The 288,358-nt window shown below is 42.2% G+C and overlaps 7 protein-coding genes and 2 pseudogenes across 20 annotated transcripts; 5 read left to right on the top strand and 4 right to left on the bottom strand.

Moving 5' to 3' along the window:
• Window positions 1-38,935: 38,935 nt before the first annotated feature.
• Window positions 38,936-42,368, bottom strand: FOS (Fos proto-oncogene, AP-1 transcription factor subunit). Its single transcript, XM_036244948.1, has 4 exons — window positions 42,072-42,368; window positions 41,068-41,319; window positions 40,504-40,611; window positions 38,936-40,379 (listed from the first exon to the last, which is right to left on the bottom strand). Exons 1-4 carry the CDS (start codon window positions 42,210-42,212, stop codon window positions 39,738-39,740), a joined length of 1,143 nt encoding a protein of 380 aa, XP_036100841.1. The 5' UTR covers window positions 42,213-42,368; the 3' UTR covers window positions 38,936-39,737.
• Window positions 42,369-115,500: 73,132 nt separating this feature from the next.
• Window positions 115,501-115,963, bottom strand: LOC118619909 (annotated as a pseudogene).
• An 8,771-nt stretch (window positions 115,964-124,734) lies between these two features.
• TMED10 (transmembrane p24 trafficking protein 10) lies at window positions 124,735-161,681 on the top strand. Its single transcript, XM_036276039.1, has 5 exons — window positions 124,735-125,024; window positions 144,328-144,439; window positions 149,081-149,154; window positions 160,337-160,463; window positions 160,921-161,681. The coding sequence occupies exons 1-5, from the start codon at window positions 124,800-124,802 to the stop codon at window positions 161,040-161,042; spliced, it is 660 nt and encodes a 219-aa protein (XP_036131932.1). The 5' UTR covers window positions 124,735-124,799; the 3' UTR covers window positions 161,043-161,681.
• On the top strand, window positions 151,102-151,544 carry LOC118639554 (annotated as a pseudogene).
• An 8,327-nt stretch (window positions 161,682-170,008) lies between the features above and the next one.
• Window positions 170,009-206,160, top strand: NEK9 (NIMA related kinase 9). 4 transcript variants are annotated; one of them, XM_036257151.1, is made up of 22 exons: window positions 170,009-170,295; window positions 172,720-172,897; window positions 174,991-175,046; window positions 175,594-175,664; window positions 177,643-177,748; window positions 179,544-179,675; window positions 182,155-182,265; window positions 184,570-184,634; window positions 186,996-187,046; window positions 187,504-187,696; window positions 189,570-189,714; window positions 190,304-190,504; window positions 190,691-190,737; window positions 192,186-192,341; window positions 193,499-193,607; window positions 194,118-194,279; window positions 196,933-197,103; window positions 197,875-197,934; window positions 198,693-198,901; window positions 200,018-200,179; window positions 201,810-202,022; window positions 203,678-206,155. In XM_036257151.1, the coding sequence occupies exons 1-22, from the start codon at window positions 170,077-170,079 to the stop codon at window positions 203,798-203,800; spliced, it is 2,940 nt and encodes a 979-aa protein (XP_036113044.1). In that variant the 5' UTR covers window positions 170,009-170,076; the 3' UTR covers window positions 203,801-206,155. The 4 variants fall into 4 exon arrangements, with proteins under 4 accessions (XP_036113044.1, XP_036113055.1, XP_036113064.1 ...); XM_036257162.1 differs by lacking the exon at window positions 194,118-194,279 and having other exon boundaries at window positions 170,062-170,295; window positions 203,678-206,160; XM_036257171.1 differs by lacking the exon at window positions 196,933-197,103 and having other exon boundaries at window positions 170,062-170,295; window positions 203,678-206,156.
• A 3,523-nt stretch (window positions 206,161-209,683) lies between these two features.
• ZC2HC1C (zinc finger C2HC-type containing 1C) lies at window positions 209,684-214,849 on the bottom strand. Its single transcript, XM_036270093.1, has 3 exons — window positions 213,270-214,849; window positions 210,715-210,798; window positions 209,684-210,609 (listed from the first exon to the last, which is right to left on the bottom strand). Exons 1-3 carry the CDS (start codon window positions 214,548-214,550, stop codon window positions 210,535-210,537), a joined length of 1,440 nt encoding a protein of 479 aa, XP_036125986.1. The 5' UTR covers window positions 214,551-214,849; the 3' UTR covers window positions 209,684-210,534.
• An 869-nt stretch (window positions 214,850-215,718) lies between these two features.
• Window positions 215,719-232,055, top strand: ACYP1 (acylphosphatase 1). Of its 7 annotated transcripts, none has more exons than XM_036263209.1 (3): window positions 215,719-215,991; window positions 223,008-223,105; window positions 231,639-232,055. In XM_036263209.1, exons 1-3 carry the CDS (start codon window positions 215,835-215,837, stop codon window positions 231,852-231,854), a joined length of 471 nt encoding a protein of 156 aa, XP_036119102.1. In that variant the 5' UTR covers window positions 215,719-215,834; the 3' UTR covers window positions 231,855-232,055. The 7 variants fall into 7 exon arrangements, with proteins under 7 accessions (XP_036119102.1, XP_036119138.1, XP_036119145.1 ...); XM_036263245.1 differs by lacking the exon at window positions 215,719-215,991 and adding an exon at window positions 218,326-218,344; XM_036263252.1 differs by lacking the exon at window positions 215,719-215,991 and adding an exon at window positions 218,484-218,503.
• Window positions 232,056-234,600: 2,545 nt separating this feature from the next.
• MLH3 (mutL homolog 3) lies at window positions 234,601-272,962 on the top strand. 5 transcript variants are annotated; one of them, XR_004959708.1, is made up of 15 exons: window positions 234,601-234,657; window positions 236,154-239,475; window positions 242,590-242,688; window positions 243,631-243,716; window positions 244,411-244,515; window positions 245,640-245,712; window positions 251,072-251,143; window positions 252,388-252,499; window positions 253,529-253,688; window positions 259,818-259,841; window positions 259,945-260,023; window positions 264,981-265,132; window positions 266,691-266,754; window positions 270,651-270,747; window positions 272,875-272,943. XR_004959708.1 is itself a non-coding variant. In XM_036263197.1 (14 exons), exons 2-14 carry the CDS (start codon window positions 236,217-236,219, stop codon window positions 270,653-270,655), a joined length of 4,290 nt encoding a protein of 1,429 aa, XP_036119090.1. In that variant the 5' UTR covers window positions 234,601-234,657; window positions 236,154-236,216; the 3' UTR covers window positions 270,656-270,855. The 5 variants fall into 5 exon arrangements, 2 of the variants coding, with proteins under 2 accessions (XP_036119090.1, XP_036119070.1); XM_036263197.1 differs by lacking the exon at window positions 272,875-272,943 and having other exon boundaries at window positions 270,651-270,855; XR_004959707.1 differs by lacking the exons at window positions 234,601-234,657; window positions 270,651-270,747 and having other exon boundaries at window positions 236,137-239,475; window positions 266,691-266,885; window positions 272,875-272,962.
• A 1,353-nt stretch (window positions 272,963-274,315) lies between these two features.
• On the bottom strand, window positions 274,316-281,134 carry EIF2B2 (eukaryotic translation initiation factor 2B subunit beta). The gene is made up of 8 exons (XM_036243009.1): window positions 280,919-281,134; window positions 280,678-280,798; window positions 280,378-280,526; window positions 279,296-279,459; window positions 278,554-278,649; window positions 277,375-277,512; window positions 276,313-276,379; window positions 274,316-274,895 (listed from the first exon to the last, which is right to left on the bottom strand). Exons 1-8 carry the CDS (start codon window positions 281,079-281,081, stop codon window positions 274,738-274,740), a joined length of 1,056 nt encoding a protein of 351 aa, XP_036098902.1. The 5' UTR covers window positions 281,082-281,134; the 3' UTR covers window positions 274,316-274,737.
• Window positions 281,135-288,358: the final 7,224 nt, after the last annotated feature.

Here is a 288,358-nt window from a genome sequence, read left to right as displayed (position 1 = left end):
AGAAGGGAAAAGGCCTTATTCCCGCAGAGATCATCTGTGTTTTCAGCATCACGCATTTACCTGGGCCTGCCTAGGACACTGGAGGTGTTTCACACGTACTTATAGGGTGAAAGGGTTCGTGTTTATGTGTAGAATTTTTATATCATTCTACCTTCTCCTGTACTTGTTTGAGTCTCGGAGTGGTAGGAAGATCCTGAGTCCGGATTTCACTTCTCAACAATCAATTAGTCAATCATGTTAATTTTTTTTTTTTTACTTGCCTGATAAATTTAACAGAGGCAATAAAAGGCAGAAGGGTGATTAACTACAAGTCACCCAGACGTTCTCTCCATCCTTGTGCAAAATCAGAGCAGCTGCTGTTTTGAGCACCTAGGTTGGAGATGGTAGGTATTTGTTTGGCATGCTTACTACTGCCTGGCGTTCTGTGTCCACAACACACATCACTAATCAATCATTATAACTGTACCACGGACCCTCAGAGTCCATCTCAACACTGCATTCCAGGTAGCCGCTACCAATCAACTGGATTTCACTCAGAAAAAGAAATCAACTTGTTATCCTTACCCTAGCCCAGGATGATTTGTGATGCTTTCGTATCCTAAATCAGTCTGGAAATTCTCGCAATATTAAATAATAACAGTGCACACTAAAATTATAGAATTACAGATCTGAAAGGGACCATAGACATCATCTAGTTTAACTCAAAATGTAAGGTAAGCCTGGAGCATTTTGTGTTACAAATGAAGACACTAAAGTCCAGAGAGGTTAAGCAACTCACCCACGGTCAGAGTATTAGTGAAACCATCACTGATCCCTTGTGTCGGCATAGTCTATACCAAAGTGCTTTTACCTGAAGCATCTCATATGATCCTTAATCCATTCATTCAATAAATATCTACTGAGCCCGGACAGTGTAGCTCAGTGAATTGAGTGTCATCCCATGGACTGAGAGGTCCCAGTTCGACTCCTGGTTGGGGCACATGCCCGAGTTGCAGGCTCGATCCCCAGTGGGGAACGTGCAGGAAGCAGCCCATTGAGGTTTCTCTCTCACATCGATGTTTCTATCTCTATCTCTTAAAAAATCAATAAAAACATATTTTTAAAAATAATAATAATAATAAAATAAATATTTATTGAATTCCTACTGTGTTCCATGTACTATGCTAGAGATGAGAAAATCAGCACTTAGTAAAGAAAAAGACAAAAATTCCTTCCTTACAATTAGGTAGGGAGCCTTAATAACCCCATGGTCTGGGCAGGATAGATACTACTCTCTTCAGTTTTTTAGGTAATAGGGGGATGATAATTAAGAGAGGATATGACATTGATTTTTTAAAAAAAGGTAGCTCTGGAATTCACAAGATCCCTCAAGTCACCACTTTTGAATGAGGTCACTACTGTGTGACATGTAAGGACCAATTTCCAGGCCCCTCAGTCATTTCTTCTTTTTTTAATTCTCACCTGAGGATATGTTTTCCGTTTATCTTTAGATAGAGTGGAAGGGAGGGGGGTGAGGGAGAGAGAGTTAGAAACATCAACGTAAGAGAGACACATCGACTGATTGCCTCCTGCACGACCCCAACCAGAGCCCGGGACAAACCACACCGAGGTACATGCCCTTGGCCGGAATTGAACCTGCAACTCTTTGGTCCACGGGCCAACGCTCTAACCACTTAGCAAACCGGCCAGGGCCCCTCAGTCATTTCTTAATCAGCTCTCCCCTTATTTCAGGATGCACAAGGTGTGAAGGAACCTGGATCTACCTTTCGGTTCAGGAAATGGTGATGAATTCTCCCAACCCTGTTCAAATCATTTCAAAGGGCTTTTTTTTTTTCTGCAGACCTGTGACCTCTGACCCTGTAGCCCACACAGAGAGGTGAGAAGAACACAGAGATGGGGGTGCGAAGTCCTGGCTCCTATCCCCACTAGCTCTACCCAGCTAGCTCATCTTGGACAAGTCACACCACCTCTGAGCCTCAGTTTCCTCATCAATAAGGGAAGTAGGTTGAGTCATGTGATCTCTAAGCTTCCTTCCTTCCCCCTGACGTCTGACGGTTCTGCCTGACCAGGGAAGACACAAGCTGCTCAGCTATATTCCACCTTCTGCTTTGGCCAGACGATCTGTATAACAGCTCTCTCTGCAGCCCAGACCCACCAAGCAAGCAGCGGCTCCGGGAAAGGCACCGTGGTCCAGCAAAGTCCAAAGCCCCAAGTTCTAATCATGGATCCAACCGATCACGTGACCAGAGGCAACCAATCCACCTCCGTGTGTCAAGACTTCTTCTCACACACAACAATAATGATACAGTGAAAGGTGAAGCCGGATGCGGAAATGCTTTGAAAATGTTAAGATGCACCCATCAAGAATAGAATAAAAAGAGCTGGCCCAAGTAACTTTGAAAACTGTTTCAACTGGAATCATAAGACTAAAGACAAAAAGAACTATACAAAAAAGCTGTATTCTAGTTAAAAATGTTTTTCCTAAGGATTAGCAATTCTGAAATTACATGCATACCAGGGTTGAACAAATAAGTATATATCTTGCCCGGCAGATATGGCTCAGTGGTTGAGGGTCAATCCATGCACCAAGAGGTCGCCAGTTCGATTCCCGGTCAGGGCACATGCCCAGGTTGTGGGCCTGATCCCCAGTGAGGGGCGTGCAAGAGGCAGCCAATCAATGTTCTCTCTCATCAATGTTTCTGTCTCTCTCTCCCTACCCCTTCCTCTATTTCTCTAACATCAATAAAGAAAAAAACTTTTTTAATAAGTAAGTACACATCTAAGTTGTAAGTGACAGGAGCTAGGATTCTTCTTGTCAGAGAAAGAAGTGACGATGGAAAGGGAGGAAGACCAGATGAATCCTGTGGTGCTGAGTTAGAGTCGGAGGCAATAGTATGGACCCGTTTTTATTTAAGTAGGTAGACACGCAGAGAAATACATGTAGATACACGCATACACCTGGGTGAGTACACATACATGTACTTCCTAACTCTGTCCACGGAGAGAGCGTCGGGCAGCGACACCCAGGAGCAAAGAGCGCGCCCGGGCTCAGAACCTGGTTTCCAAGCATCGTTCTCCAGGCAAAGCGCCGGGGCTCCCTGGAGAACACTGCTTCTGCGGCTGAAGCAGGGCAAACCCAAGGGGAGCCTAGAGCACCTTCTAGTGCCAGAAGATAAGGAAATGAAAACAAACGGGGGCTTGTGAGAGGGACCCAGGAGCCAACCTGGAGGAGTGTCCAACGACCAAAGCCAGAACAATTCGAGCCGCAATTTAAGAAAGTATCGGGTTATAACTCAAATAATAAAATAAAAATTCATGAGTACATACTGATACAGATAAGTAATTAAGTAAATAAACTATAGAAAAGAGACAGGTCTTTATAGAAGAATTCCACATAATAGATGGAGGTTCTCCCTCCTCCCGGGGGTGGAGCTCCATCTCTCTCCCTCTGAGTGAGGCTGGATTTAGTGACTCACTTTCAATGAGTAGTCTAGAAAGGGGAAAACAGCAAGAGTACGGTGGAGAAGCCTGGCAGAGCCATTTACTCACGTGACCAAGGTTAACCTCACCACTAGTCACGTCGATAGCATGTACCTCCCCATAGGGCGCAAACAGCAAGGGCACTTCGCCTCTGTGGTAGTCTTCCAGAAAATTCATGACCCTGGGCTAATCACGAGAAAACCGCAGGCAAACCCAAACTGAATAAAATACCTGGAAGTGTCAAGGTCATGAAAAATAAGGAACAACAGAGAAACTTTCACAGGTCACGAGAGACATGACGTGGAACAGGAAAAGGACATTAGTAGGAAAAGTGGGGAAATCCAAATCAAGTCCGTGGTTTAGTTAATGGTATTATACCAATGATAATTTCTTAGCAAAGTGACCCAGAGAAGAAATGCTATATATAAGAAAGGGTTATTAGTCCGGCAGGTGTGGCTCGGTGGTTGAGCATCGACTCACGCACCAAGAGGTCACCAGTTCGATTCCCAGTCAGGACATATGCCCAGGTTGTAGGCCCAGTCCCCAGTGAGGGGCATGAAGGAGGTAGCCAATCGATGATCTCTCTCATCGACGTTTCTATCTCTCTCTCCCTCTCCCTTCCTCTCTCTCTAAAATCAATAAAAGGAAAAAAAATTTTTTTTAAAAAAAGAAAAGGTTATCATACCTGTCTTCAGGAGTGAGGCTGGCTTCTAGACCGTTAACTACAGGGTGCTCATCACAATGGCCAGGGGTGGGATATGCCACCATGTGAAAGAAATTCAAGGAGAGGAACAGGGGAAAGGGAGAGAGGCCTGGGTGAGAGTTGACGGCAATGAGGGCAGGGCGTGGGGGGCTGCACGGGGCCTTCACAGGCTCTGGCCGATTCCTCAGGGACATTAACAGGCTTCCGGCAGGAGCTCACTGCTGCCACACCACTCGGCTCTTACCTGTAGCCAGTCCTTCCACGGGAAGCTGTTTCTCTGAAAGGCCTGGTTTGTGATCGGAACCTATTGTCAGAGAGAAAGAAAGTTCCTTCTCCCACACAAATGCCATGCAGGGGATGGTGCCAAATGGTCACAGGACCCTCATTTTCCGCAACAGTAACCGCTTTGTTTAAAGGGGGCAAGATGCCAGGGCAACTGCTGCCCCGCACTGCGGAGCCCCAAGCATGTGGGGAATTTCAGATGGAGACCAGTGGAAGAAGGAGAACTTCCCCCACATGGTCCCCTGCCATCTTCGGGGAGAACTTGTGGGGAGATGATGGAGAGATCCGGCTCGGCTCGTTCCTGTTTCGCAGATGCAACAGCAACAGTGGTGACATGAGAGCACAGACCCCCCAGAGGGGACGATGTTTAGAGCTGAGCGTCCTCTAGAATGAGTTAGCAGAGGAGCCAAGCTTCTCAGAGAGAGGGGTGAATTCCTCGAACTGTTTAACTTTGGTGATTCGGTTTTGATGGAGATCTTTTTAAAGCTTGTTACTCCCCCGCCTTATTTGACAGAGCCTGCAAAATAAATATAAGCGAGGCTTTCCTTGGTGGTTGCAGGTCATTACGGTGACCGTCAGCCATGCCCTGTGCTGAGACGCAGAAGTGCATTCAGCGTCTGGGACATTTGCTGAATGGGTGGTGATCTCAGTGATGGCCCTGAAATTTGACTTCTTGAGAGAATCCCTGACATCAGCGTGTTTTTCCTTCCGAAAAGTGCAAAGACAAAACAGAACGCTGGCCCCAGAAGTTGTGTGACCTTGGCCAAGTGATGTCATCTCTTAGTGGCTCCGATTCTTCATCTGTAAAATCAGAAATAATGTTACGAAGTTAGATGATGCGTGTGTAGGACATGCACGGGATGCATTAGAACAACCTGAGCAGAACAGTGTGGGCCACATAGGAAGATCTCCGCGTGTTCATTATTCCTATTCGCAGGTCAAGACAAGTCCTCAGATCTGGTCCATTTGGTCCGCTTCCTTTTGCTATGTGCTCACCAACATCAGCTAGCTGTCTGGGAAGCCACAAGGGATGCTGACTTAATCCCCAGGGCCTCATGTGGCCACCAGCCATCGTGCCAATTTTAATCCACATGTCGTAGCGCACCTCCAGCCTGTGCCTGGTTTCATAAGAAAGGGAAGACAAATGTCCCTGGGTTAGGGTCCTCACTGAACCACCGGCGCTTGCCATCCATCCTACAAGGTCCCAGAGGGAAGCACACAGCAAATGTGCACGCAGGGCAGTGTCAAAGGACAAACCGGCCATTAAGTAACTGCGGAGTCTCTGTTCTCCTGAGCACATTCACCCTGGTTTGGAGGATGAGCCAGCCCTTGTATAAGTTGGAACTAGAAAGCTCCGGGAGGTCACAGGCCTAGGACTTCATCTGGAAGGGGGTTGGGGTGCAGTGAGGGGCTTGGAGCCCTGCCAGGCAGCCTGTGTACAGGCTGGCACAGCCCCCATCGCCCTTTGCCCCAAAGCCCTCGAGGAAGGCACTCTCTGGCCTGGAAATTGGCTTTCCCACTGGTGATATCACCTGCAGCATTTCCAGCTGGAAGGAAGTCAGATGTGACCACATGCACCAGCTGCCCTGCGCCCTGGGCCACACCCTCCCCGCCAGCCCCAGGGGGCTCTGGAAACTCGCACTGCCTACATACAGAGACCCCCCTCCGTCCTCAGCTTATCCCCAAACACACCCCTGTGCTGCTCTCGCCCCCCTGGTAGGGGCAGCACAGCAAAAACCAGGGAGGCAGTTCTCAACCGGCTGGAGGGCAGTGGGTGCGCCTTTTCCCCACCCCTTTGGCATGGACTCCAGAGCCTGCAGACCCAAGGCTAGGAAGACTGTTGCCTCGCCGCGCCCCTCTGACAAGAGGCGACCCTTGGTTTCTGCAGCTTCCTTCTCCCTTGCTTTGCTGGATGCCATCCTGTGGACACCATCTCCACAGGTGCCGCCTGTACCCGCACTGCCACGTGGAGTCTTTCCCTGCGCGCCAAACACACACAGCTCTCCCTCCTTAGAAACACATGCTCGCCCCAACCTCGCCCCACCGACAGAGAAACTCACTGAGGGGCTGAGTGACAGACCGGCAGGTTTGGGCAGAGTAGGGTGGAGGGTGGGAGAGGGGCTCTTCTGGAAACCTGGAGGGGCGGAGGCAGCGCCCCTGGCACCTGGCCTCCCCAGGGTGTTGCTACATTTGCTCTCCCTTCTGCTTTTTCTTTCTGAGTATCAGGCCCTCTCTCTCCTCCACCTCCTCTTTCTGTGTCTTGCTCCATCTCTTCTCCCACCTTCTCTCTTTTGGATGGATGCCTCCTGCCTGCCTGGGACACCCAGAAGCTCTGGGGGTACTCTTGGCTCCCTCGGGACCTGCCCTGGCCCACGGCCTGCTGGCCTCTGAATGAGCCTCCTTCAGCACCGTCCCGGGCCTTCCTCAGTCCACTCGGGCTCCTTCTCCCCTCGGGCCACTCTGGCTGGCCCAGCGTGCCAGGCTGAAGGAATGCAACCAGAAACACGGTCATAGGGCAGCCTGGCTTTACAAAACACCTCCCCAGTTTTTAAAATGCCACCTTCTGAATTAGCGTTCACGGTGTTGGGTGTTATTGAGGTTCCATCTTTCAAGTCCTTATCAATTTGAGATCTATAGTCTTTGAAATATTATAGGTGAAATGATGGGATGGGAGGGGCAACTTTAGATAGACAAATTAGCATATCCAGCCCTCAACTCTGCCCTACAATTATTTTAATTTGTCTTTAGTCCCACTTTTAGTGGTAAATTATGAGAAACAATTGAGGAATTGGAAGGGTGAAAAGTTCCCCTTTTTAATGACTTACACTCAGCTGGGAAACTAAATACAAATGTTGAAAATCTACAGCCAGGTCCCTACTCTACGCCTCCCTCACTTTTTTCATGTTTGTTTAACTTCTCCGCCCCATTACCTAGTGGGACGACGGGAGGGCCTGCACTCGGCATTAAAACAGCAGCTATGGCCCTGGCCGGTTTGCTCAGCGGTTAGAGCGTCAGCCTGCGGTCTGGAGAGACCCGGGTTCGGTTCCCGCTAAGGGCACGTACCTCGGTTGCAGTTTGTCCCCGGCCCTGGTTGGGTCGTGCGGGTGGCAGCCACCCGATGTGTCCCTTTCACATCAATGTTTCTCTCTCTCTCTCTCTCTCTCTCTCCCCCTCCTACTCTATCTGAACAAAAAATGTCCTCGGGTGAGGATAAAAAACAAACAAACAGCAGCTATGTCAATAGGGAAAGCATCTTAAGCTTGGTGCCATTCAAGGCCACAGCTGTCCTCCAAAGGCACCGCTGTCAAATCAGGTGGCTGGGAGGACCAAGGCGGGGAGCTGAGAGGCCTCTCTCCTTAGCGGCAGAGGCCGGTGGAGGTACTCAGGCCCTTCAGCTTCCCCATTTGTCATTTTGAGCAGCGCCGAGAGCTCAGGTCTCTCAGGACTCGGGTGGGCTGCAGCAATTTTCCCAAGGTTGCAGCTCAGTCTGGGTGAAACCTGGAGAAATCAGCAGGGAGAGAGCCATCAATCAGATGCAATTCAAAGCAGCATGACTTACTGAGCTGCACGTACGTGAGTCCCTGGAAGGAATACTAAACAAGCCTATGTCCAAGATGGTGCTTTCGAGGGTCTGAGCCGTGAGAAAAAAAGCCAGAATGAAGCATGTGAGCAAAACAACCAGAAGACAGTACAAGGCAGTGTATAATCAGTGCTACATTGTGCAGTTCGGGCTTTGCAGGGATCAAAAAGGCAAAGAGTGATGTGACCAGGAGAAGGCAAGGAGGGCCTTATTATAGTTTTTGATGTTGGACGTCTGTTCTGGGCCAGGTATCACATACATTAGTGCTTACTCTTTGCAAACACCATAGGTAAACTCACAGAGGCTAAATAACTCCCCCAAGGTGACAGAGCTGGTGGATGGCAGAACCAGGATTTTAATGCAGATCTAACTGTGTTTTAGACCATCACATATAGGCAGCTTATAAAGAGTATTATTTATTAGACTGAGTCCCTGCACTAAAACCTTCACAGAAAATGTTTTTTGTTTGTTTGTTTGTTTTTGCCTCCACACTATCCTGAAAAGAGAGGTATTACTACTCCTAATTGACACTTAGAAAAACTGAGGCTCAGAGAAGTTATCGTGCCATAAGGAAGGAGGGAAATTGAGAGGCCCCTACTTGCAACACAACCGAGTTAATTCAAATTCAGGTATCTCGTGTGTTTTAATTTTTCCCTGCCCCTGATTTTTACTTGAACACAGAGATTTTAGGAGTTGAGTGCAGTTGGATATTACCTGTTTCTCAGAGGCAAATTGATCAGCTGTATTACTACAGCTCAGCCTTCCAAGTCTTTCCTAGGCGGTAAGCATGGTCTCGTGGGAACTCACTACCGACCAAGATTTATGCATAACCCCACCAGCCCCACGTTGGCTGAAACTGCCACGAGATGTCATGGTGAGACTTTTAACGCAAGCTTCATGTTATGTGCTTTTGTAGTTTCTTGATCTTTTCCAATTGTCATCAACATTTGTCACTCATGTCAAATACTCCCCCGTGCCCTGGCCAGTTTTGCTCAGTGGTTAGAGAGTTGGCCTGAGGTCCACAGAGACCCGGGTTTGGTTCCCGCTAAGGACTCGTCCTTGGCTGCAGTTTGTCTCCGGCCCTCGTTGGGTCATGCGAGTGGCGGCCACTCGATGTGTCCCTTTCACATTAATGTTTCTCTCTCTCTCTCCCTCCTGCTCTATCTGAATAAAAAATGGAAAAATGTCCTCGGGTGAGGATTAAAAAAAAAATTTTTTTTTTTAAATACTCGCCCGTGCCAGGCACAGTGAGCCCATCTCTGCACACAAATCCCATTCTGTAGACGAGGAAACAGAGGGTCAGGGAGGTGAAGTTACTTGTTCCAGACCATACAAACTGTGAGTTGCAGAGCCAGAATTCCTGCCTCCAAAATGTGTTTTTACATCATTCTCACCTGAATAGGCAGTAGGGAATTCCTTAAATTTTTGAAAGACTTTTAAACCAGTAAATGTTTATACAAAAATACAAGGTTTTGTCCATCTCACTCACTACCTTTGTAACTTTTGACACGTAACATAACTTCTCTGAGTCTCAAGTTTCTTGTGTGTAAACATGAACACGACAGCTCCGTCATAGGGTTGTTAATGGCACTAAATGAGACAGTGTGTACAAGACACCTAACATCATGCCTGGCATACTGTACGCAAATCAGTAAGTGATATTTATCAGCAGTGGCCGTATTTATGCTTGCCTACTATTTGCCAGGCCTTATGCTGTGTATTATAAAATAGTATATATAATAAGACTGGCATGATATGTGGAAAATACACACATGGAGAATGCATACCGGGGTGGGCAAAAGTAGGTTAATAATAATAATTAATAATAAAAAATAAATAAATAATACAAAAATAAACTGTGTTTGGCATACTCACAACTGTAAACCTACTTTTTTCCACCCCTGTATATGAATGATTGGAGTATACAAAAAAAAGTCTAGAATGACATAAATCAAAATATTAACAGTGATTATGAAGTTTTCATTTCCTTCTGTGTCTTTATATATTACCCAAATCTTTGCATAAAAAACATGGACAGATTACTTTTGGGTTCTTTTTTTTTTTGCTTGTTGCTATTAATCCTTATCCGAGGATATTTTTCCTTTGGTTTTTTGGTGTTGTTTTTTTTTCAGATAGAGTGAAAGAGAGGCGGGTGTGAGGGAGAGAGAGAGAGAGAGAAACATTGATGTGTCCGCATCAATTGCATAGCCCTGGGGCTGGGAATCGAATCCGTAACCCAGGTATGTGCACTTAACCAGGAATCGAACCCGAGACCCTTGGGTCTGCAAGCTGATACTCTAACCACTGAGCAAAACAGGTCAGGGCAAAAAATTACTTTTGTAATCAAGACAAGAAAGTCTTAGGGAGTCCATTTGAGGTGCAATTCATTTTGAAATGGGAAGAACACTGCTCTTTAAAGAAGCAATAAAAGTTTAAAACCTTTTTTAAAGGTACAGGAGCTTAATAGCCCCCACGGGGAGAAGAAAGAGGCACTTCCTAGAAAGTGGAGCAAACCCAGGCGACCTTGCAAGCAGTTGCTGTGCCACCCGGTTCTAGAACAGGGACCTTAGACCTGGAAAGGGAAGGCTTTTCAGTGGCAGTCATCTGGTGGTCACCTGAGGGAAACGGTTGGCCACTGGTCAAACCTTCTTTGGTTGTTTTGAGGCCAAGCCCAGCTAGGATTCAGAGCCCTCCTGAATCCCAGTCATCCCTTCACTGTGACATGTGCGTCCTTCCTGGGTGGACACCTCACACTGACTCAGCTGCAGCAGCAGCAAGTGGCTGCCCATAGTTCTCCCCACCTGGAAGGCAGATCCAGCTTCTGAGCAGGGACCCACCTGGACCCGCTAGAGAGCAACTCCCTAGACAGAAGCAGTGGGGTCTGGGTAGGGAGCCCAGGGAAGAGGAAGTGGGGAGCAGCACATGGTTAGGGCACAGCACCTTCTGCTTCCCAAGGAGTTTCTCATCCAATCCTCACCACAGACTCTGGGGCCCATCAAAAGCTCTATCTTACAGATGAAGGGGTTTCAGGGAAGTTTAGAGTCTTGCTCAAGTCCCACAGCTAGTTAGTGGAGAAATACTACTAAATGTTGCCAGAGTGGTGAAGACCGTGGCAAATGGGGAGCCGAGCTAAAACGGGGCCAGCTTTTCAGCTCCGGGGATGGGCCATGCTGGAAGGCAGGCCCTCTGTGGCTGGATCTTCTGAACTATTTTGTGAAATGTCTCCGTTTCTGCCTGTTGGATTCATTTTAAATATAAAATAAAAGCATTTGCTGGTCAGTCGGAACACCCCTTCAGGCTGAGTGTGGCCAAATGACCTGCACCTTCGGCCTCAGGAGCTGCCTCAATCAGGCTGCTTGGCTTGTCTAGTGGTGCCACTTGTGTGTGCTGCTTGCAAGGGTTCTGGAGTTTCAGGTCGTCTGGGGAAGAGGCGTCCCATTGGGCTGGGGAGCTAACCCCAGGAAAATAAGAAAAGATATGTAGGTTACCATAAATAACAACAAAATATACAATACTCCTTTATAAATTCCATAGAACCAATGGATTTTCACAGAATGGTTTCATTGATTTTTGCTGACACTTGGGTCTGGAGCCAACCTATTGTTAGAATTGATGAACAGGTGTAGTTCCAACAGAATACTGGCTAGTATTGTTGTTTATGTTAATAAGTGAGATAATAAAAATGTATGTTGGAACTTCACTAATTTGTCAGTAATGTGAGCAATTTCTTTGCTGAGTTGTATAATCGTTTTTAAATACTGAATGACTATTTCCTCAATTTTTCATACTATTCCCAATGTAACTGCTACAAGCACACTTTTAAATTTAATCTGCACTTTCTTAACTGTAGATAATCAACACAATAATAAATCAATTTCTAATCTATAGTGTTTGCCAGTTTCTTTGTTTGTTCATTTTTTTAAATCCTCACCTGACAATATTTTTCCATTTCTCTTCAGATAGAGTGGGAGAGGGAGAGAGAAACATCGACGTGAGAGAGACACATCAACTGCTTGCCTCCCACACAACCCCAACCAGGGCCAGGGACTGAGCCACAACTGAGGTGCCCTTGACCAGAATCGAACCCATGACTCTCTGGTCTGTAGGCTGACACTCTAACCGCTGAGCCAAATGGGCCAGGGCGTGTTTGCCAGTTTTTATGGTGTAAATATACCCACAAAGGCTAATTTCAAGCTACCAATGTGCTCTAGTCTGAATGTTTTTGTGTCCCTCCAAAATTCATATGTTGCAATCCTAACCCCCAAAGATAATGGTTCTAGGGGTGATTAGGTCATGGGGGTGGAGCCTTCATGAATGGGATTAGTGCCCCTATAAAAGATTCCAGAGGAGTCCCTTGCCCTTTCCACCACGTGAGGACACAGAAAAGAGAGAAGTCACCAGCTATGAATCAGAAAGAGGGCCTTACCAGAAGGTGACCACACTGGAGACTTAATCTTGGACTTCCCATCCTCCAGTCTGGGAGAAAGAAACTTCTGTTGTTGACAAGCTACCCAGTCTGTGGTATTTTGTTACAGCAGCCCAAATGGACTAAGATATAATGTAATATCTACCACTGAATGAAGATTTGGGAGGAGATGCATAGTAACCTACCAAATATATAGTATTTCCACCATATAGATACAAGAGAGATAAATAACTTTAACCGCTGAGCCAAACCGGCCAGGGCGAGATAAATAACTTTAAGAGCATAGATAATAGGAATCTATAATACAATAGTCAGGAAGGGATAAGCTTTGAGTATTTATCACCAAGGTTGAATTTTTAACAATGGCTGAGTTTAACAACCAGCTCGCAAAATTCCGGAAAATGTAACAGTCAGTTTTTGCAAGGCACCTTGGTGAGGCACCAACCTAAATTATTTAGGGGGTGAGGCCAGCTGAGACTAAAGGCGTGAGACTTAGCGAGGCCAGATGGGACCAAGCATCCAGGCAAGGAAACAGCATGGAATAAGGTGGAAAATACATTATCCCAGCAGCTGAGCAGGGAACGTTATTCAAAGAGAGCCCTTCCCTTTTCAAGAGAAGAAAACTTGGGCAAAAGCTGAACCTCTAAGTCCAGTGCATCTGATGGCCTGAGGCTTCAAAGGAAGGGGGGCAGTTACTGTGCATGGTGGAGGGAGGGGGACTGGGAGCTCCCAGGGAATGCTAGTGGGGAGGGGGGGGAGGGCAGGGGCGAGCTGAGTACTGCACAAGATACCCACTCTAGAACAGTCTTCTCCCTCAAACTTGAAAAGCCACACCACAAAGAGGCAAAACCCTTGAAGAGCTTAATTTCTTGTGAAAAATGCAGTATAGAGACCGAGATTTGCCTGGGTCAGGGCACACATCAGCCCAGAAGCGAGAGGGCATGGAATATCCTGAGAACTGAAAATGTCTCAACCCCCAGAGCCCAAGGTGTGAGCTGGGGAGTGGGAGAGAAAAGGAGGCCCGGAAGTCTGGTTGACAGTGACAGATGCTGCCTCGTGCAGCTCAAGGCACCTTGTACTTCACTCCCATGCACCGTTCGGGGCCTCTTCGCCTTTCCTCTGTGGTTACCCCAGGTGTGGGCACAACCGGTGACCCAGGCCATGCAGTGCCCCACATCACAGCCATGCCTCTCCTGCTGGACATTGTTCTTGATCCCAAATACCCTTCCCTAGGACCCAGAGCTGGTGGCGTGACAGGACTCTGGCAAAGCTCCCTCTGAGGAGGCCACTAACACCTGCCCCTTTGCTAGCAATGACCTTTAACAGGCATCAGTGGCCCAGAGTGAGAACAGCAAGAATCCCCTCCCCAGCTGCAGAAATTCACCCTGTGGTGACACAGCCAGCGCCAGGCAGTGACTAACTGGGGTTTGAGGTGTCTTTCCGTGACGGGGCAATGAAACTTTGGAAAAAGCTCACTGCCTCTGCAGGGGGGTTTTCCTCCCCCATCAGCAGCTGGCAGGCGCATCCTGAAGTCACAGAATTCTTGCCTTCCTCTTCCCCATTTGCCACAGCCCCCAGCTGTGCTGTTCCTGTGGGAAAAGGAGGCCAGCTCCCTCAGGGCCCAGAATCCTGGTTTTAAGCACTCTGATCTTCTGCCCTGAGCTCCTGCACACCTGCCTTCCAGGAGCTAAAGCTGCAAGGCCTCCCGGGACAGTCCCGGGGCTGGGAGACAGACAAGTCAACCACAGTTGCAATGCAGTATGACATGTGCCCTAATAGGGATAAGCCCAGGGCCCTCTGGAGACTGGAGAACCTAACCCAGCCTGGGTGGGTTGAGAAAGGCTGCCCAGAGCTGGTGGCAGGTGATTCTAGAATTAGACACTGAGTTAAGTTGGCCTGGCTGAGAAGCAGGGACAGGACATTTCAGACAAATTCAGTAGCATGTGCAAAGACATGAGAAGGTCTTAGGAGTGGGTTGCTGTGGTCAACTACATTCTTGTTTACATTTCTACACCCTGATGAACTCAGGCATGGCCATGGGACTTATTGGCCATGTCATTTCCAGACAGAAATGTACAGTTCAAGGACAACTCCTTCCCTACCTCTCCAATAGTGGAAACAGGTCAAGATAGAGCTTCTGTCAGCCTGGATTCCAGACTGACCATAATGAACAGAGCCCCCTGCTGGTTGAAATGGTCATTTGTTACTACAGCGGAACCTCGCCTGTTCCTAATATCACTGGCTGAGTACAGCAGAGACTTATACTGGGACATGCCAGGAGACAAGCGGAATGTGTATGCAGTCAGCTAGATCCCTGATTATTCTTCCTCCAGAACTCCGATAGCAGCACAGTGTGTAGTGAAGTGGGTTGGAATCCCAGCTCTGCCATTTACTATTTCTGAGACGTTGGGCAGTTTAGTTCAACCCTTTGAGCTTAAGTTTATCCATCTATAAATTGAGACTAATGAAAATAATATTACCTTTCTCACAGGGCTGTTGTGTTCCCTAAATCAGTAAATGCTGTATGTTCACTATTCTCAGTTATGATCCTACCCCATCACCAGGGTACTTATTTAAAATGCAAATTCCTCTCATTTGCAACAGCATGGATGGATCTTGAGGACATTATGCTAAGCAAGAGTCAGATGGAAGAACTCAGGAACCACATGAATTCACTCATATGTGGGATATAAAACTGAAAGCAACAATGAACAAACAAGACAAACAAAAACTCATGGACACAGACAACAGTAAGGGACAGGGGGTAGGAGAGAGGTAGAAAAGGGTAAAGGGGGTCAAATACATGGTGACAGGACAGTGGCCTCTGGGTGGTGCACACACAGTGCAGCGTACAGATGATGTGCTATAGAATTGTACACTTGACACCTGTGTAATTTTATTAACCAATGTCACCCCAATACATTTCATTTAAAAAATAAAAATAAAATGCAAATTTCTCACCCAACTCCAGACCTACCGAGTCCAAATCTCTGCAGGTGGGGCCCAGATTACTGCACTTTTAGAAAGCACTCGGGTGGTGTTTCAGCATGCCGAAGCTTAAGAACCACTGCCCTTCAGGTTTTGATGTATGGTCAGAACTGCTGCACAGGGGAAGAATCATCGCATGGAGGCTGGCTTGTTCTGAGGCCAAGAATCGTCAGGCTGCCGTTGACCAGGTGGCCACAGGGCCTTGGATGCAGGCCAGAGGCTTAAAAGCTCTGTATTACTTAGAGATCAGGTAACCTCACTTGGAGCCAGCTCGGTTGTACAACTCCAGCATTAATCAGCTCTCTGCAGCCAGCCTAGATCTGCTGCTGAGCTTTTTTTAAATCCTCACCTGCAGATATTCTTCCATTTATTTTCAGATAGAGGGAGGGGGAAGGGGAGAGAGAGAGACATCTATTGGCTGCCTCCAGCACGACCCTGACCAGAGCCAGGGACCTAACCACAACCAAGGTACATGCCTTTGATTGGAAATGAACCCGTGACTGTTTGGTCTGTGGGCCTATGCTCTAACCGTTGAGCAAAACTGACCAGGGTGTGCTGCTGAGCTTTTTAGGAGGTGTTCTTCACTGAGGACGAGCCTTCAGCAATGCACTGCTGTCCACCCTGGCCCATCCCCAGCCTGGCTTAGTGAGCTTTCCCTCTTGGAGATGCGATATCAATCCCTTTTCTTTCAGGACAAGACTGATTCTTAAGACAACATAGATGCTATAAGACAGAGGTCAGGGAGATGGCTGCAAACTAATCCTGGGAAGTAGCCTTCTGAGTGTGTAGAGCTGCCCAAAGGCCATGGAGGAGAAGGATGCGTTAGCTACCTGTCTTACTGCCCCAACCAGGCCCAGTGCCCTCCCGACCAGCAACTTCCTCCCAACACACACCACAGCCGTGTGACTCTTCCTAAGTACAGAAACCCTTTTCCATTCTCACTGCTCGGTAAGTCGATAGAAATTGCACCTGCACCACAAGACCGATGATGGCCAGCTCACCTTGGCTCATGCTTAATTAAAAGGTGCTGATTGTCTTAACCAACATATGTTTATTTGTCCACAGGCTCTCCATCCACAGAATGAAGAGAATAACTCGATCGCTTCTCACATGGGCACCAATTCAGAAAAAGATAAAAGACCAAAGGAGTTGAAGTCAATCTGCCGGAGGTTTTAACCTTTCACCCTTCCCTGTCTGGGGGTCTGGGACAAGTTGATTGATCTTGTGGGCCTCCACTTGCTCCTGCCCGGAATGAGGATACGGTCACTAACCACGGCACAGTTGTGAAGATGAAGAGTTGTCATGTGTAAAGTGCTGAGCGGAGCGCCTGGCTCATGGTCAGCACCAAGCACTGGCTGTTGGCATGTCTGGTCTTCAGTGTCGGAGAAAGTAGTCACCATGCAAGTTTTCCTCACTTCCACAACCCCCTCACATACACACAAGCATACAATGTACCCAACATCCACAATATATGCAACATACAGCACACACACACATACATAACACAGCCGAGCACTGTTTCACACTCTGTACTTGGTAGTTCCAACCAACTTTAAAACCACATCCCTGCTAACACACACTCGTGATGCTCATCACCCTTCCCCACTGTATGTCATTGTGACATCATGCAATGACATAATAAAGCAATTTACCAGCCGCTCATTCTAATTGCTCTCAGAGCAGAATATTCATGACCAATTTTGTTCCATAAGCTTCTCAGCAATAGGGTCTCCACCACAGGACATAGGTTTCAATCCTGACATTACTACTTACCAGCTGTGTGACTTGGGGCCGGCTACTAAACTTCTCTAGCTGTAACATCATTCTCATTTTATGAATGAGGAAACAAAGACCCAGAAAGAACAGGCTGGTGAACATGAGCCTCATGTTGTTGTCTATGAAAAGATTCACCTGGCATGTTCTTATAAGGAATGAAAAGGTAAGGTATAGACCACATTTAGATCAGTGCTTGGCACCTGTTGATAATATATGCCGACATAACATACGTTGGGTAAGTGGTGGCGGCAATGATGGAATATTTCTTTAAATGGAAAAAAAAAAAGAGTTGCTTTGAATAAATTGTTGACAGTTAATGGGACTCTCTGATGGTGACTTGCGTTCCACTCACACATTTGGGCTCCAGATCCCATAAACTTCGACCCAAACTGTGTTGTAACTGCACCATTTCCCTTCATGAAATTTGAGAGGTGATATTTTGACATTGTTTCATTTCATGTCATTTCCTCCTAATGGGTGGGCTTAGCTTGTTTCTCAATTTAGGCAGAGCAAAAGGGAGAAGTATTGTAAGTCATTGTGATAGGCCAAGTTGGACTTACCTTCCGGCCTCAGAGTGAGCCCAGAATTCCCTTACATTCTCCTGCGGTATTGGGGCCCTTTCCAAGTCCTCTAATTGCCAAATATGATCCTTTCCTTAGTTTCCTCCGAAGCTCTCCCTTTCTCCTTCCAACTTGCCCCGTGGTATCTTGGTACCTTACGATGAGTTTTGGAGAAACATCGTGATCACATTGCGCTTTCTGCTGGAGCATTGTGTTTGCTGGTCTTTTACTCCTGCTCCCCACTGGCTGAAGGAAGACGCACGTCCACCTGCGGGATGGCACAGCTGAGGTGAGCGGTGACCCGAAGCCCGGGATGTCAGCCTTCTAGCTCACGCCACTGTCTCCCGGTACAAGAAGACAGTCTTGAACAGACAGACACGTTTATAAAGAACTGTGGTAAAATATGTATAACAGAATTTATCATTTCAATCATTTTTAGGTGTACAGTTCAGAGGCATTTAGTACATTCCCGATGTTGTGCGACCATCACCACCATCCATCTCCAGAACTGTGTGCGTCATCCCAGATGAAACTCTGTACCCACTCAGCACTAACTCTCCTCCCCCTCCCAGCCCCTGGCAACCACCAGTCTACTTTGTCTGTGTGATTGTGACTATTCCAGGAACCCCATGTAAGAGGAATCATGCAGTATTTGTCCTTGTGGGTGACAGACACTTTTACAGCAGGATTTCTGGAGGATGGACCCACTGCGCTTGTTTGGGATTGTCGCACGTTAGCCAGAAAGGGTGTCTATTCCCACCCCGCAGTAACCCACCCCGTGGACATGAACAGCTTACGGGCACACCCTGCAAAGTAGATATTTTCTAATGTTTTGTTTTACAATGAACACTGTTCATCCCTCTTCTCCTCCAGGTAATCACTTGAATTGCAGTCATCAGCAAAAAATAAATAAATCAAAGCTCCTGGGGAAGGACATAAGATATTCCACCGCTGAGGTCCCCAAAGGTCCCTCTTACAGGTCTCTGTGATCCACTTCAATTCATGTTTTGCCCAGAAAGCGAACACAGTTGCAAATCCTTTCTGCCCGGAAAGCCTTCCAGCCTTTCCAGAGTCCTCTGTGCTGGTCCTCGGAGCCACTGCCCCCCGCCCCTGGCCAGCTCTGGGAGAAGGCACTGCTGTGTGTGGAGGTGGCAGTGCCCCCACTGTGGCTTTCTATTACTTGGAGAAGCTCAGGCCCCGGGGCACCCCAGCACCCCCTCTGGGCTGCCCCCTCAGAGAACTGGCTCTGCTGCCTGCTGGTAAACTGGACTGGTTGTCACGGTGACAACGGCCTGGCCCAGAGCCTGGATGACGCCAGGCCTGACTCCCTCCCTGCCTCACCCAAGTCTGTTTGTTTGGGTTCCAGCTGCCTTTGTTGGGCTTCGAATTGCTTGTCATTTGAGGCAGTTTTGTTGCGGATGGCCTGCAGCGGGCTGGGCTTGGAGTCCCCGGGATACCAGGAAGTGAGCTCCCTTCCCGAGCAGGAATTTCCTGGCACTCTTGGGTATTTCCCCATCACAGTAACAAGAGCTGAAAGAGCTCTTTGGGCAAGGCAGAGCCCATGGGAAGCTGGGGCATCAGATAACCAGCGAATGCTCTGACCCCACAGCCAATTTCAATCAAGGGCACCATTACTAACCCGGGTGGGATTCGTGATGCCACCCCCGTGGTGAGAGGCCAGCCTGTGTTTGACAAAACAAAAGAAACAATACATGTTGACAGAACAGTCCAGCTGTACAGAAATATCAAAAATAAATAAACCCAAGAAGAAGAAGACAATTATGTGGGTTTTGAGGAAGTTTAAGTGAATGTGGCAACAGACATCCAAATGAATTTTCTCCTCAGCATTTGGGAAGGTTTCACTTCTATTATTTGGATAACTGTCAAAGCAGGAATCTGGAACATTGTGACTAATTGGAAAACACGCCTTCTAGCGTCTTGTCTTTTCATCAGGTTTTTATCTCCCAAATAATTCATTAAATAACTTGCTCGGCCACCAGGGCTCCTGCATTCACCCCAGATCCTCTGATTTGTGATGTAAATGCTGCTTCTCTTCATTGTCCTGGGAAGCAGTGTCAGGACATCCTCAGCTCCTCATCTGTAAAAGAGGGGTCAAGAAAGCCAACCAGCCAGCTCGGCTCAGGCCTGGCGCTTACTACGCAGCTGTCGTCATTGTTGACTCCCACCTGTGCCTTTTCTCTGAGGATCCTGACACTCTTTATGAGAATTACATCACTGATTCATTTAACAAATACTTACAAAGTCTCAGTGGGCCAGGTAGTGTGCTGGCCACTAAGGATAAAATGATAGACAAAACAGACACCCTTCTGGCCCTTTGGTAGCTTCTGGAATAGTGACGGAGGCAGAGTGAGTCAAATAACCACCCAAAATGTAAACTTATGTCTGTGTCATGTGAGTGAAGCCATCTCAGGTCGTCCAGACCAGCCCACCCCCAGCTGAACACCAAGCAGGACACCCGTCTTGGCCACACTGAGCAGTTTCCCAGCCAATTCTAGAGGAAATAAACTATATTCCTGGTTAGGAAACAAGAGTTAAGGTCGGTTTAGATATAAGAATTTAGAATAAAATGTTTTGGCCTCCTAAATCCTCAAGTTTAAAGTAGAGCTCAGGGATGCGAATTCCCAATCCACAGTCCTGTAGAAAGACCCCATGGTTCCTTCAACAAAACCTTGTTCCGCTGAAGAGCGCCCTCTTTTGGCTTGGTGTGCTTTGTGCAGCCGTGCTGCAGCTTTTAAAGGGATTTGTAGTAGATGATGTCCAGTCCTTCATCAAATGTGTGCTGAGCACCCAGGCCCTGGGGCACAGTGGCCTGCCCTCAGACACAGGCTCCCTAGCCGTATGGGGCTGACTGACAGTCATTTGAACTTCCTGACACCTCTGCTGAGTCAGGGCCAGCTTTATAACTCCCATTGGACAGATAAGGAACTGAGACAGGGATAAACCTTTGCTATGTTATGGATAGTTCAGGACTGGATTTTAGGACTCAAGGAAACAAAGAACCTCTCACTACACCTTAGATTGGGCCCAAATTTCTCACCTTCCATAGCCACATCCTGCCCCGTCGCCCTCTTTCCTAACCTGAGTTCCCACCAGCTTGGGCAGTCTCTTCATGATCCCCTAAACCACAGAACCCTACCTCCACATCTTCGTGGCCCCAGAAGCCTTTCCTGCCACTTCATCTCTGCAGTCACTGTTCTTTCAAAGCTGCCTCTAGGCGGCCTCTTCCCTGAGGCCCCAGCCTCCTGACATCTTGCCCCCTGGTAGCCCTGATGCTCTCACAGACATTCGGGGATGTGTATCCAGGCAGGCACCTCATTGCATATCCTGTCACATCAGGGGCATGGCCTTTGGAGAAGATCAGACAGAACCCTTTGGGTTCTAATCTCGACTCTGCCACCCACTAGTCCTGTGATGTGAGAGAAGTGATGTCACCTCAACTCTGATTTTCTCACGGGTACAACATGGTAGTAATTCCTACCTAACAAGGCTGTTCCAAAACTCAAAAGATGTTTAAAGCACTTGGCACAGAGTAAATTATACATCTAAGTTGTTTAACATGTTCAATTTGGTCACCTGCTTAAAAAGCAATGTGGCCCTCGGGGCATCTAGTCTGGCTTTGGCCGTGTGGAGGGCGATATAACCAGGTGGGAAACAGGGCTGATATAAGAGGCATGGGCCTAGAGCCCACAATATTTTCAGGAACCCATGGAAATGTTCTCATTTCTTTTAAAAATCACAAGAAAAAATTATCTTTTATGTCAAAAATGACTTTATAGAGATTTTAATATACTTACCTCTATACCAATGCAGTAATAGAATTTTTATAGGGGAAGGGGCCCACAAAGGCCAAAGTGCCTACAGCCCATGAAAGTTAAAATAACAAAGAAAGTCCTAGTCCTGGCTGGTTTAGCTCAGCAGTTAGAGCATCGGCCCAGGACCAAAGAGTAGCTGATTCAAATCCGGTCAAGGGCACGTGCCTCAGTTGCAGTTTGGTCCCGACCCTAGTTAGGGTCGTGCAGGAGGCAACCAGTCGATGTGTCTCTCTCACATTGATGTTCCTCACGCTCTCTCTCTCTCTCTCTCTCTCTCTCTCTCTCTCCCGTCCCTCCCTCCTACTCTATCTGAAAATCAATGGAAAAATATCCTCGGGTGAGGATTTTAAAAAAAGTCCTCTGCTATTTAAAAAATAAAAAGAGGGAGGGAGGGCAAACAGTGGCAAAAAAACAGGAAAATTTCTGACTAGGTAAGTGTAACATTTCCTCCCAACTCTAACGTCCTTCAGTTCCAGGAGTTCCTCTTGCCTCAGCATGGCAGGGATCCATTATCCATTACGGAGTTAAGAGTACATTTTCTAACATTATCATATTCTGTGTGCCCATCTGCTTTTAGCAGATCTTGTTCCCCAAGAATTGTGTTTTAATTTAAAAGTCATGCATGCTGTCTTTATGTAGTCAAGGTTGGTCATACCCTTCAGTGGCCGACAGAGGGCAGAGCGACTCAACCTTAGGCGTGGGAATCACAGAGGCTGTAGTTTGATAATCGTGCTGCTGGAGACTGGTCCTGGGACCAACAACATGGGAATCACCAGGTGTTTGTTAGAAATGTAGAATCTTGGCCCCTACTTTAGACCTCCAGAATCAGAATTTTCTTTTCTTTTTTTTTTTTTTTTATCCTCACCTGAGGACATTTTTCCATTTTTTGTACAGATAGAGTGGGAGGGAGAGAGAGGAAGAGAGAGAGAGAGAGAAACATCGACGTGAAGGGACACATCGAGTGGCTGCCACCCGCACGACCAACCAGGGCCGGGGACAAACTGCAACCGAGGTACGCGCCCTTAGCGGGAACCGAACCCGGGTCTCTCCGGACCGCAGGCCGACGCTCTAACCGCTGAGCCAAACCGGCCAGGGCCAGAATCAGAATTTTCATATTAAGAATATCCCCAAGTAATTTATATACTTATTAAGTTTGAGAAGCACTGATTTAAAGTTTCTAGTCTTAGAAAGGGAAGCCTGCTTCCTCAAGAGGAAGGGGGTTGGAAGAGGAGCTGGCTAAGGCATCCCGCACAGTCCCCAAATCTCCTGCTCCTTCAACCAATCAGCCAGCATCAATCAGGATGGAATTAAGCCATAGGAGAGGTGTAATCATATTTTACACGTCACAGTGTTTGAGTGTCTATCTGCTGGCCATCAGGGATGTGACAGTAAGCCAAAAAGTGTGTTGGTCCTGCTGTCATGGAGCTTTCAGCCTAGGAGCGACACCAAGGGTGCACAATCTCAAACACACGGAACTACAACCCCTGGCATTGCTGTGCGGGTACAGAGGGCCATGAGAGAGGAACCGGAGGAAGGGGAGCTGGTTCAGACCAATGGTCAGGGTCAAGGCCTTTCTAAGCTTGAGGTCGGAAGGATGATAAGGAGTTAGGCAAAAAGAGTAGGGAGTTCCTGGCAGGAAACAGAATGTACAAAGTTCACGAAACAGGGAGCAACATGGCACACTCAAGGAACTGAAAGAACACCGGCCTGGAGTGATGCAACAAGAGGCTGAGAGGAGGGCAGGAAGCAGCCTGGAGTGGGCCAGGGACCAGAGGACACAGGCTCCACCTCAGATCTTACAGAGGTAGCCTCCCAGCCCAGAGTGTCTGGCACATGGCTCTGTTTCCAAGGGTCCCTGCTGCAAATGGCCCTGTGAACATCTCACCCCTGTCCCTTGAGTTCCTGTCATCCCCCACAGCCCACACTCTCCTCTGCCAACCTTTCATCACCCTACGCACCCTAAACCCCTTCTTTATTACTTGTCCACTTCTACCTGCCACTCTCCAGGTAGAGTTTCCCCATTCACCATTTAATCCTGCTCGAGTTATCCTCCCAACTTTCCCAGGCAACCAGACCTCAATTTCAAGACATTTTCCCTGAAGAAAAGGCAATCCATAAATCAGAAACAAGCACTATTTATTGAGGACTTATCATGTGCTTTGTTAGACACCACTTAACACATTTTTTCATCCAATCCTCACGACAATCTTACTGAATCGCTGCTATCATTCCAGTCGTACAGTCGAGGAAACTGTAGTGTAGAGAGGGTAGTTTTTGCAAGACACAGCTAGAAGCTGGGTGAGCCAATACCACCTTCCCATTTGTACCAGGGACTAGACACTACTATGCGACACCATGCTGACTCCATGCTACACTTCAAAAGCCTTAACAAGGAGCACACCCCTGGCCCACCTTGAAAGAAATAATCTCGACGTGCACAAAAATTTAGCTGTGAAGATATTTGCAGCCTTGTCTATAATAGCAAAAAATTTAGAAACCCAAAAATCCAATGATAGAGTTGGCTGAATTGTTGAATATTGATAACTAGAATCATCCTACATGATTAGCTATTAATGTGATCACATAGGAAAATATTTTATGTATGATTTACTACTTAAAAAAAGCAGAAAACAAAGCAGTATTACAGCATGGTCCTATTTTCATAAAAATTACAGTGTATAAACTAAAGAGTATGAAACTGAAGGGTACATTGGAAAGGGAGAATCAAGGATGTTGACTGTGGTTATCTCTGTGATGAAATTACAGGTGATTTTTATTTTCCTTGTTTTGATTATCTGAAATTTTTTTTAAAGTTTTCACCACGAGCATCTATTTCTTTTGGAAATGGGGAAAGCAAATAATAATAATAATCAGGAGGTGTTTGAGCCTTCCCATTTATAATTCCTGTTATGTATTTTAAAAAATAAATATACTACTCTGTTGGGAACATTTTAAAAATATTTTTTCTTATTACAAAAGCAATATGCATTTGCCAAAAAACAAAAAAAATCACAAAGTTCACCAAGGAAAAAGAAGAAAATAAAAACACATTCCCTCTGTCGCAAACAACCAATATTAACACCTGCATGACTTTTTGTTGTTGTTGTTAATCCCCATCCGAGGATATTTTTCCACTAATTTTTAGAGAGAGTGGAAGGGAAGGTGGGAGAGAGCCACATCGATTGGTTGCCTCCCACAAGACCCCCAGTGAGGCCGGGATCAAACTTGCAACCCAGTTACATGCCCCTCACAGAAATCGAACCTGCGACCCTTCCGTCCACAGGCCAACACTCTAACCACTGAGCCAAAGGGCCAGGGCGTGCATGACTCTTCTTAAGCCATGGTTCTACCCTTGAGTTCTGCTCTAGGTGCTTGCTACTCATGGGGACCCGCCCCGTTGACATTGCTGAAACCGTGTTTGGGATGAGGCTTCCAGATTCCTCTGTGACTCCCAAACAGCTTGCTCCTCAGGTGGATTTGTCCAGGTTTTAGAATCCCCGACCAACGAATTAGTGCGATCCTGACCTGCTGGGAGCACACAACTCCTCAAGGGTCATAGCGGACAACAGCTATCAACTGAAGGAACATAAGAGTGATTCCCACCCTGGCTGGTTTGGCTCAATGGTTAGAGCATTGGCCCACGAACCAATGAGTCGCGGGTTTGATTCTGGCCAAGGGCACGTACCTCGGTTGTGATTCATCCCTGGTCCTGGTTGGGGTCGTGTGGGAGGCAACCAGTTGATGTGTCCCGTTCACGTCATGTTCCTCTCTCTCTCTCTCTCTTCCTCTCTCTCTCTCTTCCATGCTCTCTGAACAAAAATGGAAAAATGTCCTCGGGTGAGGATAAAAAAAAATTTTTTTTAATGAATAAATAAAAGAGTGATTCCCAACATGCTTGCAATTGCAACACTGTCATTGTTGGATTTTGCAACCCTCCTTCCCCTTTAAAAAGAACTCTGACATAGAAGCAGGATACAGACTGACAAACCTCAGAAGAGGCGGGAGGAGGGGAGGGAAGAGATAAACCAAAGAACTTATATGCATGTATGCATAACCAATTTACACAGACAACAATGCTGGGGCGAGGGGGATCCGGAGGAGGGTGTCAATAAGGGGGAAAGGAAAACATAGCAAAAATTATTTTTTAAGAAAGAAATATACGTATAAACAAACAAAAAAGAAGCACTCAAAAGGACTCTGTTGAGTATTTGCATATTTCATTCAGTACTTTTCCACACAAGCCGCTAAAGGGAATTAATTTGGCTTTAAGACTGTCATAACTCTCCTTCCCGCGCCTCCCCTTGGATTTGCTGGCAATCAAGCTGGGGTTGGGAATGACAGCTCTGAGGAACTGTGGGGGCCACACCAGGTCTGGGAGTCCAACTCCCAGGGCAGGATGGCTCTGGGCCATTTACACATACACACATTCAACAACAGGTTTCCAAGGCCCACCCTGCCCACACCCTCTTCTACAAAAGTCCCCCCTCCTGGGAAGGAAACCAGAAAGGGCCCATAGCTGCTGGCATCTGACCCCACTGGGTCCACACCCTCAGCACAGCCCTCGGGCAAAAAATGTTCCTAGAGCTAATGTGCAAGTCAAACCATTCTCGGTTTCTTCAGATGTGTTATCTCATCAAAGCCCAGATCCAGGGCCTACCCTTCCACTGCTAAACTCTGTGACTAGAGCTAGTCTCATTACTATTCAATATATTCAATCTTTCTTGAAAAGTGAAAAATTTTGAAGATCCTATTCTCCTTTATAGTATGGTTCTTCTCATTGATAATAACTATAGCTTCTGTTTTGTTCTGTTTGTTTTTTTTTTTTTTTAATCCTCACCCAAGGACATTTTTCCATTTTTTTGTACAGATAGAGTGGGAGGGAGAGAGAGGAAGGGAGAGAGAGAGAGAAACATCGACGTGAAGGGACACATCGAGTGGCTGCCACCCGCACGACCAACCAGGGCCGGGGACAAACTGCAACCGAAGTACGTGCCCTTAGCGGGAACCGAACCCGGGTCTCTCCGGACCGCAGGCCGACGCTCTAACCGCTGAGCCAAACCGGCCAGGGCTGTTTTGTTCTGTTTTTTAATATTTTTTCTTTATTGACTTTAGATAGAGAGGGAGAGAGATAAAAACATCAATGAGAGAGAATATCGATTGGCGGCCTCCTGCATGCCCCTCACTGGGGATCGGGCTCACAACCTGGGCATGTGCCCTGATGAGGAATAGAACTGGCAACTTCTTGGTGCATGGGTTGATGCTCAACCATTGAGCCACACCGGCCGCGCTACAGCTTCTGTTTATTAAGCTCCTTCTATGCCAGGCATTTTACAAGCAATGTAGTGCACACAACAGTCTTTTGAGGTAGACACAATTATCCCCATTTCACAGATAAGAAAATTGAAGCTCCAAGAAGCAGAGCGATCAGCCCAAGGTCACATAACTGCTAACAGAGAGGAGTCAACCCAGACCTGAATGAGCCCAAAGCTTAGGCACTGCCCTGGAAAGTTGGTGCAGAAGGGAACTAAGAGATCATATAATGTTCCCCTATTCCATTTACATAGCAGCTAAACTGCAAATTTCATTTACAAACTGTTATATAGCACTTACTATGTGCCAGGCATTATTCTAGCATTTTGCAAATATTAACTCAATTTATCCTCATCATATCACTATGAGATCAGTACTTGTTTTACAGATGAGAAAACCGAGGCACAGAAAGGAGAGTAAACTTGCCCGAGGTCACACAGCAAGTGGTGGAGTCTGGATATAAACCTGGTTCTAGAGCCTATACTGCCTCTCTGATCCCAAGAGCCAGAGGCCCCCTTTCCTAATTTTTCATTTTTGACGCCACCCTCCTCCTCATTTCTCTGAGTCCACTTCAAACTTCCTCATCCCTCTCTGGGAAGTGTGGTATATTCTCTTGTGAAACTACTGATTGTGCAAGGCTCTATTTGATTAGATCACTATCTAAATTCCCCCAAAGATCTTAGTATTTTAGAAGGTTGATTGAAGCCAGCGCCTAGAGTTCCTTTTGTAGAAATTAATCAATTAATTAAGCAATTAACCAGCTTATTGAGGGCAGTTTTTGTCCCCAGCCCTGTGCTGGGCATTATAAACATAAAAGTTACACAAGACATGGCCCTTGACCTCAAAGAAACAGTAAAAACGGCATATGAGTGTTCACTATGTACTTGGTCTGTGCACAGCTGTATTTCAAAAGATACATAGGAGAGGAGAGTCAGAAAAGTTGTTATGAAGCAGGTGGAATTTGAAATAGAATTTGAAAGTGGGGCAGGGTTTGGCCAGCAGGTAGGAAAAAAGCAGTCCAGACAAGGGGAAAAAAAAACACAGAAATGTTTCCTGCGTCCAAATTGCCCAGATCATCAGAAATAAACTAGAGAGAGAGAAAAAAAGAAAGAAAAATTTTTTTCTGCCAAGTTTTGCCATTTCCATCAGAGTGAACAAAGAAAATTTCTTCTCCCAATCTGAACCACCAAGAGGCTGCTTCTGGAATTAGGGGGAGGAGACCACTCTGCCTCACATGTCCACCAGGAGGCAGAGCTACTGCTGCTGCTGCTTAAGCTCGCTGGAGTGGCCGGAGGCAGTGGCAGGTACCAGTCTTCTAGGTCTGACCCTGGGCCAGGGTCGTGCAGGAGGCAACCAATCGATAGACACATCAGTGTTTCTTTGTTTCTCTCTCTATCTCTCTCCCTCTCTCTCACTCTCTCTAAAAATCAATGGGTGAGAATTAACAACAGCAACAAAAAAGTTAGGGAAGAAGTAGAACATAGATTGCAAAAGGAAGTTGAGCAGTACCCAAAAGGAAGAGAGAGACAATAGAGGCATTCCCCCAAGGATCTAACCTGTATGTACCATGGAAAAAACCTTCCAAAGTGCAGAAAAGGCATATCCATGGATTTGGACTACCCATGCTTTGGGCAGCTATGAAAAATGACCAGCTGCTGTCTAAGACTGGTTTCAGGACAGCCGATTGAGGATCTCTGGATAAAGGTGGCCATTCCAGCCACCTTAAGGAGGAATGTGGCTTTGGGAATATACACACCCTCTAGCCATCACCCCAAGCCCTGGTGTTATGCTGTGGGCTGTGTAGGGCAACAAGAGTGCCTAAAGCAGTCCTGAAGTCAGTACTTATTTTTACTATACAGGACGGGATCAGCTGATCCAGGCAATAGGGTCCTGAAGCCACAGAAACACATGAGGTTACAAGCACTTAGGTGGGGTGGTAGGGACTCTAGTTTGAAGTCAGAAATCCTGGCTTTTCCACACTCTCCCTCCTGGCAGCACAGCGACGTTTCCCTTCACCCTCTTCCCCCACAGGCACGCATCTCCTAAACTCGAAGGGACCTCAGGAGACTTGCAACCAGGCGAGCAATGGACAGTGGGAGCTGTCCTGGGCTAACCCCCTGAAGCTGTCTCCAAGGCCTCCTTTTCTTTGACTCTCCAGTGAGCCAAAACAGCCCCACCTTGGCTCATTTCTTTGCTATAACATTTCTAGAGAGCCAAAGCAGCCCTGCCTAGGCTCTCTCCGGTTGCTTCTCCTATCCTAAGCCCTTCCTCATTTCACAGTCCCAGCTTTAATAAATGTACTCTAAAAATAAATAAATAAATAAATAAATAAATAAATAAATAAATAAATAAATAAATCAAATCCTGGCTTTTATCTGTACTTTCAGCTGTGCTTGTTTGGATAGGTGAATCAATTTCTCTGATCCTTAGTTTCCCTATTTGTGAAACAGAAAGACTGAATTTAGAGAACAGTCTCTGATCTGCGAATCAGCTCCCAAATTCTGAAAAACACATTCCTTTGGCCAGAAGAACGGGGGAGGGGGGGGGGGGGTCGGGCGCACGACCGAGCAGCTTGAAGAGCTAACGCCAAGCCCTCAGCGGGCTCCGCAGCGGGCTCCCAGCAGTGGCCACTGCGACACTTCCCGCCCTACCCCGCCCTCTCAGGCCGAGGCACACACCCACGCTCCCTCAGACACTTCTGGAATCTCGCTGGATTCCTCCCAGGAATGCTTATTGCCCTTTACACCTGCAAATCGCTTTATATCAGCAACCTTGCTGCGCGATTATTAATCATCGCAATATTCTCCTTTCGCCTGTAAAAGGAAGTGCGGGGGTCCAGATTTATGAAAGTGAAATCCGAAGGTAATTTGCCTGTGATTAATTCAATAATCAGTTAGCTAAAGTTGATTAAGCGTCTAATGTGGGCAACGGGCAATAAGACACACAAATCTAGTTACTATGGGGTCAAAATTGTAGGAGGTCCTCAAAGAACTTCATTGACATTGCAATTAAGTCCGGGGGGTGTAGTTAAATAGTGACAGATGATTTCCCCTCACAAGGCTGACGACACTGCTGCCAACATTAAGGTCCCACCCCCACCCTCAAGTCCATTTTACCAGGTCCGGTAAAAGGAAGTGACCTTTCCAAGGTCACTTGTTCCTCAAGGGGCAATAGTGATCCCCAAACCAGGACTTCAAAACTTTCCACTGCGCCATGGGCGAGAATCTTAAGTTCAAGCCTATAAAATAAAATATTGTTAGGGATGGCTGTTTCCATGATTTCTGGGCGGAGTGAGAAAATCGTGATCCCAGCTCACCCACCCGGAACATCCGAGATAGCCCCAAATCTTGACTGCGGCCTCAAAGATCAAGGAATGTGAGAGACCTCAGAGCTCATCCACCAATCACCCACGTCCTCTCTCAGGGTCCCTTAATGACCCCGCCCTCACCCGCGCTGGGGTCTCGGGGTGGGGGAGGTGGCACGTGGAACAGAGCCACCGTCAGCACTCCGCGGGGGCGTGGCCGGGACGGGGGCGGGGCGAGGCGCGAGTTGGATTCTCAGCCTCCGCCCGTCTGGCGGCGGGGTGACAGCGCCAAATATGGGCAGGGCGGAAGCGGCGGGCAGACGTCACGGCGCCGGGTGGGGGCCGCGGGGCGGGGTCAGTGACGGCGCCTACGTGTCACCATGGAAACCAAACAGTAAATAGAGGATTCGGGAGCTCCTGACGCGACCTGACCCGGAGACCTGGCCTGGAGCAAAGGGCCAGAAGCTGGGGAAGGGCTGGGAGAAACCTAGGCCTGGCAGAAGAGGGTGCAGAGAGAGCGGGGTAGGGGACGCTGGGGAAGCACTCCTTCTGAGAGGTCCTTGGGAAGTCAGCTCTTCCTTAACCCAGGACCCAGCAGGGACAGGTGAGGAATAGAAAGGCGCGCTCTTGAATGGAAAGCCTGCCTGGTTTTTTGAAGGGCTTCCATCGGCCTCCAAAGTTGTTGGAGATACTGGTTTTACTTTGTTTTTTCTTACTAGTGGCTAAGAATTCAGGCATTGGAGCTACAGTACCCGGACTTAAACTCTAGCCATTCTAGTTGGATGATAGGGAGCAGATCACAATCCTTCTGTGGCCCCAGACTATTTTATCTATAAATTAAGGAAACTAGCAGGCCTTAACTGCTAGAATTATTTTTAAAGAATTAATATAGATGTGTGTGTGTGTGTGTGTAACAATGTCTAGCACATTTTTATTTTAAAATGAACAATTTTAAAAGAATTTTCCATTGTAAAGTTGATGTTAAAATTTTGTAAACTATTTCATGTGTTAAGTGAAATGAGCTCTTATCAAATGAAAACATTGCTTGTCTCAGTTTGCACTGCCTTAGAGTTTTAAATTTGAAACACAAAAACTCTAAATGGCATATAGACTAACAGAACTCAAGTACCTCAACTTCTGTTGCTTTGTCTTTACAGTCACTGTGCTGTCTTCACTTCAGATCTGCTGTTTAAACACAGTGTTATATACCACCCGAGTCAGACACAGCACTCAAAAGGATCACAGCAATTCTGAACCATTACAAACTTTAAAGAGAAGGCATACAGGGAAGGGCATGTGTTGGGTACCAACTGTTCATGTAACTGAGAGTTTATTTCCATGTAGAATACAATGCTTTAAATGATAAATACCTTTTTAAATGAAACTTACATATACATTATAACAATTCAGCAGTAATCCCAGCAACTGTTTAGAATGTAAAACATGATTTTTTTTTTAGAAATAAGTATTTTATGCCTGGCCAGTGTGGCTCAGTGGATTGAGTGTTGTCCCATGTTCTGAGAGGTCCCAGTTCGATTTGAGGTCAGGGCACATGCCCAGGTTTGGGGCTCGATCCCCAGTAAGGGGCATGCAGGAGGCAGCCAATTGATCTTTCTCTCTTACATCGATATTTCTAGCTCTCTCCCTTCCTCTCTCTCTAAAAAATAATCAATAAAAACATTTTTTAAAAGAAGTATTTTGTCACTGACTAATTGTAGAATGGCTAGTTTATGGTGTTTTACTACTACTTTTAAGTTCTCAGCAGGTGTTGTGACCCCTTGTGGATGACAGATCCTAGGGTGACCCCAATAATTCCTGCCTCCTGGTGTCCATGCCTTTGTATAGTTCCCTCCCCTTGAGTTCAGGTCAAACCCACAAAACTTACTTCTAAGCAATAGGATATGGCAAAGGTGATGGGATGTCACTCCTGTGATTATGTTGTTGTGTGTGGGTGTGGGTGTATGTGTATGCTTGTATCCCCCCATCCTGCTAGCACACAGTAGTGGATTCTCCTGGTGGGCTTGACGAAGTGAGCAGCCATGTTGAGGAAGCAGCCTATAGGACCTAAGGGTGGCCTCCAGCCAACAGCAAAAAGGCGGGCCCTTAGTTATACAATCTTAAGGAAATAAAGTCTGCCAAGAACCAGAATGAGCTCAGAAGCAGACTCTTCCCCATTCAAGCATCTAGTTGAGAACGCAGCTTGGCTGGCACCTTGATTGCAGCCTTGTGAGTCCTTGGACAGAGAACAGAGCTAAGCTGTTCACGGACTCCTGACCCACAGACTATAAGACAATAAAGGTGTGTTGTTTGAATCAGCTAAGTGTGTAGTAATCTATTATACAGAAATACAACACTAATCCATCCTTTTTGTTTGCGCCTGGGACAGACTGCTCCCACCTCATGGCTCTCGGTGTACCACTGCAGCACAGCATACACTGCTCAGACCTTCCACCTCAAGTGATGTGCTTGTGCACCCCTTCAGTGTCTTTTCCACAGAAGTCATCAGATGTCAGGGTTTCAAAGCTGGAAAGGGAGTTTTGAGATTTTTGAAACCCACTCCTGATTTGGTGGAGGAAACCATCTCAGAGAGATTAGAGTTTACCTTAGGTCACATAAGTATATATTTAGGGGTAGATTTTAACATTCTAGCAGAGTAGTTAAGCATTTTTGGCCTTTAGAGTTGCAAAGAGCTGATTTTAAATCTCAGACCTGCTACTTATCAATTGTGTGACATTGGTTAACTTACTTAACCTTTCCTAGATTATTTTCCTATTTGTAAAATGAGGATTCTAAAAATATCTTGTGAAGACTAAGTGAGAGCATCCATTCAACAAAAATTATTGTACACCCATTATGTGCCAGTTGCCAGAGGTGAAATGGTTAGCAAAGACACTATGGTCCCTGATTTGGTATTGCCTGTGAAGTGCACAGCACAATCTGGCACAGAGCAAGCACATGTAAAATGTTAGCCATCATCAATATTATATCCTAGGGCTCCAGGTTTCATCCCAACCACATGCCTCCAGACAAGCTCTATAAATTCATATCATAGAACCTCTATCATGTAATTCCAACTGCCTACACCACTACCCTGCCCTGGAAATTCCACAGACATTGAAAACTCGACATGTCCAACCCAGAACTTAACCATCTTATCCCCCAATCCTGCTCTTCTTCCTAAAGTCACAAAGTTATTGGTGAAACCACAAGCCTCCTTGTGTGTCAACTCTGGTAAACTTGGGAGTAAGCTCGAATTTCTCCCTCTCCCTTACCTCCCACATTTACTCAATCACCAAGTCCAGACAGTCCTACCCCCTAATTACCTCTTGTTCCCTCTACATTCCCACCACCATTGCCTTGGTTCAGCCTACACACAACTGAACTAAGTAAATACCAGGCTTTTCATGATCTGGCCACAGTTACCTCTTCTTGACCTATCTCCAGTCCCCTCCACTTTGATGCTGCAATATTGATGCAAATGAAATCAAATGTACTTATGGAGTGCTCTTTAATTTACATCTCCCACCTTCTCCTCCCCCATCCCCACATTTTATAGTCCAGCAAAACCAAGTGCATTGTTTTATGAGCCTGTGTCTTTATAGTGCTATCCCTCTGCCTCCTGGAATCCCTTCACCTCTCACTTGCTCATCTAGCAATCTCCATTCACCTTTGAAGCCCAACTCAGAGGTCCCTTCTCAGAGACTCCCTCAGGTAGAGTTCATCTCTCCCTCATTCCACTCTCTCCTTCATGCAAAACCTGCACCTTGTGTTAATTTTCACTATTACAGTGTATTATAATAGATATGTTTATGCGACTTCCTCCCTCATTAGACCATGAACTCTTTGAGGACAGGGCTGTGTCTTCCTCAAACACCTGGATCCAGCACCTGATATATAGTAGACACCCAGAAACTTTTTATTGAATGAAATAAAGCCCATGCTTGCTCAAGATGGTATATATTTTCTCCCCTGAAACTCCCACCTCCCTAAATTATAAAGGTAATACATAATAGCTAACACTTTTATACTACTTCTATGTGCCCAGGCACTCTATACATACTAACTTATTTAATGCTCACAACCACTCCAAAAGATAGGTACAATTATTTTCCCTTTACAGACGAAGAAACTAAGGTTGATCAAGGAACCAAGATCCCAAACTGAGTTTATGCTCTAAATCAGTCTGTTATATTGGATCCAATTCCTCAAATCCCGATTAATTAATCATATTGTTTTGATAAGTTTAGCTGTGATGACAGTTTCATGATTGACTAAAAAGACTGAAGATGAATCATTGTTTCTGTAGAACTGACCACAAATTGCTCCCCAATGTAAACATGGCAGCAACTGAGGTCTGTGCCATCAGCCCTTATGATGAAAGTGGTGCCTTTTGCTCCATACTTTTAACAGACTCCCTTTCTATGGGCCTGCTTCTAATGTAACCAATGATAAAGCCCTTCTGAGTGAGTTCTTATCCTAATCAACTGATTGAATCACACCAAACACAATGTTGGTGTGAGCTGAAAGTAAAAAAAAAAAAAAAAAAAAAACCTTATTAAGAAGAGCTGGTGGCTATTGGGCCAACCAGCTTCCTTGGAACAATGGCCAGAGCCCCTTCTGCTCTTTGTCCTCTTGGGCAGTTGAACAATGATTCTTGGGTGAAAAAAAAAGGCTGCTTAGTTTAGTCTATGAGTGGGTGTGTGGAACCACTGAAATGAATTGCATTGCCACTAAGCTTCTGTGACTTTCTCCTTTGTGCAAAGGAAGTGGAAATCTATCCAACCAACACCCTTCAGGGACTTTGAACTCACTCATCAAGAGTCAATACACCTTATTCCCATCTGCTTTTCTTCAGGTCCGGGCATATTCTTGGTAAATGATGACTGTGACAGTAATGACATTGATATTGATAATGATAGTGAAAGCAGCTAACCCTTATCATTCAATTCCAATGCGTACTAAGTTGTAAGTGTTATAATTTTGCACAGTTGTAAGTTTTATAATTGCTAAGAATCAATGAACTCAAAAGAATTAGTGTAATAGTCTAAAATTTTTATATCAATAAGAGTGAAAAATCTAGTTTCATTTGTTTCTTTGAAGATGAATATACCTATATTTACATACACATCCATTCTTCCTTTGAAATTTGTTTAAATAAAATTTGTTTTAAAAGAAAAAGAAAACATAAATTGAGTTGCAGACGTGATATGGGCTGCGAAAAAACAAAGCCAGATAATGGGATAGAGAGTCGTGGAGACTATGTGTATAGAAGTTACTCTGGATACAATGACCTGGGAAGCCCTCCTGGGAGACATGTCCTTTGAGGTGAGTCCTGGATGCAGGAAGAAGCTAACCCCAGGAAAAGAGGCCCAGGCAGAGGAACAGCAAGTGAAAAGGCCCTGCAATAAAAACAAGCGTGCTATGTGCCAGGAATGGAAGGGTACCTGTGGGGCAGAAGGACAAGAGATGGCATTGGAGAGGAGTCAAGAATGGGCTCCTTGCCCTGGCCGGTTTGGCTCAGCGGTTAGAGCGTCGGCCTGCGGTCCCCAGAGACCCTGGTTCGGTTCCCGCTAAGGGCACATACCTCAGTTGCAGTTTGTCCCCGACCCTGGTTGGGTTGTGCGGGTGGCAACTACTTGATGTGTCCCTTTCACGTCGATGTTTCTCTCTCTCTCTTCCTCTCCTTCCCTCCCACTCTATCTGAACAAAAAATGGAAAAATGTCCTCGGGTGAGGATAAAAAAAAAATAAATTTAAAAGAATGGGCTCCTTAGTATTCATGGCAAAATGGCACAGCTTAAGAATGATATTTAGCATTTAAGTGATGCTTATATCTCCTTTGTTTTTTGAGGAATTTGATTATTTTGTGTTTGGAGGAAGTCTCACATACAGTTAAGGATTGATTTTTGTTGTTGTAGATTTATTTTTATTTTTAAAACATTGTAACTTCAGATGGCTTCCTTAGAGTAATCATCTGGAAACTTTTCCTTTGCTTCAGTCTCTTCTTTGTCCACTAATTAAAGATAGCCTAGTTGATTTACTTTCATTCACACATGGAAAGTTGCTGTTGATACAAAATTATCGTTATTAAAACAAATTGTTAAATGCTACCCTTTAATTTTGATAATTACACAAGATGCAGAGATATGCAAAGACGATGTAAACTCTACAATCCACTATTCTATAGAGATAAATACTTTTTTTCTTCTACCCTTTTTCCATCTAAAATTGATTTGGAGCCGGGAGCACAATAGCCGTGCATTTCCTTTGAAGATGAATTGGCAAAGGTAACATGGGGGAGGCAGTTAAGGAATTCCAGGAGCCAAGATGGAAGTGGCGTATGTGTTTGAAGCCAGACGTGAAAGATGTGAAATCCCCATTGCTTAATATCATAGCAGAGCCTGGAACAGGAGAAGTTAGAGACTATGTGAGAAATATATTTTTGTTTGTGGAAATGGTGCAGAATTTATTCATTCATCCCCCGGCAAATATTTTTTAACCCTGTTCCAGGCACCAAGCCAAGCCTGGAGATCCATCAGTAAGTTAAACTAGACATTCTCCCCATAAGGAAATGATCCCTTCTGATCCTTATTCCTTTCCCCTGCTAATATATTTATATCTTTTGTATCATCGTTGAACAATGGTGCCCTGAGATAGTTGTTTTGTTGAGACCAAGGTAAGGCCATATCTCGTGGGTAGGAAGCAGAGGCTTTCCCAAAAGGAAGTTGACATTCCCAGTGTCCATCACCCAAGGAAATTGTTGAACTGTGAGTCAGGAAAGGAGGATTTGAAAGGAGCCCATTGGCTGGAAAGAGAGGGAATTTCTGTCTTTTCTTGACCTCATGAGGATGAGGATGGTTGGCAGGGAATGTGGTGGAATGTCAGCCCCAGGGGGGACCCTATTACAGGCCTCTGAGAAGCCTGTTACAGAAATTTCCTGTGTGCAGGTCCTCTCCCTGGACCTTCAATGCAGTCTTGTTGATGGAGCAACCTGGTCTCAGCTGGGCTGTGGTAACTGGGGAAAGGGTCTGTGTCCAGGTGTAGGCCAGGGCTGTCAAATGTAAAGCAATGGTCTCTCTTTATAGTCAGCATGGGACTTACAGAGGCCATTAGTCAGGTCCCCAGGAGCAGTTCAGTGTCCAGCACTAGAGGTCCAGCCTCCCTTATCCATCTGGGAAATCTTCCATGGGTTGCTATTATTGTACATGTAGGGGGGCCAGCTGGTTTCCTTACAGGGTGTATCACCTTGTTATTTCAAATCTGGGTGTTAGTTATAATATACAATTCTGTATTTAGTTTAGGTCATATTTAAAGGCCACAGAAAATTTACCCTCTGAACAGCAAACAGGGAGTCTAAAGCCTCTTTCACTATTGCCAGACAATAAAAATATCACGCAAGCGGTGTGTGATATATCAATGCTCTTATGAGCCCGAAGCAAGTTGCTTTTAAATGCCAATTAATATGCAAAAAGCAGGGAGATGGTAGGTAAGAACATCAACCTCAATGGACTTGTCATTTTAAATTAAAACTTTCAATTTGACTGAGTATGATGCCCCATAACCACCCAGTGATTTTCATTATCACCAGAGCATTAGAAGGCTGGCACTGCAGCTGCTTTTCATCTAGCATGTGTGTAAACACGGTCTCTGGCTTCCAAGCTGGTGCCTGCATGACACCTGAGCACAGGGGAGGAAGGGCACCACCTGCTTTCTTTGTGGTTTATACCTGTGCGTGTAAGTGCCCCATTACCAGCGCTGTCCCAGACAAAGGTCATGTTCTTCTTTAAGATGATAAAGTTTCTACATTAAATCTTATTCAGAGTCATGTCGACTTCTTATTGAGCTATTATGTAACTTTTTATTTACCAAATGATCAATCATTATTTGTACAGTTTGAGATTGCTTTCAAATTCTCAGAGCCAAGTTTTCTTCCCCCGGTGTAAACTAAAGGTCAAGTATATGATGTTAAATAATTTTTTTAAAGTGCAGTGTATTTATTACTAAGGGGTAGGACAATAATCTTCCTTTCTTTCTGAGAATAAAAGTAGTTCAACAAAATGTATGCATGTTAAAGTTAAGGACTACAATGGTTGAGTTTTTTCTAACCAAGTGAAAGCGTTTTTTAACCAAGTACGGTATTAAGAGGCAGTTCAGCATGGTGGATAGGGTAATGAATGAGAAAGATTCCAATCCCAATAGTGAGACTTTGCGAAAGTCATTCATTCTAATCATTCTTCAGTTTGCTCACTTTAAAGGGGGAGGTAACCCTTCACATGATTTTGTAGGATTAAAAAGTTAAAGTAGTTTGTGTAAAGCTTAATTCTATTTGCTAAAAGGATTTTTTAAAGATCAAGACATTTAAATTTAATATTAGCCCAACTAGATTTAAATATTCATCCCTTTGACTTTCAAAACAGAAAAAGAAGCAGGAAGACTCGTTTCCACAAAAGCTGTCTGAAGAGTAGGTTCCCACCCTCAGAAACTGTAAGTAGAGAATCTTCATAATGCACTGTGAAGACTCGTAATATTTATAAAATATTCCAACATCAGCTCTAGAGTTTCCTTCTCCTCTTTGATAAGGGATCAAACAAAGGGGTGTGTCCCCCTCCAGGAGCTACCTTTCTTGACAAACTGGTCTCCAATACCTTTCAGAATCTTAACCAAACTTCCAGAATGAAAAGAGCACAACGTTGGTCGCATTCAACTTAAATGCTTTTATTGACAATGTCTTTGAACGATAAGCAAACAATGCTTAAATTTTTCATTCAAATTCACTTTCCACATGTCTGAAGACCTCAAGGTAGAAAAAAATAAAATAAAAATATAAATATCTGAGAATCCATCTTAATAAATAAATTAAAAACACAATAAAACGTTTTCATGGAAAACTGTTAATGTCAGAACAATCATTCCACCTCAACAATGCATGATCAGTAACATTACAATGAACATTGATGTTGAAGAAAAACTACAGTACATGGATATAGCTATTTATTTCTATCTACTAGAAAATAAAGTCATATCTTTTCTTAGTTTAATATTGGTCATTGCTAATCAGAACACACTATTGCCAAGAACACAGTAGTTATTGTTAAAATCAGCTGCACTAGATACAATTTGAAAATATCCAGCACCAGGTTAATTCCAATAATGAACCCAATAGATTAGTTAATGCTATGAGAAGACTAAAGAGAAAAAGAGACACAGACCCAGGCCTGGCTCAACATGCTACTAACTACCAGCTCTCAGATGTGTCACTGGGAACAATACACACTCCATGCGTTTTGCTACATCTCCAAAAGAGGTAAAGACTTGAGTCCACACGTGGATGCTTTCAAGTCCTTTGAGGCCCACAGCCTGTTGTGTTTCACGCACAGATAAGGTCCTCCCTAGGTCTACAGGAACCTTCAAGGGAAGATGTGTTTCTCCTCTCTGTAATGCACCAACTCAGGACAGTGGCACTGGTGTGTGCCTGCTGCCTCCCCTCCCTGCCTGCTCACAGGGCCAGTAGCGTGGGTGAACTGAGCGAGTCAGAGGAGGGCTCGTTGCTGCTGCTGCCCTTACGGTGGGCAGCTGCACAGCTGGGGAAGGAGTCAGCCTCTGGGTAGGTGAAGACAAAGGAAGACGTATAAGTAGTGCAGCTGGGAGTACAGGTGACCACCGGGGTGCACAGGGGCTCCAGCTCTGTGGCCATGGGCCCCATCCCCAGGGAGCCACCGTGCAGGGGCTCCCAGTCTGCTGCATAGAAAGAACCAGACAGGTCCATGTCTGGCACAGAGCGGGAGGTCTCAGAGCCACTGGGTCTGGACGATGCTGGGAACAGGAAGTCATCAAAGGGTTCAGCCTTCAGTTCCATGCTGCTCACGTTTTTGATAGGCTCCACTGAGGGCTTGGGCTCAGGGTCATTGAGGAGGGGCAGGGTGAAGGCCTCCTCAGACTCAGGGGTGGCAGCCTCAGGCAGGCCTCCACTCAGATCAAGAGAAGCCACAGACATCTCTTCTGGGAAGCCCAGGTCATCAGGGATTTTGCAGGCAGGTCGGTGAGCTGCCAGAATGAACTCTAGTTTTTCCTTCTCCTTCAGCAGGTTGGCAATCTCAGTCTGCAAAGCAGATTTTTCGTCTTCTAGTTGGTCTGTCTCCTGTATACAGAGGGATAAAGAAAAGATTAAGACAAAGTCTTGCTCAAGGACACTGCTCCCTTATGCCAAATGTCCAACTTTCCCCTTAAGTTTTAAAAAAGAGTGACCCATGAAATCTACCTACCGCTTGGAGTGTGTCAGTCAGCTCCCTCCTCCGGTTCCGGCATTTGGCTGCAGCCATCTTATTCCTTTCCCTTCGGATTCTCCTCTTCTCTTCTTCTTCTGGGGACAACTGGAAGGAAAAATGACCAACAGTCAGTAACAGTGTCTGCCATCAGCTCCATTCACCCACCCCAGCGAAACTGGCTCCTGTAGCTTCCCAGCTTCCTGGCACCTTGTCTGTGAAGCCATTTCTATCTAACCTGCAGTTTCAGGCTGGGTGTGACTTGAATTTCAAATAAGATGCTCAGCAAGAGAATGAAGAAGAGCCCGGTGTAAAAGCGTGAGATAGGAACCTCTTAGGGAGGAAACTATTAGGGTATTCCTTGGGGTGGGACAATCAGAGTCTGACTCCAGATAGAAAAGGGCTTGGAGCCAGAGTTCCCCATTCAGCATGTGTAGTCAATTTCTTTGCTGACTTCACCCTATTCACTGTGCTCTCCATCTACACCAGTGATGATTCCCCATCTCCCCATTAACCATCTCCCCACCTCCACACACACACAGAGAGATGGTGCCAAGAACTCACCTGTTCCACCTTGCCCCTCCTGCCAATGCTCTGAGCTCTGCCTCCTGTCATGGTCTTCATGATTCCAGTCCTGGAGTAAGCCCCTGCTGAGGGGGTGGGGACTCCATAGGGGTGAGGAGCTCTGGACTGGGATGGGGCCACGGAGGAGACCAGAGTGGGCTGCACCAGCCACTGCAGGTCCGGGCTAGTCGAGATGGCAGTCACAGTTGGGATGAAGTTGGCACTGGAGGCTGCCAGATCCGTGCAAAAGTCCTAGAACAAAACAGAAGGGGTAAGCTGACGTGAGCGAGCAGGTTTGGGACACAGGTGAGGGGAGCTTCCCAGTGCCGCATGCAGCAGGCAGAGAGAGGGAAAAGAAACCGTGCTGCCAGGGGCTGCTTCTGTCTTTTTATATTCCCTTCATCCTAGATGAAAGGTTTCCCCCTTTCCTCCAGGAATTCTGCAGCGCGGTGCCCTTCTCTTCCATCCCGCTGCTGCGTTCCCGTTATCCCTTCAGCATCACTTTCTTGAAAGGGGGTTTGTTATAAATATCCCTGACGTCTGAGCTGACGCAGGCGCCGCTCCGGAGTCTCCTGAATGAACTCGCTTTTTTATCAATGAAACTGCCTTACACACCCGCCTGCTTCGCCCTCCTCCCCCGGCCTCCTCTAGGCTTCGGGGGGGGGGGGTGTCTCTTTTTGCCGCCTCCCTGGAGGAGTCAGGCTCAAGTTAGCGAGTCTTTGCTTGGGACATGTTTTCCCCAGCGTGTCAGAGACCAGAGAGCGCGGGCCGGGGGTAGATCAGAATGAGCCTGCCGCGGGAAAGGAGAACAAATTTCTACTCTGACAAGCGTCGGTGCGCTCCCAACAACTCTGGGACTCCCGAAATAGGGCTTCTCTGCCCGAGGCAGCCTCCCTCCCCACCGAAAAGGGGCACCCGACTCGTCTTCCTGAGCGGCCCGCCCGGTGCCTCCTCCCCGGTGACCCTGAATCCCGGTCCCCGCGGCAGCGCGAAGCCAGTTTTACCTGCGCATTGACAGGAGAGCCCATACTGGAGAAGGAGTCCGCCGGTGAGTGGTAGTAAGAGAGACTGTCCCCGGCTGGGGAGGCGCTGCTACAGCGGGAGGAGGACGCCTCGTAGTCGGCGTTGAAGCCTGAGAACATCATGGTCGCGATTAGTCAAAGCCGGGGCGAAGGGCTAAGGGGCGGAGGCAGGTAGGAGTTTGGGGGCAGAGCTGGGTAGGAGCGTGGTCACTGCTCTCTCGCTGCGCCACCACCGCTGGCTCTGTCTTCACTCTTCTGCTGCTCGCTGCAGATGCGGTTGGAGTACGAGGAGCCGCAGCCACAGCTTTTATAACAGCATTTTATGAATGAGTCCAATGACGTCACAGCGCAACCATTGCGGCCTTGGAGGGGTGGCGCGCGAGCCTAAACATCTCTGCGTCCTCCTTGCCGCCCCCACCGCCCTCGCAGTTTCCTATCTGATCCCCTGTCTTGTTGCGTTTTTTAAAATTTTGTTAGCGTTGAGCATTCTGGGTCTTAGGGGTCCCCTAAACCCCCTAGGATGAGGGACTGCGGGGATGACTCCCCCCACTACCGCAGGGACCGGCCGTGGAAACCTGCTGACGCAGATGTCCTAATATGGACATCCTGTGAAAAGGGAGGGGGGGATTGACGGGAACTGCTCGCCGGCTGCAGCCAACAACTAGGGTGCAGCGCGGGGGGGAGGCGGGGGCTGCGGCCGGGGGAGGGGAGGCGGGAAAGGCACAATGCGAGCGAACATTCACACCTGATTCAATGCGGACCCTTGTTCCCGCGGTGGGGGGCGGGGTTGGGGTGGGGACGCCTTTTTACGTGTACACAGTAACCAAAGAACAGTTCTGAGTATAGGAAAAAGATATGAGAGAAACAGGTATACAGCCCCAAGGGCTTACGCCTTGGCCCGCGAAGGAATGCGCCTCTACTCCCATTCCAAATTCTAGCAAATTCTGTCCAAGCAGACCCTCACGCCCTCACCTCAAGCTCCCAGCTCGAGCAATACTAGGACTGTTAACTGCGTTTGGAAGCTAAAGGTCGGGGGATCCGAAATAAGAGAATAACCGACTTCGTCTACGAAGCTAGATGTTTTATTTATTTTATTTTTAAGGAAAAAGGCGTATTTTTTCTCAGTCATATATGGGTATATTAGTGTTACTGTCAAATCCCTGAGACACCAGCCATTAAACATTGTGCAGAACCTCCATGCATGGATGTCTGAAGGGGTCAATTGCCTGGTTCTGAGTCGGGGCCCCGGGCATGGGGTGGGGATGGGGTTGTTATGTAGACAAGGTCGTCAGTTTGGGGTACCGAATGGAGTGAGCACTTGGAGGAGCGAAATTATGGGCGGGGGAAGTGGGGCGATTCGGTTCCCCAGGAAGTTGGGCTTACTGGGAGCCCGCAGCGGGTGATTTTCCAGCGGGGACTTGGAGAGGGGAGGACTGGGGTCGCTGAAATTCATGCCCAGCAGTGCCCAGGCAGGAGTCCTCTGCCGCTAGGACCTCAGGCGCGGCTCCGTGGCCAAGAAAACGGGGCTATGGAGAGACAAGGTGCTCTGGAGTGCGCTGCGCCCCCAGGAGCCCCCAGCCTCCTGCTCCACTGCAAAGGGCAGCCGGGGTCACATAGCCGGCCACCTCTGGGGCAATAAACTGCAGGTCCTCGCAGAGCCCCTTTGTCCTTCCCCCAGCCATCTTTGGGCCCGGGGGTCACGGTGGATACCTGGAGAGGGGCGAGTCGGGATTAGGCCAGCGGGCCGATCCTTCGGGACGCAAAGGGAGTGGGACCGCCGACCTGCCTCCTGCGGCGGCACCCGGGAGCCAGGCGATCCTGCTATAGATAGTAACAGGGAAGCTGCTGTTTACAGCAACACTGCGCCGCCAGGGCCGTCTCCAGGCGACGTCGCTCGGCCGGGAGAGCCGTCGTCCTGGAGAGGCCGCCCTCCCTTCTGGCTCCCTGGGGCCTCGGCCTCCCTGGCGGGGCTGCGGCCGCTCCCTCTGCCTGACATCATCTGCCAGGTCCGTGGGCTGAGTGCGGCTCGCGCGCGGCTGTGCGCTAACCTCCATTCTTAGAGATGCGAACCCGGCGGGAGCAGGGAGGGCAGGGAGGCGGGGATTCGTGGAACTGGGCCACTTGCTATTTTTGCATTCCCTGTCACAGGCAGAGATGAAAACAGAATTTCATCATTGTATGTCACTGGTTTGTGTTGGTGGGAATTTACCCGCTTTCCCCCCTCATTTAAAATATGGGAGAGTAAAGGAAAAATACATAATACATAAACACAGACTTCTGGGAGCTACTCTGAATCCTAAGGCAATTTTGAGGCCTTCGGTTCTCCCAATTCTACCATCTGTCAGGCTACTTCACTATCTTTAATTATTTAATTTTCAAAAAAGTTTAGGAAGGCCAATCCATCTCTCCTTATTAGCTTTGGACAAAGTAGGTCAAGCTTTGAATTCCTGGGTCTGGCCTTGCATTCCATTCATAACTGGATCTCAGGCCTCTTAAGAGAAAACCTAGAATGATTTCATTTAGTTTCCCTCCAGAGTCTTGACTCAGCTCAGGCCAACACCTAAAGGATGCGTTAAAATTTTATATCCAGAATTTATCTCATGTGTGACTTATCTTGCATATGCCAATAAAAAAGGAAAAGGGTCTCTGGATAAACATGTCTCCTCTAGATAGCTTAACTCTTTTCTTCCTGGCACTGTTATGACCAGAGAGTTGGAGACAATAAATCCATCTTCTGAAAAGGACCATGAATTCATCCATGAATTTATTCATTCATTTATTTGTTGAACAAAAAACTATTGAGAGCCTTCTGTGGTGGATCACTGTGCTGGAGGAGGCTGGCACTTACCGAAATGAATAAGGTGGACCTGCTCTTACCCTCAGAGAGATTCCAGCCTCCTAGAGAAGACCAACAAATCAATAGAGAATTCCAAGGCAGCAGTACGTGGTTTGACAGAACTAATCAATAACAGGGTGCTATGGAACACAGCAGAGAGTGCGAAGACAGGTATCAGAGGAAGTGACTGCAATACAGAGATGGGAGCTGGATCCACTGTCATCTGGGAAACAACATGATAGATTGAAACGCCAGAGCAGCCCTGGCCGGTTTGGCTCAGCGGTTAGAGCGTCAGCCTGCGGTCCAGAGAGACCCAGGTTCGGTTCCCACTAAGGGCATGTACCTCGGTTGCAATTTGTCCCCGGCCCTGGTTGGGTCATGCGGGTGGCAGCCACTCGATGTGTCCCTTTCACATCGATGTTTCTCTCTCTCTTCCTCTCTCTCCCTCCCACTCTATCTGAACAAAAAATGAAAAAATGTTCCTCGGGTGAGGATAAAAAATTAAAAAAAAGAAAGAAATGCCAGAGCATCCAGGGAAGCAAGTGCTCAATACCCCGCAGACGAATCAGATGATACCATCTCAAGCTTCCTCTCCTGCCCCACTAACATCTGAACCTGTGATCATTCTAACATACTCCCACGTCTCAATCTACTCATGGTATCTATTTCAGGACTGCAAAATCACATTTTTAATATGGAGCTCACATGATGCAGCCCTAAAATAAAATAAATCAGAACCAACATGTGAAATTATCTTTGCCATTTGCAAAGGTCAGGGTGACTTTGAGCCAGGTGTGTGTGCCTCTGAGCACCATGCTACCTTCCAGCAGGGCAGGGGCTCCATGTTCTGGATAAGCCTCAGCATATAAAACTCAAACTTACATAGTTTGTGACTATCTGTGTGCTGAGTTCTTCCTATTTGGAGACCCAAACATGAAAAGGAGGGTAGAAGCCTACATCTGATGTTAACCCAAACTGAAAACAAATTCATTTATCCTCACCAGTTGTTTCTTATCAGATAGAAATATTTCCAACTTTGCACTTCTCTGGCATCTGCATTTAGAGACCTGGCCCACATTGAACATTTGTTCAATAAATCTGAAAGTCAGTGCACATTGTTTCGCGTGGTGTTATTGCAAAATTAAGTGAAAGGTTGCTGTCTGTGCTGCCTACGTAAATGCTGCCACACACAACCCATGCATGCAGAAGTAGTTATTTATTTGGGGAAGTGTGGTCTAGTGGTGAAGGGTTGTGGTCAGAGCATGGGACCAGAAGTCAGGAAGACGCATGTAGCAAAATCAACTCCTTCAAGGACTTAGGGGAGCCGCTTCTTAGATTTATTTAGCATCTACATACTTTCTTCCTTGTCTTTTTCATGTACTGTATTCACTTGGCACCTAGCACAGTGCCTGGCCCAAAGTAGTAGGTGTTCAATAAATATCTATTGAACGGATGAATGCCCTCACCCAAGCAAGGCAAATGTATATCATTGTCCTTTATGCGTACTTAAAAATCAAATAGATAATGTTCTTTAAATCTTTGGTAAGGCTGAACAAGCTGAGTCTGTCATTCTTGAGTATGAATAGGCAAAAATTGGAAAAAAGAGAAATTAACAAGATGTTCGGGCTATTTTCAGCTGGTGTATAAAGAACAACCCAGTGGTTGGCGATAGAACATCAAACTTGCCTTTGTTAGTTAGCCCCATACATAAATGCCACATTGTTTATAGTGACAATGACCTTGTTACCACCACCCTCTAATTTATTCATTCTAAATGTCTAGACCCAAGGGGAAGAAGCATTCCACAATTCCTGTGAGACTCACATGCATGTGAGCCCAACTAAGGGTCCTGGGGGTCAAGGTTACTCACCCTGTGGCTCAGACAGCAAGCAAAAAGACTGCCCTTAGTTTAGAAGAGTGGAGACAAAGGAGTAGCAGCACCATCACCACACATACAACCCCCACCACCACCACCACCACTAATTAGTACTAGGGATTTAGCCTCTCTGAGAAAAACTGTTTGCATTCTGAACAACTCTTGGCTTTTTGACAGGACATGATGATTCAATGGGATCCCCATCCTGCTGCTAATGCCAACATTTAAACAAAGCTCTATGTAGTCCCTGGGACACACTCCATCTGGAGCTGATGACACTGGGGAACAGCTATGGTGTCTAAGAAGGACACATTTCAACCCAAACTGTGGCATCTTTCACCACAACTGGCAGCATGGGACCCTCTTTCTGTCAGTCACGCTGAATTTTGCTGCAGAAACAAGAGCTCCCCATGGGCAGACAAAGTCTTCTCCAGGCCGTCAGCAACTCAGATGTCCTGAGCTGAACTTCTGCAACTCTGGTGGACTTAAGCTGCTGTAATTCCCAAGGAACCCAATCTATGTCATTAAACCTATAGGACAACACACCCTGACTAGAAACCTCAACTGTAGGGCTCCCATCCAATGAGAAAATCTCACCATCAGCATGGGTGGGGCGGGGGTGTGGGAGGTGATGGCTAAAATGGGCTGGCTCATGACGTGCTCCAGGTTGTTAAGACATCTCAAGCATAGTTTACACCCGTTTATCCACCACCTTACTCAATAAGAAAGATCTATAAAACAGACATTAATAATTGTAATACCAAAAAAATCTCCTTTCCTAAACAGGGAAAATCCTGACCAGAGTTAGGCTACCTTCTGATCTCTAGATCACAGTTTCATCCTGAGATCTGAACACTTTTTGTCTTAGTTTACTACTTAATTGTAAATTTTCAGTTGCAACTCCCAGCTGAGGTCTGATTTCCTCCACTGATGTTTTTACCTGGAGTGTCAATGAGTTACAGATCACTTGTGAAAATCCCCAAAATGATTCTACTGAAGAATTCCGCCTTCAGACTTGGACCCACCCGAGATTGTGAGCTAATCAATTAATATAGGGATAGATCATACATTGAAAGTCTACTCTTCCACTTAGTGGGGCTCTGAATTAAATTATAACAGTAAATCCTAAATTCCTGCAAAGTTGTTTAGTGGCCAAGTCACAAAATTACTTAGAAAAAAATCTACATTTCTTATGAGGTCTACCAAGTCTGGGTGACCCAGGCCCTGCCCAGCTCCTCAATCTCACCCTGAACCGCTTTCCCTCATTCACTCCACTTCAGCCACACTGGCCTTCTGCCTGTTCCTCAAATGTGCCAAGTTGGCTCCACAGCTGGGCCCTTGTACTCACTGTTTCCGCCTCTCCCAGATCTTGACATGTTGACTCTTCCTCATGATCAGTATCTGCTCAAATATCACCTTCTTCTGGAAACCTGTGCTGCCCCCTGTCCCATGTTGCCCCTCAGTCACTTTCTGTCACACTACCTGGTCTCATTTTTTATCTAGTACTGATCACTATGTTACTGTTTGTTTATTTGGGTACTTTTTATTGTCCATCTTCCTGTGGAGCCATAAGGTCCACAAAAGCAGGAAACTTACCTGTCATATTGAGTAGGCATCTATCCTCAGTGCCTAGCTTCTGGACACTTGTAGGCACTCCACAGATATTTGTGGAGTGAATAGATGTTAAACAGGAAGCTCATCAGCTCTTGTCCATGTGGCTGAGAAAGCAGCATAGATTCCCTTTTTGGATAAAGGGGCTTGATGGGTCACTTCTTACCTGTACCCTCCTTAGGTGAGGGGAGCCAAAATCCTGATCAGAACCCTTTTCTTTTTATCAGATATAATCATTTAGATGCTTATAAATCCACAGGTGTACCCATCCTTAGAACTGCCTAGATCCATCATATCTGCTGTCTAAATGCTTCTACTACCACACTAGAGGATATGGGTGCTATACTTTAAATAATAAGTTTTCTAAAATTGATTTGAGAGAGAAAGGAAGGGAGAGAGAGAGGGAGAGAGAAAGAGAGAGAGAGAAACAAACATTGATTTGTTGTTCCACTTATTTATGCATTCATTGATTGATTCTTATATGTGCTCTGACTGGGAATGGAACCCACAACCTTGGCATATCAGGACAACACTCTAACCAACTGAGCTACCCGGCCAGGGCTGAGTGCTGTAGCTTTAAATCCATAATCACTCTGACCAGAAGGTGTGATTTGCACAATAAGAAATTTCATCTGGAGCAGTTATCTCTCAGATCCTGTCTTTTCCACAAATTCAGCCTGATCCCACAAGAACTTTTTAGAAAATATTTGGACATACAAGAAAAAGAAAAACCTAACCAACTTTTTAGTTTAAAGGTGTTGAGAATATGGCCATAATAAAAATTTCACCGCCCCATTCCTAAAATGATTGTGGTACCCTTCCAAGCAACTCACAGTATTAAATTGGTAAAATAAATATTTATTTTAAAAAATCTAAAACTTGCAAGTATGATGAAATAATGCCAGGATGTAAGTTCCACAAAGGAGAGGAAAATTGCTGTTTCCCCAGTGCCAAAAACAGTGCCTGGCACAATAGCAAGCACTCCATAAAGAGAATAATGAATACAGCTTTTCTAATTCTTCCCTGAATGCTTCTTTGAATATCCCACTCCCTCCCCAACATGTGTTTACTTGGCTTCTTGGGCAAACGGGCCATAACGGTCATATGGCTGGGGCTAGTTTGGCATTTGTTGACTGACTGACACAGGACAGAAGGACCCGGCTATCACAGGATCACCTGAGACCTGGAGGCAGCACCTACATCAGCCCCATGTGGGCTAAGCTGATCTCTGAAGTAACAAACAGAGCACCACATGTGTGGCTGCCTGGGTCAGATTGCTTAGCACGGAGGGAAAGGATCAGTCGACAGGATCCTCCATTTGAATCATTTGGCAGAACCATTCTATTCCTTTCTCCAGATTAATCAGGTGGCTTGGAATATTTAAGTGATGGGTTAGCTGTGGGTGAAGAATCTGCTTTCCCCTAGTCTCTGTTGGCTATGAATAGGAAACTTCACAGTAGGTGGGGATTTGAGAGTTCATTTGCTGCTGGTACTTTGCCATCCCAGTCAGGTTTATTTGAACCTGGGGCTTCATCCAGCTGGTGTCTGTCTGAGCTTGGAACTTGAAAAAGAGAGAAACAAGGGGTTGTGAAATAGGCTGGGAAATGGAGAAAATCTGATATCTTCAAATAGCACTTCACTCATTGACCTGCCAAAACAGCAGGCTCACTAAACAACAACTCCAAGCCACCGTGACCAGATAAGTGCATAAAGAATAATAATGAAGAAAACCAAAGAGTTTCAAATTAAGTGATTGTATGTTTGGATAAGAGCAGCCCTTGAGGTGTTTAAATCACACATCTGGTGTGAGCTTAATTTTGTTGCGTTTTTATCAGATATCTCTATCCTGCTTTCATTTTTCCACTGGTTTCAAAACTCCCTCCAGGAAAGAAAGAGGTGTCACATACTTCAAATTATTATTACCTTGCATAAGAGCCAGAAAGAACAGTTACCTACATGTACTAGGGTATGGCCTCTACAAAATTACTTCTTCCATAACTCAAATTATACAGTCAATTACTTTATTCTCTTTTCTGCATTCAGTGCCTTTATTGAGCACCTACTATCTGCCAGTCACTGCAATCAGTAGTAGACAGGCAAGCTTCCTACTAACATGAAGCTTATAAGCTAATAATTAAAATGGACAGATATGTTGTGAGTGTCTGTATTGCTACTTTGGATTGAGGGGAGGGAGGTGACATTTGTCAACCCACCGTGGAAGGACAGGGAGCAAAGCATTCTGAGGAGAGGAAATGTTTCCCAGTGTGAAGTTAAGTACTAAGAAATATAACTCTATTTCCCCTACCTCTGAACCCAGCAACCCATCTGTATTTGCAAGGTGCACCTCAAGCCCTAGTGTCTAAGTTACCAACAAACCATCTCTCCCTGCTCCAGACCATAAACACCAACTTTGTGATCATTGCAACCAAATTTGGAAATGTTCCAGCTCTTCCCAGTTTAGTTTCTTTCTTAGCTGTCACTATACTTCAAATAGGATATGGATGGTATCTATTTCATTCTCATGAAAAAAACACCCATATGGACCTTATAGACGGCTCCACACTAAAGTCAATGGTTAATAAGATCTCTCTCAATAGCTTAAGAGTCTGAAATGAAAGCATGGACAAATAGATGTAAATTGCCCTAAACCAGGCTTTGAGATCTTCCAGGGCCCTTTTCAAAGGAATCTGAAAACAGGTGCATTCCATTTTGCTTTTTGTTAGAGATCTATTAACAATCAACAGAGTTCAGCTTAGACTGTGCTATAAAACAACAGAACGTGGGACAAACAAAGCTTTCTCCCCCAGGGCAACACTCCCCTGGGTTCTGCTGATATTTGCACGGGGTTCAAGCAAGTGTACTTGGGAAGTTTATGGGGGACTAAACTCTCAAAGTATTTGTTTCTTGAATTCTTTGTTATTTTGACTGTACTGGAGACTACTCCACAAGCCATTATTAGAATACGCCCATCTTCAGTTCCCGTAAATATTATGTCTACATAGAACTATGTGAATTATTTCATAGCTGGAATATGAACCAGGCTGTAAAAACTTGCTAATAGGAATTACATAAGAACATTAAAACTTAAATGAGAAAAGCAGCAGCAAAGGGAAGAGTGGCCAAAGGATTATGTGTGTGAGTGCCGGGGAAGAGGGTAGCTCAACCCTCCGAAACCAATTATTCAGCTCATGCTTGCTTGTTTAAATCCAACAGCAAATGTAGCTGACACATTCCTGAGGGCACAAGGGTGACTTTCGTTACAGCAAGTGAAAGACGCTGAGGTCAGTTCTCAGAGGTCATTCTTATCATCTTTGGTACTAATTGTTCCAAGCGGTGAGGACCAAGGGAAGCTGAGGCGGTGACTGGGAAGGAACAAACTACAGGCAGCTGCTGTCGTGCGTTCTGGAGCTGAGGGCTAAATTCAGTCTGTTTGCAAACTTCTGATGCAGGAACTGTCTCCCATCGTTGGCAGTTCCAGCCTCTACAACATTTGTGAAAAGGCATTGTAGCACAGAAAGCATGAATTAAATATAAGCTACTGGTATTGTACATATGTTTTCTACTTCCACCTCCCATTCTTCTCCTCGATGAAGCCTACTCTTATCCAGTTCTCAAACTTAGAATGTCATATTCTCATAGAGGACTTCCCTAAGCACCCAAGCTGAATTAGGAACCCTGTAGAAGCCCTCCTTCCACCCTAGCTTTGCATTTATAGCACACAACACCCACTGTCTGTAATAATATATATTTATTTAGAAAATAATTAGGCTAGTATTCAAAAGATAAGTTCCACAAAAGATAAGTTCTTTGGCAGAATCCCCTGGCCCCTAGGGAAGGCCTGGTATTAGTAGCTGTTAATTGTTGATCGAATTTGTTGGGTGTCTCTCTCCATTCCAGGAAGGCAGAAACCTTGCCTATTTCGCTCATCGTTGATTTCCTAGCCCCTAATATAGTATCTGGTCACATACTATGTGCTCAAAAATATTTCTTAAATGAATGAAAATACAGTAGTTAATATTTATTGAGTATTGGCTCAAGGATTATGCTGAGTGCTTTATAGATATTATGTTTTTTTTTTGTTTTGTTTTGTTTTTTATCCTCACCCGAGGATATTTTTCCATTTTTTTTGTACAGATAGAGTGGGAGGGAGAGAGAGGAAGGGAGAGAGAGTGAGAAACATCGATGTGAAGGGACACATCGAGTGGCTGCCACCCGCACGACCAACCAGGGCCGGGGACAAACTGCAACCGAAGTACGTGCCCTTAGCGGGAACCGAACCCGGGTCTCTCCGGACCGCAGGCCGACGCTCTAACCGCTGAGCCAAACTGGCCAGGGCGATATTATGTTATTTAATATTCAGCAAAATTCAATGACATAGGTATAGTACTATGCTATTGTGGTTGAATAGGTTCAATACAGTTTTTTTTGTTTTTTTTTTATCCTCACCCGAGGACACCTTTCCATTTTTTGCTCAGGTAGAGTGGGAGGGTGAGAGAGGAACAGAGAGAGAGAGAGAAACATTGATGTGAAAGGGACACATCGAGTGGCTGCCACCCGCACGACCGACCAGGGCCGGGGACAAACTGCAACCGAGGTACGCGCCCTTAGCGGGATCCGAACCCGGGTCTCTCTGGACCGCAGGCCAACGCTCTAACCGCTGAGCCAAACCGGTCAGGGCATCAATACATTTTTAAAAATAATATCCTATAATTCTCTAATCTACAGTGGATAATTGGGCCAAGTTTTCTTTTCAATGTATTAGGTAGAACTCTGGTGGCCTGCCCCAAATAAATAAGTGAATTTATTTCCCTAGGTTTCCGGAGTGACTGATAAGAGAGAAACTCAGTCTCATGGGTCTTAATTATGCTTAAATTGCTTAGAATTAAATTATAGCCTTAGCTTCTATTTACATTAGGCTCTGGAGGGCAAAAATATAAATGTGATGATACATAGATAGATGATAGATAGATAGATAGATAGATAGATAGATAGATAGATAGATAGATAGATAATGAATGTCATGCTGTTTGCATTGGGTTCATATGCAAACACCATACATGTTGAACATTTCTACTTCTATCAGAGGTAACAGGAAGCAGGGGGAAAAACATGGGCCAGCCCTGGCCAGTTTTGCTCAGTGGTTAGCCTACAGACCAGAGTCTCGGGTTTGATTCCAGTCAAGGACATGTACCTTGGTTGCAGTTCAGTCCCTGGCTCTAGTCAGGGTCACGCGGGAGGCAACCAGTCGATGTGTCCCTCTCACATCGATGTTTTTTTCTCTCTCCCTTTCTCTCCCTCTCTCTCCATCTGAAGATACATAAAAAAGTATCCTTAGGTGAGGATTAAAAAAACAGAAAATCAAAATACTGACTTTAAAAGATATATGTACCCCTATATTCACGGCAGCATTATTTATGATAGCCAAGATATAGATGCAACCTAGTCCATTAATAAATGAATAAATGGATGGATAAATAAGATGTGGTATATAGATAAAATGGGATATTACTCATTAATAAAAAGAATGAAATCTTGCCATTTGCAACAACATGGATGAACCTAGAGGGTATTATGTGCATTGAAATTAAGTGAGACACACAAAGACAAATAATACCATATGATTTCACTTACATGTGGAATCTTAAAAAAAAAAAAACACAAAAAACCAAATGAACAGGCGAAACAGAAACAGACTTAAAAATACACACAGAAACAGACTCATAGATACACAGCACAGAATGATGGTTGCCACAGGGAATGGGGGTGGAAGGATAGGTAAAAAAGGTGAAAGGAAATAGAGAGACAAACTTCCAGTTATAAAATAGGTAAGTCATGGCGATGTAATGTACAGCACAGGGAATATAGTTAATAATATTGTAATAACTTTGTACAGTGACAGATGGTTACTAGACATATGGTGATCACATTGTAAAGTATATAAAAGTCGAATCACTCTGCTATACACCTGAAACAAATATAATATTGTATGCCAACTATACTCTATTTTTTTTTTAAGGGCTGAATTCAGTTATGGCTGGGATGTGGAAAATGTATGATGTGCACCTGCCCCTTGGAAGGCCAGGTAGGTCACGGCTTCTCTACTTCCTGGCCTTGGCCTCTTTGCTGTGGAAACCTGGTGGGAGCAGGCTCCATGCAGCACTAAGACAAGGAGGGGTTGGGGGAAGGTGTACCCATTGATAATAACCAAGCATTTATATACCAGTTGGTATTTCCACAGTATCAACTAATAATCACTGTATCATTACAATCCTGTTAGCAAACATGTGGGGTCACTGAATTCTCCAGACACCATTTATAGATGGGGAAATAGACTAGGTAGATTAATCGCCTTGTGGTTTGAGGAAATCAGCAGCATAGCAGGATATTAAGGTCCTTAGGTTGACCATGGTCAGCTAAATGGAGCGGCTCAGCCAAACGACAGGACAGAAAGGGTCTGTGTATGTTTGTGTGTGCGTGCAAGCACAAATGAAGCAAATTGTTACTTTTAGTACCTTCAGAACTATAATCTATTTGGTATTTTCTGGATTAAAAACTCCCTGGGCCACACACATGGCCCAAGACCACCATTTGGGTCAATGGTCAAAAGAACAACAACAACAAAAAGAAACTAAGAAAGAACTATGTCTAGGAGGAGAAAAACAGGGAAACTTTGAGGTTTTAATGATGCCCTTGGACAGAATCATAAAATCTAGTTCATGTGCTGGAGTCAAATCTAGGCACTTAGAGATGCTGTCATCTTCCTTCTTCCTCCCCTCTTCCTCATCCACACTGAGGAAATTCCCTCGGTCCCCTCTTCTAGCTTTTCACGTCATCTTCAATGTACAATGTCGATATTGCCTCATTATTTCTCTTTCTATGTAACCCAGATATATTGGCTCTCAGAGATCAAGACACTCTGTATTCCTGGAAATGTAGAGATCATAGAATTAGAAAGGGATGTTTGATGGTCTAAAAGTGATTGTATATCAGACTTTTAAATGTTCCCTGGTAGTGTAAAGACAGGAGGGAGACTAGCCTAGCAATTTAATATATTTACTGGGTAAATAGTAAGCACTTGCAGTCTCTGCGACTTAATCAGAATGAAGTTCATTTCGATAAAGAGCTGTGCCCTTTGGTCCTATTTGTATTAAGCAGGCTCCCAATTTAATTTATTATCACTCACTTCTAAGCAAACTGTAAACTATGAGGCTGGCCAAGGGGTGTGGGGAGGATACTTAGTAAGAATATTCACCGGCGCAGATGAAGGGGAAAGAAGGTAGTGGGCTAAGTTTAGAGCAGAGAGAACAGGTACCCTCCTTATCAACCCCAATCTATGAAAGTAAGCTTACTTTCTTGTTTCCAACTTGAGGTTTGCATCATTGTCTATCTCTGTCTCTGGGTTTTGAAGACATATTATCAGGTCATCTAAACCTTTTATGAAACATTTCAGACTTGTATGTGCATGAGCTAGTGGAGATTTATTATATTTGACACCATAACTAAAGAGTTTAAGGCATTCTTTTAAGCACAGCTTGTCTGAATCCCCTGAAGCTGCTAGATCACTATCTCTTGCCAGATGTTAACTTGGTTTCACTGATGGGAGCCCAGGGCAAGGTTAAAACTATCTCTGTAAACATTATTTGTGCCTCAGAATGTTTAACTCCATCAGTATTATATAAGAAGAAATCTGGAATTTTTATTTTATTTTTTAACTTATCTTTATTGTCGAATGTATTACAGATGTTCCTCACTTTTCCCCTATTGACCCCCTCCTCCCCACTCTTGCCCCTTATCACCCTAGCTGGGCCTTGGAGGTGCACCCCTAGTGTGTAATTGACTCTTGATTGCTGTTGGCTTGTCGATGGGAGGGATTTACTCAGGCTGATCAGCTGCAAGGACTGGTTGTGCCCATTGACCACTGGCCTCTGACTACCTTGGAGGATCAGCGGTGTAGGGGTCTAACACTCAGAGCAAGACTTACTTCAGCAGGGCTCTGATATACCCACTGAGTCCACTCATTGAGTGTGTCACTTGTGGAGGTTGTTGGGTGGTGGTGCTTCGATGTGGTCTGAAGCTGTCCACTGGGTGTGCTGGCTCTGGGGCAAGGTCAGCCTCTGCTTGTGTTCTACCTGGGGCCACCCGGCATAAGTTACAAAGTGATCAGCAGATGGTTGCTTCTGGTGCTGGGCTTGGAGGTACCCAGGAGAAGCCAAGTTGTGAAACCAAGGCTGGCTGCTTCTACTGCCAGGCCCAGGGCCACTTAACAAGGGAGATGGAGCTTGCTGAGACCAGATGCTGCTTGTTTGAGAGATTTTAGGAAAATCTGAAGCAGGATCCAAGACAGGCCAATCCTATGGTAAAGCCACTGGAGATAGCTTAGGTGGGCCTAAAGGTTGGGTGGAGCAGGGCCTCAGGGAATCACCAAGGCAGGGCAAACAGTGTGAGCCAGGTTGCTGGAGTCCCAGATCTGGCATCTGTCTGCTGCCCCAGGGAAGGGCTCACCAAAGGAACAAAGGCCTCCCACAGCAAGTCTGTCCAGGAGTTCCCCTCCAGCTCTCACCTCAATGCCAAACAATTTCGTTCTTCCCCGTATGTCTCTGGTGCCTTTCAAGCTGCCTCCCCAGTGCTGGAGCCCAGAAGGAGCAAGTCCATGTAAATCCGTGTGCGGGCCCTTTAAGAGGAGCTGCCTGGGACTGCAGCCACCTCAGCCTCCCTCAGCCTCAGTTCCCACTGTTTTTTCCAGCCAGAAGTGATGGGGATTTCTCTTCCTGGCACTGGAACCCTGAGCTAGGCACCTGGTGTGGGATAGGGACCCCTCACTCCTCAGAGAGGACCTTCCCAGCTGAGGTGTCCTCCTGATTTTTATCCGCCACAAGTGGGTGTGGGACCAGCCCGTCCACCTCGCCCCCCCTACCAGTCTGGATGTGGCTGCTTCTTTAATTTCATAGTTGTAGGACTTCCATTCAGCTTGATTTTTAGGCGGTTTTGAATAATGGTTGTTCTGTAGTTTAGTTGTAACTTTGATGTGATTGTGGGTGGTGAGACTGCATTTACCTACGCTGCCATCTTGACCAGAAGTCGAAATCTGGGATTTTTTTTTTTTTAATGTTTTTTCTTTATTGATTTTAGATAGAGAGGAAGGGAGAGGGAGAGAGAGAGAGATACAAACATTGATGAGAGAGCTCGAGCTCCATTGGCCGCCTCCTGAATGCCCCCCACTTGGAGTTGGTTCCACAACCCGGGCATGTGTCCTGACCGGGAATGGAACTGGCCGTCTCTTGGTGCACAGGTAGATGCTCAACCACTGAGCCACACCAGCAGGGCAGAAATCTGGGATTTTAAGACCATAATTCTCCCCCACACCACCCACATCTCTGTCCTCAATTGATTTCTTTTTCTTTTGGAAAAGGCAAATGGGCCCTAGTTTTGAATTAGGATAGAAAGAGAGAAAAGCGAGGACTCGAATAAAAGTACCAACCCATGTCCATTGGGATTCTTTGGTATCCACTCAAACCACAAGAAATCTGGGTATCTCTGGGTGGGAATACGATAATTGGTAACATTCAACAGAATTAGGACCAGACAGGAAGATGGAGCCAAATCCTATAAGGAATAGCACTGAAACCTGGCAGTGCTAGGTACCAAAGGACTCCGACTGCGCTTGAGAGTGTAAACAGCTGTAACTGTGAAGGCAATACCGTCTCTGGGATGAAGCTGAAAGGGTACTAGCATTTCTGAAGGGGGGGGGCGAGGGTGTAACACCACATACTGGGCTGTGACAGTCTCTGGGCCTGGAGGCCCTTTCTCCCACAATGAACTTAGCCACAGTGGAACTATGTCATCTGTTGGACTGTGATCGGTAGGCGCAAGATACACACTGAACACGTTTTCTCCTGGATTTCATCCTTGGCGACAGAACCAGACCTCAGGCTCCAAGATCTGTTTGAGAAATAAACAAGTGGGAGACAAACAACCAAAACAGCAACACAGTGGAGCAAGCTCTGGAGACGAAGCACCGCCTTTGCAAACCTTGGACCAATCAGAAGCCTGTTGCTGGGGCCCGGTGTTTGGCCGCCTGACGTTGCCATGGAGACAGAGGAATGTTACACACTAAACATGGGCGAACGTTGAGGTCTATGCATTATATCCATGGAGACGACAGAGTAAACGTCATCCTCTGCCTCCCCGCCCTCCCGCAGCACGCCAGGGGCGGAGGGAGCAAGTCAGACATTGTTGTCACGTGCCGCCTGTCCCTAGCGAGGCCTGGTGGGCGGGGCCTGTTGCTATGGCTGCAGCTGTGGCTGTTATTGTTTGGAGATGGAATTAGAAAGTGCTGAGGCGGCAGTGGAGCCAAAACCGATTTTGGAACAGCGTCTCCCGCCCCCGGGCCAGAGAGGGTTCCCCAGCCCCTGGAAAGCCAGGACACCCCTTAGGCTGTCTCAGCACGCCTCAGCCCCAGGTCCTGAGCCAAGATCGCCGTGCTGCCTGTGACTCCAGACTGAGGGCCAAACCCAGACCACTCCCTCCACCCTTAGTTGGCCATAATGGTCAGGGTGACCTCCCCAAACCGCCTTGTCCTCCAGACAAGCCCACAGAACAGTCTCTGTCTAAACTGCCTTGCCCAGGAGACAGGAGCAAAACTCAGTGCTGAAAACTCCCCCATTCTAGGAGTGAATTCCAGAAGCAAGAGGAATTGGAAAGAAGTTTATATTTGTCTTTTATACTTTAAAAGTAGCAGGACGTTAGACCTTCATTCCTTACACTTTTGTTGAAGACTTGAGGGAGGGTTGCCTAATAACCCCATTCAAGAGCAGTTCCTCTCAAAAGGAGAGAAAATTTACAAATCCCTGAGCACTGGAATACTGAAAAATGAGAAGACCTGGAAACCCTAGGCCAATAGGAAGTGAAGCTTCAGTTTGGACACAGCTTTATTTCACGGTAAGGGAGTGTGAGAAATCTGAGTGTGCCAGCCTCCTTTTTCACACAACTCTGGAAACAGTTATAGGAAAGTTGCTGCAACAGATTGTAAACAAAACCAGATCAGATAACAGGAGTGAAGGAAGACTTGAGAAGACTATATGAAAGCAACCACCCATGAACAAAATGTAACATTTGAATGATAAGGCTAAGGGGCCCAGGACTTAGAATTTTCTCCAAATATAATCTTCCAGGCTCGCTAAATTGAAACTGAATTTAAAAATTATTTTTGAAGGAAAGCAGAGGGGTATTATTTGCTGGAATTAAAAATAAGCTGTTGAGGTGAGTATGTAGCATGTTTTTGATGGCAGAAGCATAAAGAAGAATTTCGTTAAAATTAATGGCGTCTGGGGTTGGTTGGGAGTCCTCCATTCCTCCACCAACACATATCCAATCCCATTTAACATCTCTGACAAATCAGCACCTGAGGGTTCCCTTCCTGTTACTCCATGCTACCCCTGCCTGGGCTCCCATTGAGGTCTTTTATCCCCTGCCCCCAGAGCATATCCGTTCCCTGTCAACATTCTCTGGCTCCATCCTCTGACCTACCTATTACTCACTTCCCTGACACCCTTCTCTAAACAGTTCTCCCTTCACTCCCTTCCCACTCTCTTGCCACTCCTCAGGTTTCTACCCACTAGACCAGCTCTCCCCCAAACCCTTGCCCCATCCACCCATCTCCACCATAATGTTTTCCGTCTGGCTCTTACTTAATAGAAGCCAAAGCCTTTCGTAAATGTTGACCAAACACAGGAAGAAGGGCATAATGAGCTGAACAAAGTCATCTGAATTAAAAAATATATATATAATAGTTGAGATCCATGCTACATATCCAAGCGTTATACAGATTCTGCTTATTACAGGACCATGGGCAAGGCAGCAGTTTACTAATTCTGGCATTTTCAGGGAAGTCATGATAATTTCTACTTTTTCTGTCAATTGATGATCAAGTTAGACCCCTACAGGAGGGTCAGTTTCCTTTTCCCTCTACCCTCAAGACTTTATCTAGAGCATAAAGCAGATGGAAAAGAGAGAAACCTCAAGTTCAGATTAATAGGAAGGCCAGGCTTGAGGGTAGATTAGATTGAGTCAGTTTGGGCATAGGAATGAAGTGGTTTGAGTTTTGTTTCAGATGGGAAAGTAAGGCATTAATTTTACCATCTAGAAAAAAGTAGAGCAGCGGTCCTTCTTATCTTAACCTATGTTAAACTCAGACATAAATTAGAATAAGACAGTTTTGTTTACTGTAAGATTCTATCTCTCTCTAGGTCTCTCTTGTAAGTAATTCTTCAGGCCAATCAAGGACCCAGCAGATCACTGACAGAAAGTATGAAGGAAGGAAAAACTGAAGACAAGATTTGTCTGGTCCTTGATGTGCCAGGACTGTATAGAGTGCTCTCATATATGCTCCCGTATCCTCCCAATACTCCTATGAGCTAGGTCTTATGCCCGTTGTGACAATCGAAGGAACTGAGGAATTAAGTAACTTGCCCGATGATGTAGTACAGAGCCAGGCTTCTAACCCAGGTGTACATTGTCAGGGCTTTTGCTCTTCCTGAGTCCCCTCGATGAGGTAGAATACACAAAAAATCTCCCCTTGGATCACTTCAGAAGTTTACCTTTCTTTTTTCTTCTCTCTCTCTTTTTTTTTTATTGTTGACAGTATTACAGATGTCCCTCATTCCCCACCCTTTTGCCCTCTCACCCTGTCGCTGCCCCGCCTGAGGCCTTCACCATATTGTTGTCTATGCCCATGGGCTATGCATATATGCATGTATGTTCTCTGGTTAATCTTTTCCCTTCCCCTGAGACTCTAGCCCCTTTTCCCAAATTCATTAAAAAGAAAAGGCAGAGGGGAGAGATTGAAGATCTTTTGTGAAATCTGCTAGATTGTAGTCAAAAGGTGCTGACATGACAAAGTAAAAACATGGATCCATCCCTGCCTTCTGGGACTAACCTATATTTACTTATTGGCCCAAGATCCAAGAGGCAAAGAGAGACATGCCCCAGAGCACATGAAGCAGAAAGGTTTGGGCGAGTTCTGGGAGACTCTGACCTGCCCCAGGCTAGGGAGGCACTACCTGAGTTCCAGACTACCTGGAGTATTCTGCCCAGATTTATCTGAAGCTGTCACTTAGGACTGGCCCCTCCTTCCCTCTCTCTCTCCTCCCCCATGCTTGACCTTGCAGAGAAGCATGTCCAGCACGAATTCCTCCAAACCTCAGATGCCTTTAGAATTTTAATGTGTCTAAAGAGGGCCCTCCTTTCCCTGGCCGGTTTGGCTCAGCAGTTAGACCATTGGCCAGCAGACTAATGAGTGAGTGAGTCGTGGGTTCAATTCCAGTCAAGGGCACGTACCTCCATTGCGGTTGATCCCAGACCCTGATGGGAGTCTTGCGGGAGGCAACCAATCGATATGTGTCTCTCTCACATCATGTTTCCCTCTCTAGAAGATAAATGGAAAAATATCCTCAGGTGAGGATAAAAAAAAAAGAAAAGAAAGAGTTCCCTCCTTGACAAGCAGCATTAGTAAAGTAGAACGGGTGGGAAGGGCATTTCCCAGTGATTCAGGGCGTGGGGGAAGGGGAGACCCTCCTCCACTGTAGTCTTGGCAAGCAGCTTCTGGAGAGATCCGCGTGGGTGGCAGTGAGTACAGTCAGGAGGGTTTCTTGCTGGGCAGGAATGCCCATGGGCCACACCTTCTTCAGCCCTCCAAGCACCCCATCGTGTCTGGACCCGTGAAGGGGTTGGCAGTGCCAGGGAGTGAGTTCTCCTGTGTCTGGCTCCAACAACCAGTTTATTGTGATGATTCTATTTGTGTTCCCTGTGTTCTGTTTGACTTGGCAGCGAGGAAGGGAAAGGGCAGCAGGTTCACTCCAGTTTGTACTGGGTGGTTCCTGCAGCCACACCTAGGCATTAAAGCCAGCGGCTTGCACCGGGATGCCTTTACCTGGGGGCCCTCTGAGTGCAAAAGCAAGGTGTGGGAGGTATTTCCTTTTTGTGGGCCAGCCAGGTGTGGCTGGCATTTCACCTATTCTTGTATTACTAACATCATCCAGATTCAGGTCAAAGGGCAGGCTAGGAGACGCCCATCACCCTGGGATCTCTGACCAGAGGGTGGTTGATAGTGTCCATTGGAGTTGGATTACCTTGAGTCCCTACTACCATGGGCACCTTAACTCCTGGATCCAAAACAAAAATCTGAGATGAGGATTGTATTTTACTTTGGGGGACTCATGTTCCCAAAGTTGTAATCGACACTTTCGTAAAGCATCCAAAGTAGGGATTTTTTTTTTCATACAAGGTGGTAGCATTCAAAGAGAACAGACTTCAGAGTCAAATAGGCTTAGTCTAGAACTCTGGATTCGCCCCCTTATTTATCTGACCTTCTATCTAGAACTAAATTCTCTGGCATGTGGGAAATAAGAGCTAACACTTACTCTACTGCATTCCTGGCATTGTTCTAAGCATTTTTATAAAAACTCATTTAAGCTTCAAAACCACCTTAAGAGGTGAGTAGGTGAGTACTATTATTTCCCCCTTTTACAGATGAGAAACAGAGGCACAGAGATGTTAGGGAAATTACCAAAGGCCAGCCAGCTAATAGGTGACAGTGCCAGGATCCCACTGCAGGTGATCTGGCTCTGGAACCCATGTGCTTAACCACTATGTGGAAGTGCCATTCCTAGAAAGCTGACACTGTACCAGGGGCTAGAGATGCCATGGAGAGCAAACATAGATATAGCCCCCAGCCCCCACCGTGTCGTCCCTACGCTTTACTTCTGAGGCCCCAAAGTCAACTTGAAAGGAGCCTTACTACCAAGCCTGGAAACTTGCCCCTGCTCTGGACCCTGGGATGATAGCCTTTCGTGAATGCAGGCACTTCCTAGGTGAAGGTGACATCATGGTCACCCAGCCAGGTCCTACAAAAATGACCTCCAGAAGAACATTAGCTTTCATGGGATCCTCACTGCCCCAGGGGCAGGAACAAGGCCTGGCCCAGACACACTCGGGGCCTGCCATGGAAGAGCATCGCACGGGGGAGAGCAGCGCGTGCCTCTGTGTTCCTTTGTGTGCTGGGGGGTGCAGACCCAGGCTAGGGTGCAGGGAGTAACCAAGCACGTCCAGTAGTTAAGGCCACAGAGCCCTTCCCTGAAGAAAGTGGGCCTGACCTAGACAGCCAGGTAATGAAACCATTTCCTCTTCCAAAGAAGCCTGTGGACCTGGCAGGGCCACGAGCTTTGTTCACCAGCTGCTCCCTACCGGATGTGCTAATGTACACTGTGGGCTTGAGACAGTTAGAATTACTTCTTAAGTAGAGGCAAGGTGTAGATAATTACCATCGCCCACATTTATTGAGTGCCTGGCATGCTTTATGTGGCTGATATGGATTCATGTATTTAATCCTTAAAACAACACAATGAAATAGATTCTATGATTATCCTCATTTGACAGATTTAAGAAAAATGGAGGCATAGAGAAGTTAACCTCCCCAAGTCTGCATGGGCAATAAGTGAAATTCAAACCCAGGACTGGCTGACTTCCGAGACTATGTTCTTAACTAACTAAAGCAAAGCAGGGACCCTTCCCTCCGGGTCGGTGGAGACATGGGACCAGGAAGAAGTCTTGAGACATTGCCATATTGGACTGGGTGGGGGGCAGGGGTTCGAGGTCTCAAAGTCCAGTTTTCTGGGGATTCTTAGGACCACTAGGTCCATGTCTCCAGAGTGTCATCTGATTCTCAGGCTCTCACTGGCCACTTTGTTTTGTTTATTTATTTATTTATTTATTTATTTTTTTATCCTCACCAGAGGAAACTTTTCCATTTTTTGTTCAGGTAGAGTGGGAGGGAGAGAGAGGAACAGAGAGAGAGAGAGAAACATCGATGTGAAAGGGACACATCGAGTGGCTGCCACCCGCACAACCGACCAGGGCCGGGGACAAACTGCAACCGAGGTACGTGCCCTTAGCGGGAACCGAACCCGGGTCTCTCTGGACCGCAGGCCGATGCTCTAACCGCTGAGCCAAACCGGCCAGGGCTCTCACTGGCCACTTTGGAGATCCATGTGCCAGAGGTGGCTTCAGTAATTCCCATAGGTTAACTAGATCCCATACTAAAGACTAAAACTGGGCTATTTGTCTGGATGTGCCCTGTCCTTCTGTGCTTGGATTCTGCTCTGTGACTGGGATGGCATCATGTAAGGCCAAAGTCAAAACTCCCAAGGCACCCTTCTATTCCTGGCCTTTTTATAACACTTCCTCTTCTCCACCTCTTCTCAATAAAACATACACAGCTTAGTAGTAGTTAACACCACCAGCCCTGGAGCCAGACTCCCTGGTTTTTAATCCTAGGTCTGGCCCTGGCCGGTTTGGCTCAGCGGTTAGAGTGTCGGCCTGGGGTCCAGAGACCCGGGTTGGGTTCCCGCTAAGGGCACGTACCTCGGTTGCAGTTTGTCCCCGGCCCTGGTTGGTCGTGCGGGTGGCAGCCACTCGATGTGTCCCTTTCACATAGATGTTTCTCTCTCTCTCTCTCTCTCTCTCTCTCTCTCCCCCCCCCCTCCCACTCTATCTGAGCAAAAAATGGAAAAATGTCCTCAGGTGAGGATTAAAAAAAAAATCCTAGGTCTGCCACTCATTTGCAAAGTATTTATTTCCCAAATTATTTCCCCCTTCTGTGCCTCAGTTTCCTTATCTGTAAAATGGGAGTAACAGTAGGATCTTCCTTATAGTATTGCTGGGAGGACAATGAGATAATGTATGTGTACGGTAAATGCTCAATCAACTTAGGCATTATTATTGTGGTGGTAGTTTATTATTTCTTTGCATCCTTCTTTCTCTGCATATGAGATCAGTTTGTTGAAATCTGGCTCTAAGCTATTGTTTTCTGGGCTATTGTTCATGCTCCTCCTCCCATGTTTTCCTGCTGTCAATCCTCACGTAGTCCTTTCTGAGGAGAACCAGGAATGGGTACTCTTGGAATGGGAATGAAGTCCCTTTAGATTAGGTCAGGGGTCTTTGTGAAATTCCTTAAAGCTAATTTTCCTGAAAATTTTAATAGGTCAACTTGGGAAGGCAGCCAAAGCTATTAATTCATAACAGCTGCTGAGAAATTGTCAACGCCTCGGCATAGATGCTCTCTAGAGGTTAGGTCGAAAGTCATGAAACCTGAAAGAAGCATTGAGCAACAGCAGTGCAGGGGATTACTGATGGCAAAATAAACAGCCTGTCCAAAAATCCACCCCCACCCCACCCTCGGTGTGTTCCCCTGGAGACTCTCACCTCCTTTTCTTAGATTATCAACTCAGTCTGACTATAAACCACGTCTTAACAGATTTAGCTTCTATTTGACTTCTAACATAAGGGCCATTCAAACCCACGTGCCTACTAAATATAAGCTGATGATGAGATGGGCCTAGGATAGAAAATGAGCAATTAAATGGGCGAGTTAGTGCTGCAAAGGAGAGTCAAGGTGAAGAGGTACCTTATCTCAAATCTGAACAAAGGAGTGTATTTCCTGTGAAGTCTGATGAGGAAAAAAAAAAAATGTGGTTTGACTCCATCACACAAAGTAAGTTACAGTGGGTCTTGCCCTGCCGTAGAACTTTAAAGACCTGAGTAGCACATTTGTGGTTTGGTTGTGCTATCCGATTCTGGGGCTGAAGCATGCTGCTTTTAGTTCATGGCTATAGAGTTTCCAGTCCTCCCTTAAGCTATTACGTTATGGTTTCGGGTTGGCCACACATCTCTCTCCACTATTCAGATGGAACAGCTGCCAGGTACCCCCTACAAAGAGACCACATAAATAATAATAGTCGCTACCACTGGGGGGTTGCCAAATGCTAGGTACTGCTGTGCCTGCCTCATTTCTTTTTCTTTTCTTTTCTTTTTTAAATTGATTTTAGAGAGAGAGGGAGAGAAGGAGAGAGAAACATTGATTTGTTGTTCCACTTATTCATGCATTCCATGGTTGATTCTTGTATGTGCCCTGACTCGGGATCAAACCTGCATCCTTGACGTATGGGGTCAATGCTCTAACCAACTGAGTTACTCTGCCCGGGCCTATCTGCCTCATTTCATTCATGATACCCACTTCATGGGTTAGGAAACTGAGGCTTAATGCAAGTAAAATAATTGACCCAGGATCACACAAGTAGAAAAGGTTGAGTCTGAATTCACATCCAGGACCATGCCATGTGACTGCCAAAACTGAGCACGTACACTCCAAATTATACACCGTTACTACATTCTTTCCTCCTTCCACGCCTTTGCCTACGCTGTGCTTTCCCCTTTTCTCCTGCACACCTACTGAGAATGTCATCTCCACTCTATCTGCCCCTCAAAGACCTTCTCCTCTGTTCTGCTGTCCCAACCATTTTATTTTTTTAATCCTCATCCAAGAATATTTTTCCATTTATCTTCAAATAGAGTAGGAGGGAGGAAGAGGGAGAGAGAAACATCGATGTGAGACACATCGATTGGGGCCAGAATGGAACCCGGGACTCTTTGATCCATGGGCTGATGCTCTAACCACTGAGCAAAACCAGCCAGGGCTGTCCCAACCATTTTAGTGCAAAGTAATTTCTCACACCTCTGAATTTTTTCATCCGGATCATTTAATTTTGGCACTTAATTACACATTATCTTTTATTTTTATTAAAATGTTTTATTGCATTAACTACAAGCTGCCAAAAGTCAGGATCAGTGTATTCCCCCAGCACTCAGTCTAGAACTGGGGACACAGTGGATGTTCACTAAGTGTCCAAACAAACAAAAGAAACCTCAAGATAAATGTTTCAAATGTGGCCTGCACACAGAGATCATTTTTAACAAGTGAGAATCATTTTGAGCTCAGCTCAAACTGTAAATCTTTTTGTAGAGCCTGGTCTGATACATAGGTGACCGATAAATATTTACGGAATGAAAGAAAGAACAAGATTCCCTCTCCATCACTTATAAGTGATGTGGGAAATTATCTAGACTCCTCCAAGATTCAGTTTTCTTCTCTGTAAAGTGGGGGATAATTCTTGGAGAGTTTATGAGCTTAGAGACACGTGAGGGCATGTTCTCTCACAGTCCTTGATACATGATAGCTACCAGAATTATCATGATCACCATCATTATTTTCTAAATCTTTTGTGGGAAATAGTTTCAGCAACTCAAAAACAGAGGACTTGGCTTACTAGTATAATGAGTGAGAGGTGGAAAATTGCTACATGAAGTGATCAAAACAATCCTAAGCAACCACATGGCCCACAGTCTTCTACATGCTGCTATTTACCAGGTTTCGGGGTTACGTTTTGTTTTTGCTTGTGGCCAAGTCTGTGGTCAAGTCGGAACCCCCGTGGTGTCTTCCTATGGAACTCAGTATACCGTTGCTGCGGGGGCCTGCTTTTCCTTTCTTTATTAAGAAAAGGAAACAGGAAATCAAATGTAAAACCCTCCAACGGTTAGTGTCACACCAAAGTTGTGAAGTTAACCACACCCCCGCCAGGAAACGAAAGTATAGCTCTCATAGTGATGTTCCCCCTCCTTTTGTGACCCACACAGTGTTTTTCAGATTTTAGTTAGATAGTGTAGATGAAAGGGCTGAACTTTGGGCAGTGGGCTGTCACTGGTATTTGTTGATTTGGCCCTAGATGAACACAGATTTGATATTGCCACACATGAAGGAGGGGCTTTCATTTGCTGGATGACAATATGGCTCTATCAGATGTCACAAACCGTGAGGTCCATGGGCAGATTCTGACCCACTGACAGCTTACATAAGGTACTTTAAAACCTACTTCATTGCCAATGTTCCAAAACAAAGATTTCACACATTTGCGCACGCACATCCAATATGGAGTATGGTCTGGGGGCGTGACAGTAGGTGACAGCTGCCCCCTTTAAGTGGACATGTGTCTTTGGTTTGGCGCAGTTGCAAAGCTGTGACTACCTTTCAGATAAACAGAACATAAGCCTGGTATCTCAAATGCCCGGGGGGCAGGCAGGTAAAACAAAGTATAGTTGGTGGGCTACTGCTGCTGCGCTTTTAACCTGTTGGCTGTGACCGGTCCGTGTATTACAAGCTCTTCGAGGGCAAGGACTGCGCCCCAGTTTGATTTCCAGAGCCTAGTACAGTGTGCCAGGCATGCTGGTGCAGAGTAAGTGTTCAATGAACATTGAGTGAATAGATGAAGGGATCACTTGTTGAATCCTTTGGGGCAGGGCATCCAGGAAAGAGATTCACTCGGAGTCCTCGGTGGAGTTGCTGCTAAGTCCTTAAGGTGACAGGACTGACCTGGAGCCGTAAGAATGTTTAAATAATGACGTCATACTGACATTCCTACAGGATTCCCACGGTGTTTCTCTAATTCTTATGCACTGAGGTAAAGCACACACCTTGCATACCATCCACGGACAGTTTTGAAAGGGCGCATGGGCTCCTACAAAGTGGTATAGAATAGTGGCTGCAAGTTTGGGTTCTGGAGCCAAACGGCCTAGGTTCCAATCCTAGCTCTTCCATTCACCACCAGTGTGTGGTCTTGGGCATATTACTTAATCTCCCTGAGGCTTCATTTCCTCATCTGTAAAGTGCAGATATTAAGAGTTGTGAGGATTACCTGAGTTGATGGATGTAGAATGTTTAGAAGAGAAACAAGCATGCGGTTAGCAGTCAACAAATATTAGCTAGTGTCCTCACTATTAAGATCCTGCTATGTGACTTTTAGAAAGAAACTAAAATAGATGACAAATAGGAGAACCTCTGCAATTTCTCCATCATCATGCCCCATAAGCCAAATATGCTACTGACTTTGAAATATCTTACATACTGAGCACAGGGCATACTGTTTCAACTTGTTCTCATCCCTGGAAGGTGTTCAAATGCATTAGTAGCTTCTCGTCAGTTAAAGCACATGTTTTTCTAGGTGATGGCAGTAGTGTCTAATACACACTATTCCTGTAACACCCACCCCCTGTGTAAGCCGAGTATCCTTTCCTCCTGGTCACCGTCATCGGCTGCAGGATCATCTCGTCCTTTCCCCTAAGTGGCCCGGCGTCATCTCGTGCAGGGGGAGCTGCTCTAAGCACTGCAGCTGTTCTCAAATTGTGAGCTTGCCGACAGCCGGCCTCCTTTCCTCCCTGCGCCCCTGCAGCTCCCTGCACACAGGCTCCCCACTTCCCTCCCTTCACAGCAGGTGAATGGCTGTCAGGACTTAGAAGCCTAAAAAAGGCACTCTTTAAAATTCTGAACATTTCCCAGAAAATGACAGTTAGGTTCCCACCTCCCCCACAGCCAGTTTATTCCTGGGTTAATATCACTATTATATTATCATGGGGCAACTCTGAGGATAGGGGCAAAGCACTTAAGACAACACATGTGTGTATGCATGTGCACACACTCACACACACACACACATATACAGATTTGCCTTTGGAAGACCAGTAGGCAGCTTCCAACACGATATTAAGTGAAAATGTTTGAGGCAGTGATGTCTTGAGTAGACCCTACTTTAATAAAGCCCAGTAAATGAAAATGTGAATATTAAAACATATTAAGTGGTGATTAACCATCTTTTGTTTATTTTTGTTAATCATCACCTGAGGATATTTTTCCATTGATTTTTAGATAGAAGGAAAGGAAGGAGAGAGAGAAAGAAACATCAATGTGAGAGAGACACATCGATTGGATACCTCCTACACAATCCCAACCAGGGCCAGGGATCGAACCTGCAACCCAGGTACGTGCCCTTGACCAGAAATCAAACCCACAACCCTTTGGTCTATGGGCCGACGTTCTAACTGCTGAGCCAAACTGGCCAGGGCAATTAACCATTTAAAAAAAAATCATTTCCTAGCTCTGGCCGGTTTGGCTCAACGGTTAGAGTGTTGGCACACGGACCAGAGAGACCTGGGTTCCTTTCTCACTGAGGTCATGTACCTCGGATGCAGTTTGTCCCTGGCCCTGGTCGGGGTTGTGTGGGTGGTGTGTCTCTCTCACATCAATGTTTCTCTCTCTCTCTTCCTCCCTCTCTCCCTCCTGCTCTATCTGTAAATGCAAAAAAAAATCTCTTCAGGTGAGGATAAAAAAAAATCATTTCCTATATGAAGGCTGTATCAGGGATTTAATTAAAGAGTCTGTCTCAGTACCTTTGAAATCCGATTTATAGTATAGGGCCAGTGTCAGCTAACACTGGGACCCAAAGTGGCCTAATCTAAATCGGTCTAGTATGAGATGCTCAGCACACTGGCTTCCCTCCTGTGCCTGAGGCCAGCACAGCAGAGGGAGCAGCCAGCCCAGTGGGATGGATCTGTCAGGTTCCAGTGGTGGCGACAGAATCACAGCTGCCTTGGCACTTCCTTGACGGTACCATGGGGACGACATGGATGAAGGTCTGCGGTCCTCTGTGCAGGACACTGAGGTCCACATGCAAGTCTCTCCCTCACTCCACAGATGCATGGTGGAGTGGAGTGCAGAAAAGGCAGACCCTGTGTAGACTATGGGAAAGATGCTAATCGGTGATGGCTGAGCACTGTGGTGGCATGGGCGTCACACTAACTATACTACCCCAAGCAACAGCCCTGCCTGCAGTGACACAGCAGTGGGGCAGGACAGGTCGCGCCACCTTAGGCTTTGGAGACAGATTATGGCGACACTGGTCTTGTTCATGGTCAGATTTCCCAGGGCCTGGGAAATTTCAATTTCATCTACACCTGATCCAGGCCCGGAGGGGTTAACACAGCCTCATAGAGAAGGTGATGTTGGAGTTGAGGCTTAAAGGAAACTCAGGGGGAAAAAATGGAAGGGCATTCTGGACAGATGGAAGGATCTATGCTAACATACAGAGGACAAGAGAATTTAGCACCTCCAGGCAATTGCAAGTGGTTCAGCAAGCTTTAAGGTGTCAGGGAGTGGAATGAGGGGGGTGGCCAGCTTTGGGGAGGGCTGAGCGGGTAGCTCTGTAAGCTATGCCAGAGAGAAGCAGGCCCCAGATCTCAAGAGAGCCTTGTGTGCCTGCTAAAGCATTTGGGTTTTCCCTGGAGAGAGAAATGAAGAGACTTTGAAGAAGTTTACACAGTGGGGTGACCAGATTTGTGTTTTAGAGAGGTCACTCTGATGGGGAAGGGGGAAGGACTGGGGGGCAAGGGGGAGACCACGGAGGAGCCAGAGTGGTGAGTGCGTGCTGCCAGCCAGGTGCAGAGGTAGGAGCATGAGTGGCAAGATTCTGTTTAAGTCAATTATTAATAAACTCGACACAGTGATTCATTTATACCTTCCCCATTGCTAGCTTCATTTCCCCATCCGGCCCCTACAACCTCTGACTTCGAATCTGATCCGTTTCCCTTCAGCCCTACGTAGCCAGCTGCCAGATCCCTTGGTTTTCTTCATGGAAAGCTCCCAATGTTTTCTCTCTAAAATCCCATAGAAGCGCTTTGGCCATTAGGAAAGACGGGTCTTCCGTGACTTTCAAAGAGCAGCTAAGAAACAGTGCCTTAGTCAAGTTACCAGTGACGGGAGCCCCGCTGCTGTGGTGGCTGCCCGTGACGGAAAAGCCGAATCAGAGGCAGTGCCAGCCTCAGGCCTCGCATTCTGTCAGGATCCCAGAGCCAAGCTGTGTGCGTGCCAAGTCTTCACTCCCCTGGGTGATGCCTTCTGGGCTCCATCATGGCAGCCAGAATATACTCTGGGCGATTGTGTGTGGGAGACACGTGTCTCACTGAGTACAGAACGTCTCTCTCCCCTGCTCGAGTTGGGCATCAGGCAAATGCCTCTGTGGTCAGCTCATCAAGCTCCTTTAGGCTTGTTCTGTGTGAACAAGGTATATTTTGGGAAACTGGGTTCTTTCAAATTCATAAACTAATGAGCTGTATTATATTAGGATTCTGCTGTATGTTCCTCCATCAGAATTTACGTATCTAAAAATATTTATTAAGATTTAATACTGGGAGATATAAAGATAAATTAGATATCAGACATGACTAACTCTAGCCAGCCCCTATCTTTACACAATAGTCACAATACCAGCACCACAGTGTTTTTGTTTTGTTTTTTTATCTGGAAGGAGACGTTTCCAAGTAAGATTTGTCCCCAGTGATATAGGAAATGCCATCTTCTGGCATCTACCCAGCCCTAAATTCAGGCTTTCGTGTTTGTCTAACTGCTGCTCCTAGTTCTAGATGAAAAATTCCTGCTATTCAGAGGCAGAGCTGTTTGTCTATAATTTATGAAACTCTTGGGGTCCTTCAAAATGAAAAGAGTTACTGAAATAGAAGTTATTCTCATCGCCATGCCAACAGCAGATCCACAACACCATCTCACAAGCACGCTCTGTCCTACAGCCCAAAGCACACACACTCACGTTCCTCTATCAGAAAGATCTTTCCATTTCCTTCACAAACAAACCTGCGCACACAATTCCCTACCCGGGTAGTACGTGCAGGCCTCCTCCCCCAGCAAGCCGGTAGAAGGGCACACGCGCGCACACACACACAGTCCTCCAGTGCACACCTCCCTTCTCATTCCCCAAGAGCCCGGGATGTGTGTGTGAATGTCTGAACTGATGACATATTGTGACAACGCACAAGAGTGAGGCACAGCCACAAAGCAATGCAGGTCACGGCGATAGGCTTTATATAACCCAGAGCCACGGAGAGACCCAAAATAGCAGCCTCCCTGCTGCTCAGTTAGTCTCCTCCATCAAGCAGGGATAAAATTAGAGCAGGCACTGACGCGCACCTGCGTCTGCAGTGGGACTCCAGGGAGACAGTGAGAACAGGCTCGACTCTGCCATCGGCGGTGCAGACTGCCAGACTCTTCAGGCCCAATCTGTCACCAGACAGAGATGTGTGTGTATGTGTGTCTGTGTCGGTGTGTGTGTGCACATGGGCTGTATGTGTGCATCACGTGGAGAACATTTCAAAGGAATAGCCTGGAGCTGGTGTAAGGAGCTTGGCTGTTTGGGGCTTTGAGAAGGATGTTCCAGGCTTTTGGGGAGGAAGTCAATTTCCACACTAGCCCCCATTTTACCTCCCAGTTCTTCTTCACTGCCCTCCACATCACTTCTCTCTGGCCTTATGGGATCCAGTTTGGCTGGGATGTCCCCCTTCAGAATCCCATTCTGCAAAACAAACAACAAAAACAAAATCCAACTGTGTTCATTTTAATCTGACCAAACACCACAATCTTGAGATTAAAAGGCTGTAACAAGACAGCAAGAAGAAGAGCAAGGCTGAGTGAAGTTGTTTGTTCTGTAGGCCTCGGGACCTTGACCTTCTCCAAGCCCAGATCACTGCTCACAGGTGTCATGGGCAGAAATGCTGTCCAGCCGAGGCAGCAGGGTGATCTGTTCTTTCTCTGCTGAAGGTGGGCAGGGCAAAATGCTTTTCCCCCAAAATATGTAGTTAAGTGTTTGTTATCTTGATCACTGGGTACCAGATATAAATTCCATGGGAGGAAGTGTAGCTGACCCCAGGAAACAGAGACCAGAGAAATTACATGAATAGCACAGACAAGATCGAATAAAACTGGGCTGTGTGGTTTTTGTTTTTGTTTTAAGAAAGAGTCATCAGCCCTGGCTGGTTTGGCTCAGCGGTTAGAGCATCGGCCTGTGGTCCAGAGAGACCCGGGTTCGGTTCCCGCTAAGGGCATGTACCTCGGTTGCAGTTTGTCCCCGGCCCTGGTTGGGTCGTGAAGGTGGCAATCACTCGATGTGTCCCTTTCACGTCGATGTTTCTCTCTCTCTCTCCCCCTCCTACTCTATCTGAACAAAAAATGGAAAAATGTCCTCGGGTGAGGATAAAAAAAAGAGTCATCATCCTATACTATTACTACTAGTATATGTTCATTTCAGAAACTGGAGGGTGTTTCTGTCCTTGGAGTTCTCTTTTAAGAAAATACTTCAGAGAGGGTAGGTAACATACTAAATTCTTTCAAATAAAGGTATCAGTGATTTATCAAATCCTTTTTCTTTTAAGATAATCAGAATAAATCCTGGAGCTCCCACGTGACCCAGGATCTGCACAGTAGCACAGTATCGTCTTCCAGAAAGCAAAACCATACATACATAGGTGAAATAATCTAAACTAATTACAAACTCATTTACATTTTTATTCCCATTTTTATTTAAATATTGAGAAGAGTAAAAAGTAAAATTAAAAAGAAGGATCTAATCAGTAAACAGAGCTGCACTTCTGAACCCGTCCTTTCCCTTCTTCTCTAAACCTGATCGTCTCTCTGAGCCCCTCAAATGTCCAGACATCCAGCCCTTGTGAATATTTCTCTCTCTCTCCCCACTTCATCTCTCTTAGCTTCTTATTTTTCTGTAGGTTGACTATCTCTCTGGCTTCTTCTAGTCCTCTCCAGTCTCCCACTGTTTGGCTTACACACACACACACACACACACACACACACACACACAAACACACCCCATCCAGAAGATGACCCAGTAAGCAAGAATCTGTTCCCACCGGCCGGTGTGGCTCAGTGGTTGATCATCAACCCATGCACCAAGGGGTTGCCAGTTCGATCCCCAGTCAGGGCACCTGTAGGGTTGTGGGCCCGATCCCTAGTGGGGGTCATGCAGGAGGCAGCCAATTGATGTTCTCTCTCATTGATGTTTCTATCTCTCTCTCTAAAAATCAATAAAGGAAGAATTTTTTTTTTTTAAAAAGAAAAGTCTGTTTTCTCTTAGAAGCGTGGGCTTAAGGGTTCAGGAAGAATGTGGATATTCATCTTGTTAGACCAGCAGAGTTGTGACACACCGATGGGTGAGGTCAGGGATCCCTGGAGAGAAACTTCCTAGGAAAAGACCTTTCTAAAGAAGATGGGATGAAGGAATGGAGGAGTACAAGTAGAGGGTGCTTCAAAGTGAAATGATTATTGTTTGACAGTTTTTGTCTCTAGCCTCCCCTGTACCATCACCAAGCTAAGAACTCACTGAAAGAACATGGTGTTCATGACTTAACATGTCTCTCTTTTCTCAATCCCACCCCAACCTATGGCCCCACTGGACTATTCCGTTGCCACTGAACAGGCTTTTTTATGTTCTTATACCTTTGTTTATGGTTTGTCTTTCCAGAATGTCCTTTCCATACTTCCCTCTTCCCTTCCCAACACCTCCCTTCCTTGGCAGCCTAGAGCACTTAAATTCATTCTTCAAGACTCAGCTCAAGGTTACCTAGCCTGGCACACTCGTCTTTCTTCTCCCTAACCTACCCCACCCCACCTTTCGTAGGCTGAATTCTAAAGTGGGCCCCAAGATTCCTACTGTTTGGTGTACCTGTCTCATATACCCTTTTTTTCTTCCAATTTTTATTAATTTATTTTTGTTACAGATGTTTCTTCCCCTCCCCCAATACCCTCCCCCCACTCCTACCCCCCCAGCATTGTTGTCTATGTCCATTGGTTATGCATACATGCATATATGTTCTATAGTTCATCTCATTCATCCCCCCGCCCCCCTTACTCTGAGGTTTGTAAGTCTAAACCATACTTCTTTCTATGTCTCTGGGTCTATTTCATTCATCATCCCACCTTCTTCATTATATTCTACAAATAAGTGAGATCATGTGGTATTTGTCTTTCTCTGATTGGCTTATTTCACTTAACATAATACTCTGGAGGTCCCTCCATGTTGTCTAAAAGGATAAAAGATCTTTCTTTCTTACAGCTGCATAGTATTTCATTGTATATATGTACCATAGCTTTTTTATCCACTCATCTATTTTTTTTTTTTTTTAATCCTCACCTGAGGACATTTTTTCCATTTTTTGTTCAGATAGAGTGGGAGGGAGAGAGAAAGAGAGAGAGACAGAGAGAAATATCAACGTAAAAGGTACACATCAAACGGCTGCCACCCACACGACCCAACCAGGACTGGGGACAAACCGCAACCGAAGTACATGCCCTTAGCAGAAACCGAACCCGGGTCTCTCCGGGCCACAAGCCGATGCTCTAACCACTGAGCCAAACAGGCCAGGGCTATCTACTCATCTATTGATGGATACTTGGGCTGTTTCCAGATCTTAGCAATTGTAAATAGTGCTGCTATGAGCATAGGGGTACATATATTCTTTCTGATGGGTGTTTCAGGCTTCTTAGAATATATTCCTAGAAGTGGGATCACTGGGTCAAAAGGCAATTCAATTTTTAATTTTCTGAGGAAACACCGTACTTTTTTCCATAGTGGCTACACCAGTCTGCATTCCCACCAGCAGTGTACTAGAGTCCCCTTTTCTCCACACCCCAGCCAGCACTTGTTGTTTGATTATTTGTTGATGGCAGCCATTCTGGCAGATGTGAGGTGATACCTCATAGTTGTTTTAATTTGCATCTCTCTGATGATTAGTGACGTTGAGCATTTCTACATATGTCTCTTGGCCATTTGTATGTCTTTTTTGGAGAGGTGTCTATTTAGTTCCTCTGCCCATTTTTTATTTTTATTTTTTTCAAATCTTTATTTTTGGATGTAAAATGTATTACAGATGTTCCACATTTTTCCCCCATTGACCCCCTCCTCCCCACTCCCGCCGCCCTCCCACCTTTTCCCACACTATTGTCTGTGTCCATTGGTTATGCATATAAGTTCTTTGGTTTATTTCTTCCCACCCCCCCAACCCCTTTCCCTTTGAGGTTTGTCAGTCTAGCAATGAATTGCTTATTAATCCCTTCACCTTTTTCACTCATTCCCCCAACCCCCTTCCCAACTGGCAACCAACAAAATGTTCTCTGTATCTATGAGAATGTTTCTGTTCTTCCTGTTCATTTTGTTTGTAGATTTCATTGTTGATAGATATGTATTCATTGCCATTTTGTTTGTTCATACATTTTATCTTTTTCTTCAAAAAGACCCTTCATCATTTCATATAACGGTTTGGTAGTGATGAACTCCTTTAACTTTTTCTTGTCTGGGAAAGTTTTTATATGTCCATCAATTCTAAATGACAGCTTTGCAGGATAGAGTAATCTTGGTTGTAGGTTCTTGCTTTTCATCACTCTGAATATTTCTTGCCACTCCCTTCTGGCCTGCAAAGTTTCTTTTGAGAAATCAGCTGACAGCCTAATGGGTACTCCCTTGTAGGTAACTAGCTGCCTTTCTCTTGCTGCTTTTAAGATTCTCTCTTTGTCTTGAACCTTTTGCATTTTGATGATGATGTGTCTTGGTGTGGGCCTCTTGGGGTTCATCTTGTTTGGGACTCTCTGTGCTTCCTGGACTTGTATGTCTGTTTCCTTCACCAAGGTAGGAAAGTTTTCTGCCATTATTGTTTCAAACAGGTTTTCGATTTCTTGTTCTCTCTCTTCTCCTTCGGGCACCCCCAAGATGCGAATGTTGGCACGCTTGAAGTTGTCCCAGAGGCTCCTTACACTATCCTCATTTTTTTGGATTCTTTTTTCTTTTTGCTGTTCTGATTGGGGATTTTTTGCTTCCTTATATTCCAAATCGATGGTTTGCTCCTTGGATTTACGTACTCTATTATTGAAGCTGTGTAAATTATTCTTTATTTCAGTTAATGCCTCCTTTAATTCTAACTGTGTATCCATGATTTCTAACTGGTCCTTTTTTATGCTCTTGAGGCCCTCACTAAGTTCACTGAGGTTCTCACTAAGTTCATTGAGCATCCTTATAAGCAGTATTTTGAACTCAGTATCTGTTAGGTTGCTTATCTCCCTTTCGCTTAGTTCTTTTATTGGGGTTTTGTTCTGTTGTTTCATTTGGGACCTGTTTCTTTGTATCCTCATTTTGGCTGCCTCCCTGTGTTTGTTTCTGTGTATTACTTAATGAGAGGTAGTATGGGGCTCGCTGAGACCCGATGCTGCTCGTTTGAAATAATTTAGGAAAAACCTGAAGCAGGATCCAAGACCGGCCAATCCTATGGTTAAGCAAGTGGCAACAGCTTGGGTGGGCTTGAAAGTCGTGTGGGGCGAGGCGGGGCCTCAGGGAGTCAGCAGGGCGGGGCTATCAGTGTGAGCCAGGTTGCTGGAGTCCCAGATATGGCTTCTGTCTGCCACCCCAGGGAAGGGCTCACCAAAGGAACAAAGGCCTCTTACAGCATGTTTGTCCCCGAGGAAGCCCCCTCTCCAGCCCTCGCTCCAGTGCCAAACAGCTCAGTTCTTCCCTGTATGTCTCTGGCGTCCCTCGAGCTGCCTCCCCTCCGAGCTTAGAGGGAGAGAGTCCGATAAGTCTGTGCGCGGGCCCTTTAAGGAGCTGCCTGGGGCTCCAGCCAGGTCAGCTTCCCTGAGCCTCAGTTTCCGCTGGTTTTTCCAGCCAGAAGTGATGGGGACTTCTCTTCCTGGCACTGGAACCCTGAACGGGGCACCTGGTGTGGGACGGGGACCCCTAAGTCCTCAGGAAGGACCTTCCCAGCCGCGGGAGCCTCCTGATTTTTATCCACCATGCTTGGGTGTGGGACCAGCCCATCTTGCCGCGGCGCAGCTGCTGTGCCGCCACCCGTCCTACCAGTCTGGATGTAGCTGCTTTTTTTTTTTTTTAATTCCGTAGTTGTACAACTTCCATTCAGCTTGATTTCAGGTGGTTTTGAATGATGGTTGTTCTGTAGTTTAGTTGTAACTTTGATGTGGTTGTGGGAGGACACGATACCGCGTTTACCTACGCCGCCATCTTGACCGGAAGTCTCCCTCTGCCCATTTTTTAATTGGGTTCTTTGTTTTCCTTTTGTTGAGTTGTGTGAGTACTCTATATATTTTGGAAATTAACCCCTATCTGATGTATCATTGGCAATTATGCTCTCCCATACAGTGGGTTCCCTTTCCATTTTGATGGTTGTTTCTTTTGCTGTGCAGAAGCTTTTTAGTTTAATATAGTTCCATGTGTTCATTTTTTCCTTTGTTTCTGTTGCCTTAGGTGATGTATCAGTGAAAATCCTGCTGTGTATGATGTCTGAAATTTTGTTGCCTACATTTTCTTTTAGGATTTTTATGGATTCACGAGTCACATTTACATCTTTTATTCATTTTGAGTTGATTCTTGTGTATAGTGTAAGTTGATGGTCTAGTTTCATTTTTTTGCATGTAGCTGTCCAATTTTACCACCACCATTTATTAAAGGGGCTGTCTTTACTCTATTGTATGCTTTTGCCACCTTGGTCAAATATTAATTGAGCATAATGTCTTTGGTCCATTTCCGGGTTCTCTGTTCTGTTCCATTGATCTATATGCCTGTTCTTGTGCCAGTACCAGGCTGTTTTGATTACAGTGGCTTTGTAGTAAAACCTGATATCTGGTATTGTGATCCCACCTACTTTGTCCTTCTTTTTCAAGATTGCTGTGGCTATTCAGAGTCTTTTTTGGTTCCATATGAACTTTTGAAGTATTTGTTCTAGTTCTGTGAAATATGTCATTGATATTTTGATGGGGATTGCATTGAATCTATAGATTGCTTTGGGTAATATGGACATTTTAATGATGTTAATTCTTCCAATACACGAACAAGGTATGTGCTTCTACTTTTTTATATCTTCCTCTATTTCTTTTTTCAATGTCTTGTAGTTTTCTGCAAATAGGTCCTTTACTTCTTTGGTTAAGTTTATTGCTAGGTATCTTAATTTTTTTGCCGCAATGGTAAATGGGATTGTTTTTTTACTTTCTCTTTCTATGAATTCATTATTGGTGTATAAGAATGCCATCAATTTCTTGATGTTAATTTTGTATCCTACTACTTTGCCAATTTTTTTATTAAATCTAGCAGATTTTTTTATGGATTCTTTAGGGTTTTCTATGTATAATATCATGTCATCTGTGAATAATGACAGTTTCACTTCCTCCTTTCCGATTTGGATCCCTTTTATTTTTTTCTTCACATCTGATTGCTGTGACTAAGACTTCCAGTACTGTGTTAAATAAGAGTGGCGAAAGTGGGCATCCCTGTCTTGTTCCTGTTCTTAAGAGAAATGCTTTTAGTTTTTGCCCACTGAATATGATGTTGGCGCTAGGTTTTTCATATATGGCCTTCATTATGTTGAGATATGATCCCTCTATTATCACATTGCTGAGGGTTTTTTTTAATCAAAATGGGTGCTGGATTTTGTCAGATGCTTTTTCAGCATCTATTGATATGATCATATGGTTTTTATCTTTCATTTTGTTTATGTGGTGTATCACATTTATTGATTTGCAAATATTGTACCAGCCTTGCATTCCTGGGATGAATACCACTTGGTCATGGTGAATAATTTTTATGATGTATTGCTGGATCCTTTTTGTTAGTATTTTGTTCAGGATTTTGGCATCTATGTTCATCAGGGATATTGGCCTGTAGTTTTCTTTCTTTGTAGTGTCTTTATCTGGTTTTGAAATTAGAATTATGCTGACCTCATAAAACGAGTTTGGAAGTCTTCCTTCTTAAATTTTTTTGAGTAGTTTGAGGACAATGGGTATTAGTTCTTCTTTGAATGTTAGGCAAAACTCCCCCATGAGGCCATCCAGGCCTGGGCTTTTGTTTGCTGGGAGAATCTTGATTACATCTTCAATTTTCTTAGTTGTTATTGGTCTGTTCAAGTTTTCTATCTCTTCTCCATTCAGTTTTGGGAGACTATATGCTTCTAGAAATTTGTCCATTTCACTTAGATTGTCCAGTTTGTTGCCATATAATTGTTCATAGTATTTATTAACAATCCTTTGTATTTCTGTGGTGTCAGTTGTTACTTCTCTTTCATTTCTGATTTTGTGTATTTGGTTCTCTCTCTTTGTTTCTTGGTAAGTCTAGCTAAGGGTCCATCAATCTTGTTTATCTTTTCAAAAAACCAGCTCTTTGTTTCATTGATCTTTTGAATTATTTTTTTGGTCTCTTATGTCGCTTATTTCTGCTCTGATCTTTACTATTTCTTTCCTTCTACTTGCTCTGGGGTTTTCTTTTTGTTTGCTTTCTAGTTTAAGTTGTGAGGTTAGATAGTCAATTAGAAATGTTTCTTGAGGTAGTAGGCCTGTAGTGCTATGAACTTCCCTCTCAGAACTGCTTTCATGGCATCTCATAGATTTTGTGTTGTTTTGTGTTAATTTTCATTGGTTTCTAGGAAGTTTTTAATTTCTTCCTTGATCTCCTTGGTAACCCATTCATTGTTTAATAACATGCTATTTAGCCTCCATGTGTTCAAATGTCTTTGCATGTTCTTGTTGCAGTTGATTTCTAGTTTCATGCCATTGTGATCTGAGATGCTTGATATGATTTCAATCTTCTTGAACTTGTAGAGACTTAGTTTGTGTCTTAACATGTGGTCTGTCTTTGAGAATGTCCCATGTGCACTTGAGAAGAATATGAATTCTGCAGTTTTGGGGTGTAATTCTTTGTAGATATCTATTAAATCCATTTGATCTAGTGCATCATTTAGAGTCTCTGTTTCCTTGTTAATTTTTTGTCTAGAGGATCTATCCAGTGATGTCAACAGGGTGTTGAAGTCCTCTGCTGTGATTGTATTGCTGTCGATTTCTCCTTTGAAGTCCTTCAGAAGATTTTAAATATATTTTGGTGCTCCTATATTGGGTGCATATATGTTTACCAAGGTTATATCTTCCTGTTGGATAGATCCTTTCAATATTATGTAATAGCCTTCTTTGTCTCTAGTTATGGCCTTCATTTTGGAATCTATTTTATCAGATACGAGTATTGCTACCCCAGCTTTTTTTCCTTTCCATTTGCTTGGAAGATTTTTTTCCATCCCTTCACTTTCAACCTATGTGAGTCTTTTGTTGTGAGGTGGGTCTCTTGTAAACAACATATAGATGAGTCATGCTTTCTTATCCAATCAGCTACTTCATGTCTTTTTATCGGAGCATTCAATCCATTTGCATTTAAGGTGATTATTGATAGGTACTTGTTTATTGCCATTTGTGTTTATTGTGGTTATATTTTTCTTCCTATTTCTTGTACTAATTACAGCAGTCCTTTTAATATTTCTTGAAGTGCTGGTTTGCTAATATATTCTCTTAGCCTTTTTTTTTTTTTTTGTCTGGGAAGCTCTTTATTTCACCTTCTATTTTGAATGATAGCCTTGCTGGATAGAGCAGTCTTGGATTCAGATCCTTGTTTTTCATGACCTTGATTACTTCGTGCCATTCCCTTCTGGGCTGTAGTGTTTCTGTTGAGAAGTCAGCTGATAGCCTTATGGGAGTTCCTTTGTAGGTAACCTGTTGCTTATCTCTTGCTGCCTTTAGGATTCTCTTTGTCTTTAATGTTTGGTATTTTAATTATTATGTGTCTTGGTGTGGGCCTATTTGGGTTCTTCTTACTTGGGGCTTTCTATGCTTTTTTTTTTTTTCCCCTCACCCGAGGACTTTTTCCACTTTTTGTTCAGATAGAGTGGAAGAGAGAGAGAGAGAGAGAGAGAGAGAAACATCGATGTGAAAGGGACACATCGAGTGGCTGCCACCCGCACGACCAACCAGGGCCGGGGACAAACCGCAACCGAGGTACATGCCCTTAGCAGGAACCGAACCCAGGTCTCTCTGCACCGCAGGCCGACGCTCCAACCGCTGAGCCTAACCAGCCAGGGCCTTTCTGTGCTTCTTGAATTTGAATGCCTTCTTCCTTCACCAAATTAGGGAAGTTTTCTGTCACTATTTCTTCAAATATATTCTCTAACCCTTGCTCATTTTCTTCTTCTTCTGGAACTCCAGGCTTAATTCAGTGTCCCTTTTTCCTGTCCCTGGTTATATAGGTTCTCTCCAGCTGCTTTTCCTGATTTGTATTTATTTTAGTTGTAATTCCAGTTTGGTCCTGGAAGATGGCCTGTGTAGCTTCTATTCACTCTGCTGCCATTTTGGAATCCTCTCTCATATACCCTTGTATGCCCTTGAGTGAGGAAAGGATCAGTGAATATGATGTCATATCACTCTCTTGATATGGCAAAAGGGATTTTACAAATTTAATTAAAGCCCCTAATCTGTTGGTTGAGTTAATTAAAGGAAATATTATCCTGGGTAGGTCTGAGCTAATCAAGTGAGCCCTTTGAAAGAGAAATTGGGACCCCATCCCCTGCTGGCTTGAAGAAGTAAGGTGCTGTTTTGTGAGAGGGCCCATGGAAAGGGCCATGTGACAAGGACTTGAGAGCAGCAGACATTTTGGAGAATGGCCCCCGCTGGATGCTAGAAGAAAAATAGGGACATCAGTCATACAGGCTGAAGGAACTAACCATCTGAGCTTAGAAGAGGACCTGAACTTTAGAAGGGAATGCAGCCAAACAAGCACCTAGATTGTAGCCTGGTGAGACCCCGAGCAGAGGACCCAATAAGCCATGCCCACACACAAAGCTCTGAGAAAAGAAATGTTGTTTCAAGCCACTAAGTTTGTAGTAATTTGTTATGCAGCAATAGAAAACTCATACCACCCCTTTCCCAAGAATGAATTTATCATCCTCTGGACTCCATATCATAATGTACTTGCTAATATCATACCATATGATAATTGTCCTCCACACATTTGTCATCCCCATTATTACTGCAGTCTTGGTCTCAGTCTTCTTTGGGGTTGGCCCCCAGTATCTGGAACTTAGTAGGTAGTAATAGTAGAAAGTAACACATATTTGTTGAATTCATGTCACACATAAACAAAAATCAGTTTTATCTTCAATTGCTGGGAATTTTAAGCAGAGGTCATCTTTTCGATCTCCTATGTGGATAGGGCCGGCTCACTTCTCCATGACGATAGATAGATAGATAGATAGATAGATAGATAGATAGATAGATTCAATTATTAACATAATGTATACCATAATAGTCCCTAAAACAAGATATTGTTCCATTTATTTTTATTTTTACTTTTTGTTAATCCTTACCCGAGGATATTTTTCCATTGAATTTTAGAGGGAAAAAGGGAGGGAAAAACATCAATATGAGAGAGACACATTGGTTGGTTGCCTCTTGCACAACCCCAGCTGGGGCTGGGGATCAAACCTGCTACCCAGGTATGTGCCCTTGACCAGGAATCAAACCCATGACCCTTAGGTCAGTGGGCCAACGCTCTAACTGCTGAGCAAAACCAGCCAGGGTACAAGCTATTGTTTCAGATCTTTCCTCTAGCTTTAGGCTATAACATATCTCTTGAGTGTTCCAGGAATATTAGATTCTCTATAACAATATCTTTAAAATCACATATAATAATGCTGATCCTTAGTGGACTGTGAGCAGCTGGCAAATCTATGCTTATATATCCAGGCCTCCACTCTTAGCCAAATATTGTCTATCCCAGAGGCCTCTGGGACATCCCCCAAAGCACACCAGAGCATCTCTGCTGACTGTTGCCAATAGCCTCTGTATCTCGTGTGAATGGTATCAGTTTCATTGTTGCTATATTGTCCCCTCGAAGACGATTGTAATGGCCAGTCCATGAAGCCTGACTTTTGATTAAGAAAATGCAGTCACTAAACCTACATATGACCCTAAAAATATAAGGTTAGTTTCCCTAATTTCTACCCTACCTTCATGTGTGTGCACATACACAGGCACAGGCATGTGCACACACGTATATACATCCTTCCTTTTATTGGCTCCACTGATAATATGATTACCTATAGCAGGAGACAGAGCTTTTCTCCCTCTCTGTGTAAAAAATAACTATGGAATAAAAGCCCCTGAATGGGACTCTGGATATACCCAAGGCATGCATTTGCTTTGCCACTATTTGGCAACCATGGTCAAAATTTCTTTTGGCCTTAGAAAAAAGGAGTAAGGACTCCTTGTGGATCGGGACATCTAAGCCAAGGGACTTGGGGGTAGGGACAGCAGAGGAAGTGAGGGTGGCATGACAGGCACCTCGCTGTGCCTTTGATTCAGACATTCCTGGTGCTTACTTGGTGCAGACACCTTTCTCTGAGCCTATTGCCTTGCGTGCAACACGGGTGTGATAATCACACTGACATCATGCGGTTGTTTTAAGGATTATATGAAACAATGCATCAGACAGCTCAAAGCCACTCATGCAAAAAGCCACTCAGCACCCTTTAGTTACTACCATTTGATCTGTAATCAGGCTCAAATGGGGTCTTTTATGGTCTCAGAAATTGGGTGGAAATTGGCCTGCCCCCAGAGTTGCTGGTTGCTCATCCAGTCTTAGGGTCTCTGAAAGGTAAGTAGGTCTGACAGACTCCTCATTACAGCCTGTTCCCCAGTCACCACACCCCCATCCTGGGAGTGGCAAGGAAGGCATTTGGCAAGAAACCCAGAAGTGAGACAATAGGTGTGAATGATGAAACAGGAAGTTTGGTTTGGAAGCAAGCACCAGCCATAAACCACTCATATAGAATACCTGAGTCAAGCTGCTGATTGGGTGCTGAGCCATCATTCAGCTCCAGCTTCAATGGGAAGGTTTGTATCAGTGCCCAAAAACTAAAGAACATAGCCCTTCACATCGCCAGGGAGATAGACTGAGTTAGAGACCAAAGGTTCATTTGAGACAGCATAGGCTTTGGCCTTCTGGGTTCAAATCTTCAGTCACCCAGTTATTATGTGACCTTAGATACATTATTCAACCTTTCTGAGCCTCAGCTTTCTTGTCTTTGAAACCGGCAGGGCTGTGGGGAGGATTAATTGGAATAACATGCAAAGGACCTAGCACAGCACCTGGCCTACTCCATAAATGTGCGCCCTTCCCACTTCCCCTCCCAGGTGTCTGGGACACCCCTCCACCCTTCCTTGTCTCCCAGGAAAGACAGTCGACTATGATGCCTGAGATGACGCTGGTTCTTGATTATTTGATATTGCCACATATCTGGCCTTATCACCAGTTATTGACTGTAAGACTAGCTACTCTCTTCTCTACCTGGCTCCTTCCTGCCAGGTGGTTTCTCCTGACGCACTTGGACAATGATGAGGGGTTGGGCCAGGTTGCCTGGTGGCACTACAATTGATTGGAAAGAGCTTCTGCTTAACTTTCCAAATTTATGGGAAGGGATTACTTTAAAAATTCATATGTGCCCAGCCAGTGTGGCTCAGTGGTTGAGTGTCGTCCCATGCACCAAGAGGTCACTGGTTCGATTCCCAGTCAGGGCACATGGCCAGGTTGTGGGCCCAATCCCCAGTGGGGGCATGCAGGAGGTGGCCAGTCAACGTTCTCTCTCATCAATGTTTCTATTTCCCTCTCCTTTCCTCTCTCTAAAAAAAAAAATAAAGAAAGAAAAAAAAATTATTAATGCATATGTGTCTCTGAGCCCATCACACACACCCTTTGACAAGTCTACCTCCTTGGGGTGCCCGGCTCCATCCGTCCTACCAACGTCCTGCCTGGTCTTTCCTCCGTCATTCTGTGGTTCCCAGGCTTCTCTTCAGGATTCTCTATGGGTTCTTCTTCCTCAACCCTTCTCCTAAGTGTTAGGATTCCAGGGTTTCACCCTGAGTCCTCTTCTCTCATCCTCCCCCACATACTGTCCTGGTGATCTCTCATCCAGAACCTCAACCACAACCATTTTCTGTTGATTTGTTACTCCATCTGTCCAATTCACCCTCCTGAGCACAGGTTTGTTTATACAGCTGCCTCTGGAACGTCTCTACCCAGGGGTTCCACAGCCGCTCAGACTCAATCTCCTCAACAACACCACCATGCAAACCCGGAATCCTGAGCAAACCTCCTAATTGAGCTCTATCGTCCGTGAATTCTGTTTCCTCGGTCTCTCTTGACTGTACCCCTCCTTTCCGTCTCTATTCCCCAGTCTACATTCAGGCCATCGTCTTATCTCCTCTGGATACTGCGACGCCTGCCCAGATGGACTCCCTGACTCCCGCTTCCTTCTCCACAACTGCCCCCAAGGAGAACTTTCTTTCTTCTTCTTTTTTCTTTTTATTTGAGAGAGAGAGGAAGGAGAGGAAGAGAGAAAGATAGAAACATCGACGAGAGAGAACATCGATTGGCCATCTCCTGCACACCCCTCACCCGGAATTTGGCCCACAACCCGGGCATGTGCCCTGATGAAGAATAGAACTGGCAACCCCTTGGTGTATGGGTTGACACTCAACCACGGAGCCATGCTGGCTGAGCCCAAGGAGAGCTTTCTAAAATGTAAGTCTCCTCTTAAAATCCCTCAAGGCCTTTCTTCCAGTCAGGGTCCAGCCAGAGAGCTAAAATCATACCAGCTAGTCTAACAGAGCTCACTTAAGAATTAAGATTAACTTCAGGTCAATTGTTCACTAAGTCTAACGTTGTCAACTGGGAAAGTGAAAAGGCCAAGAGAATGCCACAGTATCACTGAGAGAGCAAGTATAGAAAGGATCTATCACATACCCCCCAGGGCACAGAGGGAAGAACTTTGGCAATTAATTCCCATTACCTTAATGAAAAGGAAACAAGCCAGTTTGATATGCAGAGCCCTCAACAGTCTCCTGTTTATTTCCCTGGCCTTCTCTGCAGACACAGCTCCAGCTCCACCACCCTCAGCCTGTCTGCAGGCATTCTGCTTTCAATCCTCCAAGCTTCTCTCCTTGTGCCGCCACCATCCGAAATGCTGTTCTCCACCCTTATCTGGTAACTTCTCCCTCAGGCAAGGCTGAGAGAGGCTTCCTACCATTCGGAAAGGCTTTCCTGACCACTGCCCCACTTCAGGCAGAGTTCACTTGGCCCTTTTCTTAAGGGTTCCCATATCATCCTGGTTGTGTCATCACACTGTATTGTTTCTGTCCTTTTAACCATCTGTGAGTTCCATGGGGCCGGACAGAGAGTCCCCTTGTCCTCTTTGCATCTCCAGCTTTCAGCGCAACGCCTGGCACATAGAATGTGCTCAATAAATTGTTTGTGCCAAAGTTAGATCCGCTTTGCCTCTCATGTAAATAATGTCCCCCAGCCCTGGCCGGTTTGGCTCAGCGGTTGAAGCGTCGGCCTGCAGACCAGAGAATTCGGGGTTCGGTTCCCGCTAAGGGCATGTACCAAAATAAATAAATAAATGATGTCCTCCACCTACTTTCCCCATCGAATCCATCTTTCCTAAGGGCAGCTCTAATTGAATCTGTCCAATGATCAAAGAAATCTTCAGTGGCTCCCCACTGTCTGAGGAATAAAGTCCAAACTCCTCAGCATACCATGTCTGGCGCTTGTCTCTGACCTTCCTATCTTGGCTTATTGGCCTCTACACCCCAGCACGTACCATGAGCCCCTCCCATGCTGAGCCACCCACTATTTCCTCAGTACCTTGGACTCTTTCCCTCCAGATCAGAGTTCACTCTGTTACCTTTACCAGGAATGCCTTTAGGGGCTTCTTTTGCCTGCTGCCCTTCTCCCCAGCCTTCAAAGCCTAGTTCATAGGTCACCGACTTCAAGAAACTTTCCTGCATCCTCCCTTTGTGGTGGGAGATAAAGTCCAAATGCCCAACAGGACTTTCACAGCCGGTGGGGTCTAACCCCTGCTCACTGGTCCAGCCTTCTCTCTTTCCACTTTCCTCCTTGCTCTGTGTGCCCTCTGATGCTGGCCTGCTCCGGTTCCTGGGATGTGCCATGCTTTTCCACACCACTGAGCCATTGTACAAGCTGTTCCCTCTGCCAGGGAGGCTGTTCCTGCCGTCCCTTTATCCCCCTCACTTTCCTGAACCCCAGACTAAGGGAGTGCTCCCTGTTACACTCTCCTGGCACCCTGTGTTTGTCCTTTTATTCAGAGACTCTCCCTGTATCTATAGTCAAGACTGTACGCTGCGTGAAAGCAGGCCCTGTGTGTGTCCCATTCGTCACTGTATCCCTGGCAGTTAGCCAGTTACACTAGATGCTCAATCAATGTACTAAAGGTTTATTCGCTAGCAAGCGCCCTCGTTTATAGCATTCTCAGCAGTCTGCAGCAGAGTTGTTATTTTTGTACATTTCTCCCCATCTTGATCTTATAAGCTTTAAACAAACAAACAAACAAAAAAACCCACCTTTTTATTTTGGTCATTTTCAAAGATACACAAGAGAATAACATAATAAACTCCCTTTTCTCATCCTGCTGCCTCGACAGTCAACAGTCAGCCAGCCTTCTTTCATCTGTTCTCCCGTTTTATTCTAGCTTATGTCGAAGGACATCTCAGACATTATAAATTAAACACTTTTTGAAGGTTGATGTGTCTTGCTCATCTTTACTTTTTACATAACCCTTGGCTTAGCATATGGCCCCTAGTAGATGATTAACATTTATGAATTAATTAGACAAAATATCATTCGTTCAGAAATTCATTTGACAAAGACTTATTGAGCAGCCAATATATGCCAGACACTGTTGGCACTGGGGATGGATTCTAGTGGGAGGACACAGGGAATAAATGTGAGTGAGTGAATGAATGATGACATTTTAAAAGTACCCCATAGAAAAATCAATACAGGAAAAAATAATTTTAAAAAATAAAATAAATAAATAAATAAAGTACCCCATAGAGCCCTGACCGGTTTGGCTTAGCATGGACCCACGGACAAAAGAGTTGCAGGTCAAAGGCACATACTTCGGTTGCAGTTCCAATTGATGTGTCTCTCTCACATTAATGTTTCTCTCTCTCTCTCTCTCTCTGTGTCTCTCTCTCTCTCCCATTCCATCTGAAGATAAATGGAACAATATCCTCTAGTGAGGATTTAAAATAAAATAAAATAAAAGTACCCACAGTGGTAAGTTCTATGCAGATCATTAAACTGGACGATGTGATAGTAAGTGATTAAGTGGCTACTTAGAACAGGTGGTCAGGGAGAATCTCTCTGAGGAGGTGACCGGCAAACTGAGCCCTGAATGGCAAGAAGGAACCAGAATGGGCAGCTGATAGGAGCAAGTGGTCCAGACATAGAGAACAGCAACGGCGGTGTCCTGAGGAGGCCCAGCTGGACTGTTGGAGGAACAGAGCGGAGCAGCGTGGAGGACTGAGGAGGCTGCGGGAAGCGCCAGGAGCTGGGGTCTGAGCACTAGGCAGGCCGCATCTTGTACAGCTTTCCCAGCCAAGGCCGGGAGCTTGGGTTTTGTCAAAGGTTTGTTGGACAAACCTATGATCTGTTTAAAAGATCATTTTGGCTGTGGTGTGGATAATAAACCACAATTGCAACAGCTTAGGAGAGAAGGATGGTGCTTTAGACAATTTGGAAGCAGTGATGATGGACAGATGTGGAAGACTCAGGAGGTGTTTTGGAGACAGGTCTTGCTGAGGGACTGGCTCTGTGGAGGTGAGGGAAGGATTCCCGGGAGATAAAAGGTCACTAAGCATCAGTGGCCGGAGAGGAAGTGATCAGAGAGTTCCAGTAAGTGAACAGCAGTGTGGCCATACATGTCACAAGGTGGAGTCAACTACGTCCACATAGCTTTATTTTAGAGGCTTCCACACCAGCCTCAGTTTCCTCTTCCGTCCAATGGGCATGGTAACACTATCTTGAGGGTTTCTTTCAAAGTTCAATGAGAATGTGTATAAAGGGCCAGCAGTGTCTGGCACAGAGTCAACATGCAATGAATATGAGTTCTTATTTACTCTCCTACGCCAAACACACCCCTCCACCTGTCAGCATGGTCTGGCAGAGGAGTCATCCTGGGGAGTGGGTGTACTATCGTCCCTCCTCTGGGAGTGCTACAGTTCCCACGGAGAACCGAATCACCCACTCACTTGTTGGGTAATTCTTGTATTTTTGGTGCTTCCGATAAGAAGGGCTGGGATAACAAGGAAAATCATTGCCCCAGGGCTAAAATTTTCTTGGATGAGTGAGACCCAGAACTCCTGAGGGACCTGGACTTCCCTATAGAGAAGTAAGAATGAGAGAAGGCAGGAAGAGAGAGAGATTAGGCTTGGCCCCTCTGTCCCCTGTGGGGCCCAGGGACATAGGACCCCCTAGGGACCCGCTGCTCTCTGCTCAGAGTTGATCCTCACCCCTCAATGACTCAGTGAGCACAAAGAGCCCTAGGAACTTTCCTTGACCAACCCTTAAGGGAAATGGCAACTGAACTTTCTAGAACCAGAACCCATGAGCAGGGACTAGGGCATCCAAGAGTTGCTCCTCCTATCTTTCCTTCCCCCCAACAGAGCACATGTGCTAATCTATTTTCTTTTTAGGTTACATATGCATGTGTCTACACACATGCATGTATATGCACACACATATGTCATATTTTAGAAGTATGTATATGCATAGAAAGACAAAAGAGACATACACAAAAATGTCAAAGGTGAATTTTCTCTGGGTGGCTAACTATGAGTGATTTTCATTTATCTTTGTGACTTTCTGTATTTTCCACAAGGCGGCATTTTCTAAGTGCGCACAATCTTCCATGATTCTAATCTGTTCCTAAACGGTCTCCATGGGGAATGTTTGTGAGAAAGTGATAGCAGAGAGCCTTCATTCACTCATTATTTTATTCATTCCTTTGTTTGACAAATATTTGAGTGCCTAATGGGTATTACTGCTGGACCCTATAGTAATACAAGACATGCGAGATACAGTACCTGTCCTCAGGAGCTTTTGAATTCTGATTTTATAAAATTAAAGCATAATACTGCAAGGAAATGAATGAGTAATGCAAAAACTAGTGGGTCCTGAGGAGGATGGGATGGCTTCCAGCCGGAGGCATCATGGATAATTACATGCAGGAAACGGGGTTTGAACTGGGCCTTGAGAGGCGGGTTGGACTCAGGTACATGGAGCAGGTGGAAGGGTATTCCAGACAAGGTGCATGGCATAAGAAAAGGCACAGAGGCAGGGAAATACCAGGGGTGTATGGAAACAAGCAAATGAAAGACACTGTCTCTTGGCTGCCATGGCCAACAAGGTTTATTATGTATAAACATAAATATACATATACACTCATTCAAGAATTTGTTCTGAGTAATCTGGTAATGGGGCAGTAGCATGCTTCTATGTCACAGGTGAGGAAAGTCAAAGTCTGAGGGTTTATGGCTCTATCCAAGGCCTCCACGTAGCAATGGGAACATGGAAAGAGAAAGTTCTCAGATCTCCTGACCCCATGGCTGCTCACCCCTGGGAAAGAACCTGTGGATAGCAAGAGAGGGTTTCTCATTAATGGAGAAAACCAAGTCACTAGAAATATGAAGCAGCTTTCGATTACTTATAAACAGATGATCAAACAAATAAATCAGCCTTGTGTATGTGTGTATAGATAGGCTGTGCATCATTGCTTGGGCATAGAGAAAGATGTAGAAAATATATACTGTGATGTCAACATTCATTTGGATGGAGAAGGGTGCAAAAAATAAAGAAGGAAGATGTCAAAAGAAGAAAGAAAATGAATAAAAGTTTTAGCGAACACAGCTGGGAAAAGTATAGGTATGTACAAATATGTTTGTTTGCAGGCACAGTTTATAATGGCAAAAATGGGAACATCTAAAATGTTTAGGTATAGATTTTAGTTAAAATAATTATGACATGCCCTGGCCGGTTTGGCTCAGCGGTTAGAGCGTCGGCCTGCAGTCCAGAGAGACCCAGGTTCAGTTCCCACTAAGGGCATGTACCTCGGTTATAGTTTGTCCCCGGCCCTGGTTGGGTGGTGCAGGTGGCAACCACTCGATGTGTCCCTTTCACTGATATGTTTCTCTCTCTCTCTCTCTCCCCCCCTCCCACTCTATCTGAACAAAAAACAAAAAAATGTCCTCGGGTGAGAATAAAAAAATAATAATAAAATAAAATAATTATGACATAGTCTGACCATAGAAAAACTTTTTAGCCTTAGAAATGAGAAAGAGATGGCCTGGACGGTTTGGCAACCAATCAATGTGTCTCTCACATTGATGTTTCTTTCTCTCCCCCTCCCTCCTTCCCTTCCACTTTATCTAAAAATCAATGGAAAAATATCATTGGGTAAGGATTACCAAGACAAAAAAAAAAGAGAAAGAGCATATGGAATTAGTAACATGAAATAGTGTTTAGAAGACATATTTTTAAGTGGAAAAAATTATGTAATAATATGTATAATATGAGCCCAACTCTGTTAATTTTCACATGAAAAGCACTTCAATGATGGCTGTCAATGGCTACAAGATTATATATTTTTAACAACAGATATTTTTTAAGATTGGTAAAATTTGCAAGAATTCTAATCATGCTTTTAAATTACATTTGTTCACTTACTGGAGTTAATCTCTGATATTGACCTTTATTTTCCTAATTGATCTCATGGCCCCTTAGAGCTCTGGGAGGAAGGACCACTGCTGGTGCTGCCTGTTTCCTGAAATGTCCCTCATGTGGGAAGACTTGTCCTGCTGCCCATCCTGGGGCTTATTCAACAGCAGATCCTCAGCCCCAAAATAAACACCCGGGGTGTTTCCTCTTCCTAAAGGGGAAGCAGAAGCCCCTGGTGAGCAGAGGGAAGGGTGAGCCTGTCTAGACTATCATCCAGGGGGAATTCTGTCCACACAGTTCCCCCTGGAAATCCCCAAGCTCTGCTGACTCAGGCCACCATTCTGATGGTGCCTTAGATGCCAGCCGTCCTTCCCTAAGGAAAGGTAAATTATTCCCAAGCCAATTGGTGCAGGGTGATCTTTCAAAGGAGAATTTGCTCAGATACGGTAATAAGTCCAGTTACAGCCTCCTTGATGGATGGTCTGTCAAGTCCAGCCTTGGGTCCTGCCTGGAGATAGTCCTTTCCTGCCGGACTCAGAGAGAGAGAGAGAGAGAGAGAGAGAGAGAGAGAGAGAGAGAGAGAGAGAGAGAGAGAGGCTGGAATGGCCCGAAGGGACTCAAACAACAAAGAGACATTTCAAGAATGCAGGTAAACAGGTCCCATTTTTGTTTCTGAGTAAAAGAATCATGTGCAGTGGTTCTGTAGGCAATGTGCCCTCCAGGAAACATTTGGCTATGTGTGGTGATATTTTTGGTTGTCACAATTGGAGGGGGTTTTATGTGCTACTGGCATTCAGGGAATAGAGGCCTAAGGTGATGTTAAACATTCCACAATATACGGGATAGCACCCTCCCTTATCAAAGAATTATCCAGCCCCAAATGTCAATAGTGCTGAAGTTGTGAAACTGGGCTGTATGCTTTGCAGATGCAAAGAAAGGGGATCTGGGGAAATCCCGAGACATGGGAAGTATCTGCAAAGGAAGATCTACTGGGAGCAGGATCTTCCTAAAGGTAAGAGCAATGTTTGGAAGCTGCTGGCCCTACCAAAATATGGTACAACTCTATTTCAAAAGTATTTTTTAAGTAATTGTCCTTTTTACAAGAAAAAAAGAAGAAGAATATGGGGAAAAGTAGAAGACAGAAAGGAGAAAAGCTTGGATTCTGGCCACTAGCTTTGCTTTTTTTTTCCTTTTTCTTTTTTTAATCCTCACCCGAGGACATTTTTCCATACTATGTTCAGACAGAGTGGGAGGGAGAGAGAGAGAGAGAAACATCGACCTGAAAGGGACACATCGAGTGGCTGCCACCCGTATGACCTAACCAGGGCCGGCGACAAACTGCAACCGAGGTACGTGCCCTCAGTGGGAACTGGACCCGGGTCTCTCTGAACTGCAGACTGAAGCTCTAAGTGCTGAGCCAAACCGGCCAGGGCCACTAGCTTTGCTTTGATTCTGAGTATTTCGTGATTAAAGACAGACTCTTTGGTCAAGAACCCAGCAAATAAAGCAAAAGAGTGAAATCCTTACTTGTCTTGTTAACTTTTATAATTGTCTGGAACCTTGGAAATATCTTTGACCATGCCTGAAAGTATAACAACACAATATAAACTTAACTACGAATGTAATAACACTTGAGTTAATTTAACTAATAGGTGGTCAAATGTCTGTAGTTGAAGTTGCATCAATGAAGATTTGAATTAACTATGTCGGCAATCATCACATCTGCCAGATCTTTGCTTTGCTTCTCCCTACTAATTCTTGGTACTTACATAGACATCTTTTGCCTCTGGTAGGATGCTGTTATGTGTCCTCCTCCTTGAACACCTTTCCCAAGATATAATTTGATTCAACAGCATTAACTGTGCCCTTCCAATGGACCCAACAGTATGATAGCTACTGTGGATACATACATAGTGCATGGATGCTAATTTGGGATTAGTCTAGGATTTTAAAACTTAAAGCTTAAAAAGAATCTCTTGGGTCTAGCTGGAGTAACTCAGGGATGAGCATCAACCTATGTACCAAGAGGTTGCTGGTTTGACTCCTGGTCAGGGCACATGCCCAGGTTGCAGGCTCCATCCCCAGTAGGGGGTATACAGGAGGCAGCCGATTGATGTTGATGCTCCTCTCTCTCATGCATGTTTCTATTTCTCTCTCCCTCTCCCTTTCCCTCTAAAAAATCAATAAAAATGTAATTAAGAAAAAAGAATGTCTTGCTTCTGATGGAAGGAGATACTAGGTGAGTGAGTGGGGGCTGGATTGGGCTGGAAGGTAATGACTCGGGACATGAGATGATCAAGGACATCCCAGTAGAAAATTTTCATGAAGTAGTTGGACCTGGAAGGTTGGGTCTCAGGTAAGAACATGAGCTCAAGATCTAAATGTGGAAATCTTCCACGTAATAATGAGTCCATTGAGATGGGCAGAAAATAGAACAGAAGCCCAAGGGCTGGACCTTGAGGTGCAATTCATACTTGAGGGGTAGGAGGAGGAAGAGAATGCAGCAAAGAAGATGACTAAGAACAATTAGAGAAACAGGAAGAAAACCAAGAAAGCGCAGCACTGTTGCAGTTGAGGAGGGAGAGATTTTTTTGTTTTGTTTTGTCAAAAATGTCAAAGCTTCAGAGCATGTACCTTAAGAAAAGGACCCTGGAATGTAGGGTGACTAACTGTTCTAGTTTGCCCGAGACTGTCCCAGTTTTAATATCGAAAGTCCCACATCCCATAAACATTTCAGTGCTGAGCAAACAGCACAGTTGGGATGTGCAAAGCCTTGAGCTAGCCACTAAGTTGGGGCACCAAAAACGAATAGTTCAGCAGACAGTCATGTCAATGCATACCCTCTAAGAGACCACATTTTTAAAAATTCGATTCTGCGCTTGCCACATCCTCTGAGCATGGCCCTGGCTCAGACACAGGCCAAGGTTAATAAAATGAACTCCTTGGAACCAGTTTTTTGAAAACCTTTGATCACTTTTTGAGGTTTTTGGCCTGGAAGCATTTCCTATCATAAAATTTAGTTAGCCAAACTCTTATTTGGCTCAAGTACTGTTTCTCTGAATTGCCTCCACTCAAGTGATTGATTTTACTGGAAACTCAACTGTCAAGATAGAGTTGATGGCCTTCCAAAAAAGAAAGTAAGCCTAAAAACTGATGCAGCTGATGGAAGGATTAAAGAAAATTAGCTCACTCTATCAAAGCTGCAGATTCAATTTTGAGGAAACAAATGGATTTGGAGAACTACAAGGTTGTACATCTCTGGCAACTTCCAGAAGCCCATAGCTTTTCGGAAAACCAAATGTATTGTGTTTTTGTGAGTGGTGTTACAAAGCTCCTTTTCCAGGCGTATCTTGTGATGCTTGGAAATCAGAGGAAACTGTGAATGATTTTAATGCTTTTTGTTTTTGTTTTTTACAAGCTTCTGGTTCTGCCCATTTCCTTTAAGCTGGAGGCCAGAAGCTGGCAGTCAGTGGGCCAACTCAGCCTGTGGAAGTGTTTTGTTTGGCATACAGGGTGTTTTTTAAAAAATTGAATTAGTTGCCAGCATTTAAAAACCAGGAGATTTACAAAAAAAAAAAAAAAAAAAAAAAGGCAGATTTCCTGCTTTTCTTGAAAAATTGGAAGATCTGAGGATATTGGAGCTGTGTCTACACAGGCAATAATGCACAGGATCTGAGCAGCAGCTGCCTTCTTTGGACGAGACATGTGCCCTTCCCTTGGCCCCATCCCCAACTGACCTGCTACCTTCTTTTACCTGCTAGGCCCATCCCAAGACTCCACAGAGAATGAGGCTCCCAAAATACCTCAGTCATTAGTCCTAAACCACTTGCCTTGACCTGTTTCCTGTTCTACATCCCAACATGTTCCCAAGCCTTGGAGGTTCTGAAGTCATAATTGATTTCCTGTTTGTGGATTCGACTCATCCCCTTGGCCGAACACCTGGCACCATTACCCCAGGTTACCGGTGCTTCCTGCCTCTGCCCCTCTAAACCAGGTAGACCCACTCCATGTTCCACGCTGCTGGGAGCCACAAAACCAAGCCACAGGTACCCCACTTGGTTTGCTCTCACTTTGTATCTGTCTGTGCTCTTATTCCCCACTTGTCACTTCCTCCAGGGCCCCCTTTGGTTGCTGATAACTTCAACTTGGTCTTCTGTTTCCATCCTTTAAATCATCCCTTGGGTTTAATCATAGAGTTCAGATCTTGTTTGAACTCTGGGCTTCTCTCTCTTAAGCTTTGCTTGTGACTCTTCCCACTCACGAAATCTTCAACTCGATCCAGCTCCAGTACTTGGAAATGTATAAGTCAGAGTAATGCTAGCTGCTGCAACCAAAAAAAATCTCCAACATTTCAGTGGCTTAACATAATAAAAGTTTATTTCTCATTCACATAAAAGTCAAATGGGAGTTTTCCTGGCCTGAAGGCAGGACCCAGGTTCCTTCTAGCTGTGGCTCTGTGATCCTTGAGAGTCTCAAAATCCTCTTGGTCCAATTACTGGGTAGCAAAAAGGAGAGAGAATCCCTGCTCCCTAACTGCCTTCCAGCCTGGAAATGACACGTCACTTCCACTCACATTCCATTGGTGAGAACTAACCATGTGTTCCCACCTCAGCGTAAGAGGAGATGGGAAACGCAGTCTGTGGGTGAGGTGCCATTCCCCAGTGACAGTGTCATGCAATGGAAGAGAGCCTGAGTTTGGGAAGGACTGCTGGCATTCTCTGCCACAGCACCCATCCAAGCGGAGGCCCTCATAGCTGGTTCCCCACTGAGCCGACTAGTCCCCATTAGGTGTGGATAGGAAATTGCACATTTCTCCCCAGGATTATAGAATTGCCCATGGCAGAACTCTCTGTGGCAACTGACAGAAACCCAAATCAGCCTAAAGGAAAAAAGGCATTTGTTGGCTATCATAACTGAGAAGTTTAGGGGATGAGGTGGCCTAAAGTGTAGTTGGGTCCAGACACTTAAACATGGATGCTAGGTCTCTCTTTCTCTCTCCATTTCCATCTTTTGACTCAGGCCCTCTCTCCTCCTGCAGATTTTCTCCATAGGGCAGGGAAAGCGGCAGACAGCTGCCCTGGCAGCCCATCCTCCCAAAGCCATGCTCTAAAAAGGAAAAGCCCCTTCTCCTCCAGCTCCAAGCTTGAAAAACTACAGAAAAGGCTCTTGGCCTGGCAGGGGCCCACAATTCTACCAGGGAGGCGGACAAAGCAAAACATACATAAATCACTCACCAGAAACCTCTGACCATACCTCTGCGGCCAGCCCAGACCCCGAGCCTTAGTGCAGATCCCAGGCAGCAGCCTCCTGAGACCCCAGAGCATGCTCACTATGCACTGAAGCCATGGTTTCCATGAGGGTGACTAGGATCTTCATGACGTTCCATGAATTGCAAAAGGTCTGTTGGTAAGTTTTTTATAAGTCTTGAAGGTCTTGTAAATTGCCTCAAAGTGATATATTTACATAATAAAATGTTAGGCAAATTCATATTTTTCAGTCAGGAATTCACTTCGGATGCTGAAGCACCTCTCTTATTCATCTATCATCTAACAAATAATTATTTAAATTTTTTTAAATTGATTTTCAGAGAAAAAGGAAGGGAGAGGGAGAGACAGATAGAAACATCAATGAGAGAGAACATTGGCCACTTCCTGCATGCCCCCGACTAGGGATCGGGCCCAGAGCCTGGGCATGTGCACTGACCAGGAATTGAACCAGTGACCTCTTGGTGCATGGGTCGATGCTCAACCAGTGAGCCACACCAGCAAGGCTCATCAAAGATTTTATTATTATGCCCTGGCCGGTTTGGCTCAGCGGTTGGAGCGTCGGCCTGCGGTACAGAGAGACCCGGGTTATGTTCCCGCTAAGGGCACGTACCTCGGTTGCAGTTTGTCCCCGGCCCTGGTTGGTCGTGCGGGTGTCGGCCACTCGATGTGTCCCTTCACATCGATGTTTCTCTCTCTCTCTCTCTTCCTCCCTCTCCCTCCTGCTCTAGCTGAACAAAAAATGTCCTCGGGTGAGGATTAAAAAAAAAAAAAAAAAAAGATTTTTTTATTATTATTATTATTTTGCCCAGGCCAATTTGGCTCAGCGGTTACAGTGTCAGCCCGCCGACCAGAGAGTCCCGGGTTCAATTCCTGCTAAGGGAACGTACCTCAGTTTCAGTTTGTCCCTGGCCCCGGTTGGGGTCAAGTGGGTGGCAGCCACTCCACGTGTCTCTCTCACATCGATGTTTCTCTCTCTGTCTTCCTCCTTCTCTCCCTCCTGCTCTATCTGAAGATAAACGCAAAACTGTCCTTGGGTGAGAATTAAAATAAAAATTCTTAAAAAAAAAATTATTTGGCCCAGCCAGAGTGGCTTAGTGGTTTTAGCGTCGACCCATACACCAAGAGATTGCTGGTTCAATTCCCAGTCAGTGCACATGCCCAGGTTGTGGGCCCAATCCCCAATAGGGGGCATGCAGGAGGCAGCTGATAGATGTTTCACTCTCACATGGGTATTTCTATCCCTCCCTCTCCACTCCTCTCTTTCTTAAAAAAAATCAATAAAAATGAAAACACATACACACAGTTGAGCCTTGACCAGTTTGCTCAGTGGTTAGAGCATCACCCATGGACCAAAGGATCTCGGGTTCGATTCCCAGTCAAGGGCACATATCTGGGTTGCAGGTTCAATCCCCAGCTCTTTTTGGGACCATGCAGGAGGCAACCAATCAATGTGCCTCTCTCATATCGATGTTTCTTTCTCTTTCTCCCTCCCTTCCTTCCACTCTATCTGAAAACCAATGGAAAATATCCTTGGGTGAGGAGTCAACAAAAAAAACAAACAAACAAACAAACAAACAAAATAAAACACAGTTAAGACAAAATGTGATACCAGGATGAAGTGTTCGAGATAATATTGTTACACAAACAAACATAAGACACGCTGAATCTTGAGTATAGAATCAAAAGAGTTTCAAGAATGGAAGAAATTACTGATAGGCTGAAAAAAATAAAGATAGGGATCAGAAACAAATTCATGATGTATGACAAAGCACTTCAGAGTAGGCTACCTTGCCAATATGCCATCAGCCCAGCCACCCTCTAATGCTTCCTTGATTGCCACTGAGTTATTTGAAGATTTTTTTTTCCCCATGAAAACACATTACCAATTTTTTATTAGGTCAATAACAATTGTTTTACATTTTCAACAACTTGTAATACTATTACACAAAGTAAAGAAAAGCTATACAGTCTAGCTCTGGATTCTATTAATAATCTTTTTACTTGGGGAAAATTTTAGACTTACAGAAAAGTTGCAAGGAATAATCCAGAGAGTTCCCACATTCTCCTCATTCGGTTTCTCCTAATAGTACATTTGTCAAAACGAAGAAAGCAACAATGGCACATTACTATTAACTAAACTCCCTACTGTATTCTGATTTCACCACTTGTTCTACTAATGTCCTTTTTCTGTTCTAGGACCCAACCCGGGAAACCACATTGCATTTTGTAGCTCTTGATTTTTAAGGATGCTTTTCTTCAGGCGTGGATCAACTCTGCCTCTTTTCCTCCTTCCTTCCAAGGCTTTAGACATTTCATGGTTCATTCGCACCTGCTCTAGCGTGTAAGCAAAGGAAGAAAACAATTTTGAAATGCAAATTAGCCAAATGTTGTTATTTATTGGTTTGTGGCAGTTAGCTCAGTTGCTAATAAGGCCAAGGTTATTGGCTTCATCTCTATAAATGAGTCAGCTAGTTTAGCAATGACAGGGAAAATTTTGTCCTGTGGTCATTATTTGCAGCATAAACCCTGTCCAGCTTTTCTTAAATGCAAACTTTTTGCCACAATAGGGTAATGGTGGGAGTGCCTATCCTATTACCTGGCTACTCAGAGTGTGGTTCATGGACCAGCAGCATCAGCAGCATCTGGATCCTGATAGAAATGCAGAATCACAGTCCCACCCAAATCTAACAATCAGAACTTGCTAGGTAATTAAAAAGCATGGTCATTCATCATAGGTTTATTGAGAACCTATCCTGTGTGAGGTGCTGGAGTTTCAAATGAAAGAAAATCAAATCAAATCTTGCCATCATAGAACACACCATCTGTCTAGTAGGGATTCCAGACAAGCAAAATGACAATGACGATTACAAAGGCATTTGTGAAGATGTGGTACATATACACAACAGAATACTACTCAGCCATAAGAAGAGATGAAATACTGCCTTTTGTGACAACATGGATGGATTTTGAGAATATCATACTAAGCAAAATAAGTCAAAAGGAAAAGGACAAGAACCATATGATTTTACTTCTTATGGAATATAAAACAGAACGCAACAAATAAACAAAAAAGAACTCATAGTATGGTGGTTACCAGAGGGGGAAAAGGGTGGCGAGAGATTAAAGAGGGTAAAAGGGGTCAAATATATGGTGATAGAAGAAGACTAAACTTGGGTAGTGAGCACACAATACAATTTACAGATGATGTATTATTGAATTGTATACTTGAAAATTATGTAACTTATTGACCAATGTCACCCCAATAAACTTAATTTTTTACAAAAGGCAATTGTGATAATGGAGTCCTACCAGGGAATAAAAGAATCTAAAACTTCTAAAAGGCATAGAACACAAGGCTATTACTGGACTTGCCTTCTATAGGCAGAGGTTTGGGCATGGCATGTCAATTTGTGCTACGAAGGTCACATTTATTGACTTAGCTGGTATGTTTGCAAATGTATACCTTCATGTTATACAAAACCCACCTTTAGACATACACACACACCTCCAATGCACAAAAGCAGGCAATGCGTTGAATATGATTAATTGCCTCTCAGCATCCAGTCCCACTTTTACTGGGCTTTCTTAAAAGTTCGAGAGCTATATCCCTTGCCACTAGGGTTCTGATGGTGTGAAGTAGGATCCATCAGTTAGATGCAGTTATGAGAGATAAAAGGCAGGAGAGAGTCAGGGGTCACCTTCCTGATGCTTTGGCAATGTTCTGCTAATAAGCAGTGTCCTCCAGCCTTCCTGATAAAATCATTAATTTTCTTCTTGATTAAAAGATCTTGGGTGGCTTTTGTTTCTGGCATTGAACCTTAACTTCTGCAGCAAAAGGTTACAAAAATACAGTTTTTCACTAAATATCTCAAAAGATATTCTTATGGTTGACATCCAAACTGTGATGAATTATGAGGGGTCTGGAACCACATGCCTTTTAGCATGTGGGCTTTTCTAAGATAGTGTTCCCAAACTGTGATACAAATATTCTAATGATACATATCCCTCCTTCTGTGGGAGAATTTTAGATAGTACACAGGTGAGCATTTACACAGTTTTAATAGGTGGATATTTATTTTAGTGTGTACTAGAAGAAAATTTACAGGCAGCATATCTGACCTGATTTCATGAATTAGTGACTTCATAAACGTTATTGTTTATGGCAAGGCTAGAGTGGGTAGTGAGTACTCCAGCAAAACATGTTAATTACTCTAGTGAAAAATGTTAGATAAATAACAGATAGATGGCACACAGAACTGGCAATTAAAAAACCATGAGGATGGTATTTAAATGACTGAAGTTAGGAAAACCCTTTTCTAGTTACTCAGGCTTAGGAGTCCCCTCCCTATACAAATGGAGGGGAGAAATTTGAGACTATAAATTCTGTCCCCCAACCTGTACCAGGCCTCACTCCCAAAGACCATCATTCTTTTTAATTCCAGGTAGTACTGAAAGTTTACACTGCTCTGCAATATTGTGAAGAGAACACCTAGAACCTGTGGGTTATCACATGCCAAGGCTGGATCAGCTCATCAGCAGGACCAAAGGGTGGGGTAGGGAGGAGAAACTGCAAAATGAGTCTGTCTCCAGGAATGGCATGTATTCAACACAGAGCCATAAGTTCAGAAATAGCAGACTTGGGTGTGTTTGTTATGGAGAGTTGGTATAGTGAAAGGGAGGGTAAGAATCCAGGATTATTTTCCCCAGAGGGAAAGCTGGCTAAGTCATCTCCCAAGAGTCCCTGTCAAAAGCCACAAGCCCTAGACACACTAACAAAATCAGGGGGCAGCTAGGAGCCACCCTACCTCTCTGTCCTTGCTTTCATCCCTCAGACCTCAGAAGAGATACTGCAGATATATGACTCCAAATGTAATGAGTACAAATTGCAACTACTCAAAATCTAGACCTTGATAATGCTTAACTGCAACAGCAGAGAGATAAGACAAGAAACTGAACTAGAGGACATTTAGAAAAAAAAAAGGTCTAATAGGTCAGTGGTTCCTAATGCCCATCTAGAGATCAGTGTCCATCTGGCTACAGAGTAATCACCTATCTGGGAGTTGGGTGTGTGTTTTTAAAAGTTTTTTTCCAACTTTATTGAGAGATAATTGACATGTAACATTGTGTAAGTTTAAGGTATACAACATGATGATTTGATGTGCTTATATATTGTAAAACGATTACCACCATAGAATGGGTGTGTGTTTTTATTTTTTTTATTTTTTTTATCCTCACCGGAGGACATTTTTCCATTTTTTGTTCAGGTAGAGTGGGGGGAAGAGAGAGGAACAGAGAGAGAGAGAGAGAAACATCAACGTGAAAGGGACACATCAAGTGGCTGCCACCCGCACAACCGACCAGGGCCGGGGACAAACTGCAACCAAGGCACATGCCCTTAGCGGGAACCGAACCCAGGTCTCTCAGGACCGCAGGCCGACGCTCTAACCGCTGAGCCAAACCGGCCAGGGCAATGGGTGTGTGTTTTTAAATTATAGATTCCCAGTCACCCAGAGAGAATTCCAGTTTGGGTCAGAGATAGACTCTCAGGGTTGGTGTTTTTAACAGGCTGCCCTAATAGTTGTAATAGTCTAGCTTGCAAACTACTTTTTGAGCCCTTGTGCCTCATGTCTAGTTGCTTCCTTCCATTCCCCACTGGCCCAACCTAGTTCATTTCTTCCATGTTGACTCTTAACAGCTTGCTCACTCATCTCCCGCCTCTTTCTTTCTATTTTTTTATACTTATCTTTATTGTTGAATGTATTATAGATGTCCCCCCATTTTTCTCCCATTGACCCCTTTCTCCATAATGCTGTCCCGTCCTGCCTTCCCTACCCTATTGTGTCCACTGGTTATGCATATATGCATAGAAGTTCTTTAGTTTATCTCTTCCTGCCCGCCCTCCCCCCTTCCCTCTGAGGTTCATCAATCTAACAACCAATTTGTACTTCTTTTTTTTTTTTTATCCTCACCCGAGGACATTTTTCCATTTTTTGTTCAGGTAGAGTGGGAGGGAGAGAGAGGAACAGAGAGCGAGAGAAACATTGATGTGAAAGGGACACATCGAGTGGCTGCCACCCACACAACCGACCAGGGCCGGGGACAAACTGCAACTGAGGTACGTGCCCTTAGCGGGAACCAAACCCGGGTCTCTCAGGACTGCAGGCCGACGCTCTAACCGCTGAACCAAACCGGCCAGGGCCCAATTTGTACTTCTTAATTCCTTCATCTTTTTCACCCAGCCTCCCAACCCCCACCCATCTGGCAAGAAACAAAAAGTTTTCTATATCTTTGAGTCTGTTTCTGTTCTGCTTGCTCATTTTGTTTGTAGATTCAATTGTTGATGGATACGCATTTATTGCCATTTTATTGTTCATATTTTTGTTCTTCTTCAAGAAGACCCTTCAACATTTCATATAATACTGGTTTGGTGGTGATGAATTCCTTTAGCTTTTTCTTGTCTGGGAAACTCTTTTTTTTTTTTTTTTTTTTTTTTTTTATCCTCACCCGAGGACATTTTTCGATATTTTGTTCAGATAGAGTGAGAGGGAGAGAGAGAGAGAGAGAGAAACATCGACATGAAAGCGACACATCGAGTGGTTGCCACCCACACAACCCAACCAGGGCCGGGGACAAACTGCAACCAAGGTACGTGCCCTTAGCGGGAACCGAACCCGGGTCTCTCCGGACCGCAGGCCAACGCTCTAACCGCTGAGCCAAACCGGCCAGGGCTTGTCTGGGAAACTCTTTATATGGCCATCGATTCTAAATGACAGCTTTGCAGGACAGAGTAATCTTTTTTTTTTTTTTATCCTCACTCGAGGGCATTTTTCCATTTTTTGTTCAGGTAGAGTGGGAGGGAGAGAGAGGAACAGAGAGAGAGAGAGAAACATCGATGTGAAAGGAACACATCGAGTGGCTGCCACCCGCACAACCGACCAGGGCCGGGGACAAACTGCAACCGAGGTACGCGCCCTTAGCGGGAACCGAACCCGGGTCTCTCAGGACTGCAGGCCGACGCTCTAACCGCTGAGCCAAACCGGCCAGGGCAGGACAGAGTAATCTTGATTGTAGGTTGTTGCTTTTCATCACTATGAATATCTCTTGCTATTCCTTTCTGGTCTGCAAAGTTTCTTTTGAGAAATTGACTGACAGTCTTATGGGAGGTCCTTTGTAGGTAACAAATTTCTTTTCTCTTGCTGCCTTTTTTTTGTTGTTGTTGTTCAGGTAGAGTGGGAGGGAGAGAGAGGAACAGAGAGAGAGAGAGAAACATCGATGTGAAAGGAACACATCGAGTGGCTGCCACCCACACAACCGACCAGGGCCGGGGACAAACTGCAACCGAGGTACGTGCCCTTAGCGGGAACCGAACCCGGGTCTCTCAGGACCGCAGGCCCGACGCTCTAACCGCTGAGCCAAACCGGCCAGGGCTCTCTTGCTGCTTTTAAGATTCTTTCTTTGTCTTTAACCTTTGGCATTTTGATGATGATGTGTCTTGGTGTGGACTTCTTTGGGTTCATCTTGTTTGGAACTCTCTGTCCTTCTGGACTTGTATGTTTGTTTCCTTCACCAAGTTAGGGAAGTTTTCTGCCATTATTGTTTCAAATAGGTTTTAAATTTCTTGCTCTCTCTCTTCTCCTTCTGGCACCCACATGATGTGAATGTTGGTATGTTTGAAGTTGTCCCAGAGGCTCCTTACACTCTCCTCATTTTTTTTGGATTCTTTTTTCTTTTTGCTGTTCTAATTGGGTGTTTTGCTTCTTTATATTCCAATTCAATGGTTTGCTTCTTGGCTTCACTTACTCTACTATTGATCCCCTGTAAATTATTCTTATTTTATTTTTTATTTTTTTATCCTCACCCGAGGACATTTTTCCATTTTTTACTCAGATAGAGCGGGAAGGAGAGAGAGGAAGAGAGAGAAACATCGATGTGAAAGGGACACATCGAGTGGCCGCCACCCACACGACCCAACCAGGGCCAGGGACAAACTGCAGCCAAGGTACATGCCCTTAGCGGGAACCGAACCCGGGTCTCTGTGGACCGCAGGCTGACGCTCTAACCGCTGGGCCAAACCAGCCAGGGCTGTAAATTATTCTTTATTTCAGTTAGTGCATCCTTCATTTCTGACTAGTCTTTTTCTTTTTTAATCATCACCCGAGGACATTTTTCTATTTTTTGTTCAGATAGAGTGGGAGGGAGAGAGAGAGAGAAACATTGATGTGAAAGAGACACATCAAGTGGCTGCCACCTGCACGACCAACCAGGGCCGGGGACAAACTGCAACCGAGGTACATGTCCTTAGTGGGAACCAAACCCGGGCCTCTCTGGACTGCAGGCTGACGCTCTAACTGCTGAGCCAAACCGGCCAGGGCCTGACTGGTCCTTTTTTATGTTGTTGATGTTCTCACTAAGTTCCTTGGAGTTCTCCTTAAGTTCCTTGAAGGTCTCATTAAGTTCCTTGAAGGCCTCACTAAGTTCCTTGAGCATCCTTATAACCAGTGTTTTGAACTCTGCATCTGATTGGTTGCTTATCCCCATTTTGTTTAGTTCTTTTCCTGGAATTTTGTTCTTTTCTTTCACTTGAGACATGTTTCTTTGTCTTCTCATTTTGGCTGCTTCCCTGTATTTCTTTCTATGTATTAAGTAGAGTTGCTATGTCTCCTAGGCTTCGTAGGGTGGCCTATTGTAGTAGTTGTCCTGTAGGGTCCAGTGGCACAACCTCCCTGATCACCCCAGCTGGGCCTTCGAGGTGTACCCCTAGTGTGTCATTGACTCTTGATTGCTGTTAGCACATCAGTAGGAGGGATTTACTCAGGCTGATCAGCTGCAAGGACTGGTTGTGCCCACTGACCACTGGCCTCTGACTACCTTGGAGGATCAGCAGTGTAGGGGTCTAACACTCAGAGCAAGACTTACTTCAGCAGGGCTCTGATATACCCACTGAGTCCACTCATTGAGTGTGTCACTTGTGGAGGATTGTTGGGTGGTGGTGCTTTGATGTGGTCTGAAGCTGTCCACTGGGTGTGCTGGCTCTGGGGCAAGGTCAGCCTCTGCCTGTGTTCTACCTGGGGCCACCCGGCATAAGCTACAAAGTGATCAGCAGATGGTTGCTTCTGGTGCTGGGCTTGGAGGTACCCAAGAGAAGCCAAGTTGTGAACCAACGCTGGCTGCTTCTACTGCCAGGCCCAGGGCCACTTAACAAGGGAGATGGAGCTCGCTGAGACCAGATGCTGCTTGTTTGAGAGATTTTAGGAAAATCTGAAGCAGGATCCAAGACAGGCCAATCCTATGGTAAAGCCACTGGAAATAGCTTGGGTGGGCCTAAAGGTTGGGTGGAGCAGGGCCTCAGGGAATCACCAAGGCAGGGCAAACAGTGTGAGCCAGGTTGCTGGAGTCCCAGATCTAGCGGCTGTCTGCAGAGAAGTTCTCACCAAAGGAACAAAGGCCTCCCACAGCAAGTCTGTCCAGGAGTTCCCCTCTAGCTCTCACCTCAATGCCAAACAATTTCGTTCTTCCCCATATGTCTTTGGTGCCTTTCAAGCTGCCTCCCCAATGCTGGAGCCCAGAAGGAGCAAGTCCATGTAAAATCCGTGTGTGGGCCCTTTAAGAGGAGCTGCCTGGGACTCCAGCCGCCTCAGCCTCCCTGAGCCTCAGTTCCCACTGGTTTTTACAGCCAGAAGTTATGGGGACTTATCTTCCTGGCACTTGAACCCTGAACTGGGCACCTGGTGTGGGACAGGGACCCCTCACTCTTCAGAGAGGACCTTCCCAGCTGAGGTGTCCTCCTGATTTTTATCTACCACACGTGGGTGTGGGACCAGCCTGTCCGCCTCCGCCCCTCCTACCAGTCTCAATGTGGCTTCTTTAATTCCATAGTTGAAGGACTTCCATTCAGCTTGATATCAGGCAGTTCTGAATGATGGTTGTTCTGTAGTTTAGTTGTAATTTTGATGTGGTTGTGGGAGGAGGCGAGACCACGTTTACCTAAGCCACCATCTTGACTGGAAGTCTCTCTTTCTTTAAACACTTTAGATCCAGACCAATGACTCTAAAACAAACAAACAAACAAACAAACAAAAAACAAACAGGAAAATCATATTGTGCCCAAAAAGAACTTTACCTCTTGGGGAAAAGTCATGTATGTAACTTCCCAAAACTGCAGTTTTTCTCATTTAAAAATAGGGATTAATAAATGTGCCCACATTACTGGCTTGTTAAAAGAATCAAACAAAACTATTGATTCAAGTACCTGTGACATGTGATCTAAGTCAATCAAATCATTTCTATGCCCAGAAGCATCTAGGGCTACTAGAGTAGACATGTCTTGTCTGTCTAGACAGAATCTCTTCCTTTGGAAACTGTCTCCCTTTCTCTGTTCTGCAAGATTCTGGAGGACAACCTATTACAGATCCTCTGAGGGGGCACATGACCTAAGCTAAGCCAATCAGACTCTCTCTCTCAGGAATTTGAATGTTGAGCAGGGATCTTGAAATGAGAGGTTTGAAGTTTTGTTTGTTTTTTTCTTTTACAACTTGTTTATTAATTATTCTGTTCTTTTTTACTTTTCTTTTGAGAGTTTTGAAGTTGAGTCATGATTTCATCCTCTGGAAATCCCCTTTTGCTTGGTCAGTTCTTCCTTCAATTCTGTAAACTCCCCAATATCCTTCTAACATATTGCTCCCTTTTTCTTTTCAATTAACCCAGAATTGGTTCCTGTTTTCAAAAACCAAGGAGCCCTAACTGATACAGCTCCCCACTGTCTACAGCATGAAGCATACAAACTTCTCATTCTGTTGTACAAATTTTCCACATTGTGTTTATATCTCATTGAATGGCACCTCCCTAAACTGAAGCCCTCATGTAACAGTCCCATGAGAGCCACTTACTAGACTGTTTGCATTTTATGGGCAAACCATGCTAGATTGCTTAATGTATTTTGATCAGATTTAATTAAGAACCAGCTCCAACATTTAAAAGAAAAGGCATTTCACCCAGCCAGTGTGGCTCAGTGGATGGAGCATTGTCCCATGGACTGAGAGGTCTGGGTTCGATTCCTGGTCAGGGCACATGCCCAGGTTGCAAGCTCGATCCCCAGTAGGGGGCATGCAGGAGGCAGCTGATTGATGTATCTCTCTCACATTGATGTTTCTATCTCTCTCTCCCTTCTTCTCTGTCTAAAAAAGTCAATATTAAAACAACATGTTTTATAACATATTGAAAGACAAGGCATTCTGTGACTCAGAGCAGAAATGCTTCCCAGAGGCTAGGATTACAGAGAGCTGGGGGTATACAGCAAGTTCTGGGGATATTTTAAAATATATATTACTAAGGGTATGTTCTATTCTTTGGCTATAAGTTAGATTTCAAAGTTCAAGATGGGGGCCCAAATGAACTGGCCCACTGACACTGAATGGAACCAAATTTGTCTGTTTAAATACTATAACCCTCTGGGTTATGCATTTTAGTGTCTGGAAAGATTTATTTGTGTCATCAGGATATCCTACTAATCCAGAAAATCTTACTCATAAGTATTGAGTTCTGGAAACTTAAATGAAGTAAAGAAGTGCAAATTCTTTTTTTTTTTTTTTTTTTGGTGGTATGTGCCCCTAGCAGGAACCGAACCCAGGACTCTCTGGTCCACAAGCCAATGCTCAAACGCTGAGCCAAACTGGCCAGGGCAAGGAGTGCAAATTCTTAACTGATCACAAGTAAATTAAGAAACAAGGTTGATTTTAAATGGATCTTGTAACAGGACTATTAGTAAAATCTCTGTCCCTTCCTTATCTGCTCTGCTTCCTCTGCTATTAGCTCTAGTCACAATTAGCCATTGCTATCTGGGGCCCCATTCACCAGAGGTTGTTTTATTCCCTGATAGTGGGGAAAGGTAATGATAAAGGTAATTCCTCCTTTAAGAATGACTCAATGAATAAGGCAGGCTTGGAGTCCAATAAACTTGAGTTTATATCCTGCTCTGGCATTTGTTTGTAGTTTAATTTCTGGCCAGTTATTTCTCCTCTCTAGGTCTCAGTTTCTTTATCTGTAGAATGAGAATAATAATTCTGGCCCTCACCTCCAAGATTCTCATTCTGTTGGACCACGGTGGTTGTAAATCAATGGAATTTTGTTAACAGTGTGTTGTGAGAATCAAGAGTCTGAAAAGCCCCAGAATGGTGCCTGGCCCCGAGTCAGTGCTCAAAACATGTTCATGTCCTTTCTGCTCTGATGCTCTCTTTCCTAATATCATCTGTTCATTTCCACTCCAGACCTCGAATCATATTATATGCAGGCACATGTACATAAAAGCATGATTTTAATATATGAACACATACTATGTACACATTCACTCATTTGTTCAACCAAAAGTTACTGAGGATCCATTTGTGCTGGCTGACACCGTGTTAAACCAGTTAGACAAGTTCCCGTTCTCATGGATCTTACTTTCAAGTAGGGGAGTAATCCTGGTGACGTGAGGAGGCACCATGTGTGGGGAGGAATGCCACGTGGACCAGGCAAGTGTGAGGGAAGGCTTCTCTGAAAAGGGGGCCTGTGAGACCCAGAGGATGAGGAGGAGCCAGCCACCCAGGCAGAAGACCCAGCAAACTCAAAGCTCCAGGGCATGTTTGAGGAACAGAAAGGGTCCAGTGCCAACAAAGGTGGGGGTGAGAGGGAATGCCAGGGCCCCTGCTGGCTGTGGTGAGGAGTTGGGATTGAAATGTGACACACTGGAGATGCTAAAGCTAGGAAGGTATGGGATCTGATTTATGTTTTTGGGGTTTTTTTTATCCTCACTCGAGGACATTTTTCAATATTTTGTTCAAATAGAGTGGGAGGGGGAGAGAAAGAGAGAAACATCGACGTGAAAGGGACACATCGAGTAGCCACCACCCACACGACCCAACAAGGGCCGGAGACAAACTGCAACCGAGGTACATGCCCTTAGCAGGAACCGAACCCGGGTCTCTCCAGACCGCAGGCCAACGCTCTAACCGCTGAGCCAAACCAGCCAGGGCTGATTTATGTTTTAAAAGCATCACTCTGGCTCCTGTATCTCAGAGGAGCCAGGCTGGAAGTGAACCTGTGAGTACCACACACACATCCTACCAGACGTGTGGGCCCCCAGAGTTAGAAAGCAGAGGAGCCTGGAACACTGGTCCTCAAACCCACCTGCACAGTGCAATCCCCTGGGAGCACTGATAGCAAATTCCAAGTATCCACAGCCACCACCACAGGCCAAGAGAATTAGAATCTCATAGATGGGAGACAGGCTAATGGGATTTTTATAAAAACTCCCCGAGATATTTTACATGCATTCAGAATTGAGAATCACTGTGTCTGGATGAACTCTCCAGGACCCACACTCTCGCTGCTGCTGCTGGAGACACCTTTCCAGCGTCTGACATCCTATTATTATAGCATTCTTTTTCAGGGTGAGCCGAAATCAGCCTCTGGGTAGCTGCCCTGCACACCCACTCTAGTGGGGCCAACCAGCAGCTCTTTTTTTCCTACTAAATTTACCCCTCCCTTCACTTCCACCACTACACTCAAGGCAAATCTCAGCGAAGGGGAGTGAAGGAATCCAGAAACGGGAACCTGGATAGGAAAGGAATCAGCAAGCTTCTGGGAATTCCCCCCATCCTCCTGCAGGGTGCCATCTGAAAGGCTCTTGTACCCAGAGGCACTGCATGTGCTGCTCAGCGTCCACAAGATGTTCCCAGGAGATAAATTGATGACTGTCTTTTCCCACCCAGTCCGCACTGAGAATTCGAGAACTGGAAAAAGCTTTAGCATATGTAGTTTAATTCTAACTCAACTATGGGTTAGCCAGGGAGGGAGCCAGGCACTAAATATAGTCAGTCTTGTATTTCTAAGGCATTCCTAGAAGCTTGAGAGCAGGGAAGAGAACGTATCACCCACATTCTGGCAGGCCCTGTGTTCTGTAATTTACAGTCCTCACAAAAGCTCCATACAACAGATGTTGTTATTCTCATTTAGAGATTAGGCAGCTGAGGTTCAAAAGAGGTGAAGTAACGTTGCCAAGGTCCTGCTGAAGCCCATGAAGACCGTGTTGTCCTCGCAGAATTAAAGCCCAGGCTCTGTCTGCCACTGTACTGTGTCCTCTTGGTGTCCTTTTCTAGAATCTTCCTTCAGTGGAAGAATGGTCGGCATCACATTTTCCCCATGTCACCCCATTTGAGGTCAGGAGGGTACTTGAGCCGGCTCTCTAATTTTTGCTACCCCTTGCCCATCATTCTGTCTCCCCCATGCCCCCAAGTGCCCTCCTCCAGTGCCCAGCCCCTCTGGCCCCTCTCTCCCCTTCCTCCCCCATGTTTCCTACACACCCAAGCTAGAGCACAAAGCAGTCCTAAAGTACTAAGAAAGACCCAAACATGGAGGTTAAAAGGTTGTCCTTTTTACTTGCATGTTTTGTCGAAGGGGCAGAAGGAGAGAACTGTTTTTACCCGTGTGCTGCCGACATGTGGCTGATTGCTTTGCCTGGGTTGCTGTGATTTTGCATACTGATTCCTCAACTGTGAGAACTTTCCCAACGACTCCAGGCCTCCAGTGAGCTCTCCTTGATAGGCTGTGTCTACAGAGTTAGCACTTCCCTAGGAAATCGGCTTACCTTTAATGTTCTCTTGCTGTTGCATATGGGCATATTATGACTAACCATGACCACCACCCCACATTTGTATTCTTCAACACCCTAACTAATTGGCTGACCCTGTCATATACAGCAATCACTCAATTTATACCTGAAAGGTGGCACCACACCTATTCCTGGACCTCAAAAGAACAGGAAATAAAGAAAGAAACCATTCTTTATGGCATTTTGCTTCTAAGGCAGAATTCAGTCCCTGGAGGAAGCCGCTCCTATAACTGTTTTCCTCTTCCACCTAAAGAAGCCTCCTCCAGCTCCTGGCAGACCCCTTCTCCCTCTTCTTTCCCCTCCCCCAGGAACTCAGGTGCTCTACCAGGCCCTTTTCAGATCTTATCTTAGTTCATTCTCACAACAAGCTAGGCAGCATTATTTCCGTTTTACAGCTAATGAAACTCAGGATCAGAAAGGGTAAGTAACTTGCTCCAAGGTACAGACAGTAAGGAGCAGGTGTGCTGGGCCACAAAGCATCAGGGCATCTGATCCTCACTTCCGTGCCTCATCTCCACCACATTCAAGGTTCCTCAAGGTGGAGACCAGGTTTGGGTTCCCCACAAGTCTCGGTCTATGGCGGGGACACAGTGAGTGTTTGCTCAGTAAACTGTCAGAGGAAGTTTACCCTGATTACCTATTGTGTGAGAACCAGTACTGGGGGAAAGAGGAAGTGTTTGTGTAGCGATAAGGCCTATGTGCCTGGTGGTGGTCCCATGCCCTGGGCCAGCACATGGAGTGGGAGGGTGGACAGCAGAATGGCACAGGGTAAGAGGCATCTCCCTGACAGGGGCTGAGGGAAGGGTTAGGAGTAGGCCTGAGACCTGGGATTTAGGGAGAGAATGGGAGCAGCATCTAAGGGTTGACTAGTCGTTGGCTTTTCTGGCCTCCAGGCCTCCCCACCTGAAGGAGCTACAGACCTGAAGGTAGAGGAAGACAGGTTCTCGGTGGACACAAGGGCCACCTGGGGGTTGTGGGAGAAACCTGCCAGAGTGCCTGTGTGTGAGTTGGGGATTTGGTTTTGGGAGACCCTGGGGGCAGATGTAGGGTTTGAAGGAGCTCCCAAAGAAGATGAAAGAGAAATGCAGTTTGATTCAATACCTCTGAAAAGAGAACATCTTCTTGGCCCCAGACCAAGAAAACAAAGCATAGGAATGCATGGTTTGAAAGGTTCTGAAAAGGTGGAACTTGATGGGGGAAAGCTGTGTGCAGGGAGATTTAGGAAGCTGGGCCTGAGAAGGGTACATGAAATGCCTTCCGGGGGTGATGGAAGTGTGGGGACCCGAGTCTATACTTCACATCCCCACCTCACCATTCACTTAACCTATCTGACCTTCAGTTTCCTTATCTATAAGACGGAGATCATAGTATCATTTGCCTTATATTATTGTTGTGAGAGCAAAATAAGATAAAGCACATACTTAGCACAGTAGTCAGACAAAAAAAAAAAAAGTATTCAATAAATGTGCAGATAGCAATAACTGATGATAGTGGAAAGATCAAGGTATGTTCCTGGGAGAGAGGGTTCTAGAAATATAGTGAAAAAAAAATAAGCAACTGCCAATCTGTTCTATTTCATAACAGCTTAAATTTACCGATTTACATTCCTATTTCTCCTGCCAGACACTGTTCTCAGTGTTTTATATGTTTTATTTAGTTTAATCCTAACCATAACTTTATGAGGCAGGCACTATAATTATTCTCATTTGCACGAGGAAGCAGAGGCATAGAGAGTATATGGAACTAGCCTGGAGCCACAGTTAGTGGGTAGCAGAACTCAGGCATTCTGACTCCAGGGCCACACATTAACATGCTGCCTCTCATCGACTTAAATAAATGTAAGACACCTGGAGGTACAGTGGAGCCCTGCTCATGGAGTTCACAGCATCGCATGGGGCTTCCCAAACCTCTGGTGCATCAGAATTTCCCAGGGAGATGATCTAAAATGCATGCTCCATCCCACTGCTGCCACCAAAAAATAAATAAATAAACAAACAAACAAACAAATAAATAAAATGCACATTCCAGGGCCCCACACCCAGAGAGCCTGACTCTGGCAGCAGTGACAGTGGTAGAGGCTGGAGCAAGGAGGACAGAAATTTGTTTTTGTTTCTTTTTTGACTGACAGTGCCTCAGGTTTATTTGTACAAATACTACAGACAGACACCAGCCCCATGCCCAGGGCCACACTAGTTCTATCCTCACATCAGCAGACAGAGGCCTCTACTCTGGAGCCTCCATAGGGGCCTGAGCCCGAGCTGGAGCCAGAGCTGCAGACACATCACAGCAGCAGCCTGGGTCTTGGTTTGAGCCTTGGCCTTGGACTTTGGCCAGCAGAGCTTGAGACGCTTGCTGATGCGGGCACAAACATTTTTCCCAAGCTTGGGGCGAGTAATGTAAGCAATTTGATTGAGCTTGGGGCTTCTGTTCTTTGGGATCTTGGGCTTGATCTCCTTGGACTTTACAAGGACCTTGATAGCCTCGGCACATACGCTCGTGGCCTTGGCATTGTTGGCCTGCATCTTCTTCAGGCCCTTCTTGTGCTTTTTGGAAAAGTGCATGTTCCTTAAAAACCTGAGGTCCCCCCCTTTAAGAGATTTGTATCTTTTGATCAGGATTTCTTGATACTGTTTCTGCACCATTTTGGAAACTGGTTGTACATGGTGTGGTTCTTGGGCTTGGCCATGTCTGCACCGAAGCCCATGGCTCCCTCAGGGCCTCAGAAGTTTATATTTTTAACAAGATCCTTAGAGATTCTGATGCAGGTGATCTAGAAGTAGGGGAAGAACTCAGTCGGGAATAACCAGATGGCCCAGTGGAGATAATATCTAGGTGATGTGAAGTGGTAATGTCTCCTAGATGATCAATGGCATTTGACTTTGGGCTTAAGGATAAATAGTACTTTTTTTTCATCCCTCTACCCTTCTCTATTTGGAGGCTGCATTGGGTTGAACTGTGTCCCCACAGAAGATAGGTTGAAATTCTAACCTCAGGAACCTGTGAATGTGACCTTATTTGGAAAAGAATCTTTGCAGATGTAAGTAAATTAAGGATCTTGAGATAAGATCATCCCCGATTATCTGGGTGGGACCTAAATCCAATGGCAAGTGTCCTTATAAGAGACAGAGGAGAGAGAGAGAAAAAGTCCACTTGAAGACAGGCAGAGATTGGTGTTATGCAGCTGCAAGCCAAGGAATGCCTGGAGCCACAAGAAGCTGGAAGAGGCAAGGAAATATTCTCCTCTAGAGCCTTCAGATAAAGCACACCCCTGCTGGCACTTTGATTTGAGATTTCTGGCTTCCAGACTGTGAGAAAATATATTTCTGTTGTTTTAAGCCATCATGTTCATGCTAATTTAGAATGGCAGTGCTAGGAAACTAACACAGAGGCTTTCATCCCAGTCACACCATTTGCCCTGGGAAGATCTTTGCAATTAGACACTGAGCTGTGGAGGTCACAGCCTGCAGACATCTCAGCTGTGACTGCCAAATCCCCAGCCATGACAGCAGGCCCTAAAGGAGGTGGTGGAGTACAGCTGGTGATGATGTAGTGGCATCACCTTTGCAAACTTGCGACTTCCCCACTTCTCTTTGGATATAGGCTTGTCAGAAGTAAAAGAAAGGCTCTCTCCTCAGTCTTGGCGTTTGCATTTTACAAAGGATATATGTCAACACCTAGAAAGCATAATTTCCAGCTCAAAGTCACCCAGAAAGTGGGCAGCAGGGCAGAGCCAGGACCGCTGTCTAGAGCACACATCAGTGGAATGCTCAGTCCATACCTCTCAATGTGGGTTTGCCACGAAGCCCTGATTATGACAATGCTGTAATGCTGTCACTTTAATTTCACTCCAAAGAGTCAATTATCTCTAATGACTGATTGGTGGTCAGTCTTTCTTGTCCCTGACCAACATGTGGGTAGTGGCTTTTTACTTCTTGCTTAAAGACTCTGATGATTCCCTTCCCCATAGCGGTGTCTTCTGCTTTAAGGGTGCAAGTTGGTCTATCTTCAGAAGCCACTCTCGAAAATGCAGAAGTTGGCCATCTGTAGAACTGACAGCACTGGCTGTGGTCTGTGAAACACCAAATCTTGGAGAAGTACCTCTTTAGAAAGCTTATTAATACTTCCTCTGTCCATGAGCCACAATGACTTTCTGCAAGGGACAAGTAAAGTCTCCCTCATGTGCCTGTGGACAGTGCTTCCTCCTCATCTGAAGCCGTTGCTTCCTATTCCTCCCTCTGGGCTAACAATGGAGCTGAGAACATAGCCAGCAGAGGAATAAACCTTGTCCTCAAGCTGGTGTTCCAAGTACTCTAGTTACCAGAGGACTAATTTCATGTCAGATTCTAGAGGAAAGGGCAGCAGTTTCAGCAGGAGAAACAGGAATGTAAATCAAAATGAGAAATATTTATTGAGTACATGCCACTTGAAAGGCATTGAAAGGCTAGGTGCTAAAATAGGAATGGGCAAAGGTTAGCTTAGAGTATTACTTTCAACCCTGGATGAATATCGGATCACAGGGGAGATTTTTAAAGACCCTGATACCCTGGTTGTACTCCATACCATTTACATCAGAAAGTCTGGGGGACATTCTGGCATCAGCACTTTTTAAAACAATTCCCAGATGATTCAAACGTGCAACAAAGTTAGGGACCGCTGAAATATGGTATTCCCACGGACCATACCCAGATATTTCGTTTTCAGTGGCCTGGGTTGGGTCCTAGGTGGGCCCTGGGTATTGGCAGTTTTTTAAGGCTGCTCAGGAGATTCCAGTGTGCAGGTGATTTGTGTAGATAATAAAGGGAAAGACACATGGGTATTGTCAAGGTGTCTGCAACTAGTGCTCTTTTCCATCTGTATGCTTCATCTCTCCCAAGGCAGAGTTTTTGTTGAAGGAGAATGAGTTTTGATGGATCTGACAGACTGCTGGACACCAGATACTATTGAGGGGAAAAAAAAAAAGCATTGGGAGGAAACCCAAAACTTTCTCGGAACCAGGAGTAAAGGTCGAAAACAGTGTAGTCCTCTGCTCTAGCAAGCTTTAAGGTCTCCAAGGGCTTTTGAAATAATCTCAAGCTCTGTGAGGATCTGCATGTGTACAGTCTTCAGGCATGGCTGTGTCCATGTGTAGACTGCAATATAGCCACATGTTTGAGGGTAGATGCCATTTGACCCTCCATCCATTCTCCTTTGGAAGGCCTCAACTCTAGGCTACTTTATAAAGTGCTAGGCAATTTTCCTCTTTCTTCCTTTCTTTTTTTCTTTCTTTCTTAATACATTGTCTCTTCTTCGTAACATGAGTTGCTACAGAAGTAGGTAAACAGTTCCCATTCTTATTGACCTGATTCTGCTTCCTTCTTTCCTGGAGTCCCATCTTTGCAACTCTTCTTTTTTGTCCCTCCTTTGGTTCCTCCACTTTGACCAGTGGATTTTATTTTATTTTTTCCATTTCATTTCTGCCTTGGGATTCTGTCTTCCTGGACTCCAGGACTTTCTCTCTCTGCACTGGGCTTTGGTGTTCTCCAAGAGCAAATAGTGCTTATGGAGCAGAGGAGATGCTTCCCTTCTCGTCCTATCTTTTTCAACTTCATTTTGCTCTCAAGGCACGTGGGTAGTGGTGGTAGTTCATGTAATGGTTCATGTGATGGTTCTTACATTTTCTGAAACTTGTTTTGGGACACATTTTGTATCTTTTGCTTACATCATCTCTAAAGCTTTTCCTAATAATTTTTTTTTGTTAAATCCAGACTCCTTAGTGCTCTCGCTCACCACACATCACTAGAAGAACTTTGATCCCAGAAATCTGGATTTACAGACTGCAGTATATAAAGCAGGGTCTTGATAGTTTACCTTGATAACACTGATGAAGAACATTAATTGTCATGGAAAGTTGGTACTGGGGTTGGTGTTTATCACCCAGGAAGATAAAAATTTAGCACCATGGGAATCTGGAAAGATAAATCTTGTTTTGTTTTTTTTTCAAGGAAAGTGAATTCAGGGGAGATACTGGTAGACACGACAAGTGTTGTACAACTATTAACATCTTCATGGATGTTCTAAAGGCTTAAATTCACTTAAAACCCACAAAAGTTGAATTATGAATATGAGTGAGGATAGAAAAAGACTACCCTGGAACCTCAAACTTCTTAGAAGAGTGGGAACTAAATAATAAGTATCGTGTTTTAGCTGATGAAATGACAGTTATCTCTGACAACTAGTCTGCAGTTAAAAGCTGTCATTTCTGTTCTCAGCTCTAACACTGTCATACCATGGATTGAGGTAAGTCACTTCACAGCTTTGGACCTCAGCTTCTCCACATGAAAAATGGCCATTAAAATACTAGATAGAAGAACCAGCGTTTATTGAGCAACTGCTCTATGTTAATGTGCTAAGTAGTTTATATATGTTATATTATTTCATTCATTCACTCAGCAAATATTTTCTGAACACCCACTGTGTATTGTGCCTGGCCTCAGGGATTTATCAGGAACAAAACAAAGACCTTGCTCTCTTAGAGATTAAATTCCAGTAGTGCTGGGTGGTAATACACAAGAAAATAAATAACAAGATACTCCCAAATAGTGACAAGTGTTATATAAATAATAAAACCAGATCATGTGATAGAAAGTATCCCGAGGACAGGGTTACTTACATAGGGTGGGCTCTCTCAGAGGTGACATTGGAGCTGGGACATGAATGATGAGGTGAACAGCCTGCAGAGTCCAGAGTCCACGGGACAAGATCTGGGCAAGAGAACTCCAGGTGGACTGTAAATGCAAAGGCCCTGATGCACATAGGAGTTTAAGCTGTTTGGAAGGCCAGGAGAGTGAATGGGTGGATGTGGTGGGAGGAAGTGATCACTGGGTAAAATGAGATTAGAGAGGTAGGCAGGAGCCAGACCACAGTGGCCTTTGGGGCTATGGTAAGGTATTTGGGCTTTATTCTGATTTACTTTATTTATTTTTTTGTTAATCCTTTATTTTCTTTATTTACTTTTTTGTTAAACCTTACTCTAGGATATTTTTCCATTGATTTTTTTTTTTTTTTTTTTTTAGAGAGAGTAGAAGGGAGGGAGAGAGAGAGAAACAATGATGTGAGAGAACTAGTGTTTATTAAGCAACTGCTCTATGTTGATGTTGATTAGTTGCCTCCGCATGACCCCTCAGGGTCAGATATCAAACCTGCAACCCAGGTATGTGCCCTTGACTGGGTATCAAACCCGAGACCCTTCTTCAGACCGATGCTCTAAACACTGAGCAAAAATGGCCACAGCTCTATATTTTTAATCAATCAAGGTATATGGTGAATGATTACAATGGGGCAAGGATGGAAGCAAAGACAATAGTAGGAAAGCTGTCTTGTCTAGGTGAGAGAAACAAACATTTTTTTGTAAAGGATCAGGTAATATATAGTTCAGGTTTGGTGAGCCACATAAACTCTCTACAACACTCTCCTCTCCTCCCCTCTGTCTGGCGCCTCCTCCTCCCTCTTTTTAACAATCCTCTAAAAATGTAAAAGCTCTTCTTAGCTCTTGGGTGATATAAAAACAGGAGGTTGCATGCTGGATTTGGCCTGCCTAGATGGGCAGTAGTTTGCCAACCCCTAGCTTGGAGAGAAGTAGAAACTGTCATAAAGTTAGGACACAGAACTGGTATGATTTGCTGATGAACTGGCTCTGTGTGGGGAGAGGGTAAGCGAAAGAGGAAACAAGAATGGCTTCAGTGAAGAAGTAGAAGGTGGTGTAATTTACTGAGATGGGGAAGAAACAGATTTGGGAGCAGGAGGAAGGGGAAATTAAGAGTTAAGTATGAGTTGCCAATTAGTCATCCAAGTGGAGATGTCAAATAGGGAGCCTGATACAGACAATGGAGTTAGGGGAGAAGTCAAAGCTGGAGATCCACATTTGGGAGTTATCATCTATGGATGCACTTAAAGTCAGCCAGAGTGCACTGCAGAGGTTCCAGAACCAGGTCCTGGGGACTTTGGAACGTAGAGGACCCATAAAATAGGTCCTTGGAACCACTGTCTGGGTCAAAAAGTATGACACATGACAGACAAATATTGCCCAATTGCTTTTCAAAAGGTTCTTTTGCATCTTCACAGAACCAATCTTGTTTTAGCTATTTAAATATACACTGTGAGTGGGACTGTGCACATGAATGAGCAGGGACGCCAGAATTAGGAATCCTTGACTGTTTTTGCGTTGGAGCTGGGGAGCACACTGGAGGATTAAGCTGGTTAAAGGAGGCGTTAAGAGGGAGGAAGCACTTCCAAGGATTTGCAACTATAGAATCACCCAGTAAGCTTATTATAAATGCAGATTTTTAATAAGAGCTTTTGATTCACTGTCTGGGTTGAGGTGTGTTTAAACATGTTCCCTCTCATACAAACAGAAGGTTGAGAAATCTGTGACATAGGGATAGATTGAGCAGAGGGTGTGTCCTCATGACGTTTCTTCACCTCCAGAGGCTCATGGGGCTTCAGGAATCTTAGGTGGGCCTGGCTGGGGAAGTTTCAGGATGAGGGGATGGCAGAGGACTGTTAAGCCAGGAAGAAACTTTTTTTTTTTTTCTAGTTTTGGGACACTTTCCATTTACTCTCCAATTCAGAATGAAGCCTCTCCCCCACACTGATGTAAAATGGTATCGTTTTCATGCAGACGCAGTTTAAAAATTTTGAGTTCCCCAGGAGTATCTACTCTGCCTTCTAGTGCCACAGTATAGAAGGGAGAATTTTCTTTTTCTGTTTTTATATATTAACAAGAACACATTTTTTTCAATTCAAATACAAGAACTGCATGTTGTTGATGAAACTGAAATACCTACACTTTAGATACATTATGAATTTGTGTGAAAACAGCTAAGGAACAATGTAAGGAATTTGCCATTAGCCCTCTGCTAGGAGCTAAGAAATCAATCTTACATTTATTGAACCACTACTTATTTTGCCTTCTAAATGCCAGGCAATATTTTATTTTTATCTTTTTAAATTTTTATTTTCTTTATTGGTTTTTAGAGAGAGAGGAAGGGAGAGGGAGAGAGAGAAACACTATTGAAAGAGAACATCAATTGGCCGCCTCCTTCATGCCCCGCACTGGGGATCAAGCCCACAACCTGCGCATGTGCCCTGACCAGGAAGTGAACTAGTGACCTCCTGGTGCATGGTTCGAGGCTCATCCACTGAGCCACACCAGCAGGGCAACCCAGGCAATATTTTAGATTCAGAAGATAAAGCAGTAAACAAACTAGACAAAAATCCCTGCCCCTCACAAAACAGGTAACCTAGTTAGGGAAACAAGATTCATAAACATGACATGCAAAATGTATATTGTATTAGATAGTGGTGAGTGCTAAGGAGAAAAATATAAATGAAGGAAGGAGAATAGGAAAGAGGGGCTGAGATAAGTGAGAACACAGGACAAGAAAGGATTTGAGAGCTGTGATTTAGGGAAGTAACAATTTCTCTAAGCCTCAATTTCTTTTTCTTTTTTTTTTTTTTTTTATCCTCACCCGAGGACACTTTTCCATTCTTTGTTCAGATAGAGCAGGAGGGAGAGAGAGAGAGAGAGAGAAACATCGATGTGAAAGGGACACATCGAGTGGCTGCCACCCGCACGACCAACCAGGGCCGGGGACAAACTGCAACCGAGGTTCGTGCCCTTAGCGGGAACCAAACCCGGGTCTCTCCGGACCGCAGGCCGACGCTTTAACCGCTGAGCCAAACCGGCCAGGGCTAAGCCTCAATTTCTTCATGAGTAAAATAATAAATAATAGTGTCTTCCTGAAGTAGGCTCAGGCCCTTAGCCTGATTCTGTCACTTTTAAACTATGGGACTTTGAGCCTCTCAAAATTTCTTTGGCCACTCTGAAACTGTTTCCTTATCTGTGGCACGAACCGATGTGTGCAGCCTATGTGACATGGTTTTTGAAAATGTAAGATGAAATACATGACAACTGTTAGAAATGTAGACTCTATTATCTATATGTAGGATAGAAATTGAAAGGGGAAAAAAAACCACCACATAGCTAGTTATGGACTGCAAATCTCTTGCTGATGGTCAGCAGAGCCTCAGACTGAGAATAATAATGAATTACATAACTGCTTTGTACTAATTCCCCACACTGCAGAGAAAAGGCCAACGAAAATTATCAGGAGGTACCAGTAGGCTAACAATCTTATCTTAGATCAAGGATAATACAATCAAACTAAATGTTCCTAAGTGGACACCATAAAATAGTTTTAACATGGTATTTGTCGAATTTTAAAATGCTTTACAGCTCCTTTATGTTTGTTCTTGTTTTGTTTGTGGGAGTTCCAGGAAATGAACTAGATGGATGGAAAGCAGTGATAAACATAGAACAATCATTTAAATTACCAAGAGCAGATAGTCCATCCTCTGGGTATTTCTGTAGATGCTCAATAAACATTAACCAAAGTAGATGATTCCAAACATAGGCTCTTGTGTATTCCATTTTCATCTTTACACATTCTTCAGTCCTGAATATCTGATAGCATCCCAACAGTGGTTTGTTCAATCGATAAACATATTGGTATACACTCATGGTAAAGCGTTTGGTACATAGAAGGTACTCAGTAAATATTTGTTAAAGGAAAACATGACTACTGTGTATATTTGCTTACTATAGACTAGCCAATCTGATCCCTAAAATGTTTGTGCATTTAAAACACACAAATACGGGCCTTCCCTAGACAACTCTCATCTGTTCAACCGCATGAGGTCCATTTCTGAGAGCGGACTAAAACACTGTGTTTTATTCTACTGGAATCCAAACTCCAAAGTTAGTTGGAACATTACCTAGCATAGCAGGCGCTCAATGTTTGTAAACAAGATGCATATTCAGAGAGCAAACAGTTACTCCAGCCCGCATATCCCGCTGAAGAGCAGGAACTGGCCGCCTCTCCAGTTCCCATTCACCAGGTGACCTCTACATCTTCTCTGAGGTACAGGCCCCGCTCGCCTCCCAGCCATAGACTCTTCGTGCTCAGCCTCCCGAAGTTTTTCTCGCGAGCGGTCGACGTCCCACTTGTCATTCAAGGCGGTCTTGCACTGAGACTGCGCACCCTCCGCCCCGCCCAGCCCAGCCCCGCTCGCCTCGGTGGCTGCCCGACCCGCCCAGCAAAGAGCCTTGTGGCTGTTTCCTATTGGGACTTGGTTGCTATGGTACCACCGCCCTTGAAACTTGCAGGCAGTACTTCCGTTAAGTTAAAGGACAATTACTTCCAGGTCTGCCCTTACTTGCTATGGCTGACTGAGCAGTTACCGAACTCAAAAAAAGTGACCGTTTCCCGGAAAACTTCTAGAAAATCTTATTTAACGACTCTAACTTGTGTGTGTGACGTGGTATCATAGCCTTTCTTCCCTTTTATAAGATTTACTATATATTTTTCGTCTATTTGCCAGTCTCCAAAATGGCGCCGGCGCCGTTGGTAGGCCAGAGGTGAGTCACGTGGGCCCTCCCGGTTCCGGCGTGGTAGAGGCCCGGGTGTTGAACAGTCTCCGGCACCATGTCTGGTTTGTCTGGCCTACAAGCCCAACGTGGCCCTTGCCAATTAGCGTTGCTGCTTTCACTCCTGCTCGGCCCCAGTTTGGTTCTCGCCATCTCCTTCCATCTACCCGTTAACTCCCGCAAGTGCCTCCGTGAGGAGATCCACAAGGACCTGCTGGTGACCGGCGCGTACGAGATCACCGACCAGTCTGGGGGTGCTGGCGGCCTGCGCACCCACCTCAAGGTGCGGCGCTGGGCGGGGCGGGGCGGGAAGACTTCGGGCGTAGGCGAAAGGAGGCCGAGGGGTGAGGGTGGGGGTGGGGGGTCAGGCCTGCGGAGGCCGGGAGGCGGCCGGGTCTCCCTGGACCCCGAAGAGCCGGCTGTGGAGACCGCCCGCTCACCTTGCAGGTTGGCGTTGGCGGGGCGGGGCTGGTGCCAGGGCTGGGGAACCCCTGGAAGGCCGGAGGCCTTGGCGGATGTGACAGTTGAGCTGGGGCGACCTCGAGTTTGGTCGTTGTAGGGACCCCATATCTGTTTTGGTCCTAAGTCCCTTGAATTGTAACTGAGTCTCCAAAGAAGTCTTTACTTGTGGGGATTAGCACACTGAAGCCTGCGAAACCTGCGAGAGATAATGGAGGCATTGAAGCTTACTGTGAATAACGAAACCTGTTATTTATTGAGCATTCGCTGTGGGTAGATCTTGTGCTACTTTACATACAGTTGCATTTAGTTCTCACGCTCTGTGACCTAGGTACTGTTAGCTTCATTTTACAAGGAGACTGAGGCTCAGAGAGGTAGTAGAATAAACTGATGCCCGACCTGGAATTGGTTCTTGGGAGTTTAGGGGTTAAGTAACGTGAAAGAAAAGTGCTGGAATTTTGTTCTCGCCTTGCTTTTTATTTGTAATTCCTGTGATTGACTAAAATTGATTATTGGTCACAAATGGTCTCAGTTTCTAGTGTTTTCCTTCCTGGTACCCCAGAGTCTGGACTTGGCCAAGTTTTATGTAAATTTCAACGATATTCGAGTGGTGACAGCTATTTCTATAATGCGAATTTGCTCCCATTTTGCAATTAAGATGACCGAATTGATCTTTGAAAAGTTAATATAATTTGGTATTAGTCAAGATTGATTGCATTTTAGGTAATTTTACTCATCCACAATAAGCACGTGGTTTTATTTTTGTTTTTAACAGAATGGGTTTTAGTCTAAATAGGAAGAGACATTTTGATTTTTTAAATTTTCTTTAAATTTGTTAATTTTTATTTATTTATTTTTGTTACAGATGTTCCTTTTCCCCTTTTATTTTTACATTTTAATAGCATTTAGGATAAGAGGATTATAGTTTCTGTTTAAGGTATTGGAACCCAATATTGGTAATGGAGAGAGAAACTATTTTCAGGGCTATTGGCTCAGTGACCCATCCTTTTATTAGTCTCTTCAGGTACCAGACCCATTGATATCTGGCCAAGAAAGCCATGATGACATATTAGAGGCTTAAATACAACATTTTGGGGGTCATACTTCTTTCTTCAAAAGATGTAGTGCATCCCAGCCCCTGTGGCTCAGTGGATTGAGCATCCTCCCATGGACTGAGAGGCTCCAGTGCGATTCCCTCTCAGGGCACATGCCTGAGTTTCTGGTGGATCCTCATTAGGGGCATGCAGGAGGCAGCCCATCAATGTTTCTCTCTCCCTTCAATGTTTCTCTCTCCCTTTCCTTTCCTCTCTAAAAAAAAAAACAAAAAAAAAAAACATAAATGTGAGAGAGACACATTAAACCTGCACAGCCACTGGGGCCAGTGGATTAAAGACATGTTTTTTTAAAAAAGATGTAGTGCATAGAATTAGAGAATTTGAACAATGAAAAAGACTTTACTCTCATTTCCAGTGTTGCCCCTCTTATTTGTACTTACATTTTAAAATCCTTCTACTATTGCTCATCTGATAAAGTATCAATTTCCCAACATGCCCTGTAGTGCACTTCATGATCAGTTCCTGAAGCTTTATATACTTTGTCATTTTCCACTTGGCATTTTACATATGAGCCATGCTGAACAGTACCCTAAACTTCTCTCCTTTTTTTTTTTTTTAATCCTCACCCGAGGATATTTTTCCATTTTTTGTACAGATAGAGTGGGAGGGAGAGAGAGGAAGGGAGAGAGAGAAACATCAGCGTGAAGGGACACATCGAGTGGCTGCCACCCGCACGACCAACCAGGGCTGGGGACAAACTGCAACTGAAGTACATGCCCTTAGCGGGAACCGAACCCGGGTCTCTCCGGACCGCAGGCCGACGCTCTAACCGCTGAGCCAAACTGGCCAGGGCTCTCTCCTTTTTTTTTAAATGTAAAGCTTTTTTTTTATCCTCACCCGAGGACATTTTTCCATTTTTTTTGTTAGATAGAGTGGGAGGGAGGGAGAGAGAGAAACATCGACGTGAAAGGGACACATTGAGTGGCTGCCACCCGCACAACCCAACCAGGGTCGGGGACAAACTGCAACTGAGGTACATGCCCTTAGTGGGAACCGAACCCGAGTCTCTCTGGACCACAGGCCAATGCTCTAATCGCTGAGCCAAACTGGCCAGGGCGTAAAGCATTTTTTATTAAAAAATTTTTTTTCTTTATTGATTTTAGAGAGAGAGAAAGGAAGAGGGAGAGAGAGATAGAAACATCGATGAGAGAGAACTTTGATTGGCTGCCTTCTGCATGCCCCCCCACTGGGTATCAGGCCCACAACCTGGGCATGTGCCCTGACCAGGAATCGAACTTGCAACCTCTTGGTGCATGGGTGGACACTCAACCACTGAGCCACACCAGCTGGGCTCTTTTTTGTTGTTAATCCTCACCTGAGAATATTTTTTTTGTTGATTTTTTTTTTTTTTTTTTTTTTTTAAGAGAGAGTGGGAGGGAGGGAGGGAGAGAGAGATAGTAAGAAACAAATATTGATGTGAAAGAGACATATCAGTTGGTTGCCTCCCGTATGTGCCCCAATTGGTCCGCAGGGTGACGCTCAACCGCTGAGCCAAGCTGACCAGGGCCAGAATTCACTTCTTTTAATTAACGTTTTTCAGAGTAAGGAATTGTTGACCCTGTCATTTCCAGTGTAGTCCAGAGGGTTAACTATTATTCTGAAATCATTTGTTGTTTCAGTTTTTAGAGTCATTGTTTTAATCAGTTGCATTCATTTTTTATGCTCACATGTCTCTGGCTCCCATATCCTTTTGACACAGTCCCCATTAGCCTTTGATAGCTTCCCTGTTTTGTAGAACAATAAGGTGTCCTAGGCTCATCTTTTGTATGTCCAGCCCCTAATCTGGAAGCAGCTATTCCGCCAAGGAGTTCTAGTTCCTTTTTGTGAGGAGTGGTATTTTAGAGACCACAAGCTGGGTGTGTCATTTAAAATTTTTTAATACACTGTGCAGGCCACAGAATGTATTTGTGGGTTTGATCTAGCTCCTTATTACAGTTTGCAACCTTTTTCATAGTACTGTATCAGTTCACTCTGTTGTGCTTTCTCTTAAATTTTGACTACTTGTGGCCCAGGCTCTGCCTCAAGGACTCTCTCTGGACATCATTTCGGTTTCTGAAATTCATCTCCTGAGCTCAAGAATCTGATTGGACCCTGGTTGGTTCAGTGGTTAGAGCGTCAGCTTGCAGATCAAAGTCACGGGTTTGATTCCTGGTTAGCGGCACATGCCCTAGTTGCGGATTTGATCCCCAGCTGCTGTCGTGGTTGTGCAGGAGGCAACAAAAATTGATATGTCTCTCTCACATCAATGTTTCTTTCTTTCTCTCTCCCCCCATCTTCCCTCCCACTCTATCTAAAAATCAATGGAAAAATATCCTCAGGTGAGGATTTAAAAAAAAGAATCTGATTGGTTCAGACCCATTTGTGCCAGGCCATATTCTGGGTTTTCTCTTTGGTCGTATGTCCACCTCTGGTTCAAGCAGCAATAGTTTTGGTTGAAGTTAGGAGAACTGGAGACTGTGTATTGCAAAACCTGGCCAGCCGGGCTTGGCAGTTAGTTGTTACTCCGAATGAGGCACTCTCTCTTAGAAAGATCTTGGTGAATGTAGTGCCTTGATTGATCTGTCTAATTCACCTTCTTTCTGTCAAAGAGCACCTTAATGTCCAATAAATAAATTAGTGTTATCATATATCACTGTATGTTGTAGTGTGTGTTTACCCTTCTCCTCAGATAGACTAAAAGCTCCTTGAGCAGAGACTGTCTCATTCATCATTGATATGCCTGTGTCTAATACAGTGTCTGGTACATAGCAGGACTTCAACATAAGGAATAAATGAACAAATGAACTGCCACTGTCCTAGCCTCATCTCTGATCTTTCCCCCTCCTTTCCTCTTCTCTTCTCTCCCCCCACTCCCGACTCTATTCATACTGAACACCTTGCAGTTCTTTGAATAACATAATGTACTCTTAACTTGGACCAGTCTTTGTCTGTACTCCCCTCCTGACTGCTCCCATTACATCCTGTTAGGCATGACACTTTTCATGAAGTATGGTGCTTACTTTGTGAACTTCTTAATGCCTTTTTCATCTTTATGTTCTCAGTTTAATGTACTGCGTATATGCATTGTTGTACAACTAAGTTAGATATCATAATGTGTGTTTTTTTGTTTTTGTTTTTTTAGAGACAGGAAGGGAGAGAGAACTAGATACATCCATGTGAGAAAGATACATTAATTGGTTCCCTACTGCACGCTCCCTACTGGGGATCGAGCCCACAACCCAGGCATATGCTCTGACCAGGAATCGAACCAGGGACAGTGCTTAATCCACTGAGCCACATTGGCTGGGCAAATCTCATAATTTTATTGAGAAGCCCTATGGTATAGTGGAAAGAGCCTGGACTTGGAGTCAGATAGTTTTGGGTTCAAATTCCCGCAGCTCCACCTTATAGGGTGCATGGTCTTGGGAGAATCACTTAACCCTTTTCCTTGAGTCTCTTATCTGTAAGATGGAGATAATCTCATAGAATTGTTAGAAGGATTAATTGATATGTGTTTTGTATTGTGCAGGGCACATTATGGTGGGCCATAGATATTAGTACTCTTTCCTCTCTATTGAATGAAAATTGAATTGCTAACCTGACACCCCTGTCCTATGTCATTGCAGTGACTAGATAAAGAATATTTTAATGGGAGGAATTCTGAGTATTTTGTTTGTGATTCTTCCATTCATTCATTAAATATATATTTAATATTTAGTGTGTGCCAGACCTAGCTGGGGGTATGGAAATGAACAACAGATAAGGTCCTTGAACCCTGGTGGAAAAAAGAAAGAAAAAAAAAGTTAAGAAATACACATAATTTCAGGTAGTGATTACGTACTATAATTAAAAAATCAAGCTGTAGGGATAGGGAATGATAGATGGCATAAAGAATATTTGTATGGTCAGAGAAGGCCTCTCTGAACAGAGAGAGAGATGGGTTGAAATGATGGGTGGGAGGGACTCTGCTGCAAAGATTTCTTCAGGCCTATATTGAGATAGGATTTTGTGTTGTGATTTCCAATTGAGTTTATCTCATACACCTTTCACAAAATGAGGCTAAACCAGGCTAAATAATATATTTAAAGACATTGCTGCACTTCCAGTCAAGATGGTGGCGTAGGTAAACGCAATATTGAGTCTTCCCACAACCCCATCAAAGTTACAACTAAACTACATAACAACCATCATTCAGAACCACCTGAAATCCAGCTGAATGGAAGTCCTACAACTACGGAATTAAAGAAGCAGCTGCATCGAGACTGGTAGGAGGCGCAGAGGCAGACGGGCTGGTCCCACACCCACGTGTGGTGGATAAAAATCAGGAGGACACCTGTGCTCGGAAGGTCCTCCCTGAGGATTGAGGGGTCCCCGTCCCACACCAGGCACCCCACTCAGGGTTCCAGTGCCAGGAAGAGAAGTCCCTATAACTTCTGGCTGAAAAAACCAGCGGGAACTGAGGCTCAGGGAGGCTGAGGCGGCTGGAGCCCCAGGCAGCTCCTCTTAAAGGGCCTGGACATGGATTTCTTGGACTCCCTCCCTCTAAGTTTGGAGGGGAGGCAGCTCGAGGGGACATCAGAGACATACAGGGAAGACTGAGCTGTTTGGCATTGGAGCAAGGGCTGGAGAGAGGGCTTTCTCCGGGACAAACATGCTGTCAGAGGACTTTGTGTTCCTTTCATGAGCCCTTCCCTGGTGCAGCAAACAGCCGCCATATCTGGGACTCCAGCAACCTGGCTCACACTGCTTTCCTCGCCCTGGTGATTCCCTGAGGCCCCGCCCCACCCAACTTTCAGGCCCACCCAACTTTCAGGCCCACCCAAGCTGTTGCCACTTGCTTTACCATAGGATTGGCCTGTCTTGGATCCTGCTTCAGGTGTTCCTAAATTCTTTCAAACAAGCAGCATCTGGTCTCAGTTAGCCCCATACCTCTTATTAAGTAATACACAGAAACAAACACAGGGAAGCAGCCAAAATGAGGAGACAAAGAAACAGGTTCCAAATGAAAGAACAGAACAAAACCCCAGGAAAAAAAACTAAGCAAAATGGAGATAAGCAACCTAACAGATGCTGAGTTCAAAATACTGCTCATAAGGATGCTCAATGAACTTAGTGAGAACCTCAGTGAACTTAGTGAGGGCCTCAAGAGCATAAAAAAGGACCAGTCAGAAATGAAGGATGCACAGTCAGAAATGAAGGAGGCACTAACTGAAATAAAGAATAATTTATACAGATTCAATAGTAGAGTAGGTAAAGCCAGGACGCAAACCATCAATTTGGAATATAAGGAAGCAAAAAACACCCAATCAGAACAGCAAAAAAAAAAAAAAAAATCCAAAAAAATGAGGATAGTGTAAGGAGCCTCTGGGACAACTTCAAGCGTGCCAACATTCGCATCTTGGGGGTGCCAGAAGGAGAAGAGAGAGGACAAGACATTTAAAACCTATTTGAAACAATAATGGCAGAAAACTTTCCTAACTTGGTGAAGGAAACAGACATACAAGTCCAGGAAGCACATAGAGTCCCAAAGATGAACCCCAAGAGGCCCACACCAAGACACATCATCATCAAGATGAAAAAGGTTCAAGACAAAGAGAGAATCTTAAAAGCAGCAAGAGAAAAGCAGTTACTTACCTTACCTACAAGGGAGTTCCCATCAGACTGGCAGCTGATTTCTCAAAAGAAATTTTGCAGGCCAGAAGGGAGTGGCAAGAAATATTCAGAGTGATGGAAAGCAAGAACCTACAACCAAGATTACTCTATCCTGCAAAGCTCTCATTTAGAATCGATGGCCATATAAAGAGTTTCCCAGACCAGGAAAAGCCAAAGGAGTTCATCACCACCAAACCATTATTACATGAAAAGATAAAGGGTCTTTTTGAAGAAAAAAATAAAATATATGAACAAAATGGTAATGAATACATACCTGTTGACAATGGAACCTACAAAAATGAACAGGCAGAACAGAAACATTCTTATAGATACAGAGAACATTTTGTTGGTTGCCAGATGGGAGGGGGTTTGGAGGAATAGGTAAAAAAGGTGAAGGGATTAAGAAGTACAAATTGGTTGCTAGACTGACAAACCTCAAAGGGAAGGGGGTTGGGGGGTGGGAGGAAATAAACCAAAGAACTTATATGCATAACCAATGGACACAGACAACAGTGTGGGAAAAGGAGAGAGGGAAAAGGAGGGAGGGAGGCGGGAGGGGGATGGGAGTTGGGAGGGGAGGGGGTCATTGGGGGAAAATGAGGAACATCTGTAATACATTCAACAATAAAGATTAAATAAAGATTTTGCTGCATAAAATTGAAGTAGGAAGTATCAGCTCAATAGTGAATACAGACATTTCCTCATTACTTCAGGTCCATAATAAAAGCCTGTTTTAGGGACTCAGAATCTCAACTCTGTTGATTTTTAACTGAAACCACATTTTCATTAAGACTAGATAATACCATAATAGTTTAATAGACTCCAGTACCATTTATTCTTTAGAATGCTTGTTAATCGTGAAAATTGGAGGATGAATTAATGTTAGGTGATGATATGAGTTGTTGTCTAAGGATGATTTATACTTTGGAAATAGATTACAGAAAGAGAAAAAGCAACTGTGAGAATTGTTATAATCATTACTAGAGAGGAAAGAAAAGCCCAATGATAATAATTTAAGTCATTTATACTTTTTCAGCATCTTGCAAATAATCTAATTGGTCTGCTTTTTTTATTGTCATTTTTTAAGAGTGCTAATGAAAATTAACAATTCATTTTGCTAAATGAGATTTTTAAAAATTTAGATATTACCCAGTTATGGTCCCAATCTTTTCCAGCTAACTTATAGATGAGAAACCCAAAAAGATCATTTGAAGAGTTCAGCCTCGAGTCATAGGCCTATCACAATTTAAGCCTAAAAATTATCAAGAAGCTTCTTGGCAGTTAGGAAACCATTGGTTTATAAGCCCCTCTCCCCCCACTAAAAGTTGTATGAAAAGATAAAAGATGTGTGTATGTGCACATGCTATAATTTTGAGATGATTTTATTTGGAACAATTATATTTCAGCTTATTATTGTGTCTGTACTGAGGGCTGATCTTTTTCTGTTGGGAAAACTCTTTTAAATTTATATTTTATGTGACTGTTGTCTGGTGGGTTAGAAACAGGTCAATAAATAGGTGATATAGGGTAATTGGTACATTAACATTCAATAGTATTAAAGTCTAGTTTCTTTCCATGTTATATCCAACATTTCTAGCTTTAAATTAAAACCTGATTTTGTGTTTTCTTCTCCATAAAAATGAAACAGTATGATACATCATTTAAATCTCTCCTATTCAGCCCAGTTGGTGTGGCTCATTGGTTGAGCATTGACCCATGCACCAAGGGGCTCGCCGGTTCAATTCCCAGTCAGGGCACATTCCCGAGTTGTGGGAGGCAGCCAATCAATGTTCTTTCTCATCGATGTTTCCCTCTCTCTCTCCCCCCTCCCTCCCTTCCTCCTTTCCTCTCTCTGAAATCAATAAAGAAAAATTATTTTAAAAAAATAAAAATAAATCTCTTCTATTCAGTAAATAGTGTCCACAGTCATCTCTTTTGAACTGATCTAAAGAAAGGAAGCTGCTTAGAATTTAAAATTGTACACTATAGCTTTATGATGACTTCTGAAGACTGAGTCCAGTTTCTAGGAAAATGGAACAGATTTGTAGAGGTAATCTAGTGGGGTGCAATGACTTCTATGCTGTTTCTTGTGTGAATTGCTGACTGGTGGTTGATCCTGAGCCATTGCCCCCATATGCTTACACAGCGTAGCAGCTTGGACAGTAGAGCCCTCTGTGAAACCAGCCAGCTGGCCACAAACCAGAATTTGGGCTCCCAGACAAGCCTCTGACTTGAGGGAGGTTGATGTCATCTGCTTTATCCTGTGCCCAACCTCATTGTTCTACATAACGTGTGGGAAATCAAGAGACTAGTTGTTAAGAAAGAACAAGACTTTGTTTGTGCCTAAAGGGACATACTGGAGGTTTTTACCGTAAATAACTTTGGAACAGTATGAAAAAAAACATTTGATCTGGCTTCACCCCCGCAGTAGTATTGTTAGGGCAGTAACTGGTGTTTCCTTCTCCCTTACTCCCTCTCTCTTCACCTTCTCTTCCCCCCACATTCTACCCCCTCCCCACCCAGTCAAAGCATGACATTTTGCCTATGTTGAGTTAATGTAGCAAATGCTGATAGAAGCATGAAGAGACCATCTATCCATAATCATATCAGTGCCTGGAAATTTTCTCTTTTTACTTTTTAACACTTCTTAACACTTATTTTAACACTTATACGAGCCTCCTTAAGCAATACTTTGCTCTGCTATGCCATCTCTGACTCGTGTTAGAAATTCTAAAGAATTTAATGTTGCTAAATTCTGTGGCCTAAGTTTGACTCTGTATGGGTTAGATCTAGATGCGATCCTTTGATTTCAGGGGTTTAATTGACAGGCTTGGACTTGGTATTTGCTCTTGTTTGAAAGATTGGGGTAAATTCATTCTTTGCCCATTAAATATAACTTCTCAGCTATTGGAGTTGTCCATGTTCCTCATGTTCAAGAACAGTGGTGACTCATGGTAGGTTTTTGAAGGTATTACTAACACTTTTCCTAGTCTAAAACTACAATCCTAATCTTCAGTGATTAGGTGTTCTTTCTGCTTTTTTATGTCTTAGAGTAAATGAAGGATATAGACCCACAACTTCTGATCGTTATATATGCACACACCATTTTCTCTTCCCCTCTCCAATGTAGTTTATTGCTCATCAGGTTAAAAAATACATGGCAAGAAATATTGGAGTTATCTTGTATTTCTTGCTATACCTTATTAGCTAAAGGTTTTGTTCAGTACCTGCTCTGTTAGGCATTTTGGTAGTCCTTCAGTTTCTAAATCTTGCTACTGCTTCCTTAAGAGTTTACCCATTAGTCTTTTTCTGTTTTCATGCAATAACCAATTGGGCCCTAACCATCCCATTAGGTTGGAACTATGGCTAGTGATCTAAATGTTTATGGAGTTCTGAGTTATCCATACCAAACAATTATAATAATAATGCTAACAATGACAATAATAACATTATTGAGTGCTTGCCATTTGCCAGATACTGTTTCAGGCCCTTTGTCTGTATTAGATTTAATTCTCACAGTAGCCTCATGAAGTTCATGCTGTTGTCCTTATTAAAGTATGAGGTACAGGGAGAGGTTAAGGTACCCAAGGCCTTCCAGCTAGTAAGTGGCACAATTGTTACTTGAACACAGACCTGAGGTCTGACTCTAGAACCTTCATTCTACTATGCTTGACTGTCTCAAAGGGAGAAAAGGATAGTTGTCTCTGGTTCAGTTCGTTTTTTTTTTTCTTTTCAATTTAACTTATCTTTATAATTGAATGTATTACAGATGTCCCTCTTTAACCCCCTTAACTCCCCCCTCCCCAATCCCGCCTCCCTCCTGCTTTCCCTACACTATTGTCTGTGTCTATTGGTTATGTATATATGCATATAAGTTCTTTGGTTTCTCTCTTCCAACCCCACTTCCCCCCTTCCCTTTGAGGTTCCTTAGTTTAACAACCAATTTGTACTTCTTAATCCCTTCACCTTTTCCACCCAACTCCCCTCCTATCTGGCAACCAACAAAAAGTTCTCTGTATCTATGAATCTGTTTCTGTTCTGCTTGCTCATTTTGTTTGTAGATTCAGTTGATAAATTATTAATTGCCTTTTTTTTTTTTTTTTAATCCTCACTTGAGGACATTTTTCTATTTTTTTGTTCAGGTAGAGTGGGAAGGAGGAAGGGAGGGAGGGAGAGAGAAAAAGAGAAACATCGACGTGAAAGGAGCGCATTGAGTGGCTGCCTCCCTCACGACCCAACCAGGGCCGGGGACAAACTGCAACCGAGGTACATGCCCTTAGTGGGAACTGAACCCTGGTCTCTCTGGACCACAAGCCGACGCTCTAACCACTGAGTCAAACTGACCAGGGTTTAATTGCCATTTTATTGTTCACATTTTTAATCTTCTTCTTCAAGAAGACCTGTCAACATTTCATATAATACTGGTTTGGTGGTGATGAACTCCTTTAGCTTTTTCTTGTCTGGGAAACTCTTTATATGGCCATTGATTCTAAATGATAGCTTTGCATGAAAGAGTAATCTTGATTGTAGGTCCTTGCTTTTCATCACTAAATTTTTCTTGCCACTCCCTCGCGGCCTGCAAAATTTCTTTTGAGAAATTGGCTGAGCCTTAAGGGAGCGCCATGGTAGGTAAGTAACTGCTTTTCTCTCGCTGCTTTTAAGATTCTCTCTTTGTCTTAAACCTTTGGCATTTTGATGATGATGTGTCTTGGTATGGACTTCTTCGGGTTCATCTTGTTTGCAACTTCCTGTGCTTCCTGGACTTGTATATCTGTTTCCTTCACCAAGTTAGGGAAGTTTTCTGTCTTATTTTTCCAAATAGGTTTTCAAATTTTTTTGCCCTCTCTCTTCTTTTGGCACTCCCATGATGCAAATGTTGGTACGCTTGAAGTTGTCCCACAGGCTTCTTATACTATCCTCATTTTTTTGGATTCTTTTTTCTTTTTGCTGTTCTGATTGGGTGTTTTTGTTTCAGTTCATTTTTATTCAATGTGTAGAACTTCTATAAGAGACTTGCTGTTTCTAAATTCCTGAGTTTGTCATTAAGGAGCTACAAAGTTGATGTTTATCCTTAAAAAAATATTTATACATTATATATTCAGTACTGTACTACAGACTGATCATAAACCTGGATGTGGGTAGGAGTCTTTTTGAAGGAGACTGCATCCTCACATTTTCACCAACTACACCAAAAGTTACAAGCTGACTGACTTCTGCTATGGTAGCACTCTAGGAAAAGAAGTATGTGTTGTTTTTTTAACCATTTCTTAGACTGGTAGGATATGGAGCTGATTCAACAAATGAAAGCAACGTGTGATCTCTACCAGTAGGAAGACACAGACTTGCTGCCTCCCCCATGGATCATATGTCATATTCCAGGAGTAGTTTAGACTTGTTCAAAGGAACTATTTGTAATAAATCACATAAAAAGTGTATGAAAATGCTTGTTTGCTTGCTTGGCTCTGAGTAGACTAAAAATTTCTTGAGAATCTGGAGATGTGTGTGTGCTTGACTTCATTTTTTTTTTGGATAGTACACTTTTTTTTTAAATAAACTTATTTTAGGACAGTTTTAGATTTATAGAAAAACAGTGCAGATAGTACAGTTCCCATATACCTTTGGTTTCCCCTATTGTTAACATCTTACATTAGTATGGTACATTTGTCACACTGAATGAACCAGTATTGACACATTTTATTATCTAAAGTCCATACTTTATTTAGATTTCCTTAGTTTGTGTCTAATGTCCTTTCTTCTGTTCCAAAGTCCCATCCTAGATATATAGTACATTTGGGCTTCTCTATATTTTGACAGTTTCTCAGAATTTTTTTGGTTTTAACCAACTTGTGCGTTTCAAGGTATACTGGTCAAGTATTTTATAGGATGCCCTTCTGTTGGGATTTGTCTGATGTCTTCCTCGTGAGAAAACTGAGATTATGGATTTTGGAGAGGAAGATTATAGAGGCACATGTCTTTTTCATCACATCACATCAAGGGAGCTTACTATCACTGATATTGACTGGGATCACCTGGCTGAGGTTGTGTTTGTCAGGTTTCTCCACTGTCAGGTTACTTATTTCCCCTTTGCATACTGTGTGCTCTTTGCAGGGAAGTCAACTATGGGCAATGCACACTTAAGAAGTGAGAGTTATTCTTGACTTCCTTGAGGGTTCTGTTTCTACATAAATTATTGAATATCTTTTGCACAGGAGATTTGTCTCTTCTCCCTTGTTTGTTTAATTTAAAATAGTATGGATTCATGGATATTTATTTTATAGTTTGAATTATAATCCAAATGCTACTTTATTTTTTTGCTCAAATTATTTCAGCTTTGATTATTGGGAGTGCTTTCATGTGGCTCCTGTGGCCCTTTGACCTATCCCCATTCTTGTCTTTCTGTTTTGTTTTGTTTTTGAGCACTTCCTTATTTTTTTGGCACTACGAGATGCTCCACACTCATCTTGTATATTTCCTGCCTCAGTCCTGGGATCAGCCATTTTTGCAAGGAGACCTGGTTCCTTTTATTGAAGAATGATGGCATTAGGACCCGAGATCTGGGTAGATAATATTCTTTTTTTTTTTTTTATCCTCACCAGAGGATATTTTTCCATTTTTTGTTCAGATAGAGTGGGACAGAGAGAGAGAAACATCTATGTGAAAGGAACACATCAAGTGGTTGCCACCCGCACGACCCATCCAGGGCTGGGGACAAACTGCAACCAAGCTATGCGCCCTTAGCGGGAACCGAACCCGGGCCTCTCTGGACTACAGGCTGACACTCTAACCGCTGGGCCAAACAGGCCAGGGCTAGATAATATTCTTAAGACATCTTTTCCCGGAACTCTTTTTCTTTTTTAAACAGACTATGGTAGCAGCAAGTGGCCAAAAGTAGTCTCAGCCTTCTTGCAACTTTAGAGTAAGGCTGGGAATTCTATGAGCTGCTAGAGGAACTAGAATGGGGAGAGAAGTGGTAGTGCTAAAGGACAGAAAACCAGAGCATTCATTTAGTTCCTTCAGGTCCCACCTCTACATTAGGTCAGGCAAATCATATGGAGGGTCACAGAAGCACCAGCTTGAACTATAGTGAGGCCATGTTTGAAAATGGAGAGTCTGTTGGTCACAGTCTCTTTTACAAAGGCCTTCCTGATAAGTTGTTCTTGGTGTTTAGTTCCAGGAAAATTATCTCTGAGGATGAATTTGTGAGATTTCATCAGAAAACAAAAGATGTGTAATCCAACTTCTCTCTCTCTGTCTTTTAATCTTGGCTTCCAGAAAATTTGGAATCAAATTTATTGTGCAGATATCATTTGCTCAATTCAGGTTCTTGATAGTGTCTGTTTGTTTCTTCCTCCAGGAGAACTCTATTCTTTTTTATTCCCAATTGCTCTACTTGCCTAGTGTTTGGGCCTAAGCTACTTTAAGGTCCTTTTGAAGTAGGCAGGGTATTATCTTGAATTTTTTTGGTAAAGGAATAAGAGCAGCCTTCAGAAGAAGGACCTGCTCAAGAACCTGTTTTCCAGCCACTGCCTAGAATGATCCTAGAAAATTCAGTTCTAAATAAGTTTATATTCCCAGTGACCTGTATTCTGACTTATTTGACAGTTTCAATGTGAGAATATTCACATATTCTTGACATCAGCTACTCTGCACCTACATATAACACTTTTCTTCCTACTTTTTAAGTTGTGACCTTTGGTTTGCTTTTTTCCAGAAGGTGTTATCTAGAAATAAATCTTTATTACTTCCTATTCCTTGATGTTATATGGGCAAATTTTATGGCTTGATATTACCCTTGTTTAATTAAGAACTATACAATATGTATTATAAGTGTTTTTATTGTTAAAAGGGAAGGAAGGAATCATTTAAGGGCTTGCTGTTATAGTAGGTGAAAGTGGCAGTTATTTATCATTACCTAGGTGGTTCTCTAATAGAATTTAAGAAGAAAAAAAATAAAATCTCAATTCTTGAGAAACAAGATGATCTTTTGAGGTGATCTATAATTAGAACATTTTAATTTAAAGGAAATATAAAACCATCATTTCAGCCTATTAGATTTTGCTAGCTCTGGCTAGTCACTTAGCTTGGCCCAGTTTTCTATTCCCTAATTTTAGCTACCTGCTGATTTATGTAATTATGTTGGGGTTAGGGCATGTGATTTGTTTTTTCCTTAAGATCAGTGACTTCACTCCTAAATAGCTGTGAAGTTATGAACTACATGGGAAATCTACTGATTTTCAGAAAAATTCTAGGATCTGTTAAAATGCCCACCAAACAGTTCTTATGAGCCTGGCGTTAAGGATAAGTTGTCAAGTTGCCTGCATGGATTTCTAAATTTCTAGATAAATACCCTCATATAGTTCTGTCAACTCAAGATCATAAGCCGTATAGAAATGCGGAGGCCCCAAGGAAATTGTGATCATTATTGCACACTGTTTCTGGGAGGTAAATTTCATGCTGATAAAAGGTATAGGCAGTGATGGGTCCTTTGCCTTCAACCTCTTATAGAGCATTTCAGTTTTTCCTTAGAATGAATTTTTAATACAGTTTTAGATGTTGTAGAAAGAACCAACCAAGCAAAAGGTTCTGTGATTATAGTTCCTCAGTACAACACAGAAGAGGACAATTTTAACAATTTTTACCCCTTCTGAGTACCAATTGGAGGTGTAGAGGTGTGTCTTTCAGAAAAGTATGGCAGACTTTTTAATTCATTTAGTAAATTACTTGATAAAAGGATTTTGCCCATACCTCACTAAGACATTTCTGACCCGCATCTATGCTCCTTTATCATCTAGAGAGTCTCCTTAAATTAATAACTTTTTTTTAAAGAACCCTTTTAATATCTTAGGAGAATACAAAGAGAACATAAACTATTATTCTAGGAAACAAGTTGGCAAGTGTGTGCCAAATCTTGTAAGCCCAACTAAGTTGGGTAGTTTGTTCTAGGCAAGTCACCTGGTCTCTTTCCTTGCCTGACTGTGGAGATGATGACATCTGTGATGACTGTTCAGTACCATACTGTTGATGTTTATTTCCTGCTGTCTTCTACTGGTTTCATTTACATTTAAACATTTCTAGCAACCTGTAATCCTTTCCTTTTCTCTTAAGAATTAAGCTAATACACTGAGCAAATCTGGAAGCTTATTATCCAGATATACCTTGGAGAAGTTATACAGTTTCTGCAACTTTATTCATAGAAGCTAAATCCAAATTAGAGTTTTTGGATCAACTTGGAATGTGAAAACCTGTTATTCCTGCGATCTGTCTTTTTGAGCTTCCTCTTTGCTCTTGAGAATTGTCACTGTGCTTTTGGGGGCTAGAAAGTGGGATGGGTGAATAGATTCTGAAGAAAGGAAGAGTGGCCCCACACTGGTTACTACACATCACTTTGAGATTTTATTAGTTCCCAGATTACAATTTTTCTTTTAGTTGATTATTCAGAAGAAGCATCACATGAACAAGAAGACTTTAGAAATCTTCAGGGCTATGTATTTGCTTGCAGATTATCTACTAGTTATGCTGACATCAAGGACTCTACCTTGTGGCTGCCTGCTAATCTAAGGAGAATGCAGACTGAAAAGTGGCTGTGTCCCACTTCAGAGGACTCTCAGGTTCTCTGACTTGCACTGACCCAAAGAATCTATCAGATTCTGTTAGTCTTTCTTGGCTTCTGTGCATACCACTTCTTTCAGACATTCCTTTTGTGGGGATGCAACATAGAATGTGAAAAGATTATGGGTTTTAGACTGCTTCAAATACACATACACAATTTATTAACTCTGTGATAATGGACATGTTACTAAATTTCCTCACCAGTAAAATGGGGATAATGAGACTGGCCTTTATGAGATTGTTGTGAGGATTGAAGATTATGTACATAAAGTTTATAGCATAACTCCTTAATCCCCTTGGCCTTTACAACCACTCAGTTGAGAACCCTAAGCCTAAATCATTTAATGCTTTTCTCTGTTCCTACATCTTGGCTGCTAGGTGTTGCCACCAGAAATCTATGGTCCATGATCTCAGCGCTGCCCAGCAGCTCTTTTACATAATTTTAGTCTATTTTCTTCCTGTTCTACGCAGAGGTCATAAATTGGTGGCTCAGAAGAACTTGGTTCTATAGAGATCTTGATTGGCTTTGAGATAGTTTTTTAAATGTTGGGATTACTTGTGAGGATTTAAAAACTAGGTGATTTCAAATAAAAGTTAAAATATCTAGCTTCTTTTGAAAAATTGGATGATTAGAAAACCTGGCATGCCATGGCTGTCACTGTTTTCTTTCTTGAGACAGGCCTATCCAGTTTGCCACATTGTCCACCACACCCTGTGGACTTACAATGGTCCATTAGATTCAGTTATGCTGCTTGCTTGGTCCTTGTGGGCATTTACTTTTGGTCTTGTCCTGTGATCCCTCCCTCCTTAAGATCCTGCAAACCTGTTCCCTTCTCTCTATATTCACAGCCCTCATCATTTTAAATCTGGAGTACTACAATAGTGTCCTAACTCATCTCTGGTATTGTCCCTCTTGAGTCTGTCTTCCTAGTAGTATCACATTCATTTGTCTAAATTGCAAATTGATTCACAGCATTCTTTTTTTTTTTCAAATTTTTCATTGCCTTTCCACTTTGTACTAAATGAAATGTAAACTCCTTAGCATGGTGTTGCAGTTCTACATGATCAGGTCAGTACCTTTCCAGCCACTTAATTTTTCTGTACCTCACTTTCTTCCTGTGGAACATGGGGAAAATAATAGTTCTTACCTATAGGGCTATAGTGAAGATTAAATTAAAATGCATATAAAGTAGTTGACACAGTACTTGACACTTAGTAAGTGCTCAGTAAATACTAGCTGTTAGTATTATGATGATACCACATTTTGTTTTTCCTGGACCCCAGGCATTCATATTTGCTGTCTCTTCTACCCTGAAGTCTTTACCTCGATTCTTCCCTTGATTGCAACTTATCCTTGAGGACTTAGCTCATGTGTCACATCCTCCATAATACACTGTCTGAACCTCCATAATCCTGGGGTACCTGTGCATACCTCTAGTAGTGCACTTATCTTACACATCCTTGTATCCCCAATGACCAGCGCAGATTGAGGCATCCTAAATGCTTGACAGTCCTGAAACATCATTCATGGCAAAAGATACTTGATTACTATTACTGCTGTTATTTTTAGGGCCTTTAGAAGATGTCATAAAACCTTTTTAATTAACCCATTGTTTAAAATTTGTCTGGCTGTGTTAGCTGTTCTTCAGTTATTGTATTTTTTTCCCAAAAATTAAATAACTTTATTTCTGGCCATAAGACAATATGTGCCTTTGTGAGATAATCAAAAGAAAATAAGAGTTTATTATAAAGAAATCTCACTACTGTACTCAGAAATAACTAGTGAAGTACTTTAAATATGTAAGTGTATATGTGTGCTATTCAATTTTTGTGTTTAAATCTCACCTATGAATGAATATTGTTTTATAAACAGCATTAGACCATCCAGTTATATAACGAAGCTACTACTTTTGTGTTTCACATTGTAAGTAGCTTTTGCCTTAGGTAATGAAATTGCCTTCTGCTGAGACAGCCATGTGCTCTAGAAAAGAAGCCTGGATCCAGTCTGTCATATTACCATGTCATTCCCTCCTTTATAGGTGACCATTCACTAACCAATATATGCCACTTCATCTTTGCTTAGAGACCATTCTCTAGGAATGGAGCAGTTTAAGTTTGGAGAATTAAAGCTAACACCCTATGAGGAAGGCATTATCATTTGTGGAAGCCAAGGATGCCTTCTTTGGGAGAACCTTCTTGTTCATCTTCTGTGCCTTTTTCCCACCCCATGTAGCCACTGACATGATTAACATGACATTTGGAGGAATACATCTGCCAGATTTTCTTTCCTGTGTTTGCCTTCTTTTCCTTCTCTCCTTATAGCAAGTATCCCATTCCACTCATTGCCCCTCCTCAACCCTATCAAGATTTATTTTACAGAAGTTCTTATATGTCTTTATCCTTTTTGTAGTCTATTCTTTTGGTAATCATCCATGTCCATTTTTGTGACCTGTCCCTTTCTGGGAAATTATACTGATATACATTCTGTAGAGTGAACCTTTGTTACTAAACCCAATTTATACCTCAGCTATCATTTTATAATGGCAACAGATTTTAACCTGTAGTGGTGGATAGGCTGTTTGAATGAATGAAATTTGCTGTATTGGGGTTTCATCCTCTAATCCAATTCCTGTCTTTGGGAATGGTTGGAACATTGTCATCATTATGATAAGTGTCTTTTATAGACAGTGTTTCTTTCCATTTCTCCAGTTTCTGTCAGTTTTCTTCCTGAGTGTTATTTGCTGCCTGCCCTTACTTACTTTTTTATTTTAGATCACAGATTCTGCTAGCCATATTCTGTATTCCAAGGAGGATGCAACCAAGGGGAAATTTGCCTTTACCACTGAAGATTATGACATGTTCGAAGTGTGTTTTGAGAGCAAAGGTAAGTAATCAGAGTGTTTTCTATCCCTGAATTAAATGTCTTCTCTTAAGTAAGCTAGAGTATGAACTTTCTCTCTTAAACCAGCAGGAAGAGGAAATGAAAACTACATTTGCTGGAGTGTGTACGTACACATATAAGTGAAACTAGCATTCTTCATGTGCAGGAGTAGGTATTTCTTAAATGCTGTGACATACTGGCTTGGATGATAAGAGTTTAATTTGGGATAGATGCTAAAATATACAGTAAGTCCTCACTTAATGTTGTTGATAGGTTCTGCAACTTTCAGCAAAACAACATATAATGAAACCAGTTTTACCAGAGGCTAATTGATATAAACAAAGAGTTAAGTTCCTGTGGCATCTACATTATCACAAATCGTTGAATAAAATGTTATTCAACAACCTATAAAGTCTGGAGCAGTTTTGGTATTCAGAACACTAGTTATTTTCTAATCCTTATATCTTGCAATGGATTCTTCTGTGCATCTCAAGGCCAAGATCCTACAGTAACTTTTAGGCTCATTACCTGATGGTTTCTAATGCTCAGTGGTAGGTGAAAAAGCAGATTCCCCTTCATTTCCTATGCTTTCACTTCAAGGACACTAGACTCTAAAAGCTGTATGTATTTATACTTATATTATTTGGGACCCTGTTGGGCAACAAGACACAAAAAACAACTCAGACTGGCTTAAAGAGAAAAAAAAGGAAGACCATTTAACTCTCTGAACCAGGAAGTCTTCAATGTGGGGCTGACCTCAGGCCTAGCTGGATATTGGGGTTTTAATAGGATTGTTGGAACTTTGCCTATCCTTTTGTGCTTCCTTTCCTTGCCTCCATTTGACTTTATTCTCAGGCTTTCTCTGTATGGTAGCAGAGGACTCTTGGCAATTTCACATTTCTTTTTTTTTATCCTCACCCGAGGACATTTTTCCATTTTTTGTTCAGATAGAGTGGGAGGGAGAGAGAGAGAGAGAGAGAGAGAGAGAGAGAGAAACAGCGATGTGAAAGGGACACATCGAGTGGCTGCCACCCGCACGACCAGCCAGGGCTGGGGACAAACTGCAACCGAGGTACGCGCCCTTAGTGGGAACCAAACCCATGCCTCTCTGGACTGCAGGCCGATGCTCTAACCGCTGAGCCAAACCGGCCAGGGCTTGGCAATTTCACATTTATAGAATGTTCATAATATATGATCTAGAAGAAAAGCAAGCACCTTGGCCAACAGTGCCAGTAGAGTCCCAGGAATAGCTGATCAACTTGTTGCTTTTGACAGTTAACCAAGAATTGACTCCTTTGATCTAAAGTGGGTCAACTGAGCCTAAAAGCTAAGGGAGTTTGCCTGAAGTAAATGGAATGATGGATTGAGAATAGAAAATTAAAGGACTTTAATAGTGATTTCATGACTGATATCTTTTTCCCTACCCCTACCCGTATCAGTTCCAAGATGTCTCAACAGTATTCTAGACATTTCCATGATTGTGCCACTCTTAGCTCATAACTAAGATATCATGAACTTCTCTTTCAAACTAGTTCTCCTGTCTCATCAGTATTCCCATCATACTTCCAGTTACTTGGGCTCATATTTCTGAAATTATTTTTGTCGTTTCTAGTCTATCATCAAGTTATGCTGATAATTTATTCAAAATATCTTCTGTACCTGTCACCACACAAATCTGAACTCTAGCCTTTTAAATCATGAATTATGTCCTTAGCCATATAACTCATACTCCTGTTTTTAATATAGCCCAATACTGGTACCAGATTTATCTCTTAAAACATCTTTCATTATGTTAGTCCTTTTTTTCTTTTTTTAATCCTCACTCGAGGATATTTTTCTATTTATCTTCAGATAGAGTGGGAGGGAGGGAGGGAGAGAAAAACATCAGATTAAAAAAAAAGTAAAATAAGAAATATATATAATATATACACACACACAGACACATTATAGTAAACACTCAATTTTTAGTTTCATTTGTGTTCTCTGTTTATTTTGATTTGGAGACCTGATACTTTGTAGGCTTGGGAGCACCTTTTGAAAGATTGTCTTTTTGCCCTAGCTGGTTTTGATCAGTGGTTAGAGCATCAGCATGAGGACCAATGAGTTGCGGGTTCGGTTCTGGTCAAGGGCATGTACTTCGGTTGCAGTTCATCCCCAGCCCTGGTTGGTGGTCGTGCAGGAGGCAGCCAGTTGATGTGTCTCTCTCTCATCGATGTTTCTCTCTCTCTCTGTCTCTCTCCTCCTCCCTCCCACTCTATCTGAAGATAAATGGAAAAATATCCTCAGGTGAGGATAAAAAATAAATAAGTAAAAGATTGTCTTTTTGCCAGGCAAATGTAGAGAGAAATTACTTAAGGGTCTTTTTTTTTTTTTTTTTTTTTAATCCTCACCCGAGGACACTTTTCCAATTTTTGTTCAGATAGAGTGGGAGGGGGAGAGAGAGAGAAACATCAATGTGAAAGGGACACATCAAGTGGCTGCCTCTTGCACGACCCAACCAGGGCCGGGGACAAAATGCAACCACAGTACATGCCCTTAGCAGGAACCAAACCCAGGTCTCTCGGACCATAGGCCGACGCTCTAACCACTGAGCCAAACCAGCCAGGGCCTGAAGGGACTTTTTACAAAGGAGACCCTTTATGGCTGTGATGTTTGCTAAGAAGATAGGCTAGCTGGTCTGTGCAAGAGATTGTATAGTCTGGACTCAGACCAGCCTGGGTGGTTTTGTGGTTTCACTTGTGTTTGAATAATGCTAATACTGTGCTGTGGCAAATGGAACATGGGAAGAGTCTCTTAGGAAGAGAATATCTTGATCATTTAAACGAGGTAGGGCTGTGAGCTGCTTGGATTTCACAACTTTTTTTAATGAGGAAGAAAAAGCAAAAATTTGTATTGCATCTCTATGGGCAATTCTGAGATCAGGATTACAATTGGATTGGGGAGAAGAGACCTCTCTGGATGTCACTTTTTGTTTTGTTTTGTTGTTTTTTGGAGACTTACTGGTTTAAATGCTCAGAAGACAACTGTGACTTGTCATACGTTTTTGTTTTTGTTTTTTTTCCCCCTGTATTGATTTTAGAGAGAGAGGAAGTGAGAGGGAGAGAGCGATAGAAATATCAATTTGAGAGAGAAACATGGATCGGCCGCCTCCTGCATGACCCCCACCAGGTATTGAGCCTGCAACCTTGGCATGTGCCCTGACTAGGAATCAAACCCAGACCTCTCAGTCCATGGGACAACGCTCAATTCACTGAGCCACACCTGCCAGGCTCTATTGCTTTTAAATCAATGTTCCCAGTCTATCCAAAAGAACTTTTTTACTGTCATTTAAACATGTCATACTAATTTCAGTGCCTGAGCCTTTGCCCATGCTTGCCTTCTGCCTAGAATACCTTGTCCTGCCTTCAGGTGCTCCCTCTAATCTCTTCCCTCCTCTAACCTTTGCTCCATAAATGGGATTATATGAGCCAGTTTTTTTCTCTTGAAGTTTTATACTGCTTTGTATTTTCACTGTAGCTATTACTTGTGTTCATGTTTTAGCTCCCCATAGAATTATTTGAAGGCAGAGATTGTAGTCTCTAGTACAGTCCTTAGCACCCAGTAAGTTCCCAGTGAGTAGTTACTGAATTGACTTCAGTCTGTTTCAGAAAACCTCCAGTGCCTCTCAGGCAGCAGAAGGTACAGTACTGTTCCCTGTGGCTTATGGTCTCTGGATTCCCAATGCTTAAGTGGCACTGTTTCCCAAAACTCCTAATTTCGTACAGCCAGTTCTTTATTTTATAAATAGGTGAATTCCAGGGGATTGGGGCTAAGCAATTTGGGGGGGATCTTGGAGTCTCCCTTTCTCCTACTTGATGATGTAACATTAGAATTCCTTTTTGATCAAGCTGAATCGTATTACCTTTTAAAATAATGACCATTGCTCTGTTGGCCTTACTATACCAAATAGACATTTCTATTTCTAAGAAGCATCCCTGAGAATTGTACTTTTATTGTCAAGTTTTTTCTTGGGCTGTTCCCTTTTAAGGGTTTTGTGGGACTAACCCTACAACATTTTATTTACTTATTGATATGACCTTACATTGAGTAAAATGTTTTAATTAAAGTGAAATATTAGATAAAGTCTGTGTTCTTTTCAGTACTAGTTTGTATTAAATAAATCCAAACTTAGTATATGCCCAGTAATCCTTTTCTCAAAATTTGACAAGACAACCTTTTCAGATGTGGAAATGTATCTTTTCAACTTGAGTTAGTGCCCACTACCTATTGGTCTATATATGCCACTCAGTTTTACACTGTTTTGACCTTTGAGTTTTATTTCCTATTCCCAAAAGCCTGAGTGTTTTCTCTCCTCCTGTTCTGTTCCTCTGCAGTACCAGCTGCAGTATCTTGTGTCCTGCCTGCTTAGAGATGTTTGTCAGCAGCGTGTTCTCTTTGCTTTCCGGCACCCCACACAGACAGAGGCTTTGTCTGGATGCTTGTGATTTTAGCCAGTGCCTGGAATTTTCTGCAGCTGAGTAGGGGGAGGAGTTGTGGCTATTTCCCTCTATTGAGAGGGGAGGGGTCAGGGAGAGGGTGGGCGGGTGGGTGATTTCCCGGAATTTTAAATATTCCACACAATGAATCCTTTGATTTCTTCCTCAGGAACAGGGCGGATACCTGACCAACTCGTGATCCTAGACATGAAGCATGGAGTGGAGGCGAAAAATTATGAAGAGGTATGTTCCATTGTAACAGCCAGAAGAGGCAGTCGTGTGCTGTGCTGTGAGGTTTCTGTAACCTACTCAGGCCAACCAGCTGTGCCATGCCCAGAAGGCTATGGTTTTCTCAGCAGTCATGTGACAGGCAGCTACAATTTTATTGATACAAAAGTTGTATTAACAGCCCTGAACAATATTCTGGCTATGTTGTTAGCCAAATGACTAAACCAACTGTCCCATAAAAGTGTTGGTGTGATAAAACACAAGCATATGCCATTAGCAAGCAGATATATATTTATAATTTTTAAAAGCTGGAATTCATTTAAATGTTAATGTCCATGGTTAAGAAAAGTGATTTGATTTAAAAAAAATTTTTCTTTATTGATTTTTAGAGAGAGAGGAAGGGAGAGGAAAGAGAGGTAGAAACATCAGTGAGAGAGAACATCGATTGGCCACCTCCTGCATGCCCCCCACTGGGGATCGGGCCCACAACCCAGGCATGTGCCCTGACCAGGCATCGAACCAGCAACCTCCTGGTGCATGGGTCAACATTCAACCACTGAGCCACACCAGCTGGGCTTGTTTTTAATTTCTAAGGTTTCTATTCCCAGACTAACAGCTCTATGCAGGGTGGGGCAAAAGTGGGTTTACAATTGTGAATGCAAGAAAGTTTCTTTGTTATTATTTATTAATTATTGTATTATTTCTCATATAAGCAACTGTAAACCTACTTTTGCCCCACACTATATATACCTAAGACAAAAGGAGCTTTCAGTTAAAATGATCTCAGACTAAGAAAGAGAGCAAATTGGAAGAAAAAACTGCAGTGGACTAGGGATAGTGAGAACAAGTAGAAATCTTGGCTTACAGGAAGTATTACAGAGAATAAAAACTGGCATTTATCTGTGTGGTAGGGAAATAAAGGTGTGTATAAAATAAGGGAAAGGCCCTGGCCAGTTTGGCTCAGCGGTTAGAGTGTCGGCCTGCGGTACAGAGAGACCCGGGTTCGGTTCCCGCTAAGGGCACGTACCTCGGTTGCAGTTTGTCCCTGGCCCTGGTTGGTCGTGCGGGTGGCAACCACTCGATGTGTCCCTTCACATCGATGTTTCTCTCTCTCTCTCTCTTCCTCTCTCTCTCTCCCGCTCTGTCTGAACAAAAAATGCAAAAATGTCCTCGGGTGAGGATTAAAAAAATAAATAAATAAAATAAGGGAAAGGGGGACTGAGCTCTTTTCATCTCTATTATGAGAGACTTTGGGAGCAGCACAAAATGGTTCTTCAAATCAAGAGCACCTTTGAAAAACCACAAGAACTATTTAAGACTGGAGAATTGATCTTTACAGTAAGATAAGAGTATTTTTACCCAGATCAGAGTCTTTACAAACAGTACCTGTGGGCATGAAGAGGTGGGGTGCAGGAAATGTAAATGGCTTTTGAAGAATGTAAACTAAATAAACAAGGAAAGTTGTTTTAAGTGATTTAAGATAATTTTCTAGGAGGGAAGGGACTGGAGAAATTACTTTGGTAAGGATTTGGAATGGAATATCCTAATGGAAGATTGGAAGTGACTAATTCTGCAACAGGAAGTAATAGTACAACAATCGAAGCTCTTCAAGTCTTTCCTCTTTTCCCTAGTTCAAGTGTTCAGTTGAACAAAACTAGATCAAGTTATTTGTAGGCAGTAAACAGGAGCAAATATGCAGCAGTGAATGGAAGACAATTCCCGGTAGAGACTTTGATTTGCCTGTTTCTGTCTCCAAGCTAGTTGAATTAAAAGAAATAAAGCAAGAGAGACTCTTTTTTTTTTGGTATGTGCCCCTTGCGGGAACCGAACCCAGGACTCTCTGGTCCACAGGCTGAGGCTCCAACCACTGAGCCAAACCAGCCAGGGCAAGAGAGACTTTTTATTTGATGAATTTAGAGTCAAGTGAGGCCACCGTCATTGAGCTGCTGCTGCTGAGGATTCAGCAATATCCCTCTTGAGCCTCGCCCCCCTCCCCAGCAGCCCTTCCACAGGCCACTTCCACAAAGGAAAAGGAATCCTGTAGTATCATCATATAGTATTGTATGTCTGCTGTCCAGAACCTCCACTGTGTTGACCCCTTTGCTGATGCAAGTAAGGGTGATGATCTGCTTCCTGCTGGCACTGAGGATTGTATCCGTGTAAGAATTTAAACAGAGAAAGGGCAGGAAGACCCTTACTACTGTCCAAGGGCTCTCTGATGGTTACAATAAAAAGAAACTAATGAAGATGTTTAAGAAGAAATTTGTCTGCAATGGTACTGTAATTGAACATCCAGAATATGGAGAAGTAATTCAGCTACAGGATGACCAGCGCAATAATATACACCAATTCCTTGTAGAGATTGGACTAGCTAAGGACACCAGCTGAAGGTTCATAGATTTTAAGTGCTTTTGGCTCACTGAGGCTTAAGTGAGGATTTCCTTGAAATGAGTAGAATTTCCCTTCTCTCCCATGTCACAAGTTTAAAAACCTCAGCTTTTATAATGTAACCATTTGGGGGTCTGCTTTTAACTTGGACTAGTATAACTCCTTCATGCAATAAACTGAAGAGAGCCATGTCAAAAAAATAAAATAAATAAAGTGAAAAATCCTTTTAAACTTTAATGATTTAGAAGAATCTTAATTATATTTAAATAAGATAATATATATTAAAGTGCTATTGTAAGGTATAAAACACTAAGAAAAATGTAGTTATGTATTATGAGGTGGAAGAATAGGTAAAATGATTTTGAGGTTTGGTTACTGCTGCTGTATCCTTCACCTCAGACCATTCTCTAAGCAAGCATTCATTGGATTCCTACGATGTGGAATTTTATCTGTTGTAACTTTTCCCCCTAATGTGATGGCTATCATTAGGTGATATATATTAACTAACAGGCCAGTTGATTAGACATCAGACATAGCTTATTTTTCTCTAAAATAGATGGTATTATTGTGAGTTTACATATAGAATAATGTGGACATCACTTGCATATAGCATTTTAGAACCCCTATTCCTCCTGGAATTTCCACTATCCTTTGACTTTGTTGACACCAGGAAAGAGCCATTATCTTTCCTGACCTTTTGCTTAACCCAAGAGGGGAATCCCTAGCAGTAGGCAAACCACAGCGCTTGTTTCCTGCTGTGGAAGTCTGGCACGTCCTAAGCCTTTCTTTACGCACATGATTACAACACAGCTCTAAGTTCTGTTTCTTAACCAAAAAACTCCTCCCACTGCTTTCTTTGGCAACCTCTCCTCTTCCCCCCCAAAAAGCAGACCAAATTGAGATGAAGGAGGAGGAGTGGTTATGACACAGGCCCAAGACCAGTCCTTTTCTCAACTTATGGCTAAGCTCCCTTGAACCTTGCTTAGAAATAGCTATTAGTTGTCTCTGGGCTAATGCCTGTAACAAGAAAATGAATAATAGAACCACTTGTTCCCTGGTTAATTATCAAGGAGCACTGAGCATATGTAGAGGTTTTGAGGCATTTAATTTTAGGCCCTTGAGATAATGGAGAGCCTTTATCTCCAGAAGATTTGGGCTCATTGGCATTAGTATTTAGATTTAGGAAGGTGGCACATTTCTTTAATTTTCTTCATATCTAACATATCTCTCCTTCACATTTGTGGACTTCATAATTCTGAAATCCCATGTGGTCCTGTAAAATTCAGTAGTCATCAGTGTCTCAATAGCTGGGCATAGTACCACACTACCTACTTGTAAATTGTTATAGGGGCTTTAATTAGTTACTACATGTGGAATTTCTATGTAAATACAACACAAATGTAAGATGATGACATTTGGAAGACAGAATGGTTGCCATATTGTAAAGAAACATAGTCTTGTAGGAAGAATTCTTTAAAGAGAAAGAATGCTTATTTATGTCTTCAGAAGTAAAGCACTTTTGATTCCCTCTGTTGTATTTTAAGGACCTCTCACCACTATTTTTTGCTCATGGCGGGGTGGGGGGCATCTCTGTAGAATCGGTATGTCAGGTGAGTTATTTATTTTTAATTTGTGGTTTCTGAACTAGAGCAGTTATTTGCAGAGGCTGTCTAATCGTGCATTTGTGGGAATGAAGGCACTTACTGTCCCATAAAGGAACTATCTGACACATCTGTGACTCTGGGGTTGTGTATGTCCCTTCTTGCTGTGGGTGTCAGCATTTTCACCACAACTAAAATCCTGTTTTGGCCGTGGCCAGATGGTTCAGTTGATTGGAGTGTCATCCCATACACCAAAAGGTTGCAGTTTCACTTCTCAGTCATGGCACATACCTAGATTTCAAGTTTGATCCCTGATCAGGCATATATGGGAGGCAACCAATTTATGATTCTCTCTCACATTGATGTTTCTTTATCTCTCTTCCTTTCTTTCTAAAAATCAATTTTTAAAAAATATCTGCCCTGGCCAATGTGTTTCAGTGGTTAGAGCATCAGTCAAGTGCAGGTACCTAGATTGCATGTTCAATCCCTGGGCCCTGGTTGGGGCATGTGTGGGAGGCAACTAGTCAATGTGCCTTTCTCACATTGATGTTTCTCTCTCCCTTTCCCTCCCACTTTCTCTAAAAAAAATATCAGTGGAAAAAATATTCTCAGGTGAGGATTAACAATAACAAAGAAACATATCCTTGAGTAAGGATTTTATTTAAAAATCCTTTTTTGCCTAGGGGTTCTTTTAGTCAGTCATTTGCTATCAACAGATATATCAAAAACAGTTTCCCTTGTTGGAGCAACAGCTGAAGACTTTCCAAAATGTCTATTTCTCTGAATGCCCTCAGGAAGGAGGAACTCTGGTACTGTGTACTAGATCCCAAATCCCTTTATTGACATAAATTCAGTGAAATAACATGGGTAAGGTACCTGACACATAGTCAATTCAGTAGATTTTAAAAGCTTCCCTCTCCTACCCTTTCTGGAAACTGCCAAATGGCAATGACAGAGTAAATAGGATCTTAGTAAATTTCATTTAGCCTTAAGATTGGCAGTATTATCTGGACTTACTTTGGCACATTGACCTTTTTAGCTTCTGTGAAGAGGCCTGTGATTCCCATACCCCCGCGTGCAGGTAGACTTGTCCTTAGACATAGTTCTGTGTTCTTTATCTTCATTGTGTTAGACTAGGTGGTCTCCACATTTATTGCTGTGCTTCTCAAATTTTCAGGGGCTGTGGTAGAGGGCACGAAGGCAACAAAGTAATTTGACTGCATTTGTTTAACATAAGATGTTTCTCTCTTTTAAAATAAAAAATAAAACTGTTTCATTGATTTTTTTTTTTTAAGAGAGAGAGGAAGGGGGGGAGAGAGAAACATTGATCAGCTGCCTCCTGCACGCCCCCCATACTCCAGGGGATCGAGCCCACAACCTGGGCATGTGCCCTGACGGGAATCAAACCCGAACCTCTCAATCCATAGGATGATGTTCAATCCACTGAGCCACACCGACCAGGCAAGAAGCTCTCTTGAGTCTCAGTGTTCTACCAAGGAAAAAAATGTAGTGATACTCTAGAGCAGCGGTTCTCAACCTGTGGGTCGTGACACCTTTGGGGGTCGAACGACCCTTTCACAGGGGTCACCTAAGACATAACAGTAGCAAAATTACAGTTATGAAGTAGCAACGAAAATAATTTTATGGTTGGGGGTCACCACAACATGAGGAACTGTATTAAAGGGTCACGGCGGCATTAGGAAGGTTGAGAACCACTGCTCTAGAGGCCGGTTTCATATGTGTTTTAAGAAGCAGTTTTTCAGCCCTGGCCGGTTTGGCTCAGCGGTTAGAGGGTTGGCCTGCGGTCTACAGAGACCTGGGTTCGGTTCCCGCTAAGGGCATGTACTTCGGCTGCAGTTTGTCCCCGGCCCTGGTCAGGTCGTGCGGGTGGCGGCCACTCTATGTGTCCCTTTCACGTCGATGTTTCTCTCTCTCTCTCTCTTCCTCTCTCTCCCTCCCACTCTATCTGAACAAAATATCGAAAAATGTCCTCGGGTGAGGATAAAAAAAAAAAAAGAAGCAGTTTTTCAGAGTTAACACCTTTCTTTGGTACAATTACATATAACTCTGTATTCTTTAGATTCAGAGAATCATTTGAGGAGTGCAACATTTAGATATGGTTTAAGAATAATTTTATAGTAATTTTGGAGGTGTTGTAAATATGTGGGGAAAGGCTTTATAAATTTTAGCTTTTCCAAACAGTACCTGCCACTACCAGTAAGAGTGATAGATGTTGTGGTAGTGAACTTTTTCCTAGGCAGTGGGCCTCCTGAAAAAGAATGTCAAGTGAAAAAAAGATGTAGAGTGTTCTTAGCATGCAGGAAACACTTCAGGGGTCCAGCAGCACTTACCTGCTATGAGAACGTTGGTTCCCTTGAAGAATGCAAAGTTGGTCAGAACAGGTCATTTGCAACTGTTTGCCATGTATCAGGTATGTGGCACTATACAAAATATACATTTTAAAAATGTTCTTGATTTCAGGGCCAAACAAGTATAGGGGGAAAGGATAAAAATAAAAACAATGTGAATATGACAGTGTATGATTGACTCTTAATTGTGTGGCTAGTGTAAATTCTGTAGGGCTTTAAGGAAGAGGGAATCAGTGTGGACAGGAGTGGCTGAAGGAGACTCAATGGTTAAGGTTTGAAAGATAGGCAGGGTTTGGATACATCAAGTGTGTGTGCTTTTGCAAGTCAGGGATTTGGTTTTGCTTGAGTTTTACAGCAGAGCTTTGCAGTTTTGATGCTGAATAAATGTTTTAGTGACCCTGGTTAGGGAGTCAAAAGACCATGGGTCTGCTAGTCTTGGTCTCCCAAAGGACTGAGTAATCGTGTTATATCTTCAGTTTCCTCATTTGTCGAAAGAAGTCCCTTATACTAATATATATTTTTTTAATCGGAACAGCTAAATGTACCCTGCTAGGGGAATGCTACCCTCTAGTGGAAGAACTATGGTCCATACTGTCAAATAGGTCTTGCTTTTATCAAGCTGTTGGTAAAACACACATCATCCTTCCAGCTATTGAAGAAAGAAGGTAGACTAGAAGAATAATGGCTTGCCTTTGTGAAACATGTATAATTTCACAGTCTTATAGACACTTTGAACATTAAATCAGATGTTTAGAGAAGTGGAGGTTTTGATAGAGGTTTTCTTGTTAGCTTGTTGTACTATGATACTAAGTCTTGATGGTACTCATTCAATGCTTAATCCTGAGCAAACGAAGAGGGTTTTCCTGAGAATATTTATGATAATTTGTTTTAAAATTAGAATAACTGCATGAAACTTAGGAAATTTGACTAATAAACTGGACAGCCTACCTGGCTCCTTGTGACCTAATGCAGCTCATTCATTTCACCTTTGATCCAGAAAACACTTAGTGTGGTCATCTGATTTTCTTCATCAAATTTTCAGTACCTACAAAATAAAATATAAACTCAGATGTGGATTTCAATTCCAGCTCCACAAAGCTCTGAGACCTCGGGAAAGTTATTTAATACTCTGAGCCTTAACTTTTTCATCTGAAAAATTTAGGGATAATAATAATAATTTTATGTAGGGTTATGAGGATTAAGTGAGATTACAAACTATGAAATACATATTACATCACATTCTAGATATATACTAATAGGTCTAATTCATTATATTACCTCTTCATCCTTTTGCTCAATTTAGCTCCATCCTAACTGTTGAGCCTTATATTTGCTGTTACTCACCACCCTCCCTCAAGCACATGTGTGTTGACACAAGTGCATGCACGCACATATACATGCATGCACATCAGACTACTTGTGATTAGACTACTCATGTTCTCCTAAATATGGCCTGCACTTTTCTTCCTCCATGTTTTGATTTGCAGGTTCCCTCAGCCTTGAATGTCTTTCTCTCTCACCTCTTTAAAAATCCTGCACAACTTGTGAGACCCAACTCCTCACTCCCTGTTGTTTTCCTTTATCCTCTCATGTTACTTTTTTCCCATTCCACTTTAATGTGTGTCTTTGTTGTAGAAGTTAATATATAATGCCTTTTTTATGGTTATAGCTTTTTATGTGAGCCTCTCCACCAGACTGTAAGCTTCTTAGGAGCAGAGATCTGTTTATCTTGGTGCCTTACATATAGTAAGCACTCAAAAAAGCATTGTTGTTAAGGTCTTAAATGTCAAAAAAGCTCTTTACTTTGTTTTGATTTCTAGATTTAGATTAAGCATAGAAACATATTCATTATTGTTTTTACCATTGTGTATCCATGTGTTAGATGGTTGAAATAGCAAATTGGCTTTCAGTATTGTTTTAGTCTCTTGGCGATTCTTTAAGTTTCCTAGATTTTAATATCAAGAATAAAGGTAGTTATTAGGTAGAGATATTTTTCAGGAAAAGAAACCTTTATCCCACTCATAGAAGTCTGAAAATAATTTAGTGAATTAAGAACAGGATTGAGCTCTGGCCAGTTCGGCTCAGCAGTTAGAGCGTCGGCCTGCGGTCCAGAGAGACCTGGGTTCAGTTGCCGCTAAGGGCACATACCTTGGTTGTAGTTTGTCCCCGGCCCTGGTTGGGTCGTGCGGGTGGCAGTCACTCGATGTGTTCCTTTCACGTTGATGTTTCTCTCTCTCTCTCTCTCTCTCTTCCCCTCCCACTCTGTCGGGAAAAAAAATGTCCTCCAGTGAGGATAAAAAAAAGAACAGAATTAAGTAGGGATTTCATTGAGGTAATACAATCAACTTGGATGATAGGATTTGGGCTGTTTGGCTATGAATAGTCTTCGGAAGGAGAACCTATTCTGGAAAAGGGGTTGGGGAATTGAATGATTAAGTAGACAGTGGTCTGTATGCAGCGTGGAATACTGTGCAGCAGTTAAGAAGGAGGTGAATCTGCAAGCACTGGAGTTTTTGGAAAGATCTTATTCAATGAAAAAGGCAAGTAGAACAGTGTACACATCACTATCCCATTTATAAATAGTTCTTAATTATATTTTTCTGTGTATATTTATACTCATACAAAGCATAAATAGTATGTATCTTCTAACAAGGTCTTAAAAGATATATACCAAGTTCATAACCATGGTTACCTCTGAGAAGGAATGTGTGGATGTGAGAATTGAGCTACGAAGGTGGGCTTTCTGTTTTTTGTTTTCTTTGCTTCTGAATAGTTTAAATTCTTTAGCAGGAGAACATATTTATGAGTTGCTTGTACAACTAAAAAAATTAATGAGCCCTGGACGGTTTTGCTCAGCAGTTAGAGCATTGGCCCGCATACCAGAGAGGCCCGGGTTTGGTTCCTGCTAAGGGCACATACCTTGGTTGCAGTTTGTCCCCAGCCCTGGTTGGGGTCGTGTGGGTGGCAACCACTTGATGTGTCCCTCTCACATCGATGTTTCTCTCTCTCTTCCTCCTTCTTTCCCTCCCACTCTATCTGAAAATAAATGTAAAAATGTCCTCGGGTGATAATTTAAAAAAAAATTTTTTTTTTTAATGAAACACCAGAAAGGAACAGCATCAGGAACAAGTTTTAGGGGCTCTAAACTACAAAAGCAACCTCAGTACCAAATTTATTTTCATTTCATCATCCTTTTTTTTAGATTTTAGACCTTTGGACTACTGTCATTTCTTACACACTCTCACACACAGTGAGGAAGGGGGTAGTCGTAGTCTTCAGAATAATTTTTACAGTATTATTTTCAGCTGGCAGATGCAGAGCTGTAGTTTCACTTCCAGTTCCTTTTGCAAGTTTCTATTTAGGGAACCTTAAATCATTTATCTCTAAAGAAGTATCATGCCATTGCTTTTATACTATCTCATTCAGGAAGCTTTGGAGAGGGAAGTATAGACCATGAGGGAAGAACGTTAAACAGACTAAGGTTTGGTTTATTATATATCTCTTGTATTTGTATCTTTTTCCTGGGGAATTTCTTTACTCTGTGGCTCTGTATGAAGTCAATCAACAGACATATATTCTAGATTAATGGCAAAACCTGGTATTTGGGGTTTCAGCTAGGATAGTTAGTTCAATACATTAACCATTAGTTAAATCTTATACCTAGTTAGCCTAGTTCTGTTCTGCAGTTGTCAGTCACGCCATTAACTCTAGCAGACATTTTACAAATGTAAAAAAATGTACATCTAGTTAAAGAACACTTCGATGGATCATTACAAATCTGTCACTACATTGTAAGTACCTTAAATATCAACTCAACTTTTATATCCTTAACAGCAGTTTCTAGTTTTATTTTAAATAATTTTTGTCTTATTCATCACAAGTTCAGTGAAGATTACAGATAAGCAAAGGGAACATTCAAACACTCTCAAGCTCTTCCCATCCTTTCCAAGTTAACTGCTGTTAACATTTAATAGAAAAAGAATAAGGAAGGTGAATTGGACAAGGGAGAAGAAAAAGTAAGGAGTTCTATATATAATGTTTGTTGAATAGGGAGTAAAGAAGCAGATGTAGAAAAAGCATTTTTGAAGAATTCTCTGTATAGAAAAATTTAAGAGCAGCTTGTATATGAGTTTTAAGATCAGTGTATGCCCATTTTAAAGCAAATGAGAATCTAAAATTAACAAGAAAAACAATTAGAATAATGAAATCCTTGCTCTTGTCCTATCTTGGGAATTTCACAGATGTCTAGGTTGAGAAAGGAAGACAGTTCATTTCTTCCTTACATTCCTCATTCTTTATCATAACAGAAAGTCCCTGGAGATTTCTTTTGATAACTAGCAGTGTTATTCTAAAAACAAAATTCAGTGCGTTTTTTTTTAGCAGACCTAGGATTCGTCTGGGCTCTGGACCTCTAAACCTAAAGCTGTTGTGGCATTTAAATGAACAAAACAATTCTCTAATTTTGTATTCTGAGTTAATTATCTTAATGCTATAGCTGTGCCCACTCTCTCATTCCTGTGCATTCGCAATTGGGAATTTGGTGGGTTTTCTTCTAAAAAGTACTTTATTAAAGTCAGAAATATTAGAGCATAGTATATCTTACTTTATAGCCTACCACATTATAGTACTTCTAAGGAGGTTTTAATCAAAATTAAAATGTAAAAAAGTCTGAGATGGAAACGTATAAACATTTAATTTTAAAGCCCTAACTTTAAAATATGTTAGAATGATGACAGAATAGATTTTAAGTTGGTGAAACTTTTTTCAAGATTTGTTGCCTTGTGTTCTTTGCCAGAGAAATTTTTCAGAGAGTAGGTTCATAATTCCTTTCTTTTTCAGATTGCAAAAGTTGAGAAGCTGAAACCTTTAGAGGTGGAGCTACGACGCCTAGAAGATCTTTCAGAATCTATCGTTAATGATTTTGCCTACATGAAGAAACGAGAGGAGGAGATGCGTGATACCAATGGTGAGAGGAAGGCAGCTCTTGTTTCTCAATAAGTGAACTATAAAGGAATCAGACTGCCAAATTTTAAATTCTGGTGTACCATTTTCTTCATTTTGCCAAGGGTGGTGGTGGGGTTGGTGTATGGGAAGATAATTGCTAGCTTCAGTATTGCTTCTACAGGGAAATGAGCCTTGTTAGATTTTCAAGGGAATAGAAATTTCTTCCATGTTATGCATTTCACCATATTCTCAGTTAGCTAATCATGTCTCAAATTTATAGTACTAATCTTTGTAATTTTTAACATTTATATATAGAATAATGAAAATTTAAGAAAAAGCTATTGAAATCCTTCTGGTAGGCTTAGGGACAAAGTGAAGATAATTAATTGCCTTTCCTCCCTGGCTATTGTTTAGCCTGCTGAGCCTCAATTCATTACATTTACATCGCTTTTGTTTTGTTTTGTTTTGTTTTGTTTTAGAGTCAACAAACACTCGGGTTCTGTACTTCAGCATCTTTTCAATGTTCTGCCTCATTGGACTAGCCACGTGGCAGGTCTTCTACCTTCGTCGCTTCTTTAAGGCCAAGAAGTTGATTGAGTAATAAGGTCTACTCTCCTCCCACCTTGCATCTCAGCCAGCAGAACATCACTGGGACGTGCCTGGCCTAAGGCATCCTACCAACAGCACCGTAAAGGCACATTGGAACTTTCTTGCCAGAACTGATCTCTCTTGGTGTGGGAGGACATGGATTACCACCTACACCCAACAAGTCATTGAGGGACTTCTTTTTAACTTGATAGGATTTGGACTGGTTTTACAACAACAGGACTATTATTAGAGTCGCATATGACAAGAAATAGGGGTTACCTAGATAATGCCAAAGCCAGCATTTGTACTGGGTTTCCTCATGTGATCTGTTTGAACCATGTTTTCTTTCCTTCTTCCACTTGCTCACCAGCTTGGGCTTCCACTCTAGTTCCTTTACCAAGATTTGAATGAATATGTGAAACTTGTTTCTTTCTGATCGTCCTCTTTGGATTTCTGCGTGAAAACACCCTTAACTTTATCTTAACCCTTAGCTGAAATGTTTAAGTAGCTTCTTGTGGTATCCTTTCATAATTTTATGTCTCCTATAAGGGTGATGGATGTGACACCTCTAGAAATGAGCTTTGAATTACAGATAACTCTTAAAGAAAATTTTATTTTAGAGAATTAAAATGTTTGTGCCCAACTGCTTGAATTTTTTTTTTGTATATTTAGTTCTGTGCAGTTTTATTACATGTGTACATTCATGTGACCACCACTGCAAAATGCAGAAAAGTTCCATCACATGGATCCCTCATGCTACCCTTTTATAGCCACAGCCACCTCCCTTCCTTACCCCTAAGCCCCAACATTTGGCAACCAATGATCTGTTCTCCATCTCTTTAAATTGGTCATTTCAAGAATGTTATACAAATGGAATCATATAGTAGGTAACCTTTTGAGATTAATTTTTTCACTCATCATAATTCCCTTGAACTCCATCCAAGTTGTTGCATGTATCAGTAGTTTGTTCCCTTTTATTACTTAGTATTTTGTGGTATGGATGTACCACTGTTTAACCATTTACCCATTGAAGGACATCAGGGTCATTTTCAGTTTTTGGCTATTACTAATAAAGTTTCTGTGAACATTCATGTACAGGTTTTTATGTGAACATAAATTTTCATTTCTCTGGGATAAATGCTCAAGAGGGCAATTGCTGGGTTGTATGGTGAGCACATGTTTATTTTTTATTTTTATTTAAAAAATTTTTTTCTTTATTGATTTGAGAGGAGAGGGGGAGAGAGAGAAACATTGATTGGCCGCCTCCTGCATGCCCCCACTGTGGATTTGGCCCACAACCTGGGCATGTGCCCTCACTAGGAATTGAACTAGCAACCTCTTGGTGCCTGGGTCGACACTCAACCACTGAGCCACACTGGCCAGGACATGATTATTTTTTTTAAACCGCCCCACTGTTTTCCCAAAGTGTGCCATTTTACTTACATTCCCACCAGCAATGTATGACCAATCAGGTTTCTCCACATCCTCACTGGTATTTGCTGTTATTACTATTTTTTTTTTAATTTTAGTCATTCTGATAGATGTGTGTCATGAGGCCTCATTATGATTTTTATTTGCATTTTCCTAATGGCTAACAATGTTAAACATCTTTTCATGAGCTTATTTGCCATGAGTATATCTTCCTCGGTGAAATATTTGTTCATGCTCTTTGCCCATTTTCTAATTAGATTATTCTTCATACTAATGAATTTTGAGAGTTCCTTTTATGTCCTACATACAAGTCCTTTGTCAGGTATGTGGTTACTTGAATTTTATTTTTTATCCTCACCCGAGGACATTTTTCCATATTTTGTTCAGATAGAGTGGGAGAGAGAGAGAGAAACGTTGATGTGAAAGGAACACATCGAGTGGCTGCCACCCACACGACCCAACCAGGGCCTGGGACAAATCGCAACCGAGGTACATGCCCTTAGCGGGAACTGAACCACGTCTCTTTGGACCGCAGGCCGACGCTCTAACTGCTGAGTCAAACTGGCCAGGGCAAATTTTTAACGTAACATCTATCAAAGAAAAAAATTAGAAAATTTACCAAGTCTTACATGGCTGTCCACTGACTTAATTCCTGTTCTTATGTGTGTCCCCGAGACATATGAAGTATTAAAAAGTAAACAAACTGGGAGGATCATCATGAATAGAGTAAATACTTGAGAATAATGTGAAAGCAAAGCCAAGAATCACTATATGAGGTGCCTAAAGGCCAATACTAAATATACCATGTTTGTAAACAGTTATGAAAAATACTATCACTTGTAATTTTCCCCACTTCTCCCAGGAAAGGAGATAGAAGTTTGTCCTTTCTATAATCTCTTTTTAACCGTGCTGACTGTTACAGGGCTTTTCTAATCCACAGTGGCAAGAATGACAGGATTTAGGGCCATGCAGCTTGCAGCTGAGAAGCAGCATATTGGAATTAACAGAGAACACTACTGTGATGACCTGGATAAAGTACAAAGGTGGAAGTGGGAGTGAGTTACGTTGTCAAATCTCAGGCTGTTCTGTTAATGTTCTAGCTATTGTAAACCCAAAAGACTTTTTTCCCTTCTTTTGACTCTGAATTTCTCTGGTATGGCATAAAAGTGGTTCATTAATTTGTGCAACATTGCCATCTGCTGTTAAGAATTGATAGGTACTGCTTCTGAGAACCTGGCAATGGAATCCTTGCCATAAAGGCAGCAGATGTTGAGAAAATCTATCTGTGGTAGTATATATACCAAACAACAGAAGATGCATCCAAGTAGAAAAGAGAACAACCAAATTTGTGGCTTAAGATCCATTCTTAGATGTTTAAAGGTGAAATTTTGTACCATAACCTAATAAGATACTCTTTCATATTTCTGACTGGTGCCTTTCCCCTTTTTAAAAGCAATGAAAGCTACTTAGTTGGTTATGGTACTCTGTTCTGATAAAATGTCAAAGAATAAAATAGAAGAAGCAAATATTTTATTTTGCTGATGTTTTTGACCCAGATGTGACTATGAAACAAAACTTTCATGTCCTTTTATTCATGCCAAAACTACCAACTCGGATGTTTGTTTTTGGTTTAAAGTTCACTGATATTACATATTGATGTTATCTAAAAAGTAAATTTATTTGCCTTTGATAAAAGGCTAGTGCAAGAACAAGTCATCTTTAAAAATGAGGATGTTATCTGGTTTCCTCTGTTTTTGAGCCTACTATTCAACACGGTCTCTATAATATAGATGAGAATGAGGCAGTTTAAGTAAGCTTTGTTATACCACTGTCGTAAACTGTCATAAGCCATTTTTCTGTTTGTTTAATGGAAAGAAGCATGGGATTTAGACTGATTCGCTTGTGTCGGATGGGGATTTTTGTGTAAATTTTCTCAAATAAAGGCTAGCAGAAACCATTTTACATGTATTTTTCTGTTACTCCTGAGTACCTCTTTGTCTAGATTGGTGGTAATTCCTCTATATTCTTCAGTTTTAATGTATGGCAAATTATATGTAATGAAGTAAAGAAAAAGTATAATTGTCCATAATTTACTTTAGATGGATAGTGTTTGTGAGCTAGCAAAAGTTTATTATATTTTATATATAAATTATACATGTATATAGAAAATAATTCTACATCTTGAGAAAGACCAAATAGGGTTCTGTAAGCCAGGCATTCTTCTGTAGCTTCTCTCTTTGGAAACTGCTACTGGAATTATTCCTACAGAGGGTCTTCTCCCTTGTTCTCTTTTCTTAAAATACCTCTCCCAATTTAGAACCCCAAAGGGGTTGCTTTTTTGGCCTATCACATCTATGCAAATCCTCACCTGAGGATATTTTTCTGTTTATCTTCAGATAATGTGGGAGGAAGAGAGAGAAACATCAACGTGAGAGGGGCACATCAACTGGTTGCCTCCGACACAACCTCAATCAGGGCTGGGGATGAACCACAACCAAGTTACGTGCCCTTGACTGGAATTGAACCTGCGACTCATTGGTCTGAGGGCTGATGCTCTAACTGCTGAGCCAAACCAGCCAGGTTGCAGTTGAACATTTTTCATAAAGCTTCTTTTCCAAGAGTAACCTGAAGTGCTTTGCACATTCACTGGCTGATCTTGTATTTACCCTCCACTTCTCGCCCCCAGAAAAACAGGTAATTTGTCAGTGAATCTATACAAAGTAGTAGTTCCCAATATAAATATTTTATATAAATATTTTATCATCAGAAATGTCTTATTTCTCACTGAAGATTTACTTTTAGGGAAAGTAAAAAATAAGTAATAAATATAGCAAAACATCAATGAATTTAAATTTAATAGTCTCAATAGTATCATATACTTGTTAAATGGAGGTACCTTTTGTAAATTATTCAGTCTGCTACAATGGTGTCCCACATAATGTATAATTTTAAATTTGTAGTACCTCATAATAAAACAGTAAAATTAATTTTAATAATGTATTTAGTTTAATATATCCGAGCATTTAAACATGTAGTCAATGTAAAAATGAGATATCGTATATTATTTTTTTCATATAAAGTCTCTGAAATCCAGTATGCATTTTACAGCTACAGCACTTCTCCATCCAGACCAGCCATAATTCATGTGTTCAATAGCTGCAAGTAGCTAGTGGCTGCCATATCAGATCGTGAAGGTAGAGATTTTGCTGGTACTGTACTTTGGTAGATTCTTTGATCTTTATAGTAACTGTATGGCCCCTGGAGATCTGCCACTCATAAGTGGGAACTTTTGCTATAGCATCCTAACTATTCACTTGTTAAAATACAACACGGAAATACCCGTTTTTGATGAAAGGCACTTTAAAATCAGTTATACCTTTATAATGTTGAGTTTTTTCTGGAATTACGAATATTCAAAGGTCAGATATGTTTTATTTATATCCATTATAAAATGAGCATATGCCATTACGAAATTACAGTGGATTCACACTTACTCCTATACAGATTGATTCTTAGGAGGTAAACTGGCAAGAACATGTATTCCCTAAAGATGCCAATGGGCTTTTGAGCAATGACATCTGCCTGAAAAACTGGAGAAGCATCTATGGTTAGAAGATGGGAGAGAGCCAAACTTATTACTTCCTGACATTAGCATTTGGGGGTGATGGTATTGCCCTATCACATCAAGTCCTATTATATAGTCATGCATCATGGTGACACCAGACAAATATGAACTTCTCCAGGGCTTTAGTTAACCCAAAAGTTATTTCAGACATTATTCATTGATTCAGCCAAAAAAAAAAAGAGAGAGAGAAAGGGAGAGAGATGATTATCTTCTCTTTTCCCCACTATCACATGATGATCTATATGCTCAGTTTTACCATTTTTAAATATTGACCTTGACTCCTTCATATTCTTACAGGAAGAAAGACCATTAATGCCACCGTATTTCTTCATAATGGTTCAAGTCTTCATATTTTTTTGTCAAATTTCTGTAACACCTCAAAACAAGCACTGAAGCTAACCTTAATGGAAGAGCTTGTATTTCTGAAACATTGCTAAATTAAATATTGTTTTTTTAAAAAAGAAGAGCCCTGGCCAGCTTGGCTCAGCGGTTGGAGTATCGGCCTGTGGACCAGAGAGTCCTGGGTTCGGTTTCCGCTAGGGGCACGTACCAAAAAAAAAAGAAGAGCCCTGGCTGGCCGGCTTTCTCAGTGGTTAAAGCATCATCCTTCAGACCAAAGAATCCTGAGTTCAATTCCAGTCAAGGGCATGTACCTCAGATGTGGTTTGGTCCCCGGCCTTGGTCGGGGTCATGCAGGAGGCAACCAATGGATGTTACTCTTCTCTCTCTCTCTCTCTCTCTCTCTCTCTCTCTCCCCCTCCTTCCTCCCTCCATCTCTCCCTCTCTCCCACTCTTTCTGAAAATAAATGGAAAAATATCCTCGGGTGAGGATTCAAAAACGACGAAGAAGAAATGAGCATGAGTGTTTCTGTTCTGTATTCTCTAAGATAGAATGGGACTTTTGCCTGTTAGGCTTCTATCAATGCATTATAACTAGAACAATTCACAATATCAGGCTAACCAAGTTATAGAAACTATCTAGTTCTTTGTTGTAAAGATGCCACAAAAACTAATTTTCAAGCTTTGACTAAAACCTATTCAGGTTCTCTGAATGAAAATCAACACATCTGATTTCAAGTCGTTTTTCCATTCTTTTAACTCAAGAAAACATTTATTGAATATCTATTCTGTTTAACATGTTGAGCCAAACTTTGGAATAGACCCAATAACTAAGCAATATCTATCCTCAAAGTGCCTTCTAATTAATAGGAGGAGGTAAATGGAATGGCCTCTATCCAGAATGATCTTCCTATTTTGTTTAGCCATTACTGACTTAACATTTTGGATATTACTTTTTTTTTTTTTTTTTTTTTTTTTTATCCTCATCCGAGGACATTTTTCCATTTTTTGTACAGATAGAGTGGGAGGGAGAGAGAGGAAGGGAGAGAGAGAGAAACATCGACGTGAAGGGACACATCGAGTGGCTGCCTCCCGCACGACCAACCAGGGCCGGGGACAAACTGCAACCGAAGTACGTGCCCTTAGCGGGAACCGAACCCGGGTCTCTCCGGACCGCAAGCCGACGCTCTAACCGCTGAGCCAAACTGGCCAGGGCACATTTTGGATATTACTCTAGGAAGCCTTCACTAACCCATCAAGTTTGTCTTGGAAAGATGTCCCTCCTAAATGCCTTTCTAGAAGTCTTTCTTTATATTAGCACTATAACTTATACACAATTATCCTTATAATTGCTTCATTATCTGTCATATGGACTGTGAGCTCCATGAGAGTAGGACCCATGTTTATTTTGTTCTCTCTTGTAAAACAGTATCTGGTACAAGTTGGTACTTAGTGTTTGATGAATAAATTGAAAATTCAAAAATATGTGTACAATACAGAACTCTGAACCAACAAAATAAAATTTAATGGGTTATCATCAGTCAGTCTTGCATTTAGGTTTTAAAAAATGTTAAATACATACAAGATAATAGCAACATGATACTCAACAAAAATTTTTAAGCCTATAATATCAAGCACTTTTCAAGGCGTTAATGTTATATAGCTGTGAACAAGAGCACAAAATCCTCTCATGGAACTTATATTCTAATGAATGGAGATAGCCAATTAAGTAAGCATAATAAGATCAATATTTTACAGATAAGCATTGTGAAGAAAGCAAGGAGTGATGTGATCTGGTGGGATAGTTGTGTTATTTTAGATTAGGATGTGAAAAAGGCTCAGTTAAGTACAAGCAGAGTGTAAGCAGACCATAATTATGAAGGCTGGTACACTAATAGAATAGAAATATTGGATCTAGGTAAAAAGAGACAGAAGACCCCTTTACCAACAACTCAGACCTGTTGTTATGCAGAATGTAGGGCACTTTAAAAGGAATGTTGATGAACTGTAAAGAGCTCAGAGGAATGTGAAAGCATTAGTTAGCTATTATTATCTACCTAGTTAAAAACCTGGAAGTATCTCCATTTATGTCACCAACCACACCCCAACTGATCACAAGGTTTAAATGTTCCTTGGATGGATTTCTTCAATCTGGACCTTCTCTCCCCCTCCACTCACACTGATAGTACCTTAGTGCCTCTTCTTTTCTTAGAATATGAATTGCCTCTTAACTGGTCTCCCTGCCTCCAGTCTTTGTCTTCCATATTGTCATCAGAGTCCTTTGTAAAATATAATTGTGATCTTATGTAGGGTGACCATTTGTTTACTGTCTGAGCTGGGCACTTGAGCAAAAAGAAGGCTCTGTTATGCCGGGGGGGACACGTGTAAACTGGGACTTCCCCAGCAAACAGAGACATACAGTCACACCAATCATATACTTCCTGCTTTAAAAATCTCCAATAATTTTCCATTGCCCACAGGAAAAGCCAAACTATAAAACTATATTTGAGCTCCTCTCTCCTTCTACCCCACAGCACCCTGGACTTCAGACACATGACCTACTCTTAGCCCCAACACATCCTTGTTCTGTCTGTGAGAGATGGAGTCAGATTGCTGGGTTTGACTCCCAGCTTCCGTTGCTAGCTCTATAACACTGAGCAGGTTACTTAACTTCTCTGTATCTCAGTCCCTTCTGTAGAATGGAAATAATTGGATTAAGTGGGATGATGCTTGAAAAGAAAATTTAGAATGGGCTAGGAACACAAAACACTATAAATGTTAGCTATTATCTCTGATGTAGATCATATTCCCAACTATACAGATTAAAAAATAAACTTGATGTGAAGTTGCCCAAGGCCACATGACTGTTGGAACACGTTTTTCCACTGTGCAGTTCTCATAATGGCTTGAGGTTAGGGAGCATCTTACTGCACATTCCCCAATCCCCAAATACAGTGGCACCTACCTCTCAAAGACATGAGATCAGATGCTCAAAGATTCGTAAAGACAAAATAATGCTAAATATGAAAAAAGAGTGTCAGGAAAATCGGCCTAGTTTTCTGGAGTTGTGTATAAGAGGGAGGGGCCTAGGGTGGTCCTAGGAATAATAACTGGGCGCAGACTCCTGAGAGGTCAGCGGGCAAGTATTTCCGCTTACTACAGTGACTCCAAAGAGCGCTGTGCAACGCTGGAAGGGACTGCTTCCCCAGTCACTGTCTCGAGATAGGCCTGGCGCCACACGGAGACGGCACGAACTCCGGACTTCGAAGCTGTCTTTGGCACTGGCCAGGGAGCGGGGCAGTAGTGTACAGGCCGGTCGGTGATCCCCTTGGGCCTGCGGGAGCCCGTCGGTTCCACGCCGCCCCTACCACGTGCCTGCCAACCCCCGCGCGAGGCCGCACCTTCCCGGCCAGCCGGGAGGAGCAGGGCCGTGGCCCGGAGATTAAGCAGTGGGCCCGCGAAGGCGGCGGAAACCCCGGCGGGCCGGAAGCACCCACAACTGCTTCCGGGTCAGGGGAAGGAGCCACCACGGAACCTCGCGGGGTTGCGTGGTTGCAGGGCTGACCGGGCCGCGGGCCGGCTTCTGAAGCGACCGAAGCGCAGCGCGGCAAGCGCCACTGGTGACACGCAGGCTGGTCCCGCGGCCGCCGCCATGTCGGTGCTGGGCGAGTACGAGCGACACTGCGACTCCATCAACTCGGACTTTGGGAGCGAGTCCGGGGGTGGTGGGGACGCGGGCCCGGGGCCCAGCGCCGGTCCGGGGCCGCGAGCGGGCGGCGGAGCGCCGGAGCAGGAGGAGCTGCACTACATCCCCATCCGCGTCCTGGGCCGCGGCGCCTTCGGGGAGGCCACGCTGTACCGCCGCACCGAGGTAGCGGCCGGCCCGGCCTTCGCGGCCCCGCGGCCCCGCGTCCCCCGCCTGGTCCTCGCTTAGCGCAGGGTGTATGTCTCAGGGGCGTCTCACCGCTTTTCCAAGTCACCTACACTAGGTGTTTGTTAGGTCACTGGTTTTACTAGCGGTCGTTTCTGCTTACCCGGGGGAACGGAGCAAGTCACTGAACCTTCCCTTGGCCTTAGTTTCCCCATCTATAAAGTGGGTTAGTAGTAACTACCTTTAAAATAATGTGTATTCTAAAGGTTATTTTGAGAATCAAGCAAAGGTGCTTTACAAAGTGTAAATTAAAGTGGTATACGAATGTGAGGTGTTGTCAAAACTTACTTCCTCTCCTGCTGTATAGCTCTCCAAGGTCAGGGTGGGGAGGACCGGCATAGCTTCAAAGTTCCCATGTCAGTGGCGGCTCCCATATCTTTGCCGTTATTTTAAGTTCAGATGTGAACACTCAGTTGGAGGTTTTTCTTGAAGATCATTGGGGAAATCGTGTGTTGATTTCATCAGTGTTTATCTGGGGAATACTTACGCCTGGTATAAGTATTTTTTATATGTGTGTGTATTCTAAGCCATTCTTTTAAATTCCCTTTTTAAATTTATTTCTATTTTTATTGATTTTAGAGAGGGAGAGAGGGAAACATCAATTTGTTTGCTTCCACTTATGCATTCGTTGGTTGCTTCTTGTATGAGCCCTGACCTAACTGCAACCTTGGCCAATGGAGACTGCTCTACCTGGCCAGGGCCCAAGCCATTAATTCTTAACTTTGGGGGACACAAGGACTCCTTTAGAATCTGATGTTAACATAATCACCTCATCCACATTTGCACGTATACATATTCTTTGAAGAGGTTTGTGGATCACTCACTGATCCCTAAGGTCACAATGTATATACTGATCTAAAACCCTGTAGTGGTGAGACTACTTCCAAAAGCTAGCCATAAACTGATTTTGATCACTAAAGCCTCAAACTTAAGCTTTGGAATAGTCAGGCATTTAATGTGAACTTGCTGGGGTTACTGAAGGTGATGCATCCATCCCTGACCCATCTGGAGTTGTGTGTGTGTGTGTTCGAAGCTAACATCGTTTTAAGGCTGAAAAATGGAGAAGGGGAGAGATGCAAGAAAATATCTTTAAATGTTCTTTTTTTTTTTTTTATCACAATGCCTATTAATGTATGATGTTAGAGTTACTGTTAGTAATTCTGTTTTCTTATTTGTACTCACAATATGAGAGAGAGGAGATGCGCGTTAGTGTATCTTTTATAGTTAAACTAAGAGTATATTTAAATGACTTGCTCACCTAGAAGTAAATCTTTGGCTAGAACAAAGTTTTACACTTCCTTGCCCATGCCTTTGCATTATTACCATGTTGAACTTAATTGCTGAGGTTGTCTTAAGTTAAATTTGATTACACTTCCCAAAAACTGGGTAACATCCATATCACCAAATATTTATTATATCTGTGTATTTACAAAGGTTTAATTAGAAGCAGCCCTTACCCTCAAAAAACTTATAGTTCAGTGGGAAGACAAGTTAGTAAACATAACATTTAGGTTGTATGTGTATATAAATGAAAAGAATTGACAAATCATTTCCGTGTGTGAGCTCTGAAAATTAAGGGAATGATTGCATTGAATAAATGTATAGCAGAAGGTTCATCAGGACATTCCCAAAATGTTTAAAGTCCTAGCTGAGCCATTCTAGGGGATGGGAAGGGTTATTTAGGCAGGGATGTTCCTGGGTAGGGGGAGCAGTGTCAGGAAAGAATTAGAGATACTATAAAAGAGAGTGGCTATTGGGAGCTTCAGGTAAGTTTTTATGAACAGGAAAAAACATGTAATACATAAAAGTGACAGGAGATAGAGTTGCAAAGTGGGAAGTGTGAGTTAAGTGAACTCAAAGCCCTTAGCTATGACTTATTCTTACCTAGAAAGGGTAAACAAAAATCACTAGAGAAATCTAAATGTATAAAATTAGGGGCAGGTTTAATATTTCCATTTTACAAGAAGCTATGGTCACCCATAGATAACAACTCTCCAGTTCTCTATTTCTCCAATATTCTAGCCCTACTACAATTCTCATCATGACTAACAGTCTGTCATAATGTCTCTCAACAGAATTTTTGAGATCTATTTTCATCCCATATTTTTACCTGGGATTGACATCGTGCAAATTAAATGTAGCAATAATGTAACAGCATCTTAATGTCCTGCAGTAAATTATGATGCTCAGTTGTACCCCAAACCTTTAAAGTCTGTCCAGGTGTTTTTTTCATTTAATGGAAAAAATAAAAGCTGTCAGTCTTTGCCCATCTAGGAAGTTTTCTTTCTAGGTTTACAGATCTTGTGTGGATTCATTCACTGCCAGGCAAGAGGAAAGCACTGTACCTCTGTTGCTGTGTTGTAGGATGACTCATTGGTTGTGTGGAAGGAAGTTGATTTGACCCGACTGTCAGAGAAGGAACGTCGTGATGCCTTGAACGAGATTGTTATTCTGGCACTGCTGCAGCATGACAACATTATTGCCTACTATAATCACTTCATGGACAATACTACCCTGCTGATTGAGCTGGAATATTGTAATGGTAAGGTAGAATTCATTGGGACCTCCTCCAGCAAGAAAGTCTGCTCATACTTACCTTAAAGTGGATTTAAAAAGAAAAGACATATACAGTGATTAAAAAAAAAAAAAAAAAAAAAAAAGGGTTTCTTGAGTTTAGAGAATTAGTTCAAGCCCTGGAGAGTTTTGTAGTGATGTACAAAATAAAGGGAGGGGTTTTCCCCCTGCATACTCAAATTCTGCCTTATGATTATAGTTCCATCTTCAAATTACTTATTCAGTTGGATTTTACATTCATTTTTCAAGGTTTTTTGCTCATGAAATGACATAAGTTAGGCATTAGAGACATACTATGGCTTGATGAAACAGTAAATGAAATCTTATAGATGATACTGATTTATATTGACTTCAGTGAAAGCTACCCTATTAAAAAGTGGTCCAAAGATCATAACTGAATGAAAATGATAACATAGTAAAGCATGACCTTATTTATCTGGTCTCTGATTTCTTTGGATCGTTTTACTTGTAAGATAGCAGTATAGTCTAGTTGTTGAGAAAATAGATTGAACTGGGGAAAGGGCAGGGAGGGAGGGAGAGGAGGGAATCAGTGGGGGAAAAAGGAGAAACATCTATAACAAAAATTAATTTAAAAAAATGAAAATGAAAAAATAAATAAATTAATTTAAAAAGAAAATAGATTGAACCCACATCCCAAGTTTCATGACTTTTTATCTCTGTATCCTTGCATAAGAAACTTAACTCTTCTGTGTCTCAGCTTATGAGTTTGTTGATAACAGTTGATAACATACCTCCTAGGGTTATTGTGTTAAATGACTATATAAAGCCCTTAGTATTGTATTTGGTATATAACACATGTTTGATACATACTATACTAGCTATTACCCTTATTACATAAGAGTCTTTTCTTGAGCCGCATTCTGTAGCGGTCCCAGCATATTGTTCAGTTAAATCTCTTAGAGAAAGTTCCTATATTCTAACTTTCTTCTCTAGACTCTTGTGCATCATGATTGTTCCTGGTTTTGAGCAACCCTAAATGTACAAGATTATAGTAGAGATTTCCGAAGTAGCAGAAGCCTCAAGTAGTTACTTCCTTTGTGGTTAGGAGGATCTAGAACAAATGGTACATTTATTGAAACTTCAAGTTACTAAATTATAGGGGGGGGTGTGAAACTTAGCTAGGGCTAAAGTGTAAGTTATAGTTGCAGGTAGGAAGTCAGAGGACCCATGATCATTTGTAGTCTGTCTGGGAGAAGCAAATTTAGACTTATTCCCCAGGAATGAATGAATAAAGGGAGTAATGATTGGAAACAGGCCAGGGCGGCGATTTTCAACCTTTTTCATCTCATGGCACACAAACTAATTACTAAAATTCTGCAGCACACCAAAAAACTGATTTTTGCCAATCTGACAAAAAAACGGGTATAATTTTAATTCATTCACACTCGATAGCTATTGTTGTGTTGCCTGTTGTCATTTTTTTATTTGATAATCTAAGGGAAAATAGATCAGTGCCCCTGACTAAATAGTCAGGTATTGCATATTTGAAAAATTCTTGCAGTACACCAGTGTACTGCAGCATACCAGTTGACAATCACTGGTCTAGCGTGTTCCCTAAACTTTGGGAAATTTTTTCAGTGGAAAGTAAAAGAAGTTGATATACACCTGTGTATACAAAACTTGTTATCACCGGTGTAACCCAGATGTTCTAGTAGTCCATGGAGAGAATTATTGCAAAAATGGTGCAGATTCTTTTAAAAGGAGTTTTAGAAAAGAAAATTATCTGATTTTTAAGGCATTCAAGGTAATATCACTAATTGGGTTAGGAATGGTCTTTCCTCTTCTCAAAAATATCTTCCTGTTTCTGTTTTGAGTCTCTTCCATTAGGGAGGGGAATCTTTGAAGAACATATTTGATACAGTCCTTGGGAGGTGGAAAGAGTTTTGTACCCATGTGAAGAGCCAAGAGGGAAGGGGTTGCCTTTGGAGAGGAAGCAGAATCCTTCATTTTCTTGTGTTACCTGTTAAAACCCTAGTAGATAGAGGAGCCAAGCTTTGATCTCTATTAAGCAATTCAAACCTGTCTCTTGTTTAATTGCAGGAGGGAACCTGTATGACAAAATCCTTCGTCAGAAGGACAAGTTGTTTGAGGAAGAGGTAATTCATATTTCTGTGGTAGGAAGCTAGAATTATAATGTGTTGCATTCTGGTTCTGTATTAACTCTTCCAACAATGAAGAGTATTTTTTTTCCTTTTGTTCAGACTCCTTCCAGGCTCTGATTGATATTCATGAGAAAGGAAACCTCTAACAAGGAAGCTGTCTATAGCTGCTTCCTAAACGGTTTACCTCCACATCATGATTCTCTATGGGCTTTCTTTCCCGGTTCTGTTACTACATACTGGTATGCCCAGTTTTCTATACCTTTGCCTTCTTCCTGGATTTCTTTTCACAAATCTGCTTCACCATACTATATTTTATAATGACAATGGAACTATTTTATGATGACCTGCTTTTTCTTTTTACCCCTACCACTTTTCTTTGCCTATTCAACCTACAAGCAAGAGATGTCAAGTCATGTTGAATTGTAACCTCTGGTTGCAGCTTTCTTTGTTTTATTTGTTTGAGAGAGAGAAGGAAAGGGGGTATTTAAATTAAATTTTTGTTTGTTTCCAGTCCAAATATAATTTATGTTTTTCTCTGCAGATGGTGATATGGTACCTATTTCAGATTGTTTCAGCAGTGAGCTGTATCCATAAAGCTGGGATCCTTCATAGGTAATGAGTGAAAGAATATGGGATTGATTCCTCCCCACCAATCCAACCCCCACCTTAGCTACCTCCCATCAGCACTATTATTTTCTTGATTAAGCAGTCAAGGTTTTTTGTTTTTGTTTTTAATTGATTTTAGACAGAGAGGATAGGAAGGAAGAGCGAGCTCTGGCTGGTTTGGCTCAACAGTTAGAGCATTGGCCCACAGACCAAAGAGTGTCAGGTTCAATTCCAGTCAAGGGCACATACCTCAATTGTGATTAGATCCCTGGCCCTGGTTGGGTTGTGCAGGAGGCAACCAATCCATGTGTCTCTCTCACATTGATGTTTCTCTCCCTCTCTCATTTCCTCTCTCCCTCCCTCTCACTCTCTCTCTCCCCCTCCTTCCCTCTCTCTCACTCTGTCTGAAAATTAATGGAAAAATATTCTTGGGTAAGGATTTAAAAAAAAAAAATACAAAAATAGGGAGGAGTAAGAGAGAAACATTTATTCATTGTTCCACTTATTTATGTATTCATTGGCTTGATTCTTGTATGTGCCCTAACCAGGGATTGAACCGGCAACCTTGGCATAACGGGACAATGCTCTAACCAACTAAGCTACCCAGCTAGGACACGTTGATATATTTGAGAAAGGAAAGGAAATAACTAAGGGTATTATCTTTTCTTCCTGAAGGTAAACTTTGTTTGTGATCTAGGAAGAATTTCCTCAATAGCTAAGTACTGCTATCATTTCTTTATTTTGAACACTGTGATTTTTTAAAAAAATATGCTCTTTATTGATTTTAGAGGGAGATAGGGCGGGAGAGAGACAAACATCAATCAGCTACCTCCTGCATGCCTCTGAGTCCGCAGCCCAGGCATATGCCCTGACTGGGAATTGAACCTGCAAGCTCTCAGTGTATGGAATGACATTCAGCCAACTGAGCCATACCAGTCAGGGCCTCAGTCATTTCTTTAAAAGAGATTTAGAGTTTATTTCATTAATTCATCAGTAAAGCCTAGAAGCTACTGTGAGAAGTGGTATTAGATTGGTTGGAATTGACAGTAAAAGTTTTTTCAGAGCAATAATTGGCAATTGTTTTTAATTCTATAACTTTTAATTTGAATAAAAAACCTATTTATTTTGTATAATTAATTTTACAAGTTTACTAGATCTTTTGGCGGGGAGACAGTTTTCTATTCATTTCTAGCTATAGGAGAGAATCATTATGAACATTTTTGCATCATTATATCCTTCTTGAATCATTGACCATTCATTGCTAGAGACTAATGTTACTACACCAGTATTTCTTTTGTTGGTTTATTAATTGATAACAAATATTTCTTGATAGCTATTGAATGGCTACTGTTGCATTTTATTTTCTTTACAAAAATTACGGAGAATATTGTTCTCATTTTTTTTCACATCTTTTAGTAAAGGAAGCTGGAGTGTAAACCATGCGCAGTTTGTTTATTTTACATGTGGTCACTTCATCTTCAGAAAAATAGCCAATGATTTTATTGAAGTGATCTACACAGCTTAATCATGTTGCTGCTGGGTCGAGCAGCCTCTTCTCTTACCTTAACAGATTTGAAACTTTGACACCAACCAAGTGTTAAAATTACCTTAATGTCACTTCATTCAAAGCATAAGTGGTAATTAAAGAGTCAGTGTGCCTTATAGGAATTATAATTACCTGGAGCACCATTTTTTCTTTTTGTCTTAGCCTCTTAGCTATTCCTATCAGTTTCAGGGGTATGGGAGGCATGCCTGTACTGTGAAGCCCTGGAGGATGAAGTTAATTTTCTGCCTCCACTCTCCCAAGTCCTCTTTTCAGTGTTAAAGTACATGTGAATTTGATGACCACTGTTTGGATCCATAACAGTCTGAGCAGTGGTGACACACTCATTTTTATTCTGCATTACTCCTGGGTGGAGTGGGAGATGAGATAAAACAATTGACTATATGGCCTTACTATGAAGCATCTCTTTTTTTTTTTCAGAGATATAAAGACATTAAATATTTTTCTGACCAAGGCAAACCTGATAAAACTCGGGGATTATGGCCTAGCAAAGAAACTTAATTCTGAATATTCCATGGCTGAGACAGTAAGTATGTGTTGCCATTGTCTTATTTTTTTTCCTTTTTAGCACCATGAGATATAACTATACCCTCTAAGTCTTGAATCTATTTCTCAATATTCCTACAGATTCTCTATACTTATAAAGCAAATCTACAGGAATCTTTTTCTTGAGCTCACTAACAAGCATTTACATGCTCAAGTGTTCTTTCAAGAGTCATTGTCCGCATTACAACTCTACCTCAAAGCTTTTTCTGACACTTACTAGAGACTTTTCTAAAAGCAACAAAATGCTTTACTGTTTTTCCCAGCCTAGAATCTTTAGTAGATTTCACTTTCTCTCTTACTTAAAGTTTGAGCTTATGATGTTAGACATTTCTTTTTGTTTCCTTTGAATGTTTCTGGTTCAGAAGTTGTATATTAAAAATAAAAACTGATGCCCAGATGCCCAGAGAACAATTCAGTCTTTAATATTATACACAGTCTGAATTGCAGGACTCCCTTCTCACCTGATCCTAAGAAAGACCATTAGTAAAGAATAGACATAGGTTGACCTTTAAGGACAATAATCTCATCCTTTTAGGAATTATAAAACCCAATTATTATTATTCTTTTTTCATAATGCTCTGTCCTTAAAAGAACTTGAAAATGTAAGTTTAATAAAAATTAATTTTGTTCTGATGATTTTTTAAAATAATGTTGAAATATGCCTGTAAACAATATAGAGACATCCAAGGATACTGATAGCCAGGGTTGGGATTCTGTTTTAGCAACTCAGTCTGCTTGTATGATGGTGCCATGTTGAGCTTCTGAGGAAGCACTTATGTCTTATGTGGATATTTCTCATCAAGAATAATCTGATAAAATCAAAATTTGACTTTTCTTAGCCAGTTAAATACAAAGAAGAAATAATATGAAAATGTATAAATGCCATGTAAACCATCTGAAAATTTCATTGCTTTGTTGATTAAAGATGGCTAACAGTTTTATTAGAATTTCTAGGGCACTCATTGTCTCATCTTGGAAAAGATGTGGTCTTCATTCAGGACATTTTTATTTTCAAATTCTTGAATTCAAGAAATCTTTTTCAAATTTGAAAGAAATTCACTAGCTATGTTAGTATTTCAGATGTCAGATCGAGCCATTTAAAAAGCTTTATTGCCATGCATTTCAGTTAAAACTTTTAACCACTTTATTCAATTACCTTCTCCCCACTGCCAGTTCTCCCTACCCTCTTTGGTGAACTTTTACTAAGTATATCTTTATCTGCATGAAGTCTTCAGTGGGCCTTGAATGCCTACAGCCTCTGTGATCCAGGAATCACAGAGCTGTTGTGGCTCCCAAATTACCACAGAGATTGTTCCTTTCTAACTGGCCCAAGAGATTTGACATGAATAAGATTTTTCCCCATACTGACATCATCTCATAACAACCATTATGGGAGCCCTGGCCAGTTTGGCTCAGCAGTTGGAGCGTCAGCCTGCGGTCCAGAGAGACCCAGGTTTGGTTCCCGCTAAGGGCACGTACCTCGGTTACAGTTTGTCCCTGGCCCTGGTTGGGTTGTGCGGGTGGCAACCACTCGATGTGTCCCTTTCACGTCGATGTTTCTCTCTCTCTCCCCCTCTCTCCCTCCCACTCTATCTGAACAAAATATGGGAAAATGTCCTCGGGTGAGGATTTAAAAAAAAAACATTATGGGATATGCTGATGGATTTTTTATGCTTGTTATCACTGGTTCCTGGGATACGTAATTTAGTTTTCAAAATATTAATATGGTTGCGTCAGAAAAGGAGTTATTCTTTGATTATTGTCTTTGTTTTCAGCTTGTGGGAACTCCATATTACATGTCTCCAGAGCTCTGCCAAGGAGTAAAATACAATTTCAAGTCTGATATCTGGGCAGTAGGCTGTGTTATCTTTGAACTGCTTACACTAAAGAGAACATTTGATGCTACAGTAAGTTGATGTGTTATCCCTACATTGTCCTTACAAATGATACAACTTGATTGAGATAATTAACTTTATTTACCCTGAGCTTCTGATTTCTTGAACAGAAACCACCTATAGGCAAAAATAACAAACCAGTATCCTGACACTGGCTTAGTAGTGTATTATTAGACTACTATAGACCAGATTTATCTCCAATTTGAATTCCCCATTGAATAATCATAATCAAATAGTTCTAGCGCCCTGGCCGGTTTTGCTCAGCAGTTAGAGCGTCGGCCTGCAGTCCGGAGAGACCCGGGTTCGGTTCCCGCTAAGGGCATGTACCTTGGTTGCGGTTTGTCCCCGGCCCTGGTTGGGTCGTGCAGGTGGCAGCCACTCGATGTGTCCCTTTGCATCGATGTTTCTCTCCCTCTCTCTTCCTCTCTCTCCCTCCCACTCTGTCTGAACAGAAAATGGAAAAATGTCCTCGGGTGAGGATAAAAAAAAAATAGTTCTAGCAACTGTGCTTTAACTCTTTCCCCTCCTCCCTCCTTTTCACCCACTCTGTCTGAAGATAAATGGAAAAGTATCCTCAGATGAGGATTAAAAAATAAATAAATAAAAAGCTAAGGAAAATTTATATAATACTCATTAAAGTGTTTTGATTCTTTTTTATGAAAAATTAATCACTGACTTATTAAAGATTGTTATTGTTTTATGGATAACAAATTCCTTTAAGTCTTTTTTTTCCCTTAAGTAAAGCCCATTGTAAAACAGTGCTTCTCAAACATTAATACACGTAGGAAATCACCTGAGCATCTTGTTAAACTGCAGACTCTGAGTAAGTCTGGGGCAGGGCTGATAGCTTCCAGATGATGCTGATGGTACTTGTCTGTAGACCACAATTTAAGTAATAAAAGTGAGTTCACAACCTTTACAAACCAGGTGTGAGAACTTAGGAAAATTACTTCATCTCTTTGATCCTCTATTTTGTTATCTTTAGCAAAGAAAAAATATATATTCCTGTCACAGAGATACTCTGATAATGTATGTATATGAAAATGCAAATTTAAGATAATGCAAATTCGTTAGCCTTTAACGAGACCTGTTTATTTTTCTAAATTCTGAAGCTTATTCTGGTGTATTATCTAATTCTCCTAAATATTATAGTGGAAGGAAAATAAGTTTTGGAGTCAGATAGACTGGTTGGAATTATGACTCCATTTTTTACTATTTGTAGTCTTGGGAAAGTTACTTTACATCTCTGAATTGTTAAGGATAGTAACCTCATTGTATAATGATTGCAAAGGTTAAAAAAGGCCAAATACACAACATGCCTGCCTAGTACATAGTGATCTCTATAAAGGTAGTGATGGTATTACAATAATAGTATCGTTATCAGTTTAGTATTATTTAAAAAAAAAATTTTTCTTTATTGATTTTAGAGAGAGGAAGGGAGAGGAAGAGAGAGAGAGAGAAATACTGATGAGAGAGAATATTGATTGGCCGCCTCCTGCATGCCTCCTACTGGGGATCAGGCCCACAATTTGGGCATGTGCCCTGACCGGGAATCGACCTGCAACCTCTTGGTGCATGGGTCAATGCTTAACCACTGAGCCACACCAGCCGGGCAGTTTAGTATTATTATTATTCAGTACCTTGTCTGTTGGACCATAGTATTACATGTATAATCATTAGAATATATAAATTAGTTTATCTCTTTGGTTAATTTCTTTCCATTCCCCCCACTGATAAACCAAAGAACTTTTATATGCATATATGCACAACCAGTGGACACAGACATTAGTTTGGGGAAAGCAGGAGGGGAGTGGGAGAGGGGAGGAGGGGGTCAGTGGGGGATAAAAAGGGGCCATCTGAAATACTTTCAACAATAAAGATAAGATTGAACTAAAAAAAGAGGATATATAAATTAGGAGGCAAATTAATTGGCAAAGAAAGTACTTAAAACCAGAAGCATGACTAACCTTGCTTTCCTTTTTTGGTGGGGATTCGGTTGAAGGGTCAGATTATAATACACTCTGAGTATTATGCTATTGGCCACATAGTCATAGCTTCATGTTGGCCAGTTGGTTTCATTCCATCTGATAGCAGCAGTACATCCCTAACCATTTCTGGTTGATGCGTAGTAATAGTTATAAAAAGAAGCCAGCCTGGCCAGTGTGGCTCGGTGGTTTAGCATCAACCTATGCAACAAGAGGTCGCCGGTTTGATTCCCAGCCAGGGCACATGCCCAGGTTGTGGGCCAAATCCCCAGTAGGGGGCATGCAGGAGGTGGTCAATCGATGTTCTCTCATCGATGTTTCTATCTCTCTCCATCTCCCTTCCTCTCTCTCTAAAAATCAATTAAAAAAAGAAAAAAGAAATCAGACCTAATGCACAACGATTGCCACTCCTTTAAATAATAGTCACAAACATCTCAGTCCCTACTGGGATTTTATGATGTCATCTTTATAAAACCAAGAACAATGCAAACATTATTTTCTTGTAGAATCCTCTCAACTTGTGTGTGAAGATTGTACAAGGAATCCGGGCCATGGAAGTTGATTCTAGTCAGTATTCTTTGGAACTGATCCAAATGGTCCATGCATGCCTCGACCAGGTAAGTGTGATTTACATATTGATTTCAGGTTAGTGTTTTTCCTTTCAGCTTTAGTGTTTGGGGTATGACATAGGTAAATCTGTACAAAACCACATCCTCTTCCCCAGGGAGAATGTATTTGTAGCTATTCCCAGAAGGATAGGCATTGGCAATTACTGATAGTTGTGTGTTTCAGCCAACAAATTCGTACTTTGTTCTGCTTTGTTCCTTTTTTTTTTTTTATCCTCACCCGAGGACATTTTTCCATTTTTTGTACAGATAGAGTGGGAGGGAGAGAGAGGAAGAGATAGAGAGAGAGAAACATCGATGTGAAAGGGACACATCGAGTGGCTGCCACCGCACGACCAACCAGGGTCAGGGACAAACTGCAACCGAAGTACATGCCTTTAGCGGGAACCGAACCCGGGTCTCTCCGGACCGCAGGCCGACGCTCTAACCGCTGAGCCAAACCGGCCAGGGCTGCTTTGTTCCTTTTTGATAGAGTGCAAGGGGTGGAGGAAGATAGAGAGAAACATCAATGTGAGAGAGACACATCGATTGGTTGCCTCCCACACAACCCCAACCAGGGCTGGGGATCAAACCTGTAATCAGGTACATGCCCTTGACCAGTAATCAAACCTGCAACTCTTCGGTCCACAGACCAACACTCTAATGGCTGAGCCAGATTGGCCAGGGCTGCTTTGTTTTTTATTACTTTGTGAAATTGTGCTCCATTTTTTAAATTTTTTATTTTATTATTATTATCTTAAAAAAAAGCATTTTCATTGATTTTTAGAGAAAGAGAGAGAAACATCAATGAGAGAAAACATTGATTGACCGCCTCCTGCATGCCCCCCCACTGGGGATCGGGCCCACAACTTGGGCATGTGTCCTGACCGGAAATCAAACTGGCGACCTCTTAGTGCATGGGTCAACGCTCAACCACTGAGCCACTGGCTGGACTCCTTTTTTTTTTTAGGGATTTCCTTGTTTTTTTTATTTTAATGCTCACCCAAAGATTTTTTTTTTATCCTCACCTGAGGACACCTTTCCATTTTCTGTTCAGATAGAGTGGAAGGGAGAGAGAGAGAGAGAGAAACGTCGACATGAAAGGGACACATTGAGTGGCTGCCCCTTGCATGACCCAACCAGGGCTGAGGACAAACTGCAACTGAGGCACGTGCCTTAGCAGGAACCAAACCCGGGTCTCTCTGGACCACAGGCTGACGCTCTAACCGCTGGTTCAAACCGGCTAGGGCCCAAGGATATTTTTTTAATGATTTTTTTTATACAGCGAGGAAGGGAGAGGGAGAGAGAAAGAAATACCAGTGTGAGAGAGAAACATCAATCGGTTGCCTCCCGTATGTGCCCTGACAGGATCGAACCAGCAACCTGGGAATGTGCCCTGACCGGCAATCGAACCCACTATCTTTTGGTGTATGGGACAACACTCCAACCAACTGAGCCACCTGGTCAGGACTTTGTTCCATTTTTTTACAATCAAGATTTTTGTAACTCGATTTTATAAAAATATAGTCAGAGGTAATTTAGAGTTATTAATGTACAGAATGTATATAGTTCTGATGTCTCACAGTTTGCCTTGCAGTGTAGCTCTGAGTCAGTATTATTCAAAGTATGGTTCATGCCCTGGACGGTTTGGCTCAGCGGTTAGAGCGTCGGCCTGCGGTCCGGAGAGACCCGGGTTCGGTTCCCACTAAGGGCACGTACTTCGGTTGCAGTTTGTCCCCGGCCCTGGTTGGTTGTGCGGGTGGCAGCCACTCGATGTGTCCCTTTCACATCGATGTTCCTCTCTCTCTCTCTCTTCCTCTCTCTCCCTCCCCTCTATCTGTACAAAAAATGGAGAAATGTCCTCGGGTGAGGATTAAAAAAAACAAACAAAAAAAACAAAGTATGGTTCATGAACCACAGGCATGGGGGTAGTTTATAAGCAAAATATGAAGATTCCTGGGCCCTACCTCAGACCAACTGGATCAGAATCTCTGTGGATAAAGCCCAGAAATCTTTATTTGTAATAAGCACTCCACAATATTCCTATGTTCTATATATATTGAAATTTGAGAGCCACTGCCCAACTGAACAAGTGAGAAAGTTGCATTTTCACTCATGTACCAGTGTTGGTGTTAGTGAGATAAACATGAAGCATAGTGTGACATAAGAAATTATGTTTTTTTTAAAACCAAAGGATAATATACAGTGGCCTTTGAATAATTAACCAACAGCCTTCTAAGAGGAAGTAAAATGCTCTTTAGATCTCATTTTGCCCACTCCCTTTAAATTAAATCTGGCCCCATTTGTATTTTTTAGGATCCTGAGCAGAGACCGACTGCAGATGAACTGCTAGATTGCCCTCTTCTCAGGAAACGTAGGAGGTAATGTATAAGAAAGTCACTCTCTTGTCTTTCCGTAGGTGGTTAACTGTTAGTGGTCTGATCAGAGTACCACAAAGAGGGTGGTGTTGTCTGGCTTAGCCGCTCTGGTTCTATTTTCTACTAACATCTCTGCTTTCATTGTTTGAGGGTAGCTCCTGACTTTTACCTCCTTAGCCTGTGCTATTTTGTTCTAAATTTTACTGATGAGACTCTAAAGCCCTGTGCTCCCCATCTGTGAGTTTTAATCCAAAATTGGGCACTAGAGTTTAGTAATTAAGAGAAAACATCCATAAGTTTATATCAGAGTTCTTTCATTGTATCTGTCAAGTTATTTAACATCCTTGTTACTTAGTTTTATCCTCTGTAAAGTGAGGTAGGGTGAAGATTAAAGGAAGGCCTGGCACAAGGTGCTCAATAATTGTTGGATAGTAGTGTGGATTTGGACCACACTTTTTTTTTTAAGTGCATTTCTTTCAGTGGTTCTCAACCTTCCTAATGCCACAACCCTTTAATACAGTTCCTTGTGTTGTGGTGACCCCCAACCATAAAATTGTTTTTGTTGCTACTTCATAACTGTAATTTTGCTACTGTTATGTCTTAGGCAACCCCTGTGAAAGGGTCGTTCGACCCCCAAAGGGGTCACAACCCACAGGTTGAGAACCGCTGCTTTAGATGGTAGGTTAGAGTTGGAGGAGTCCTCTTCAGATACCTTTTGCCCATTTCCTAAAGTTGAGCTTGATTGATTCCTGACAGGTTGTTTCCTGAGATTTATTCTGTTAGAGGGCTCTAGAAATAGGAAGGAGGTCCTTTATCCCTCACTTCCTATAGGAGGCTTCAAGCTCTTACTTAAAGCAAGAGGTGTTCTTTATCCTTCTTACATGTTCTAGTCTGTATCTCATCCTATTCTACTATTTTTCCTTACTGCCCTTCTTCCTCCCCTACCAGTTCTTTGTTTCTATATCTTCCCAATATTCAAATATTTACTATGCTGTTTTTCAAGTCTTGCCCTTTAGATATATTAAGTATACACTTAATTCCACAATCTTTTTTGTTTGGTTGGTACCTTTATTCTTTTGTGTCATTTGATTAATCTTTTCTGGTTCTTTTCCAGAACACTGTTTGAGTGCCTAGAATTACGTGTGATACTTCAGATGCAGCAGTGTGACCTTACATTTATGTTCCATGTGTATTCGAGCAATATCACCCTTTGTGGCTGATTAAGCATGTTTAAATTTTTATCTGACTTATTTCAATAGTGTAATCACTAATTTAATCTCTTAAATATTTCTACTGATAATTTTAATTTCAATTTTTATTGAGATAATTATAGATTTACACACATATATTGTATAGAACTTTTTCTTTGATGGAAAAATGTAAGACAAAGAGCTTTACAGATAAAGCACACACACAGGAAGTTGTGGGAAATAGTCAGGAAACACTAAGTCCTTTTTGGCTATCTTCGTGGTTCTAGACTCAGGGCTCTCACGAGCAACATTTCAGAATCTTAAAAAATACTGATGCCTAAGCACATCCCAGGACTTCAACTATAATCAAGTTAGGCAGATTGAGAACCCTGGGCTAAAATATGGGCAGTAAATAGAGTGAAAGAAGGCTGGAAAGGTAGGTAGAGAATTCTGAGTGCCAGACAAAGGAATTTGTGCTTAATTCAAGAGATAGTACAGAAGTATTGGGTGTTTCTGAGAGGACTGTTCATGTGATGAGAGGCATGCCTAAGTTATTTAACAATGGTAATATCAGTGTTAAATCGGTATAGGACTGGGTAAAGTGGGTTGAAACTGTGTGAGACCAATTAGGAGGGGCTGTCATAGTCCAGGTGGGAAGTAAAGCTGCCTAGAACTAAGGTGGTGAGACTGGAAAGGAGAGGTGAGTATAGAGGACATCATATACGTAGGATCTGTAGAACTTGTTGCCTGGGAGAAGGGGTTGGCAGTTATAGAAATAAGAAAGTCAGAAAGAAAAGCTATATAGGAAAGGGATAAAGAGCTAAGATTTAGAGATGTTGAGTTTGGGGAGTCAGTGGGCAGACTAGATGGAGATGTTGGTAGGTACTTAAAAATGTGTAACAGAGGTCTTAAGGCTCTCTGTCCTAGCCTGGATTTCTTGGAGATAGAAAACAGATGCCCCCAAACTGCTGCCCTCCTTGTATTCAATGAATTGTCTAAAGTCAGGCCTATATTAATGTTTGAGTTGTATCGCAGTACTTTCCTAAAAGTACTGTAATGTTGTAGGACATAAATAGTTTATAGAGGATTACATCTGTGAAATGTATTAAAGAGACAATAGTGCAATATAGGGTCCTATTATTTCACTCATGTATCTTTGCCTTTCTTTTGGTAGAGAGATGGAGGAAAAAGTCACACTGCTTAATGCACCTACAAAGAGACCAAGGTAAATAAATGTTCAAGAAAACTCTTAAAAAGTAATATATCTTAAATTACCACCAGGGGGGTCTTTCTTTGCTGGGTCTTTGCATTGTTTTATCCCAGTAATTAGCCTTTGGCCTTCTTTCAGAAGCCAACATCTGCTTAAATGTCAGATAGTCATTTCTGAGAAAAAGAAAGCTATAATTTCACCCTCATGCTAAAGTGGACATCATTACCATGATGAATGTTGAAAAGTGTAGGTGTTATGGATCAGACTGGAATCTGATCTGGCCGAGCTGTGTTGAAGCCCTGAGGCAAGAATTGCAAAGCCTGCAATGATAGAGGGTTGAAATAGGTTGTCAAGAAAGAACATACTTTCTCATACCATAATTGGCAGTTCTTCTCAGGGAACAGACTGAAAGCATTTTTCTATGATACAGTTTTTATGTTAAATGTGCCTTTGTTCTGGGGGTTGTTGGCAGGTCAAGCACTGTGACTGAAGCACCCATTGCTGTGGTAACATCGCGAACCAGTGAAGTCTATGTTTGGGGTGGTGGAAAATCCACTCCCCAGAAACTGGATGTCATCAAGAGTGGCTGTAGTGCTCGGCAAGTGTGTGCAGGGAATACCCACTTTGCTGTGGTCACAGTTGAGAAGGAACTATACACCTGGGTGGTAAGTGAAAGCTAAGTACTTTAGAACAGTGATGTAAGCATAATTGTTTACTGGACCCAGGATGTCTGAGTGTTTTGTTAGTTGAACATGTACTATGGGAGTAGCAGCATGAGGTGATGGAATTAAGTTCCTTTGAGAGCAGTGATTTTGTCTTTTAAGAATTCACTGATGTATGCCCAAAGCCTAGTACATCCTAGGTCTCTTGTAAATGTTTTTTTTTGAATGAATAAATGAATGAATGAGAGAGGGAAAGAATTAAAAAAGCCTTAGGTTTGGACTTAGGAGACTGGACTCTCGTTTTCAGCTGGGTGATTTCAGAAAGTCACTTACTCTGTTCTATTACCATGAGGTTCAGAGCAACTAGTATATGTGAAATAGGTTTGTAAACAAAGGAAGCGGTGTGCCATGTCAGGAAAATTTCAAGACCTCCATCAGTGATTGAAGATGGTTAGGTGTATCTTGAGGAGGATTTTCCTTTGTTCCCCCTAGATTCCACCCTATCTCTCAACCTTCTTGAACAGATCACCTGTAGTGCTATTTCTTTGTCCCCTACTCATTCTTCATTCACCTACAATGCAACTTCCATCTCTGTCATTAGATTAAAACTACTCTTGACAAAATGACTTACAAATTGTGAAAATAAAACAGATACTTTTTACAAGCAAGTCCTTATCTTGCTTGATCTCCCAGCACCATTTGATGCAGTTGACCACTCTCCTTGAAGCTTTGGCTTCCCTTGGATTCCATGAGAGCATGTTCCCTTGGCTCTCCTCCTTTTTCTTCAGCTGTGCCTTCTCAGGCTTATATTAGGCTGCTTTTTCTTTATCTGATCTTGTCTTAGGCCCTTGGTTCTCACTCTTCCTCCTCTTCCTGAGGGAGCTTATTTTTTTCCAGTGATTTCTAGTAACTTCTCCATGAGGACAGGCTTTAACCCAGTGTGTGACATAACAGAAACTCAACTATTGATTGATAGAACGAATGAATGATATGGCCTCTTCTGTAGAGTGTTAACTTATTTCATAAAACACTGTCCCTAAAAGAACTAGCCCCTGCATGCACTACCAGAAGTAGAGTGAAACTAGCACCTTAAAAACCATTTATATAAAGACTTGCTCTGGCTGGTGTGGCTCAGTTGGTTGGGTGTCGTCCCATGCACCAAGAGGTTATCAGTTCTATACACGGTCAGGACACATGCCTGGGTTTCAAGCTTTATCCCCAGTAGGAGGCATGTAGGAGGCAGCCAATTGATGTTTGCTCTCACATTGATGTGTGTGTGTGTGTCTCTCTCTCTCTTGCTTCCTCTCCCTTCCTCTCTCTCTCAAAAAGAATAATGATGATGATTATATAAGGACTTAGAGTTGAGTTATTGATGAAAAGAATTACTTATCTCCATAAAAATGTTGAAAAGTCATTTACGATTATTCTCAGTGCTGTAAAGCAGCCTCTTTGATGTAGACAGAGTCTTTATCACTCTTCCATATTTCAGGGAAACAGACCAAAATTTATAAAAGTTCTAGTAAGGATTTCCGATAGGATGTACTCTTGTAGAAAATAAATTAGGCTATATGAAAGAATTGTTTTCACGATCACCTATAATTAAATATATAGTTTACCTTGGACTTGAAAGAAAAAGACAAAATTGGGACTGTATCCTTTTAAGGCCTGATAGATATCAATTTGGATTAAAAGATTTAATCTAAAAATATTAAATAAAAATAAATAAATAAATGGTTTAATCTCCTTACTCATTTTTTTTCATTTCTAAATTTCCAGCTGATTTTTTTTCCTACTGTTTTTTTTAATAAGAAGTTATATTGAAGATTAGCTTTTGGCATGAAAAGTTAAAACTTCACAAGATCTCTTTATTTCACAGAACATGCAAGGGGGCACTAAACTCCATGGTCAGCTGGGCCACGGAGACAAAGCCTCCTACCGACAGCCTAAGCATGTAGAAAAGTTGCAAGGCAAAGCTATTCGTCAGGTGTCATGTGGTGATGACTTCACTGTCTGTGTGACAGGTAAGCCATCAGCAGAAAGCATCAAGTATATTTAATGTGGGGTATTGTACTTATACTGTGCAGTTTTAGTTGAGATTTTATAACAAAGGACATAGTATTCACAGAACCAAAAACAATGAGCCAAATGTACACATTAGTAACAACGTGCCCAATTAGCTATAATATTAGGGGGATGATGAGCAAGGAGAAAGCACTTGGATAAGAGAGAAGAGGTGGGATGTGATATGTCTCAGGTGTGGGGAAAATAACCTCATCAGCTAGTCAGATGTGAATAAAATTGAGTTTTGGTCTTGCCAGTACTCATTTTATGATTCCTTAGTACTTCTCTTTTTCTCTATAAAATAGAGATGGCCCCAGTATAAGCCTTTAACATGATAATACTAGTACTTTTTAAAACTGTTATTGTAACAGTACACATAACCCCCTAAACACAAACAGCTCTAGACTTGCACAGTCTATCCTTTGGATTTTTGCTGATGTAATCACTTCATGTGAGCTGATTGGCTGGGTAGTCCTCATTTCAGCCCTGCCCAGCTTTCTGATTGGACAAAATAAGTTTTGATGGTTTCTGCTTTCATTCCTTTTGCAGATGAGGGTCAGCTCTATGCCTTTGGATCTGATTATTATGGCTGCATGGGGATGGACAAGGTTGCTGGCCCTGAAGTACTAGAACCCATGCAGCTGAAATTCTTCCTGAACAATCCAGTGGAGCAGGTCTCCTGTGGAAATAATCATGTGATGGTTTTGACACGAAACAAAGAAGTCTATTCTTGGGGTTGTGGCGAATATGGTAGGTGTAGCCTTGTCTCTGTCTACTTATTCCCAGGCACAAAACCTGCCTTCCAGCTTGTGTGCATCTAAACACATCTTGTAGCCTCTACTTGAGAAGTGTTAATTCAGTAAGGGAGAATCTTATGGAATATTTTCATTGGGAAGGAGGCCCTCATTTTAATGATTTTCTTTCTTTGTGTCTTAGGACGACTGGGTTTGGATTCAGAAGAGGATTATTATACACCACAAAAGGTAAAATCAGAAGCAACTTCTTCCTAAAGCCTACCTAGGTCACACAGACTCCAGTAATATATCCTCTTTCCCTGACTCCTCATATCAAGGTGTTTATTTCTGAAATATTTCCTGTCTGGGACACTGAGGATCCAGGATTCCTGACTTAGTTCTATGTGGTCTTGTCATCTGACTAATTCATAAAAAGTTAAGAAAGAGGATGCAGCCTCTGTGGACACTCTGGAGTCACATCTTACTTGGGAATGAGAGCTACAATTAGCTTGTACAGCCCTGGCCAGTTTGGCTCAGTGGTTAGAGCGTCAGCCTACGGACTGAGGAGTCGCAGGTTCGGTTCTCAGTCAAGGGCATATTCGATCCCCAGCCCCTGTCTAGGTTGTGCAGGAGGCAGCCAATTTATGTGTTGCTCTCACATCAGTGTTTCTCTCTCTCCTCCTTCCTCCCAATCTAAAAATCAATGGGAAACTATCCTTGGGTGAAGATGCAAAAATAAAAATGGGACAGGAGTATATAAATTAACTGGAAAATAAATTCTTTATATAAAAAAAAAAAAGTTAGCTTGTACAGTGAAAGTCACAACAAGCTAAATATGCCCTGGAAAATTCCTTGGAAAAATATTGGAAAACAACATACTGTCTCTTAACCCAACACATTTTCTCCTGTTTCCACACTAGAACACCAGATGAAATAGTTGTTTGTATTTAGGGGTCATGTTGTGTAAAACATAATATCTAATTACTCTCATCACTGCAAGAGGTGGCACAGAAGCTGAAACCAGCTAAGGGAAGAGCATGGTCACATCTCTCACACCCACCCTAGGGCACAGGCTAGACCACTCGAAGGTTGGCTATATAATCAGTTATACCATTCACTGTTAACAGTGTTTATTTACATTTTAAAAATTAACATATATTTGCAGGATTATCGGCTGTTACTCTTCTGAAAAGGCTATAGTAGAAACTTTGAGTTTTGAGTTCTCAGGTTTCACAGATATCCATCATGTCCCCCCACCATTCCCCAGCCCTGTCTCGTTAGCTGCAGAAGGATGTGAGCATTCAGAAGTCCTGGCTGGACTTCTCTTCCTCACTACTCTCTCTGCCTCACTTATAAGATGATCAGACTGGGACCCCAGAGAGCTACTGAGTTTCTTTTATAAATGTCTTGGGGCCTTCTGTCTCAGAGGATAGCATCAGCAGTGGGATGAAGCTTCTTCTTTCCCAGTGTTTTCTGAGAGTTTTCCTAAGTAGGCTATCTGGAACTGCCTTCTACTATGATAAAACTTGAGCTCCATGTTGAAAACAGTAGTCTCTAACCTGCTGTGCAAATCTGACAAGCATAGAGCAGTCTTTACTTCCCTATAGTCATTCTGTTAAATGTAGGATGTTTATTTTTAAAGAATCTGAGGGGTGTTTCCTAATACAAGTTATGTTTGGGGATTTTTTTTCTTGCAGGTGGATGTTCCCAAGGCCTTGATTATTGTTTCAGTTCAATGTGGCTGTGATGGGACATTTCTGCTGACCCAGTCAGGCAAAGTGCTGGCCTGTGGACTCAATGAATTCAACAAACTGGGTCTGAATCAATGTATGTCTGGTATCATCAACCATGAAGTGAGTACCTCCTTTGGTGTCCTAGCTACATTGTTAGAATCTCTTTGGGAATATTATTACTGGTTAGTGACCATGGAATTTGACTTAAGAATAAAGTGAGGATCTCACAGACATGTTTGGCAAAAGAAGCCAGCTACAAAAGAGTACATACTATATCATTCCAATTATTTGAAATTTAAGAACAGGCAAAATTAACTTATGATGGTTGAAGTTAAAATAGTGGTTGCTTTGGGGAGGAGGGTCGTGAGTATTAGCAGAAGGAGTGGAAGAGGGATTGTAAGGTGATGGGAATGGTCTGTATCTTGATCAGGGTGGTGGTTGTACATTGTATGCATACAGAAAAATGTATCAAGCTATGTAATATTTTATAGTTATACCTCAATAAATAAATTGATCACAAAGAATCAAGTGATGGAATTCAGGCTCTACCTTATCACTAAAATAGGTATAAGAAAATTAATGTTATGAAAAGAACCATATTTCCATGTATGACATCTCTGGAGAAATTTTTAGATTTATTGCTCCCAGATCACTGATCTTATACAGGCTTATTAAATGTCATTACCAATTACCTCCTTCAAGGATGTCATGAAATTCACCACTGATAATAAGTTTTAGTCTCCTCTTTGTGTTAGTATGATGAACTTTTATCATTTTCTAAAGAAACAAAATAAGAGACAAAAGTTTCCTGACTCAATGGAAAAGATAAGAATTAATTTTTTGTTGTTGAAAATATTACAGATGACCCCTTTTTTCCCCCATTGACCCCCCCCCCTCCTACACCCTCCCCCAAGAGTTAATTTTTAAATCAGTCTGTGAAGTAGTAGTTCTCCAACTTGGGGCAAGTCTGGAGAGGGTGTCTGTGTGGCTTGAAAAGGCATATTTCAAATTACCGTTACAGTAGTTCTCTTTATTCTCGGTTTTGCTTTCCAAGGTTTTGGTTACCCAGTCAGCCACAGTCCAAATGTATTAACTGGAAAATTCCAGAAATAAATCATAAATTTTAAATTGTGCACCCTTCTGAGTAGCATGATGAAATCTCACATTTTCCCACAATTTGCTTGAAAGGCCTTCTGGTCACCATGACAACATTCTCAGCTTATTACCCCTCCATTTTTTACCTCATGAGTCTCCACTTTTGTTTTACCTTGTTTCAGGCATACCATGAAGTTCCCTACACAACCTCCTTTACATTGGCCAAACAGTTATCCTTTTATAAGATTCGTACAATTGCTCCAGGCAAGACTCACACAGCTGCTATTGATGGTGAGTTGATTTACAACTGTATACACTGGCCTTCGTAGCTCAGGCTCTGTTTTTTGGTGTGTTTTTTTTTAATCAAGTACAAGCTTTTCTAAACAATATATACATTTTCCTGATTTCTCCCTACCACCTAACAAACTGAGGCATTCAAGTAGATGTTTGTTGATAATTATAAATGCATATCAATACATGCCTTAATGAGAATGCCACGTCTATAATTCTAGACAGCTGTTTCTAATTAGCACCACTGTAAGTTTTCTAAGTCAGGTAGTACCCATTTTCTACATTTAAAATACAATATAAGAGAGAAAATACTATATTGAGTCACTTTCTGGCTCTTATTGGTCATAGTTCTATATACCCTTGCTCCCTAGGTCTGGTATAATGTGGCTAGCTTTGTATTTGTATCCATACTAACAACCAGAAGCTAGTCCATAAAACTCTGCATTGGCTGCTTTTTCCCTCTGTTCTGTGACCCATTTGTGCCTGGTTTTATTTTTGCTTCTATCTCAGAGCGAGGCCGGCTGCTGACCTTTGGCTGCAACAAGTGTGGACAGCTGGGCGTTGGGAATTATAAAAAGCGCCTAGGAATCAACCTGTTGGGGGGACCCCTAGGTGGGAAGCAAGTGATCAGGGTCTCCTGCGGTGATGAGTTTACCATTGCTGCCACTGATGGTGAGTTTGGACATATCCTTCCAAGCTTTTTGGACAGGTGGCTGTGTTTTAATGTTTGGTTGGGAAAGAGGTGGATTGGTTCTTTGTGTGTAGCCAGATCATATGTTTACCTTTTAATTTGTGTCATATTGGTAGCCAACTGTTGTACATGTGGAGCTTCATTAAATTTTCATGTGTTCAACATAGTGATTGTTTTGAAAAGGTCAGATTTATAGATAATGGCAGGTTAATATTCTAAGTCCCTACTTTTTTTTACTGTAACTTTTTTGGTAAGATGTTGTAAGAATTATTAAATACACACGCGCGCACACACACACACCTTTTCCAACACCATGTGGGTTTCAATAAATGTTGGCTTGGTGGCTGGGGAAGAGAACAACATAATTTAACCTTGTTCCTTGATTGGGGTCAGCTACGTTGCAGTGACATCCTTAGGAACTGCTGAAGCTTGAAGGATGGTGTACTGTGCCTTTCTGAGTTGGTCTAACTGAATATTCTTCTATTTCCTATCATAGCTGCTTCTTCTCGGCAGCATCTTCTGCTCTTATCACCACTTCTCTTTTGTACTGCCACTTCTGCTAGTTTTCATTTCCTTCCCTCTTTCTTCTGCTTTCTCTTTTTTTCTCTCTTCCTATATCACCTTCTGAACTCTTTATTTTTGTAGCTACTTCTTTCTTGTGACTAGTGAACAACAAATCACATTGCATCTTCTTGTCTTTGGATTCATTTCAGCTTTTTTTTGGTGTTGCTCATGCTCTGAGATGCCTATTTTCTTCTAGTCTAGCTGGTGTGTACACATGAAGGATCCACGGATAGTGTCAGATAAGTTATCTGTCACTGTATACAGTTAAGTGAGCCAGCTTTCAGAGTGGCACATTAACCTTCTCTGCTTGTCCCAAAACAAGGGGTTTTAGGAAGCAAATGTTTAGTCAGAATAAATAAATGGAAATGTTACCTAGAAAGACAGAGTCAGGATGTCACTAAGGATTAAATTTAGTGCAGCAAGTTCAGTAGCACTTTCTGACAGGGTCTCAAAGAGGTAATGTTCTTCAATCGATCTGTGTACTTCACAAGTTAAACTTCAGAATGAGGGATGTAGAATTGGATTCTGTAGCGGGGCATGTTACCTCTTGACCGACGTTCCAGTACTCGTCTGAACTGGACTTGATTTCCTCATTCACACAGCAAACAAACTGAGTGCCTGCTATGCTCTGGGGATATAGAAGTAAGTCTCAAAAAGGCCCTATCCTCAAGTAACTCACAGTCTAGTAGGGTAGGAGAGATACACATATAAACAGAGGAGTATAGGCAGGTAGGTCAGTGCCATGATGGCGCTATAGAATTCCCCTAAGCCCTGGAGTGCCCAGAGCTCAGTCCTTGTATCTCTCCACTATCTCCCTTCACTCCCTAAGTGAACTCATTATCTCACCTCCCTCCTATATGCTGATAGCTTTATATTACCACCCCTACCTCCACACTCACTCAGTAGTCTCTGGACTTAGAGGTCTAAGGTAGGGTGGCTCTATAGCCTGGTTTTCCTGAATCAGTCTTGATTCATGCCTGTTTTCCTGGTTTATCATTAATAGCACCCCTTTTTCATTAAAAAAATGTCCTGATTTGGATAAGAAGTTACAGGCATCTCAAACAAACTTAGCTATATTCAAAATCAAATTTCTGATTTTCTGTGCAAACCTTTTCCACCTGCAGCCTTCCCGTCTCAGTAAATGGCAGCTCCATCCTACGCCCCATATCTCATCCATCAGCAAATCTATTGGTTATCTTCAGAATGTATCCAACCACTTCTCAGCCTCTTCACCACTACAACCGGTCTCCCTGCTTCTACCCTTGGTCCCCTGCAATCAGTTCTCCTCATGGTAGCCTGAGGAATTTTAAAAAATACCTACCGACCAGAACCTCTAATAGTTTCTTATCTCAGTCAATAAAAATTAAAGTCATTACAGTGGCCTGCATAGGCCCTACATGACCAGGACCCCAGCAATCTCCTGACCTCTGACCACTGCCCTGTCTCGTACTTTGCTCCAGCTGCAGGGGCCTTCTTGTTCCTTGTTTGTGATGCTCACATTCCCTACAGGACCTTCGCACTTGCTGTTTCCTCTGCCTGGAAAGCTCTTCTCCTAGATACCCCCATGGCTCTCTCTTACTTCAGTCAGGTCTCTGCCAAGTGTCGAGTATTTCTCTGACTACCCTATCTAAAATAATAATGCCTCACTGTTTCTATTTCCACTACTTTAGCATTTATCTTCCTCATAGCACTTATTACTACCTGCAGTATTAGATATTTATTTTTTATTTATCAGTCTTCCCCCACTAGAATGTCAGTTCCCCAGGGCAGCGACTGTTTTGTTCACTGTTCTGTCCCCAGCACTTCAGGCATTGCCTTTCATGAAATTGATGCCCAGTAAATATTTGAATGAATGACTAAAAACAGTTGTTGAATGAGTGAAATGACTGAATGGCAGTACATAGGAGCAGTGGCCATTTTTACCTGGGTAGTATCAGGAATTGTTTAGGCTCATATAGGGGAATGAACAGCTTTCCCCTGTTTTGTACATAGTGGGGATACGGTCTATATACAGATAGGGAAGCCAATATTCTATTAAACTGTTGGCTATTGAATGTGTTTTTATTCTAGATAATCACATTTTTGCCTGGGGCAATGGTGGTAATGGTCGCCTGGCAATGACTCCCACAGAGAGACCTCATGGCTCTGATATCTGTACCTCATGGCCTCGGCCTATTTTTGGATCTCTGCATCATGTCCCGGATCTATCTTGCCGTGGCTGGCACACCATCCTCATTGTTGGTAAGGGTTTCATATGTGTGGTGGCTTTGATACCTCAGAGGATAGACCTAAGGTACTGGTGGCTGCATTCTTGGAAACAGAAGTGTCCTGAAGAAAGGAGGCTATTTCTGTAAGTCTCACAATGTCAGTGGTGCCGTCCCTAGTGGGGGGAACAGAACATTGTCACTTCCTGAGCTTTGAAATTTGCCACCTCTTAACCATTTTTTAGCATAACTTGATTCTCTGTGTCCCTTGCCATTGAGTTTATTACTTCTAGACCTCTACTAATTAATTTGTAGTCTGCATTCATGCTGTGGTGGGAAACAGTACACATTTTTAAAAAAAAATAAATCATAACTGCTTTCTGCATAAAGATTACTTTGTAATGAACTAAATTATGGAAAGGCCTGCTCTGAGTGTGGATGTGCAAGTTCATTCTTTTAGATCAGTGGTCTCAACCTTGGCTGCACATTAGAGTCCCTGAGGAGCTTTTAGAAATCCCTGCCCAATTAAATCTGAATCCGTGGGGTTGGACCCAGGCATTGTTACTTTCTAACGCTTCCCAAATTATTCCGAAGAACAGTTCAGGAGAATTGCTATTTTACACAGTGAATATAGTTGCAGTAGCTACTGGTGCTTGGCTTATGATATTAATATCTAAAACAGTAATTTTAATTAATCTGGAGTAAGGGATAGCATTTATCTCCTAGATTACCTCCCTGTCCTAGTCCTTCTCACTTTTCCTGCCTATAGCTGTATATAATGCTTAACTACTGAATTTTTTTTCCTCAGAGAAGGTATTGAATTCTAAGACCATCCGTTCCAATAGCAGCGGCTTATCCATTGGAACTGGTAAGTAGCAATATATGTCTTAGGTACCAGTGGTTTGTGAGGTGTGGATCTTTGGGTTGGATTCCATGCAGTCTCCCCAAGAAAGGAAATATATTTGGGAAATGAGGAATACAGTGATCAAGAGGGAGGATCATATTTTGGTGGATTTCACAGTAGGTTATGACTTTTACATTGTGGTCAGAGGAAGAGTACATCTTTGCCACCACACATATGGAAGTAATTAAGTGGCTTGCCCAAACATTATAATGTTACTTATGCATTGTTCCTTTCCTTACTATGCTTAGGGACTGTGGATTCTGTCTACCCTGTATTTCCATGATATTCCTAGGGGTATTCTAGTCTATAGAAATAGTTCTTCAAAACAGGCCCTCAAAATTAAAAGTTGGCTAAACTTCCAGGTGGTTAGGAAAATCAGCTTAAATCTCTCTGGTAGTTTTTCTTTGGCTTCTTCCTTCTTGGTGCTGTGTTATTTGGGACCATGCCAGGAAATTGTTCATTTATGCTTTAGAACATTGATCATTTGCTATGAACATATAGGTTTAAGCAAGTTTGGAAAGTAGAAGTAAATTATCATCAGGAAGATACTGATATATATGTGTAAAAACTAAAATACTTAGTCCCAAATATCTGACTTACACTGTTGCTGTTCTACTTCATGCAACTCTGGTAACCTCTTCTGGAGTCAGTGGGGCTGTAAGATGGTAAATCTTTCTTTCTGCTTAGCAAAGTTGTCTATTTCTGTGCTGTGTATCTGTCAGTGGTTCAGAGCTCTAGCCCGGGAGGAGGAGGCGGCGGCGGTGGGGGAGAAGAGGAGGACAGTCAGCAGGAATCTGAAACTCCTGATCCAAGTGGAGGCTTCCGAGGAACAATGGAAGCAGACCGAGGAATGGAAGGTTTAGTCAGTCCCACGGAGGCCATGGGGATCAGTAGTGGGGCCAGCAGCTCCTGTCCTGGCTGGCTTCGAAAGGTAATTCCTTTGGTAGAGGAAACTTAAATAAAATATCAGATCCTTTGCAGGGACTAGAAAGGAGTTGTCAGAATTTTTCAGTTTCCCATGTCCTATCCAAGTGTTTTGTAGCAAGCACCTGGGTTTCTGATTTCTGCCTGGAACAAAATCACCAAATCTCACATCCTTTTATCTTCTTGACAAGAAAAGATACAAAATGTTCTCATACCTGTATTACTTAAAAGAATGTAATTTAATACAGCTTTCCTTGAAGACAGTTTTTGTAATGCATGTGTGAGAGAGTTAAGCTTATGATTTTGTACTGTGGTTTGTAGAAGTGGAATATTGGGGTAATTGGAATGCCTTGCAATAGAGAAATGGATTATGAGAGTTGAAGTGCAGATAGTAAACATGTTGGAGTATATTTATTTATATGGAAAGTTGGTTATAGCATATGGCTATGCGTGAAAGGATAAAATAATACCTGTGCAGTATGATCTCATTCTTCTAACAAATATGTAATGCATAGAAGAATATCTACTATGAAGACTATATGTTAGTTATTTTAACAGTGGTTATCTATGAGTGATGGAATTGCTGGTGATTTTTATCATCCCCCGTTGCCCATCTGTATTTTCTCATTTTCTGCAGTGAATATTTATAGTTTGTGAAATTTTAAAATTTTTACCAAAAAGAGAATCTACGTATTTATAGCTCCCTATGTAATAACTTGATAACCAAATTTGATAGCTATACAGGAGTATGAATGGAGGAAGCAGCACACTGTACTATCTAAAGTGTCAGCCTCAGCCTTTAGAAGACTTGCAACTGGCTTAACTAGCATCACCTTAGAGCTTCCCAACTCACTGAATAGCCCACATGCAATAAGTGTGCTAGGGAAACATGCCAGACACTTCCAAACTCTGTTCTTGAATTTGAATTCATATCACTGTAACTCCTCCAAGGAGAGGCTGGTAGGTTGTGGCCAGGTAGGGCGAGCTATGTCGTAACCACAACTGTCCTGCCCCACTAGAGGGTGCTGATAGCACAAGAGAGTGAAAGCCATAGCGAGAAGGGAATTTGGGAGAAAGTAAATGGCTCAAACAGAACTGATGAGATTCTTTCTCTTATACATAGGAGCTGGAAAATGCAGAATTCATCCCCATGCCTGACAGCCCATCTCCCCTAAGTGCGGTTTTTTCAGAATCTGAGAAAGACACGCTACCCTATGAAGAACTGCAAGGACTCAAAGCAGCCTCTGAAGTGCCTTCAGAACACAAGCCCCCAGTAGGAGCCTGGGTAACTGAGCTTTTTGCCTTTGAATCTCAACTAGGTGTAAACAGTGGCTGCAAGCTCTGCCCAGTTTTCTTGGCCTCACTGTCTCCTCCTCTCGCTTCTTTGGTCTCCAGTTGCCCTGTATCAGTTCATTATACTGTCTATTTGGTAGTGCTTAAAGCCTCTACTGAAGGGTAAACTGAGTTGTCTTGGAAAATTATTCACCCTTTCACATTGCTGACGGGCTAATACTTTTCTATAGCAGAGCTTTCTTTTCTGTCTGCCTCAGAAGTACCAAAATTGAAATTCCAAAATTCATATCCAGTTTTTCATGACACTGCTAGGGTGGGATGGAGGCTTTAAATGTAGGTGCAGCAAAAGCAGGTTTATAGTTGTATGTGAAACAGAGTTTGTTGTATTATTATTTAATAATTTTATTATTTTTCACATGAACAATTATAAGCCTACTTTTGCCAAACCCTGTATAAGTTAGAAATAATGCTTGTAGTCCAATGAGGGAGCAACACATGAATACCTAACTTTGATAGGAATCAAATTATGGTAAATACCTCAGTAAAACTGTAAACCAAGGGTCATCAAACTTGGGCTACATAGTAATTATTTTAGGCTTTCCAGACTATACAGTCTCTTTAGCAACTACACCACTCTGACATTATAGCACAAAAGCATCCGTAGATATACATAATGAGTGAGCATGCTTGTGTTCCAATAAAGCTTTATTTACAAAAACAGGCGATAGTCCCTATTTGACCTATGGACTGTCTTATGTTGACCCTTGCTATAAACAGAAGGCAGAAAAGTTAAGGCAAGGAAAATTGAAAAGCTCCCTGGAGGAGGTAATAAAACCTTTAAAACTTCAAGGTAAACCTTTTGATTTCTCTGTCAGTTAGCCTTCTTGAATTGTTTATGTAGTCCTGTTTATTGAACACCTCTCAAATCTCTTTCAGAGTGTGATCAGAAAGACTTGTTCCAAACTAAATTATACTTTCTCCACTTGAGCATTTCTTTCATTCATTCATTCATTCATTCATTCATTCATTCATTCATTCATTCGTTTTTTTAATCCACCTGAGGATATGTTTTTATTGATTTTAGAGAGAGAGAGAGAGAGAGAGAGAGAGAGAAACATCGATGTAAGAGAGAAATATAGGTTGGTTGCCACCCATACACGTCCTGACTGGGTATTTAACCACAACCTGGGTATGTGACCTGACCAGAAATCAAACCCACAGCCTTTTTGGTGGTGTATGGGATGATGCTTCAACCAACTGAGCCACACCAGCCAGGGCCCCACTTCATCATTTTACATGGAAAGATGTCAGTACACTTAAAAATTTTTTTCACAAAGTCCTCCAAAATAAATGATTGGGTTTTTTTACCTTAGCATAATGGAGACTGAGGCAGAGTTCTCTTGCCCTGTTATGTTGGAGATTGGTGCTCTTGTAATCCTGGCTGTTTTCTGTTTCTCTTGAGTTCACTTCATATGTATACAGATTTATCTTATTATTTTAAAAGTAAACTCTGATAAAAAAAAAAAAAAAGTAAACTCTGATAGCACTTAGAGGAAATTTGGATTGGGGATCTGTAGCATCTAGGCAGAACCTCCTATGACCTCTTCCTCTCCACTCTTTAGCCACCTCGGCTGAATCCTGCAGGAACATGTGCCGGGAAGGGAATACCATTGATTCCTCCTACCTGTGCATGCAGCACTCTGCAGGTGGAGGTTGAGAGACTGCAGAGTCTGGTGTTAACGTGTCTGGCTGAACAACAGAAGCTACAGCAAGAAAACCTTCAAATTTTTACTCAACTACAGAAGCTGAACAAGAAATTAGAAGGAGGGCAGCAGGTGAGAGCATTAAAAGAATTATTCAGTTTCTAATTCTGTTTTTGAAGAATCACGAGAACAAAACACCAAGGATTGAAATATACTTACTCCTTTGTAAGCACTTACCTTTTAATGATAATAACTTTTCGAATTAATCCCTGAAGCCCTGGAGTTTCTTTAGGCACCTGGATTGAAAGATTTTTTATCACCTAATTTCCATTTTTTGTTACTCTTTTTTTTTCCCTTTCTTTCTTGTTATGCAAAACTTTAAACATTACAGTTCAGAGAATACCCATATATCTACCATTTAGATTCAATAATTGTTAACATGTTGCCATATTTGTTTCAAGTAAGTGTGTGTGTGTTTAGAATATGTGTGGGTATATATCTGTGTGTATTTAAGATGTGTGTATTTATTTTATTTTGCTAAACCATTTTCAAGTAAATTATAAAAGTTGTGACATAGCCTAAATATTTTATTACATGTATCCAAAAGTAAAGATTCATTCTCCTGGATAACCATAATGCCATTATCATACTTAACAAAAGTAACACTAATTATCTCAATTCTTATCCAGTTGATACTTGAATTTTTCCAGCTATCCCACATAAATATCCTGAACTGCTTTTATCAGACCAGAATCTAGACAAGGACCCCACATTACATTATATATCTTATTTCTCTTAGTCTAGAACAATTCCCTCCACCACCACCACCATCTTTTTTTTTTTTTTTTTTTTTTAATTTCCATGGCATTGGCCTGAAGAAACAGGGTTAGTTGTTTAACAGACTGTCCCACATTTCTGGATTTGTCTTGTTTTCTTGGAATATTGCTTAACTTGTTCTTTTGTCACCCTGTCATTCCTGTAAAATGGAAGTTAGACACAAGGCTCAATTAGATTTAAGTTAAACATTTTTTTTTTAATCCTCACCTGATGATATGCTTATTGATTTTAGAGGTAGGGAAAGAGGGGGGCATCGATGTGAGAGAGAACCTCATTTGGTTGCCTCCCATACACACTCCAAATGGGGATCAAACCCACAACCTGGGTTTGTGTACTGACCCACAGCCTTTTCGGTATGCAGGGCAATGCTCCAACCAACTGAGCTACCCAGCTAGGGCTTAAGTTATACATTTTTTATAAACATACCTCACAGGTGATGCTGCAGGCATTGTTTTTAAGGAGCCATAGTATAGAATGAACTAGGATAGGGAAATGTGGTTCAACCCCTGCCTTTGCCATTTACCAACTTTTTGTGTCTGGACAAATTACCTTGTTTCAATGAGCCCTGATTTCTCACCCACTTTGTATGGTTTTTTTGAGGATTAAATGAAATAATGTTCTGAAAATACTTTGGAAAGTAAATTACACCTTGAGGTAAGCATGGGGGGATTGGCACCAGTAACCAGCAGGAGGATTGTTTGGCCTAGGTTGTCTCAATTTTAAAACTGAGAGTTCTGAATCCCAGGAAATCCTGCAGTCTAGGACAAACCAGGACAGTTTGTTATCCTACCTGCAGCAAATGTAAAGGTGAAGACTTGACCTAAGATAAGTATTATGAACTTCTCACAAAACTGTGGCCACCAGTCCCTAGAGTTTGACATTGAAATAGTCCTGAACTGCCACGATAGGTGGCAGTAGTGTTAATTGGGAACTGTGTTTTATCTGGACAGATGGGGATGCATTCCAAAGGAACTCAGACAGCAAAGGAAGACATGGAAATGGATCCGAAGCCTGACTTAGATTCAGATTCCTGGTGCCTCCTGGGAACAGATTCCTGTCGACCCAGCCTCTAGTCTCTCCTGAGCCTGTATAGCCTCCAGGAAACTGGGATCCAAAGAACTTCACAGCACACTTACTGAATGCAGAGAGCGCTTTCCTGGCTTTGTTCACTTGCAGACAAGGAGCGCGAGGCAGAGGCTCTGAAGCACTTTCCAATACATGTGGAGAGTGCCTTGCCTATTAGATAGGATCTAGGAGTGGTTTTGTTTTGGAGAATGGAAGGGCCCCATGGCCCTGGCTTTGTCCTCAGTGACTGCCATAGCAACAGCAGCTCTGTACCTCATCTGGTGATCCCACCTTTGAAGAGGAGACACAATGCTCACCTTAATTTTGCTGGTAGCAGCTTATATCCCATTTATCATTTTCACCATTAATAATTGGAAGCTGCCTTGGGAATTCAACACCAGGCATTGCACCTCTGGGTGGAGGAGAGAAAAGTGTGAAGCTGGAGTGGGCTGGAACCAGGCGTGGCCTATCCAGGGTCATCTGGAGAGTGGTGCTCTGAGCCCTCTCAGGAGCCCTGAGTCCAGGAAAATAGTCTGGTGGAGCCAGTCTCTAGGGCTAGTTTTCAGAAAGTTCAATTACATCATGCAGCTGAGTGCTTTAGGAGGATAAGTGGGCTTAGATTGCTTTTCCTCTGAGGTTGGTTGAAATTTCTTCAGTGAGGAGTAGAGAAAGAAGGGCGGGTACCTCCTCATCACACAGCTGGAGTATCCAGTTGTGGCCGATGCAGGGTGGGCTTTCCTAGCTTTGGAAGAAACCTCTATGAGATGAGGTGGCTTGTAGAGAATTGAGTCAGTGGAGCAATAGGAATGGCCTAAGGAGGAAACCATGAGGAAGAGGAAATCCTTTAGCTGCCTCTTCTTGGTATCTTTGAAAGGACCTGTAGAGACTCTGAGTCTCTGTCCATGAGGCGGCCTCTTATGCCTCTGCCTTAATGGCTCTTAGGGTTCTGATCTTGACATCAGCAGCCCCAACCACTCCCTTTCTGTATGTCTAGTCAGTATTTTTCCCCCTTTGGTGTTTTATGAAGCCATATCAGTGAATTTGTATCATCTTTCCTACTTGAGTAGCCCAAAGTCAACCCCAAATCTGGTAGTCCCTGAAGCCTAACAGAACAGGTAGAGCCAGCCAAGTAAAGGAATTTGGCTGAGAGCTCCCTTCCAGTCCCGTAGTCATGTCCTTATAGATAGGAGCAAGCTAGCTTTCCCAAAGAAAGTGTCCGAGAGCGTTTGATGATTTTACTTAAAGATATGAGCTTTGTGTTTCCACCTAGTCTTATGAAAGGTTCACAGGTGCTGCCTTGAGGGGTTTCACATCCTGCCTTCTTAGAAACAGTTACAGTACTTTTTGTTTCCTTTTACCCAAACCAAAAAATGAATGTTTCATGTCTGTTTAATATTTTGGAAGGATCTGTACAATGGAAATTTTGTCATTTCCCTAAAACTGATGATGCAAAGGCCTATGCTCTGGGAAAACCTTTGGCTGGGGATGGGCAACTCTGTTCAATGGGATCTTCTTTGATTTGATGTTCCCATTATTTTCTCAATTCTGGGAAGCCTAGTACAATGGTACTAATGTAATCACTGAAGCCTTTTCTTAAAATAAAGGAAGGGGCCAACCCTGGATTAAGCTACAAATTCTGGGGATTTGGGGGTTTGCTGTAAACCCTAACAATGGGTTTTGGTTCTCATGTAAATGCAACTTTGATTTTTTTTTTTAAGGACTGGCCTTTCACATTCTTGTATCCCTCATGCTTACCATCTCAGCAGGCCTGAGAGACAGGGTCAGTTTGGGTGTTAATCGTGAGTGTTGCTTCTGCTATGGATCTGAGGAACATGGGACGTTGCTGAGACTGTGGGATGGAAGTAAGCACTGAAGGGAGGGTGAAATCCCTGCCCTTGTTCCAGAGGGGAGTTATTCTCTAGCAATGGAATGCTGTGGTCATTTTCTCTAGCATGTTCCCTTGGGAAAGCCTAGGTTTGCTTAGAATCTGGCTGAGAATCTAAATTCTGTGCCTTAGAAACAATTTGCACTTTCCCAAATTGTGCCTGGGATATCCATATGATTTTTCCCACCAAACAGCTATGCAAACAGAAAAACCACTTCAAAGGTGGCAGCCATGCTTAGGTAAAAAGTGAAAGGTTCAGTGGCAGAACTGCCTTTGAATGGTTTTCTGTAGCTAATTCTCTACTTTTCTTTATGCAGTGCTAGGTTTTCCATAGTATTGCTTTTGAGTTACAGTATAACCTGAGTTACTCCTCTGCTCTGCATTGTTGCTGAAGAACTAGCTTATTGTTAGCCAGATGTTTGAAAGATTGAGGGTGGAGTGGTTTGGCATTTCTGTTTTAAATAAACATTTAAACTCTCAATCAGTGCTATGCCTCAGTAAGTCTGTGCATGGACCTTAGTCACTGGGGATGAAACACTCAGATTCTGGGCCTTCATGAATCTTTAATTCAGTGGTCTGTAACAGAAACAATGCAAGGGACATTTGCACAGAAATAATCTTTGCCTCTTTTCAATTTCTTTTTTAATGTTTTCATTTTATTTTTTATAGTTAGAGGAAAGGGAGTCAATTTATTTACTTTTATTTTTTATATGTTTTTATTGATTTTTTTTTAGAGAGATAGAAATATCAATGTGAGAGATAAACATTAATCAGCTGCCTTCTGCACACCCCTACTGGGGATGAGCCCACAACCCAGGAATCGAACTGGGACCTCTCAGTCCATGGGACGATGCTCAATCTACTGAGCTGCACCAGCTTTTTCTTGCCAATAGAATCATTTCTGCTGCTACAGCTTCTCCCCCCAACCCAAACTTCTGAAATATAGTTCTTAAAATGCAGAGGGAGAAAAAAGGAGCCATTAGAAAAGAAAGGATCACTTCTTGTACTTGCCTCCTCATCCGTGGGCTTTTTCAAGTGATAATGCCAGTTTATGTTTATAAAACTGGTTTCCCTCAAAGAGGGTGAACTATATTTTAGGCTCCCTGGCACAGCACGGCCAAGTTATAGCTTTTCTTGGCTGAGCATTTCACTAAAGTTTAAAGTAAAAGGAGCCTTAAATTCACATTTCATTTAGCTTGCCATATATTTGGAAACAATAATAGAACAACTCTGGAACAAAGATGTAAATAAATTCTTTTAAATGAGTATCCCCTGGGCCTAAAAAGCATTATGATAGTGTCAGGGCTACAAAACATGCTCCTTCCTGCAATAGCCAAAAATCATGTATTGCTTCAATAATTAACTATGGAAACAAAAATACCACTAAACCTCATAGAATCACACCATTAGGGAGAAAAATACTGTATCACATCTCTGCTACCTCCTGTGTAATTGTGAAGAGTGATAAATTGATCACACACACACACACACACATGCTGGCCAAAAGGTACTGTGCTGCCTGAAACATAAAACAATTCAATACATTGCTGTTAAGAAGCACGCCCTGGCCGGTTTGGCTCAGCGGTTAGAGCGTCCGCCTGCGGTCCGGAGAGACCCGGGTTCGGTTCCCGCTAAGGGCATGTACCTCGGTTGCAGTTTGTCCCCAGCCCTGGTTGGTCGTGCAGGTGGCAGCCACTCGATGTGTCCCTTCACGTCGATGTTTCTCTCTCTCTCTCCCTTCCTCTCTCTCCCTCCCACTCTATCTGTACAAAAAATGGAAAAATGTCCTCAAGTGAGGATAAAAAAAAAAAAAAAAAAGAAGCACTATTGCCCTGGCCAGTGTGGCTCAGCTAGAGTGCCATTCAGGGCACATATGGGAGGCAACTGATCAATGTCTCTCACACATTGATGTTTCTCTCTCCTCTCCTCCCTCTCAAAAAAAAAAACAAAACAAAAAAAGGCATTATCTTAGCACCTCTGTACACACTTTTAAAATTAAATGAAGTGAGTTACCATGAGATTTTTCCCACTGCTTAACCTTTTGAACTTTAAACGTTGTAACATTTACTTGCACTGAAGGTTCCTGGATGAAGTAGTATAACACATAGACTAACAAGTAGCATCTATTTCCCCACGCATCATCCTCTATTATCCAGGAAGAGACAGAGAGCAAAAGGTTTCTAACCTCTTCCCAAAGATCAGATGAAGCTAAATTTAAAAGACTAATAATAGACATTGCTAACATAATTAAGGCTGAAGCACATTGATATTGAAGGGGACACTGACACTATTGTTGTATTTCTCTAGCAACATAGTGAATAACTGCTTCCTGTGTCTGTGGTAAGCACACCCCCCCCCCCCCCCACACACACACACACACAACATTTGTTCTTCCCAGAGGGCCTTGGTCTGTAACCTTAATAACATCATCCAGGGATCCCAAACCCAGTGCCTATGGGGCCAGGCAATAGGTGAAACAGGCCAGGTGGGGCTGTGGTGATCTGAATGCTCTACCCTCTCAAGGAGCAACCGATTCTGAACTTCATTCGATTAGTGCTAAGCTGGGGCGGCTTGCCTGGTGTTTCCAGAACTTCCAGTTATGTAAGAGATGTTCCATATCCCAATTTTTAAATGCTGGACTATATTTTTAGTATTATGCCCGCCAAATAAAACATATCTGTGGGTCAAAGCAGTCCACAGGCCACCACTTGGTAATGCTGGCCACAGCTCATTCTTGCCATCTATTGTTTTTACCATCAAGTGTGAAACAAAGTGTGTGCCTTAGTAAACTTGCCTGGGGAATGTCTATGTGAGGTTTGTTTTGTTTTTTTATCCTTACCCGAGGACATTTTTCCATTTTTTGTTCAGCTAAAGTGGGAGGGAGGGAGAGAGAGAGAAACATCGACGTGTGAAAGGGACACATCAAGTGGCTGCCACCCACACGACCCAACCAGGGCTTGGGACAAACTGCAACCGAGGTACATGCCCTTAGCGGGAACCGAATCCGGGTCTCTCTGGACCGCAGGCCGATGCTCTAACCGCTGAGCCCATCCGGCCAGAGCTATGTGAGATTTCTTTAAGTAGCCAATCAAAAGCCCTAGTATGTGATAATTTTTCTTTGCAACAGTTAAGGGCATAAAACAATTCAATATATTCTGTTTTTAAAATATATTAAAATTTTTTCAGCCTAGTGTCATGTAGCTTCACAGCTAAAGCCTTCAACTCACATTTCAAATTGGTCTGAGTAGTGCTCTCAGGACAATGACCCTACTAGTGTTCCAGGTCTGTTATACAAGCTTCATCCCGATACTACCCCTCAGACATTACCTTATCACTACTCCCACCTGACAAGTCTAGGACTCACTCATTTTATTATTTGTTTAATTTTAAATCCCCAAGACCCATTTATTAAGGGCCTATATAAAGGTTACTTGGGCCAGTTTGGCTCAGCGGTTAGAGCACTGGCCCTCGGACCAGGACCAAAGACTCTTGGGTTCGATTCCTGTCAAGGGCACGTACCTCAGTTGCGGTTTGATCCTGGCCCTGGTCAGGGTCATGGCTCTCACATAGATGTTTCTCTCTCTCCCTCCCTCCCTCCCACTCTATCTAAAAATCAATGGAGCCCTGGCCAGTTTGGCTCAGCAGTTAGAGCATCAGCCCGTGGACCAGAGAGTCCTGGGTTCGGCTCCCACTAAGGGCACATATCTCGGTTGCGGTTCATCCCTGGCCCCTGGTTGGGGTCGTGTGAGTGGCAACCAGTTGATGTGTCTCTCTCACATTGATTTTTTTTCTCTCTCTTCCACCCTCTCTCCCTCCCACTCTGTCTTAAGATAAATGAAAAAAAAAAAAAAAAAAAAGTCCTCGAGTGAGGATAAAAAAAAATCAATGGAAAAATATCCTTGGGTGAGGATTTAACAAAAAAAAAGGTTACTTGCACTAGGCATGATTCTTCACAGAAAAAATTCAAAAGATCTGGCACCTTTTCCTTCAAAGTTTACTTTCTAAAATAGATGTTAACTTGGTATAATCAGCAGGGACACATGACATAGCAATGTCCCAGCTTGCTTTGATGGTACATTTTGCTGCCTCATTTGAAACGCCATCCAACCAATTTACCATCCTGATTTAAAGGCAGTGCTAACAACAGCTGAAACTGAAGTTTCTTCCCCTTTTTTGACATTAGAAAAGAACAGCTACAGAGACAAATAGTGTGCTTTCCCCCATCCCTACCCTGTGAGGTAAAGGTGAGGTCCCCTTTATTACACAGTACACCACAGGGAGGGTTTAGGATATACTGGCACTCTAACATTACTTACTTGTATTGGCTTTCAGCCAAGACCATGTACAAGGGAGGTCAAGGATGGACTTCCATTTGCCTTACAACAAAATCGTATTATTTTTTATAAGAGATATCACCTGGGTGACCATGACCCTCTGATACAAATTCATCATAGTGAGCCAACTTCTTGCAAGTAGAGTTAACAGGAACCACAGACAAACATGCAAAGGCAGTGGCAAGAAGACAGAGCAAATGTAGGTGCTTAGCTAGCTCAAACCACAGGTCAGCTTGTGAGAAGAGAGCTTTCTTGTAGTCTTCTTGCTACTTTTAAGGGTCTTCACCCATCGGTTCTTAGGGCACACCAGCCTGAGGTGGTAATTTTGTCGGAAGCTAAGGCTTCCTTCTGCCTCCTGCTGCTTAGCAATGGGTTTCTCCTCACCAACTTCAGCTCTGCAGGCAGATCCGGGAGATGTAAAACTTTTAGTTCTTCCTGCTTGGCATCAAATTATTCTACTCCCATTTACTGCTGAAGAGAAGCAGAACTTTCTGGAACTATTGAGATTTCCACTGTTATGTGCTCAAGTGTAATGCTTCCTTGGAGGCGGAGGACAGTTCTTGATGGTCTTACACTTGGGAATGTGCTGCTCAGCCACCTTGGGAGCAAAGTGACAGCTACAATGAGGACACTGAATATAGTCTGGATTTTCTGCAGGCAGGATGGGAGGCAAGTCTGAGGGGTTTCCACCTTTGGCAATTACCTGCTGGACCTCTCGAGCCTGGCGGAGGGTACGGATGAAGGATTCATGCTTCTGTCTCCAGTTGCTCTTCCGAGGAGGTTCAGCCTATAAGTAGAAGGAAGACCAACCATTCAACTTAGCATTTATCTCATCTCCTGAGTATCCACTAGAATGACAGTAAGGAAATAGGGTATTAATCCACAAGGTCAAAGAAAACAGGAAAGGAGCAATAGGGAAAACTGACTTGCCCGAGTGGAAGCAATTAATCCCATGGCCTGCAAAGGGGGATGAGTACTGAGAGGCAAGCATGTTCCCCAGCAGAGACCTGGAGAGCCTTAGTGCTTGCAAGTGCCAGGGCTGCTATCCCACCCTGCACATCCTCACCTCAGAACAGGGGTTTATTCTCTGGAGAAATTGAATTGGACAGGTGTCAGACTCAGGAAATCCAGGCACAGCAATAAAAAGTTATAGTGTTAAAAAATTAATAATAGCCCTGGCCGGTTTGGCTCAGCGGTTAGAGCATCGGCCTGCGGTCCGGAGAGACCCGGGTTCAGTTCCTGCTAAGGGCATGTACCTTGGTTGCAGTTTGTCCCTGGCCCTGGTTGGTTGTGCAGGTGGCGACCGTTCGATGTGTCCCTTTCACATAGATGTTTCTCTCTTTCTTTGTTCCTCTCTCTCCCTCCCACTCTACCTGAACAAAAAATGAAAAAAGGTCCTCAGGTGAGGATGATAAAAAAAAATAAAAATAAAAATAAAAAATAAAAAATTAATAATAAAAAAAAGAAATGACCCTGGCCAGTGTGGCTCAGTCCCATTGACTGAGAGGTCCTGGTTCAATTCCAGGTCAGGGCACATGCCTGGGTTGCAGGCTTGATCCCCAGTAGGGGGCGTGCAGGAGGCAGCCAATCAATGTTTCTCTTCCTCTCTCTCTAAAAAAATCAATTTAAAAAAAACGTTTTAAAAAATGAAAACAGAGTGACTCTTATGTTGCTAGAATATTAGAGCTGGATGGGGCTTTGAGATCATGAGGTCTAGACTTTCCCAAATTTTGAACATTTGCATATCATTCACTTTATCCCCCAATTAATATATTTCTTTAAATTCGTGATTTCTAGAAATCAAGTGTGTAATATGTTATATTTTTCTAATATACACTAAAACTACTAAAAAAAAGTCTGTCAGCATGCCACACTTTGAGAAATACTCATTTATAAAATAAATGGCATAACCTTGACAGTGTAGTGGAGTTATTCATGGGACAGTCTCCTCCAGATCTGACGGTCCAAATATGCCTATGAAGTTCCCCTAAGCTTATCATGAAAATGTCCCGAAGTTCTCACTTTTTACAACCTAGTTTTTCTGCAGCTAGGAATGTTAACCCAAAATAAAGTCAGTTATCTTTAAGGTGTTTACATGCTAAATGAAGCAAAGAATTCCAAACTTAATTGTGTTTCATGTATTTATTCTGAAAGTATATCAAAATTGAACTAATCTTGAAAAAGATATGGTTACAGGAGTGGTAATAGATTCTAATCTGAGGAAATGGCAAAGTATATTGCAAAGTAAAAGGAATTCTCTCAAGAAAGTGAAATGCTTTTTTCTTTATACTTTTTGTGTCTTTTAAGTTTTCTACAGTGAATGTTTATTACTCTTATAATCAAAAGGAGATATATATATTTATATATCAAAAAATATATATATTTGTTGTTGTTTTTGTTGTTAATTCTCACCTGAGGATATTTTTTTCCACTGAATATTTTAGAGAGAGTGGAAGGGAGGGAGAAGGAGAGAAACGATCAGTGTGAAAGAGCCACATGAATTGATTGCCTCCTGCATGTCCCCGGGCCATGGATCAAACCTGCAACCCAGGTACATGCCCTTGACCGGAATCAAACCCGAGACCCTTTGATGCGTGGGCTGACGCTTTAACCACTGAGCCACACCAGCCAGGGCTAAAAGGACATATAGGTATAGGTATAGGTATAGGTATAGGTATAGGTATAGGTATAGGTATAGGTATAGATATAGGTATAGGTATAGATATATAGATAGATTTTTTATTCCTCACCTGAATATTTTTCTACTTATCAGAAAGAGTGGGAGGGGGGAAGGGAGGAAGAAAGGGGAAGGGGGGAGAGAGGGGGGGGAGAGAGAGAGAGAGAGAGAGAGAGAGAGAGAAAGAGAAACATCGATGTGATAAAGCCACATCAACTGGTTGCCTCCTGCACGACCTGACCAGGGCCGGGGACAAACTGCAACCAAGGTATGTTCTCTTGACCAGAATCAAACCTGTGATGCATTGGTCTGTGGACCACTGCTCTAACCGCTAAGCCAAACTGGCCAGAGCAGGACATATATTTAGTCTAGATTTTAGAGTCATTTCAACCCAGATTTATATGCTGACTCTGCCATTTACTGTTTGTGATCTCAAACAAGTGTTAATTCTCACTTTCTCCCTTTATGACAATTGAAATTTTCTTAAAAAACAAAACAAAACAAAAACACCTTATGAGGATATAATAACAGGACCGTACAATGATCCCCACTCAAAATAAAATCTATAAGGCCCTTGTTACCTTGACTGAGGATGGTCCCTTCCAGTTCAAGTATTGCTCTAGTTCGGTGCCCTTGGCCCGGGCCCTGGAGGAGTCAAACACTTTCCTCTTGGAACCCTGCATCCTGCTGCAGACGTTGGAGTGTCTCTCCAGCCTGGGTAAGAGAAACTTTCGTCCACAGTGGCTGCACTCGCCCAGTTCTGGTTCTTCAGAGGAACAACTGGAACCTGAGGAGTCTGGTGCCCTCGGCAAGTTAGAATTGCTGGTGGGCCCTGGCAAAGCACTGCCTGGTGCTTCTGTAGGCTGAGAAAATTTCTCCTTCACCTGCCCTGAGGCTTGGTCTCGGATTTTGTTATTGCTTGCCACTAGTCTTTCCCTTTTGAGCTTCTGTATTCCATAATCAGATAACTGGAATGGACTAGAATTTTCTTGAGACCGTCCCCATGTTTTATCCTCTCCACTGTCTCCACTGAAGACCTCCTTAGACCTGTATTCTGGGGAGAAGATAGGTTTGTACGTGGTGTTGCTATTACCTTTAACTCTCCTGCGGAGTGTCAGTCTCTGCAACTCTCTTTTTTCACTTTCCTCAGCCTGTTCTTTTTCCTTCTGGATCTTTCTAAGTTCCTCTTCTGTCCTCTTCAGCTTCTGCCTCAAGAGGGTTTCTTTTCTTCGGATTTCTTCCTCTAAATTCTCCCCTGCAGCTTCTAGTCTTTGGATCTGTATCCACTCAGTCCTGGGGTTTGCCATGGGCCTCTCTTCCTGCGTGGCAGCAACAGTATCAACCACAGATGAATTCGTCCAGTTCCTCAAACCAAAGCTGCTGTTTGAAAACTCCCTTGGCTCAGGGGGTCTTGGAGAGATATTCTGGTCTCCATCCATGCCAGTCTCACCTGTACTACGAGACTTCCGATGGAACACGGGTTTCAGTGGGTATGCCCGGTCCACTCCAACTCGCTTCTTTGTAAAAGGGATGAATTTCTGGTTATTTGCTTTGGGATACTGGCATTGAGGGCCTGATGAGTAAAACAAACCCTTTGCTTGGCTCTGGAGATTGCTTCTTGGATCTTGCTGGCTGACTCCAGCATCGTGAGGATAGTAGCAACTCCGGGCTTTTGCACAGGTATTCCATTTGGGGTGAGTGTAGGGATTATTCAGCGTTGGCTCTTTGTTGCTCAAAAGCTTCTCTTGGGAATTGTTCCTCAGGAGCCCCATCGAGGACAGCTGGGAAGAGTCACCTTTTTCATAAGGGTCTTGCTTAGTTGAGTGGAGCCTTGTAGTTTCTATTTTATTATAGGAGAGCATAACACCCAGGGTAGAGGTAGTGCCAAATGGAGACCAGCCATTCAGGGCCTGGACTGAAGCCTGGGGGAGATTTAGATCAGATATATGTAAGAACGTTGTCTGAAGTTCACTGCTGTCACTAAAGCAAACTGTTTATACATTTGTCCTACCCACATCTTCCTTAAAGCTTTTTAGTGACAGTGGTGCTGGGTCTGCTAGTGCTTTCCTTCAGTAAGCATTAGGTGAGCACTTCTTTTGTCCTGTGAGCGCTTATTAGGTCCTGAGGATAGAAAAACAAATGTGATACAGGTGCTCCTGCCACCTACCTTTCCCCTGTACCAGTACCAGTCTCTGCTGTACAGTGATGCTCCTGCCATACACCATATTCTCCATACAGGTGGGAAAAGCCACTGGAAAGAGCTATGGGATTTAAAGCCAGGTTTTAGTCCTGTGACACAGGACAAGCAACTTCCCCTTTGCTGGCTCCAGTTTTTCCACCATAAACTGAGGGGTTTGCTCACAGTTGCATGACTGTAATTTAGGGACCTGAGGACTCTATATCCAGCCCCATCATTTTACAGGTGAGAAAACTGCGGCCCAGAGTTAAGTGACTGGCAAAACCAGCTCTCTGGGCTTCCCTCCCGCTGGATCTGTGCTTGACTCCAAGGAGCAAAGAGGCCGCTAGGGGCCTGCAGCAGGTGCCTGGCTGTCAAACCCTCACCCTGAGTCCCCCCTGCGCAGACGGAGGGAGGTCTGTACCCTGAGAAGCGGGGAACCACCTGACCTGACCGCCGCGAGGTTTAGATCCGAAACACGGAAGTCACATTCTGTCCTGGGGGGTCAGCCCGGGCGCCCCTATTGGAGACAAGCCTCCACTCTTTTGTCCATCGCGCCCTTGGGAGGTCGAGGTCCTGACCCCATGTCTCCCCGCCCTTCCGCGTACCTAAGGCTCTCAGGGACAACTGCTCAGGGAAAACCTCCGGGGTTAGTTTTCCGGATCAAACCCCACCACTCAACCGACGGCCGCGCAGGCGCTCACAGCTGGCCCCTGTTATTCCCGTTGCCTGGAGACGGGAGCGCGTGCGCGCCCAGCCCCGCCCCTCGTCGCGAACGCCTCGGGGGCATCACGCACAGGCGCAGTCGGAAAGCGAATGGGAGCGGCCCAGGGGTGGGTGCGGTCGATCTGACTGTCCCTTGACCCGGTGAGCCGCCAACCCTGCAGTTCCGTGCCCTTGGGGAAGGGAGGAGGGGACGGCAGAGGCTTTTCTCGGACTCCATAAAAAAACTGGTATTTTTCTGAGATCCATGACCCCACACCCTGCCGTGTGCCCTACTCTGGCAGAAGGCCCTAGCTACGCCCTCGAGTCATTGTGCCGCTGGATTCCGAGGTCCGCCCACTTAGCGGGTGTGGGCCTACTGATGGCCTTTCTGAGCACGCTCCGCGGCTCGGTACCGGCCCCAGGTATGGCGATAGAATACCTCTCCGTGCTTTTCCTCGCCCATAGTTGAGACTTTGCAGTCAAATTTTAGCAATTCGGCCAGGTTTTGCTAGGCATTATCTTTCTGGGGTAGTTTTATAGCCAATCTAATTATTTTGATATAATGTTTTACTCTCACGTGGTAACTCTGGCAGCCTCTTAGGGCCCAAGAATGACTCAAGCAAATGTAATGGTAATAAAGCTAACTATCAGATCGAAAATAATCAGTATAACCTGGTTTCAACCCTAAATGATACTCTATGATTTGTTAACTTCAGAAGAGTTTATTTGCTTCATGCATCAGTTTATTTGTGTAAACTGTTTGGAACAGGCAACTTTTTTCCTGTAACTACTTAAAAGATTCATGCACATGGAAAATAGTATAGACAGCAGTCGTCGGTGTTAATATGTTAACATGTCACAATACAGCTTTTACATATTACAAAGAAATTCCTTGGTGGGTCCTCCGAGGCATTTTTTTTTTTTTAATTCCTTGTTTTCTTTCCTAGTTGACTCTCTACTGCCTTCTCTATAGTGTATGTAGTTCCAGACATTTCCCACTCTTCTTAAGGTTCCAATTATCTCAGCATTCAGGCCTGCCTGTCATCAACTCCCGTCCTGTCTGGCAGAATTTCCTAGAGTGCCTTTCTCCATCTTGACTTACTTTCTTCTTGTTTTTGAGGAAGAAGAATCTTTCTCTTTCCATGAGATTCTTGAATTAGTCCCTTTCAGGGACGGACTTTATCTTGTTAACTTAAAGATGTCTCTATCCACATACTCCTTCTCTTTGGTATTAAAATACAAGGGTGGGGGAAAGTAGGTTTACAGTTGTAAAACAAATAAACAATAATACAAGAATAGACTTTGTGTTTCCCATACTCACAACTGTAAACCTAGTTCACCCCACCCCTGTATGCTTAAATTTCCCTACAAAACAGACCTATTTCCCTTGACCTGCCACCTGTTTTTTAGGGTCCCATTCATTTCTCCTCTTCTTCACAAGACTTCTTGATAGAAAACTTTACATTTGCTGCCCCCACTTCTTCATCTCCCACCTCATTGTCCAGTCCATTGTGGTGTGGCTTCCTTTCCACTTTATTTAACTGCCAGGCTACCAGTGGACATCCAACAACCAAAGACAAAAGCTGCTGCTTCTTCAGCCTACTTATTTGATCTTACTGACTTTCCATTCCACTGGAACTCTTCTCACTTGCTCCTCTGCCTTCTTGGTTTCTTCTTTCATGTTCTTACCTCTTCTTCTTCCAGGCCCCTGGCATTTATCTTTCCCTCATCTACCCCCCAAGTTTAGGTGTTCTCCAGAGCCCTCTTATTTCTCACATATATGCAGGTCTAGACATTCTCTTCCTTAATGGTTTCAACCAAAGGCTGAAATTTTAGGTATCATCTATGTTTAAATGATATCCAACTTAACTCTCTCCTTAGTTACATACTCAAATTTCCAACTTCACATTTAGTTTCTCAGGAATCTCAAACTCAATAGGACAGAAACAGACTCATGATCATCTCCCCATTCCCCCAATTCACTTCTCCAGTGTTCCCTCTCATGCTGAAAGCATCAGTCACCCTCTACAGATCTGTTTTAGTCACCCCTTCCCTTTAACTGCTGGTCAGCAGGTTCTGTTGAATTTATTCTGCAGTGTCTCATATATGACTCTTCCTTTACATTTCTTTTTTTTTTTTTTAATTTTTATTGTTGAATGTAGAATGTATTACAGATGTTCCTCATTTTTCCTCCACTGACCCCTTCCTCCCCACTCCCGCTCCCCTCCCGCCTTTTCCCACACTATTGTCTGTGTCCATTGGTTATGCATATAAGTTCTTTGGTTTATTTCTTCCCACGCCCCCAACCCCTTTCCCTTTGAGGTTTGTCAGTCTAGCAATGAATTTGTACTTCTTAATTCCTTCACTTTTTCCACCCATTCCCCCAACCCCCTCCCATCTGGCAACCAACAAAATGTTCTCTGTATCTATGAGAATATTATTGTTCTACCTGTTCATTTTGTTTGTAGACTCCATTGTTGATAGATATGTATTCATTGCCATTTTGTTTGTTCATATATTTTATCTTTTTCTTCAAAAAGACTCTTCATCATTTCATATAACAATGGTTTGGTGGTGATGAACTACTTTAACTTTTTCCTGTCTGGGAAACTCTTTATATGGCCATCGATTCTAAATGACAGCTTTGCAGGATAGAGTAATCTTGGTTGTAGGTTCTTGCTTTTCATCACTATGAATATTTCTTGCTACTCCCTTCTGGCCTGCAAAGTATCTTTTGAGAAATCAGCTGACAGCCTTATGGGAACTCCCTTGTAGGTAACTAGCCGCCTTTCTCTTGCTGCTTTTAAGATTCTGTCTTTGTCTTGAACCTTTTGCATTTTGATGATGATGTGTCTTGGTGTGGGCCTCTTGGGGTTCATCTTATTTGGGACTCTTTATGCTTCCTGGACTTGTATGTCTGTTTCCTTCACCAAGGTAGGAAAGTTTTCTGCCATTATTGTTTCAAACAGGTTTTCAATTTCTTGTTCTCACTCTTCTCCTTCTGGCACCCCCAAGATGCAAATGTTGGCACGCTTGAAGTTGTCCCAGAGGCTCCTTACACTATCCTCATTTTTTTGGATTCTTTTTTCTTTTTGCTGTTCTGATTGGGTGTTTTTTGCTTCCTTATATTCCAAATCGATGGTTTGCTTCTTGGATTTACGTACTCTACTATTGAATCTGTGTAAATTATTCTTTATTTCAGTTAATGCCTCCTTCATTTCTGACTGTGCATCCATCATTTCTGACTGGTCCTTTTTTATGCTCTTGAGGCCCTCATTAAGTTCACTGAGGTTCTCACTGAGTTCATTGAGCATCCTTATAAGCAGTATTTTGAATTCAGCATCTGTTAGGTTGCTTATCTCCATTTCGCTTAGTTCTTTTCTTGGGTTTTGTTCTGTTCTTTCATTTGGGACCTGTTTCTTTGTCTCCTCATTTTGGCTGCCTCCCTGTGTTTGTTTCTGTGTATTACTTAACAAGCAGTATGAAGCTAGCTGAGACCAGATGCTGCTTGTTTGAAAGAATTTAGGAAAACCTGAAGCAGGATCCAAGACAGGCCAATTCTATGGTTAAGCAAGTGGCAACAGCTTGGGTGAGCCTGAAAGTTGGGCGGGGCGGGGCAGGGCGGGGCTATCAATGTGAGCCAGGTTGCTGGAGTCCCAGATATGGCTTCTGTCTGCCGCCCCAGGGAAGGGCTCACCAAAGGAACAAAGGCCTCTGACAGCACGTTTGTCCCCGAGAAAGCCCCCTCTCCAGCCCTCGCTCCAGTGCCAAACAGCTCAGTTCTTCCCTGTATGTCTCTGGTGCCCCTCGAGCTGCCTCCCCTCCAAGCTTAGAGGGAGAGAGTCCGATAAGTCCCTGCGCAGGCCCTTTAAGGAGCTGCCTGGGGCTCCAGCCGCTTCAGCTTCCCTGAGCCTCAGTTCCTGCTGGTTTTTCCAGCCAGGAATTATGGGGACTTCTCTTCCTGGCACTGGAACCCTGAGTGGGGCACCTAGTGTGGGATGGGGACCCCTCAGTCCTCAGGAAGGACCTTCCCAGCCGAGGTGTCCTCCTGATTTTTATCCGCCACACGTGAGTGTGGGACCAGCCTGTCGATGTGGCCGCTTCTTTAATTCCGTAGTTGTAGGACTTCCATTCAGCTTGATAACAGGCGGTTTTGAATGATGGTTGTTCTGTAGTTTAGTTGTAACTTTGATGTGGTTGTGGGAGGACACGATATTGCGTTTACCTACGCCGCCAACTTGACCGGAAGTCTCTCTTTCTTTACATTTCTACTGTCCTAGGTGAGTTCTTCCTCACTTCTCACTGGGACGATATTCATCAGTGTCCTAAATGCTATTCTTGTCTTCAATATCTGCTCTCCAAACCCACCTTTATGCTGCTGTCAGAGTAATTGTCCTAAATATGTCTGGTCTTATCATTCTCCTACCCAGTGGCTTCTACTTTACCTACAGAATAAAGCTGAGAAGAGATAACTTTAACCTGGTATTTTAACCTCTAGCCTACCTTTCAAGCCCTGCCTCCCCAGAGTCTAGCCCAGTAGATTTCAACCCTGGCTGTACTTTAGTACTACCTGGAAAGCAGTTTCTGGGGATGAGACCTGGGTATGGGCATTTTTAAAAGCTCCTCCTGACGTCTTTTTTTTTTTTTTTTTTTTTTTTTAATCCTCACCCGAGGATATCTTTACTGATTTTTAGAGAAAGAGAGGAGAGCCCTGGCCGGTTTGGCTCAGCGGTTAGAGTGTCGGCCTGCGGTCCTGAGAGACCCGGGTTCGGTTCCCGCTAAGGGCACGTACCTCGGTTGCAGTTTGTCCCCGGCCCTGGTCGGTTGTGCGGGTGGCAGCCACTCGATGTGTTCCTTTCGCATCGATGTTTCTCTCTGTCTCTCTCTCTGTTCCTCTCTGTCCCTCCCACTCTACCTGAACAAAAAATGGAAAAATGTCCTCAGGTGAGGATAAAAAAAAAAAAAAAGAAAGAAAGAAAGAGAGGAGAGAGAGAGAAAGAGAAATATCAGTTGGTTGCCTCTTGTATGCCCAGGTCCACGGGACGATGCTCCAACCAAATGAGCCACCCTGCTGGATCTTCCCCTAAAGTCAGGATTGAGAAACCCTGGTTTATTCACACCTAGTACTGCCTTACCTCAAGCTCAACATACTGGGTGGGAAGTGGTAGAGCAGAGCATTTATGGGAAGAGTGTACTTAGACTGCTTGGAACTAAATCTCAGCTCCATTACTTACTGGTTGTGGTTGAATAATAATGCTGTTTCTTCCAAGAACGTTTCCCAATTTTTCCTAGTTAGAATGAATCTCATTTGTCCTCTTGCAATATTTTCTGTTCTTGTTACTGCACAGGGCTGGCTCATGATGAGTTCTCAATGGATGTTCATGGACTTGGATTAGCATGTTGTACATTGTATTGTCATTATTTGCATGCATATTTGTTCCTTACGCTAAATAAAAAACTCTTTGAGGACAAGGGTTATATATCATCCATATTTATATATCCTACAATGTCCTATACATACTAGACACTCAATTGGTCTTTAATTCTATAGAGAAACCAGTTTTTAAATGAATTTTAGAGAAAGAAATAGTATCAGCCAGGTACTCTGTTTAGCACTATTTTTATTTTTTTATTTTATTTTTTTTAATCCTCACCCGAGGACATTTTTCCATTTTTTGTACAGATAGAGTGGGAGGGAGAGAGAGGAAGGGAGAAAGAGAGCGAAACATCGATGTGAAGGGACACATCGAGTGGCTGCCACCCGCACAACCAACCAGGGCCGGGGACAAACTGCAACCGAAGTACGTGCCCTTAGCGGGAACCGAACCCGGGTCTCTCCGACGCTCTAACCGCTGAGCCAAACTAGCCAGGGCTGTTTAGCACTATTTTTAAATATCGCCGAGCATAACATTCGATCTAGCTTCCTACCCCACCCCCACCCCCACCCCCACCCTTATGCTAGCACTAAGGTTTTATGACTCTTCAGTATCCAGAACCTCATTTTGTAGTGGAGAACTAATGAAATGATTAATATCTATGGCTTCCATTGCAAATCTATTTCCCCTTGCCAAGTCTGCCAACATTGCACATTCACATATGGAGTCTTTTTTTTTTTTTTAGAATAGTTTGTTGATTTTTAGAGAAGAAGGGAGAAAAGAGAAACATTAGCTGCCTCCTTGCACGCCCCCTACTGGGGATCCAGCGGAAACCAGGCATGTGCCCTAACTGGGAATTGAACCAGCAACCTCTGTGCAGGGTGGAGGCCCAGCCAACTAAGTACTGCCTTACCTCAAGCTCATATAGAGTCTTATGTTACGAAGAGGTGTGATGTATACAAACAATCCAAAGGTAGGCTCTGGTGGGCAGCTTCCAGTAGCACAGAAGGAGAAATAACCACCACTAGGAACTCTTACACACCTATCTCCCCTGCTCCCAATTTCACACTTAGGCATGACTTAAAATTTGAGAACTGAAAGAAAAAGTCAAGGTAGGAAGGTTGCATGTGTCCTATTCAATTTATTTATGATGTTTAATGTTTATTTATCATCTGTCTCCCATCTCCAGACTTTAAGCTCCTCCGGGAATTCTTTTTTGTTCACTAATGTATGTCAGCTACTACCTAGAACTGTGCCTGACCCACAGAAGGCCCTCAGTAAATATTTATTGAATGATTGGATTTATCTTGCATTTCTTCATCTATGTCTTTCTTCCTATGAGAAAAGGGATGCACTTAGTGGTTGAAAAGGGGTGAGGGCTAGGTCTGTAGAATCTGCTCAGTGCTGACACCCTGGACAGATCCCCAACTCGAGGCTCTCCTGCTCTCCGGGACAACCGGGTCCTAAAGTCCCACCCTCTGGGCGGGCTCTGGGCCGAGCATGCCGTCCCTGATTGGTTGGCGCACTTGATGGGCATGTGAAACAGCCAAGGAAGAGCTGTGCTCCGAACTTCCGGGCTGGCGGTTAGGCACTGTGGGAACCGTTGGCGTGGTGGTTGCCGGTGTTGTCCTGGCCGCCTGACTAGAGGACCAGGAGGGTGAGCCTGGGCCCGGCCCGGGGCATGCTCATCAGTTCGATTAGCCTTAGATGTTAGTAGAAGGGGGATCTGGTGGCCGTGTTGAAAGCGAGGTCTGTGGAAAAGGAAGGGATGGGGAGGGAGCGGGACCGGTGTGAGAAGGTAATGGTATAACAAGACAATTGTCCCCAAAGAAGCCTCTGGGCAATTGCGACCTGAAGCTCCCTTGTCCAGGTAGCTTCCTGTTACTTCACACACCCGCGCTGACTCGTATCTGCCTACATACTCTGAAGTTCGGGGACCTTAAGGTCTGGGAGGGGTGGAGGATGTAGAAGTGTGGGTGTGACCCTTTCTGCCTCAGCATTGGGGGGTCGTGGTATAGGATAATGAGTTCTGTTTACTTTTCTGTTTTCCTGGTTTCTGACAGGTTTGAGCAGGAACATGGCAGAAGGGGACACCCTGATATCAGTGGATTATGAAATTTTTGGGAAGGTACAAGGGGTGTTTTTCCGAAAGTACACGCAGGTATGTGGCCTACAGGCTTTTAGGACATGCCTAGGTTATGTGCATGGAAACAAGGGACATGTTCCTGACAAAGGGCATTAGGAGAAGCTGGCTATTTAGTAGCTGCATGACAGAGGTGGTTTGTAGAGCAGTGGGTATGGAAATGCTTTGAAGTGGGTAAAATACAATGTAAATGGCAGGTTCATCTGCTGAGAGTGTGTGTGTGTGTGGGGGGGGTGTTTTCTAACAGTGATACTTGAGTATCTAGACACTTATTAATGAGCTTCTCTCTTCCAAAGGGGATTAGAGGGCTTCCCAGTCCTCCCTGTTGTGGCATCATCAAACCAGTCACAGTTCTTGTAGGAAAGCTAACGCTAATCAAGGAGATGGCATTTAGATAAACTCATGACATTCATATAATTTATGTAATAGCTTCTATAGCTGCTGTATTTTCTTCAGACCTCTTTCACTTCTTCAACCTTTCTCCATTCCCCCATTTAATTCATTTCTGCTCATTTTGGCTTTGAAAGAAGAATTGAATTTTCCAGCTGAAGCTTTTCTAATGAAAATACTTAATCCATTCCAGGATAAGTAATGGTAGCACTGAACATGGAGTCTGGTGTTCCTACTAGAATACTAGGGAGTAATTGAGGGGGATGAACAAACTACTGACAGCTTCTACTTCTGCCTTAATGTCATTAATCTTCCCTTAACATGCACACAGAAATGCAATCTCAATTTCCCTCCTGTCTTCTGTTGGGTGTTATCATGCTATTGCCCAGTGTATCTCCAACCCCTAAGATAATGAGTTAAGACCTCAGAACTTTCCAAGTGTCACATTCCCGGGACTGTAGTACTTAAAATTCAACCTGAATCTTTTAAATATGAATGTTAAATGTCATGATCTCTTTTCCCAATTACTTGCAAATCATCTTCTCCTGTTTCACACTTGTATAAGAAGTGCCTGTTGAAAATCATAGCAAAAGAGCTATGTTCCAGTTAGCTTTGCTACCATTTATGCAGGGTAAGTTCCTGTGATGTAGTAAATGGAGGTGACCGGCCAGGGCTATATGTTCATTTTAACAGTTGTGTTGTTTTGCTACAGTCTTTTGAATGTTGATACCATCTTGCCTCTTAATTAAATTCTATCACTCCTAGAATGACTAAGGAGAATACTTGAAGGGACTTTTTTAAAGTAAGAATATAATTCACATCCATAAAACTCACCTTTTTAAAGTGTATATTTGAGCCCTGGCCGGTTTGGCTCAGCAGTTAGAGCGTCGGCCTGCGGTCCGAAGAGACCCGGGTTCGGTTCCCGCTAAGGGCACGTACTTCGGTTGCAGTTTGTCCCCAGCCCTGGTTGGTCGTGCGGGTGGCAGCCACTCGATGTATCCCTTTCACGTCGATGTTTCTCTCTCTCTCTCTCTCCCTCCCACTCTATCTGTACAAAAATTGGAAAAATGTCCTCGGGTGAGGATTAAAAAATAAATAAATATAAATAAAATAAAATAAAGTGTATATTTGAGTAGATTTTAGTATATTCACAAAGTTGTACACTAATTCTAGGACGTCATCACCTCCATAAGAAATCACATACCTATCAGCACTCACCCCTTATCCCTTCAGCCCGTGCCAGTTACTAACCTCATTTCTATCTTTATGGATTTGTGTATTCTGGACATTTAATGTCAATGGAATCATATAATATGTGGCCTTTAGTGTTTGGTTTATTTCACTTAACACAGTGTTTTCAAAATTCATTCATACTGTAGCACATCAGGACTTAATTCCTTTTTTTTTTATTAATGATTTTAGAGCAAGGAAGGGAGAGGGAGAGATAGAAACATTGATGAGAGAGAACATTGGCTGCCTCCTGCATGCCCCCACTGGGGATCGGGCCCACAACCTGGGTATAAGCCCTGACTAGGAATCAAACCAGTGACCTCTTGGTGCATGGGTCAACGTTCAACCACTGAGCCACACCAGCTGGACTTAATTCCTTTTTATGGCTGAATAATATCCCATGTATGGATATACCACATTTTATATATCCATTCATAAGTTGATAAGCATTTAGGTTTTTTTTTTTTTTGCTTTTTGGCTATTGTGAATAATGATGCTATGAACATTTATGTACTTGTTTTTATAAACATTGTTTTCGATTCCCTTGGGTATATATACCAAGGTGTAGCTTTCTGGGTCACACAGTAATTCTGTGTATAACTTTTTGAGGAATGGCAAAACTATTTTCCAAAGCAGCTGCATCATTTTACATTCCCACTAATGATGAATGAAAATTTCAGTTTCTCCAGATCCTTGCCAACAACTGTTATGTCTTTTTTATTAGAGCCATCCTAGTGTGTATGAAGTGGTAGCTCATTGTAGGTTTTTGTTTTGTTTTGAGGTATCAATTAATTCAAAGGATTGAAGTCATACAAAGCATATTCTCTGATTGCAATGGAACTAAACTACAAATCAATAACAGAAAAATAACTGGAAAATCTCCAAATATATGGAAACCGTATAATACACCTTTTTTTTAAATTCTCACCCAAGGATATTTTTCCATGTATCTTCACACAGAGTGGGAGGGAGAAAGAGAGAGAGAGAAAGAGAGAGAGAGAGACATCAATGTGAGAGAGACACATTGGCTACCTCTCGCACAACCCTGACCACGTCTGTGGACCGAACCACAACCAAGGTACATGCCACTGATGGGAATGGAATCTGCGACTCTAACCGCTGAACAAAACCAGCCAGGGCTAATACACTTTTTTTTTTTTTTTTTTCGTACAGATAGAGTGGGAGGGAGAGAGAGAAAGGGAGAGAGAGAGAGAAACATCGACGTGAAGAGACACATCGAGTGGCTGCCACCCGCACGACCAACCAGGGCCGGGGACAAACTTGCAACCGAAGTACGTGCCCTTAGCGGGAACCGAACCCGGGTCTCTCCGGACCGCAGGCGGACGCTCTAACCGCTGAGCCAAACTGGCCAGGGGCCTAATACACTTTTTAAAAAATTGTGGTAAAATATACATAATGAAGAATTTATCATTTTACCATTTTTAGTGTACAGTTTTAGTGACCTTAAGCACATTCACATTGTTGTGCTATCATCACCACCATCCATCTACAGAACTTTTCATCTTGCAAAATTCAAACTCTGTACCCATTAAGCAATAATTCCTAATTCCTGCCCGGCTGGTGTGGCTCAGTGGATTGAGCATCATCCCATGGACTGAGAGGTCCCCAGTTCAATTCCTGGTCAGGGCACATGCACAGCTTTCAGGCTTGATCCTCAGTAAGGGGCATGCAGGAGGCAGCTGATTGATGGAGTTCTCTCACATTGATGTTTCTATCTCTCTCCAAAAAAATCAATAAAAATATATTTTAAAAAAGCAACAACTCCTAATTCCCTCCAACCCCTGGCAATCAGTTCTACTTTCTATCTCTGAATTTTGACTACTCTAGGTACCTCATGTAAGTGCACTTATACAGTATTTGTCCTTTTGTGACTGCCTTATTTCACTAGCATAATGTCCTCAAGGACCATCCATGTTGTTGTAGCATGTGTTGGAATTTACTTTTTAAGGCTAATATTCCAGTGTATGTATATATCCTCATTGTCTAATGTCTAATGATGGTGAACATCTTTTCTTATGTTTATTGGCACATGAAAAAAAAGATATTGGATATCTTCTTTGGAGAAGTGTCTGTTCAAATCATTTGACCATTTGTTTTTTAATCCTTACCAAGTTTATCGTTTAAAGAGGGGAAGGGAGAGAGAAACATTGATGTGAAGAGAAACATCTATCAGTTGCCTCCTGTATGCACCCTGACCAGAGATCAAACCTGCAACCTAGGTATGTGCCCTGACTGGGAATCAGATACACAATCTTTGGTGTATGAGAAGACTCTTCATCCAACTAAGCCAGGGCCCTTCGCCCATTTTTAATTAAATTATTTGTCTTGTTGAATTGTAAAACTTTTTATATATTCTGGATATTAGTTCTTTATTATATTATTTGCAAATAATTCTCCTGAAGATTTTCTGTTTGCTTTCTTGTTGAAAACTTTGAAGCACAAATGTTTTTAATATTGATGAAATCTAATTTAACTATTTTTTCTCTTGTTGCTTGTGCTTTTGGTTTTATATCTAAAAACCTTTGCCTAATCCAGGTAATGAAGGTTCGTGCTTATGTTATCTTCTAAAAGTTTCTTCTAAGAGTTGTATAGTTTAAGCTCTAGCTTAAAACTATTTAAGCTCTAGCTTAAAACTATTTAAGCTCTAGCTTAAAACTATTTCATTTTTTTTTGTGTGGGGTGAGGTAAGAAGTCCAACTTTATGCTTTTGCACATGGATATCCAGTTGTCCCACCACCTTTTGTCAAAATGACTATCATTTCCCCCATTGGATTATCATGGCACTGTTGTCAAAAATCAATTGACTATAAATGTAAGGGTTTATTTCTGGACTCCAATTCTATTCCATTGATCTATTATGTCTATCCTTATGCCAGTACTGCACTGTCTTGATTAATGTAGCTTTGTAGTAAATTTTGAAATCAGGATATGTGAATACATCAACTTTGTCCTTTGTAAAGATTATTTTTAGCTATTTGGGGGTTCCTTATGTTCCCATGAGAATTTTAGAATCAGTTTGTCAATTCCTTCAATGAAGGCAGCTGGGATTTTGATAGATATTGCATGGAATCTGTAGATCAATTTAGGGAGTATTGTCATCTTAATAATATTGTCTTCCAATCTATGAACATGGGATGTCTTTCCATTATTTAGATCTTCTTTAATTTCTTTCAACAATGTTTTATGCTTTTCCATATGTCTTGCACTTCTTTTATTACATTTATTTCTACAAATTTTATTATTTTGATGCTATTATAAATAGAATTATTTCAATATCATTTTGATTGATTACTGCTAGCGTATACGATTGATTTTGTATATTGATCTTGTATCCTGCCACCTTGTGAACTTGTGTGTGTGTGTGTGTGTGTATTCCTTAGGATTGTCTGTATACAAGACGTCATATTTGAGTAGAGGTAGTTTTACTCTTTCCTTCCTACTTTGAATGCCTTCTTTCTTTTTTCCTGCCCTGGCCAGAACCTCCAGTATAATGTTGAGTAGAAGCAGCAAGAGCAGACATCCTTGTCTTGTTCCTGATCACAGGGCAAAAGCTTTCCATCTTTCACCATTAGGTATGATGTTAGCTGTGGGTTTTTCACAGATGCCTTTAATCAGATTGAGGAATTCCCTTCTGTTCCTAATTTGTTGAGTGTTTTTATCACAAAAAGATGTTGGATTTAGTCAAATGCTTTTTCTTCATCTTTTGAGATCATCTGGTTTCTGTTTTATTTATTTATATGGTGTTTTATTTATTAATATGGTGTATTGATTTTTGTATGTTGGCCCAACCTTGCATTCCGGGGATAAGTCCCAAGTTTTCATCATGTATAATCCTTTTTATATGTTGCTGGATTTTGTTGAGTTTTTCATCAGTATTCACAAGGGATATTCACCTTTTGTTTTCTTTCCCTGTAATGTCTTTCTTTGTCTGGTTTTGACATGAAGGTAATACTGGCTTAATAGAATGATTTGGGAAGAGTTTCCTCCTCTTCTGTTTTTTGGAAGAGCTTGTGTAGGATTAGTGAAGGATTCTTCTTTAAACATTTGGTAAAAAATCACCTGTGAAGCATCTAGTCCTGGGTTTTTCTTTGTGGGAAGTTTTTGATAACTCATTCAATCTTTTTACTTGTAAATCTATTCAGATTTTCTGATTTCTTCTTGACTCAGTTTCTGCAGTTTGAGTATTTCTAAGAATTTGCCCTGTTAATCTAAGTTTCTAAATTGTTGACATACAATTGTTGATAGTAATCCCTTTTATTTTTTAAGGTTGCTGGTGATGTCCCCTCTTTCATTTCTGATTTTAGTAATTTGAGCCTTTGGTCTTTCTTTCTTTATCAATCTAGCTAATGGTTTGACAATTTTGTTAATTTTTTTTTTTTTTATCCTCACCCGAGGATATTTTTCCATTTTTTGTACAGATAGAGTGGGAGGGAGAGAGAGGAAGGGAGAGGCAGAGAAACATCGACGTGAAGGGACACATCGAGTGGCTGCCACCCGCACGACCAACCAGGGCCAGGGACAAACTGCAACCGAGGTACGTGCCCTTAGCGGGAACCGAACCTGGGTCTCTCCGGACCGCAGGCCGACGCTCTAACCGCTGAGCCAAACTGGCCAGGGCTTGTTAATCTTTTTAAAGAACCAACTTTTGGGCCCAGCCAGTGTGGCTCAGTGGTTGAGCATCGACCCATGCACCAAGAGGTCACCAGTTCGATTAGCCCCAGTGAGGGGCATGAAGAAGGCAGCCAAACGTTGTTCTGTCTCATCGATATTTCTATCTCTTTCTCCCTCTCCCTTCCTCTCTCTCTAAAATCAATAAAGAGGAAAAAAAAGCAACTTTTGGTTTCATTGACTTTCTCTTTTTTTCTAGTCTCTATTTTATTAACTCCTACTTGAATTGTATTATTTCCTTCTTTCTGCTTGTTTGGGCTTGGTTTGCTCTTATTTTTCTAGTTTCCTAAGGTAGAAGTCTATCTTACTGATTTGAGGGGACTTTCTTTTTAAATTGAGAATAGAGTTAGTGAGTTTATTTCTTAAAATGTTTCCAGAATATGGTTATGAGGGAGAATTAGCCTTTTGGAATTTTCTAAGGAAAAAAATTCTGTTTACTTTTTTTTTTTTTTTTTTATCCTCACCGGAGGACATTTTTCCATTTTTTGTTCCGGTAGAGTGGGAGGGAGAGAGAGGAACAGAGAGAGAGAGAGAGAGAGAAACATCGATGTGAAAGGAACACATCGAGTGGCTGCCACCCACACAACCAACCAGGGCCGGGGACAAACTGCAACCGAGGTACACACCCTTAGCGGAAACCGAACCCGGGTCTCTCAGGACCGCAGGCCAACGCTCTAACCACTGAGCCAAACCGGCCAGGGCAGCTGTTTACTTGTTTAGATAGATATTCAAAACTGAAAATGAGTCAGCAAAAGAACAGAATCTAGTGCACAAATAAAACCTGCAGTCAAAGTTGGAAGTGCTTTTGTTCACTTTTGGTTCAGATAAATCACGTTGCAATTTAAAGACTTATTTGACTGTTACAACCTTATGCTCAAAACTCAACACAATCATTCTTACAGCTAGTTAGTATATAAGGTAACTCTTAAGAACTAGGGCTTGACAATTTCCCTAGGGTAATTTGAAGAAAAGAGTGAAGTTATTACACAAAATCAGTTGGATGTGGAGTCTTCCTCAGAATCCATCCTCCACATTTTTTTTGCCACCATCTTCCACACTTAAAGCATGCTATAGGTATCTCCTATTTTCTTCATTCATTAATTTCCTTTGTATCCCTTAAATTGTTACTTATTTGACTGCAGTCTCTTGTTCATTATGCATTATGTCTTTGCTTTGAACATATGATTTGATGGATACTTCAGTTTCTAATCAAACATGGTTTTGCTGTGCATAACTTTTCTTTGTCCAACTCCAGCAATTTCCCACATTTACTACTCTGGCATGTAGGCATGCAGTCATGTTAACTCCATTTTCTTTTGTAATCCAATCCCTTCTATTTAGATAGATTACTTTAACAATAACTTTGATAACATCCTTACTTGGAAATTTTACAAAAATAAAATTACCTCTAAAGCATTGGTACCTTTCCAAATGTTCGGCAATTCCACAGTTTAATGACTTAAAGGGAAAACACTGGAAAGGCTAAGAAAAGAGCAAATACAATGATTAGATGGTCTTCATATGCTTTTTCAACTTTAAAGGCATGATTATTTAGAAGAAAAGAAAGTAAAGTGCAAAACCTAATAGATATATAATTTCATGAAACTTTGTTTTTCAGAGGCTGATCATTAGTTGCCTTTTCCTACTCTAGAAGGATGACAAAAAGTGGGCTTTGGATGCAACATAAAGACAGTGGGTTAGACAGTTCTCTATAGGGAGAACAATGGAATGAGTTGCCCAGGAAATTGTGAAATACTCTCGAATGATCTTTAAAGATATAATGGACACTTATTCATCTGGATTTGTTTAGGTGTGGTCCTGGTTAAAGACAAAGAGAAGGATCAGATAACCTCATGTTGTCTCTATTTAATATACCTAGTAGATTCTTGGTTAGAAGAAGGGAAATCTACAAGATACAGCCCAGTATCCGAACAATATTTAGCTTTAGGGAATCATTTTGAAAGCATCTGATTTTGTCTTAAGTCATTAGTATTACATAGTGAAAAATTCTAGTGCCTGGGTTTTACAGGGTAGAAGAAGGAAATGAAGTCAAATGGCCAACACCTCATATTAAAATCAGCAATGAGATTCTTCTTGCTGTTCTGTTTTGACTGTTCTGGACAATATCAAATTAGTTTCAGTGGCTTGATTTTAGGCCAAGATTCTGGTAACAGATTGTAGTCTTGCTTTGTTTTGTTTAATCTCACCCGATTTTTCTCTCTTGTTTTTTTCTTTCCCTTAGGCTGAAAGTAAAAAGCTGGGATTGGTAGGCTGGGTCCAGAACACTGACCAGGGCACAGTGCAAGGACAATTGCAAGGTCCCATCTCCAAAGTGCGTCATATGCAGGAATGGCTTGAGACAAAAGGAAGTCCCAAATCACACATCGACAGAGCAAACTTCAGCAATGAGAAAGTCATCTTAAAGTTGGATTACTCAGATTTCCAAATTGTAAAATAATGACCTGAATTTAAATTTTCCAAGAGAAACTCAGTGGTTTTGTTTTTTATTGTTAACAGAGATAGAATTATTCTGAGTCTAATATTAGAATTTGTCAGTAAGTTATTTTAGTATCAGATACCTGAATATTACTGTATATAATATGCATGATGGAAGGAATGATTACAACTGTAAACAGTTCTAATAAAAACACATCAGAACTGTCTGTGTAGGGTGAAATTCATTTTGGGCAAAATAAGAGATAAACACCAGTAAAGATAACATTGAGGTAATTTAAAGAGGTTTGGAAGAAAAGGGTACTTTGAGTCATTTCTTTAAATGGTCTCAATGAAGTTTTCTTCAGGAAATTGCTCACCTAATAAGAACAAATACACGTTCAATTTGTTAGCAACTCAAATGATGTTTTGGACTCATTACTTTTAATTTTCTTGAGTTTTTGTTGTCATTCCTTTTCTCTGGGTAAGGAATTCACAAAAAGCAATGTTATGGGCTAAATTATGCATCCTCCTACCCCCCCATTCATAAGCCCAGCACCTCAGAATGTGACTGTATTTGAAGACAGGGCCTTTAAAGAGGTAATGAAGGTTAAATGAAGTCATTAGGGTGGGCCCTAATCCAGTATGCCCCAGTGTCCTTATAAGAAGAGGAAATTTGGACATAGCATGTGCATGCACAGAGGAAAGGACATGTGAAAACAGGGAGAAGCCAGCCATCTATAAGACAAGGAGAGAGTCTGGAGAAGAAATCAACCATGCCTTACACCTTGATCTCAGATTACTAGCCTCCAGAACTGTAACAAAATAGTATCTGTAGATTAAGCCACCCAGTCTGATGGTCTATTGTGGCAAATTAATATAAGCAATAGTTAGGATTTTGCTTCATTAGCCCTACAAATCTTCTGATTGGTTTGGTCAGCTATTAAGTAGGTATATATCAAATGCTTACTGGGTTTGACAAAATTGTCACAAATTCCAATTTTTAAAAATACATGGTTTTGCCCAGCCAGTGTGGCTCAGTGGTTGAGCATCGATCCATGCACCAAGAGGTCGCCGATTCGATTCCCGGTCAGGGCACATGCCCTAGTTGTGGCCATATGCCCACTGGGCCCAATCCCCAGTGGGGGCTATGCAGGAGGCAGCCAATCAATGTTGTCTCTTATTGGTGTTTCCATCTCTCTCCCTCTCCTTTCCTCGCTCTCTAAAATCAATAAAGAAAAAATAAAGATTTAAAAAATATTTTTAAATAGTTAAAAATATATATACAGTTTCGACACTCCCCTCCCAGGAGCACGCCCTCATCTTTCCCCTCCTTCCACCACAAAATAAAATTAAATGAAAATTGCCCTGGCCGGTTTGGCTCAGCGGTTAGAGCGTCGGCCTGTGGTCCAAAGAGACCCGGGTTTGGTTCCCACTAAGGGCGCGTACCTTGATTGCAGTTCGTCCCCAGCCCTGGTTGGTCATGCGGATGGCAGCCACTCAATGTGTCCCTTTCACGTCGATGTTTCTCTCTCTCTCTCTCTCTCTCTCTCTCTCTCTCTCTCTCTACCCCCTCCCCACTCTATCTGAACAAAAAATGGGAAAATGTCCTCGGGTGAGGATAAAAAAATAAAAATAAAAAATTAAAATTAAAATACAAGGTTTCAATGAAAACTAGACAGCAAAAACTGGTTAATGATTCCCAAAACACCTATTTTCCTTTTTTCTAATCCTCACACGAGGATATTCCTCCATTTTTGTTCAGATAAAGTGGGAGGGAGATGGAGAGAGGGAGAGAGAGAGAAACATTGATGCAAGAGGAATATATGGAGTAGTTGCCTCCCATACAATCAGGGCGGGGGACCAACCGCAACCAGGGTGGAATCGAACCCACAACTCATCAGTCTGCAGGCCTACACTCTAACTGGCCAGGGCCCAAAACACCTATTTTTACAGTGTTCTTAGAGTTCCATTCTCATTCTGTTAGAAAAGAAGCTGTGGTGGCCCTGGGTGGTTTGGCTTAGCCATTGGAGCTTCCGCCATGGACCAGAGTCTCAAGTTCAATTCTGGTCAAGGGCATGTACCTGGGTTGTGGTTCCTCCCCAGCCCTGGTTGGTTGTGTGAGAGGCAGCCAGTCAATGTGTCCTGCTCACATTGATGTTTCTCTCTCCCTCCCTCCCACTCTATCTTAAGATAAATAGAAAAATGTCCTCGGGTGAGGATTAAAAAATAAATTAAAAAAAAAAGCTGTGGTGTATTGGGAAGACACCCAAAAAGGCAATGAAGGGGTCTTGGTGTCATCTGTAAATTAAGAGAGTTGAGTTCCTTTCTCAGTCTTCCCAGCTCTTAAACGCTTTAATTTGATGAAATGGAAGGCTCTGGATTTGTTTGTTCATCGACTGCCTAACATAAGCTAGACACTGTTCTTGCCCGTGGGAATAGAGCAGTAAACAAAACAGGCAAAATCCCTACTTTCATATGGCTTACATTCCAGTGAGAAGACAGACAATAAGCAAACAAGATAAAATATTGAATTAAATGGTAGTGCGTGCAAAGGAGAAATGAGAAAGAGGAAATTAAAAAAATTGCTGGAAAGTTTTTCACACCGTTCTAAAAGGGATAGGACTACGAATTGGGAGTACCAGTGCGAAAAATCCTTGAGTCCATGAGTGCGCGTGCGCACTCAGGTGTCAAGGACGAAAGGGACTTCCCGGCGAATCTCAGAAGCGCATGCTCCGGCCTCGCGCGTGCACGAGCCTCACGAGCCAAGGAGCGCGCAGCCGACGCCGAGGCGGTTGGTACCCGGAGTTGGTAAAGCGTCATTTGAGGTGACTTGGGGGAAAGTGCTGACGCAAGGATTCCGGGAGTTCTTCTAACACCTGAAGGGTCGTAGTGACCGCTGCGGGCCAGCTTTCCAGACCCGGCTACGCAGGAGGGGCTCCTGGAGACCTCGCCGCCTTCCTTTTCCGCAGGCGCCCACGTCTGGGCGGGCCCGGCTTTAGGGTTGCGAGTCGGGGGTGGGGCCGGGGTGGAGCCTGAGCCTGGAGGGCCGCAGCCGCAGCCCGGTCTCCCAAAGCTTTGTATTGCTTTAGAAATAATCAGATATGCAATCATAGCTCTGATTTGCCCGAGTTTGAGAAACTAGCCCTGCCCCGAAAGAGGTCTAGACCATGCCGCTTTCTTTCACCTATGAAGAAAATAGGACCTTTAATTGCACTGTAATCTTTTTTTTTTCTCACCTGCGAGAAAACTTAAAAAACAAGATTAGACAGCCCCTTACCATCATTGTTATTGCCAAGGTAGTTTGTAGCCATTGTAAAGACCAAAAGAGTATTAACACAAAAGGATAATAATAAGAAGAACCTTCTGAAAGCTTTTCATCAAAGTAAAATAAAATGATACAGAAAGGTTTATTTTATTTTTTATTTTTATTTATTTTTATTTTTTATTTTTTTTATCCTCATCCGAGGACATTTTTCGATATTTTGTTCAGATAGAGTGAGAGGGAGAGAGAGAGAGAGAAACATCGACGTGAAAGCGACACATCGAGTGGTTGCCACCCACACGACCCAACCAGGGCTGGGCACAAACTGCAACCAAGGTACATGCCCTTAGCGGGAACCGAACCCGGGTCTCTCCGGACCGCAGTCCGACGCTCTAACCGCTGAGCCAAACCGGCCAGGGCCAGAAAGGTTTATAATGAAAAGGAATTTTCCTGCCTTATCTTTTCCCATTCCCAGTCTCTTTCCCCATAATAGTAATAGTTACTATTAATAATAATCTCTTAATGCCCATCTTTTCTTGATACAATAATCTCACTTTATTTTCTCCTGTTCCTTCACCTTCTTATTACAATGTCTTAATACTTATACATTATGATTTTTTTTCTAAGTCATGTTTATTGTATAATGTATAAATGTTATGAAACTAGCTTGGATTTTTTTGTGTGAATAATTTTTTTAAGCTAATGTTTGCGGAATTTAGGCATCTGTTTTTGATGAAGTGATTAGAATTTTGAACACTGTCTTTATGGGTCAACTTCAAATGTGATTATGATTTCACTTTTGGGCATGTGGGATTTAGACAGGGTCAGTGAAAATTATGAAATTAGCAGGGCTGCTTTAGATGTTAAGTCCATTGTGTCAAACCTGAGCTGTGTGATCTGCCTAGAGATCAGAGCTATAATTTGTTTTGTTTTACAATGTGGTTTAATAAGAGATTTCATTTACGTCAAATGATATTATTTCATAATGCTTTAGAGAAATGGGTAATGCTATTTAACTCTGAAGCTTTGATACGTGTGTGTTTTGTTTTTCTCCCAAAGGCAATTATTTACAGTCAGAGAAGGAAACCACTGCCTGGCATTTTCACCAGCTTTCTACCTGCCATGATCAAGTGCTTGTCAGCTGAAGTACAAGCCAAATTGCGTTCTGGTTTGGCTGTGTGCTCCCTAGGCCAATGTGTGGAGGAGCTTGCCCTCAACAGTATTGATGCTGAAGCAAAATGTGTGGCTGTGAGGGTGAACATGGAAATCTTCCAAATCCAAGTGATAGACAATGGATTTGGGATAGGGAGTGATGATGTAGACAAGGTGGGAAATCGTTATTTCACTAGTAAATGCAACTCCGTACAGGACTTGGAGAATCTGAGGTTTTATGGTTTCCGAGGGGAGGCCTTGGCCAGTATAGCTGACATGGCCAGTGCTGTGGAAATTTCATCTAAGAAGAATGGGACAATGAAAACATTTGTGAAACTGTTTCAGAATGGAAAAGCCCTGAAAGCATGTGAAGCCAACTTGACTAGACCAAGTGCTGGGACAACAGTAACAGTATATAACCTATTTTATCAGTTACCTGTAAGGAGGAAATGCATGGATCCTAGACTGGAGTTTGAGAAGATTAGGCAGAGGATAGAAGCTCTCTCACTCATGCACCCTTCCATTTCTTTCTCTTTGAGAAATGATGTTTCTGGTTCCATGGTTCTTCAGCTCCCTAAAACCAAAGACATATGTTCCCGATTTTGTCAAATTTATGGACTAGGTAAGTCCCAAAAGTTAAGAGAAATAAATTTTAAATATAAGGAGTTTGAGCTTAGTGGCTATATCAGCTCTGAAGCCCATTACAATAAGAATATGCAGTTTTTGTTTGTGAACAAAAGGCTAGTTTTAAGGACAAAGTTACATAAACTCATTGACTTTTTATTAAGGAAAGAAAGTATTATATGCAAGCCAAAAAATGGCTCTGCCAGTAGGCAAATGAATTCAAGTCCTCGGCATCGGTCTAACCCAGAACTCCATGGGATATATGTAATCAATATGCAGTGCCAATTCTGTGAATATGATGTGTGTATGGAGCCAGCAAAATCTCTGATTGAGTTTCAGAACTGGGATACTGTTTTGGTTTGCATTCAGGAAGGACTGAAAATGTTTTTAAAGAAAGAAAAATTATTTATGGAATTATCAGGTGAAGACATTAAAGAATTTAGTGAAGAGAATGATTTTAGTTTATTTAGTGCTACTCTTCAGAAGCATGTGTACTCTGATGAGAAGAGTGACAAAGTCAGTTTCCAAGAAGCGTGTAATAATGTTTTGGATTCCTATGAAATGTTTAATTTGCAATCAAAAGCTGTAAAAAGAAAAGCTATGGAAACTATAAACACACAGAATTCTAGGAATTCAGAAGCTATCAGAAAAAAGACAAATGATTCATTTTTGTATACTTATGAATCAGATGGCCCAGGTCATAGTAAAATGACAGAGTCAACTTTACAAAACAAAGATAGCCTTTGTTCAGAATCAAAGATCTTAGAACAAGAGAGAGCTGAAGCATCAGAATCAGGAGAAAATGAGAAACATAAAAAATCTTGCTTGGAACTTAACTCTTCAGAAAATCCAGGTGGAACCAGTTCAGAAATGTCAAGCCCTTTTCAGACATTAGATCTTTTTGAGGAGAGTGGAGAAGATCTAGAAATACAGAAAGTAAGTACTACTGTTAATGGCATGGCTGCCAACATCCTGAAAAAGAACAGAATTCAGAATCGACTAGAGACATTTAAAGCTCCTACTGAAATGGGATGCCAACCTCTGCCTTTTGAGACAACATTACTGGGAGTGCATAGTGCTCAAGGGGAGGAAGAGAAAAGAAAAAAAGAACCTGGTAATTGTGGACGAATAAACATTTTTAGTTATGGCCAAATTAAATTATGTTCCACTGGCTTTATAACTCATGTGGTACAAAATGAGCAAACTAAACCAGCTGAAACAGAACATTTATTTAAAAATTGTGTTCAACCTGGACCTGTGAGTGCCAAGGAAACATTTGGAAATAGAACAAGCCATTCAGCTGAGACTCCAGACATCAAAGATTTAACCAGCACTTTAAGTACGGAATTTGTTCAATTGCCCAACAAAAAATTGTGCAGAACAAATATGAGTTATAGGCTAGAGAACAAACCTACACCAACTTATAAAAGTTTTGCTATTTTTCAGGAAGGTAGTAAAAAATCACACACGGGTGGCTTATTACCCACCACATGCAGGCATGTTTCAAATGGTATTAAGAGAAAAGATAAGTTGATTGGTTTCTCCAGACCCATAGCTCCTAGGAAGCTAAGCTTAAATTCACAACTAGGATCTTTAGAGAAGTTTAAGAGACAATATGGGAAGGTTGAAAATCCTATGAATATAGAAGTGGAGGAAAAGAATAATTTTGAAATCACTACCAATCTCAGTCCTCAAGTTGAACTTGACATTCCACAGAGAGACAAAAACCACCTAGACAACTCTGATATGTGTAAAATCACTACTGTGAAACATAATGATTCAAATAGTTGTTGTCAACCAGTAAGTCACATCCTTGATTCAGAAAACTTTCCATTCTCCAAGGAAGAGGACCATTTAGAACAACAGATGCCTTGCTTAAGAGAAAGTCCTATAACTCTAAAGGATCTATGTCATTTTAACAGAAAACCTTTGGATGTTGAGAAGTCACCTGAATCACTAGCCTCTAAATTATCCAAAATGAAAGGTTCTCAAATAACGGAGATGATGAGTCATTTCATTGAACTTCCACAATCAGATTCCAGTAGGAAAGACAGTGACTTTTGCAGTGGTATATCCCTATATTCTAGTACGTTATTTAAAAACAAGCATAAAAAAACAGACTGTGTCATGATCCCAACGTCAGACTCTGTCACACAGGATGATTCTTTCAATAAAGATAGTGAAACATATTCTAACAACAATACAACAGAGAACTCTGTGATACCAGAAACAAATTTGGTACTACCCTATAATAATTCTGCAGTTATTAGTAAAGATTCAGATGTTCTTATAGCTTCAGAACAACAGATGGGAAGTCCTAACTCTCCCAGTAGAATGTTAATGAGTCACATAGATGATTCCACAGCCAACCCAAATGGAACTTGTTTTCAGAGTGAGGAATCTATAGCAAGAACTTGTTCTGAAAATGAAGAGTCAAACCCATGTTCTTTGGATTGGAAGCAGCATTTTGATGTCGCCCTGGGAAGAATGGTTTACATCAACAAAATAACGGGACTTAGCACATTCATTGCTCCTACTGAAGACATTCAGGCTGCTTGTACTAAGGACCTGACAACTGTGGCTGTGGATGTCATACTTGAGAATGGTAAGTATATATTGTGTTCATTGGCATGAAATGCTTTTGAAGGTTATCTCCGCAGGTAGAACAATTTGAAGTTTAATTATAAAACATGTTTTATGGTATATGAAGATTCTCTAGGTCCAATACTATTTAAATCTAGTACAGTAAAAGACTTATTGAATGGAAGGGTACATATATGGGTCTATGGGTGTATATATTTGTAAGAGGGTAAGACAGTTTTTAATGAAATGGTACTATTAATAGTAGAGAAGATCCACTGTGCTTCCCTAGCCCTTTCCCCTCTCTCCTAAACACAAAACTCTCCTAGAAATGTAAAGGCACCTGCAATGCCAGCATAGTATTTTTCTGGAAGTTATTTTCTGCAGCTCCCAGGTAAACAGCCAGAATGATCCTGTAATCATCCTAGGTTTTCCAGTAAAAATCTATAGTTCACTACAGTACTCTCTATATATGTTTTTGTTACTGTTTTTTATTAGAAAATAGGACTTGATCATAAATTTCCTGGAATTTAGGTTAAATATGTACTTTCATAACTTTACTTTTCAAATGTACTTTGTTATAATGCATATGTTAATCCACTTGATCTGTTTATTGTATAAGTAGCTGTTATTCAGGAAGACAATTATGTGGCTTTTAGATCATACCACAAGGTTACATCAGAGCCTAGACTAGGTCTCTGAGTTCTCAGGTCTAAGTCAACATTAAAAGTGACATTGTTTTGGCAGTGTGTTTGGAGCCAGATGTCGGGAGATGGTAAAGCTGATTCCCATCTGGCTATAATCTTGGTTTTGCATCAGGAGGATAAACATTAAGTGTGCATCCTTATTAAAAGTCTTAAATGTTGCAAAAGAACGTAAATTACATGAATGTAATGGCAAATTATAATTCTTTAGGATTAATATCTCTGGCAGGAGGCTCTGATTTAAGATTAAATAAGACCTTTATTTTTCATTGTGCTTGTTTTTTTGTTTTTTCTTGTGAAAAAAATAATCACTGTAGTAACTTTCAAAGTATTAATTAGGAGAAAACCCTTTTCTTTCAATGTGCTCCTGAAACTATCAGGTTGCTCTTAAAGACACATATGTTTTTTAGTCTGTGTAGTTTTATGTTCTGATTTATACTGAGTGTTTATCAGAGGTAAATCCAAGGAACTGGCACCTCATCTTCCTGAAATGTAACTGCTTCTGATATAGTAATAAAAAGTAACTGGTTTACATTAAACTGAGATGGCTGCTGCTAAACAAAGGCAGAAATCTTGGTTGGCTGCCATACTCAATGTAAGCATCTGCTCCTGTTAAATAAATCTAGATGTTTAAAAAATACTTCAACTTACTTAACTTTCTGGATTAGCAAATCTTGTAATGAACTTTTGAGGGTCATGTTGACCCAGAGTTTCATAATAAAAATGAAGTATTTTGGATATAGAAACAAGTTCCATGAAAAGATGGCTCCACAGCACCCTCCATTCATATGGAATGTTACCTTTCTGGAAATGGCTGATGTGTATGTAGCAGGAGATTAGGACATTGTTGAACCATATGTAAAAACATAAGATGACTTGTTGAAAGGTACATTTAAGTGTACAGAAGAGAGGATATATAAAGGTAATTTTAAGGAGTTGTGTCAAGTCTCCAGCCCCAACAGTTTTTCTCTTTAAAATATCTTTACTTCTGCTGCCCTGGCCTGTTTGGCTCAGCAGTTAAAGTGTTGGCCTGTGGACCAATGAGTCAAGAGTTCTATTCCGGCCAAGGCACATACCTTGGTTGCGGTTTGTCCCCGGCCCTGGTCAGGGTCCTGCAGGAGGCAGCCAGTCTGTGTCCCTCTCACGTCGATGTTTCTCTCTCTCTCCTCTCTCCTTTCCTCCCACTCTATCTGAAGATAAATGGGAAAGGATCCTCAGGTGAGGATTAAAATATAGATATATCTTTAATTCTGTGACCTTATTTCACTCCCCACTTTAATTTTATCATTCTGAATTAATCTCTCTTTAGTTTTTGTCCAACAGATTTATCTTTTTTAGTTTCATCATGTTTTGCCCCTATTCAAAAACTGTCAAATTCAGCATAGTTTCTAAAACACAAATATTATCGTCCTTCAGAAAGGAGGGTAAATTTGGAGCCCGATCTTACTGGACTTTAGAGTATAAATTGATAACTTTTCATTCATTTATTGATTTTTCACAGTGTTAGAACTTGCCACATTGCAGATTAAGTGACTTTCCTTTCAGGAGTTCACAGTCTATTAGGGAAAATAGCTGTCTAAATATAATTATAATATGGTGAGATAAATGATATAATAGATGCATATATTGGGATAAGAAACATATAAATTGGGGACTTGTGAAGGTTGTACTAAGTAGTGAAGGATGACAATTAAGTACCACTATATGTTTAATACAGTGTTTCTGAACTGTGGCACTATTGACTTTTTTTTTTTATCTTCACCCGAGGACATTTTTTTCACTTTTTGTTCAGATAGAGCGGGAGGAAGAGAGAGAGAGAGAGAGAGAAACATCGATGTGAAAGAGACACATCAAGTGGCTGCCACCCACATGACCCAATCAGGGCCGGGGACAGACTACAACCGAGGTACATGCCCTTAGCGGGAACCAAACTCAGGTCTCTCTGGACCGCAGGCTGACGCTCTAACCGCTGAGCCATACTGGCCAGGGCACTATTGACATTTTTGACTAGATAATTCTTTGTTGTAGGGTTTGTCTGATATGTTGTAGGATATTAGCAGCATTCCTAGCCTCTATCTGCTAGATGCCAGTAGCACCCCTCACCCAAGTTGTGACAACTAAAAATGTCTCAAGATATGGCCATATGTCCCCATGCAAAATTGCCCCATTGAGAATCAGTGATCTATTTCAGGCCCTCATTCTGTCTGATATAGATGGATAATGGGACTGAGTATTAAGGTAGATTCCTAAGTTAGCAGAGTTAACTTCACTAAAGAACTTTGACTCTCAATCTAGTGTTTAGTAGTCTGCCTTATGCCTTGATTCAGTTTGTACAGAAAGAGATTTTATGTAACTTAATTTTTAATAGTTTAGACTTTGAGTTCAAATGTCTAGGTGTGTGTTTTTTGTGTTTGTTTGTTTGTTTTTACATTTAGGATCTCAGTACAGGTGTCATCCTTTTAGAAGCGACCTTGTTCTTCCTTTCCTTCCTAGAGCTCGGAAAGAGAGGACTATGATGAGACAGAATAACAGAGGTAGGGGCAATAACATACCACCTAATTTTTAAAAAGCAGAGTTGTATTATTAAGCTTGATCAGTGCCAGCTGTGCCTTACTAGAATCAGAAATACCCCACAGTCCTATTTAACAGCAGAGCTAAGTAATTCTGTGTACCCATGTAGATCAGAAATTACTTTTCCAGACTTGAGGTCAATACAGAGTGATTATGCAGTCTGTGGTGTGTTGTGACTGAGAAATTGTTTCTTATTTTTAAAGATTGGAGTTGTGCTACATATTGTGGTAGTTTTATATAAGCAAAACTCTTTTTTTAAAAAAAGCTAAAAAAGCTATATATATTTTGTTAATCCTCACCCAGGATATTTTCCATTGATCTTTAGAGAGAGTGGAAGGGAGTGGGGAGGATTGAGAGAGAGAGAGAAACATCGATGTGAGAGAGACGGTTCAATTAGTTGCCTCACCCAACAGGGACGGAGGATTGAACCTGCATTCCAGGTGCATGCTCTTGACCAGGAATGGAACCTGTCACCTTTTGATGTTTAGGCTGATGCTCCAATCACTGAGCCATGCTAGCCAGGGCAATAGGTATTTTATTTATATATATATATATATATATATATATATATATATATATATATATTTTTTTTTTTTTTTTTTTTTACTGAAAGATGTGAGACTGCTAATTTGAACCAGTTTCTTCTGGAATTGTATTTTGAAATATTTCTTGAAAATAGTTTGGAGAAAAAGCTATAATGCCAGAAGATACAATCATCAACTCTAGTTTAAAAAGTAACAGATCAAAACAATTTAGAGATACCACAAACTCTGAACCTTTGTAGCATGTTGGAACAATATGTCCGAAGTTTGGTCTTGAGTCTGCACCACACCAAATATGAGATGCCATTCAGCTTTTTCTCTGAGGCTTTTGATGCCAACTGTATTTGTCCCCTTTTGCACTAGATACTGTGGATGATGCTGTTGGTAGCGAATCACTTCAGTCTTTGTTCTCAGAATGGGACAATCCAGTATTTGCCCGTTATCCAGAGGTGGGTCTGCAGCAGTTTTTCTTTGCTTGTTATTTTAAAATTAGAATTTTATTTAAGTTGGGTATGGGCATGACTGACTATACTAATTTGTAATTGTGAATGGAAAGTGGGTATGCTTCCAAATAATTTATTTGGAAAGTAATGTTTATTGTAGAAACGAGGAATCAGAATTCATAGCATTTTGGGAGCTCCACTTTAATTTTGTATTAAACATACGTAATCATTGTGGGAATAGTGAAAGTGTTTACCACTCTTAAAAACCCTGACTTGTAGCTGTGGCAGAGTATTTAGGGTGTTGAGAATAAAAATATTATCATTAAATAAAGTAGTGAAACTTCTACTGGAGGAACAGTTTATCACTAGAACTGAATATGTTTTCTCTTCAGTGGGTTATCACAGAATGTACTTTGTATATTATAATGAGGGTGAGGAATAGGTGAGCATTTAATTATTGATTCTTCAGTAAGATGTCTTTAAGGACTTGATTATGGGGACTAGAAAATTGTTATTCTGAAATAATATTGGATTTTGTCAGTAATTTTGTCCATAGAGCCTTTTGAATTCCTGTAAGTTCTCTGAATTCTACTCACCTCTAATAGTCTCTATGAAAATGAATGTTTTTTAAAGCACTTTGAGATCTTTGGTAAGACATAAATAAGCTAATTTAAATGATATTTGTGCTGGGTCTTTATAGGTTGCTGTCAATGTAAGCAGTGGCCAGGCTGAAAGTCTAGCAGTTAAGATTCACAACATCTTATATCCTTATCGTTTCACCAAAGATATGATTCATTCGATGCAGGTAAAAGACTGACTTTGAAATCTCATTAAAAAATATATATATATATAAGTCCTAAGCTAGACTAACTCTTGTGAAATTGGATCTGTTTAATGATGTAGACCACCCTGGTCAAAGCACATGTGTTTTTTTAAAACCTTACTGGAACTTTATCATCAGAAGAAAAGAAAAGGACTAAAATTAATTACAAAGAAAAAAATGTCCTTAATAGTGTGAGCAGGTTTGGAGAGATGAATTATGGATTCAGGCTTATAGTTTTAAGGTTTATATAGACTTTATATTTTGACAATAATTTATAAATCAACTAAGTACTGCAGAGACATTGTCCTTAAATGTGCAACAGTGTCCCTTTTTAAACAACCCTCTATTGTGTGATGCTACAAATGACATGGCTTTGGAGACCCTAGATTGGGGAGTTCCATTAACAAGAGGGACCTCTTGTCTCATCTGCTTTTCTAGATTGCCTTATCTCGACACCACTCTCTGGATGTCTTTGTTTCCTTGTTTTTCAGTATGGGAACAGATTCAGAGGTTAGGCAAATCTAGGTTAAACTCCTAACCTGGCATATTTGACCTGGTACCAGAGCAAACACTTGATCCAGAAATAGGCCCTGTGGTAAGGGTATAGATTAGGGGGTGTTGGGGAGCCTTGTCAGTACGTGGATAGCGAGGAGCCACCAAGGTCTAAAGCCACAGGTAGCTTTTTAACTTACTCTTCTAATGGACTAGCTCTTCCAAAATGCTTTTCCTTGCATTGCATAAATTTAAAAAATTTATTTCAGCTCTATTTGTTAGCACTCTCTGGTCATATTAATAATTTTCTGGTTATATTACCCATTAAGATGAGTTATTCTGTTGGGAACATTTCAAGTCTCCTCTAAAGTTTTGTTAGCATGTCCCTCTAGATGCCTCCGTCTGTGTTCCTTTTATGTTTTCTGATCACTCAGCTTGCCCATTCTTTTATCCTTCCTGATGACTCCCTCAGTCATCAGCACCTAGCTCAGTCTTATATATGAAAGCTGTAATGCAAACAACTCTAAATTAAGTACAGTTTTGTCTCTTTCTATACAGATAAGCCTTTGTTAATTTTTATTTAGTGTTGTACCACTTATTTCAATGTATGCCAGGTTCTCCAGCAAGTGGATAACAAGTTTATTGCCTGTTTAATGAGCACTAAGACTGAAGAGAATGGTGAAGCAGGTAAGAATGGAGTTTAGCCTTGACTAATAACCAGCTGCTCTTCTAACAGGCTCCTTTTACGGTTCTATTTTTATATAAAATACCACTGCAGTGATTTGGAAAGATTAGGGGAAACCAATCTAAATTAATATTATGAAATTTTAGTTTTAATATATTTTTATTAATTTTTTTTTTTTTTTTAGAGAGAGAGAAACATTAGAGTGAGAAACATTGATTGGCTGCCTCCTGCATGACCCCTACTGGGGATCAAGCCCGCAACCCCCCCACCCCTGGGGCATGTGCCCTCACCAGGGATCAAAGTAGGACCTCTCAGTCCATGGGATGACACTAAACCCACTGAGCCACTCTGGCCAGGCATGAAATGATAGTTTTACAGCACATTTAGTTTTATAAACATATATATATATATGACATACATATATATGACATACATGTTGGGCTATTAAACAGTAGTTATCTTGGGAGTGAGAAAGGGGAGAATTTCATGATTTACTCTTTAAAATATTTTATATTGTTTGACTTTTAAATGATGTTTTCATGTATTTCCTTTATAATAATAGAAAGTTTATATAATGAACTATACTATGTTTATCAAAAGTTAAATACAATCTCTTGGGGGCCTGCTTTAATAAGAAAATAATATTTTATAAATAATATTAAGTCATTCAACAAATATTGAGTGCCTGTTGTATGCCCAGGACTGTATTAGATCCTAGGGATACAATGGTGGGAAAAAAATACATGGAGGAGAAACAGATAATTACACAAATGTTAAATAACTCTAGCTGTATTATGGAGGAGAGAAAAAAGATGCTGTAAGAACCTGTATTGGGAGATTTGATTTAGTCAGGGAGGTCAGGGAAGGTTTTCTTGGGAAAATGAGACTGGAAGTATGAGTATGAGTTAACTAGACACAGAAGAGAGAGAGGAGTATTGTTAGCAGAGGGAATAACACGTGCAATTTGCGATTTCCTCTCCTTCAGTGGGGGGAGGCAGGGCAAGTGCAGTTGGAATGATAGTAAGCTGAGGCCTGATTTCAAATGCAAGTTACAAGTTTGTCTTTGTCCCAACACCAACTGGAAACAATTGAAAGCTTTCTGTTTTCTTTTTTTAATTGGTTTTCTGATGTAATTTTTGCAGTGGCACATGTTACATCATATTTGTAGTTTGAAAATATTGCTGTGGTTGCAGTGTGGAGAATGGATTGGGTGTGGGGGTACAGTCTTCTTAACTGCAGAGAGACTATTACGAGGATATCGCAGTATAGCTGGGACCAGGGTGAACTAGAGAGAAGTGAACACATTGGAAAGATACTCAGGAAATAAAGTCAACAAGTTTTGGTGATGGATTGGATATGGGGAAGGCATATCAAAGATGACTCCTCGTTTTCTGGCCTCCGTAACTGAGTGGATGATTGTTGCAGGACATCATGAGGTTCGATGAGAAGCAGGCAGCGAGTGAACATCATCAGTTCAGTCTGAAATCTGTTTAAACTATTCAAGAAGAGATGTCAAGAATGTGGTTGGCTATAATAGGTTTGGGACTAGAAAAGCATTCTGACATGGAGATATAAATCTGAGTTGTCAGCATTAAGTCGGTCATTGAAGTTGGGAGAGTATTTTTATTACCCAGGAAAAGAGTGAAAGGTAAGAAGAGATCTGAATTTAGAACAATTCCAACATTTAACAGCAAGTCAGAAAAGGTGAATCAGCAAACGTGGTTATGAAGGAATAGCTAGAGAAATAGGAAGAAAATAGACGAAGGTTGTGTGGCAAAGCCAAGGCTTTATATAAATCCTGCCAAGAGGTTAAGTAAGACGAGCACCAAAATTATCTGTTTAGTTTTGTGACAGCAGAAGTCAGGGACTTCGAGTGAGACTGTTTCCGAGATAGGGGAGGAAGCTGATAGAGACTGCAAGGAGACTCAAAAATCTGTGACATGGAAGACAGGGAGTGAAAGAGAGTGTGGGTGAGAGAAGGCTTTTTTCTTTAAACTGGGAGACTGTTGAGCATGTCTACAGTGCTTGATACTGTAACATTCCAGGAAAAGCCTGAGTGGCTGAGAGCCCTGAGCACAAGTGGAGGAGTTGGCTTCAGAGTGGTAGACCTGCAGTCCAGTGCTTCTCAAGTCTGAAAGCAGATCATTCTCTTTCTATTTCAGAATATTCCCTTTTGTCCTGTTTACAATAGAGACTTATCTAATGTCATGATAGATCAAAGGCAAATTAATCAAATTTCTGTCATAATGATCATAATATGGAATTAGTGAAGGTCAAATTATAGTTTTACTGCTTCTAGAAAATGAATCAATTTTCTTCTAAAGTTTCAATGACCTGGAATTCTTTGTTAAAATACCCAAATTTTGACTAATGGCACCTGAAATGGGTGTAGCCACAAAATCTGTAGATGTTCAAAGAAGTAAAAGGGAACTATTTAAATTTCTCTTGAGATTCTATATAATCATTGTATTAGTTAGTTGCCACCAAAGAGTACTCTTAGATAAATACATTTTTCTAAATCAAAATGTGTTTTTACTATTGCTCATGAATACCAAAAGAAACCTATTCCTATAATTGACTTACTTATATTTTAATATAAAATTAACACATATTTTTGTAATGGAAAAATATATTATTGTTTAAATTATAGTGAAATTATTGTCATATATTGGCATTTTTTTTATTGATTGTTTCCACCTACAGTAAAGTACAGTTGTTTAGTCATGATACCCTAAAGAATAAAGATTCATTCATTTATTCTGTAAATAATTATCCAGTGCCTATTATGTACCTGATTGCTGTTACACATGCTGACAGACAGAAATCCTTGCCCATATGAAACTTGTATTCTGTTGTGTTGGAATATTAAAAATACAGCTTCCAGCATTAGTAAATTACCTTCATATATTCTGCTTCATTCAAGGAATGAAAAAGGTTGTGAACACTATGTAGACTATAAACCATTCCACCAGAATCAGGTATAGGATTGATTTTTTAAAAATTATTTATATTAATTTATTTTTGTTACAGATGCTTCTCCTTTTCCCCCCATTGATGCCCTCCTCCTGTCCGCCATCCCCCCCGCACCCCCCCGCCCCGTCCCCAGCATTGTTGTCTATGTCCATTGGTTACGCATACATGCATGTAAGTTCTGCGGTTTACAGGATTGATTTTTTTAGGGTCACTGACTCTTGGTAATTCACATTGGCTCTAGTTTCAAATTTGAGCTCACTCTCTCACGATTTATTATTTATTCCAATACAGGATGTTCCGTATTCATCACAACCAGCTGCAACTCCTCCTATCCTCAAAGGAGTTTACAGTTCAACATTTTGGGACTTGTTCCTGTGGTTGAACATGCAGTCAGAAAAATTATTTCCTTTTTTCTTTAAATCTTAAGCTCTCATGCCATGGATTTGATAGTTTCATAGAAACACTGTTTTCATCTTCAGTAGAAACAGGGGAAACAGGCATTATCTATTTTGATCAAATTCAAGAGGAGAACTTTTATTTCAATATAATCAATAGCAATAAACCTCAACCCACTGGCCAAAAGTATTAACATTACAAGCTAAAAAAATGTAGTAATGTAAGTGAGAATCAGTCCTCCTGTCAATGAGAAAAAGATTAGTTTTGGCTTTTGGGGTCAGGACTTTCTGCCTCGTCTCTTGCACTTGAGCTTCTAAAGCCTTGCTACTCAAAGTCTGTAAATAGCATCATCACCTGGGAGCTCATTAGAATTGCAGAAGCTTGTGTCCCACCCCTAACATTCTAAATTGGAATCTGCATTTTAATAAGATCCTTGGGCGACTTGTATGCCCATCAGAGTTCGAGAAGCCTGATTGTAAATCACAGCAAACTGTAGCCAGTGGACCAGGTCCAGCGATCACCTGTTTTTGTACAGCCAGGTAGATAAGAATGGTTTTTGCACCCTGGCCGATTTGGCTCAGTGGTTAGAGTGTCAGCCTGCGGTCCAGAGATACCCAGGTTTGGTTCCCGCTAAGGGCACGTACCTCGGTTGCAGTTTGTCCCTGGCCCTGGATGGGTCGTGCAGGTGGCAACCACTTGATGTATCCCTTTCATGTCAATGTTTCTCTCTCTCTCTCTCTCTTCCTCTCTCTCCCTCCCACTGTATCTGAACAAAAAATGGAAAAATGTCCTCAGGTGAGGATAAAAAAAAAAAAAAATGGTTTTTGCATTTTGAAGTAGTTGGGGAAAAAAGCAAAAGAAGAATATTTCTTAACACATTAAAATTATACATGAATAAAGTTTTATGGGGACATAACTACAATATTCACATATTGTCTATGGTTGCTTTGGTTCATAATGAAGAGTTGAGCCCTGGCCGGTTTGGCTCAGCAGTTAGAGCGGTGGCCTGAGGACCAAAGAGAGTTGCAGGTTTGATTCTGGTCAAGGGCCTGTACCTTAGTTGTGGTTTAGTTCACCTGGCCCTGGAAAGGGTCATACAGGAGACAACTGGTGGATGTGTCTCTCTCTCATATAAATGTTTCTCTCTCTCTCTCTTCCTCTCTCCCTCTCTCCCTCCCTCCCTTCCACTATATCTAAAAATCAATGGAAGAATATCCTCAAAAGAGGATTAAAAAAACAAAACAAAAACAAAATGAAGAGTTGAGTAGTTGTTAGAGAAACCATGTATCCCAAATGCCTAAAATATTTACTCTCTGGCCTTTCATAGAAAAAATGTTTCTGACCTCTGATCTATAGTATAGTAGAATTACATTCTTCATGGGTTCCAGGGTAGCTTGCAAGTCAAGGTCAACTGATTATAATAGTGTATTGTTTAATGACCCTTCATTGTATTAAATTTGAATTAATAAAGCAAAATCAGTATTTAAAGCATAAAATGTAGAGCTTGCCCTGGCCAAGTGTCTCAGTTGGTTGGAGTGTTGTCCAGTACACCAAAAGGTTGTGAATTCAATTTCCGGTCAGGGCACATACCTAGGTTGCAGGTTTGATCCCCAGTCGGGGTGCATACGGGAGGCAACTGATCGATGCTTCTCACATTGATGTCTCTCTCTCTCTCTCTCCCCCTCTTCCTCTCTCTAAAAATCAATAAAAACATGTCTTTGGGTGAGGATTTTAAAAAAAGAAAGTGCAGGGCTTTAACCTTCTTTTATAAACGAAGCACTAATGAACTAAAGAGTTTTTCATCAGAGATAAATTTGTTTTCCCCATAATTTCATTTTTTTAGGAAATAAGATACAGTGTTACTACTACTCAGTATGTTTCTCTTATACTCACCTTGTTAAGTAGCTTGAGTTAACCTTTTTCTCCTTCAACACATTATTTTAATCTTGATTTGATCATTTGAAACTTCAGTAATCCTTGATAATCTTCTAGGTGGAAATTTGCTAGTCTTGGTGGATCAGCATGCTGCCCATGAGCGTGTCCGTTTGGAGCAGCTTATCATTGGTAAGGATCTGTTTGAGACTAGAAGAGATCTGAGACTCCTCAGCAGAATTAGTATAACTGAAAGAGTTTTTCTAACTGTGACAGTTGTGAGGAAAATGAATTGTATGTCTCAAAAATTAAGCTGAAGTCCTCTGGTTTGGCGTCTTTTATTACTGAAAGAAAGTAGTAGTTCACTTTACTAATTCAAACATGTGGATCTTACTTACATTGTCAAAGGTACATTTGATGTATATCATCAGCCATAAGGATTGGGTGTCTAAAGATTAGGCTATTTCATCATGACGTCCAGCACAAATACACGCCCCTCCACATGCCTCTATGACCTGGGTATACCTTCTTCACAGGCCATCAGGCAGAGACTACTAGCAGCTCAGAAGACCCAATAAATTGTTTTTAAGTTTTGTGTTTGAATAGGTAGTAAAATCAAATAGGTTCAAGTCTGAAAGGCACAAAAGGGAATGTAATAAAGACTTCTTTCTACCCTTGTCCCTCATCCCACCTAGTTTCTCTCCCCAGAGGCAATGAGTATCACTGATTTGTTATGTATCCTTCTAAAGTCAGTATGTGCTTTTTAATCTTTGCTACCCTTTTTTCCTCTCCATGAAGCAGTGTGCTCCCCAAGAGGTAAAATACCAGGAAAATATCTACTCCTGTGGTCAAATAATAAAAAACATGATGTCAAAGAGTTAAGTGAGGACCTAGGGAGATATTTCATGAACTAGAATGGCAATGATGTTACTCCATGTTCACTTTTTCTTATAAAATGAAGACCTAATTGTTGGAAAAGATACAGTAAAAACTGTTGGAAAATTTTATTTGCTATGAGCCCTGGACCATTTGAGAGTAGTACTACTAAGTCTCTTTAGAGACTGGGAAACCCTCTTGAAGAAATAGAGCCATAAGACTATATAATAAAACCATTTTATTTCTTCAGTAATTCATATTATTCACCTCTGTTATTAAAACCACATTTATTGACTACACAGGAACATTGCATTGTTCATTTGAATGTAAGATTTAAGTTTTATATTTCTTATTTTTGAAAATATTGCTAAAATGAATAAATAGACTGGACATTTACTAGTTTTACTTTACTAATGTAAATGCAAAGCTTGAAACTATACATTGAACACACTGCTACACACTGTAGTAATTACATGACTGTGCCTTACCGTGCTTCATTTTTATCTGAATCTAGAAGACTTATCTTCCTACTCTTAACCCATGCATCTTTTTCCCAATAGATTCCTATGAGAAGCAACAGTCACATGGCTCTGGTCGGAAAAAATTACTGTCTTCCACTGTAAGTCCTCCACTAGAGATAACAGTAACAGAGGAACAAAGGAGACTCTTACGGTTAGTACCACCATGAGGATGTGATGTTGATAGTATAAATATTTATAACAGTGCTGTGAGGTATAAGCATAGCTATTGTCCCTCTTTTCATACGAGTCACCTGAGACTAAGAGAAGTTACATGACTTGTTCAAGGTCATAACAACGATTAAGTGGTGGAGCAGGCACTCAGATGCAGGTTTTCTGACTCCAAATGCTATTCTTTCCACTATATCACAGCTGTTGAGTATAGGATAGAGTTTCCATGATAATTTTTTCCAGCAGTTGGCTTAGAATACTCTTACCATTTCTTGGAACAGTCAGTGTTTATGCTGTGCCGTTTCTGAAAGCAAAGTTACTGCAGTAATTGCTTCCATTCTGCTTTGCCTTGGTGCATTCTAGATTCTTAGTTTTCATAATCATAATCATACTGGGTAAAAAGCGAAACACTGGGCCATGAGGAAGGGGCAAATCATATAGTGAATCACAAGATAGGGCATTTTTCCATTTTGGGGCAGCACAGATTATTAGAAATGAAAAAGAGAATTGTCTCTGAATTTATTTCAGGTTTGGGAATATGCCACTGCCAATAAATCTTTTCCCCTGGGGCATAATTTATATTAGAGGCAGATCCATTTATTTATATGCCCTTAGTCAGAACTTCTCAGTTCCTGGGGTTGTTCATTACCTCCCTGCTTTAATGCCGATTCCGAACACTCTCAGCCCTTTTGTTTGTGCCAAACTCCTTCAAGTGCCAGCATGAGAAGTTAGCAATTGCTCGGTGAGGAATAAAAATTTAGGAACAAGACTTACAACTAAATTGATTCTCTCAGTGGAAAAGAGGGAGAAAAAAGTTACTGTAATTCAAAAAGGAAATTGAATAAATCCTAAACAAATACTCATAAGTGTGAGAAAAATAATATAACTTATGAAGCTTGTGGCAGCTTTTGAGAAACTATCAGGTATTTGGAACCAGTACTGAAATGTGAATGAAGTAATACTTTTATATTTGAGATTGTCATACTTTGACATTTGAGGTTATCTTTTTTAGGTGTTACCAGAAAAACCTGGAAGATCTGGGCCTTGGAATTATATTTCCAGACACTAGTGATTCTCTGGTCCTTGTAGGAAAAGTACCACTCTGTTTTATAGAAAGAGAAGCCAATGAACTTCGAAGAGGAAGATCTACCGTGACCAAGACTATTGTGGAGGTAAGACATAGCTGCAGATGTTGAAATTGCAGAGTGACAGTAACCTTCTAGTTTGTTCAGAAACTCTCTATATTCATCTTCTAATCAGTAAGCATTTATGAAATACCTGCTGTGTGCCAGGTACTGGAGAGCCAAAGATGAATTAGCTCAAGGGGAGGAAGAAGGACATTTAAGTAATTATAACACAGTGAAATTTGGGCGGAAATATGTTCAAAAGTGTTATTGCCCTGGCCAATGTGGCTCAGTTGGTTGGGCACCATTCTGTGCACCAAAAGGTTGCCAGTTCAATTCCCAGTCATGGCACATGCCTTGGTTGTGGGCTTGATCCTTGGTTGGGGTGGGGCGGGGGCGGGGGTGGTGGTGGCTGTGGGAGGTAGCTGATCAATGTTTCTCTCTCAAATCAATGTTTCTCTCTTTCCCTCTCGCCCTAAAAGTCAATGAAAAAAAAAATATATATATATATATATATATATTTTTTTTTTTTAAATGCTATGGGCCCTGGTCAGGTAGCTCAGTTGGTTACAGCATCATCCTGATATGCCAAGGTTGCAGGTTCTTTCCTCGGTCAGGGCACATACAAGAATTAACCAATAAATGCCTACATAAATGGAATAACAAATCAATGTTTCTCTCTCTGTCTCTTTCTCTTTCCCTTCCCTCTCCCTAAAGTCAGTCAATAAAAATAAAATAAAAAGTGCTATGGAAATACAAATTATTACTGTGCCCAGGAGGGTGAAAGTCAAGGAAATCGTCTCAGAAAAGCTGGTTGTTGTTTTTTAAAAAATGTCTTGTAAAACAGCAGGAGCCTGCCAAATAAAGAAAAGGGGAGAAGGGCATTCTAGACAGAGCAACAAATGTTAGAGATTTGATGCAGATCCTGTGTATGGGGATCTACCAATATATGTGGTTCATATTAAGATACATATGGGGCAGTGGTGGGACTACATGAGGCTAGATAGGTTGTCATGACCAAATCATAAAGGGATTTAGCTTATTCTGCTCAGTAGTTTGCATTTCATCCTATAGGCAGCCAATGAAGAATAGTGAGATACATTTCAGCACAGCATTTTATTATTTATTTACTTTCATTGATTTTTTAGAGGGAGAGAGAAACATTGATCAGCTGCCTCCTGCATGCCCCGCCACCGGAGATCGAGCCCACAACCCAGGCATGTACCCTGACCTGAATCAAACCAGGACCTCTCAGTCCTTGGACAGTGCTCCACTGAACCACACCGGCCAGGCCAGCACAGCATTTTAAATATGACTACATGTAGCCCTGGCTGGTTTGGCTCAGCAGTAGAGCGTTGGTCTGTAGACCAATGAGTCGCGGATTCGATTTCAGCCAAGGGCATGTACCTCAGTTGTAATTCGTCCTTGGTCCTGGTGGGGGTGGTGCGGAGGGCAACCATTCGATGTGTCCCTCTCATGTCGATGTTTCTCTTTCCCTTTCTCTCCCTGTCTCTCCCTCCCATTCTGTCTGAAGATAAATAGAAAAATATCCTCAGGTGAGGAGTAAAAAAATAAAAAATAAATAAATATGACTACATGTGTATGTTTTGGTAAAGGTCTGGAAAGCTGCTGCTGCTGGGATTGTGGCCTTGTGGGTATTGATGAGGACCATTACTTCTTGCTTAATTTATGTTTCTTTTCTTTTTTTTTTTTTTTTAACAACAAACAATTTGTCTTTGTTGCCTTTTCTTTCCTCCTTTTCTGTATTCTCTTAGCATTTTCTTCCTTTCCCCTGTATTGGCTTAGAAGTTAAATTTGCATATTTAACGTTTAAAAGTAATCTATCTGTTTCTGTTTTCTTCCTAAACTGCACGAAAATCAGTCATCACTCCTCTCCAATCTTCCATGTTGTTGTTGTCTATTTTAATTCCACTTTGTTTTTAATCCCCCTGGCAGTCATTAACTTTATAGTCAGTATTTATTTAGACTAACCAAAATGTTTAAGTCTTTGTTTACTGTTGCTTCTTGCATCCTACTTTGTGTTCAGTTCTTTTCACTGAAGTAAATCTCTTAAAAGTTCTTTTCTTAAGAGCTCATTAATGATAAACTATCTTTGAAAATATCTTTATTTTGCCTTCACACTTGCATGATTGTCTAGCTAAAAATAGAATTCATATTGTCAGTTATAATCTATAATTACAGCATTTTGAAAATATTCTGTTACTTTTTTGTGTCATGGCAAAGAGATTAATGTCAAGTTTATTGAAGGAATTACTTAATCCTTCAGGAGCATAATTTACATCAGAAGCCACTAATTTCAACATTAAATATTAAAGAAATAATATTTAATTGAAAACAAAAACCAGTCTTATCCCCAAATTCAAATACACTATTCCCTTACTTCTGACATTCTATTTTTGCCATTGAAGACCATTGTCAATCTAATCATTATTTTTTTGTAGGTAATTTGATTTTCTCTCTTGTTGCCTTTAAGATTTTCTCTTTGTCTTTGGTGTTCTGCAATTTTCCTATGATTTATCTTTGTATGGATTTATTTTCATTTCCTTCTTGAGATTCATCATATTTCAGTTTGGACAATGTACACTTATTATCATTTCAAAGATTGCTTCTCCCTCATTTCTTGTCTCCTAAAAATCCTGTGAGATGTCTACTTGCCCTTATCTTTCTCTTTTCCATGTCTTTGAACTTTTCTTTCATATTTCTCATTGTTTAATCTTTGTGATGTATTCTGGGAAATTTCCTCATTTATCTTCCAGTGAACTAAATTCTATTTTCACCTACTACTTAATTAGATGTTTAACTTGTCCACTGAGTTTTTCAAAATTTCAGTCACTATATATTTTATTTCCAAAAGTTTGGTTCTTTCTCAAATCTATTAGTTCTTTTTTCACAGTGTCCCATTTTATTCATTATGGTTTCTTACTCCTTCATCTCTAGCTCTTTCTGATTGGAGCACAGGCAAATCTACATCATCTTAGTGTACCACTTTTCTTTTTTTTTTTTTTTTTATCCTCATCCGAGGACATTTTTCCATTTTTTGTACAGACAGAGTGGGAGGGAGAGAGAGGAAGAGAGAGAGAGGGAAACATCGACGTGAAAGGGACACATTGAGTGGCTGCCACCCGCACGACCGACCAGGGCCGGGGACAAACTGCAACCGAGGTACATGCCCTTAGCGGGAACCGAACCCGGGTCTCTCCGGACCGCAGGCGGACGCTCTAACCGCTGAGCCAAACCGGCCAGGGCAGTGTACCACTTTTCTAGAAATCTGAGTTACTTTATTAATATATAAAATAAAAATTAGAAGATATATTTAATGGATAAATTGTGGGATAGATTGATATGGGAAAAATTTGAGGTAGGGAGAGCAGTTGAGAGGTTACTGCACTGGCACAAATAGGAGAGGAAGAGGACTGGACTAAGTAACATGATAATGCAGAGGAGGAACATATTTGAAACATAAGTTAGAAGGTAGAATCAAGAGGACCTAGTAAGCAATAAAATATAAAAGGGGTAAAGGAGAACAGGTAAGTAATGATTCTGAGGGCTCCAAGTCAGATGACTAGAGGAGGGTGGTGCTATTGACAGAAAAAGGATATAGAGGAGGAGGAGGAGTACACCTGCCTGGAGAGTTAGAGTCTAAGCCTAGGTTTAGATACAGTGAATGTGTCTTCAAGTGGGGATGTCCAATAGATAGGCAGACTTACAGATCTAGCACTTGGGAAAGAAGTCTGGGCTACCCATCTCTATTTGGGAATTAACAGTATATATATTTTGATAATATCAGAAGCTGGTGAAGGGTCTAAAGGAAGTGATAATGACCAGGGAAAGTATGAACAATAAAAAGACAAAAGAGGGCCCTGGCTGGTTTGGCTCAGCAATTAAGAGTGTCACCCATGGACTGAAGGGTCAAGGGTTTGATTCTGGTCAAGGGCATGTACCTGGGTTGTGGGTTTGATCCCTGGCCCTAGTTAGGGTCTTTTGGGAGGCAACCAGTCAATGTGTCTCTTTCACATCAATGTTTTTCTTTCTCTCTCTCTCTCTCTCTTTCTCTCCCCCTCTCCCCCCCCCTCACTCTCCTTCCTCCCTCCCTCCCAGTCTCTCTCAAAAAACAATCAATGGAAACATATTCTTAGGTGAGGATTAACAGAGAGACAGAGACAGAGAGAGAGAAAGAACAAAGGGTGGAGCTCATGAAACACCAGCATTCAGGGTGTATACGTTTTAGCAATGGTTTGCAAAGCTGCTGCCAAAAAGAAGAAACTATAAAGGATCATTGAATATATTTGGTCAGTGAGGGAGGAGGAAAATTGGGAAAAACTAATATTGCCAAAGCCAAGGGAAGTTTTAAACAAGAAGGGAATGGTCAACAATAGCAAGTTGGATTTGGCTAGTGTGAGGACATTGGGGAATCATTTCCTGGGAGTCAGGTGGGGCTGAAGACAGATTGCTATGGGTCAAGGAGTGAGTGAAGGGAGGGGAAGTGGAGCTAACTATATTACTCTTTCAAGAACTTTGGCTGCATACAGAAGAGAGCTTTTGAATTACCTTGATTTTACCCTTTCCAAAATTGCCCTTTGATCAGACAACCTTTGCTTTGTTTTCAGCATTGCTCTTTTCTCCCAACTCAGCTTATTTTTCCAACGCTCCTCCTCCAAATTGTCTTAAATCCAAAAGATAGGATCTGTTAGAATCTTTTATTGTAATTCAATCCCTAAGTATTTAACCAGAAAATTACAATAAAAACTTTTCCTAAAGTGACTTCAAAGACTATTGGTAAGGAGTTTACTTCAAATTGAAACAAAGCTTATGGTTTCAGAAAATCTTGATTATGTTAAGTGAGGCTGATCAGTAGACATTCTGTTGATTCTGGAAGAAGCTGGAATAGTTTTGGTGTCCTGAAGAAAAGGTAGCTACTTGGACCCCACCAGTTGAAAGATCACTCATACATCCTTCTATAAAGTTCTAGCCTCTAGCCTAATGGAAGAGCCATTTTAATATTATTTAAATTATCTAGCATTAATTGAACTATGGAAATATAAAATAAACAGAGAATAGGATCTATCTTCTCATCACCAGGCTTAAAAACTGTTGTTTTACAAGTCCTAGATATACAAGCACAAGAGAGAATAGCAAAGAAGTTATCCACACTAAGCTTTGTTAGTGGGCCAGGTATTATGAGACATCTTTCTGTTTAAGTTTGTTTGGGGAAATAGGTGGTTTTTAAAAAATGAATAGTATCTATGTACAGGTTCTTTGTAACTATGCTCATTTACAAGCATAGTGGACTAGAGTATACATGAAGGAGGGGAGGGAATTTTCTGAGTCTGGTCTAAAAAGAAAATCTACCATGTTGTAATCTTAGGAAGTTAATGTATACATTGCCATTTCTAGGAGTAAAGAAATCCTGTGTTTTCTTAATAATGAAATTATTAAGTATACTATATCTCAAAAACAGTTACCTCCAGAGGTTAAACGAAGGGGGAGCATGAAATAGTGTCTGCTTTAAATTTCTTTGAAGTCCTTTTGTAAATATTAACATCTGCAGGGATATAACCATTAAAAAGGCTACCCTTGGGACAGAGATATACTAGTGAGGACAAACTTCTGAACCGAATGCCTCAGAAAATAAGCTTTTTGACCTGAAGGGAATTGTCAAAAAAAAAAAAAGCCTGTGGGAACAAAAGTGACTACTTATGTTTATGATATCTAAGCAAGTGTTATACTGAGTGCACAGTTGTGTTGATGACTCTTGTGTATTTATTCTGTTTCTGTGTAATATTACACTTGTTCTGGTTGAGATTATGAATACAAACAGCCTCTTAGTGAGTTGCCTCCCTGATATTTAGAATCAGTTGAGTCATCAAGGCTACTCTCACCAGTTACATAACCTCATGAGCTGATGAGCTACCTCTGGAGGAAATTTCTGTAGCTAAATACATTCTCTATTTAAAGAGAGTTCTATTCTATTGTCTTGGTATTTTATATTTAAAGTGCCTTACAACAGATAAGTTATTTGCACCTAAGTGCTGTATTGTCAGAACTCTCCTGCAGGAGGCACATTTTAAAGAAGAAAATTGGAATATTTTGTAAACTATCAAAGGGCAAGTATAACGTAACAGTAGATTAATGCCTGTTTTCCTTTTTGCTTTGTAGGAATTTATTCGAGAACAAGTGGAGGTAAACTTTTCTCTCCTTTGGGGTTCCACACAAAGGCATCACACAAAAGACACCATTGTCCCATTTCTTTTTCCCATTAATAAAGAGTGTGTTTATGCATTAGCTACTCCAGACCACAGGAGGCATCCAAGGGACATTGCCACTGACTGTCCAGAAGGTGTTGGCATCTCAAGCCTGCCATGGTAAGACTCTACACAATAGCAACAAGCGCCTCTGCACGCTAAGCACTGGCAGGGGCTCAGCAAGTCTGAAACAGGTAGAAGGCAGAGTTACTACTCACTTGGGAGAGGGTACAATTTAAATCAAGAAACTGAATGCACTCAGAATGAACACTGAAAAATTACTTTTACAAAGCAAAATACCAACATGTATAGTATTTGTCCATAATGCAGACTGACTTATGAGTGGAGGAGTAATTCCTAGAGGAGATTCTCTCTCTCTCTCTCTCTCTCTCTCTCTCTCTCTATATATATATATATATATATATATATATATATATTATGTGTGTGTGTGTGTGTATGTATATAATATATATAATATATATGTATTATATATATTATTATATTATCCTCACCCGAGGACATTTTTCCATTTTTTTGTTCAGATAGAGTGGGAGGGAGAGAGAGGAAGAGAGAGAGAGAGAGAGAGAGAGAGAGAGAGAGAGAGAGAGACATCAACGTGAAAGGTACACATCAAGTGGCTGCCACCTGCAGGACCCAACCAGGGCTGGGGCCAAACTGCAACCTAGATACGTGCCCTTAGCGGGAACCAAACCCAGGTCTCTCTCTCGCAGGCCGACACTCAAACCACCGAGCCAAACCGGCCAGGGTGAGGAGATATATTTTGAGTCAAGTTTTGAACGAGCTGAGGGACATGGATTCATGGGATAGAAGGGAAAATTTACTGCAGGGGGAGGAACCCAAAGGCACAAATTGGTTACATGAGGCACAGCAGAGTATCAATAAATTAGGCTGGTAAGAAAGAAGCCTAGAAGGTTACAATGAAACATCTAGATTTTATACAGAAGGCATTAGAATCACTAAGGGTTCTTGAGTAAGGTAATATGATAAAATACAGAAAGTGGTAACAGAGGAACTTCTCTTAGGGATTCTGACAGCTACAGAATCTTCTGCAACTATCATTTGACCACTGAGGGGTCTTCAGTTAACTGACAACCCCGCCTCCGATCTTTCTCCATCAACCTTCTCCTCTCTTCACTTCCTGTCTTTCCAGCTTATTAACCACATTCACTTACTAATTTGTCTCCTGTAAATATCCTAAACTCCCTTCATTTTGTCTTTACTCCTCATGTGTACTCCATCACCCAATTTCACCATCTTAAGTCTGTCTGAGGTGATGTTTCCACTGCCCTTCCCTGGTTCTTGCCACTTTAGTCTTCTGACTTAAGTCTCCCCACGTCCAGTCTGGCTCTGCTTCAAGCTACTCTTCCCTCAGCACCCAGAGGAATCTTTTTGAAACATGCCTCTGAGCATGTCATTCTTCTAACTAAAATGTGTCAAGACTCTTCATTGCTTAGGAAAAAGATTTTACTCTTCACCATGGCCTGCAAGGGGCTTCATGATGTGGCCCCTGCCTGTCCAGTTCATCTCACTCTCCACTTGCCCTATGCCTTCTATTCTAGCCTGCCTCCTTGGCCCAGTTCTTATGTTTCTGCACTTGCCCTTTTCCTCAGTCGGAAATGCCTTTACAATTCTTTTTGTCTTTCTTTAACCTAAGGTCTCAGATGAAGTATCATTTTTCCAGGGAACCCTTCTCTGACCACCTAAACTGGGTTTGGTTTTTCTAGTACATATTCTTCTATACCCTACATCTTACAGTACTTATAATTTATTTTTATGTTATTTTATTTTTTATTTTTTAAAAATCTTTATTGTTGAATGTAGAATGTATTACAGATGTTCCACATTTTTTCCCCCATTGACTTCCTCCCCACTCCCACCTCCCTCCCGCCTTTTCCCACACTATTGTCTGTGTCCATTGGTTATGCATATAAGTTCTTTGGTTTATTTCATCCCCCCCCCAGCCCCTTTCCCTTTGAGGTTTGTCAGTTTAGCAACCAATTTGTACTTTTTAATCCCTTCACCTTTTTCACCCATTCCCCCAAACCCCCTCCCATCTGGCAACTAACAAAATGTTCTCTGTATCTATGAGAATATTTCTGTTCTATCTGTTCATTTTGTTTGTAGATTCCATTGTTGATAGATATGTATTCATTGCCATTTTGTTTGTTCATATATTTTATCTTTTTCTTCAAAAAGACCCTTCATCATTTCATATAATAACGGTTTGGTGGTGATGAACTCCTTTAACTTTTTCTTGTCTGGGAAAGTCTTTATATGGCCATCGATTCTAAATGACAGTTTTGCAGGATAGAGTAATCTTGGTTGTAGGTTCTTGCTTTCCATCACTCTGAATATTTCTTGCCACTCCCTTCTGGCCTGCAAAGTTTCTTTTGAGAAATCAGCTGACAGCCTTACGGGAACTCCCTTGTAGGTAACTAGCCGCCTTTCTCTTGCTGCTTTTAAGATTCTGTCTTTGTCTTGAACCTTTTGCATTTTGATGATGATGTGTCTTGGTGTGGGCCTCTTGGGGTTCATCTTGTTTGGGACTCTCTGTGCTTCCTGGACTTGTATGTCTGTTTCCTTCACCAAGGTAGGAAAGTTTTCTGCCATTATTGTTTCAAACAGGTTTTCAATTTCTTGTTCTGTCTTCTCCTTCCGGCATCCCCAAGATGCAAATGTTGGCACGCTTGAGGTTGTCCCAGAGGCTCCTTACACTATCCTCATTTTTTTGGATTCTTTTTTCTTTTTGCTGTTCTGATTGGGCGTTTTTTGCTTCCTTATATTCCAAATCGATGGTTTGCTCCTTGGATTTACATACTCTATTATTGAAGCTGTGTAAATTATTCTTTATTTTAGTTAAAGCCTCCTTCGTTTCTAACTGTGCATCAATCATTTCTAACTGGTCCTTTTTTATGCTCTTGAGGCCCTCACTGAGTTCATTGAGCATCCTTATAAGCAGTATTTTGAACTCAGCATCTGTTAGGTTGCTTATCTCCATTTCGCTTAGTTCTTTTCTTGGGTTTTGTTCTGTTCTTTCATTTGGGACCTGTTTCTTTGTCTCTTCATTTTGGCTGCCTCCCTGTGTTTGTTTCTGTGTATTACTTAACGAGCGGTATGGGGCTAGCTGAGACCAGATGCTGCTTGTTTGAAAAAATTTAGGAAAACCTGAAGCTGGATCCAAGTCAGGCCAATCCTATGGTTAAGCAAGTGCCAACAGCTTGGGTGGGCCTGAAAGTTGGGTGGGGTGGGGCGGGGCCTCAGGGAGTCAGCAGGGCGGGGCTACCAGTGTTTGCCAGGTTGCTGGAGTCCCAGATATGGAGACTGTCTGCGCCCCAGGGAAGGGTTCACCAAAGGAACAAAGACCTCTGACAGCATGTTTGTCCTGGAGAAAGTCCCCTCGCTCCAGTGCCAAACAGCTCTTCCCTGTATGTCTCTGGTGCCCCTCGAGCTGCCTCCCCTCCAAGCTCAGAGGGAGAGAGTCCGATAAGTCCGTGAGCGGGCCCTTTAAGGAGCTGCCTGGGGCTCCAGCTGCGTCAGCCTCCCTGAACCTCAGTTCCTGCTGGTCTTTCCAGCCAGAAGTTATGGGGACCTCTCCTCCTGGCACAGGAACCCTGAGCAGGGCACCTGGTGTGGGATGGGGACCCCTCAGTCCGCAGGAAGGACCTTCCCAGCCAAGGTGTCCTCCTGATTTCTATCCGGCACACGTGGGTGTGGGACCAGCCCGTCGCGCCGCTGCCCTTCCTACCAGTCTCCATGCAGCTTCTTTAATTCCGTAGTTGTAGGACTTCCATTCAGCTTTATTTCAGGCGGTTTTGATTGGGGTTGTTCTGTAGTTTTGTTGTAACTTGGATGTGGTTGTGGGAGGACGTGATACTGCGCTCACCTACGCCGCCATCTTGACCGGAAGTCAGTACTTATAATTTATAATTTAAGTATATAATATAAAATATATTTTATATATGTGTATTTTACATATATCATTTATCATTTAAAGTATTATGTAATTATTTGTTTAACGTTTGTCTCACCTGTTAGTCCCATTAGATCATAAACTTTATGAGGGTGGAGATCCTTGTCGCATTCACTGCCTGGCATAGCTCCTAATACAAATTATATACTTATAAATATTTGTTGACTAAGTGAATTAATCTATGCATAAAGGTAGGCTCTGACAATATGAGAGCTTAAATTAGGAAGATTATTATGGAAATAGAAAAAAGAAGCAAATTAAATAGACATTATAGAAAACAGAGATCTTGGTGATAGATTGGCTGTGGACAAAAGATGACCTTGTGATACTCCAAGGTTGCGGGTTTGATCCCCAGTCAGGGCACATACAAGAATCAACCAATGAATGAATAAGTGAACAAATCGATGTCTCTCTCTCTCTCTCTCTCCCCCACCCCACCCCTCTCTTTACAACCAATTAAAATTTTTTTAGCCCTGGCCAGTTTAGCTCAGCGGTTAGAGCATCAGCCTGCTGTCCAGAGAGACCCGGGTTCGGTTTCCGCTAAGGGCACTTACCTCTGTTGCAGTTTGTCCCCAGCCCTGGTTGAGTCATGCGGGTGGCAACCACTCGATGTGTCCCTTTCACGTCAATGTTTCTCTCTCTCTCTCCCTCCCTCCCACTCTATCTGAACAAAAATATGGAAAATGTACTCGGGTGAGGATTAAAAATAATAATAATATAATAAATTTTTAAAAATTATTTAAAAAATTTTTTTAAATGCCCTTGATTTCATAAACCTATAAGAAGTAGGCAAAAATACTGCTCTTGCCTCTTTGAGAAAAACTCTGAAAGCAAAATCCTAACAAGTTAAGAAATGCTTTTGACAGGGATTAGGAATACAAGGGTTCCATAAGGAAAAGCTGAGAGAGAGTCAGTGTTAAAGCCTCAGTTTCATCCATGGCCATAAGTGCCAGTTTCAAGCAGTATTAAAGTCACATGAAAGAGCCTCAGAAACATTTTACTTTTCCCAGATACTTGGCTCTGACCCAGGGTCAGCATTAGTTTCCCACCGTATACACCATAACCTTGTTTCTGTCTTTCGTTTAGGGGCCATTAAGTTTAATGATGGCCTGAGCTTAGAGGAGAGCTATCGCCTTATTGAAGCTCTGTCCTGGTGCCAGCTGCCATTCCAGTGTGCTCATGGGAGACCCTCTATGCTGCCGTTAGCTGACATAGACCACTTGGAGCAGGAAAAACAGGTACAGTGATGACTAACAGAAGAGGAAGCAAAGTTTATCTGCTTTTCCTTTTTCAGATCCTGTTATCCAAATGTAATCTGTCTTAATCCTTTCTAAACCAGGAGATTTTGAAAATTATGCTTTGTAAGTTTTATGTAAAGTCTCACCATTTCAGCACCTAGCTCAAATTCAAAATGGAGCTTAGACTGAACTGCCAGATGATACACATGATGCCTTTGAATTTTTTAAGCTTAACACATGTACAAACTGATGTATTCTGAACATCTGTTGCCTACTGACTCAAGGTTTGATAAGATGCAGAAGTTCTCTGGGGTTACAGAAAGTTGGTAGAAGCAACAAATTCAGTGCTGACAAATGGAACCTAAACAGCCAGCTGCTTGATGGTACTTGCTGGAAATGGTAGCCATCTCCAAGGACCTCCAGAGTTATGATTTGGGGATCATCAGGTGGGGGGAAGCAAGCTTAGATTTCCACATTAGGCTTTGGCTATGATTTCTCGGCAGCCCAGGAACAATGATGTTGATAATACAATAAAGGCACAGAGTGATTAAATTAAAGAACATTTCCTGTCCCCTTGTCCTTGTTATAATCTTCAGTGAAGCAGAACATGACAACCATGATAGGAATGTTCATGTTGCTGCTTTCCAAAATCTTCCTCACCTGAAATGTTTTTATTGATTTGAGAAAGGGAGAAAGAGAAAAAGAAACATCAATCCACTGTCTCCCATATGCACACCAACCAGGGATTGAACCGGCAACCTGGGTATGTGCCCTGACTGGGAATTGAATCCTCAACCTTTTGGTGTATGGGACATTGCTCCAGCCAACTGAGCCACACTCGCCAGGGCCTGAATTTTTTCTTTTGTTTACCCTTCCTGCTAAGAGATATAAAGTCTTTTCTTGCATGGAGTTTTCAGATACTGATGTTTTCTGACTTATCCAGTAGATTTTACTCCATTAAAAACTTTTTGCTGCCCTGGCCAGTTTGGCTCAGCTTTAGGTTGTCGGCCTATGGACCAAAGAGTCACAGGTTCAATTCCCTGTCAAGGGCACATACCTGGATTTCAGGTTTGAACCTCAGCCTCGGTCAGGGTCATGTGTGACCAATCAATGTGTCTCTCTCACATCAATGTTTTTCTTTCTCCCTCCCTTCCACTCTATCTTTAAAAAAAAAGAAAGAAAAATATCCTCAGGTGAGGATTAAAACAAAAAATAAATCTTTTTTGCCTCACATGACAGTGAAAACTTGAAATATAGCCCTGGCCAGTTTGGCTCAGCGGTTGGAGCGTCAGCCTGTGGACCAGAGAGTCCCGGGTTCAGTTCCCACTAGGGGCACGTACCAAAAAAAAAGGAAGAAAAATAGTTTTGTCCCTATTCCTGAAGAGATAGGAATCTAGACTTAAAGTTTTCAGTCCCACTTATCCTAGGGACTCTATTATCTTTTCTGAATCCAGAAATTAGAAACCTAAACAGATTTGAATAGCCATAATTAGTAAATATTGATATGCTACTTGGCTTTTCCTGCTGGTAATTGGAATTTTTCTCTTTCTTGCCATAGACTAAACCCAACCTTGCAAAACTTTGCAAAATGGCCCAGGCCTGGCGTCTCTTTGGAAAAGAAGGTTGTGATACACGGCAAAACCTGCAGGCATCCGTGCCTCCTTGTGAGCCACCATGAGAACAGAATTATTGATCTATAAGGAACCAAAGGGATGCTGACTATATTCCTCTGAGCAGAGAGCATAAACAGCAGGTACCAACAGAGGCTTGACTGAACCTGCCCGTGCACCCGAGCAACTTATCAGTCTTCCCTGAGCAGATGATTCCTCTAGTTGAGTAGTCAGATGGAATTCAAGCCTAAAGACACTTCATTCATTTGTATCCATAGACACAGGAGGATACCCTAACATCTACTTTTGTAACTTATTTAGGGATAACATTTAATGATTAATTATATGATTGTCTGGTTGGTTGGTCTGTGGTTTTCTTGGGGTGAGGTGTGGGGGTCTTTTGGATTGGTTTTACAATTTTTTCCAGCCTCATAATTTGCATTGATGTTTATTTACCTCATGCTGAACTCCCAGGAATCAAGTCTGCCTTCCTAGGCTACCAGGGTCGTGCTCCATTTTCCCTCCCTTCACTTCAGTCTTCACTTCCCTCTGCTGCTTATTTACACTCCAAATCTCAGACTTAAAGAGTTTCTCTGCCCTCAATAAAAACGCTCTCTGGCCTGTAGATAGATTATTTTAGGGATAAAAACTATTGATAAAGAGAAACAAGGACAAGGATAGACTAGAGAATATCAAAGTCCTTTTCTTTTTTTTTTTGTTTTGTTTTATTGTCACTTTAAAAACTCAGACTGATGTTGTTCATATCCCAAACTAGTAAAATGATTCAAGTACTATGAGCTTGTTTTCAAAATGATTTCTTTTGTACTTTATAAAGTATCTCTTTATGTGAAAGCAATTTTCATATCAAAATGCAGCATTTTTTCAACCTAGCCAGATGTATTCTCTACATTTTTTTCAGGAGACAGGATTCTTTTGGTTCCTTTCAAATTATATCTTGATTTTATTACAGTATGCATATCTAATGGCCTCATAATTTCATTTGGGAGCTTTCTGCAAATGCTTGTTATGCCACTTTTAATCTCTATTTCTCCCACTTATTTAGATGACTTGATTTCTGGATAATAAGACTTAGTAGACTACAGTCCTATAGAAAGGGAAAAAGGCAAAAAAGAAAAGAAAACCCAGCTGGCAATGTTTATTGCAACTGGGATGTTATACAATGAAAAAGATGTTGCAATGAAAATTTCCACTTTTTTATATCCTGACCAGCTTGCTCAAATTGGCCTTTGTATCAGTGGAATTATTTTCCTCATTTTTTAATACAGGAAACAAATTTGTGCTCATGGAAGAAAAGTTTGTTTGCCAATAGCCCTGCAGTGGATCTTACAGGAGCAATGAAGTACTGCATTCATTAGTGTGTGCCTCAGAGAAGGTTCAGGGAAAGCCTTCACTGGTTTTCAAGGGGATCCTTGTAGAATTACATAATTGGAACCCTGAAGAATAGGCACCACTGTCTAGAAGTGGTCTTTATTCTTCTAAATACGCATAAACGGTTTCATAGCTGGAAGCAATGACCTTAGAAAGAAGGGTGTTTTCAGGGGGATTTGCGAGGCTGTCAGGGGCTCTGCCTCCAGGCCCAGTGGGGTGCCTTGGCCTCTGGACCTCTGTCTCCACTCTCCAGAGCTACATGGAGGCCTGCTGTCCTGAGAGTTTTAAAAATATTTTTAGATCAGACCAATTTGTGGGATTAAAAAAAGTGTTACAATACCTCTTTTTTCTTTTTTTCTTTTTTCTTTTACAATACCTCTTATATTAGGATGATGAGGTGCAGTTTCAAAAGGTTTTGCTATAATCCCAAACCACTATTTTCTGGGAAATAAGAGAGGATTAGAAAAAGTTCTCCATAAATCATGTAACCAGTTTTTCTAACTATCCTGAATAAATCAATGTAAGAGATAATTATCCTGTTTTAATAATTTATAAATTCAATAGCATGCATCAGCATAAAACTAACCTACTAGCCAAAAATATAAAACATTACTTCTTTGATTGCCTATTAAGAGTTTTGTTCTGGCCCTGGCCGGTTTGGCTCAGCGGTTAGAGCATCGGCCTGCGGTCCGGAGAGACCCGGGTTCGGTTCCCGCTAAGGGCACATACCTCGGTTGCAGTTTGTCCCCGGCCCTGGTTGGTCGTGCGGGTGGCAGCCACTCGATGTGTCCCTTTCACATCGATGTTTCTCTCTCTCTCTCTCTCTTCCTCTCTCTCCCTCCCACTCTATCTGTGCAAAAAATGGAAAAAAAAATGTCCTCGGGTGAGGATAAAAAAAAAGAGTTTTGTTCTGGGTTTTGTTTTTTTAAATATGTTTTTACTGATTTCAGAGAGAGAAGAGGGGAGAGGGAGAGAGAGAGAAACATCAATGTGAGAGAGAAACATCAATTGGCTGCCTCCTGCATGCCCCCAACTGGAGAACAAACCCAAAACCAGGGCATGTGCCCTGACCAAGAATTGAACCTGCAACCCTTTGGTGCATGGGATGATGCTCAATGAACTAAGCCACACCAAACAGTGCTGTTCTGGTTTGTTTTTAACTCATGTGCCATAAGAGTAAAGATACATTAAAATTTTCCAATTTATCAATGGAAAATAATTCCATTGATACAAAGGCCAATTTGAGCAGGCTGGTCAAGAAATAAAATATTGGAAATTCTCATTGCAACATCTTTTTCATAATTTGTAAGGTTTACAAAATAATTTTTATATACTTTTCCTATCTTTTTCTTGATAACCCATGAGATAAGGTGGTATTATTCTCCCCATTTTATAGAGGGGGAAACTAAGGCTGAAAAATATTAAATGATATTTCTAAGATCACACAGCTAGTAAGTAAAGCTGAAAGTGGTATCTAAGTTTTCTAGCTCCAATAACAAGAATAATAGTTACCATGTACACATTATTTCAGTCCTTAGAACAACCCTGAGGAAGCCAGTATCTCTCTTTTATGGTGAGACTACTAAGGCTCAAAGATCTTAACTAGTTTGCTGAGGACCTAAGAGAGCCAGAATTCACACCCAGGTATGTGTGACTTCACACTGCATACCCCTTCCCATTATTACCCCCATACTGCTCTATATATTTTTAATTTATTAGTGATTTATCAGTTTGAAATGAAATGAAATCAGTGGTTCATTTTTATTAGATTCTGGTTGGTGGAGGCTTGGTTAACTTCAGAGTAAAACTTGAGAGATGAAGTATACAATGAAGTTCTTGAGAGTTCCTTTTTCTGGTAACATCCTTCAAATATTTATCAAGAAATAAAGGTATATAACTTTAAGAAACTTAGCTGTAGTCAGGGAGAGAGGCAAGGAAGCTGATGATAGAATATGGTAACTTCCTCTAGGTTTAAGGATCACTACATTCTAGCTATATCTTTATTATTGAGATAAAGAGGAAATAATTCTGTCAGAATTAAGGCTATAGATAGCAATAGGAACAGTGTCAGGAAGCTAAGCATGTAGGCTAGAAAGAAGGGGAGAGACTGGGGAGAGAGCTCAGGCAAGGTCCAGAACCTAGCTGGGGATCTGGAACTCCACGAATAGTTGACAAGAGAGAAGTTCTAGCAATCAGAGTTCAGAGCAAGACAAAGGGTCAGAACAAATGAACAGCTGGGATCTGGACCTAACAGTAAGTGAAAAAACAAGGCAACCAGAACAGGGGCAGAGCAGGAGAGGTCCAAATTCTAGAGACATGTGGGGGCTGAGGAAGCCATGCCAAGTGAGAAGAGATGCAGCCCATCAGTTCCTGGAGAGCACTGACAACCGAGCTCAGCTAAAGCTTCCCCGGTAACAGCAGAGCCAAGTGAAGGGAAGAGCAGTATCTGGCACAAAGAACTTTCTCCCTGTTCCCACCTGAAGTGCCACCCATTCCATCAAAACTCTTTACAAAAACAGGTTAACAACCAGAACAGATGGGTATGTTTGCCCCTGTATGACCTGCCTATTTTCACCCTGAGCTGAAGTTGCTCATCAACAGTGAGCTGGCAAAAAGGTGAGTTCAGAAGAGAGGTAAAGAACTCTGGGAAACCAAAAATGTGGATAATTTGTACCAAGTAAACCCTTTCTTCTATCCCTCCATTAATTCATTTATTCATCATTCAGTAACTCCCGAGTCTCTTCTAAATATATTGCATCAAATTGTGGTGTAAAGAAAAAAGGGGTTAGGATTTTTCAAACCCTTGGGTCATTTTCAGTGCATGCCCATTTGCCATAGAGCACTCAGTCTTGTCCAGAAACATCTGATAAAGGCAACCTGATCAAAGCCCGTGGGAATCTGAGTGTCTTACATATTGGAATCAATTGAGCCAGTAAGCTAGTGTGACTCAAGTAGCAGCATCAAGAAGCTAGACTTGGCCTGACTCTGTCCGTTCAACTTGCCTGACTAAACAAGTGCTCGTTTACTTCAAAAGCAAGTAGTGATTGTCCCCACAAAAAAAGTGGTTTGGAGCTAGCTACTGTTACTAGTTTATCATTGTTCAAGGTATTTCATCACCTCTCTTTTGTAGTAGTAAATTGCAGAATTTAACATACAAATTATGAATTTCAGGAATTTTGTCAAGTTTTTCCTAGGCAGGTCTTAATTCTAAATGTAACATGCCTGGAAAACAAAAAGAAGAAAAACCACTACTGAAAGGCTTTCTCTTCAGCACAGTAACGTAAACATCAAGCAACCATCCTTTCAAGTGCAGTTAGGCTCAAAGGCTGCCCTCCAATGTAAGTGTTGTGAAGACTGAAAGCTTAGACTATAGCTCTTTATTAATAATTGTTTAGCCATTGCACAATATCCTGGAACAGCTGTTTAGTGAATGAAAGAATAATTCAAAGCAAAGCAGGCCAGATATAAAACACTTCCAAGGCATATTTCAGAATAGCTCCTTTGTGTCAATTAGGTGCACGTCTGCAGAGGGAGTTTTTGCGAGGACAGGTGGGTAGTATGGGGCCTTTACAATAATTACATCACCATCTGGTACTAGATGGCAAAGCAGTTCTGATGTACTGAGTTCTACATATGTGGTATTAGAGCTATATAGCTCAACGATAGAACTGTGACTGACAGCCTTCATTAACCCACACATTGATGCAACAGATTGCTTTGAGAAATGGTCTTGAACCACATCTGTGAAACTTATGATCCTATGGGTACTGGTGTTTATTTCTTTGAGGTATCACTTTACGCTTAGGAATTTAAGTTTTTCTTGGTAGAGTATTTTTCAGAGACTTCTCTTCTGAGGCTAAATTAGGAATTTCTCTTCCTTATTTGAGTTCCAAGAATTGTGCCTTTCCTGCCCTCTGCCCAAATTGGAAGATAACAAACCGTGGGAAAAAGTGTCTTTACAAACTGTATTGAGTAAGTTATCTAACTTGGTTTATTTAGCATAGTCAGGAAACCTTTCACATCCGTGGCATCCTCTTTCTATTAATTCTAAGCTAAAACAGTTTTGTTTCTTTTTTAAATGAGTTCCTGGAATCTGACCGCAAAGGTGGGGAGTGAGGCGGGCACAAAGGTAGTAAGTCAACATGGAACTCCTCAGTTTCTCCCTGTTCAGATCAGGGTCTCCCTTTCCAGTATTTACTATTCCTCAAATAGGAACAGGGAGAGAGGGAAATAGAAAAAATGAGACGTAAATAGTTTTGTGGGATTTACTTGAGGTCCTAAAGATTCTAAAGAACATTCATTTATGCAGTTCTGTTCTAGGCACTGAAGAGTTGAGCAAAAAGAGAGCCTCACTACCCTTGTAACCTTCATCTTTCCCAGTTATGCCTGGGAAGGATGTTGGTGCTAATTTTAACCCGGAGACTAAGATGCACAGAGAACAAGTATCATAAAGCAGTTTTGAAGCCAGAAACAGATTTAAGTTCCTTGACTCACTGCTGCTCTTACTCCAGACCACACAATTATACCCAAGTGAATTGCTGTTAGAACTGGTGCCTTCAGAGGAGACAATTGCTTGTAATTGGCAGCTATAAGCCACTTCACTGAGAAAGCTGGGGTCTTAGATTCTGTGAGAAATAATTGACAGACTGAGGCCTGAGTGAGTCAGGCTCTTGTGAGTCACAGGACTTTTAGGTCAGTCTTTTAGACTGACTCTTGAGATCTTGTTTTTTTTTCCTCCCCCAGGGAAGACAAGAGCCCTAAGGCAAAGATCTGAAGTAGATATCAAAAGAGTAGAGTGTCTCTGGCCAGTGTTTACCCAAGTGTGAGTATTAAATCCCCCGTTAAAATCCCCTAGGGTGCTTGTTAAAAGTGCAGACCCTGCTGCTCTCTCCACCCCACAAACACTGCAAGAGGCAGGAGGCCAGCCTCTGCGACAAGCATTCCAGGGGGTCGTCTGCCTTGGACTTCTGCTTTAGACCAATACTTCCCAAACACACAGATCACCTGCATTACCTGGGGAGACTTCTGAAAAATGTAATTACTAAAGTAGTCCACATAAAATATGGAAACAATATATAAACGTACTAAGTAAAATTAGATGTCTTCCTGCTTGCCACTGTTTGCTGTTATTCTTTCAGACTTTTATCCTATGCAAGTAAATGTTTTATTTTTTTGTTTTAATGAAGGATCATAGTAAGCATGTTGCTCTACAGCTTGGTTTATTTCCCAGCTTGTTTTTAACTAACAATATAAAATGGATTTCCTTACAAATCTATCCCATTCATGAACACAAGGCTCACATATCAAAGGCCTCCTGGGGTTAGGCAGATAACATAAATATGTTAAATGGACGAGGGAGGAACTGCAAAAAACTGGAGATTTTCCATCTAATGAAATCAGAAGCTACCAAATTCTAGCCAACTGCTTCCACTTGGGACCGTGGATCCAGAATCACCAAGTCTTCTGAGTTCTCCAAAGAAGCAAGAAATCTAATTTTGTTTAATGTGCAATCTCCAGATATTTAAATATTGATAACTAATTCAAATTAAATACTGGGTGAAGCAGCCAAAATGTCTTCAATCCAGACACTGCCCTCAAGCCACCCTTTTAAAACTTCTATTGCAGTGGATACATAATGTTCCATGGTATGTTATCATTATTTTAAAACTTTTCTTGCTTTTAACGAACAGAATACAAAATGTTACTGCTGAACACTTAGGTTGTGACATTACAGCTCTCTCATCTCGACGATACCTTTGTGTGCCTATACAAATAATTCTAGGAGTGCAGGTTCAAACAGCCCTAGAAAAGACTGTACCAGTTTACAATCCTAATTACAGTACATAAGCAGGTCCTTTTCTGGGGAGCTTTAAACAGATTCCCAGGTGCCACCTCAGAGATCAGATGTAGTGGGTCTGGGATGGAGCCCAAGAATGTTTATTTTTTTAAGCTCCCAGATAGTTCTGGTGATCAGAGGTTTTGGAACCACAGTCTTAGATTACTAACAAGTTGTTTGGGACCATTTCCAGTAAATTATAAAGGAAACTGTAAATACTTTCATTTGTACTTGTGTGTTTTAGACTGTTACTTCTAATTACAGCCCTCTATGAAAACATGAAAAGGGCTCTGCTGCTGCTGTTTCAGGCAGTTCAATCAGAGCAGAACCATAAATAAACCAACTCAGGAACCTTGGAGCAACTTTTATTGGCACAGCCTATGAAAAGGTGTGGTAGCCATTTCTGAGCAAAAACTTGTACCCCAGCAAGCTACTCAGTGTTATGTTTAACACAGCACTGAACCAGAAAGTTTAAGTTCCTGAAACAGACACCCCCACGTCACTAAGAAGCTCCAAAGTCAGGTCAAATCCGGCTGCTCTTTATAAAGACCTGAAAGGCAAAAAACAAAACAAACAAACAAAACCCAAACCAGTCCTAGATGTTCATCCTTCTTATGGGGTGACTAAAAAGGCAGGAAACAGTATCCAGTTTTTTTAGGTTGATTCCAGTTCACTCCTCCATTACAAGGACAATGCATTTCTGCAGTGGCACTGAAGTCTCCTCTCCATTTTGTGTTTGCCTAAGCAGATTTTGCTTAGGATGAGTGATGTCATAGGACATGATCATCAGGATGATAGAGTTCACTCATCAGGCGGTAGATGTAGGAAGGTGCATTCCCACCAATGTTGGAGATAAAGAGAGTAATGAGCTCTGGGGGAACATAGTCAAACACAGGGCAGTGAACGCTGACTTTCTCCAGAATGTCCCCTGAAAGGCAATCAGAGGTTATAAAGATAAAACTGAGGATCCTGCTCTAATGGTTAAGTAGTAGCATATAGATTCAGGCATACTTGCTATCGCAAGGCAGGAAAGCTGCAGCAAAATGCAAACTAGAACAGATGATCTCAGATCACGATACTCTAATTAAAACTCTCCAATGCCTTTTCTTAGTCCTTGGAATAGAACTCAAACTTGGTACTGCAACTGTCAAGACCTAGCCCCTCGCCCTGGCCAGTTTGGCTAAGCGGCCCACAGACCAGAGAGACCCAGGTTCAGTTCCTGCTAAGGGCACGTACCTCAGTTGCAGTTTGTCCCCGGCCCTAGTTGGGTCGTGTGAGTGGCAACCAGTTGATGTGTCTCTCTCACATCGATGTTTCTCTCTTTCTTCCTCCCTCTCTCTCTTCTGCTCTATCTGAAGATGAATGCAAAAATGTCCTCTGGTGAGGATTAAAAAAAAAAAGACCTAGCCCTTCCCCACCACATTACACTCATTACAAATCATACCAGTCTACCTCTTGCTCTTTCCTCTCTAGCCATATAGCCATTTTTTCCCAACTGGCTAAGCATGTACCTAACTCAGGCTTTGCACCAAAGCCTGGAAAACTCTTTCCTTGATCTTCCCGTGAGGCTCTATGCATTCAGAACTCAGATGAAATGTCATCTCATTAAGATCCTTCCCCAATCTAAGGTAGTCTCCTAGCCACTTTCCATCTCATCACCCTTATTTGTTTTGTAAGCTCTGTGGGAGCAGGGCCTATCTGTAGTGTTCACTGTCATATCCCTAGTGCTTAGAATAGTGCCAGGTACATAGTGGGTGCTAAACAGATATAAATATTTCTGAAAGAATGTTTAAATAAATGAAGTTATTCAACTTCCAAAAAAAAATCAGCACCCCAATATTATGGTTTGCTCCCAGAGGGTATTTAAGGCCATGTTAACTGTTGATGAGCTCACTGAACACAGCTGCCACCTTCAAAAGTCAGAGAGAAGGACCCCAACACAAAAAGGTATCCAAGTTATAGGCAAGTTTATAAGTCAGAACATCTCAGAGCCTGCTCCCTTTGGCAGCCATGTCACCAAAATGACTTCCACCAGCAACTGAAAACAAGTACATTTCCCACTGGGTTGTTGCCTGTGTCTCAAACAACATGCAAAGCCGAACCAAATCAATGCTGGGTGATCCAACCCACCATGACCCCAGTAACTCAGCTAAAATAGATTAGTTTCAGAACAAAATGTACCTAAACTAGATCAGATGTCCAGGCACTCCAACCTGCTAAAGAAAATAGTCCCCACAAGTAGGATAAAAAGCACCACCTGGCAGTATTCAATCCCATTGACCAACGAAACCAAAACCATACATGTGCACATGCATGCACACACATACACACATACACTTCTGTACCTTCCGTGAAGGGCAGGACTTCTTCAGGAGCCACAAACTTGTGAAACGAATCTTCTTCATTGGGGAACTGGAAAAGAAGAAAATTTTTTTAAAATAGACCCAACAATTCTACTTCAAGAGAAATAAAAAACATTACATCCACACAGAAACGTATACACATGCAATTATAGCAGCATGTTCACAAAAGCCAAAAGGCAGAAATAACCCAAATGCCCGTCAAGAGATGAATAAATTGTGGTATATCCATACACTGGAATAGTATTCAGCCATATAAAGAAACCAAACACTGTGCTACAACTCGGATAAACCTCGAAAACATTATGTTAAGTGAAAGAGGTCATAAACAAAAGGGTATATATTGTACTCCTTTTATATAAAATATCCAAAACAGGAAAATCCATAGAGAGAAAAAGCAGATTAGTGAATACTAGATGAGGAGAAGGGAGATTACTTAATGGATCCAGAGTGTTTTTCTTGGATGAAAAGTTTTTAAACTAGAGAGTAATAGTTGCACAGTGCTGTGAATGTAGTAAATGCCACTGAACTGAATATTTTACTATAGTTAATTGCATGGTATGTGAATTATACCTCAATTAAAAATAGAAAAATCTATAAATAGATTGATATTTTCAAAGCAAATAGTTTTTATCACTAATGAAATGACTCTTCACTTAGTAACTGCTTGTATTCAGGTTGCAGAGGACAGTCCCTGGAACTATGACAAACAAAACAAATTGTATGTTCCTAGTTGTAACTTGCTTGGCATTTTGAAAAGTGGTCAGGGAGATGAGGAGTGGTGGCAATGTAAACAATGGGCCTTTCCCAACTGTGTATTGTCCTGACCTTACAATTTCAACTTCTTAAAGCTGACAGGTTATAAATATGAATTATTTTTCCTGGTTCAAGATTCCTGTGGCTTTTTCCAGCCTCCACTGGATCTAATCCATTGAGTAAATGCTGATAGGATAAAGAGAAGCCCCAGAGTAGGTTGAAAGCCCAGAGAACAAGCCTACACTTTGGCTTCCTTCTCTCTGTTGATTCAAGACATACAGACAGACATACCTGTGGGGAAAGCTTGAACATGGGGGCACAGACGATGAGTGGGGTGGAATGGTGTTTTGCTGCCAATGCTAGAGTATGAGTTCCTGTCACAGCTCTCAGGGCACCGTTGGCTAGGATGGTCTTTGTGCCAATGATCACCTTTGAGACAGGAAGAAAAATGTGAGCCAACTTAGTGATAAAGCCTTAAAAGGGCCATTGGGCACAATAGCCTAAATGCTCAGGCCTGAGTCTTGGCATCCTGAGGGGTCACATAATGGTAGAGAGAAAGGGATTCTAGGCTCAGGACCACAAGGTCTAGCTTAAAAGTGGGTTCCCGCCCTGGACGGTTTGGTTCAGAGGTTAGAGCATCGGCCTGCAGACCAGAGAGTCCCAGATTCGGTTCCCACTAAGGTCATGTTCCTCAGTTGTAGTTTGTCCCTGGCCCTGGTTGTGATCATGTGGGTGGCGACCACTCAATGTGTCTCTCTCACATCGATGTTTTTCTTCTCTCTCTTCCTCCCGCTCTATCTGAAGTGTAAAAATGTCCTTGGGTGAGGACAAAAAAAAAGTGAGTTCCCACAAAAAGAGTGAACATAGTACAGGACTGAAAACTGCAATATCTGCTGCTTTTGGCCTTGTCTTCTAAAAATCTATATGACACACCTCCTGAGAAATGGGGAACTTTTCTCATTCTTCACCCACCGACAAGCTCTCTGAGAATAAGGGAAGAGTCCTCTACTGGATTCCTAGTAGCTCACCTGCTTAGAGTAGTCCCACTTCATTCTTTGAATGCTTTAACCAAAAAAAGGCTATTCCAAATGAGGACCAATGATACAAAGGGAAAATAATTCAGTTAATAGCCTAAAATGTCCAAGTATATACTTTCAAAAGGTGCTAGAATCCGGCCAGTGTGGCTCAGTGGATTGAGCATCATCCCATGCACCAAGAGGTTGATGGTTCAATTCCCGGTCAGGGCACACGCCTGGATTGTGGGCTGGATCCCCAGGGTGGAGTGTGCAGGAGGCAACCAATTGATGTTTCTCATCGATGTTACTATCTCTCTCCCTCAAAAATCAATAAAAACATATTTTATAAAAAGGTGCTAGAAACTCTTCCCACGGATATTACAAAAAGGAGAATAAAAATCGGTATTTAGAGGTATAACCTTCGTGAATTCAACATAACTCCAATCACACCCACCTTGTTGACTCTTGACATCACAGCAAAAATGGCAGCATCAGTCATGACAGTTGTCTCAATACCTGCTTTAGACAAATTGACTGCCATTTCATGACCCTGCAGTGGGAAAGAAAGGCTGATGCTGCAACAGAGAGTGAGAGACAGTGAAAAACCTCCCACCTCTCAAATGTAACTGGATCTGGGGAATTTTGTAATACGAGGCACATCCAACACAAAATATTCAACACATAAGAACTCATTTTTGTGCCTGTGGTAAGCATTCTCTTGTAAGTTGCAATGAAGCCTAGACGAAGCTAATAAAATGTTTACTACTCCACAGCAGCACCAGAGCAGCCACATTACTATAAATACTACTTGCTTGCATAATCAGGCATCGCTGACAAGAGAGCTCTCAGATCATTATTTTACAACATTCTGCCTTCTAATATATTTCTTTTGAAAACTATTATTTACCTAGGGATTGAGTGAGGTCAGACCAAGACCCAAGGTAATTTACCCCATTTTTATTCCTAAAAAAATACAATATTTACCTTTTCATGAGCCCAGCAGTTCACCCAACTTTCTTAAACCAATGTTTAAGAATGTTCACAGGATGAACAACAACCTGAAAATTCCCTCAACATTTTACTTTATCTTCGCAATGTCTTGCTTATCAATTCAAAGTTGGCATGGATCCCATCTATCACTCCTTTATACTCGCCTCAGTTTTCATTTTTCTTAGCATCTCTGGCAATCACCCTACCTGACAGAAAGGAGCACACTCTGCCACAATGACATGGAATTTCCTCTTCCGGGCAGCCTCTTTGAGGAAGGCCTCTACTGTTCGGGAGAACCCAATGGTCATGATCACCTCGTTAGAGTGAATATGCTCCAGAGCTTGGGCTGCAATGTTCTCCGTTGTCCCTTCTGCAAGAACAGCCAGTTTTACAAGGAAAATATGAAACTGCCATGCCACAACACAGATAGACATGGCACAGCACAAAAGGGGATGTGTGCCCATCACACAGACTGCTCACCTAGCTGAAACGGGTAATACAGAGTTTACGAACTTAATATAAAATGTCACCTTTTCTTAAAAACCCTGCTCCTCTGGAATCTTCTATCTCCCAAGTTCTTAGCCTGCCTTCTTTCCCAGTAGTAACCCTTCATCACTGACTTACCACCCTGCCTTGCCATGACACAAACCCTTTACAACTGATTTTGAAGATAAAGACTTCAGGCAAGAAATGGTCCAATCTGGGAAATCCTAAAGTGCTGAGAGTGGGGTAAACAAAACTTTTCTTTTAAAAAAAAGTCCTCCAAAAGGTGGTCACAAAACCTCCACTTGAGAGGGAGGCCACAGAATAAAAATAGGAGAGGAAATGGGGAGCAGCAGCTCAGTGCACAGACAGACCCAGCTTCTTCCTCCCCTGAAGAACTCTGACTGTAATTAGTATCTGCAGGTCTCCTGGGTCACACAGAGAAGGGGAATGGAGGTGGTGGTGGTGTGAATGGGTATAAAAATTCAAGAGGAAGTTTAGTGAAGGAGGGTCTATGAGCCATGGTTTTAGAGAGTTCATCTTTAAAATGAAAATAAAGCCCTGTCCTAATGGAACCTACAGTGGATTTGCAATCTATAAAGGGTTGGTCTGTAAGGAAATTTAGAGAAACTTGTCTTAGTCCTACTACCTGTTCCAACCCTTCCTAATCAGGATGGAGGGGAACCTCTGAGAACTAGAGTACTAGTTATTGCCCATCTCTGCTGATGAACAACTCCGAGGGTCTTCTATTGTCCCCTCATTTTTCTGTTACCTGTCCCGTCCATCTAGGGAACAGGACTCTTACCCAGTTCCACAAGCAGCTCATTAATTGCCTCAATGATGTTGGACTGGAGTTGGGGATAAGAAGAACTGAAATCCTCGTTCAGGCCTCCAGATGTCAAGAGTTTGTGTAGGGACTCCTGCTGGTCGCTCTCGTCGCTGCGTCCGTGGAGTCTATGGAGGCAACAACACCCAAAGACGGAGGTGAGAAGGCGGTGTGATGTTTAACAAGACCTGTTCAGCTCCAATAAAGGTCCAAGCGGGGACAGGGGCTTGTGCAAAAACGTCACTGGATCCAAACCGGAGCCCAGGAAGGAGGCCTGACCTGCCATACTCCTCCCGGATGATCCTGAGCACTCTCCGCACCATGTTGCCCACGGTGGTCTCTGAGGGCTGCGCGGCCGTCATCCTCCGGCCCTCTCTGCGGATCAGTTCCATCAGCTCCCCTGAAGTCCAAGACAGTGAGAGTGAGCAGAACAAACGTGCGGTGAGACCTGGGCCCTTTCCGCCCGGGGAATGGAGGACGGACAGTGGCGAGGGACGCAATGGAGTTAGGCCTGCCTTACCTGCGTTGCTCCAGCGGCGGTCTGTGATGATCCGGCACAGTAGCCCCAGGGTCTCCCGAGCCATGTCTTCGGAGCTGCGCCGCCCGCCGCCCCGCTTCAGGGCCTCCACGAAACTCTCGATCCTCTCGGACAACTCCGAGGCCTTGGCCGCGGCTCCTGGCATCTCGAAAGAAGCCTCGGAGACGGCGGAATCCACACCTGCAAGGGTTTGCACTTCCGGGATGGACCAGGTCGGCTTCCGTTCCGAGAGGAAAAAGTCGTTTGGGAAACTGCAGGCCACGCCCCTCGCTGCCTGAGCCAATCAGAGACGTGGCGCCCCCGTGCAGTTACGGCCGGGAATCGGCCCGCCTCTGGACAGGAGAAGAGCACCGGCCTTTGCTGGCTCCTCAGACGCTGAAGCGGCGATTCGAGTCCTCAAGAGAGGGGTTAGTCCCATTGTTGTGAGCACAGCCTGTCTTTGCCTGACACTGCGACCCGAGGCTACGCAGAAGTTGCGGCCTTCTTTCCTGGTCCCCTGGCTCTGGTGAACCGCCCCATCTCCTGACACACACGCTCAGAATGCGCGTCCGGGGCCCGGTGAACAGACCCCCCCCCCCCCAATGCTGTGTTTGCGCCTGTGCCTCTCTACCAGGTTCAGCTGCCTGAGGGCAGGGACCGTATCTTTTTTGCCTTTGCATTCCCAACACCTAGCACACCTAATATAATACAGAGGGACCGGGAATGAGGAAACCCATACCCACTAAAATAAGGAGATTCAAAGTGGGAGCTAATATAGGAGCAAAAATGAGGTCCGTCCTTTTGGACAGACTACAGAGGCTGGACAGTATAATAGGATACCACGAGCTACCATTTACTTAAAGCTTACAGATGTTGGGCAGTATGTGAATCGTCTCATCTACTGCAACTCTGTGAGGTATGTCCTCTTATCCTACAGATTAGGAAACAGCCACAGAATCCAAGCAGTTAGTAAGGGGGTGCATTTCTATTTAAATTCAGGGCTATCAGAACGCAAAGTCTGTGTGTAATGAGAATCTCTAATTATTTCCTTAAGATAATTTCTTGTAAGTGGAATACTTGGGCACATACATTTTTAAGACTTGTTACAATAGACAAATTGCTCTCCAAAAAGATATATCAATACCAAAATCAGATGATAGTTCAGTAAAACTACAGACCAGTATCCCTCATGAACAGCAAATGCAAAAATCTGCAACGAATTATTAGTAAATCAAATCCAGCAATACATAAAAAGATTACTACATAATTACCAAGGAGAATTTAATCCTGGAATGCAGAGCTGTTTCAATATTTGAAAATCAATCAATTTAATAAACCATATTAACAATCTAAACAGTTATACCCTGGCCCGTTTGGCTCAGCGGTTGGAGCGTCGGCCTGCAGTTCAGAGAGACCGGAGTTCGGTTCCCGCTAAGGGCACGTACCTAGGTTGCAGTTTGTCCCCGGCCCTGGTTGGTCGTGCGGGTGGCAGCCACTCAATGTGTCCCTTTCATGTCGATGTTTCTCTCTTTCTCTCCTGCTCTATCTGAACAAAAAATGGAAAAATGTCCTCGGGTGAGGATAAAAAAAAAAAAAGTTAAACCACATGATTATATCAATTGATGCAAGAAACATTTGACAAAATTCAACAGCCATTTAATTTTTTTTTTTTAATCTCACAAAACTTGGAATAGATGGGAACTCCTTCAACTTGATAAAGGGCATCTACAAAATACTACACATAACAACATACTTTATGGTGAAAGATTTCTTTCTCCCAAAGATCAGGAACAAGGCAAGGATGTCTACTCTCATCATTCCTATTCAACATCATGCTTAAAGTCCTAGCCACTGCAATGAGGAAGGAAAATATTTTAAACATACAGAGTGGAAATAAAACTATCCCTGTCCACAGAAGACATCATCATCTACATAGAAAATACCAAAGAATCAATAACAACAACAACAGAAACCCTCCTAGAACTAATACGTGAATTTAGCAAGGATAGAAGGCCAACATAAAAATTATATTTCTCTATTCTAGTAATGAATAATGAGAAACCAAAATTGAAAACACAATAGCTCCCAAAAGCCATAAAATATTTGTCAATTTTACTGCATGTTGAGTTTTAAATGTCTTAAAAACTGCATCAATGTACATGCTTGTTAGCACTGTGTTCTGGCCAATTTTGGATATTTTGGATATTGTTCTTTATTTTTCAAGTACTGAGTCATTAAAAAATAAGGCACATACTATTTTATACATATATATATGGAAGCTATGAAGCATAACAACAAATTGAACACCCATGACTCATCTCTCAACTTATAAACTAAAATTCTCAAATTTATAGACACAGAAAGAAGAATGGTGGTTGCCAGGAGTTAGAGGGAGGGGTGAATTATTGTTTAATGGATATGCAGTTTTGGTTTTATAAGATGAATAGAGTTCTAGAGATGAATAGGGTATGATGGATGTGCCCTTACATCACACAACAATGTAAATGTACTTAATACGACTGAATTTCACACTTTAAAAAACCAAAAATGGTAATTTTATTTTTAATTCTTACCTGAGAATATTTTTCTATTTATCATCAGATAAAGTGGGAGGGAGGGAGAGAGAGGGAGAGAAACATCTACGTGAGACATCGACTGGTTGCCTTCTGCACGACCCGACCATGTCCAGGGACGAACTGCAACCGAGGTCCATGCCCTTGACCAGATATGAACCCGGGACTCATTGGTCTGCAGGCTGGCGCTCTAACTGCTGAACCAAACTGGCCAGGGCTAAAATGGTAAATTTTATGTTATGTGTATTTACCACAATTTAAATAAATACAGGGGTTGGCAAAAATAGTTTTACAGTTGTGAGTACATGTAACAGTTTATTCTTGTATTATTAATTATTGTATTATTTATTTGTATTACAACTGTAAACCTACTTTTGTCCACCCCGGTAAATATGTAATATATGGGGGGAAAACACCCTAAAACACTGCCAATACCATCACATCAATATGTGTGCACTTCTTCTAACTCATTTTTCTGCCTTCTTCCATACCCAAGGATAACCACTAAACTAAATTTTGATTGATATTTCTTTGCTTTATAAAAAATTATTATATGCCCGGCCGGTCGCCAATTCGATTCCCAGTCAAGGCACATGCCAGGTTGTGGGCCCGATCCCCAGTGGGGCACAAGCAGGAGGCAGCCAATCAATGTTCTCTCTCATTGATGTTTCTATACTCTCTCCCTCTCCCTTCCTCTCTCTAAGATCAATAAAGAAAAACAATTATTACATATTTACAATCTTTAAACAACATATTTATTTTTTCTTCTTCTGAGTCTTTCACAGTTTTAATTTTTTACAACTTTTCACTATGACATTCCTGAAATTTATCCATATTGTTATATGTATCTGTAGTTCTCTCATTTTTACAGTTGCATAATACTCAATTGTGTGACTATACCACAATTTATTCATTTTTCTTCAACAGATGCTTGGGTGTTTCCAATTTGGGAGGGGGGTAAGTATAAACTCATACATGTCCCCAGTGGAACAGGTTAAATCATAGCTATGTGAATGTTCACTTTTACAAATAGTGCTAGTCCTTCAGAATGGTTAAATCAATGTATGCTTTCTCTCTGACAGGACTTAAAGAGTTCCAAATCTACATCCTTACCAACACTTGACATTATCAGCTACTTTAGTTTTGAAGAATCAGGTGGATATAAAAGACCATCTAGTTGTGATCTTGATTTGTTTTCCTGATTACTAAGAGTTGTTCACTTTTTTTTTTTTTTTTTTGGTAATCCTCACCCAAGGATCTTTTTCTATTAATGCTTTGATAAAGTGAAAGGGAGGGAGGGAGGGAAAGAGAGAGAAAAACATCAGTGTGAGAGAGACACATCTGTTGGTTACCTCCCGCATGGCCCTGGACACTGGGACTGGGGATGGAATCTGCAACCCAGCTACCTGCCCTTGACTGGGAATGGAACCAGGACCCTTCCGTCCACAGGACGATGCTCTAACCACTAAGCCAAACCAGCCAGGGCTTGTTTGGTTTTTCACATGTTTATTGGCCAAGTGTTTTTCCTCCTTTATGAAATATGTTTGTATATTTTGTCTACTTTCTTTTGGCTTAAAAATTTTTTTTTAATATATTCATAGAAGTTCTTTATATATTCTTTTTCAGTTATTTGTCTTATAAATATCTTCTCTCAGTTTATGGCTTGTTTTTTAAATTTGCCTTGGCTTTAATATGGTCAAATGTATCAATCTTGTCTTTTTTTTTATCCTCACCCGAGGACATTTTTGCATTTATCTCCAGACAGAGCGGGAGGGAGAGAGGGAGGAAGAGAGAGAAACATTGATGTGAGAGAGACACATCGACTAGCTGCCACCCACACAACCAAACCCTTGTGTAAGGACTCTTGTTGATTGCTTTCATCATTGTGTCCATGGAGTCTATGGAGGCAACAAGACCCAAAGAGGGAGGTGGGGAGGAGGTGTGATGGTTTAAGTATCATCACAAAATTACCCACAAAAACTTTAATCCACAAAAGTATTCATAAAAATTGCTCAATTTGCCTATCCCTGAACCAATATCACATTAATTACTATTGCCTTTTTCTTTTTTTAAGTCTCTCTTATCTGGTAAAACAAAATTTTTCAGTGCCATATTTTTTTTTAAGAGTGCCCTGGCCAGTTTGGCTCAGCGGTTAGAGCGTCAGCCTGCAGTCCGGAGAGACCCGGGTTCAGTTCCCGCTAAGGGCACGTACCTCTGTTGCAGTTTGTCCCCGGCCCTGGTTGGGTCGTGCAGGTGGCAACCACTCAATGTGTCCCTTTCATGTTGATGTTTCTCTCTCCCTCTCTCTCCCCCTCCCACTCTATTTGAACAAAATATTGAAAAGTGTCCTAGGGTGAGAATTTTAAAAAAAGAGTGTCTTGACTACTTTGGGGCCTTTTCTTTTGCATACATATTTTATAAATAACTTGTCTATTCCTAAAAAACACCACCAACAACAAAAAAAAACACATGCTATTGTGTTTTGATTGGAATTGCTTTAAATCTCCAAATCAGTTTGAGGAGAATGAACATTTTAAAAATACTAGCCTTCCTATCCATAAACATGGTATATACCTTTATTTATTTAGGTCTTTTTTAATATGGTTCAGTAAAATTCTTTTTTTAATCCTCACCCAAGGATACTTTTCCATTTATCTTCAGATAGAGAGGGAGGAAGAAAGAAAGAGAGAAAGGGAGAGAGAGAGAGAGAGAGAGAGAGAAACATCGACGTGAGAGGGACACATCGACTAGTTGCCTCCTGCACAACCTCAACCAGGGCCAGGATGAACCGCAATCGAGGTACGTGTCCTTGGTCAGAATCAAACCCGTGACTCATTGGTCTGTGGGCCGATGCTCTAACCACTGAGCAAACTGGCCAGGGGGTTCAGTAAAATTTTATAATTTTCTTTATGAAGATCTTGCATAAGATGTTTGCAATTTGTATTACATAAGATGTTATGTAAGACTTTTTCCTATGTACCTTATATAGTTTTTGCTGTCGCAGGTGATTATCATTCCTTTCATCATTGCCAAATTGATAGAGAAAATTAGTTTTAATTTACATTTCTCATTAATTATTAACCACCATGAGCATTTTTTATGTTTATTTACCATTTGTATTTCTTCTCTTATGAATTGCTGGTATATATGCTTTGTCCATCTTTCTTATGTGATGTATGGCAGACATTCTTATTGTCCATCCAATACCCATTTCTTTCTTCCTTATTAAAAGAACTGATTTTGTTTTGTTTCTATTCAGAGGATAAGTGATTTTAGCTTATGGGTAAATTCTGATTGGTCTAAGCCAATTATGGCACATTCATTAATTTTCTAGCTAGTGGGATATGAGTGAGGTCTGTTTGGGACTTTCTAGAAAGGTTTTCTGTTTTTAAGAAAAAACAGAGCCCTGGCCAGTTTGGCTCAGCGGTTAGAGCGTCGGCCTGCGGTCTGGAGAGACCCGGGTTCGGTTCCCGCTAAGGGCACGTACTTAGGTTGCAGTTTGTCCCCGGCCCTGGTTGGTCGTGCGGGTGGCAGCCATTCGATGTGTCCCTTCACGTCGATGTTTCTCTCTCTCTCTCCCTTCCTCTCTCTCCCTCCCACTCTATCTGTACAAAAAATGGAAAAATATCCTCGGGTGAGGATAAAAAAAAAAAGAAAAAACAGAGAAGACTACTTAGTCTCTTCTATCTCTGGTCTTATTGGATGTGATGCTTAGAGTTACTGCAGCTATCTTGTGACCATGCAGTCTCCAGAGGGAGGGTGAAGTTGACATGCTGAGGATGGCAGAACCAAAAAAAAAATCCACAAAAAAATAAAAGCAGAAAGAACCTTAACTCTTGATAATATCAACATGTAATGGGTATTTTACATATGTTAACTCTTTTCATCCTTACAACAATCCTATGAGATAGTACTCTTAAAATAACCATTTTCAAAGAAGGAATGTGAGGCATAAATAGGATAAGTAATTTGCTCCATGTCACCCAGTAAGTGTAAGTGTTGGGATATAAACCACAGTCTAGCTTGTTACTAGACTGTACCGTTAGTCTGTGTATTATGGTGCCTTTCATTAAAGTCATGTGTGAAATCAACAAAATCCAGAAAGTTGCCATACCTTTAGACTTTTTATTACATGAAACAATTTTTTATTGTATTATCAAAATTATTTATATAATTTTGAGTTGAGTTGTCTGTTACTTTCAGCCCAAAGCATCTTGATATTGGGTATGTATCTTTTTCTAGTTGATTTGTAAGATCTATTTATATATTAAGATACCAACTGTTGACTACAATTTGTATTACAATATTAGTATTGTTAGAAACTTTATCGAATTCTCATATATTGCAGTGGGATTGTAAATTGAAGCACCATTCAGCAGGACAATTTGGAAAAAATAGCAGAAGATTTTAAAATGTTCATTTATAATATTTAAGCTCAGTATGCCCATGTCTAGAAATTTATCCTAAGGAAATAGTCAGAAATAGAAACTAAGGTTCATCCACAATAATATTTTTAATTTATTTATAACACAAATATTCCTAAATATTCAAAATGGGGAAATTATAGTATAGCCATACAATGGAATATCATGTTTTAGAAGAATATTTAATGATAGGAAATGCTTAATGGTAAGGAGAATTATTGTTAACATAATAAGATTAAAAAGCAGGTTGTATACAGTCACTTTGGAAAATAGTTGGACAGTGGCTTTTAAAACTAAAAATGGATTTATAATACAACCCAGTAATTGCACTGTTGGTCATTTATCCCAGAGAAGTGAGCACTTATGTCCAAATAGGAATTTGTACATGAATGTTCATAGCAGCTTTATTCATAATAGCCAAAAACTGGAAACCACCCAAATGTCCT

The sequence above is a fragment of the Molossus molossus genome, unplaced genomic scaffold (genome assembly GCF_014108415.1).
Source record: "Molossus molossus isolate mMolMol1 unplaced genomic scaffold, mMolMol1.p scaffold_m16_p_1, whole genome shotgun sequence".
Taxonomy (NCBI): Eukaryota; Metazoa; Chordata; class Mammalia; order Chiroptera; family Molossidae; genus Molossus; species Molossus molossus.
The sequence above is the reverse complement of the archived record's forward strand: the minus strand, read 5'-3'. Positions and strand labels throughout refer to the sequence as shown.

Excerpts from the sequence above, each read along its gene's own strand:
- FOS (XM_036244948.1), bottom strand. The coding sequence starts at position 42,212 with ATGATGTTCTCAGGCTTCAACGCCGACTACGAGGCGTCCTCCTCCCGC. Across the intron at positions 41,320-42,071 it reads GCTCTCCTGTCAATGCGCAG|GACTTTTGCACGGATCTGGC; the intron begins GTAAAACTGGCT and ends GTTTTGTTCTAG. Across the intron at positions 40,380-40,503 it reads TGACTGACACACTCCAAGCG|GAGACAGACCAACTAGAAGA; the intron begins GTAGGTAGATTT and ends CTCTGTATACAG.
- ZC2HC1C (XM_036270093.1), bottom strand. The coding sequence starts at position 214,550 with ATGCTCTCCTATAATAAAATAGAAACTACAAGGCTCCACTCAACTAAG. Across the intron at positions 210,799-213,269 it reads AGGGACCATCCTCAGTCAAG|GCTGAACCTCCTCGGAAGAG; the intron begins GTAACAAGGGCC and ends TTCTACTTATAG. Across the intron at positions 210,610-210,714 it reads AGGCTCGAGAGGTCCAGCAG|GTGGCTGAGCAGCACATTCC; the intron begins GTAATTGCCAAA and ends TTTGCTCCCAAG.
- NEK9 (XM_036257151.1), top strand. The coding sequence starts at position 170,077 with ATGTCGGTGCTGGGCGAGTACGAGCGACACTGCGACTCCATCAACTCG. Across the intron at positions 187,047-187,503 it reads GCACCTACAAAGAGACCAAG|GTCAAGCACTGTGACTGAAG; the intron begins GTAAATAAATGT and ends GGTTGTTGGCAG. Across the intron at positions 202,023-203,677 it reads AATTAGAAGGAGGGCAGCAG|ATGGGGATGCATTCCAAAGG; the intron begins GTGAGAGCATTA and ends TTATCTGGACAG.
- TMED10 (XM_036276039.1), top strand. The coding sequence starts at position 124,800 with ATGTCTGGTTTGTCTGGCCTACAAGCCCAACGTGGCCCTTGCCAATTA. Across the intron at positions 125,025-144,327 it reads GCCTGCGCACCCACCTCAAG|ATCACAGATTCTGCTAGCCA; the intron begins GTGCGGCGCTGG and ends TTTTTATTTTAG. Across the intron at positions 149,155-160,336 it reads AGGCGAAAAATTATGAAGAG|ATTGCAAAAGTTGAGAAGCT; the intron begins GTATGTTCCATT and ends TTTCTTTTTCAG.
- MLH3 (XM_036263177.1), top strand. The coding sequence starts at position 236,217 with ATGATCAAGTGCTTGTCAGCTGAAGTACAAGCCAAATTGCGTTCTGGT. Across the intron at positions 252,500-253,528 it reads GAACAAAGGAGACTCTTACG|GTGTTACCAGAAAAACCTGG; the intron begins GTTAGTACCACC and ends TATCTTTTTTAG. Across the intron at positions 260,024-264,980 it reads GGCATCTCAAGCCTGCCATG|GGGCCATTAAGTTTAATGAT; the intron begins GTAAGACTCTAC and ends TCTTTCGTTTAG.
- EIF2B2 (XM_036243009.1), bottom strand. The coding sequence starts at position 281,081 with ATGCCAGGAGCCGCGGCCAAGGCCTCGGAGTTGTCCGAGAGGATCGAG. Across the intron at positions 280,799-280,918 it reads CCGCCGCTGGAGCAACGCAG|GGGAGCTGATGGAACTGATC; the intron begins GTAAGGCAGGCC and ends CTTGGACTTCAG. Across the intron at positions 279,460-280,377 it reads TGAGCTGCTTGTGGAACTGG|AAGGGACAACGGAGAACATT; the intron begins GTAAGAGTCCTG and ends CTGTTCTTGCAG.
- ACYP1 (XM_036263209.1), top strand. The coding sequence starts at position 215,835 with ATGACCCCACACCCTGCCGTGTGCCCTACTCTGGCAGAAGGCCCTAGC. Across the intron at positions 215,992-223,007 it reads CGGCTCGGTACCGGCCCCAG|GTTTGAGCAGGAACATGGCA; the intron begins GTATGGCGATAG and ends GGTTTCTGACAG. Across the intron at positions 223,106-231,638 it reads TTTTCCGAAAGTACACGCAG|GCTGAAAGTAAAAAGCTGGG; the intron begins GTATGTGGCCTA and ends TCTTTCCCTTAG.